This window comes from Ochotona curzoniae, unplaced genomic scaffold (genome assembly GCF_017591425.1).
Source record: "Ochotona curzoniae isolate NIBS_2020 unplaced genomic scaffold, NIBS_Ocur_1.0 contig_3819, whole genome shotgun sequence".
Lineage (NCBI taxonomy): Eukaryota > Metazoa > Chordata > Mammalia > Lagomorpha > Ochotonidae > Ochotona > Ochotona curzoniae.
In genome coordinates this window covers 10,763,503-11,051,860 of record NW_024466004.1, presented here as the reverse complement: position 1 = coordinate 11,051,860, position 288,358 = coordinate 10,763,503, and the positions used below count along the sequence as shown (strand labels likewise).

Genomic DNA, 288,358 nt, shown 5'->3' with positions numbered 1-288,358 from the left:
TACTTAAAGAGAGGGAATTGTTTTTGTGAAATGCATTAAATTCCCCATTGTACAAACATCATCATGTGAACTCATACATCCTGGACAGTGCAAGCCACTATACAGCTAGGCTACATCACATAGCTAACTGCTTCTAGGCCACAAAGCAGTTTATCATATTACTATACTGAAAATTTCAGGCAATTGTAATACAGTTGCAAACCACACCATGTGTTATATATAAGCATATAAAAGATACAGTAACAATATGCTATGGAAGATAAACAATGGTACAATACTTACCATGAATTCAGCTTACACAATGGAAGTTTCTCTGTGTAAGTCAGTGGGTGTCAAGTGACTGGAACATTGCTGCACATCACTGTAAGCATAAACATGGCAAGTTACATTATGCTACATTAAACGTATTTAAATTTGTCTTAAATAATTGATCTTAAACACCTACTGCAAGATTATATAATCTTCGCATTTTTAAGTGTTTTGACTCTTTTCAACTCTTTGTGTATATGTATGTAGGAAGCTAAAATAATGACAAAAACATAGTAAAGTAAATTTATAAGCTAGTCACATGGTCATTAATATTAAGTATCAAGTACTGTATGTAATTGTATGTGCTGTGCTTTTTTGACTAACAGTACAGGAGCTTGGTCTACATCAGCATCATCATGAGTAATGGATTGTATTACAACATTACAATTGCTACAGTATCACTAGATGACAGTTTTTCAGTTCCACTGTAATCTCATTGGACCAACATCATATGGAGTCCATGATCTGAGCAAAACATCATTACACCATATATTACTGTATAGAGATACAGGTAGATTTAAAGTTGCAAATTTGCATAAGCACATATATAATGGAATGCATACATATTTACATGAATACATGTACTTGTTTCATGACATGATTGCAAATCTTTAAGCAGTTGATGGAAAACATGTATTATAGAAAAACTATGCAAATTTCAAAACTTTTTAATCAAAGTGAGATTATCCTTTAATTCCACATTTCCACATGCTTTTTGAAATACTGTAATATAAACACATGTATTCTGAACACTTTTGGTATAAGGGCCTGAAACTAGAAACACTCAAATAGCTGCAAGCAATACCTAGTACCTAGCGGTGGCTTCCAATTACCATTTCCTACTGACAAGACAAATAGTAAACAATTAAAACAACAAACCAGAGCTTCTTGGAGAAATGGGTGATTACAAGGCTTTGGGTAACAAAGAAGAGCCTGGGAAATCTTGTACCAGAAAATAAGAACACACTCAAAAATGAAAATGTACAGGTGAAGACATCAGGAAGATGAAAAAGTCCAATCAAAATGTTTCAAAGCCAGAAAAGATTAAATGCATCTTACAGAATATATAAATAAGAACTATGTGAGGAAAAAATGACTTCTCCATAGCCATAGAAAATGTTGCTGATACTGGAGACACAGGCAAAACAACCAAAAAACATAATTTGGAGTCCATTAAAAATTTTTTAAAAATTTACTTGGTGGAAAAGCACTCCCAGGAAGAAGAAAAGATGATTCGTGCAATGCGAAATACAGGCGAAACTATTTGTAAATCAGATATCTGGAAATGGAACTAGCATTGGGGTGCATAACATTAAACATCCACTTGGGATGACTGCTTCCCATATCCAATGATCCAGTTCAAGTCCTGCCTTCACTTTCAATCTGTGTTTCTTCCTAATGCACTTCAGAGGTGGCAGATGATGGTCTGAACGCTTGGGTTCCTACCAGCCACAAGAAAGACCTGTTTGGATTTCCTGGCTCCTGGATTCAGCCTCATCCAGTCCCCAGTTTTTCCAGGCATATGAGCAGTGAACCAGCAGATGCAAGATCAATCAATCTCTCTCTCTCTTCACACACACACACACACACACACACACACACACACACACACCCCTTTCTCTGCCTCTGCTTTCCTCTTTGCTTGCCACTTTGTTTTTCAGCAAACAATTGTTTAATGTCTAATAAGTAATTAAACCAAGAACATTTAAAGGACTCTTGCAACTCCGCATAGCTAAGTGAGGTGAACTACAAAACTGAAAAGAAATCAAAGAACTAAATAAATATAGAGGTAGCCCATGTTCATGGAGTGAAGATTCAATATTCATAGATATCAGTTCTCAAATACATACTGATGTGATATATCCCAATAGAGTTCTGTTGTTGTGTGCATTTTTACAAATATAATGATTATACAGATATGAAAGACATAGGATGATGAATAATAATGAAGGGAAAGAACCATATCAGACAATTTCCACTACCCAATTTTAAGATTTACTATGAAACTATACTAATCAAGACATATACTACTGGTGAAGGAATAGAAATTATAGATTGTGGAGCAGTTTGGGAAAAGCTGAAATAGATTCACCCAAGTATATTCATTAGATCTTTAACAAAAGAACAAAGATAATACAAAGGAGAAATGATAGCATTTTCAACAAGGTGTTGTAATAAGTGATATCCATACGCAAAAAAAAAAGAAATGTAGATACAAAATTTATACCTTCCACAAATTGATCTAATGGCTCTCAGATGTAAATGTCAAATGTAAAACTACAAACTCCTAGAAGATAGTGTAGGAGAAGGATCACGATGGCCTTTGGTTGGGTGACAACATCTTAGAAAAAATACCAGGGACATGATACATAAAACAAGTAATTGACAGGCTAACATTAAAAATAAAAGCTTCTGTTCTTCAAAAGACACCAACAAGTGATTAAGAAGGGATGGGCACTTCATGTGACAGTTAAGATGACACTTGGGGTACCAGATTACCCTATTAGAGTGTTTAAATTTGAGTCCAGCTTATGCTTCCAACTCCAGCTCCTTACTAATGTGTGCTTAAAAGGCATCAGGTGGAGGCCAAGTTCTTAAGTCCCTACCTCACAGGTGAGTGACTCAGACTGGGTTGCTGGCTCCTGACTAGCTTGTTTGACCCTGGCTATTCAGGGCATTAGGGGAGTGGACCAACAGATGGAAGATATTCTTTCTCCCTCTCCCTCCCATGTATGTCTTTCAAATGGATATTGTTTTTTAAAAATAGAGAATAAAAAGTCAAACTACAGAGTGAGATAAAGATATCTACAGAAAGCATAAACCAAAAAAATTTGTTAAGAAAATTATGAAAAGAACTCCTAAAGACTAACCATAGAAACAAAGTAGAATAATAAGAGAATAATGTACAATGTGACTAAAATATCTACAAGAGGTCTGAATGCTTTACCAAAGAAAACGTAAACTTGGCAAGAGAGGCATATAAAAATGTTCAACATCATGTTATCAGAGGATGGCCAAGACTGCAATGAGATATAAGCCTATAGAATGGTGGAACTCCAAAACACTGGCAACAAGTGTCATGATGACATTGTGGGAATGCAAGATGCTGCAGCCCTTTGGGAGGAGATTTGACAGGTTATTTAAACACACTTTAAGTTTATCAGCAAGTACATTCCTTTATAGATATCCAAGCAAACTGAAAACGAATATCTACACATAAATCTACATACCATGTTTTAAGTAGCATTTTCATAACATCCAAAATTTGAAAGGAAACAATTTGTCCTTCAGTACATGAATGAAAAAAAAAAGTCTGAGTGGATCTAGATAATACAAAAATATTTAGCATTAAAAAGAAATGAGCTATCAGCCAGGCAAAGACTTGGAAGAATATTAAATCCTCAGTACTAAATGAAATAAGCCAATCTAAAACGATTATATGACCCAAATTATACAATGTTTTGGACAAGGAAAAACTATGGCTATAAGCAAGAGACCTGTATCTTTAAGAAATCAATGGAGAGGAAAGGATGCAGCAGATTTTATTTGAAAGGCAGTTACAGAAAGGAGAGAGAGAGAGAGAGAGAGAGAGAGAGAGAGAGAGAGAGAATCTTCATCCACTTCAGTCTTCATTTCCCAAATAGCCAAAATGGCTAGAGCCAGGCTGATCCAAAGCCAGGAACCAGGAGTTTCTTCCAGGTTTCCCTTACAGGATCAGTGGCTCAAGGACTTGAACCACCATCCACTGCTTTTCTAGACCATAATTAGGGAGCTGGATCACAAGTGGAGAAGCCAGGACACAAATCTGTGCCCATATGACAAGCTATGTAAGATCCACATGCCACAGGCTTAGCCTATCATGCCACCACACCAGCCAGATTATAAACTTTTTTTTTAATTGGAAAGTTAAACACACAGAGAGGAGAAGAGACAGAGGAAGATCTTCCATCGCTGGTTCACTCCCCAAGTGGCCACATTGGCTGGAACTGAGTCGATCTCATGCCAGAACCAGGAGCCTCTTTCAGGTCTCCCATGGGATGCAAGGTCCTAAGGCTTTGGGCCATCCTTGACTGCTTTCCCAGGCTACTAGCTGGGAGCTGGATGGGAAGTGGGGCTGCTGGGACACGCACCAGCCCCTATACTGGATTCTGGCATGTTCAAGACGAGGACTTCAGCCACTAGGCTACTGTGCTGGGCCTATAAACTTTTCAACACTTAAAAAATACCAAGTAAATCCTAGTGTAAATCACAACATTAGTTGATAATTTTGTGTATGTACAGATTCACACATTCTGGTAAATGTATTACTCTAATGTGGGACTTTGACAGTGACAAAAGTAGTACCTGTGTGGGGGCAGTGAGAAAGCAGATACCCTATACTTTCTGCACAAACTTTCTGTGAACCTAAAGCTGCTCTAAAAATAGTTTTTTTTAAAAAAATAATAAGGTATTTAGATAGACCTTTCTACAAAGAAGATATGTAAATTCCTAAGAAGGACACAGAAGGATGCTCAAGGCCAGATATTAGGGAAATAAAAATTAAAACTATGAGATGCCACCTGACGATATTGGAATGGCAATACCTACCAAGTCAAAGGAGAGCAACAAGCTTCAGCGACGATGTGGAGCAATGGGAACCCGCAGACGTTGCTAATGAAAATGTAAAACCATACAGACACCATGGAAAACAGGTTGACAGTTCACCAAAAAGTTAAACATAAAATTACCACATGACCCAGCATGTCCGGGCTGAATTGATGGCTAGAACTGAAAGCAGGTGTTCAAAACTACATAAATAACAAAAAACTTTGTATATAACATTAATTACAATAGCCAAATGTGGTATACAATGAAATATCATAAGAAATTATACTGATGCGTGCTATCACGTGCTATCACGTGAATGAACCTTGGAAATACATGGGGCAAAAGAAGCCACATGTTGTATGAGTCCATTCCTATGAAATGCACAAAATATGAAAATCCCAGAAAGACAGAAAGCAGAGCAGAGATCATCAAGGATTTGGAGCAGAAGTGGGAAATGGGAGTAACTGTTTAATGGGTATGCCGTTTCTCTTTAGAGTGATTAAAATATTCTAGAATTGGAAAATAGTGACAGCTATAGAACATTATCCATGTACCAACACCACAGATTTGCATGAAGATACTCCAAAATAGTTAAAATATGAAGTACATTTATTATATGAATTTTACCTCAATTAAAATCTGTAAATGGTGAAGCCAACTAACAACATGAGAAACTGCTTTCTGGTAGAAATTAAAAATGAACTATCTGTAGATACACAAGGTCACGTTGCCTTGTAAGACTCAAAAAGTTTTATAAACAGCAATAGAAAATAGTCTCAAAATAATTTTTTAAAAGTTTTTTTAATTTTATAATCCCTTAAAATATGCAAGTATTCATATTAATGATGTAATGTGCCATCACTGTCTTGTCCAGGAGGGCTCCAATCTTAGCTCTTCCACTTGTCAGCTTGGGCTAACCATTTATTCTTTCTTTGTTTTCTTTTCTGCGGGATAATTATGGTCCCTACTTGACATGGTTGCTATGAAAGCTAAAGGAATTAATGTATAAAACATGGGAGATGACTCTTTAGCCCAACAGTTAGGACGCCTGCACCCCACACTGGAGTACTTAGTTTGATTCCAGCCTGTCAGCAATGATAGATCCTGGGGATCAGCAGTGATGACTCTGACTGTTAAGCTTCATTACTCAGATGTGGGCTGAGCTTCCTCGGTGTCAGGTTTGGCCCAGCCCAACTCCAGCAGTTGGAGACATTTAAGGAGTGAACTATGAGATGGGTGGACTTTGTCCCTCTACTTCTCTCCCCTTCACGCCTCTCTCTCAGAAATCATTGAAAAGTTTTTGGTATAGAGCTTGCCATACAGTAAGTATTCAATGAGTGACAGTAAATGAAAGTATGTGACCTCTATTCTTATTTAGCATCATTCAACATCAGTTAACCTTTTACCTCACTCTTCTCTCCAAATTCCACTGCAGACTTAGCCTGCATAAACTCTGCTCCATTTTCTTCCAACTACCAACACTTATTTTGCCAGCAAACTTTGGCTGATTCCAAGGTAAGCCACATGATTCTGACTTGGCTCTCTTTTCATTCTCTATCTTGTTGATTATCCTCCAACTTGCAAAAATCCTTACAAACACAGAATTTTTTTATGAGTAAAAGGAGAAAGACATGGTTGTGAGACTTCACTGAAAGTATCTAAGAAAGTAAAAAGGCATAAGTGGTTACAAAATGGTCATGCCTATTTTTGTGACAGCTAACATATATTGAGTGCCACTGTGTGCTAACTGCTTTATATGTATTTTCTCAAGATCCATAGTAAATGCATACTTGCAAATACATAGGTACCGCTAGGATGAAAGTCCTCCAAAAATGGAAGATTCTGGAAACTATGGTAAGTCAGATTTCCTTTTGGGGTTGAGGATCTCTCATCTGAGATGGTGCTAGGAGTGAGAGGGACATGATGGCGCTATTCACATTTGTGAAGGTTGTGTTCCAAGAGCAGCTGGGCTTGGTCTCTGGCTTCAAAGCATCAGTTTGAATCAGAGAGAAACTTCCAGGGAGGCAAGTGCTTGCTCAATGTTTAAGAATGCTCTTCGGGCCCGGCACAATAGCATAGTGGTTAAAGTCCTCGCCTTGCACGCACCGAGATCCCGTATGGTTGCTGGTTCTAATCCCAGCGGCCCTGCTTCTCATCCAGCCCCCTGCTTGTGGCCTGGGAAAGCAGTTGAGGAGGCCTTGGGACCCTGCACCTGCGTGGGAGACCTGAAAGAGCTCCTAGCTCCTGGTTTCAGATTGCCTCAGCTCCAGCCGTTGCAATCACTTGGGGAGTGACCCTTTGGACAGAAGATCTTCCTCTCTGTCTCTCCACCTCTCTGTATATCCGTCTAATAAAAATAAATAAACCTTTTTTTTTTTTTAAAGAATGCTTCTACAGACAATTCTGTCCCAAACAGTAATATATCTAAATCCAAATCAGTGAGTACTTATGGATTTATGCTAACTGAAAAAGAGTGGAGAAGAGACGTGGAGGGTCCCTTTCAACACTGAAATTCTGTATGTACATAAGCACAGATTAATCAGAAAAGCTGAGCTCTTTCCCTGATTTTTTCGTTGTTAAAAAAAAAAAAGCAGGGAAGGATTATGTGGGTTTGGGAAGAATAAATGTGAAACTAATAGACGACTTCAATGGAATCTTGCAATGAGGAAAAAAGAAGAAATACAGGAAAAGCCCTACCTGAGTGGCAATAAGAAAGATGACTGAACACAAAACGAATTTTAGTTTGCTCTACTCTCCCTCCCTTCCTCAGGCTGGTCTGCAGGCTCCTGTTCCTCTACCTGTGTAACTGGCATGCTCTTGCTGTGGAACTTAGTGTTGTTGCTGGCAATCCACTCTTAAAAGCCCCTGGCTCCCTGGCCCCTCTGAACTGGCTGCTTTTGAAAACCAGATTTCCACCAGTGGCGTCGACTTTTCCGACTATCGGATATATCTGGGTTCTGTTTTTCTCTGATCGCTGTGGGATGGTCTGAGAACAGCCTCTCACTCCTGGTGTCGCGGGCTTTCACACAATAGGACTTCTGGACGCCCCAGTGCAGTCTGTTCCCAGGCGAGCAAACACTGGCGAAATGCCTGAGCCCGCGCAGGGCACCTTCAGCACGGCTGGGTCGGGCCCAGGGCTTCAGCCAGGGGCACGAGGACGCGCGAGGGGCTAGGCGACTTTGCCTGGGCTAGCTGGGGCCAGGAGGCTCCTTGGTGCTGCCAGAATCTCTCAGGACCCTCCAGCCATAGTTTGTAGCTCTGTCAGTTTCTTCTCTGCTGACGCTGTTCAATCATCTTTAGCTTCAGTAGCGCCCCCTCCTCACCTCGATCCCCAGACAGACCCCCACATCCTCCCTCCAGGAACCTCCCCCGTTTCCCGGATCCCTTCACGGGAAAGGACAGGGAATGGGGCTCAGGGCAGGGTGGGAGTCCGGGAGGTGGAGTGGGTGAGGAACAGGGAAGGGCACCGGGTCAGGAGGGAGGAGATGAGTGGAGGCCAAGCAGGGGCTTTCGGTTTCCCGGGGTCTGATTGGAGGTTGGCCCGATGAGTCGGAGCTGGGGGCGCGCCCATCTCTGCTGGCTCCAGCGAGAGCCGCCGGCTCGGCCCCTCCCCGGAGTCGCTTTGTCCCGGGTGACGGCAGTGGAGGTTGCAGGGAGCAGCGGGCAAAAGACACAGACCCACCGGCCCACGGACCTTCAGACTGGGAGGCGGGGCGCGCTCGGTCCCACGCCCAGGCCCCGGCCCCGCGCCCTGCGCCCTCCCCCGCGCGCTCGCACGGGCCGGCAGGTGAGTGGGCAGCGCCGCGCCGGCACTCGGTGGCCCCCGCGGATCGTGCGAGCCGCTGCCTCCACCGGCGCATCGCGGACGCCCAGCAGGTCGGTTATGTAACCGCACCGGCCCTGCACCCTGTCCCGCTGGGGCTGGAGCGCGGTGCCCTGGTCCTGCCGGGAGTGGGGGGCAGCAGCGAGGGGTGGGCAGGCGCGGCTAGGTTTGGGGGCTGGGCAGAAGCAGCGGGAGTGGGAAATTGTTTCGGATTCTGTGGCGAGTTCCCACCGGGGCCGTGGAGAACTCAGGCTCTTGTGAACCCCATCTAGGGGACCTCAGGTAGCCCCTTCCCCATTCCTGAGGCCCAAGGATTCGCCTTCCCCCACCCCCAGAAGCAGCAGCAGGTGCATAAGTAGAGAAGCCAAAGTGTCGACTGAGATCCCCTGGACAGGGGTTAAAGAGGGGAATAGGGAGAGGCTGGCGTGAACCGGAAAGCACAGAGACCCTTTTTCTTTCCAATGCTTAAGTGGAGGGGACGGGGCTTTGAGGCACACACAGCGGGTTGAGAATTGTCCTGCTTGGGATTAGCGGGCTTGGGTCATCTAAAAATAACTTCAAGTTTGAAAAGTGAAATGGACAGACGCGCTCTGTGCCGGGTTTGTCTTGCCCTGTGAGATGCTTCCCTCCAGAAGTCATTAGAGGAAAGAGGCAAATCCCAGCCACCTGATCCCTGGGCTGCCTCCCAGTCTTGCTGGTTTCCAGGGTGCCTGGGTTTGAATTTTAGTTAATGATTTATTCTCCAAGGCACCGCTGTCATTTTCGAAGGCCAAAATGAATTCTAGGAGACTGTCTGCTTTGACAGTGTGCCTCTTCTTCCTTTGGGACGACAGTACAGAAAGTACTCCCAACACCCCACTGCCAAAGTTGTCTTGTTTTAGTAAAAGCAGAGTTCCCTTTAATAGCCAATCCCAGAATTTCCCACAGTTGGGGAGGAAAGGATTCTGGGATTTATAGGATTCCAGCCAGCACTTCTCCCTCCCTTCTGCCAGCATCCTAGATAACATGCAGAGGGGAGACTTCAGGGAAAAGTGGGACATCCTTATCATGCAACTCAACTTTCACACCTCCATCGTCCTTAATTACATCAGCTTCAAAACATAGGGCAAATGTAGCACAGGCACAAGGCAGTACTTGCTAACTGGTAGACTCCATTCTGGGAGCACAGCAAAGCTGGCAATGCCAAGGAACTGGAAAGGATTAGAAGCAGGTCAACATTGAACTGTGGAAGACGGCAGGGGAGTGAATATTTGGCTGCTTTTCAGTCTGCTCATTGATTTCCGATAGCTTTAGAGCTATTATGTTAAATATGATGGGCCATGGAGTTCAGTTAGTCTAAAACATGGGTTGCACTTTGCTTTTAAATCCACTGGGGATGTCATCAGCACTTATTGGGCACCTACTGGTACCTGAATGCAGTCCATAGAATTATGTGAAGGAAAATAGCCTTAGCTGGAACTACCAGATTCTGAGAGCTTTTAAGACACACGATATGTGCATATCCTCCAGAACACACCTAAATCTGGGAGGATGAGGCAGTTTCTCCAATGATGAGGTTTTTAACAAACAGAAGTGGGAACTGGGAGCTGTCTCATTGGCAAGTGTGCCTCATACTCCACTAAACACCACTTGCATGATCATTTACAGATAGTCACATATAGAGCAGAAAGTAGTATTTGCTTTATTGTGACCAACTTTGTAGTCACTGAGGTCTCATTTTCCTGTTCCTTTCTCTATCATCCACACCAATGATTCAATTGCTATTTGTTTAGCACCTACTGATTAGGTAGGTGCTGTGTAGTTCTGTGCCAGGAGCTTAAAATAATGAGGCTCATGTGTCCTGGAAAATCAATCCCATCACACACAAAGAGAATAAATGATAGTGATTTAGCACAGGGAGTGTTCAACGGAGACTGGAGCACATTCAGCCGGAGTCAAGGGTGGAGGAGATCTTGCAGAAGAGTATTTGTTTGAATTGGGTTAGATTCCTTGTGCTGTTAGGTGTGCTTTGGAGAAGGGGCTGGATAGTTTGCCTTGAAAGCGTAGCAGGTGCAAATGGCAGAAAGGTCATGTTCAAGTGCACCTATGTGTTCTCAGAGGAGGAGGGGATAGCAAGAGAGTTTAGAGAGGTTTCAGTGAACTTGAGTTGTGGATAGACCCTGCTGAGGAGGACTCATTCCGCCTTTGTTGAAAGGAACAATTTAATTTAAACTATATCTTACAAAAGTGAATTCAGAAGTGGGAAGGAGAAAGGCGTGAACTCTAATTTTAGACAATCTAGAGTGATCTAGGTGGGGGGGAAAGCATGAAGTGGAATGTGCCTGAATCAAGTGCCTGAACTCTGTGGGGAAAACCATATTTGAAGGAAACTCCAAGGCCTGAGGATCCAGCTGGGTGGTGATATGGAATGAGAAGCTGGGAGGTCTGGATAGACAAGTAGCTTTTTAACTCTTATTGAGTTCAGAAGTAAAATTAAAAATAGGACAGGCTTGAGAAAGATGATGAGGTTTTATTTTGTCCATCAACATGACATGCTTGGAACTCCTATTTCCTGGTTAACCTGCTGGCTTTCTATTTGCCCTAACTCTCCATATTCCTGAGACTGTCTAGGGCTGCTGTTGGAGAAGGGTGAGGCTAACTTGAGAGCAGAAAGCTGGTAATGCCTTTATCCAGCAAAATTAAAGCATTAAGTTTTTGAAACTATTGCTAGTAGTATTAGCAATATTCATGACAATATTGCCTAACTTTTATTCAGTGCTTACTGCAGGCTGAATAGAAAGAAACTAGAGCCTTATGCGGATTATCCACATTTCATCCTTGTGATAATCTTCCAAGGCAGGCACTATTGTAATTCTCATGTAAGTTGCAAGAAGATCAAGGCCAAAGACGAAACCAGAGCCTCACTCAGAGTTGGTGAGAGGTACACAAAGTGAAAACACCAAAGATCTGAGCAGCGTTTTGAATGCCAAGGTGAATTTGTAACACTGATATGAGCCCCGTTTAGCCTGCTATGTGCTTTTAAATCTGTGTTTGAATGTTTGTGCCTCATGCTATAAAACAACACAGGACTGAGTCAGGGGTCTTGGGTCTTACCTGGGACCCACACCTGACTTATGTAACTTTTACAGAGTCATAACCACCCCCCCCCCACACACACACAGTCCTTAGAGATTAAATCCATATTTTTAATGGGAGAAAAGATTGGGCAGATGCTCTCTAAGGAGACTGCACACTAGAAGTACTTCTGTCTCAAATCTACTGCTGAAGACATTGATTTGGGTAAAGAGTGCCCGACCTGGTCACTTTTAAAATAGGAGTACTTCTAAAAGGATTAACTCCCATGGTGCCCTGTCCTTTACACCTAGATGTGAACCAGCCCGTAGAGTGGAACTGTTGAGGGTGTCTGATGTTGGGGTGCTGAGATCAGGGAGGAAAATGCTGCATGGGCATCAAAGTAGATGAGTGTCTATGGTCATTAGTTATTTTCTTTACTTGATGCCTATTGAAGTCCATGAGAGAGTTTCCTCTCCTCTAGGTGAGATCATCAGTATTCATGTTGCAGAGTTCTTGGGAGGACTGAAACAGGTAACATAATGCTGGTCTCAGTCAGAATACTCGGGAAATGAGATCCCCATTGCTTGTCCCCACCCGAGTACCAGACATGTGGAAAGGGAAGCAGAGTGTTCCAGAAAACAAACTTTCCTGTCTTGTGTGTTTCATGAGTCCCCCGCTCCAATAATCATCTTCTATTTCAGAAAGAGGTCCATGTTAAGAGTTCTAGCCACTCACAGCACTTTCGATATGTGAGTGCCTACAATATTCATGAATCAATGACTGACTTAGATAGAAAGGAGCTTTGATGTTACATAAAACACAGTTTAGAACTCTTTTGCTAGCTTAAAAAAAAAAAACTTCTGTAAAGAAATAGCTTTGCCTACGGTTGGTTGAATGCATGATCACCACATGGAACGTGGAGAAGATGGAGTGACGTCCAGGTGTCTGGGCCTTTTTCTATGTGCTCATGCTTAATTCCTTCAACTCCCCGAAGAGCTTTCTGCCTTTGACTATGAAGTGTTCACATGATAATAATGTCTACCATTTTTATAGTGTGTACTGCATGCTGAGCACAGGCAAGCTATGTGGGTTATCCATTTAACCACATATGTGGATTAGCCATATTTTATTCTCCCAAAACCTTAGAAGGCAGGTCCTGTTGTTATTCTCACATTAACTTGCAAGAAAATCAAGGCCAAAGTGGAAACCTTGATTAAGTCATGGAGTTTCTAAGAGTCCCTATACCTTTTATCTTGTTTTGTTCTATTTTGTATGGCATATTTTGTACTGCTGTTAAGAAATGGATTTGCCTTCTCCTCTAAGCTAGCAAAAGATGAGTTCTGAACTCTGTTTTATGTAACATCAAAGCTCCTTTCTATCTAAGGGAGTAATTGATTCATGAATAATGCAGGCATTCACATATTTAAAGTGCTTTGAGAGCGTATAACTCTAATATGGACTTCTTTCTGAGACAGAAGATGATTGTTGGAGGGGGACAGCTCACAAAAAGTACAAGACAGGAACGTTTGTCTTTAAGAATATCTGTTAGCTGGGAGACAATGTATGGAAACCCCATTTGCTGAAAAGTGTCACATGTTTTAGGTTAAATTCACTAATGAAACTTTTTTTTAAAGATGATTTATTTAAAGGGAAGAAAAAGAGAGGAAGAGTTAGAGATACAGAGAGAGAGAGCTTTCATCTGCTAGTTCACTCCCCAAATGACCTCAGAGATCAGAAGTGGGCCAGCCTGAAACCAGGAGTTTCATCTGGGTTCATAGCAAAATACCTTGTTGGTTTCCCAGGTGTATTAGGAGAGAACCGGCTTACAAGTGGGGCAGCTGGGATTCAAACCACCACCCATGTGGGGTGCCAGCCTCAAAGGCAGGAACTTCACCTGCTATGACACAATGCCAGCTCTAGAATAGACTAAAAATGAACAAACAGAAGTAGAAGCAGCCTTAATCTTTAACTGATGCTGTTTTTAAGTCCTTTAAAATAATGAAATACATGATTATGATGGTACTTTCTAGAAATTAAAGAGATGTTTTCCAAAATATTTCAAACTTCCTATAGTTTTGATTGCCGGGTTGCAAAACAGTAAAGAAGAGCCATGTTTTCATATTTTATCCGACTCAACTTAGTTTGAAGCACAGAGTTCCTAAGCTCTGAGATTGCAAGTATAGAAAGACAGTTAAATGTTAGCTATTGGTCAACAGAATTGCACCCATAATTTTAGAACAACATTCTCTCTTTTTTATTACCCTTGTCTTAGTTCTTTGGGGGAAATTTCTTTTTTTCTTTTTCTTTTTCTTCTTCTTTTTTTTTTTTTGTGTGTGATCAAGATTTTCCTGCTATAAAGCAATTTCCTTGAGGTCATGGGTTATGCCTGAAAACTTCTTTTAAAATGTTGGGAATGAAGTACATGAAGCAAGGACCTGACATGGTATTGCCTGGATTCCAGTCCTAGTGCTGTCATTTCCCAGCTATGCGACCTTGAGCTTCCCATGACCTAACAGTCACAGGAGCTGGCATTTGTTGAATGCTATCCCATCCAGACACTCTCCATATGCTATCTGACTTAATCCTTACAGAAGTTCCAGGACATAGGTAACATCATCACCATTTGTACTGGAGCACACCCTAGGGATCAGAGGGATAACATTGCCAGGCCTCTGGGTGAAGATTTCCTATCTGTGAAATTAGGAAAGTAGACCTTGATCCCCTTTGCCCCTGCTTATGGGAGGAAGACAGTGTTGTGCAATGAGCTTGTGATTGTGCACTGAGAAATGGAATGCTCTGCACAGATGATGAGGATGAGTGTTAGCACGTGCATCTCCTAAGAGATGAGTTATTGCTGGGCTTGGTGTAAGACCAGATCTGTGAGAGTAGGAAGAGGCATTGTATGTAAATACCTTTTTAAAAAGTTGATTTTATGATACAGTTCCATAAGCTCTAGGATTTCTCATGCTCTCCTCCCCAAAGTCCCTCCCCCACACAAATATGCTTTTTTAAAATAATGCATTAGGAAAACTGTATGTCCTTGTCCTTTCATACTAGATCTTAGCCAAAAGGCTGAGAAGCGATCATCTTTGTCCTTTCATTTTGGTATAAATACTTATTTCTTTTGTGAGTAACCTATGTAATTGTTGGTACCAAGGGTGGGCCAGAGCAGGCAAAGCCAGGATGAGGCACTCACACTGTAGATAGGACAGGGTCCAGCTGGCGAAAGGGAAGAAGGGTGTGGTTTTCAGAACAGAAGGAACTGTGGGAGGGTATCTCAGTCCACACTGATGAGGCCACATGTCTAAGTTGCTATTCAAATGGAACAAGAGAAGTCGTTACCTGTGCTTACACCAAATGTGACAGGACACGAGGTCTGTTCTAGAAGTGTAGAGACATTCCCTAATGTCTGTTGAGGTCAATCCACTCAGAAGGAAACCTTCGAACTCTTTTCCCTGGTTCTCTTTTTCACTGGTTTATTTTTCTTGGACATCTACAGATTATTTTAAAAGTAGGAAATAATGGAGTTGAAAGTGCCATTTATTTTGATGCAAAAAGTTTTTGAAATTCAGTCATTGTTACTTAATAGCAAACATTTTCATAGGTAACATTTTGATACCAAAATATTGTGAGATTCATGAATAATTTTTCATTAATACATGTTTTCCGTGAACTTTTTAAAAATGCCCACATATGTGCTTTCTTTCTTTAAAGAGTTATTTATTTTTATTTGAAGGGCAGATTTACAGAGAGAAGGAGAAACACACACACACACACACACGTTGGGGGAAAGGGAGAGAGAGAAAGAGAGATCTTCCATCAGCTGGTTCACTCCTTAAATGGCCACTATGGCCAGAGCTGAACTGATTTGGAGCCAGGAGTCAGGAGATTCTTCTAGGTCTCTCACAAGAGTGCAGGGGCCGAATGACATGACCTGGGCTATTTTCTGCTGCTTCTAAAGCCATAAATAGGGAACTGTGTCAGAAGTGTAGAGGGTAGGGTACCAACAGGTGCTGATGTGGGATGTCAGTATCACAGGAGGTGGCTTTACGCACTAAACCACAATGCTTGCCCTCTTATTTGTGGGATATAAATATATATTTTGGGGGATGGAGGAACACATAGGAGAATTATAGAAAGAGAAAATGGAAATCATTGTGACAAATATGAAATCTATTCTTTTAATGTAAGTTAAAATAACAATAAAAATTAAAAAAAAATAAGAAGTTGTAGGGTTTTGACATCAGGAAAAAAAATGCTAGTGCAGCCATAAGAGACAGTAGTGTTGACTGCAGTAACTGGGTTCCTGCCCCCCAAGTAGAAGACCCGGCTTCAGTTTGCTTCTTCCAGTCTTAGCACTGGCCCAAATACTTAAAAATATTGTGAAGTGTAGCAGATAGGGGAGTTCTGTCTCTGTCTCTCTGCTTTTGAAGTGATAATAAAAAAAATGTATGCACTTCATCTTGAATGAATACTTTTTGCTGTTAGTGTTGTAGTGTTTTCTTTGTTTTTTATATGCGTGCTTTTATAGAATTAAAAAAATAACATATAGAATTTTCCCCTGTAGGTATTTTACCATTTTAAATAAGCTATCATGTAAGATGAACAATGCCTATTATTACCATGTATTATTGTACTGTAATTCATTTACCACTTCTCCAGAAGGTGAACACTCACATGGTGCCAAGGTCACCAAAATATCATAAACAAGACTTCGATGAATATTGTTGAGCAACATTTTGGATATTTGGGGTTCTTGGTTACATTGTTAGCAGCAGATGTTAAATGCATGGGAGTGTTAAAGGTATTCCCTCTATGCTGGCATTGCTTCTAACTGCTTCTTCAGTTTGTGCTAATGAACATTCCTACAAGCAGTGTTTGAAACTGCAGATGTCTGTTTACATGCACTTTTTTGATGAAGATAAGAAGTGAGTGGTATTAATTCTTTCCAGAGACAACATCCAGGATGGAAATATTTGTCTCTGGCATTTGGTTCAAGGACGTTAGGCTCTGTGCAGCGTGCAGGCAGGGTGTGTGGAGATCTGGTAGGTTGAGCACGCGTGTGTGTTTGTAGGAAAGCTGGTTGCAGTGGATGACAGTACATGAGCTTTCCTGCTGATGGCTCTGTTGTCAGTGGCCTGGTGTGGTTGCTGCAGCCTGTGTGCGGCAGGGTCCCCAGCAGCTGTCACTGCAGCTTGTTGGGTGTTTAGTGTTCATATGAAATAGAACAGAGCACACCACCTCTGACTGAGTTGAGTACCAGTCCAGTGTTGCTTCTCCACTCAGTTTGGCAAAAGAGGTTTCCAACTGTGAAGAAACTGTTGGTTTTTCTTAAAAGATAAAAAAGCAATTGTTGTTTTTTTTTAAAAAAAGTTGTTTATTTAAAATAGCTACAGTGACTTGGGGGAGCGAGAGTTACCTCACAATCACTGATTTACTACATAAATGCCCAGAGTATCCAGGGCTGGGACAGGGACGAAGGCGGGAGCTGGAAACTCATCGCAGGTCACAAGAGTGACAGGAACCCAATGACTCAGTCATCATCACTGCCTCCCAGCGTCTGCATTAACAAGAAGCTGGGGGAAAGACACTGGAGCCAGGAATTGAACCCAGGATCTTCAATGTGGGATGTAGGTATACTCTATTGTAGTTCTAATTTGTTAACTAGTCAAATTATTCTTTCCAGTAAAAAAAAAAAAAAAACAAAAAAAACAATCTGCTAATTGAATCAAGCCAGAAGAATCAATGTCCAATTTATACTTCTCTTTTGAGATTAATGTATCAGCTATTGTGATGATATAGGCCATTTGGGGAAGCTAGGATAACTAATTTGAATGACTTTCTCCATGAAGTTATCTGTAAGACAGGTTAAATCAGCGTAATTCATTACGTTGACATCTGTAGTTATTGTCCCTGTTATCTATTTATTTGACATGTAGAATGACGGAGTTCTCCTATCTTGTAGTTTACTCCCCAGATGGCTGCAATGGTTGAGCTGGGTCAAGTGGACACCAGGCTCCCAGACACCAGCTGGGTCTTTAATGTGGGTGGTGAGAGTATGTAGGCTGTCGACCACTACTTTCCCAGGCACATTTGCAGGGAACTGGATCAGAGGTATAGCAGCCAGGACTTGAACTGGCACCCATATATGGAATACTACTGATGCAAGCCCCGGCTTAACTTGCTTTGCCACAATGTTGGTGCCACACTTACAGCTATTTACAAGCCAAAAGTCCAGTAGCAGCATTGAGCCAGAATATTCAATGTCCAGTTTGTACTTCACTTTTGAGATTCAATAATTTGTTAAGAAAAAAATTAGTGAGAATGAACATTTAACCTAGTGGCTAAGGTGTGCCACATTGGGTTTCATGGGTTTGGGTTCTGGCTCCAGCTTCTCAGATGTGCAGACCCTAGGAGGCAGTGCTGATCAGTCCGGTAGATGGGCTTTTGTTCCCAGCTTCCAATTCTGGCTTCAGCACATTCCTAGCTCTTGGAGAGTGAATCAATAGATGAAATTCTCTCTCTCTCTGCCTCTTAAGTAAATAACAACAGTTTTTGAAAGTAAATTAGTTGATCACATGTCTGAGCATATGAATTTTGAAACAGGGAATGTTATATTCAAATAAATTCATGGCATTTCAAACAAAATTTTCTTTGCTCAAAAGCAACATCTCTCAGCCTTGATAAGACAAAGGAAAACAAAGTAGAAATTCATGAATGTTAATTTTTTTTTCCTGCTGTGAACATTGAGGATATTCATTTGATCTTTTAGAATAGATAAGCAACTATTTACTTTAAAAAGGTTACATTTTGGTTGAGGAAGATATTCAGCAACTGGTGTTATGATACAAATATTTGATATCTTTTATTTTCTTATTTCTATGTCTCTTGATGATTTCTATTCTACACACAGCTGTTGTTTAGCACTAAACTTCCAAATCTGACAAGGTGACATTTTGGGGAAGCTTGAAGGGGAAATATTTACTGAGATTTTCAAAGGCTCACCTTGGTACCTGGATCTAAGCGTCACAGCAAGGAAGACTTCCTGAGAGTTCTTGGCAAGCACTCCGGATGGGTTTGCTTTCTACCTCCTGAGAGATTATGGGGTGGGGATTGAGGGGAGCACATTTCCTTATTCTGTGTGCAGCATGTGGTGACCCAGTGACTTTTTTTTCTGGAAGCTTAGGAAAGCTTTCTCAGGCCCCACACGTGTGCTGATGGATTTGGAAAGGTCAACTTTGCATCGAGGTGGGGAAGAAGGATAAATCCCTACAGCTCCCCACTGTTCCCAAGGACCCCCATCACCTGGATTCAAGCTACAACCACTCCCTTCACACAGCATGGGAGCTGCTCAGATGGTGATGAAAGGACATTTAGGTCATCTCTGGATGGGCTTGTTTATGTCTTCATGAACAAGCACCTTACGTGGCATTGGGATAGAACCTTGGTGGCCCTGTCAGGATACCCAGGAGTGGTTTTGCTGGTGTGGCTCTTTGTGTGCTCTGCTTTTGGCTGTGAAACCTAATAGATCACCTCCCAGGAAGCCACATGGGTAAGCACTGAGGGGAATGAGCTTTTATGATTCGTGGAATGCCCTTGGGGATCTGCAAGTGTTGTGGCTGCTCACTAAGCTTCTTGTTTTATTTTTTAACATGACTTTGTAGGTGTGATGTTTGAGTGCACCTGCTCTGGTCACAAAGGCTTTTGTCTTGAGTGACTAAGACCAGACATGCTTTCTGTGTTTTTTTTTAACGTCTATTTAACCTCTTCCACTTAGGTCAGTCACTGTGATGTCCTTGTAACCATTCCTGACTATTGTCTTACAATTCAAGTCAAGATGTGATATTGAAGAGGTCTTTTTTAACCACATAAAATTCGAAGTATGCTAACGGCTATTTATGAAAACCAATCCTAGATTTTTTACAATATTTCAAGGGCATATCTGTAAGATAGATTTTCTTTCCTATAAGGAAAGACTTTTAGCCAGTTTGTTTGGACTTTTACCCAGTTGTTCAGAGCTCATTTCCATATATATGGGAGCCTGAGGTGGTCACTTTGCCAGCTGATCACAGCAGCCACTTTCTTCTCCATCCCTTGGGGACCATATTCTTTCTTCTATTATTATTCCATTTTCAGAGAAGCAAGTGGTCCAAGATGAAGGCAGATCCTCCCTCTGACTCAGTCTGGGGATTTTAGTTTTTGCTCCCATTCTTACATTTTCATTTCAGTAATCCTAAGGCTTTGGGAATTTAAAAGACTACTTCCTCCTCTCAAAAAATGAAGAAAACATTAAGATGTAGACTTGCTTCCATCTTTGAAAAAAAGGGATGATGTTTAGTTTTGGAATTATGAATTTTTTAAAAAAATTTTTTAGCCATGTGCTTTGAGTTCAAGTTTATTCCTTTTTTGGGTCACATCAGTCCTCTTAACAATTTTCCAAATCATCAATAGTATTATGTCTTTGTTTGCTTGTAGGGTTTTACAGTTAAGACAGCACCCATTATAGTGTCTCAGTCAGTGCCTAGACAAACTATTCTTATACCACTTTGTTCATTCTGGGATTGGTGTAGGCATTTGATGTATTTTTAAGACAATATGCTAATGTCATGCTGAAATTATTTTTTCTACTTCATAGGGTTTCTGTCAGTCATATCTATTGCCAATCATGGTGATGTGAATGCTGCCAAATATACACATTTCTTTTCCTAGTTGCAAATTGACTTTTTTATAGTGACTTATTAGATAACCCCAGGAGACCAATAGCAATAAATGAGACACAGCTGCTAGAAACTACATATTATTTATTCAGTTTCCTATTCTAATAAATAATGAACCACCAAGTTGTTTATATATAAATTAAAAGCCCTTGTAATAAATAACAAACTAATAAGCAGTTGCCTACAATTTGCAGCTATAGAGTGTTTATAGAAATGTCGGGTATAATAATCATCTGAATAAGAACCTTTTTACTAGTGAAAACTAATTTAGAATACATTGCAATGATGTAATATATTAATTGTACATTCTTCCATTTCTGTTGCTTTAAATTCAGGGTTTCTTTTTTTCAAATTCCATCTCTTCCAGATTTTCTGAAAAGAGCTGTCAGTGTTTGTTGAACCTGTGTTTATAATGCATAGTATAACCTATCTATATCATTCATTCGTTTAGCCCTAGAGTATACCATAGATTGTGATGCCCCCTGGGGTATACAAACCAGAGGAAGTAATCCCCATCTTTAGTGAAATTAGAGTCAAGTAGACTTGGAACTCCTTCCTTGTTTGCCTTCATTTCTCCTGGACAGTGAGTCCTCCAAAGGTGAAGGCTATGCCAACACAATCACAGTTGTTGTGTCTGTTAGCACTCACTACAATAACTTGCATGTGATAGGCACCAGTTTGGTAGCAAATGAACTGATGATTCATTTTTTCCACTCGAAATAATTGAGAATTACAAAGTTGAAGACATCAACACCTTCAAATGTCATTAAATTTTTGTTTTTGCACAATTGTGAACCTTAAAAATAAGTGACTCCACAAGATGTTTGATTCCTTTCACTTTGTGTGTATAAATAGGCCTTTTTTTTCATAAACATGACAAAGTGTCACAGCATGATTAGAGACAAAGCAGAAAAGTTGATTGACAGCAATATCTGAATTTTCCAAGGGCCGACATGTTAAAAGTGTCTTCTGTCTCACACTCAAGTTATTCTGAATTTTTGCTTGTGTACAGTAGTTTATCCTTTCCTGTCTTATTAAATCTGACTGTAGAGCAAATAATAGGAGCAACATTGGTACCAGGTAGTTGATTAAGGACTTTACACTTGTTATTGCACATGGTCCTCCCAACAACTCAGAAAGCTACATTCTGATATGATTCCAGCATTTGCTGGATGAGGAGACTGAAGCCCAATCACTAGCATAAATTACTTATAGATACAAGTCATTAATGTGGAGAGTTGGGACTCTCCAATGGGGTCTGTCTCCATAACCCACCAGTTCTTGTCACCATGTTAAAGTGGGATTATAGAGACATTTCTTGGGGAACAACATGAGACTAAAATGTTCTGAGCTTATTCTGGATCTTTTGGATAACCACTTTATAACCAGTAATGCTGCTACATCATCTTAGGCCTGCACTTGTTTGTACAATCAAGTGGCTGTCAGTGCTCTTTCAGTTGCTATGGACTTAATGAGAAAGAATAGTGTAATTCACTTCATGTGAAGGATGCATGGCTATGGGGCACCCTGGCTCTGTAAAATGGAGAAATATGGGAGGAGAGTCCTCAGCTGAGTATGTGGTGGGAGCATCTGGTCTCCCAAACACCTGTAGTGCAGTATTCAGTGTTGGAATCAAAGTGAGAAGGGAGGGCTGCTTTTAGCAAAATATTATCAATGCTGCTAATCTGAATATGGTTGGTTCTATCATTTGATTTATATTTGGTTGAAACATTTAATTGGAGTTTGACAGTTTCATATGAGCTGTAGCTAAAAGAAATTAAGTTCTTTATATATTTAAGCATTATTATAATAAAAAAAATCAGGAAAAAGTAGCTTTTATTCCTTAAAAATGTTGTTTGTGGGGTTGACACTTTAGCTCAACTGGCTAATTCTCTAGCCCCAAGTGCCTGATTACCAGTTAATGTCCTGGCTGCTCCATTTACCATCTACTTCCCTGTTCACAGCCCCAAAAAACAATAGAGCATGGCCCAAAGCTTGCGTCCACATGGGAGACCAGAAAGACAGTTCTGGATCCTTATTTCAGATCAGTTTGACTCCTACCATTGTGGTCATGTGAAAGTGAACTTGTGGATGGAAGATCATTCTTTCTGTCTCTCCTCCATGTGAATCTGCGTTTCTAGTAAAAATAAATAATAACATCTTTTTTTAAATGTTGGTGCATTTTAGAAATCAGTATACTTAATTGTTTGCATTACATAAGTCCATTCATAAAATAATCCTCCACCTAATAGGGGTTTTGCTTCTTTCTTGAATAATAAAGCATTGGCATTTTTCCTTTCAACCTACACAGGTTATCAAAGAATATTTAGGTCTAGCTTTGGTCGAAACTTTGCATTATGCCAGTTCCATAATGCACCCAACTGGCCTGTCAATTATGCTATTTTTATTATTATAATTCAAATTGATATTATTTTCCATTATACAGTTTTCTAGGTTTAGGGATTCATTCACTCTTCCACCTCTCTTTCTGTCCTCCTCATTCTGCTTCCCACACAGGGATAAAGTTATTTCCTTGTTTCCAATCTGAATGCCTGCAATATCATGTTGAATAGCAGTGGTAAAAGTGAAAACCCTTGTTTAGTTCCAGATCTTAATGGAAAAGCTTCCAATCTTCCCCATTTAGTACGATGCTAGCATTGAGTTTTTATATATTGCTCTGATTGTGTTGTGGAATGATCCATCTATACCTATTTTGCTTGAAATTTTTATCCAAAATCATGTTGGATTGTATCAAATGCCTTCTCTACATCTATTGAGATGACCGTGTAGATTTTATTCTTTATTTTGTTGATGTTGTAGAGCACTTTTATGGATTTGCATGTTAAATCATCCCTGCATGCTAGGGATAAATCCCACCTGGTCTAGGTGAATGATCTATCTGATGTACTGCTGGATTCTGTTGCTTAGTATTTTTAAAAAGAAGGATTTAATTTATTTTTGGGGGGGAAAGTCAGATATACAGGGAGGAGAGACAGAGAGGATGATCTTCTGTCCGTTAATTCACTCCCGAAGCCACCTCAATGGAGCCCAGAGTCTCTTCCAGGTCTCCCACATGGGTACAGTGTCCTAAGACTTTGGGCTGTCTTGGACCACTTTCCCAGGCCACAAGCAGGAAGCTGGATGGGAAATGGGGCCACACGGGTTAGAAATGGTGCCTATATGGGATCCCAGCATGTGCAAGGTGAGGACTTTAGCTGCTATGCTACCGTGCCGGGTCCTGTTGGCTAGGATTTTGTTGAGAACTTTTGCATTTGTATTCATTAGGGATATTGGTCTCTAGTTCTGTTTCTTTCTTGTGTCTCTAACTGGCTCTAGTATTGTGGTGATACTGGCTTTAAAGAAAGAGTTTAGAAGGGTTGCCTCCCTTTCTATTGTTTTGAATAAGGTTATGGAGAACTGGTGTAAGATCTTGAAATGTTTGGTGGAATTGAGCAGTGACACCATCCAGTACAGAGCTTATCTTGGTTTGGAGGAATTTAATTACTGATCCAATCTCTGTCTTTGTTAAAGGTCCATTTAACATTTTAGCTACCATGTGATTCAATTTTGGTAGATTGTATGTGTCCAAAAACCTACTCATTTTTCTTCTGATTTGTTGGCATATAGTTGCTTACTTAGTTCCTGATTATCCTATGTATATGAGTTATCCATTGTTACATTTTCCTTTTTCATTTCTGATTCTATTGATTTGCATATTTTCCCTCCCTTTTTTGATCAATTGGGCTAGTGGGAAATCTATTTTGTTGATTTTTCTCAAAGTAGCAGCTCTTCAATTCATTGATTTTATGTATTGTTCTTTTGGTCTCTATTTGGTTTATTTCCTCCCTTATTTTGATTATTTCCTTTTTCCTGATAATCTTGAGATTGCTTTGCTGTTGTTTTTCTAACTTCTTCAGATGTATGGTAAACCCATTTACTTTTTACATTTGCTTTTCTGACTTCTTGGAATATATATTAATTGAAATGATCTTTTCTCTTAACACTTCCTTGACTGTATCCCATAAGTTTTAATATGTTGTGTTGATATCTTCATTCATTTCAAGAAATTTATTTGTTCCTTGATTTCTTCTATAAACCATTTTTCACTTAGCAGCATATTGTTAAATCTCTGATTATTTGTATATCTTCTGAGGTGTTTTCACTTGTTGGTCTCTGGTTTCACTCTTTGTTGGTCTGAGAGATGGATGGTATGATTTTGATTTTTAAAAATTTGTTGAGATGTGTTTTTGTGGCTTATAATATGATAAATCCTGGTAAAGATTCCAAGTACTAATGAAAAAAATTATATTCTGTGTCAATGTCATGCAAGATTCTTTGGATATCAGTTAAGCCCATTTATTCTGTTATGTGTGTAAGCTTTGTTGTCTTCTTGTGGAGCTTAGTGGGGTGTTATGTATTATATTGGAGTCCATTTTTCCTTTTAAGTCTGTTAGCATTTTTTCATATATCTAGGTGACTTGGTGCATATACATTTATAATGGTGATTTGTTCTTGCTGAATGGATCCCTTAGTCATTATGTGGTGCCCTCTTCACCTCTTCTAACGCTTTTCATATTGAAGTCTGATATTAGAATGGCTATAACAGCTTGCTTTACCTTTCCATCAGCCTTATTATCATTTTCCATCCTTTCACTTTCAGTATCCCATGTATATCTTTGTGAGTAAGATGTGAATGCTGGCTGTAGGCAACAGATTGATGGGTTTTGGTTTTTTTTGATCCAGTCAGTCTGCTAATCTATGTTATTTGATGAGTTTAGCAATTTATATTCAGGGTTAATATCAATAGGTAGTGACTTGGTTCCATCATTTCAGCATTGAGTTTCTCATTGTTTGATTTAGGTTTCTTCCATGGCTTTATTGAGATGTTCTCCACGTTTTCCTTTGGAGTTGGTGGGCCTTATTCTTTTTTCTCTGTATTTAGATTTAAGCAACATTTGCAGGGTAGGCCTCACAGAAGTGAAGTCTTTCAGGTTTTATTTGTTTTGAAAGTTTTGTATTTCATACTCAAAGACAAAGGAAAGCTTTGCTAGGTATGTTGTTCTGGGCTGACAATTTTTCTTTTAGGATCTGGAATATACCACTCCATTCTCTTCTAGGCTGTAGGGTTTCTGATTGTGGTTTCTGTATAAGTTAATTGACTTTTCTCACGTGCATATTTAGGGATCTCTATGTTCAATGGAAACGAGCTTGATTGTGATGTGTTGTGGTGAAGATCACTTTTGTTCAACTGTATTTGGAGTTCTCTGCCCTTCCTGTATTTTCTTCCAATTTTTTTCTCCATGTTAGGGAAGTTCTCAATTATTATTTCATTGAGTACATCTTTAGCCTAGTTTCTTTTTCCGTGCCTTCAGGAACTCCCATAACTCTTAGCTATGGCCTTTTGATAGTGTTCCTTAATTCTTGAATTGTTTTATTAGCTTTAATAAATTCCTCTTCCAGCTTTCTGACTATTTCAGCTTTATTGCAAATGGTGTCTCCAAGTTCTGAGATTCTCATTCTGTTATATTGGTTTTCCATTGAATTTTAATTTTCCTGTATTAATTCTTCACTTCTAATAAATCAACTTGATTTTGTTTTAATGTTGCTATTTTCTATGTAACATGTTTCTTGCATTCTTTGAACTGCTGTATGTGCTTCTCATTATTTTTAAGGAGCGTTATAGTGAATTTCAAAAATTCTATCTCCAAGTTCCTCAATGCCTTTTTCAACTAACTCTGAGGTTGACTTATGCTCCTTTGTCAGGGAGACATCAGGAGCAACATTCATTGTGTCTTTCTCTTTTGCCCTAGCCCATTGAGGTGCAGATTAGTAAATTCTTTTCCTCAGGGCTGATTTTTAAGCTATATTATCCATGGGTATACAGGTCAACTTTACTAATACTGTTCAGTACCCAGCTCTCCATTTGCCTTCACTTGGCACCACTCCCTCTAGCAAGTTTCAGTCTTGCACTACTGCACTACACTTCTGCCATGGTCTCTAGCCCTGGTTCCCAGGTTGTCACTCTGTCCCCTGTGATCCCATGTTGTGGGTGCACTGCTGTCCAGCAGTACCTAGGATTAGGGAGATATTAGCTGTGACTTTAAACTAAATGACAGGGCTGTAAGTGGCAGTCATTGCACAGATTTTTTTTTCCATATTACCGGAGAACCAGTGCAATGTGTTGTGCTGTGAGTGAGTTCTCCCTCGGCTTAGTGCATGCACAGTTCCTCTTGTCTGCTATCCAGAGCCTTTGCCACCACTCAAAGTGGTGCTCAATGTGGCACTGATGGATTGGGTTTGGGCCATGAAATCCACCCTGTTCTCACACCCATCTGCCAGGGCTCTGCCACTCTACTTCTGCTCATGGTTGGATTAAACAAATCAACAGCACCTGCAATTCTATAGCTGGAGGTACCTCTTGAATTCCCATGATCTTCCCTTCCCACCTGGTGGCCGGAGGAGCTCCTATCGCCACAGGGGTATCTGCCTGCTACTTTTCCTTGTCCACAGGTCTCCAGATGTCCCTCTGCCACCGGCCTGTCCTCTCCTTTTTCCTGAGATGATGCCCTCTCTGTTTCTCTTTGTTCAATTCTTCCCCATTGATCTTAATATGTCCTCACTCTATTCTGCCATCTTGTTTTCTCCCCTCAAGCTGCTTTTAGACTCTTTTTTTCACTCTTTTTCCTGATTATGATAACTGACCACTGTTATCATAATGATGATCGCTTTCATCATTGGAAAGATTTGTGAATGCAGACCAGGAAGCAATAGAAGCACATTTGATAATGTATTAGTACTTTTAAACTTACTGCTTAAAAAGTTTTCCCAGGTCTCTGTCCAAAAATGAGCATGTAGGTTATTCATTTGATTTCAAAAGGAAAAAACAAGTCTCTGTTAAATGCAGAGTTCTAGAGAGAAAACAGTAGCTCACAATGCATGTGTCCTTAACTGTTTTTATTTATCCATGTATTTTATTTGATCGATAGGGAGAGAGAGAAAGAAATAGGGAGAGGTCTCACATCTGGCGGCTCATCTCTCCAATGCCTACAATAGTTGGAGACAGTCTTGATTACATCTAGGAGCTAGGAACTCAATCTGAGTCTCCCAAGCTGGTGGCAGGAGTCCAACTACTTGCCTCATGATTTGCTGCATCCCAAGGTGCTCGTTAGTAGAATGCAAGAATCAGCAGCTGAATCAGGAATTGCATGCAGGTACCACCCCCTCCCCCCAAATGGAATGCTAACATCTTAACTACTAGTCAAACATCCATTCTCTTAATTCTGGTATTGCTTTTGATTAATGCCCAGTGAGATTTATGAGCATTGGTAGAGAACACAGTGAGATCTCAAGGGAAAGCAAGGCTAGCTTTCCAGCATGTGGACAGATGGTGTGACTTATGACAGGAAGGGGAAAAGGTGAAGGAAATAGATTGACTTAAGAAGAGTGCCAGCATTGGGCCTTCCTGTAAATGGGATGTTGGTATTTGATTTGTTGGTTTGGCTGTGTGTAACTCATTATCCCCCTTCTATGTAAGATTTTCATAAAGTTTCTCTGTTTTAATAAAATGTGCAGATTATCTGGCATATACTGTTTAAGTATCCAATAAGTGTTTGCTGTTGTATTCATGATCATTATAATTCTCTTCCGATAACCTGCATGGTACAAAGAGGACAATAGAGGATATGCAGAGTAGGAAATCTTAAGAGCTGTGCTTTAGCCTAAGGTTGTTTTTTATTTCCCCTAGAAGACATTGGGCCTTCCCACAGCAACCTTTGGCCACAGTTTGCTAGTTTACATCGATAAGGGGCTGGGTAAAATGACCACTAAAGTTGCTGCCATCTCTTTGAACCTCTGTATGCGTGAGTGTTTGCAACAAATCATTACAGCATTCTTAGTTTGGGTTTCAGGAAAATGACCACTGGTTACTGTTATCTTATTACTTTACTCCATTCCTTTGGATTGGGGCTCTTTCACAAACAGAGGTTAGGAGAATTCAATTGCCATCTGTAGTGATGAGTTATTCAATTGCTTTTTAAGACATTCTTAGGCAGCATTTAAACCACAAGCACATCATACATTTCCATATGCTTATAGTTAGCTGTTTTATGGGTGAAGCTGTACTGCTTTTTTTCTCTAAGGTTATTTTAAACTGTGCTACGGTCTGCAAGGCTACTTTTTAAAAACAGTGGCATGGATGGGTCCTGTATCCCAGCATCCCAGCCTATGAGAGGAAAGGACAACATTGATATGCTAGGCATTGTTACTGTTATCTTATTTTTTATACATTGTTACAGCTCTGAGTGTGTCTGGCAAATCTCATTGTAGCAGATAATATTTGTATTAATAGGTAGCACTTATCTAGTTCTGATAATGTGCAAAGTGCTACAATATCTATCCACATTTGACAGATGAGCTGAAGCATGCTGAGGTTAAATAACTTGCTCAAGGCCACAGGGTTGATAAGTGACACCATTGGAATTCAACTGGGGTTCTAGCACAATTTGACACTAGCTTTTGTGTGTGCTACCCGAAAATGTTGCAGACTGAATTTGGTGGTTTTTACATATTGAGCCCTGAAGAGCTCACCACTACCTTTATCCTGAACAGGAATAAGTTCATGCTTTCCATCTGTTTTTTTTTCCTTTTGTTTTGTTTTTACACATTTTATATCTGGTAAGTAACCTATGAGAGATCAGGACAGCCCAAGTGCCATGAAGTACCAGAGCTGTAAAAGGGAGAAGGGGAGGATTCTCTGAAAGCAGAGATGTGGCTGAACACATACATCCCTGTAGCCCAGATATTCTTTTTACCTTTTTCCTCTTTAATGCTTTAATACTTACAGCAATGCAGAGACCTGAAACGATCACTCAATCAGCAAAAGAGTGTCAGGCATAAACTGGGCAGGGCAAGGGGCACATATGTGAATTAAGAAAGCAAACAGTCTTCCCCACATTCACTCAACACAGCACATACCAGCTTGGTGACTGGGTAATGCCTGTGGGTTTTTCTGATTCTCCAGCTGTGGCTGTATGTCTTACAATTTTATTCAGCTCATACCATCTGGCCTGAGATGGTGACAGACACTGATGTTTAAGGGCTCAACCTGAGCCCTGCCCCTCACTTCAGATGTCAATCACACATCATGACCTATACAGATCTTTGCCTCAGCAACGGTAAGACTGGGGTTCTTTTTTTGTCTTTAAAGATTTATTTGTTTTTATTGGAAAGGCAGATATATAGAGAGGAGGAAGGGAGAGAGGAAGATCTTCCGTCCAATGGCTCACTCCCCAAGTGGGCACAACAGCTGGGGCTGAGCTGATCCGAAGTCAATAACCAGGAGCTTGTTCTGCGTCTCCCATGTGGGTGCAGGGTTCCAAGGCTTTGGGCCATCCTTGACTACTTTCCCAGGCCACAAGCAGGGAGCTGGATGGGAAGCTGGGCCTCCAGGATTAGAACCAGCACCCATTTGGTATCCCGGCATATTCAAGGCGAGGACTTTAGCCGTTACGCTATCGTGCCAGGCCCAAGACTGGGGTTTTTATTACTCTGTCCTGTGAGTTAATCATCCATTAAAGTGTGTGTTACTATCAGTGATTCATACTGTGTGTGTGTTTTTTTAAGAATTCAGATGAATATATACACAAGGATATACATACTAGGGTCCCAAGAGATCCAGAGTGCAACCCTGTGGAGCAGGGCTACACAAACTTCAGGGTTCCTATATGTATTCAGCAATCCAGAAGTGCTCTAAACCCCACTTATTTGGGTATTTACGGAGGACTCATTTTTAAAAGCTGATTGATGGGCCCAGTGCAATGGCCTAGCGGCTTAAGTCCTCGCCTTGAACGCTCCAGGATCCCATATGGGCCCCACTTCCCATCCTGCTCTCTGCTTGTGGCCTGGGAAAGCAGTCGAGGATGGCCCAAAGCCTTGGGACCCTGCATCGTGTAGGATACCTGGAAGAAGTTCCTGGATCCTGGCTTCGTATTGGCATAGCATCTGCCATTGCGCTCACTTGGGGACTGAATCATCGGACGGAAGATCTTCCTCTCTGTGTCTCCTCCTCTCTGTATATCTGCCTTTCCAAGAAATAAATAAATCTTAAAAAAAAAAAAACGCTGATTGATCTCTCACTGACCATTGTTGGTCAACTTGACCTTCAACCTCTCTCCCCTTTTTAGGGGTAGGGGTGAAGATGGCATTGGAATTTCCAAACTTCCAATCACATGGTTGGCTCCCCTTGCAACCAGCCCCCCACCTGTGGTTATCGATGGCTTGCACAAGATCCTTTCAGTAATGCAACAGTGTGTATGGAAACAGCTTGCTGTGAATAATAGAAGATACTTTCACCTTTATGCCTGGAGGTGTTCCTGGCTGGTTCTTGAGCCTAGGATGAAAGACCAAATATTTTAAGAAAAGATATTCTTTTGGCTCCTGCTGCCACAGTCATTTAGGAATCAAACGTAGGTTTAGAAGCTGTGAGCCAGAAAGTGTGATAAAGAACAAAATACTGTTTCTTATTATATCTCAGTATTACTGTACAATACAAAGAACCTTTTACCTTCAGAATTCACAGCCTGCTCCGAGCACTGGCGCCATCATCTCATCAATGAATGAACATCTTGCACCTAACACCTACCCAGGCAGCATTATTATAATTTTTGAATAGGTCGGAAAACGATCTCTAGCATTCTAATTACATTATTATTACTATTCACTGGATTGCTATTTTCCTAATCACCAGGATGCTTCATAACTCCGCGGCTTGTTTCATTTTCTGTATGTTGCTCTACCAAAACAGATGCATACATATTTCTTTGTTTTGGCCTGAGAAACAAGCCAGTGCACTGTGTTGCTAAGCTGTGCTGTTCACTAGGTTAGGTTTATTAAATGCATCTGGGATTTAACAATGTCTTCAACTTAGAATGGATTTATCAGGATGTGACATAAGCTGTGGAACATCTGTATTGGTTTAACATCAAATTCAGTGAAACAAAGGATTTTCAGATATTTACCTGGATCAAGAGGAAACATTTCCACAGCTTCCAGGAGATTCTGTATAGAAAATCAGTAAACATTTTAATCTACCACCTGTCAAAAATTGAACACGGTCACAGATGCCTGAGCAAGTCCTTGAAAATTCACAACAGTTCCTAAAAGTATTCCCTGATGAGCATATACGAAGGGCAAATGAGAGTCAAAATAAGAAGATATAATGTTTACTGGGAGAAAAAGCAAACCTTTCTGATTATTTTTACTCCTGGAGCATGATGAAGAATTTGCATAACACTTCTTAAAGAAAACCCTGTACCTGATGCCTGTGGTCCTCTCTCAGCTCTCCTCAATCCTGCTGCTTTTGTCATCTGCCCTTCCTCTCTGAGACTGCCCCACTGAAGGTCATGGAACTCTGGACTTGGGCCCAGCCTTATTTGTCTTTAAAAATTAATTAATTAGTTTTATTTGTTTATTATTTTTAAAGATTTAATTTATTTTTATTGGAAAGTCAGATATACAGAGAGGTGGAGAGACAGAGAGGAAGATCGTCCATCTGTTGATTCACTCTCCAAGAAGCTGCAATGACCGGAAATCCAAAGCCCCACGCCTGGAGCTTGTTCTGGGACTCCCACACAGGTGCAAGGTCCCAAGGCCTTGGGCCATCCTTGACTACTTTCCCAAGCTACAAGCAGGGAGCTGAATGGGAAACAGGGCTGCAGGGACTGGAACAGGTACTCACATGGGATCCCAGCGCATGCAAGGTGAGGACTTTAGCTGGTAGCCTACTGTGCCAGGCCCAGTTAATTTTATTATTCCATGCTGCAGTTCCATAGGCTCTGGGATTTCCTTTCCCCACTCCTCAAGTCTCCACCCACCCACCCCCAGTGATTTCCCCTGTGTCATTACAATAGTATAGTCCTTCATAAACAGTCATGTAAATCCATCATTCTGCTTTTGAAGTATATCCTGATGTTGTAGGAATGGACAATGGCAGAGATTACAGTATTCTAGTGTCAAGATACATTCAACGGTTTCATTGGGAGTTCACCTTTGATTTGGAGGTAGAGAGGCACACTGGATTATATCTTCACAGCTGTATGTGATAGTATCGTATCTACTATATAGTTACTATCTATCCCCTTAAAAAAAAGCCATAAAACATATTCAGTAACAGAGAAAAAAATTTACAACAATGTGAAGTTGAATAACATGCTACTGAATGACCGATGTGTTGCTGAAAATATGAAAAAGAAAAAGACTGTCTGAAAGCAAATGATGCTATTGTGTGACCTATGAGTCAGCGAGGAAATAAATTTTTAAAATGAACTTTTTTTTGAATGAATGAAAATAAAAACAAAATATCAAACTCCATGAGATGTAGCAAAACAGTATTGAAAAAGCTATTGATCCGCTTGCAACCAAGCGGTCTCAACTAGAGACCCTTTTGTTCAGTGAAACAAGTCAATCCCAAAAGGACAAATATCATATGTTCTCGCTAACATAATGTAGCCTTCATGCAAAATACCAGCCTGACTTCTTCAGCTTTCACAAAGTGCTCTCCCCCAATTCTGCTCATCTGTTCCCACCCTCCTCCCCTTTTCCAAACTCATTGTTACTTGTTCTTGCAGCGTGCTTTCAATGCCTGCCTAGGTGGTCTTCCACCTCTTAATAGAGTTTGCCAGATAAATGTTAGCCTTCTGCTGCTACAATGGAGTTCCTCGCTGCTGGAAGCAGGCTATAAAGGTCGGTGATACCAAGGCCCCCTGCGCCTCTCTGTGTGTCAGGTGGGGCTGCTGTAGGTTTCCTAATGCCCTAAGCTCTCCATTCTCCGGGTATGTTCTCAGGGTTTTCTGTCAGCTTGTGATGTTCTGTTTCTCTATTTCCCATTATCCTTTCTCTGAATGCTACCCTCCCATGCCATCTGTGATCGAGTGAGTCCTGATTCCCCTTCCAGCTGTATCTTTTCCTTTATTGTATCACCTAGCACGGCTAGTTCATCTCTGGGAATGTCCACCATTATCTGTGGTCTGTGTGTCCTTGCATAGTCACCAGGCCTCTCCTGGACCACCCATTCAAGACTGAATCTTTTGGTCCAATACCAAATCATTCAGAGCATCCCAGTAGTTGGTTCACAGCAGATTCTTAATGTATAATTTTAAAGGAGCAATATGTAAGCTTATATGTAAGATTCAAAAATTAAAGTAGTATCTGTTTTCTAAATTTGCCCTCATTCATGTCATGAGGGATTATGTCACATAGCCTAAAGGTGAGATTAAAAAGAAAAATAAAATTACATGGTTACTTAAATTATTCAGACCTGAATTCTAACTAGCAATCTTTTGTGATCCACTGTAAAAATATGTCAGTGATTTCCTGGCAGAAATCAAATTATTAAAAAACAAAAATCCCATGTTACTTTTAGGTAACATGTATTTTCATCTACAAAAATCTTGCCCAGTCGTGAGAATTCTAATGAGACTAACAACTGGCCAAGCATACGCTGTAGGAACATTGCCAATGGTGGGATTTATTTGCTGTTGTTATTCACATTAGGTTTGGGGAGGGGGATATTGTGGGAGAATCCAGCCCACTCCAACTGTTAGCATTTAGAGATGGTTTAGAAATTGTAGCTGATCATTAAAAGAAATACAGAGGAGAAAATACTACCCTAGGTAATAGTGAAACAGCTCAGTTTACTAGAACAGAAGTATTTACTGAATATAGGTACTATGATAAGTAGGATGTGTGTCTATGTGTGGTGGAATCCTTGCTGTTGAAAAGCTGTGAATTTGGGTCATAACTGTTATGGAGGGTGAAATAATGCTACCACGAGACACTGCATTTGACAAAAGAAATGAGAAAAGCATTCATATGCTGTAGGAGTTGGAAGATCCATGGCAAGACACATGGCTCTCTCTCTCTTTCTCTGTATATATATACACATTTATATATATATATATATATACATATATATATATACATTTATATATTTGAGTTTTTGTATATAATCAATGTGAGTTTTAGAAATAGGATAAATGCATCTAACTGCTCAAACTATTTTAAAACCTGACATAAGAGTGTAGAACTGTGAGATGCATGAAATCACATTGTCATTGAAGTAAAAAGTACAATTATCTGAAAAATACAATTGGCAGTTTAGGCTTAGCTCTCTGAACCAGCACTGAGTTATTCTTATGAAGAATTTTCCTCCCTCTAGATTATGCAAAGAATCACCCTAAGTAATTCTTGCTTTCAGTGCAAGTTTCATATATTTTTATGGGAAAAGATGTCTGCTATTCTGTACCCTCCTTCTCCAGTGAAGGGCTTAACTCCTTTGGAATGAACTCCAAATTTCTTTTTCTTTCAAATGAATTATGTGTCTTGCAGTGGCCTGTGACAAGGATTGTATCTATGTGAATGGCAGAGAGAAAGAGAAAGAGATGGAGGGAGTAAGGGAGAAAGGGAGAGAGAGAGAGAGAAAGAGACCAGCCTTCCAAAAGTGGTTCCCACATGCTCACAATGGCCAGAGTTAACACGGTGAAGCTAGGAGCTGGGCACGCAGTCTGGATCTCACATGTGGGTGGCAGGCCTGCAGTCACTTGAGCTATCACCTCTTGCTTCCCAGGATGCACACCAGCAGGAAGCTGGATGTAGAGAAGCATTGTAAATTATATTTAGCTTCCCCTGCTAGCACTAAAGACTATTAGGTGCATTTAATGTAAAATACATGATTTCTGATCTGGCAGATTGGAAAATTATCTATCTATCTATTTTATTTATTTTATTTATTGGTTCAGAGTTCCAGGTTGGAGTAAAGCAAGACAGCTTTTCCCTCTGTTGGCATTACATGAAAAAAAAGTCTTTCTTACCTCCTTACTGCACATCTTGAAGAATTCTGTTGGTCTAGGTCCTTGGCTCCTAGGATAGATGCTCAAACAAAGGTGGGGGCTAGTGCATCCATCAGAGGGTAGCATGTGTGTGCATGTTTATGATCACCAGCCTGTTTGATGATTGTTGAGAACGTACTCAGTAATGTTGTATTTTACATCTGTTATTCTATTGCATTCTTCCAATACATCCCCATGGAACTTACCATTTTTAGTCCTCTAAAATGCTGATACCAGTTCCAACAGAGATGAGGCTAGGTCCTCATCTCTCACTCCACTGCCTCATGGAGTTTCATGGCTCACTATTATGGATGATATTCACTTCTCCCCCTGAACTCTGGACTGCTAATTACTCATCATGTAGATGAATGATAGTAATCTTAGATTTGTCATGGTCTAAACTGAGGTTTCGCTTTCCTCTCTTTAAAGTTGTTTTCCCTATTGTCTCCCTCTAAGCAAATGTTACCTTTGTGTGTCCTAGGCATTCAGGTCAACACCTTAACGTTACCCTTGAATCTTTCCCTACTCCGTATCCAATCCATCAGCAAATGTTTGTACATACACAATGCTCAGATTCTACTGCTTTCTCACTATTTGCATTGCTACCTCTTTGGGCTGCATTACTATAATTCCCTGCTTGGAGAGCTGTAATATTTTCCTAGCTGGTACCCTCTTCCATCCTTGTTCCATTCATCTGTTTTCCCAAAAGAAGCCAGAAGAACTCTTTAAACGTATGTCAGACCATGAAACTCCTCTGTTCAGGGTCCTTGTATCTTAGAGTAAGACCAGAGTGCTCTCACTAGCCTGCAAGGCTCTGTATGCCCTGCTTTCCTTTGAACTCATTTCTTCACACCGTCCCTTTTTTTACCCTCATCCTTGTTGATTCCTGACTACCCTTACATGAAACATAAAACAGCAAATGCACTACACCACAAACACCCTATGTAGGCCTTGCTTAATTAATGCAAATACATTGAAGGGTGTCTTGCCTTCTGGTGGAAAGGTGAATGAAGCGAAGGAATGAAGTCTAGGAGCAGACAGACAGACATCACCTTCTGCACATCTCGGCCAAAGGCAGGCCATGAGCAGGTGGTGAATTAAACTTGTGTTTCTTTTCTCTCATGTAGGTACTTCCTACATCATCTTTTAAAACTCTTACATTTCTCAGTGTTTCACACTTAGTATTTGAAGTAATTAAATAACAGTTTCCCCAGGGGCCACCCTCACCACTAGGTATCAAAATTGCTTGATGCTGAAACCTCATTTATAAAATGGAATAGTCCATGAGTATTGGTATTACACGTATACATGCCTTCTTGTGTTTTCATATCATTTTTAGATTAGATACAATGTACCCAGTGTAATATAAGTTGTATGTAAACAGTTGTTATATTGTTTAGGGAATTATGACAAAAGAAGTCTTTACATGTTTGATACAGAGGCAGGATTATTTGCAATCCACAGCTGGTTGAATACACAGATACAGAACCTGACTATAGTTCTGTTTGAAGGAAACCAATCAAACTAGTCTTAAGAAATGTTAGGCATGAGAAAGTAAATGAATTGGTGGACAGAGGATAGAAAACTGCCTTGACTTATGTGATAAACACTTTGAATCTCTCCTATGGGCCAGAACTGTCATCTGAAAGGCACATCTATTAGGTAACTCCATAAAGAAACACACTACAACATGACCTCAAAAAGAACAACACATTTAAAATCATAGTCTCACGTATGTACAGCCCTGTTTCTGACACTGAGCTTGGTTTTAAGAATCCAAAGGTGAACGTTGACCCCTGACATTGTCGCTGAAGAGCTTTTATTCAACATACAGGATGGAGCTGGAATTGGTTACAAGAGCAGGAAGGTGAAGCATTCGCTGTCTCCTCCAATGCCATGTTGATCTGCTGTACAGGCAACACCTTTTGTTCTAGTTCTTTTTGTCAGGAATTTGTGAGCTCCAGGAGTGAAGCTGCCATTTTGATGATCCTGCTGAGCACTGTGAGGTTTTGGTTTGCTAAAATTACAAACGGTCTTAATCCATTGTACTGCTGTAATGGTGTACTTGAAACCGGGTAATTTGCAAAGAACAGACATACATTTTCTCTCACTTCTGGAGGCTGAGAAGTCTGGGGAAAAGGATCTGGCAGGTTTGGTCATCTGTGAGGGCTGTGCTTCCAAGACACCATTTTATTGCTGCCTCTTCCAGAGAAGAATGCCGTGTCCTCCTACAGCAGAAGATGGAAAAGCAGGCAAGTCAACTGCAAGGGGAGGTCTCCTTCATGCAGGCCTTGCTCTCACCTGTGAGAGGAGGAGCCCTCGTGGCCTAATTACTTCTCAGCACCACCACACTGGCCGTTAATTGTTAACACCTGAGTTTTGGAGAGGACCCTCCCCCCACTCAAACCACAGCACTGGTGCTCCATCTGCTCTTTAAGGCATGGCTCACCCGTCCCTCCTTTCTCTACTTCATTTCTAGCATGGCAAAGAAATATAGAGGGACAGGGCAGTTAAGTTGCCAGTTCTCAGAAGGTTAACGACTAAAGTCATTTAGCTCTTCCTCCTTGGCTCCTCCACAGATTTAGCCTCTCCCCCCAAAATCCTCCATTAGTCTTCTCCAGAAACTTCATCACCAAGACAAGTCCCATCCTCCACATGCCTTGGCTATTGGTCAGCTGCTGGAAGGGGTGAGAGATGTGGAGCTCTGGTCCTAATTGCAGCAGGCCAGAAAAGATGTTAACAAAGGTTTCAGCTTGCTTTTTTCTAGGCTAGAATCTGGGTCAGCTCCTCCTTGTAAACAACACATGGCCCCAGAAGTAGGGAGTTGATTATGGATCATCCTGAATTGTGACTTTCTGACAATAGAGAGGGAGACTGGAAGTCATTTATGCAACTGCTCAACTCACGTCAGCTCTCAGCTGGGTACTGGGCTGAATGGGCCACAGGCAGACAGCTCCATTTAGACAGGATGCTGTGTAATGCCAGCATCCAGTTGGCACTGGCATCTGTAGGAACCCGCAAGGTACTACAGTTGTAGACTGGTGAGAGTGAGAAGGATGTGATAGAAGCTATCTTCATAGGATGTAAAAGAGAAGGGAAGGATTTTCCAAGTGGCCTGGAACAGCCAGGGCAGTAACTTAGTTTCAGATCAAGGGTGATTTGCTCTAGCAATGTTACAGAAGAAAGGATGAAACGATTCTGCTTTCTTGATGTAACACAGCAGGAGACAATGAGAATCTGTGAATTTCAGAGAGTTAGCTCTGTTGAGAACCTGGTATCACAGGTGAGAAAGGTTGGGGGACATCTATTGGAGGGAGGGAGAGAGAGAAGGAGAGAAAGAGATGAGAGGAGAGCTCTGGTAGAGGCTGGTGGTGCTACTTGCATTTTTCTTGCCAGTGCTGAGGATCAGCAGCCCTGCTGGGTGCCAGCCATTACAGGAAGAACAAGGATACTCAGCATATGGGAAGAGATGTAGAAACGTCAATACATTGGGCTCTCTGCCAAATGTTGTAAATAACAACACATGTGCAGACAGGAGGGCAGGGCAGAGAGGAGGAGCTGGGCAGCCCTCCCAGGAAGCCTGGGGCTGTGCTGCTGCTGGAGGGGCTGCGGTAGGATTGAAACCTTGCTGTGAAGTGCCCTGTGAAATTCCGTCATTACTTTTTTAAAATCTAAGTTGGAAAATGTGCTGAAAAGAAATAAAGTGGTAAGTCAAACTGTAAGTCTAAAGGGAAGACCTTGTGTTAGAAAATTATTTCGGAGTATGTTTTGGTTGAAGATGTGCTGATAAAACAGAGGGGTTGAGGGCAGTGGTTCTTCTTGACAGGAAGACATGTCAGACTGTGGACTGAACGACAAAATGGGTTTTACTTGGAAATCAAATAATTAAAGGAGAACAACAACTAAGGAGCTAATGGAGCAATGAGCCAGACCTTCAGATTACCACATGCAAGCAATAGTTGCAGTTGGGTGGGCTCTGGGTTTATGTTCTCTACCAGATTTATCTATTTAAACTGTCAAGAGTCCTAATTCATAGCTGTAAAAACTGAGACTTAGGAAGGGAAAGTAAATGCTTAAAACTCACAAGGTAAAATTGTTATAGAAGGACATTTGGGACCTTGGTTTTTGGACCAGCTCCTACTATCCTGGGTAACAGTTATCAACAAATGAGAATTGATGACTTGAATCTGAATCTGACTTTAATGCTCTTACATTTCTCACCTGGAAGTACACTTGCTTCTAAAGAGCAGAGAAACCCAGTTGGGTTGGTGGAGGAAGAAAAATGCTAAGGCATGTAACATTTACCTCAGGTAAGAAATGCAAAACGTTGGTACCCTTATGGTTCCTCCGTGTTCAGTAACATGGTCATCGTAGAAGCAGAGTGGTAGTGACAGGCTGTAGACCTAGTAAACCAATTCTCATGCCAACATTGCCACATTGTACCAGTCTACTTACTGCCTCTCTGTGAGTTAAAAAACAATCCATCATCAGTACCCCAGGAAAGAGAGGACAACCTAAGCCATGATAGAGGCTGTTCTAGAGAAACTATACTGAGTCAAATAGCCAGCATTTATAATGGCTAACACATATTGAGCATTCATGGTGTATCGGCGTGCTTGTTCAATTGCCTTGCATGTGGTAGATGCTAAGTTCTCAAGAGGTCATTATAGGGTATACTCCCTGGTTATGCCTCCTTTCAAGGTAAGGAACTAAGCACAGTAATTTACTGAGTTTTCCATGGCCACATAACCAGTACCTTGGAGAACTGAGGGCAAAGTTGAGAAACTGCCTGAGTGTGATTCAACTCCAACAGTTGTCAGATTACACTCCAAGTGCAGAGTCCTTGTATGTGCCTGCAAGATGGGTGAAGAGAGCTCTTGTCCTCAACATTGAATAGAAGGTAAGGTTAGGACAGTGTATGGAGACACAAAAGAAAGGAGTTGTCCTGAGAGGTACAAACATGGAGGAGCCAGGTGGCCAGTGAGCAGTGATCTCATCAGGGGCTGGCTCAGCTCAGACTGGCAGGTAAAGGCAATGGTCCCAGAGGTGACTTACAGGGTGAAGGCAACTGAGAGGTGAGCCACAGACTTGAGGGACAGCTTGAGCGAAACAGCTAGGGCTGCAGAGCGTTCTCTGAGTTTGTTACAAATAAAGAACCGAAGAAGCACTCCCTGCTTCTGTTGCTATCATTAACAGAGTTGGTGCTGGATTCTGAGACTTGAGATTTTCTCAAGATTATTCTCAGCACCTCTCAACTCTCAGGCATTCAAGACATGGTCTATACAGGAAGACCATCCCCTCATTGGTATTTTGGTTTGATGGGCTGAGAATTGTTTAATTTAGTGTGATGGATCCTAGAGAGTTACAGAAAATTTCTAATGTGGCAATGGCATAAACATTTCAGTATATTTATTGAGGGAAAATTAGTGTAGTTTATGCTGGGCTTTGAGATAGGGGTTATTTCTCTCTCTCACCCCTGACTTTCAAGTTGTTAATCATCTGCTTTGTGTCTCCTGATCTTTTCAGAGGGAGTGCACCCTATGTCCTTGGCCTCTCGTGCGTTCTCTCGTGTCCTGCACACTGCAGGTTCCAGGGCATCTTCTCTCCTGTATTTCTTTTTCTATGAGAAAGTCTGAATTGCTCAGACTTGGCTGAATTTTCTTCAAATTGTAGCATCCCTTCCTCTCTGTCTTCTTATCATTCTATTTCTCCTTGGCTTTTTTTGTCCTCCCTGGAAGCCCAAGGTGAAATATGACAAGATAACTCTTACTGGGTTACAGTAGCTTCGCCTGCTCTGTATTCACTTTGGAAGTGTCCTCCTGTGAAAAATTATTTTGCATATCATTGCTTGGTTCCTCCAAAAGTTTTGGGTTTTCCTAAAACTTCCAAGCAATAATGAAAAGGGTTGTCTCTTCTGCTTTAGGTGGGGCTGCTGAAGACACTGTTTTCAATGTTACAGGTATTCTGTAGCATTCTCCTTCAGAAAGTTCATGGAAAATGTATGTTAGGAAAAAAAAAGAATGGGTTTCAAAATGTTTTGCAACAAAATAAACTTATCTTTGAATCCCATTTTTTTCCATGAACGTTTTGAAGTGCCCTCATTCCTCTTTCATTTTGTTCCTAATACAAATGCAGCCACACAGGGGTAAACCTTCACCTGTATCATATAAATCTTAGTTTGAACTGCCAACAATTGACTCAGCTTTACATTATTTAAAGTGCTAACAATGGATGCATGAAATTCCAAGACAATATCAGGTGATGAAGATTATGCTATCTTCCTTAGATCCCCGAGAGTCCTCCTCTATCTCTCTCGGTAGGGGCTGATGCCTATGGCCCACTTCAATGGTTTCCTTGCCTACTCGCATCCAGTTGGCTTTGGCCAGTGGGCAATTCCAACAGAAGAGCAAAGGAGAATTAGAGGCTAGGGGATTCGACCCCTTGGTGGTGCGACTGTGGGTTCCTGGATGTCTGTCAATGGAAGATCAGCAAGGGAGCCCTATCATCACAGCCTCTACCTTCTGTAGCTCCTGCTTAGTTTCATCAGGGCCTGTAAACTTTATGTTATGACTTTTCTAGGGTTGGAGATACTGCTGGCTCAGGGCTTTGCAGTATCCATTGGGATTTTCCTGTACCTTGCCCACACCTTTGTAAACAGCTTCTTTTATTATACTCTCTTCAAATTATCCAATTTGAGCAGGCCATCTGTTTCCTGCTGGGATCTTGACTAATACAATAACCAAAAATGTTTGGGGTGAGTGCTCCAGGATTAATTATTCTGCTTTAAAAACCCCATGGTTTGTTGTAAGTCATTTTTTTAGGGACAAAGACTCTACAAATCCTCTTGGGAAAACATGAGTAACTTAAAAAAGCCTTAAAAACCTGAAGACATTCTGATAGGCCGGTATGCAGTCCTGTCACTGCTACAGAATCCAGGACAAAAGGAAGTTGGTGGAGGTGTCTTCATTTTTAAATTTACACTTCATAAAAGTGTGTAAGTAGATTGTTTCCTTGAAGAACTGCATTAAGATGTTGTCCAGTGGGACCTTGGTGGCAGAACAGTGGCTCCAGGAGGCGTCCTGAAGGGAGCCACAATGAGAAAAGGGGATCATTTTTTTTTTTTGAAAACCATCTGTAAAAAACTGTATGCTTCCATTTCTTTCAAGACTGATCCAAAATAGTATTAGGAATTGCATGAGGTACTCACGGCACGGCAGGCGTGAAATGCTACAGCTGAATTAAATACATCCCATTATATTTCAAACAGAGCCCGATGGGTTTCTCTGGAGCTCAGCCTAAGAATATCATGTCTCTTTGTATCTCAGGATGGCTGGCATGTTTTGTTGTTAATATTGCAGTTAAGTCACCCTGGAAGGTGGACAAACATGAGTAAATGTATGTCTGGTTCCTAAGAGGACCTCGATGTGAAATTATGAAAGGGTGGTCCAAGAGGCTCTCACCAGAGCAGTGGCGTGGTGAAGCAGGTGAAACTCCTGATCTGGCCATGCACATGCTTTATAGGAGTGCCTGCACTTGAGTCTTCCCACTCATCCAGCTTCCTGCAGGTGCACCTGGCAGCAGCAGAGGACGGACGGAGTTCCTGGCTCCTGTTTGGCTCAGCTCAGCTCCTGGGTACGTTTAGGGAGTAAGTCAGATTTTGCCTCTGTTTCCATTAGTATTTCTTTCAAATAAATAAGTAAAACTTAACAAAAGACCAATTGATGTGTAAGGCCAGAAGAAAAGTGAACACTGAAGGTATAAGTATGCATATATGTATAATTGTCAAATTGTGTATCTTTTTATTTTAATGTTTGTCCCGCTTATCATTAGGGAATTATTTCACCTTAAAGCAGCAGGCAATTCGAATACTGCAAAGCGATGAAAGGTTTCTATTCTCTAATTTTTTTAAAAAATAGATTCATTTAACTTAAGCTTCAACTTAAAAACAGCTGTCAGCATTTATCTACTAATTAATGCTATATTGCATTCTCAGTTTTTGTCATTAATATTCACACTGACAATGTCGTCTTTAAGTTTGTTCAAACTAACAAATCATTCCTAGACTATTTTCAGTCAAAACAGATTTTGAAGTCAATGAATTATTTATTTGGCATTCTACCTAGGCTCTTTGATTGCCATACATAAAATTGTGCTATATTTTTCCCAGTTTCTTGTCCTCATTGCAAGTTTCATATTCCTACTGTTAATTTTAAAAACAGTTTAGTTGAATCTTCTTTTTGTCTAAGAAAAAATAGATTCCAAACTGGATTTTTTTTTTCATTTTTCTCCTTTTGGAGAAAATTAATTCTGTCTAAACAGTCCTTCCTCTTAGATGAAGTTGATGAGGAAAAAAACATAGGTAGTTACAATATGAAAATGCAAATTAAAGGTTTGAACACTAAAGAGGTTTTGTTGAAGGTTATAAATTGTCCTTTCTCCAAAATCTTTAAACCCACAGATACAGATATAAATGACCTCTTCTCTGCATGTGCTTCCAATTAAGGAGAGAAGAACCGTTAAAGGAGATGTCAGCCAATCATCTCCCTGCTCCTTGCATCACCTCTAAGTGGACGGCACCTGCTGCATGGAGCTTACTGTTGGCTGAATAGTAAAAAGAGCTCCTTAAGAAGGAAGGACATTCAGTTTTAATGTTGATGGTTAGCAAGTATTTCTGTAAAACTTTTTCTGCCAAGACTTTTTTTTTAAAGACTTGTTTATTTTTATCGGAAAGTTAGATATATAAAGAGGAGAGACAGAGCAGAAGATCTTCCTCTGCTGGTTCACTCCCCAAGTAGCTGCAATGACCAGAGCTGAGCTGATCCGAAACCAGGAGCCTACAGAGCCTCTTCCAGGTCACCCACTCGGGTGCAGGGTCCTAAAGCCTTGGGCTGTCGTCGACTGCTTTCCCAGGCTACCAGCAAGGAGCCGAGTGGGAAGCAGGCCTGCTGGGATTAGAACTAGGACTCTTATGGAATCCCGGCACGTTCAAGGTGAGGACTTTAGCCACTAAGCTACTGAGCTGGGCCCTCTGCTTTGACTTCTTAGTTCCATGCCAAAAATTCCATTTCACCTTTCAGAATTTGAAGGCAGTAAAGATTTAATTTAGGACCACCTTCCTGTGCTTCTTTCTCTATGCTGTTTCTTCCCATGTCCCTGTCTCCTAGATAATGGGTCTTTGATCCCTCTGTGGGACTGGATGGTTTCCTCCAACAGAATTACGGTGTTTCCAGAATTGGCCATGGTCGTGCCTTGGTAACAGGGCTGAAGATGATTTAGTTATCATCCACCTTTTCTGAAGTCTCTCCTTCTGCCCCTCTCTTTAAACGGGTCACACACCACTGTTGACTGAGAGTTTCCACTTGATGGTGAAATTAGCATTAGTACCTGTAGATGTTAAAAATTGTGTTTTTCTTCCCAAACTCCTCAGCTGCTTTCATGAAATTTGAGTGGTTCATTCCCTCCTTTTAAGCCTGTTTTAGGGCTTTCTAGACCAGAACTCCATGACAACTGTTCTCATGAGTAACGTTTTCCATTCCTAGAAATGTGGGGTTTCTCAGAATCTTTCAATTCAGAAATTGAATCTCATATGGATTGCTAACGCTGACGATAATGATATCCAACAGAACCAGGTGTCTCTAATGTCTCCTCCATAGGGTTTAATTGTATCATAAATATTCAAAACATGCGTGTTTGGAAAGATATTACTAAATTTCTATATGTGAGATATATCTATTTCATTGAAAGATAAAGAACTTACTAATTCATGCAACAAACATGCCAAACAAATGTTTTCTACGTTTCAGGGATATTTGAAGGAAGAAACATATTGAATTTCATTTTAGTTCTTTTAATGTTTAATTAATAAATGCCATCTGGTTGCTTGAAAATCTTGGAGTTATTTTCCCATGTTAGTAAGAGTAAAGGCATGGTTACAAAATGCATTCTCTTCTCGGGCTCCTCTTCCGTTAAAACCAGTCAGTTCTTCATTTATATTCTCATGTTATTGACTTGTACCATTTCATTGTTGGTAGTACTTTCTTGTAGGAGGCAGGATTGTTTGCTTTTTATCTCATTTATTTTATTTTGCCTTCCAAATATGTTACTGGCTTTCCAGCCATACTCATCCCGATTCTAGCCATAGTGAGACTTGCTGCTCCTTGCACTGATGCAGGGTTACCCTGCATGGACACCCCTTGGGAGTCGGAAACTCATTTACACACCCAGGAGAAGCAGAGAGCAATCGCTTCTGCCGGGTTTCTCTGCTTTTGGCTGGTTTTTGATGAGCTTTAAAAGATTAGCTAGCAGCTTTCATTCGCATATTATTTTGGGAGCTTCTGTAGATTTGTAGTTCTGGACACCAAGGAAAGGCTATATGAAAACCACAGGCCAGAAGGCCCCCTTTTTACAATGCAGAACTGGAACTGAGCTGTTCCCCTAGGATGGTTTCCGGCATTTCACAAAGACCTCTCTTCTACATTGGAAAAAAATTTAGAGATTCACCCATAGGAAGCCTTGTATTTTAATAGTGGAGAGTGATTTTTTTTTTCTCCCAGATACATGTGATAGTGGAAATTTATGCTTTCCAAATGTCAAACAACAGGAGATTGTTTTAAAAAATTGCAATGGGTCTATGCACCAAAATTCAATGTGGCTATTAAAATCAATGTTTTCAAATAGAAAGTGTTACAAGGAATCTGTTTTTGATTACACCACATTGCCAGAACAAATTGGGAAGCTAAACAGTATGATTCCAGTTTTGTTTAGCAATTTTATATATCAGAAAAGCATCGGAACCTAACATACTGAACTGTTAGCAGAAAGTTTCTGTTGATTGCAGGCTTATGGTTTACTTTTATTTTCTTTATACTTTTCTAAATTTTCTAGTTTTTTCTTTAGTGAATTTACATAATTATAAATGTTATTTTTGGTATGTGTCGGATTTTTTTTAAGTCTCAGAGGAATACCTTGGGAAAGTTTTGCTTATTTCTCAAAGTTAAAATTAATTTTTAAATTGTTTTTTATAAGATGTTCACAATATAAGTTTCATGTCTTTTACAATACAGGTATAAGAGCAAAGTGATACTTTGAATCTACTGCCTCCCTCTCACCTCCTTCCTTAGTTTTTGTAAATGCTTACACTGTTATGTATTCCATTCCCATAACAATCACAGGCTTCCCCCTCTCTTAGGTAAATAATTGAATCAACTGAAAGTAGAGGAAAAACCACAGATCCTGCAGAGTATAGACTAGGACTATAAACAACAGTCAAATCTCAAAATACTGATTTCATTCATATGGAAAACCTTTTGTGTGTGTATTCTGTCTTCAAGGTACCACAGATCAGAGAGAACATATTTGTGTTTTAGGGACTAGCTTATAAAACAAATGCTAAACTCAAATGAGAGGATGGATACTGTTATTGATACATACATTTAAAATAATGTATTATTGGAGTATATATTTGGAGCTGGGCAACATCTGCTGTTTGCTGATTTGCTAATGTCTGAAAGTGACTCTCTTTGAAATAATTCAGGTCAGCTAAGCATCATTTTGAGGGCTTTCTTTACAGATAGGCAAGAGTGTCGATGAGAACAACCTAGTCTCTGCTCTCAAGAAAGGCTAGGTTGGGTTGATATGTCGTGAAGAGGGTTTGGTGAGAGAAGGCTGTGCAGCTTGGGCTTTGCTCCCTGGTTCATGACAGTGGATGGGGGAGCTCCTTGGGTGTTACTCTCTATATGGCAGCTCTTCTGTTGATGACAGCCTTGGGTCTAGAAGCATCACTACACAGTACATATTTCTATGATTACAAACCGTGGTTGCCTCGAAACATTCTTACAGTAGTTCAGAGTTTTGAAATAAGTCAGGCGAACCTGGCCCGGCACTGAGGCCTAGCAGCCAAAGACCTCACCTTGAGCATGCCACCAGGATCCCCTATGGACTCTGGTTGTAATCCCGGCTGCTCCCCTTCCCATCCAGCTCCATGCTTGTGGTCTGGGAAAGCAGCTGAGGATGGCCCAAAGCCTTGGGACCCTGCACCCGTGTGGGAGACGCTTTAAGAGGCTCTGGGTTCTGGGCTTGGATTGGCTCAGCTGCAGCAGTTGCAGTCACCTGGGGAGTGAATCAGTGGATGGAAGGTCTTCCTCTCTGTCTCTCCTCTCTCTGGATATCTGACTTTGCAATAAAATAAATCTTTAAAAAAGAAAAAGGCAAACCAGTTAATTTGACCTGTGGGACTTTATCTTCTTTTGTTCTTTTCATGTTCAGTCAACTTTATTTTCTGTTTGTTTGGGTTTGCTGAGGATTAGTGGTAACCCTAAGGCCTGACATTACCTTGCTGTATATTTACTCAAATTTGATGTTTTCTACATAGTGGCTAATGGCAGTTCTGATCACTTCATCCATTCCTGCCTCATTCCCCTATCTCCTCTTACTTTATGGGCCAGATAGTTATATGTTTTTGTTATCACTTTCATAAGGATAAACAGAGTCACAGATTGAGAAATTCTCCAAACCAATAATGAAATTGGTTAGAGAAATTGGGGCTCTTGGCTCATAGTTCTGACTTCTAAAATATTTCTCTACATAAATAGAATAGATTTCTTGCCAAAAAAAGCATTTACTCTTTAAATCTTTATTGAAAGTAATAAGCTTAAAATAAAGTCTTGTGAAGATAATAATATTGTTAGAGCTCAGAACAGGAGTTAAGGCTATTTGAGCAGATGAAATCAGTGTTAAGTGAGGCTTAATACTTGGTCTATTTAATTAATTTGTTCAGCAATGGATTTTAGTTTCCTTTCTGGAAAAGTATGATTAATATAATGCTGTGGAACATATGTTAGACTCTGTAGTGTCTGTCTTATGTAAGATTTGTTTTAAAATAAGGGATACAATCATAAATGAAATCAGAATTGACAATATATATTCATACTTGGTGATTATGCCCTCATTAATAAAAAAATTTTCAGTAATCTTTTGATCAAAATATTACTGCTTTGCTCAATAAGTGAATGTAACAACCACTTTTGCTATTAAAATAATTAACTCTGCTACAATAATAAATGGCAGCCATTATGAATTTTACAAAAAATATCTGATGTGAATATGAAAGATTCTAAGTGCATGATTGTGCCTCACTGGAGATTAATGTTATTAGGTGTTATTAATCTTATTAGATAGTTCTAATAAAAAGAACCAGGTATTATATATTGTAGACTGACATATTTTTAAAGTATTTTGTTGACTGAAGTGTTGCATTCATTACTTAGTTTTAAGAACTTCCGAATACAGGAATGATCTTATTTTCATATGGAGTAATATTTACCACATAATAGTGATTCTGTTAAGAATCAACAATATCTTCAGGTGATGATTCTAATCTCAACCAGGTATAAGATCTTAGAAACAATGCCTGATTGTCAGCAGATAACTCCTTATCAACTTCTCAATTTCAAGGAAAACTGGGAAAAATAATCCCATCACTATGATGCATTCGTAGTTCCTCAAGGAGCTAGAAGAAATCCATGGTTTTCTTGGGGCTCCTGAATTGGTATTTAAACAGCTAGAAGATACAGGGGCATTTAGTGGTACCCACCTTCCTGTTCTGAGCATCTGTGATGCTGGAATGAAGAAGAGCTTACTGGAGCTGATTCAGGTGCCACTTCATAGTGCTGAGCCAGTCTCACTGGTTGTAACCAAGGGCAAATTGCCTAGTCGTGGAGACCTTTCACTACTGAACTCTGTGCAGAATAGTGTTACATGCTTGAAAATAAACATGACAGGAAAGGAAAGGTCCCCTCCACTCCTTAAAATATGTGCAAGATGAAACTAACCTACTGAATTATGTGCCACCATCCAGCAAAAGGGTGACACTATTTGCATGAGTAGATTATGAATTGTAGTAGGTAAAAAGAACCAGACAAATTTGATCCTGGGGAGCAATATGTGGTGGGATGTGCTATTATGGAGAATAATCTTTCTGTACATACCCAGGACCAGCCAAAACACTGGCTTTATGAGATCTAATCTGGGCTCACAAATGGCTTCAAGGAATCATGACAAGCAAGGAAGGAAACATATGCTTGTGTTTGTGCAAGTACTCCTATTGTGAATAAACTATTAACTCTGGCTGATGCCATTTGCAGAATTCAGGTGATGATTAAATAGACCATGCATCGTCTTAAACATTAGCATCCACTGACTACATTCCTGTGGTATAAGAGTGTGAGCTCTGATGCCCTAGCTCAGCTATTTGGCATTTACATTGTAGAAGTTATTTAATTACTTTGTTCCTTAAGTTTTTCTGTCTGTGACATGGGGATACTGTTGGCACAAACCGCATAGACCGTTGTGGAGATGAAATACTTTCATTAGTGCAGATAGCACATTGAGGCCAGTGCCTAGAATTGGCAGTAATGGAGGTAGGGCAATGGTCTATAACCTCTATTCTTGCGTTTTAAATTTTGTTTACCATGGCACTGACTGTATTCTTTCCCAGAAGCAGAGCTGTATGAGAAAATCTGATTCAGAGATGGAGATCAACATGGGGTCTTGCTGGGGCTTCTCCCCTCCAGTAATCCATGTGTCTCCTAATCACACTGCTCCCAGCCATGCCCCCAATAGTCCAGACGTGAAATCTGAACAGTGAGTTTTCATGTGTTTGTTTTTCTTTGACACATGCCCATCTTTGTCTTCTCAGGAATGAGGGGAGAATCCTACTTTCTGGGAATGAGGACCCCTGGGCAGCAGGGGCTCAGCCTGGAAGATGGTGGACTTTTCTTCCTCTGCTGCATAGACAGAGACTGGGCGGTCACTCGGTGCTTTGCAGAAGAGGCCTTTCAGGCCATTACAGACTTCAACGACCTCCCCAACGCTCTGTTTGCCTGCAATGTGCATCAGTCCGTGTTTGAAGGAGAGGAGAGCAAGGTAAGACATTTCCTCTGTTCCTGACCAGTATCACGACATGGTCTCATTGTTCACTTGGGGCTAATGCCTTGCAGACTTGAGAAATGTTTCGTTGGCTCTATTTTTAGTATGCATGGAAGGATGAGAAAAGCCTGTTCTATATCAACTGACATTGAAGGTCCACCTATCAAGGTTGCAGGTGAGACTGTTCAATCAGGTCTAACTTTCTGCAATGTGTCAGGGCAGCTAACAAAACAAGCAGTCTTAAAGGAATATGGATTGTAGGAGAGTCCCCATAAGCAAGGAAGCAGATGTCTTAAACTCTTGACAATTTACATTTTCCCTTGTTTTGCTGAAAACATAATTTGCCTTTCTCAAAACAGCACAAGGTCTCTTTCACTCCTGCTACATTTGAAGTTTAATGAGTGGCCTGAAAAGTAGCTTCTTAGTGACACCAGTCCCACAGTGATTGCTAGAGATCATCTGGTTGTCCATCTGAGTCCTTTGTTCACTGACACAGTGGTGGGTACTGTCAACTATATGTTGGAAAACTTGAGTGACAAGAGTGACTCCTTGATTTAAAATGGTTGGGGATTGAAGCTGTCTGTGTATATATATTTTCTGCTTCCCCACTTCAGAAATAAAATTTGGTTTAGTATAAATGCTTTTGGAAATCACCATAAATATTCCATTAGGAGATCCAAGTTTGTTGCAAGTTTCTCTCACTGTTGAAGTCGGGTATCTGAATGGATCAAACCTTTTTTGGATGTAGATTCCTGCTTATAGAGTCTGAGAGTATTATAGAATCTGCTGTCATTCTCTGTTGTACAATATGGACAACATTTCCAGGAAAGAGTCTTTATTTGTCCTAAAATATATAGGTATGTGAGATGTAAAATATATAGCTATGTGAGGATTTAGGATTACTATTTTCACAAACTCTAGCTCTATCATTTGCTGGAGTCTCAGCTTTGTGTCTGAACACAATTCTGCCAAGTCTGGTTTCTGGATTTTATTGTTTGTGTTGACAATCCTAATTGCTACAGAGAAAAGCTTCTCAGAGGGCTGGGAATGGCCATTTACAGTCATTTATAGATATTTTTGTAATGGCATTTTGGAGTTGAAATGATGGGATGACAATAGCTTGAAACAAGAGGAATGATATGGATTAACATTTCAATGTTATGATCACCAAAATATTAAAATCAAGAAAGTGACACAAGATAGTCTGCCTTTTGCAAGGATTCTTGGGTTATGACCAGGTTATAGGATACATTGTAATTTATCCTGAGCAAGTAATTTTTCAATAAGTACTGATATGAAACAATGACATTTTCTCATTATGCATCTATTCAGCTAAGCATAATCTGGATTTTTCCTTCTAGATTTAATGGGAGTTTTGATTCTTGTTTCACTAAATGCTTCATCATATAGATTCTTTGCCTTACAATGGGGTTATATTCCAGTTCAATTTATGAGTTCGAAAGTTGAAAGTGCACTTAGCATACCTAACCTACCAAACTTCTATGGCTTGGCAACACAACACAGCAGGGGATTAGTTGTTTCCTCCTGATGGTTTCTAGGACTGGCTGGGAGCTGCTACATCGCATGAGAATTCGGTATAGCTTGCTATTAAGCTGGACAAAGTTCAATGTCCGAACCTTGAACTATGGTTTTTGCTGAATACATGTAGCTTTTGCACCATTGTAAAGTTGAAAATCTTAAGTAGGACTTTCTAAAATTGGGAACTATGTATAGATGGAGACACTAGACCTAGGAACATGCTTTAGTAGAGCTAGGGTACAGATGACCAACTGAGCCAGATTTGGGACATCCAGAGTTCATAGGGCTTTGCTTGTATCTATTTTGATGTTCTTATCTTTGATTGGATAGTGGAGTAACCTGTTCTCATCCAGTTTGTGTACAGAATTGGTGTATAGCAATTTGAGAACTAGCGTATGATTTTAAATGACCTTAGTAAAATACTGAGACAAAGTAAATAGAATATAGTGTAATGGAACAAACTTCAAATTACTGAGTTCTTTGTTTGGTAGCCAAGGAGGTCGATTTTATAACCAGCTGCTATATACATAACAAACTTATTAAACCATGCTGAAGTCTTTTTCCTTGGTGTGACATCATAGCCTCTAGTGTGGACAATTTCCAGGATATCAAATATATAATACAAATAGTTTCAGTTTAATTATAAATACATGGCTTATAAGAAGCAACAGATACCTGTTGAGTTGACAACAGTCACAAGATGTGATTACTGGGACTCAAGTAAAAAGGGATTTGGAGCTTTGTGATTCATTTCACTGACATAGTTCATTTCTAAAACTATGAACCTCTCAGCCTATCCTTTGACCTCCATTTTCTCCATTATTTTAATAAAAGCTCCTTTTTTTTACCCCGTTTTTCCAGGATAGTCTTCCCACCAGCTCTAGATTTCATGAATATGAACTATAATGTCTGATGATGGTTTTCTTTCCCAAGGGGCGAGCATTTTAGGAACTCATGGGGAGGTATTTTTAAGTAGAGATGAGAATGGGAAAAAAATTTTCACTAATCTTTGTGCCTGTGGGCAAGGCAGGTCATAATAATTGTTCTTATACTGGCTCTGAAAAGAGGGATTCAGCAGCCTGCAGTTGTTTCAGGAGGATGATATTTAGTATTCTCTTCACAGGGCCCGGTAGGTAGGTGATTACTTAGCAGATGCCTGTTTGGCAGAGTCCTTCCTTTTATTGAGTAACCTACTTTAAATCATTGTGTGTTTATATTGATGTTTATTCCACTTGTTTCCATTAGTATAAACTATTACTTTCAAGCTCCTTAGTAAGGGAGGAATTAAAGCTTTTTTTCTGATGACGAGGTGAATCTTGGGACAATCTCCCCTGTATTTCCCACGTGGCTTAGGCATCTCTCCTAAGCTCTTTTTGTTTGTGGTGTGAACGGAATGTACTGCCTTAGACCACTCATTATATAGTTCATGCCATGGGATAAGATCTTTTGGTGATGGATGCTTACCAAATTGCTATTATGGTATATTCACTACTGATATTTAAATTCATAAATCTGATACTTGAAGTACATATTTAAGCAGCTTTGTTTAGAGCCATGTTCACTACAAATTTCAGTTCGCATTCTGTGTGATTGTGTTTTGATTTGATGCTTTTGCAATGTGTGAGCACATACTTCAGCATGGCTTGTTGTGGTCCAGATGGTTGAGATTTGTTTATATAACACAAGGGGGAGGGGGGCTGGGGCTGGAGGAAATTGGCATCTGAAACCAATAAGTGCAGATTGCTGTTTGCATGCTACAGCTTGAAGTATAAATATTTTTGTGTGAAACATTTAAAACTTGGATCTTCACTGCATCTAATACTTAAAATGTTGTTAGTGCTCATTTTCCTTCAACATGCACCCCTGGTTGTCGTTCTCAATCCAGCCTAACTGAGAAGTCATCTTGAGACTGGCGACAGGATCTGCCCCGTAGCACAGTGGCACTCATTCCCTAAAAAATCATAGTAAAGCAACTACAATTTAATTAAATAAGGAGCCTGAAAGATAACCTCCAAAATTATGAAGCCATTGGGCTTAATAATAATAATAGCTAAGTATCTGTATAGTCTGTAACCAGATGCCACGTGCATTATGAATAGTAAGTCCTTGAAAGATGGCAACCCTACAAAGGTGGCACCTTTTGCCATCTACTTCGTGGGCACATGATGAAATTTTATTTGCTGGAACCTGTTAAGTAGATCTGCCCTTTATGTAGACGTGTCACTTCTGGGCTGACAATTGAAGGAATAGAACTAGGCCCGGGAGAATATTATTTTCACCCTGTTCAGGAATCTATTGTGCTAGCCAGTTCCTATACAGACAATTTGGGTTTCAGACAGAGTTACAATGATGATATAGGGCAGTCCTTAGCAACATAGGAGGAGCATATGATGCAATAAGAAAACAAACTAAACCAATGAAAAACCTCTATTGCATCAGGTCCCTGGGATTTGGGAATGCGCTATTATAATAGTCCTTCTTGGTTTATACATATGGAATTGTCCCCATTTTTCATAAGTGTACAGTAAGAGGAGGTTTGCCCATGATTTCTTTGATAGGGGAGGCTCAAGGACATGCAAATCTGTGTTGCTAAGTTGCAGAGTCCATGTTACTAAAAATTATGCAATACTATCTCTTTTACTTAGAAATATTTATTGAAAACAGGCATGAACCTGGCCCTTGGGGTACAGTGGTGACCAAGATAGGCACTGAGTTTATTATGTACTGTGACAAAACAATTTCAAATAAACAAATACATAATAAATATAATAAATGCAGTGGTAACAGATCAGAAGAACATTTAATATTTTCAGCTGTTGTCATTTCTGGGCACACATACACCCACCCACCCATACATACACACGTGTAAGACTTTTTTTCAAGGAGGGCATTTTTGACTTAATTTGAAGCATGTATTTTATGAAAATTAGGATCAAGTCAGAGACCTGGCTTCATGGCCTCCTAGGCTGTGTGCTTCTCATAAGTGGGTCATCCCAATGCAGGGAGTGATTTACTGTCCACATACAGTTTTCACTTGATATGGCCCCGAAAGATGAACAAGTTCCTTGCCCTGGAACTCAACTGAGGAAAGTGGGATCTAGCTGACCATTACTTTACAGGCATCGTGAGAGCATCCTGAAAGATTTTTACAGCTAAAGCCAACTATTTGTACTTGTATCTTCTTTCCATAGATAAGATTTGCTTCTATTTCGATTTGAAAGGGAAAGTGGATATTCTCTCTGTACTTCTTGGTGACAGGTCTACAATTCCATGAAATTTCTTAAAACATGTATTTTTTCATAATCCATTGTTTAAAAAATAAATTTGGAAAGGGGAGGGGACAGAGAGAGAGAAAGAAACATGGGAGTCTTCTATCTGCTAATGTTCATAAAAGTTGGGCTGGTCCAGGCCAAAGTCAGGAACTTAGGACCCAATCCAGGTCTCCCATGTGGGTGGCATGGACCCATTTATTCTGAGCCATCACCTGACACCTCCAGGTTTCACACTAGCAGAAAGCTGACATTGAAAGTAGAGCTGGGATGCAAATCCATGCCTTCTGATATGAGATGTGGGCCTCTTCACTAGCATTACTTCTGTGTCACATACCTGCCCCATATTCCATACCTGAATTGCTGGCTCCAATTCATTCAAAATATGGCCTGAAGTCCTTGTAGTATAAATATAAATCTATTTCTCTGCAGAAATGCTGCTTTAAATGCAAGTACATCCTTATTCCTTGCAGCAGTTTTCTGCATTATGAGGCATATGTATTGTATTAAAACTCCAACCCCTCAAATTCAAAGTCAAGCACATTTGAGCCTGAGAGTTCAGGGAGTGGGCTGTGGATCTGTCAAATTGAAATATGGTCATATGTAGCATGTGTACTAAAATATTATCACTGAATTTTGAATTGCCATCAACATGAATAACTAAGTATATTTTGCCCATAATAAGATACTCATGACTGTTTTCATTTTTAAGCAAATGACTTTTAATTGACCAGAAATTACATATGTTCATTGTTAGCAACATGGTATTTAGTCAATATATGTATTACTTTATATACTTCATATGATGAGAAAAATAAGCTTAATGATCTTTAAGAATCCAGTGTAATATTGTTTATATCCACCATGTTGTACAGTAGCTCCTTGAAATTTTTCCTCCTAACCTATTGGAATATGGTATCCTCACCTCAGCATCATCATATACCATCCTCTATCCCAAACAGTCCCAGGTACTAACCATTCAAGTCTGTGATTTTGTTACTTAACTTTTCCACAGTCTTCATAAGTAAGATTGTACAGTAAAAAGGCACTTTAAAGTTTCATGAAAAAAAAAATGAACTTAAAGATAAGTTTAAGATTTATTTTCAGTGCAAAAACTTAAATGACTGATGTTTTATTTTTTAACTTTGCATTTACCATGACATTTTGAAGGCTCCTCATCTTTGTCTTTCTGGGCTTGGCATAATGGTATGCTTTCTAGATTTATTTATGGTGTTGTAGATGACAAGATTTCCTTCTATTTCTGAATAGTATTTTGTTAGTTTATAAACTATATTTTCTTTATCCATTCAAGAGTGGGTGAAAATTTGTATGTTTCCATAGCTTAGCTATTGCTAATTGTGTTATAATAAACCTGAGAGGGCAGTGTTTCGTCAACACACTATGTGCAGATTTTCAGATATATGCCCGAAGGTGGGATTGTTGGATCGTGGACTAGTTTTTTGTTTGCTAATATGTATTTAAAAGGCAGAGTGACAGAGAGATGGTTGGAGGAGAGAAGGAGAGACAGACCTCCTGCCGATTCACTCCCCCAGAGGGCAGCAACAGAGTGGAGTCAGTCTGCAGCAAGCAGCCCAAGAGCTCTCTCTGGATCTGCCTCATGAAAGGCAAGAATCTGAATACTTGAGTCTCTCTGGTTACATATTAACAGGAAGCTGGATGGGAATTGGGGCAGCTGGTACTTAATCCCAGGCAACCTGATATGGGATGCAGGTGTTTTAAGTGGTACCCCATAATATCTCTACTGTATTTTAACTTTCATTGAGAAACTTCCATGCTGTCATCTGTAATGACTTTATTAGTTTATATTTCCACCAATGATGTTCCAGCATTCCCCTTTCCCCACATCACTTCTAATTTTTTTTTATGTTTTGTCTTTGGATGATAGCCATTCTAGTGGGTATGAGGTTACAGTTCATTGTGTTTTCAGTTTGTGTTTCCGTGATATATCACAACTGATCTGTCCCATCAGATCTGCTATAGTACCTAGTAAATTTAGATTCTCTGATGTCATGTGCATATATATTTGTGCTTACTGTTTTCTTGCTAAATGACTCATTTTGCATCTTTTAATGACTTTCAAAAATTTGTGACATCAAGTTTGTTGAATTAAATTTTTGCATTTTCTTGAAGTTCTTTGAGCTTCCTTAAGATGATTATTTTTTTGAAAAATTTATTTATTTTTGTTGCAAAATCACATATGCAGAAAGGAGGAGAAACAGAGAGAAAGATCTTCCATCCACTGATTTACTTACCCAAGTGGCCACAATGAGTGAGTCAGTCCGAAGCCAGGAGCCCAGAGCCTCTTCCAGGTCTCCCACACAAGTGCAGGGACCAAGTGGGACCACAGGATCCTGGTGCATTCAAGGCAAGGACTTCAGCTGCTAGGCCACGACACATGGGTTCAAGATGATAATTTTTAATTGTTTGTCAAACAGTTCTTAAACCTCCATTTGTTGAGAGTTGATCCCTGGTGCTTACTATTTTGATAGAATCATCTGGATTGTTCTTGTTCTTTGTGTTGGCGTCTGTGCAACTGAAAAATCAAGCACTTATTCTAGTATGCAGAGACTAACTTTGGTGGTGAGTCTGCAGGAGATTGGGGCTGTATCATCTGATTTGGAAAGTTGGATTGCAGTGTCAGCCTGATGGTGGATCATCCTAGAACCAGGATGTGTCAGAGTGCTGACCTGACACGTGAGGTGAGGGTTGTTAACCTGACTCTTGGATAGGTCTGGGACTGTGCAGGCTGATGTGGCATTAGGCTGGTCTGAAACTGGTAGGAGGTGGGGAGGATAGTACAACATATATTTAGAGATAAAGTGGCTTCTTGAAACTGGGCTGAGCGCTGTGCCTGGATCCTGCCTCTGTTTGCCCAAGCCAAAATCGGATACTTGCTTAATCTCACCTTTGAAGGCCCGTGGTTTGTAGCCTTTGGCTTTGAGCCCTTGTCATTGCACATGTTGCCCAGAGGTTTTCAGCTTAGCTCCATTTGGTCTGAGCCCATGGTAGAGCCATCCGGCCTACTACACAGCAATTGCTCCATGCACACATCTGTCTTGACTCCAGGAAATTGTGTTGTAAGATGCCTTCTATTAATCACTGACATACATCTTGTTTCTCTTTGTTTTCCTCTGTAGACGCTGAGGTTTTTGGAGGTAGACAAAAGTTGTATTTTTTAATTTGTATTTCCCAAAAATTCGCATTGTGCTTAACACATGATAAGTGCTCCTTGAATAGTGAATGGGACCTTCATCTAAGTAGTAATTAAGACATACAGTATTGTATTTTTCAGTGTCAGGTGATTATTTAGACATATGGGACAGAAAAAGTGGGGATGCGTGACATTTAAGTCCACTTGGTGACCCACGATGCCTCATTCTTATTTAAATCCTACTATGGAAATCAGGTTCTCAAAACAAAGTTGGCTTCCCATCAGCCTCAACTCACTGTCAGGGGATAGAAGAGCAAAGCTCCAGCAAAATGCAAATGCATTGAATTCAAGTGATTCATGAAGTTAAGATGAAACATTCATGTTAATTAAACCTGCTTAATGTCATTTGATAAGTGTTTGATATTTAAAAATTTTACAGAAGCATCTTAGGTACATTTGCCTTCATAATTACTCAGAGGAGAAGAAAAGGAAGGGGAAAAGATAAAAGATAGCAATGAATACTAAAATCTAATGCTTTGAAAGACCTTAGAAACCAGTCTTGGGATGAGGGGGTAGTTTATGACTGGTTGAAAAATCCATGCTAAGCATATGTAACGAGTGATGAGACCAAAGATATTAAAATAAATTGACTTATCACTGAAATATGCTGAAAAAATAAAAATGAAATGAGCTACAGTAAGTTGAGGGTGGGAAAATGATAACCAAGTTTTAATTTTAAGTATTAAAGCAAGTAATTGCTACATAGACATCAGACATTAAAGGACTGTGTGCCTGCTTCTCTTGTGCCATTCATTTTTTATTGATGAAAATGACATTTACTTTGGTTGCTTTAAAGAATGTTTCAATTGGAAGATGTCTGCATCTTTGTGCTCTGTTTGTCCTGTGTTCTTCTTGCATGGTGAGTGGGGACCATAATTAGTCACTGCTAATCACTCGGGGCACCTGCCAGAGAAGAGGCTCAGTGTGGGGCCGATTTGAAAGCTACTGTAGGACATTCCCTGGAACCTTAACCTTTCTTGAAATGACTAAAGGATTCCAGAAGCATATTTAGTATCTTGCTTCTCTGCGGTTCTGAGTGACCCCCTGAGACCTAAGAGCTTGACAAGCCACTCCAAATGTCCCACTTAACTACCTGGAAATAATTGTGGCAGTGGAAAGAATTCAACCTAGGGCACAGAGTTGAGAGTCTGGTTTCTGTTCCATAGAGGGGATGAACATGCTGGTGATGACACCTGGGGATGAACAGCTGCCCTGTTCCATTTCGGCTGTGATGATATTCATGAGGGACATGGAACTCCCTTTCCTTCTCTTAGAAAAACGAGGACCTTAAAATCCAATTCATGTGGTTTACATCAAGGGCTGTTTCTAGTCTCTATTGTGACTCCTGCCGCTGGGCAGATGCAGTCTTTGAAGGTGCACTGGTTTGGGGAAAGAAGGCGACATTGTGAAGGTCATGTCATTTCTTCTGTGCTGCTGGGGTCTTTTCAGCCCTGAGCAGGAAGGTGTGGCTTGATCAGTGGAGAGTAAATGCCATTTCATCCTCCACCACCTACCCGGGTTGAGAGCCCATGGGCACAACGATCACAATGGCCATGGTCATAATGAAATCATTTGTTTTCCAGGTTTATAAGATGGAGAAATACAAACGTAACTATTGCATTCTGTTGCCCAAGTACATTTAAGAATGCTTTCAGAGACAGATCCTGGTGAAAGGATGAGAGAGCATTTTGTGAGCATTGCTCTTGCTCTCATCAGCTTAAGATGGCACGGGCTTTCTCTTGTCACTCTCGGCTTCCTTGATTCTGGTCTCAGCTTGGTGGGCATGACATTCTTGGCTGACTCAGGAAGTCAGGGAGGATTGATGTGATCTTTAGAACTGCACCAAGGTATCCTTCACAGCAGGCCTGACATTTAGCTTAATGGATGAGATCAGTGTGATATAGATGGGCCCAGCTCCCACTCCATTGACTTCATGTGATATTTACTCTGGGAGTGTGTTGTTAGGTGTCTGTTCCCTCGCTCCCTGTCTCCTTCCTTCATTCCCTCCATCCCTCCCTCCATTCTTTTTTTCCTTTCTTCCCTTTTCTCTCTTTTTCTTTTCTTTTTTTCTTTTTCTTTTGTCTTTTTTCTTTTTTTCCTCTCCTTTCCCCTCCCCTCCCCTTCTTTTCTTTTCTTTTCTTTTCTTTTCTTTTCTTTTCTTTTCTTTTTTCTTTTCTTTTTTCTTTTCTTTTCTTTTCTTTTCTTTTCTTTTCTTTTCTTTTCTTTTCTTTTCTTTTCTTTTCTTTTCTTTTCTTTTCTTTTCTTTTCTTTTCTTTTCTTTTCTTTTCTTTTCTTTTCTTTTCTTTTCTTTTCTGTACCCTCAACTGTACTTCGCTTCACTGGATAGATAGAACACAAAATTTGGTTGATTTCTGCTAATATTCTGAGATGTACCATGGATAGTTTATTGAGAATGTTGCATCATTTGGCATGACCACTGTTTTAAACATAAACATCATAAGCTCTAGCAGTGTTTTGAGAGAGTGGCCTAATGATCAGATATGACATAGTGAAATTTGCATTAAATATGTTAAAATTTACCTTATACTTTGTTTAAAATATTAACTTTCCTTCCAGTAATTCCAAATTATTTAGCCTGGCTTGTTGTTTATGCATAGACTATGTAGTCATGTATTCAAGCTGCACAACTATGTGTCATTTAAAATATTTATTTTTTTAAATGACAGAATAGCAGAAAGGAATTATAGGGGAGAGGAGAAAGCAGAAAAGGATGATGTGGCAGGGGAATTTTACCTTCCACCTCCTGGTTCATTTTCCAAGTTGCTGGAATGTTCAGGTCTGAGCAAAGCTGAAGCTAGGAGTCAAGAACTTCATTCAGGTTTCTCACCTGGCAGCAGAGGCCCCAGTTCCTGGGCCATCTTTAGCTACCTTCCTGGGTGCATCAGTGGGGAGGAGGATCAGAAGCAGAACAAGGAGGACTCCAACTGGCGCTCCAATATGGGAAGTTTATGTCCCAAACCGCAGCTTAATGTATATCACAATACCAACCCTGGCCACATGCCCTTTAGGAGGCAGAGCAAGCTTCTCCTTCTGGGTCCCACAGTCTTTAACAGGCACATGATATTGGCACCCAAGGGTAGCAGAAGAGCCACATTAAATGGCTTTGGGCTCAGAAGTACTTGGGTACAAATTCTGCCTTCACTGTAGACTAGTTGTGTGATCTTGCCCACCCTAATGTCTTTACCTCCCATTTGCCTCTTTTATCAAATGGGATTCATATGCTTGCCATGTGATTAAATGAGGGAAGTAGACAGAGATGGTAGCATAATACTAAACTTTTTTGGTATATATTGGATTCCTTTCTTGTTCTCCATGTTTTTCCTCTCCAAGCCACTCAAATCTGTGACTATCTTTGGTTAAAGGATGTAAGGCACTTTCCTAAAACTCAGGTGCTTTTTTAGGAACATGCAGACCTAAACAGTACAGGTGCTGTAAAGTTGGAACGAAGAAGGCGGCAGCTCATTGCAGAGTCATAATGAAGTTGTGCTTTTGTATTACACACTCGGGTTTGAGGGAAATTTCAGTCTTTGTCACTAAGGAACCATTTTGGCATTTTTTAAGAGACTTTTTTTCCCCACCGCTTCCTGCATAAGGTACGTGTGATACTCCTCTTTTAAAGCTAGTGCCAGGAAAAGTTTTTCTCTGGAGACCTATTTTTTTTTTTCTTATGAGGAGGATTGTGTAATGTACCAGTTCTGAGTTTAATAAAAGATCAGTTAATTGATTGGAAAGGCAGAGGAGAGGGAGAGATCTTGCTTCTGCAGGTTCATTCTCCAAAGGGCCACAATCACGGGAGCTGGGTAGGGCCGAAGTCAGGACCAGGTGCTCTCTCTCATCTTCCACATAAGTAGAGGACTCAGGTACTTAGGCCATCTTCTGCTGCTTTGCCAGGTACATTAACAACAGCCTGAATTGGGAGCATAGCAACTGGGACTTGAACTAAACTGGCACTCTTGTGCGGGATGCTGGGCTAAGTCCTCTGCACCATAGGGCCATTCACTATCTGTTTCTTTTTTCCTTGGCTTTCCAAAAGCTCACATTAATACGTGATGTCCATAGCAGCTCTGTTTATTCTTACTGGTCCTGTTACTTTAATTCCCCTGTATCAATCCCATTCTGTGTAAATGTAAGTTGTTTTCCCGGGTTAGGTCATTAAACATTGCTCAAGTTCTTACGAGTATTTTAATAATTATCCTTCACAATGTATAGAGGCAGGCATTGGGATTAAGAATTTACTTGGCATATGTCCCAAATTCTAACGTAAGAAGGAGGAAAAAGAATCACCTAAGTAAGTATATTATATAATATTTACAAATAGCAAACACAGAAACTTTTTGAGGGGCATTCTAAACTCACATTGTTAGAACAGGTTTTAAATATCTTTAAGGAAAAATGTAACAACTGTGACCAATAGCATCTTCCACACACATGTCCAGCTCTACATTTTTTTTTAAAGTACTGAGTTGTGTAGTTATACCTTAAGGTGGATTTGAATTGTAGAAACAAGTCTTTTAGATGAATGGTACACTCGGGTAGATGACCAAATGGAATGAAATAATTTCTGTTTAACATCAACATGAGTATACACGTCCTAGTAAGAAATAGCTGCAAAATAATAGCAGTAATTTTCTTTTGGAATTTGGAAATGGTTTGGGAATTTGAAAAATGCACAATGAAGCATTACTGAAATAAAGTCATCTCTTTGAAAAGGAAACAGCTGTATGTGATAGCCTAGTGTACTTTATCGGAGAGGTGGTGTTTACCATTATCATAACTTACTTAGGTCGTGCCCAGCCTTATCTGCTCCACTTTTGTCTTGCTTTGTTCTTTGCTGAGGAGAGCAGCCATGAAGAACAAATAATCAGCTCTATGCATTGAGGAATTCTGTCCCCAGTTATTTTCCACGGTGTTAGAATTTTGGTACCTGGAAGTCAAGCTGATTGACAGTTCCTGTTATTAACATTATGTCTTAAGCTTAAGGTATACCCTGAGACATTCCACATCCTGAGGTATACCCTGAGATACAAAGTTTCTTCCAGTTCCCCCACACAGGTGCAGGTCTTAAGGATCTAGGTCATCCTCTGCTGCTTTTCCAGTCCATAAGCAGGGAATTGGATTGGAAGCGGAGCAGCTGGGACATAAACCAGTGGCCAAATGGGATGCCAGTGTGCCGGTCTGGTTTTTTTTTTTTTTGTCTTTAATCGGACTTTGTACCTGCACACGAGTCTGCCAAGGGACCCAACGTGTGAGGTGAAACATGCTGGCTGTGGTGACTTGAAGACAGGATTTTCCAGGCCTCCTGTTGCGTAACCAGCATTGTTGTCCTGTCTCACAGGACCTGTGTGGAAAGGATGCCTGATGAGTGAGGGTGGCAGCGGAAAGAGCTGTCTCTGACTTTGGCAGGAGCTTCTTCTCCAACAAGTCAATCAAGCTACAGTGATAGCTGATGCCTTGGGGGGAGAGTTGCATAGGGGACCCGCGTGTTCTAATTTTTCCTTCAGCATGCAAAATTCTCCTCAGAAGGTGAGCTGTGAGCTGGCTTATTTTAAAAACTGCAACCTGTGAGCAGAGGCTGTTCTTTGACAACGTGACATCACTGAAGGCTCTAGGTGTTGAGTCATCATTATTTTTAGGCAGCTCCAGGTTTTTTTTTTTTTTTTTTGGTTGTTCTATGAATAGCAGCCCCTGGTCTGGACTCTATAGAAAGTCACCTCAGTAAAGGTCCCATCGGCACTCAGCCGTTGGATTGGGACCCCTTCTTAAATTGGAGGTTCAAGGTATACACTTTGTTATTTTATGCCCAGACCTGCTGGCTTGTAAGATTATTTTTTTGTTTTTAGTAGTCAGCATGATGACTGTCAGTGAAGATGTTCAACACTGTCAAAAATATTTTTTGCTGAAAAAAAGAAAAATTAAAATAATGACTGTGTAAAAAGTGTCTCCCCACAAAACCTCATAATCTAAACCTATTTATTTGGCTTATGAATTTATCACTTTCTTAAAGCATGTCAAGACACAGTTCTATGTTCTAAGTGGACTAAGTGACTTGAGATGACACATGGCAGGACTTGGGGTACGGATGATATTGGAAGCTAGGCAAATCAACCCAAAGCAGACAAACCCAATACCATTATAGCGCATGAAATTGAAATACAAACTGTATTAGAACTTGAAAGAATAATAAAAATAATTGTACACGTGCAGGAATGGAACTTAGTGGGACAGTGTGGAGGCTGGTTTTCCCACTGCCAATTAAGGGAATCTCCTAATAAGATCAGTTTTTTTACATGCATCACTTCCAAGATCTTTGGAGGATGAATGTTTCATGAGGATAGTCAAATGCTTTTCCTACTGAAGCACAAATGGAAGCAGCTGACTGGAGTGAAATGAGACAGTTTAGTATTGCATTACAGTGTGTCTTTTGTGTCTGAAGGTTTCAGAAGAGCAGTCACATGAAAAGACAAGTATGTGCTGTGAAGGCGGGGCTTCCTTTGGGAACTGCTTGTTCTTTGGAATAGTTTTGTTTTTTTCAAGGTTGATGAGACAGACAAAAAGGGAAAGGAGATGATGAGGGAGGAGGAGGGTTGAATGGAGGATAGGACAGAGAAAGCTGGGAGGAGACCCAACTATTTGAGTCATTGCCTATTGCTTCCCAGTGTCTACACAGGCCAAGTGCCGAACCAGGGATCAAACCCAGGTACTCTGATAGCAGATGTAGGTGTGTTATTTGGTTTTGATTCCTGGACCAGATGTTCACTCCTGGCTCTGCCTTCATTATCTAACAGATCAGTCTTCCTCTTAGCATGGGTTGTTCTGCTTTTAACTAGTGAAGCTGATTAAGAAGGAGTTCTCTAGCATGTTTCAGTCTAAAACCAAGTTCTGCTCTATGAGTTGTGTGGCCATAGGCAACTTATTTAATCTTCTAAATCTGTTTCTCATCTGTAAAGCAGCATCGTGTAGCAGTGTTTATCTAATAGCTTTCTGTGAGATACAATTCATATGAGCTAATCCACAGTATTTTGATCATGGCAACTGCATATGTGGGCTGGCAGTGGTAATAATTTCTGCATCTTACATCGATTAAAACCCACATGACTCCTTTGATTTCTTTACCTATGGTTTTGTTTAACTCATCAAAAAGCCATTAACTGGTCATCTCCCACTGACGATTGCTACCACCCATAGAGGACCTTCTAAATCTACTTGGGAGTGAAGGGGAGTGGCAAAGCAGGTGTTTGACCAAGAAATTCATTCCCAAGAGCCAGCCAGAGGAAGGTCAAATTCATTTGCTATCTCCTCTGCTTCTGGTTTTTGGAACAGCTAGTACACTGATCCTTACAGCAGCAATAAAATGTTCATGCTGGCTCCTCCTCCTCCTGAGGCTGAATGGAAAGCTTCATTTTCCCATTTATGTTAGATATTTAGCTAAAAAGACTAGATGTAGCCGTGTTCTCCCATATGAGCTGTATTGAACCTTACTTATTGTTGAAACAATGTCCTTCAAAGTTTTCAGAAAAGACAAGTCTGTTTTCCATTCCTGTTTCATTTTGCTGTTTATCTTATCAGTTTCTACTGAAAATTGAATTGGTTGGTCAAAGCTTCTTTGTGAGTAATTAAAGTCATTTCAGATTTAATTTCAGGAAACAAAAGTGGACTGAATACAAGATAGTCTTCCCTGCTGCTGCCTCATCTCCAAGTGGGGGAATTTTGAGTATGTGTTAATTGTAACTGGCAATTTCAGCAGGTCCAATCACTTTAGAAGGAATTAACATTTACATTAGAAAGAGAAGGTAAATGAGAGCAGAGTCTGTTAAATATATGAATTTTATTTTTTTTTCCATATCATTAAGTACTTGAAGAGTTTCACTTCCTCCAAGCACTTTTTTTTTCTGAAGAAAACAGTACAGGAAGTATCATAGCAAGAGAGCCAAACGAAAAGTGACATTTCTCTGGAAGAGAAACATTATAATAAAGAGGATTTGAATTTATGTGGATGGCTTTATTGTGATTATTGTTTTATATAATTACAGAGGTGATTCTAAAATAAGTCTTTAGAGGACTTTAATCCATGCAGATAGAATGATAGCGAAGGCCATTTATGGTAACTTTCAAAATTTCCTTTCTGCAGGTGGTCATTTGTTTCATACTAATTCTTGTCCAACTCAAAGTGTATGGATTTACATTAGTGATTTATATAGGAATTTCAAGATTAATGAACATTACATTGCAGTAACATATTTAATTATCAAAAATTGTTGCAAAGAATGGAAAGAATATGGGACATGTTGAAGCTCTAGACCTTATTCTAGTTCAGAATTTCTTTGCCTTGAAAGTGCCATATTTTTTGGACTAAAAATTTCTGTTTTAAGATTTATTTGAAAGGCAGGATTGCCAAGAAAGAGGGGGAGACAAGAAAAGAGTTGTTTCATCCATTGATTTACTCTGCAAATGACTCTGAAGGACAAGGCTGAACCAGAGCTGTTTCGTGTCTTCATGTGGGTGGCAGGGGTCTAAGCATTTTGGCCAAATGCTGCTTTTCCAGGAGTGTTAGCAAGGAACTGGACTGGAAGTGAAGCAGGTGGGACTGGGGCACTGGTTTCACACAGCGTGGCTTAATGTGCTGTTGCCACCACACCAGCCTCAAGGAATGAAAATTATTTATGCAGGTATCCTGTCATCAAAAGATGCTTAGTATCACCCCAAAAGATGCTGTGTCACCCCATTCAGCAAGGATAACTAAAGATGTCCCCGTAGACTACCTGTTGTCTCTCTTCCTTCCCCTCACTTCCCTGGGGAGTTGAGAGAGCAGGGACAGGCAAAATTGCCCTGAATGAGAATCACTCACCTGGGCAACAGTACTGAATCACAAGTTAGAGGAGCTGCCTGGACATTTCTTAGCACCTACTCCAGGGCCTCATCTTACTGGGTATTAGTCTCCTGGAAGCAACACACACACACACACACACACACACACACACACACACACACACACACACACACACACAAAATTATAATTCGATTCTTTCTGTTTCATCCAGGTTCTTTTCTTTCCTCTTTGCCTAATGAGAAGAATGAAACTCTTCAAGTCCTCTCCTTGTCAGCCTCTGGGGTACAGCTTCTACTTTGTGTCTGGAGGCTCCGGGGAGTCAGGCCTCGGTGTAGTCCTTCCTCATTTCCCAAAAGCTAGCTTGAATATCTCCCAGGTGTGCTTTACCATGGAGAAACTGCTGGAGACTAGAGAACATGGATGTACCAGTGAGCTGACTTCTGGGATGTTGCCTGCTCCACTGCTGTCCTTACTGCGTTCACACGCAGGATACCACACACTGTGGGATCCAGGGCAATGAAAGTTGTTGTTACAGAGGAAGTTGTTCATTGACTTGTTGCTAGATCATATATCCATATGATTAGGCTCGATACTTTAATAATTTTGGTCACATTTGGTATCCTGGAATAGCAAGTTTCTTTGTTAGGTATATAGCATGAATGGGACCCACAACACGAGGTTTATCACTGATTAGTATGTTGGTCACTTAGAGGACATTTTAACATTCCAAAGATTGGGTAAGAGTCATGTGAATGCCTTTTGCTGGGTTTCAATAGTTACCCTGTGTTGTGAGTGCCATTTTACAGTTATAGTGGATGCTTCCCAGTCAGCCAGTCTTATGTAGCATTTACCAACAGGGCATTTCCATGATGTTTGCAATCTTAACACACTGTGCTGCTTCACATGGTGTATTAGTTTCCTCTTGCAAATTGCCACAAGTTTGTCACCTTAGAGTTCTGAAAGTCAGAGGTCCTAAGGTGAAGTTGTCAGAAATGCTGCATTCCCATTGAAGGCTCCTGGACGGTTCTTTTCTGTGTCTTCTATTTTCTTAGGGTCGCCTGTGTTCTTCAATCGGTGGCCCCTTTGTCCAATGTCAAAGCCGGCAGAGCAGATTTTCAGAACTTTCTCTGACTGCTTTTTCTGCCATCACCACTCTGACCTCTGACATTTGCATCTCCCTTTTATAACTAGTCATGTACCTGCATTGGTTCCACCTATATTGTACTCTAAGTCTTCAATGTAATCACATCTGTAATGTCCCATTTCCAGGGAAGATAGCATGCTTGTAGGTTTTCAGGAGAGATTGAAGTAGTTTGAATATCACACCTTAGAGTTGTGAACCAGCATCTCGCAGATAACACTGTCATGAATTTCTCTAGATTTGGGAAGAGGGGCCAATCTTAGGATCATGCATGGAAAAATGCATTCCCTCTTCCACAGCTTAACTTCTATCATTAGATTTTTAGCAAATTTGATGTATCTTTTCATGAATCTACTTATGACACACAGTAAAGAAGTTACCCAGAATCATGTAGAATATTCTCATAACTTAGGACTTTAATTAGTGATTTATGATGGGTTTTCCACACTCCAAGTAAATTAATTTGTATACTTAAAATTCAGACACAATCTTTCAAAATATTTCAAGAACCATTTCTGTCTTCTCATTCAAGTTAATTAACTTGAATGTTCTGACTTCTCATGAGATGGGGGTGAAATCTTAAAACCAGATTAATTACTCAATGTACCATTTGTTATCAGAAATAAGGACTTTTGAATTGCTACAGTAAGTGCCTAAGTGTTATGCTGGTTGAGAGTTAGCGAACATCTTAGTTAAGTTTGCTGGCAACTGGTTATTTTGAAGTTTCAACTTGGAAAGAGAATTATTTATAAAGATACTGATAGTTCTTAATGACACAAAATAGCACCCACTTGTAGTTAGAACTTACACAAATAGTTTTAATAATAACTTAAGTCTTCATAGACTTCTAAAGGTTCAGTTAAAGGTTGCAAATAGAGAACAGAAAGAATGGCATATAGTTAAATAGTAGGAAAATGGAGTAACGAGCAGTTGAAATGATTTACTGTCCCTTATCTACATCAGTTATGATATTCTATTGGGTTTTCTATTTTATTTTGAACACGGCTGTCATGATTCCTATATGTGCAGTTTATAGTATAAAATCAATAAGTATTAAAAAATTTCCCCCTATTTTAGTTGGAAATGAAATAAAATTACCCTGATATTGTACTAAATCCATTTTTTAAAAAGAGATTTATTTATTTATTGGAAAGTCAGATATAAAGGGAGGAGGAGAGACAGAGAGAAATACCTACTGTCCGATGATTCAGTCCCCAAGTGAGCGCAACGGCCAATGCTATGCCGATCCAAAGCCAGGAGCCAGGAACTTCCTCTGGGTATCCCACACGGGTGCAGGGTCCCAAGGCTTTGGACCATCCTCAACTGCTTCCCCAGGCCACAAGCAGGGAGCTGGATGGGAAGTGGAGCTGCCGGGATTAGAACTGGTGCCCACATGGGATCCCGGTGTGTGCAAGGCAAGGACTCCAGCCGCTAGGCCACTGCGCTGGGCCCAGTACTAAACCCATTTTAAATTGTCAGATTGTGTAAATATATCTACCTTAGAACCTGTCTTTTCACCCTTTCTAACTTTAACTTTTGAATTACTGATAGGTTAAAATGAAATCAGTTAATACTTATGTATGGTCTCATGAAAATATTAATGTTTGTACTTACAGATTCAGAGAATAATTTGAACAATATCATATGAACCACTTTGTCCCTAGGTTGAATATTTCTGAGTTACGCTAACCCTTCAGAGCACCGTGGGGACATCAGAGTCACCCCTAGACTTCACTGTTCTTTGATTGCTAACCAGGACAACACGTTGACTCTATTAGATTCTCTGTGAATTTATTGAGGATGATATATATTATGCAATTACCTTGGTATCTGCTTATTTTTGTCTCTCGAGTTTTTATTAGTATTTAAAGCCAGTGGTTTTGTTTGTTTTGTTTTGTTTTGTTTTGTTTTGTTTTGTTTTGTTTAAGAGATCATGCCCATTACATGGAAGTCAACTAGGGAGATAAAAGCACACACTTACACATACACACACAATGCTGGGAAGAGAATCAATGAGAAGGAAATTGCTTTGCTGCTGCTTGAACTTTGCAGATGAAAGTCCTTCCAGAAGCACCTCCTGCTTCTGTGTTGTGCTTCTGTCTTTGTTCGTTAATTATTGACACCAGCCATATTCTTCTCTGCCAGCGACCACTTTCCTGATGGATAACATCTGGAGCCATTCCACACAGAAGTATTTTAAAGGCTGTATCAGGGAAAACCATTTCTTTCTTCCCCTCCCTCAATTTTTAATAACCCTTGAAATCTGCAGCTAATAGCCTCCCTTGATTCCCATGTCTGTTATTTCCAATTCCATTTTCTTGGCACAAGTGTGCTAAGAATTTGCCATGACAATTCCTTTGAAGAAAGAAAGCTTTTATTTCTCAGTGAGAATGAATAAATCTGGAGGATTGTATAGCCAGACTCCCCACAAGAAAACAAGTTTTAAGCCAAATTATGAGAACTAGGAGGACTGAATGAAACTGTAAATGTGAGTGCAATTTCATGAATGCATTTTCCCCAAACACTCTTTATTCTTCCCCTAAGCAATTTTACCCAAGTTTTTCAGTTGCTACCTGGGCACCAATCATTTCATGCTTTCTAATCCTGATTGAAACAATGTCTCTGCAAACAAACAAAAATAATGTGCATTTTGAAAAAAACATGCATGAATTCAAAATTTTGTTTGCAGTAAACTTATTTTAGCTCCATTTCTCAAAGTTTTAAAAATGTTTTCATATAAGAAGATATTGTCTGCATGGTAGAAAGAAATGGAAAGGAAATATTACCTGTCAAGACATTTCAATGCCTTTTGAGAAAGAAGCAGAGAGTACCTGGTTCAACAATGTGAAGAGAATTATCAGCTAGAATATCTCTGTGAGGGAGGACCTGCTAAAAAGCACGGAAGTTCTGGGCTTGATCCAAAGAAGGGTATACATGAGCTGCTTGGCTGAGAAGGGGAATATATTGAAAATTTGGTCATCTCCCCTGGGCACTGAATAGTCATAGCTGGGTCATGACTTGCCAGGCTGGAGATAAGAAATTATTTTTCTGGAAATTCTAAGCCATTGCTCCAGAAAAATCCTTAATCATCTCATCTATTCATTTAGTCAGCATATTATGTTCTTGTCATTGTTCAAAGCACTATGAATGAAACACAAATGATTTTACCATCTGTGGAGCTTATCTTCTTGTGGGTAGAGATGAAGAATGAACAGGAAAATGTACATAATAAATATATATATACATAATATATATACATATATACATATATCTATACACATAACATAAAATATAATACGGTTTCTAAGGGGGAAATGTATGCTGAGATGACACTAAGGTGGAGTTTTTTCTGGCATCGCTTTTATCTTTGCTCAGGAAGAAAAAGTCTCTCCTAGAATCATCTCCATTTACCTCTAACGAACCTTCATTCACGTCTCTCAGTGGCCAGTATACCTAGATCAAAGGAAGCTGAAAATACAGGCACCAGCAGAGGATTGGTATAGCTAGGCCAGGTTAGCTTCAGCAGCAGGTTCATGTTGTAACTATATTGTAGTCCTGAGTCAAGCAGGGCCCTTTTTTCAAGGGGGAATCAAACAGTATCATATGTGGAATCGAACAGTGATGTCTTCTATAGGCCTATGCTTGGATTGCGTACAATCTTGAATGGTTCATTTGTTGGCATTCCCACTTCTTTCAAAAATCAAGGGCCTAATTATGACCGTCTATCAATATAGGTTGTATTGTATTCAAGACCATGTCAGTTAGGAAGCTGAATCAAGGAAGGAAGTAGGATGTTAGAAAGTATTCTGAATGTATTCTGTTGTGTTTTTATGTTAATTTATGTATTTGAAAGGTAGAACCAACAGGGAGAGGAAAAGAAAGAAATCTTCCTCTTGTCGCTAGCTGTAATATCCAGGAACTCTATCCTGGTCTTCCACATGTATGGAAGGAATCCAGCTACTTGGGCCACCTTATTTTTCCTTTCCTTGTGCCATAGCAGGAAGCTGTATTGGGAATGGAAGAGTCAGGACTTGAATCAGCACTATGGATATGCTATCCTGTATTTATTTTAATGAACATGATTACCCAGTCCTGATGTGTAGCAGACAATTGCTGATATTGAGCTTTTTCTATGAACCTGACACTATCCCAATTATTTTACATGTTTCATCTCATTCAACTTTCAGGAAAATACAATGGGAAGGCATTACTACCTATGGTTATTTACCAGTGAGGCAATTGTGGGTCAGTAACTAGTCCACAGTTACAGGGATAAATAGTTAGTCCGGTTTTAATGTCCATGCGTTCAACCAGAAAGCTGGGTTACTGAGCAAAATAAATAACAATCCTTACAGGATGTTCAATGAACAGAGTAACACAATGTGTTTTTGTAAAGGTATTTTAATTTTTTGTGATTATTTGATTTCCGCTGAGTTTTGGTTTACATGATTCTTTTAGTTTTAAAGTAATACTTAGGCATCGGTCAAAAATTCTATTCTTGGACTTTATAAATTCAACTTAATCAGAATATTTAAAACTGTTTAAAAGGGGCTCAGGAAACCATTCTGGTAACAGAGTTGAACCTTACCCTCCTAATAAAGTGGTTATTCCTGTTACAAAATTCCATGTGATCCTACATGGCAGGAATACTGACCATCTTTATTCTATTTAGGGAAGTGAAAGACCTTTCCCAGGTCACATAGCTGGTAAGTGGAAGCAAGAGCATTCACGTGCAGGTTTGCTGACTCAGACCCACATGTACCCTTGCTGAAAGACTGTCACAGCACCTTTCCCATCTTTGCCACTGGTGGGTGACCTTGAGCAAGCTCTTTACCTTACTGTGCTTTAGTTTCTGCCTTTGGAAAAAGAATATGAGGATAACATAGGGCGAGAGCAAAATGGAATAATTTCATGAGCAGGTACAGATTGTGACCTGTTCACACAGTAGGTGTTCAATTAACAAATGCCTCCCACAGCTTGGTATGTGTTCCTTTTCACCTTCGGGTTTATGAGTTTTGCTTTGGAGAAATTTTAGTTTCCCTCAGCTTCAGGGCATTCATTTACCTTTTCATTTTTGCTTAGCTGGCTGTTCTTCAAGATGAACTACAAAGCATGGTGTTCAACTGCCTACTGTTTTCTCACACAGATTAATTAAAGTGGTTGGTACTAAAGGTAGTAAACTTGTTTGCCTTTCCACAAGCTACTGAGTGATTGAAAAAATACAACCGCAAAAAAATCAAGTCTTGTTAGCAATTTTATTATAGGAGTATGTTACAAATTTAGAGAAGATTCATTGAGCAGCATAAAATAGTTATGCAATCATTTTGCCTTTGTTTAGAGAGACTCTGAAGAATGTTGTTCCTTTAAAATAGCAGTAAAATAAAGATGAAAGTTCTTTGGGAAGGAAACATGATGCCTTGAGAAAAGCAGGCAGTCTGTCTGATCCCACTGGAAGAGTGAGAGTGAAAGCTGTAATGGCAAGTGAGCCACTGCACTACGTTTAACATACAATATCGAGTAGTGGGTAAATTATATATGCAAGGTTATGCTTCTGCAAATTGGAAATTGGGTTTTGAGATATGCTTATCTTAAGGTAAGTAGCCACACACATGACTCCAAAAATGAATCATAGGTCATCATAGATTATTTAATTCAAACTGTAATCCTAATTTTCCAGCTTCTAACATTACAAAAATTAAAGAACATTAGCAGAGGTGGAAAAGTAAATGAGACATTTTTAAGTTGATGGCAGTCTGTACACACTTTGACCAGAACACTGTTGTCAACATGTAGTCGCACATCTCTCGGAGAGTTTCTGGGACATTTTTGTCTCTTTTCACTTACCTTCTTATACAAACAGTGGGGCTTCCTAGTTTTTGTTTTGTTTTTCTAATTCAGTAACAAGAAAACAGAGAGGGAGAGTCTGTGCTCCCGTTTGCTGGTCACTAGGTCAACTGAAGCTAAGAATCAGGATTCCATCTAGAACTTCGGTGGATGGCAGGAACTTGATCCCCTGAGCCATCACCACTCCCCCCCAGGAGTTGCATGAACAGGAAGCTGGAGTGAGGGGCCAAAGAAGGTATTGAACACAGAAACGCCAAAGTGGGACAGATTTATCCAAGCCAACATCTTAACTGTAGGCCAAATAAAGACTCCAAGTTTTAGCTTTAACTTGGTAAATATAAACTGATCTAAGCCACTTGAACTCTGTTGTCCTGGATAAATTTTATAAACATAATGGGTGCCTGAGATGAAGACGTGTATATCTCTGCTTTAGAAAAAGATAGCTACTAAAGGATGAGGGAATCATTTTGCAGTGGCCATTGATTTCTATTGGGTTGAGGACCGGGACCATATACATGACCATGGACTTTTTCTTTATGCCTATCATGTCTTGATGTGAATCAAGTAATTTACTCACGGGTTTTTTGTCAGTCTCCCTGGCTAGTGCAAACATTCCATGAGGATAAGGGATTTAGGGTGTGCTTTGTTCATTTCTGTGTCCCCAGTGCTTACAAAGACCTAGTGTGCCTGTTGAATGTACTCTTTTAAATTTAGGACATTGAACTATAGATATACTCTTGGCTGTTATGAATGTACATTATCTATAATGCTTCTACTGTCTGTGTGTTCTCTGCCATCTGTTTAGATAAATGAAGTAACGTGCCCCATGTCAATATAGCTGGCCAGCAGCAAACAGACCCAGGGCCCCGATGCTATTGTCAGATCACCACTGTAACCATTCTTGTGTAAGTTAGTTCCTGGTGAAGGCCAGATAAGTTAGATTGTGTGGAAGATATCTCGTGTAACTGGCTTAGTACACGTATGTACTCATTCAGGAAGGCAACAATGAGTCCTGGGTCTAAATGGCAATCGGGATGTGGTGTCAAGGAGATCAGGCTCCGAGAAGAGACCCCAGAGGGGAGGTTGATCAACCAAGTCCATCCCCAAAACAGACCAGATTCTCATTTCTCTTACTTTTTTGCTTCCAAGACTGATATCTTTGTGAATAAGAAAGGAGGACAGCCAACTTTGTCTTCTGAGGCTTTGAGTTCCAGGAGTTCTACGTGATTACTGTGCAATCTTGGGAAAGTTGTCGCTAGGTTATTTGTATATAAAGTGAATGTGATGATCATGCAAGGGTACTTGAGAAAGTTTACGGAAAAATAGAATTATCAGTTGATCTTACTGTTTTGTACCAAAGGAAATTCATTTTTTAGTATCACGTTTCATAAATGATTTCAGTGCTCTGTATTCAGATCTACATCATAAGACAGTTTTAGGTTAAATATGTACATAACATACCTATTATCCCTTTATATTTTATTTTTTTAAAGATTTATTTTTATTGCAAAGTCAGATATTCAGAGAGGAGGAGAGAGAGAGGAAGATCTTTCGTTCAATGATTCATTCCTCAGTGTCCACAACAGCCAGTGCTGCACCAATTTGAAGCTAGGAACCAGGAACCTCTTCTGGGTCTCCCACGTGGGTGTAGCGTCCAAAGGCTTTTGGCAGTCCTCAGTTGCTTTTCCAGGCCACAGGCAGGGAGCTGGATGGGAAGTGGGGCAGCCAGGATTAGAACCACTGCCCATATGGGATCCCGGCACATTGAAGGTGACAACTTTAGCCACTAGGCTACCACGCCAGGCCCTGTCTGTATATACTTTAGTACAAACACAGTCAGAGACACACATCTCTTAAAACAGTGCCTTAAACTTAATCATTTATTTTACTTTATTTTTATTTGAAATTAGAGTCACATGAAGAGAAGGAGAGACAGAAAGGGAGAGATCTTCTGTCCTCTGGTTTACTCCCAAAATGGCCACAATGGCTGGAGATGAACAAGTCCAAAGCCAGGAACCACGAGCTTCTTTTGGGTCTCCCATGTAAGTGCAGGTACCCAAAGACTTGAGCCATCCTCTGCTGCTTTCCTAGGGCAGCAGGGAGCTGAACTGTCAGTGGAGCATCTGGGATATGAACTGGCACCCTTATGGGATGATGATGTTGTAGGTGGGGGCTTAATTTGCTATATCCCGGCACTGGCTCTGAACTTAGTAAATTCTGTATACATGTGAGGAAGTTTTGAAAATATATATATTTATTTGAAAGAGTTACGCACAGAGGAGAGAGATCTGCATTCACTGATTAACTCCCCAAATGTCAACACTGAAGACGGGTCAGTCCAGAGCCAGGATTCACAAGATTCTTTTGGGTCTCCCACATGGGTACAGGGTTCAAAGCACATGAACCACCTTCCACTGCCTTCCCAGGCACAATAACAGGGAGCTTGAACAGAAGTGGAACAGCTGGGACTGAAACTGGTGTCCGTACGGGATGCCAGCAGGAATTTTACAAAACACTTTTTCTTCATTTCCATTGACTTCAAGCATAGAGAAGAGAAACTTCCCATCCCGTGGTTCACACACTGAATACCTGCAAGAGCTAGTGTCAGCCGGTATGAATCTAGGAGCTAAAAACTCAATCCGCATTTCCCATATATATGTCACAGACCCAAGTACTTGAGGCTTCCAAGGCCTATATTAGAAGCTGGATTTAGTGCAGCCATGTCTCAAAACCAGGAACCCTTGATGTGATATAGGAGTGTTCCAAATAGTATTTTAACCAGAATACTGAATGTCTTTCTCCTTTAATAATTTTTAAAAATTTGAAAGATAGAGATGGAGGATAAATCAGGAGGGAAGGAGGAAGAAAGGGAGGAAGGAAGGGATGGAGAAGGAATTTTAATTTTTGTCTACTTGACAGAGAGAGAGAGCTCTCCCATGTCCTGTCTCACTGCCTAACTGCTCGCAATAGCATGGTCAGCCTGGGAAATTCATATTGAGATACAATTAGTACACAAATGGATTTAAAAATGTGTAAGGCCAGCAGTGATTCCAGAGAGTGAGGGCCAATGATCTCCTTTAGGTAATGGCTGCGTGGTAAGCCAGGGAAGAGGAAAAGTTGGCAATGCTATGGCTGAAATACCAAGTCTTCAGTAGGAGGAGGAAGATCTTGGTCCTGTCTCATTCCCCCAGCACCCTCTTCTTCCCCCTTTCATTGGTCTCACAGTGAGGAAAAGTGTAAAACCTGAGGGCCGCAGGCCTGGCCGTCTGGGGTGGAGGTTTTAGTCTTGGTCTTATCTGACGTCCTCCAGCAGTGTGCCCTTCTACAAGCCACTGGACCCTGGAGACTCCATCTCTTTATTTAGAAATGAGAAGGCCAAATAAAGTGATTGAAAATGTTGTTTCTTAGGCTAATTCTGGGAATTAACTTATCCAGAAATACTAGGACTTCTTGGAATGAGATTAATAATCCAGATGGTTCAGTGCTTGGGCTCAGCCTTACCCTCAGTAGGGCATTGGGTATCCTCAGAGGACCATCTGAGCATCCCAAGAGCCAAAGCTCCTCCCACTCTTCTGGCCTGGTAGCCCTGGGAGGACAGCATGAGGCACATTGGAATGGCTCTGAAGGCACATTTAATGGGAAGATGTTTATCTTGACAGTCATTGCTACCTGTGAAAAATACCCTGGGAAGGGCTCATTTATCTTACTCACCTCCTCATCAGTAGTCCTGTGCTAATGTTCCTGTTATTCATCATGTTTTAAAATTAGCTTCTTAATTCTTTAATATGTTTAACTGTTCTGCCTTAAGATACACACTCAGCCAGAATTCTGGTTTGGGCAACCTCTGCACAGCATGTAAATACCAAAGATGGATTGCTTCCTCATTGAGTGCATTTTACTCATTGATCTTGTTGTTGTTTTGGTGAAATAGACCTGGTTTTCTCACTAAGTTTGGCTTTGAAATTCAGTGCTCTGCTCTTTATCTCCATTTGCAGGGGTGTCAGTAGCGGTTTAAATCCTTGACTGGAGTACACCCTTCACTAGTTAGTGCATCCTTTTTCTATGAGATGTTGGCTCACTGCCCTTGCTTTTTCCTAGCCTGACTTTCTTCCTCACTCCCCAAGGAGTCTATCTCCAGGGTCCCTTCCTTGTGATTCACTTCTTTTTAGTAATTATCTTCCTTGGAAATTTAATCCACTGACAGTTTCATGACCCCCCCTTTAAGTGGTTGACATCCAATTCCTGTATCTTGATATTTGAATCATTTTTAAATTGGCTAAATCCCTTAGCTATTTCTTGAGTACCTATGATGAATGGCTTACTACGTTGGTGCTAAAGATATAAAGGTTGGTGACTTTCTCTGCCCTGAACCAGTTCTCATGGAATCTAACTGAAGTGACGGACACAGAATCGGATAATGTCAACCAGTTTGACAAATGCCCACTTACAATATAGAAGAGACTGCACTGGGAACATACAGAAGTGAGTAGCGAATTCTCTGGCTCTTTCAGCGAAAGGCTTCCCAGCATACAGCGCATCCAAGGCGAGTCTCAAAGGCTGAGCTGTTTGTGAGACCCGACGCTGCCGGTTCTTGTGCTGTGTTCCTGTGGGTGTTCTGCTACCCCCTCACGTTCAATTGTCAGAGTCCTTACTGCTCCATAAGCAGCTTCACCTACTTGCCTTTCCTGTTTTCTTATTCCCCTGCTCATCCAGGGACTACATTTTCAGCATTTCTGTCTCATTCTCTATTTCCCCCTATCAGATTACAATGTTTTCTTCCTTCACCTTTCTCGTTCAGTTGCTCACAGTCAACATCTTGTTGTCCTTTGTTTTATGTTCAGCTGTCCCAGTCACCTTGTACTCAGTCACACCCCACCTGGGTTGCTTGCTGAGGAATCTGCCAAAGGTTACTTCCTTCTGCCTCCTTACTGTCGTGGTCATCTTTTCTGAAGGCCACTTAGATTTTGATCCTTGTTTAGGAATAATGGCAAATCAACATTTACTCAGTGTTTGTATGCTTTGTATACTTTTCGTAGTGCTTTATTTAAAAATACATATGCTAATGTATTTTTATTGGAAAGGCAGGCTTACAGAGAGAAGGAGAGACAAAGATGTTCTATCCACTGATTGACTCCCCTAAAAGCTGCAACAGCTGGAGCTGAGCTGATCGGCAGCCAGGAGCTTCTTTCAGATCTCCCACTTAGACATAGCATCCCAAGGCTTTGGGCCATCCTCCACTGCTTTCCCAGGCCATAAGCATGGAGCTGGATCATAAGTGAAGCATCTGGGACATGAACCAATGCCCAATTTAGGATCCTGGCACTTGAGGGGAAGGATCAGCCAATTGAGTCATTGCACTGGGCTCTCCTAACGCTATCATAATGAACTATCAAGACAACCTGTGAAAGAAATAATTTGCCTTTGAGTACTCCTTCAGAGTAAGAGCCCAATAATCTGTGACATCCTGGAAAGCAGGGTTGGCACTCGTTAGTTTCGGCATTTGTGAATCCAGCACAGTTGCTAGATTCATACGCTGCATGCTGGTTTTGTTCCCAATTTATGTCTTCATATACCTATGTGCCCAGCAAAAGCTACTTGATCAGAAGATATTGAAATTTAGCTATTAAAAAAACAGTTTTCCTGGATATTTCATGTGCTAATAATGTAATTCCACACCCTGTTCAGCAATAAAGTGAACACCTCTCGATCCTGGGATTACTGCTGTTTCTGAGAAGCTCTGAAGCTTCCAGATCACAAAGGCCAGGCTAGGCAAAGCTGAAACCCGCAACTGGGAGTGCAATCCAGGCCTCCTGTGGTTAGCAGGGTATGAAGTAAGAGGAAGCCGAAATCCAGAGCTTGAACTGGTCACAGACTCAGGCACTCCTTCATGCGACAAAAGCATCAAGTGCCTCAGCTGAACCATTAGGCCAAACACACAGCCACTTGAACACTTTAAACCTTATTGCAAAAGCAGTTATCTGGGTATGCTTGCTTGGCAAAGACCAATTAGCATAAAAAGAATACGTGACTTTTGGGGTTGTTACTGGCTTTTATAAAATTGTAGAACACAACCTATCCTGCATTTTAAAAGGCAGCTTGCTGACACGAAGAACATGATGATCCAGCAAACTATTTAGAAATGTGCTGCACTTTGCAGTAACAGTTTGTGTTCTTTATCAGCCAAAATGATTTGAAGTTTCAATTTTCTTTTCAAGAGGTCCTGCTGCCATCTGCTGGTTCAGCAGTAAACTACACAAAGAATGGATGGCCCATTCACTGTGATGATTAGATTTTCAGGAAAAATTTATTTTGTAATTTTACAGATGGAATATTAACATGCGATTAAAGAAACAATCTACTTAGAAATAGTTTTATTTCTGGAGAAGAACTATTTCTAAGTTGCATTACAATCCTGGTTGTAAATATAGAGCAGGGATTGACCATGGGTCCCAGGGAAATTCAGGTCTTCTGTGGAGAACATGTGTTTCTCTGGATGAGATCAGTTGCCTGAAGCCAGGTTAGACTTGAAGGGAAGCCAGCTGCGATCTCAGGCACAGTTATATGTAGACAAGGAGGAAGTTAGAGGGGGTGGCAGCGGGAGGAGGATGCTAGGGGATTCCAAATGGGTCAGTTAGGTCTTTAACCAGCTGTGCTTACACTTCCTTTATAAGGAAGAATTGCTTGAATGCAGCTTGTTGGAGCCTATCCAGGGGTAAATGCTTAGCAGTGGATCTCCTCTTCCCCCTCTTCTTTTTCTCCTGTTTCCCCCTTCTTTTCTAAAGTTCTGCCTTTAGAATAACTAAAAATAAATCTTTTTCTTTTTTTAAAGGGAAAGACCCCACATTTTGTCTCAGCCAGTTAAGCCAGCATCTATGATACTGGCATCCTGGAAGAGCACTGATTCAGTTCTCAGCTGCTCGTTGCTAACGCACCTGGGAGAGCAGCATATTAAAATCCTTGAATCTCTACTCGCATAAGAGACCCAGATGAGGTGCCTGGCTCCAGTCTGGCCCACCCCAGCTCTTGTGACCAATTGCATAATGACCCTGCAAACGGAAAGATACCTCTTACTCTGTCTCTATCTCTGTACTTCCACCTTTCAAATAAATTTTAAAAAGTCTTAACAAAAAATGGGTTTCTTGGGGAAAAAAGACCAATTTGTGGCATTTTCTGACTCCCATTGTGTAAACAGCCCTGGCTGATCTCCAGGTTTCAATATGGTGTCCCTAAATGTTGGAATGAGGCCAATGTCCCATGCCATGTGTAGCATCTCCACTCTATACCAGATACAAATTGCCTGAAGATCACAGATAGTTGTTAGAAAGGGCTGCAGTTTGAACATTCTTTTAAAAATTTATTTTACTAAAAATGTACATATAATTAATTTTAGTCGATTGTGTTTGACAACTAGATTGTAGGAGTTCTCAGAATTTAACTATCAGTTTTCCAGAGGAAGTTAGCAAGTGCTGGTTCCCAGCATATGACTGACTCGACTTAAAGTGTCCGGAGTAGATTTGGTGGACTTGAGAACAATGAATGATGGAGAAAGAGGTCCAGTAGCTATTAAAAGTTCTTGCATGGCTTCATTACAGTGGGAACAGAATATGAATTTGTTAAAGGATCAAGGATGTGGTGTGGCTTTGATTTGGGATTATGGAAAAGTGGAAGCCTTAATGATTGGAAGGTTGGATGAAGAGGACCTTTGGAGAGGCCAGAGGGTAGAATACTTCAAGTGTTTTCTCTCACAACATGGGGCATTGTTCTCTGATATAATCATAAGGCATTAGTCAGCTAATATATTGAACTTTGTTGAGATAAGGTTAAGTGACTCTAGTAACCTAATTTTCCTTTGTTGCAGTTCAAATGAAGATAATAATAATGAATTACTTTTTGAGTTGTTAATATCAAGGGGTGGGGTTTATGTGAGAGAGAACAAGCCTGAATACTGTGCATTGGGTTTTTAGATAACCTGATAGTTCTGTGGCTTTGTGCATAGCAAAACCTCTCTGAGCACCTGGTGTCTGCAGTATAATGGACCCAACAGTTTCTGCAATAATGTGTTCTTATAGGAATGCTGTATGTGAATTACCCAGCATAGTAAGAAGAGCCCACCTCTTAGGAAATGGTAGCTTTATTCTGCTTCTGCTATCCTTAGACCCTGAGCACAAATACATCAGGAAGAGTTTTAGCTGGTTGACCTGAACTCCCCTCCCCTCCAATGCAGTGTAGTATGTTAGATTATGTCAGTGAGATATAGAATAAGAAATTGAGGAAAGTCAATCAGTATCGTACACCAGCTCTTGTTTGGGGACAAATGGCAACTGGGTGGAGGAGGGATTATTCTCTTGTAGTTCTTTTGTATGACTTGTTTCTCTCCATCCAAGCCTATACAGCCCTCCACTGGTTTTATGAAACTAAACTTAATTTTTATAATATTCCTTCATAAATTTGTTTCTCTCTGGATTACCGTTTTAGCTAGTAGGCTTAGAAACAAATCGTAATTGTTCCAAAAAAAAAAAAGGTTTATTTTATTTAGCAGATTTACTTTGTTTGGCAGACAAATGTACAGAGAGGGAATCTTCCATCTGATGGTTACCTCCCTCAGTAACCCAAATGGCCAGAACTGAGACAATCCTAAACCAGGAGCCTCTTCTGGGTCTCCCATTTGGATGTAGGGGACCAAGATCTTGGACCATCTTCTGACAAGCAGAGGGCTGAATTGGAAATGGAACAGCTGGGACACAAATCAGCACCAATATAGGATGCCTCTACATTTTTAAAAAAAGAAATCTTATGCAGGAAGAGGTAAGATAGCAAATAATTTTAATCTGTTAAATAGGCAAAGTGAAAAAATACTCAACAGGGGAGAACATGCAATGAATCCTGGCTTGAAAGATTGTAAGTAGGTATAATCTCTTTGGAAAAATAATTGATAATACAACAAGAATGCTTAAAAAATGTTCATGTATTTCTGCACAATTTTGTATCAAACCACATTTTCTAGGGAAATAGTAGATTTAGGAACAAATATCCATTGAGGTGAAAACAGTGAACCGTTTCTCTCAGAATCCCCTTACAGTCCTTGAAATCTGTAATATTCTCTTGCAAGATGTTTCTTCCTGGCTTAGGCCTACCTAGGCTGTTATCCACCCAGCTTGGTTTGACGCTAGACAGAAGAGCACCCATATTGCCAGCTGCTCTCATTTCTATCTGGTAAAGCATAATTTCAGTTAGACATTCCAAACTGTCCAATACTCTGTACATGTTCACTTTATCATCTGAGTGGCTATTTCACACATTGACAGTTTCCTCTAAACTCAGATGGTGGGATGGCCTTCACTGACAATAGAGGACCATACACCAATAAGCCAGAGTGCGCACCACCCTCATCTTTCCTCTGCTAGGTCCACTGCCCCTGCTTCATGCTTACTGGCACTCTCTGTTGCCCTTCTCTTACAAAGGCTGTCATTATTTCTCGTCCTAGCAAAGGCCCAATCCATCCGCAGTGTGCAGAGCCCTGACCCTTCTTGCTTTCCAACTGTACTGACAGTGAGCTCTTTCTTCTACATGATGCAGCACTTTCTCTGTCTCTGTCAGCCTGTAAACACACATCCTGTATTTAAAGCAGGACAAAAATAGGCCTATCCTTCTTCTCTGTCTCCTTCCAATTATTTCTCATGTCCACTTCTCAGAAAATCTTGAATTTTCTGTAATCACTGTCTCCCACAAAATACTAACTCCACAACTGTTCAAACACTCTTGATCATGCTTCCCTTCTTGTCCCTTTTTTTTTAAAACCTTTATTTATTTGAAAGATAGTTACATAGAGAATAAGAGGGAGAGACAAAGTTCTTTCATTGGTTGGTTCACTCCACAAATAACTACAATGGCCACACCACAATCATGTGGAAGCCAGGATCTTCATCTGGGTCTCTCATGTGGGTGCAGGGCCCTAAGTATTTGGGGGCATTCTCTGCTACTCTACCACATGCATTAGCAGGGATCCCATATCATAATATGACACTGCATGTGGTAGCTTAACTTGCTACACAACAACTCTGGTCCTTCGCTTCTTGATCTTCTTTGATCTATTGGCAGATCAGGAGCCATCATTCTGTGTGTATCATTTTTGACTGCTCCAGAACATTTAACACAACTGATTGCTTCTTTCTCAAAGCTCTTGGCATTTGTGACACAGCAATCTCTACTTTCCCCTTCCTTGCTGGTCACAACTTCTCAGTTTAGTTCTGTTTTTCTTTGGCTGAATGTGGAGTGACCCATGGGGGAAGGTATTAGCATCTCTGATTTCATTTATTCATCCTCCAGAGTTGATCCCATTTATCATTCTGATGATTCCCTATACTCCTGAGTGTCTACCAGTAGTCTTGGACACGTCCCAGAACAACAGACGACTCAACGTTTAGTTGTCTTCTAGACCTTCCGTACAAGTTGGAACTACCTCCCAAACTTGACAAGGGAAAAACAGATCCCTGGGCAAACCCTCAAAAAATTTGTTTGACCCACCACATCTCAATAAGTATGTCCCATGTGATCACAAGTCTCAGACTGGACCAGGCCAAAATCAAATGCCAGGAGATTCATCTAGATCTCTCCTATGGATGTCAGTGGATCATCTCACATTGTTTTCCCATGCCATTGTTAGGAAGCTGGTTCAGAAGTGAAACACTCAACACACAATCCAGTACCCATAAGGGATGTTGGTTTCACAGGTGGCAGCATTATCCGCTATTCTACCATGCCAGCCCCTCTCACTCTCTATGTAGATCAAGCTTTCATTGTCTCTTGCCCTCAGGAGTCTCTTAGCTGGTATTTCTGAGTGTACTGCTCCGCTGTGTATAAAACTGTGCTCCTAGCAACCAGAGAAACCTTTACAAAGCACAAACTTGAAGACTGTGTATTTTTTTAATTAATTTATTTATTGGAAAGGCTGAATTAGAGCACATGCAAGAGAGAGAGAGAGAGAAAGAAAGAAACAGAGAGAGTTCTCCCATCTACTGGTTCACTTCTAATGGCCCAAATGGCCATGTCTGTACCAGGCCACAACCAGGAGTCTGAAACTCTATCCAGTCTTCTCATCTTCCCATGTAGGTGGCAGGAGTCCAAGTCATTGTGTGATCGTCCACTGATTTTCTAGGTGCATTAGCAGGGAGTTGAGTAGGAAGTAAGCAGATGGAATTTGAACAGTATTCATATGGAATGCCATTGTAGTAGATAGAAACTTAGTTCACTGTGCCACAATGCCTATCCATATCGTTGATTATTTATATAAAAGTTCCTTAACTTATCATGCTTAAAATCTAAATCATACTCTACTCAAATCATGCCCCACCATTCTTTGAAACCTCATCACATCCTTATGACTGTTACATTTCCTTCTCACAATTTTCCTTACCAACTACACTCCTCTTCTGAATATTTGTAGGATAGGGTACTTCTTTCAAATCAGAACTTTGGGCTTCAATACCCCATCCTTTGAGATGAGACTTTTGTTTTGATGATATGTTTTCTTTTTTTTTATGATATAGTTCCATAAGTTCAGGAATATCTGTTACCATTCTTCCATCGTTTTCCTTTTTTTTTCACTGTCTACTTGGCAATGATCTGATTAAAATACTGAATTTGATTGGTTGATTAGTTCTTTTGTATTTCTCTCAAAGCTATTTCAGAAAAGAATCTTGTTTGTGTTCTTTTTTGTTATTTACCCTGTGCCTGTAATTCTATCTATCTTTCTTTTGGTAAGTTAAAAGAGTAAGTCAATGCATGCGATTGAGAGCCTCCCCACAGTCTTGGGGCCCTGCCAACCAACGGGAGACCAGGAAGATGCTCCTGGCTTTGTCCTGAATATACCAGACTATGTGGCCCCCTGGGGAATCACCCAGCAAATGCAAGATCTCCCTCTGTGTAACTCATCCAAATATATGTAAAACAGCGATAAGAAAGTATGTTGAGTTACTAAATGAAGATACGTTGTACTATATGTATCTACTTGTGAACAAAAGGAAAACTCTCAAACTGTTAAATATACCTTGACAATATGATACTAAATTTTCTGCCACTGTCTATACTTAAAATCCCATGATATACTTAAGTAACAGAATGTTGGGCTTGTGACTGTTGCTAAAGGATGCTACTATTGTAGTAATTTAGGGGGAAATAGTGGGAGGGGGATGGGGAGAGAGCGGAGAGCTGGAGGGTGGGGAATCCCTATACCTGCAAAACCATATCAAGGAAAACAATAATAGCAATAAAAATACCAAAAAAAGAGAAAAAGAGAGATGGGTCAGAAAATAAATGTGGTATAATCCATCTTGAAATCAGGACATTTAAATGTAATTTAATTCTGTTTCCTTTATGATCACAGAAAGGTAACAACAAAGCAATTTCCTAAGTAGAAAACGATAACAATAATTCAATCCACAAATGAAAGTAACAGGTCTTAATTGAGAATTCATGATAATGTCAAGTAATGTTGCCTGTAACTTACTTTGTAGCTGAACATCAGCTGGTTGCACGTCAGATTACTTTGTCTCTGAACAAGGGCTTCAATGTGTGATATTTTTCCAACATAAAAAACATGCCCAGGAGAGACTATAATGCCGTTCGTTGATTGGTTATGGAGGTGGCTGCTCATGACCTGTGTTCATCAGTATTTTCTTGTGGTGACCCTTTCAATGAGCTGTGCAAAGCCTGTAGAATGATTGATTCCCACTTAGTAAGTGGCTGACACTGCGCAAGATGCATTGATGTGGACCGAAGGGACTCTGTATTTGCTTTCTGAAATTAAGTCTTGTGAGGAAGACTGCTTTTATGCTTAGTTTCTAAGCATGTGCCTTTCAGGTATTGGAGGATGAGTTGACTCCTTTGCCAAGGAACTGGAGCAGTGCTAACAGAGTGTGGGGCAGACTTGGGAGGTGGATAGACTTGGAATGTGATTCTGATCCAGACCTCTACTAATGCACCTGCGAAAGCAACAGCAGATGGGCCAGTGCTTGAGTCCCTGCCACCATGGAGGAGATCTGGATGGAGTTCTAGGCACCTGGCTCCGCCTATTACAATCTGGACAACTGCAGCAACTTGGAAAGTAAACCAGTAAATGGAAGATCTTTATCTCCCTATTTCTGTCTAACTCAGCCTTTCAAAAAAAATCTTTAAAAAGATGTACTTGGCATTATTTAAATATTAAATATCAGATCATCATTAAGAGTTGCTTAAGCAATCAAGATTGCATGAATGAGTACAATTAAAATAAGCTCTTAGTATTTTTTTTAATCAAGTATGGAAAGGGCTGGATAACTATGCCTCAAATTTAGGCCTTCTGAGATTGTTACTGACTACAGAAATTCAGAATTCACAATGAAATAATTGGGGGGGGTCCTTAAATGAGTACTGAATATGCTGTTTTAACTCCATTAAAGCTATACTGAAGTGGGATTGTGACTAGCTTGGACAAATGCTGTGAATGTTGAGCTTCTTCCCTTGTCTTATGTTCTGTTCAAGCAACACCCAGCCTTGCCTGCCTTCACCAATTTTGCACTTCTCTGATAGCCGTTAGAACACTTAAAAGCAACTCAGGAGCCCAGTCTCTTCAGAAACCTACTCAAGTTTATTGTTTTGGTGATCCTAAAAATATTATCACAATGAGATAGGGAAAGCGACTGAGTGAGACTTGTTGCCTATACTGGCTTACTCCTGAAATGCTACAGTAGTACAGAGTGGGTCAGATAGAAGCCAGGAATCAATTCAGGTCTCCAACATGGGTGGTAGGGACTCAATTATGCAAATGATGCAGAAGGGGTACTATATTAGTAGGAAGTTTGAGTCAGGAACTGGAGCCAGCACTTCAACCAGATACTCTGATGTGAAACACAGGCCTTTTAACTGATATTTCAGCCACTAGGCTAATCATCTATCCTTTAAAACTTATAATGCCTAATGCATGAGTGAGAGCTATAGGACTCTCTGTTATATTTCAGGCCTGTCTTAGCTTCAGACATTGACTTTGCCATTTGATAAATCTATAGATAGCAGAGAGGGGTACTGGGCAAAGGAATCACAGAATGATACTGCATATCATCATGTGGATCAAACCTTGGTGCTGGAAAAAGTCTGCTCAACTAAAATCTAGTTTCCCAAGAGCAAAATCAGCAAAGTTGCTGCGGAAGCCACATCCTTTTCAAATGGACTCATTCAAAAACTTGCTCTCTACTTGCGTAACTTCTGTTTTCTTAGATGTCATATTCTACGATAGGGTATGAGCTGTTAGATTGTCAACATCTGAAAAGCCCAGTGGAAACACACAATTGAGTTAGTCAAGTGCAGAGTTTCTGATAACAAGCTGATCAAAGGTGGTCTTAGACCCATTTTTAAAAATTCTACCCCAGTCCCACTGTTGGTAAAGTGGTCACACCCGTGATGGAGAGGTACAATGATTCTGAAAGCTCCTGTTCACTTGATACTTTCTATGGGCTACGGATCTCTCCATGAATCATCTATAACTTATATATAAATATAGAATATATAATATATGTAATAAATATATACACATATAAAATTTCTTTATATATAATATATAATAAATCTCTATATAAATATATAATATTATATTTGATGTAAAGTTGCCATTCCAACTATTTTAACTATGCAGTTCAAAGATAGTAAGTATAATTGTATACATGTTGTATAATCAGCACTAATTTCTTCAAACTGAAGTTCTATATCCATTACACAGGAGCACTCCATCCAATTCTTGCCAGCCTCCCAGCAATTACCATTCTATTTTTGTCTCTGTGAATATGTATACTTTAGGTGTTTTAATTCAGTGGAATCATGCTATATTTATCCTTTTACATCAGGCTTATTTCATATTATCTTCAAGGCTCATGTATGTTATATCATGTGTCAGAATTTTCATTATTTGCAGGACTGTATAACATTACTTCTTGTGTGTGTCTGCGAGAGGGTATATATTGCACTTTTTTTGGTGTCTGTCTATACATTGATCAGTAATAGATTTTATGGCTTTAAAACAGGTAATGTGATCTTCCCCCAAGCCATAATCTCTTCTACCATGCATTATTTGAGTAAATGAGGGCTTCAACCATTAAGGCCTTTGTCTAAAGTCACACTACTAAGAAATGGGATTGTTGACAGGCGAACATAGCTCTGCCTCACTTCAAAGCCTGTATGTTTCCTTCTGTAGCCAGCTTTCTGCACATCTGTACTACCTTTAAGTTTGTCACTAGGATTTAAAGGCAAAACTGTGGATATAAAAGCATGATTGGAGGAGGGGGCATGTGGCATACTGATTAAACTTTTGCATGGGATAATCACATGACTACGCCAAGGTGCCTGGGTTGCAGTCTAGCATATGCGTTCAGCCGGGACTAGTCCAAGCTATTGTTGCTACTTGGAAGTGAACTAACACCCAGGGCTCTTCCACCTTCTCCCCTTTCCTCCCTCGTCTCTCTGCTGTTACCTCCCTTCTCTCTCGACAATTAAAATATATAAAATTAAAAATGTGAAATCACAAAGGACTAGATAGCTGAAGATCATATCATCCTCGTTAATACTGAAAACCATCTAGCTGTTTTAATATACCTTCGAAGTGTTCAAAGGTTGCTCTTAGGACTTTTCCCACAAAATCAGAAAATATTTCATACAAAATATTATCGGTTAGCTCCTTATCTGGGACCTCACCTGAACGAGTCATTTCCTAAATATTTAAATCCTAAATGGAGATGACATTCCTGCTGTGAGCACTGGTCTTTTCTCCACAGTGCTTATGTAAGTCATTGTTCCTCCGACATGCCCTTATGTGGCCAGAAGGTGGAGACATCCTATGTCCAATAATTCATGTGCTGCTTCCTGCCCCGGTAATTTCTCACCAAATCCTTGTCTGTTTTTTTGAAGCATGACCTAATCTTCAAAGATGCCATCGTGAATAGATTTTCTTATGGACATGTTTTGATTGTTTTCCAGAGAAAAGGAGCCAATAGGAGACAGAGGACAAGTGAATTGACTTATAATATCAGGCTGAAAATCTCACAATGTACTATCTGCACTCTAGAGACCCAGGGAAGAATTCAAGTTGGAAGTTTCTAGAATCAGGGAAGTTGAAGCTGTCACATTCACTACGAGGCTAAATGTCTGAGAACTTGAGGAACCTCTTAGGTAAGTGCCAGGATCTAAAGTTAGAATTTCTGGAATTTTGCTATTCAATGGTAGAAGGGATATTCCAGCTCCAGAAGACGGAATTCACCAGTTGCCTGCATCTTTTTTTCTTCTGTCCAATCATTCATCTAATTGGATAGTGCTAATCCACACTAAATGAAGGAAGGTCTTCCTTACGAGCCCATTAAACTAATACCAGTTGCTTCCAAAAGCACCATCAGAGGCACACCCAGAAATACTGTCTTACCAGCCACCTGGTTGTCACTTAATCCAGCCACGTTGACATTGATGATTTAACACGTATGTGTTCAGCCATGAGTGATTTACGATCACTTCACGTCACATCAGCTTGCATCTCAAAATTCTGGCAAGAATTTTATAAACTTTTACAGAGGAAAAAATAAGAATCATGAGAGGGGAGCATCACAAAAATATAAGCTTAGGGCCTGGTGCAATAATGTAGCCTTAGCAGCTTAAGTCCTCACCTTGAGTGCACTGGGATCCCATATGGGCGCCAGTTCTAATCCCAGCAGGCCTGCTTACCATCAAGCTCCCTGCTTGTGGCCCGAGAAAGCAGTCAAGGATGACCCAAAGCTTTGGGGCCCTGCACCCACACGGGAGACTCAGAAGAAGCTCCTTGCTCCTGGCTTTGGATTGGCTCAACTCCAGCCATTGTGACCACTTGAGGAGTGAACCTTCGGACAGAAGATCTTCCTCTCTCTCTCTCCTCCTCTCTGTATATCTGCCTTTCAATAAAAATAAATAAATCTTTAAAACAGTTTAGTAGTATAGATCCTGGCATACAGCCAGTTATCTATGGATAGTAAAAAGGAAGAAGGAATGAATGGTATATTATAGGTGACGTGGTAGTGGAACAAATGATCTAGCACTTTCATGGGGCCAACCTCTACAGTGCACTTCTCTTGGCCTCCATTCCCTTGAGAGCATATCATGAGTGTGTAGTTTCTAAATGTATGCATCTGCAATTGCATGTTAGAAATATAATGCATACAGAAATCCATTGAATACATGAGTTTAACTACTGCTAAAATTGATGGGGGGTATTTAAAGTTCATGAAGGAATTGTCAGACCTTTGAAAAGTGAATAAAAACATAAGAACAAATTTAGTGTTCTGCTTCCAATTTCAGTATAAAACCCTTCTGCATTTACAACATGTAATAGTTATTTCAGTCAATGTGTGATAGGATCCTCAGAAAGTCCGTAGAGGTGCAAATGATGAGAAAGCTAGGCACTGATTTCCATTTTTAGAGAATTTGTAATTCTGTGTATGTGAATTTTTGATGTACCCTGCACATAAAGGAACGTTCATCTCTAGGACCCTGGTGTTGAATGAGATCATCCTCTTTCTTTACACAGAATTAGTAATATTTGTAGACTGTGTTCTTAACAGCCCCCAAGGGGAAGGCAGATTTCTTCCTTAAATAAATGAGCATATAGGGAATTTATTTTATTGGTCTGATTTAAAAAGATGTTGTAAACAGCAGCGAGTGATCTCAGAGTAGGTTTCTGCAGTTTGACATATTCTGTGAGATTATGGAGCTTGGAATGGCTCCCAAGGTCCAGGTTTTAGCCAGATTGATTGGTCCTGTCTTACTTCTCCTTGACTGTCTGACATACCAGAGCAGTGTGCAGGAGGAAAACATGACACCAGAAATCCTTGAGAGGCTGACGTTTTCCTTGGCCAAATTACCCGCCCCCACCCCCCATTGGATAAAACAATGGCAAAATGTGGAATTTCTATTGCTTTGTCAGGCCCTAATCAGGCCTTATTGCTTATTTTCTGGTCATCTGGAGTGGCTGTATGACTCAGTTGGGTAGAGGGGCAAGGTGCAGCAGGTCAGAAGTTGGGTTCCACCTCCATGTGGGCTGACAATTTGGCTGTTGAGGGGAGGGGCAGAACATATACTCAAATCATGATGTAGGCTGACAGCTTTGCTCTAGGGGAGGGAGGAGAAAATGTACCCAGATCTTGGTGGCTGCACCAAGGATCCCAGTGACAGTGTTTAGCAACTATGTGTCACCATTCCTGGAAGATAGAAACAATGCAGAGAACATTCAATTGCTACAGTCTTCCCTTTTAGCAGAAATGTGAATGTGGAGTATCTCTTTGTACATAAAAGGCAGCACATCCAGCTCTTCTTTTGCAACAGAGGGTGAAAGTGCCGAGCCAATTAGTCACTGTCATCCAAAGCAGGACACAGCCCATGTTGCAGTCTGAGCAGCTTGCCAGCCGGGTCCCATCTGTAGCAGGTTGTCAGAAAAAGCCTACAGTTCTCACAGCTGTTTAGCCCAGGAAAGGATGGCTGTAAACATGTAAACAAGTACCTGAGCAAAATAATGTGGAGTAAAGCAGTCTGAACCACCCACAGAGAAGAAACAGAAGCACTGTCAAAGAACTTCAAAAGGCTCTGTCTCTCCTAGATAACTGACACAAGTGGCCTAGGAAACATAAAAAATCCGTAACTTCAAAAGGACTCTGACCATACTAACCATAAAAATTAGTTGATAAACAACTCCCCTCCCCAGAAAATAATCATAGACTTAAAAAATACCAACAGCAGCATACTGCTGACTTTGAAGACTCCCAGTGGCTAATTTCCAGTGGGACAAGTTCAGTGCTGGCGAGTATCTTAACCTCTGATTTCTTGTTTAACTTACAGTCCTTTGGGACATAACAAGGCTGATTTTATGTAGTCCTCAATCAGTGTGTTTTTTGTTTTGTTTTAGCTTTCCAATTTCACTGATTTATTTGGGAGGCAGAGAGAGTGAACAAGTGAGCAAGCATACTGTGAGCCATTTGCTTGTTGGTTCATTCCCGCAAGCACCTGCAACAGCCTTGGTGAGCCAGGCCACAGTCTGAGATATGAACACAATCTGGGTCTTGCATGTGGATGATGAGAACCCAATCACTGGAGCCATCACCATGGCCCACCCCACCCCACCCCACCCCACCCCACCCCACCCATGGTCTTCATTAGCAGGGAACTGTAGTGAGGAGCCAGAACATGGACTCAAACTAAACACTCCATTGTGAGATCTGGCCAGCAGAATCATGAAGCTGAACTTCCTATCTCTCTTTAGCAGCATGCTTCTGGGAGTCTCCCATTGTAGAAGACTGTATAATTCCTTTCCTATTTTTATACAGTACTGTTGAGTTATCACATCTGTCTGATATTCTCAGGTATTACCTTAAAGGGCACATTGGCTTTTCTGTTGGTCAGTCGTTCTCACAATGACCTGGCAGTTCTTTATGGTGGAGACAGCTAGCTCCTCCACAGGGATTCTGATTTAGTAGGTCTGAGTATTGAGTATTGGCATGTCCAGGCTGTGTCCAGAGGCTGCTGATTTTGATGTGGCTGGTACAGGTACTATACTGTGAGAGTCACAGCTTAGGTTAACATAGAGATGTTCAAACCTGGTTGAGCAAAAAATCACCTAAACAGCCTAGAGAAATACAAGTTTCCTATCACAAATCATAAGATAGGATATTGAAATATGCAAAATAAAATTATGCATAATTATCAGTCTTGAAAAAGATTCTCTTCCTTAGTTTCTCCTATATATTTTTTAAAACACTTTTCCTTCAAGATTGATCTTTCCATGAAGCCAGTATGCAACGACAGAAGCTCCATCATTCCAAAGTAAGCATTGCATTTTTCCTAATGTAATATTTGAATGTGTGCTTTTGAAAGATGAGGGCCTGAATCTTGGGTTTCTCTTCAGACACTTCATAAAGCAACTGTCTTACAATGTTTAAACCATCACTTCCTTTCTTATGAAAAATTAAGGGTTTAGTGTTGCTAAGATGTTTCTGCAAGGATTTTTGCTACCTGTATGGGAAAGAGGAAGTTTTAAAACCAGCACTGTGCAGTCTGTGTTGTGGCACGTGGCTTAAAGCTGCTACTTGCACCAGCCCATATTAGAGTTCCGGGTGAGTCCCGGCTGCTCTGCTTCCAATGCAGGTGCTTGCTAATGTGCCTGTGTCCCTGCCATTCATGTGAGAGATAAGGATGGAATTTCCTGCTCCTGTCTTTGGCAAGACCCAGTCCTAGTGGTTGTGGCCATCTGGAGATTAAACCATCAGCTGGAAGATTTCTCTCTTTCTCTTTTCTCTCCCCAAACTATGTGTGTTTCTATCACTCTACCTTTCAAATAAGTTAAATTCACCTTTTAAAAAAGGGAAAAAGCAGTGTGTGCTGCTGTTGCTCTTGACCATCCCAGCTCTGTACCTGGCCATGAGAATGTAGTTTGTACTGAAGATGGTTAACAGGGGGCGCTAGCTGTGTGCTGGTTCTTTATGTTGGTCCTCACCTCCTGGAGTTTCTCTTCCTTTACTCTATCCCTGCCAGTCTCTGGATACTTTGCTCAACAACGCAACAGTATGAGTTGGCAAGGAAAACAACACTGAACGCCTTCCAGACACTGGGACACAATACAAGTCTCAGATTCTGGCTGCAGAAGCTCATACTTAGAATTTGGAGTTAGTTTTAATAGTCACTGTCACTTTCATTAAATAGCAAAGTGCAGGATGGGCGGAACCCAGTTTTGGTGTACGTGTTGCTGAATCCCCTCACACTGAGTTGTGTGCCTACCTTCCATTCAAATACTGTAATGTGTAATTTTGGTTTTAGGGAAACTTGACTATTTGTCTAAGTTTTTATAACATTAGATAGGTTTGAATAAAGTATACATATCAAGAATTAAGTCCTGTTGTTTATACTGAAAGTTCTCTGATACTGTATAGGCAAGTCACTGAAGGATCGAATCATCCTAAGCGGGAACTGTGCCTTGCAGACCATTCAAAGCAAATGATGTTAAAGTAGAGAATTTACTAAAAGCAGGGCAAGGAGACCTGTTTCCTTCTTTGAGTAAACATTGAAAAAAGTCCTAACAAGCATTTGCTTTAAATTGCCCTAAAACTCAAATAGCTGTCCTTGGTATCAAAATGGTTGATGGCTTGAAGACTGAGTAATCAGCAAGGGCTGTGTGAAGTGTTTATTGCTTAGATAAACACATTTGAAGACAAAGAAAGAAATTAAAACAGACCAAGAAATATCTACCAAAAAGTCATGCCATTTGGAACAGTGGCTTTATTTGGGAAAATTAAATAATAGATTAAAGTTTTAGGATTGAGTACACAAGGAAGTTCTTTCATCCAAGTTCCCTAAGCCTCTTATAAAATCATGATATGAGTTTTGTACTTTACATTTATTGATATGCCCACCTTTGTGGCAAAATTATTTGCATTCTGTTACTGTTTAATCCTTACAATACATTTTTGAACACATAATTGGCTGGCTGTAGGACAAAGAATTGCCCCCAAATTTAGGAAAATGCTTTAGTCTGATACTTGCTAGAGGAAGTAAGAACTGTGTGTCTCTTCCATGGTTGTGCTCATGTCTCTGCCTACCGTCTGTCTCTGGAGCACTACACAATTGTCCTTGGAGACTTGGTTGCTATTAATAACTTGCTATATGTGATTTATTTTAGATAATGAAGTAGGTAAGGGTTGGTTGTACTGAACAAATATTCTAGAATGCACCTTTTCTGTTCTGCTAACATGTAAGCCTTAGAAACAAGCACACATCCAGAGTCAAGAACCACATGACAGTCTTGTCTTTGGAGTTCAAGGTTACTGGCTTGTTTCATTTTGGGAACAAAACACTGGATGGAAGATCTTTCTCTGTCTCTCTCCCTCTTCCTGTAATTATGTCTTTGTAATACATATTTTAAAATATTTTTCACCAAATGTGGCATAAAGACTTTTAAAATAGCAATCAGGAGTGCCGAGAGACTGCATGTCACATGGCAAGCTGAATCTAAGGCTTTCAAGCTTCTGTGCCTTATACTTAGACAACTACTGCTTTTTTTTTCAGCTGTATACATTATTTTTTCATTTTTAATTTATTTTTATTGGAAAGTCATATATACAGAGAAGAGGAGAGACAGAGGAAGATCCGTCTGATGATTCACTCCCCAAGTAGCCACAATGGCTGGAGATGAGTTGATCTGAAGCCAGGAACCCGGAGCCTCCTCCAAGTCTCCCACATGGGTGCAGGAACCCAAGGCTTTGGGCTGACCCTGATTGCTTTCCCAGGCCACAAACAGGGAGCTGGATGGGAAGTAGAGCTGCCAAGATTAGAACTGGTATCCATATGGCATCCTGGCCCATGCAATGTGAGGACTTTATCTTCTAGGCTATCTGCACCATGCCCAGATGCATACATTCTTAATATCTAATGTCATCTTACCTATTTTCCCAAATAACAAACTGCATCTTTTAGAAATGTTATTTGCATGTATATATATGTAATTCTGTATAATCCTTGGACTCTGGCTTGGTTTTCTCCTGCTCACCTCCTCATCATGGGCTTAGGCCTTATGTATAGAAAAGTCCAGGCTGAGTTCACCACCTATATGATGGAATTGCTATGTGACATTACACAGTCTTTATTGTATTCTAGTGCTGGAGCTCATGTACTGGAGTGGGGGAGAACCAGTACTCTCTATGGAGATGGAAGTGTTGATAGCTTCTCTGGAGTGCTCATGGGAATGGAAGCAATGGTTTTTCAATGATTGTTTTCATTGTCCAATGAATTACTACTCTCTTAATGCTTTAGTATTGTTTGCCATATGACTTGAGGTCACTGTTGTTAGAGAAGGAGTTAGAGGGCTTTGGGAAAGTGTTGGGTAGAAATTAGACTGGCATTTGCTGTTTCTACTTGTATGATCCACGGGTGGCTTCAAAACACACCCAAGAATGCTCAGATTGAGGGGTGTCAAGGGCCAGCTGCTTTTATTAACATGTGTAAAAGCCGTGCAGGCATGTTGTCTCCAGGGTGGGATATTCCTGGGCTGCATTTTTATTCTCTGAAGTTTTTTTGAATCCTTTGAGAGTTAACACTGCAGAACGCGTATGCTATGTGGAAAGCACCTCTATCCCAAATTCAAACTGTGAGGAGAGCCTTAAGAAACTGGATAACCCCAAAAATACTAGTCCCCAAAATGAGACAGGAGATAAGACTGGACTAACGTTGGCCCACGTTAGAAGAACGGAAGTGGGGGATGGCGATGCATATAGGGCTCAGACCTGATTCTGTGGGTAAACTTGTGCTCTTGCAAAAGTCTGTGAGTGAGCTAAAGGGGCAGAGGCTTTGCCAGGATGCCATAGTCCTTATAGACCTCAGGCTCCTCTACTGAGCCTAACTTCATAGAAGGTGCCTGCATTTTGTACCTTCTCAATGACACTAAGCCGGTGGTTCTCAGAACTTAATGTGCATAGAAATCACTGGGAAACTGGTTAAAAATTCAGAATCCCATGTCCTTGACCAGAGATTCAGATATACTAGCCTAGGAGAGCATTTAGCAATGTATTTTTTCTTTATCTTTTAGGTGTGCTAATTTACATGTAACAAGTGTGCAAATTTTGGGGAACTTCACAATATTTCAACAGATGTGCATTGTGTAAATCTCTCAGATCAGGCAATCAACATTCCTACCACCCAACCTCCTCCATATTTAGAAACTACCCATTCGTCTCCTCCAATTTTTATGCAGTATATAATATATTACTGCACTGTAATGTTCTGTAGAACACCAGAACTGATTGCTTATATTTGTACTCTGGTTCCTTTACCCAGCCTCCCATTATTGCTCTTCTAACCTTTCCTGCCTGTAGTAATCACTGCCTTTAGTTCACAATGATTTTTCTTAACTTTTATGCATGAAAGAAAACATGTAGTATTGGTTATGCTGTGTCTGACTTATCTCACCATAATGCCTTCCCTTTCCATCCATTTTGTTGCAAATATCAGGATTTCATTCTTTAGCCTAATACTATTCTATTGTATATATGTGTGTTACATTTTCTTTATCCATTCCTTCAGCTGTAGCTCCCTAGGTTCATTCTATGCCTTGGCTGTTGTGAATTATGCTGCAATAACCAGGGAATGCAGTCATATCTGTATTATGCGGAAGTCAATTCCTTTGGATATATTTCCAGAAGAGGATAGGGTGATAGCTGGCTATGTGGTGCATCTATGGTTAGTTTTTTGATGCATCTCCATTGTGGCAGTATTACTTTACATTCACACCAGCAATATGTAAGGGGTTTCTTTATGCCAAACCCTTGCCAGATTTTGATAAATTTTGTCTTTTTGAGAACGGACATTCTGATTGAAAAGGACATCTCACTGTGGTTTTGATTTGCATTTCCTTGATGGCTACTATTAACCATTTGTATTTCTTTTGAAAAGTGTGTATCGGTATCCTTCATCCAATTCTTAACTACACTGATACACTGATGTTTATTTCTTGTCCTTGTTGATGAAGATTTTCATTTCCTTATATATTCTGGATGCTAACCCTGTATTGGATGAATAGCTTGCAAATGTTTTATTCAGAAGCTGAATCGAAAGCACAAAGTAGCCAGGACTGAATCCAGCTCTCTGAAATGAGATGTGATTTTCCTAAGTAGTGCCTTAACCCCATGTACCACAACTCCCAACTTGGGGACATTGCACCCCAAAAGGATTTTGATTTAGGAAAACTGTGTTTGGATTTCCAAATAATCAATTCAACATCCTGATTCACTTGTTAGCAATACCCTGCTGAGAGCTTTGGTGCACAAGGTTCAGCTACACCATAAAGCCCTGACAGCATTTCTGCAAGCTTCTGAAGGCACTGCACTGTGTTCAGGGAACAGCTTTCCTCAAACTTGAGGGAGGGAAAAGGATTCATGTAGATTGTAGTTGAGTTTTAAAAAGTATTTTTTTTTTTTAATTTTATGATACAGTTCCATAGGCTCTGTTTTTTCCCACCCCACCCCCCTTCCTCAACTTTCCTCTCCCCTATGTTGGTTTCCCCTCTAGTTTTACAATGGATGTCCTTCATGTGAACAGTCATAAGTCCATCATGCTGTTATTGAAGTGATTCCCAACATTGTAGGCATGGGCAATGTCAGAAAGTCCAGCATCCTACTGTTAGGATATTTTCATCTTTAGTCTGGGTGTAGAGAGGCATACTGTACTTTGCACATCTGGACATGTCAGTTTCTGCTACACTTCTGTTATACATCCCCTTAAATAGAGAACCAGCATGCACAGTCCACAATGGGGAGGAAAAAGGGTAAATTTTCATCAACAGCAGGTTAAAGAACATGCTACAAACATACCAATGTGTCTCTAGAGTGTTGAAGAAGAAAATCAAAAAATTCTTGTAGAAATTGATGCTATTGCAAAAATATGAAATGCTTCACAAATTTGCATGTCATCTTCACACAGGGCACATACTAATCTTCAGTGTTCCAGTTTTACTATATGTGCTGCCAAAGTAAACATGACTCTAGTTGATTTAATATCTGTTTAACAATATGCTGCTTACATAAGTACAACACAAACCTAAATTGTCCTTCCATCTCTGTACTCAATTGTGCTTATGTATGAGTAAGATCAAATTATAAATAAAATACAACAAAAACTAGAACTGAGAAGTTTAAAGGACTAATTTCCAAGGTGAATGAGGCTCTGCTGGTGTGGAATCACTGATCATATTGTCAGAGGAACAGAGGGTACCTCCCTAGTCTTCCTTTAAAGTCAGGCTCCTGGAAATTCTGTGAGCCTTAGCGTGTGCAGTAGGCTGTGTTCTGGAGAAGCCAGAAATACACTGTCTGTAACAGTCGATCTTCATAGTTAGTCAATGAGAATTAGAACAGTAGTGCCTCCCTACCTTACAGTCATAAAACTGAATGCAAATGTGGGCAGTCGGAAGTGGGCAGCTTTACCACTCCATGATCGTGCAGCTGAACCATGACGTGTCAAGTTACTGTCTGAAACTTGGCATCCTGATGAAAACACTCTCATCATAGAAAGCTGTGAACATCTTCAGACCTCCAGGATCGACTGGCAAAAATACACTGTTCTGTATGGAACTTGATGATAAAGAGATGCTTTGTTTTGTGAACATGTATTTAAAATGTACACAAAAATTCTGGATGAGTCATAAGAGGAAAATTAGCATATATGTGATGTCATCATAGAGAAATTTCTATTGTCATTTAAATATCTGTTCTTTACCAAATAAACATATATATGTATACATATAAACATGCATACATAGAAAGCCATATATATAAGGATATTCCAGCAGTTCATAAGAAATGGAATTAAAAGGCAAATTTATTTTGGTGCAAAAATGTTGACATTCATGCATATCAGAGGTCTTCAAAAAGTTTGCAAACTATGATGAAAACTGTGTGTAGATTTCAAAGATTTTGTATCAAAGTAAACTTTTCTTCCAATTCTATTTTCTACTAAGTTTTTGAAGTACTTAAGTGTACTTCAAAACAGTTTAGCTGTTTTTATTTTTTCAATTCAGTTTGTGTCAAAATGCAGTTAGCATGTTACCTATTCTGAACACTTAGATTATTTCCAGTTTTCTGCCATCAAAAACCATGCTGATGAATGTGCTTATTATTGATGATTATAAATAATGTGCATATTTACCTGTAGGACATTGGCTTAATATTAATATTTTCATGTCAATAAGAAAACAGCATGTAAAAGCTGTTTGCACATGTTATTTTTTATAAATGAAACCCTTAAATAACATGTGTTGGTGATAACTTCAGAGCTGAGTGAGGATGAATGCTTAGGGGAAAAATAAAACTACCTATTCACTGTTGGCTATTTTGGGGACAGACAACATTGACTTTTAAAATAAATAGGCTTTAACGCTATGATGAATCTATTCCTTAGCATTTAAAAAGCCAAATTTTAATGTTGATACTATAGTTCTTTATTAAAAATCAGTTATTTGTTTGAAGGACAGACTGACAGAGGAAGACAGAAACAGAAGGTGACATCTTGTACTCACAGGCTTATTTCCCCCAAAACCTTGAGCTAAACAGAAGCCAGGAGCTATTTACTCCATCTAGATCTCTCCTGTTGGTGGAAGGAATCCATGTGGTTGGAATGTAATCTGCTGCCTCTCACAGGAAGCCAGGCCAGAAGTGGATATGGGGCTCAATTGCAGACATTCCAATGCAGGACACAAGGCTGCCAAATGGGGGTTAATCTGCCGTACCCCTTCTCAAATTGTCTTAAAAAGCAGTTCTAGAGTCATCTGCAAATGCAAGAACCAGTATAGAGATAGCCCATGTGCCCTTCACTACCTTTCCCCAAAGTTACACTTTACTGAACATCATCAAAATTTACACTGAAGTAATAGTACTAATTATATTTCTTTTTTTATCTTAATTTTTTTATTGTTAATAACATTGTATTATGTGATACAGTTTTATAGGTGCTTGGATTTCCCCCACTCCTCCCACAACCCTCCGCCCATGGGGCATAACCACAGTTCAAGTTCAGTTGAGATTCCTTCATTGCGAGCACACACCCAGCATTTAGTCCAGCATCTATTTGTCCTGATAACATTCAACGGCTTCTTGGGGAGGCCTTCCGTGGTCTGAAGGCAAAGCTAACAGAGTAAGATCCCAAACCGTTAAAAGCCCCAACAAAACGTCAGCAACAATATATAGTGTTATGGAATTGATTGACATAGTATTGAGTAAACGATATGTTAAAAATAATGCAAGTTCAATTTTTCAAAACACGTGTGTTGAGACAGTATCAATGACAGGTTAAATTAAGACAAACATGTGGTATCTAACCTTTTGGGATTCGCTCATTTCCCTTAGCATTATAGTTTCCAGTTGGGCCCATTTAGCCACAAAGAACTGCATTTTGTTTTGTTTAATAGCTGAGTAGTATTCCATGGAGTAGATGAACCAAAGCTTTCTTATCCAATCTTCTGCTGATGGGCATTTCGGTTGCTTCCATGTTTTTGCAATTACTGATTGTGCTGCTATGAACATAATTTCCTCCATTTTTATAAACACTGTGTGTCTGTGTGTGTTCCCATGAAATTTTCATCATAAAGGGAGTTCTACATAATCATAACTGAGAAAGAGAAAAAAAACAGTTGCATCATTGCGTCCTGGAAACAACTGAGCTGTCTTGCTGTGGGCCAGTTGTGGAGGATCACATAAGTGGAGTTACACTGGAGCATTTGTTTGTAAACATAGTAACTCCAAATGTCTGTATTCTAGGTTACTGTTACTATTTGACTATCAAGATTGTGCTATTGGGAACAAGAGAAGGTAGATAGCTCTTTGAAACACTTAGCTATCAAGACCCTAGAAAATAGAAATAGATTGTGTTTAGTATTTTGAGCGTTGTGGATAATACTCACAATATGTTACCACCTATAGGGGACAATTACTGAAGAATAAAATTAGACACTGGCTGCAGATCACCAGTACAGAGATACCACTGGAAGGGTGAATCTCAGCTCTCTCCTAGAATCTCTCCCAATGCCAGGCAAATGGCAGGTTCCAGACCAATTTCTTCATAGTGAATAGTGAATGAGTCTTCTCAGTGCTCCTTGATGGCTCTCCCTGACCTAATTGCAGTGTTTGTGACTCTTCTGTATGGAATACTCACAGCTAAGGAAAGTCTGACCATGGTTCTTGACACAGTTCATTTTTAAAAATCACCTTCATGTTTTTTATTTGAAGAACAGAGAAGGAAGAGAAGGACAGAGAGAGAAGAAGGGAGGGAGGGAGGAAGAGAAAGAGAGAGAGAAAGAGAAAGAAAAAGAGAGAGAAATCTTCAGCGATTGATCAGCTTCCCAAATTCCCACAATTACCAGGCCTGGGCCAAGCCCAATCCAGGATCCATGCACCCCATCCTGGTTTTCCACAAGGGTGGAAGGAACCACAATATTTGGGCCATCATCTGCTGCCTCCAAAATATACCAGCAAAAAGCTGGATCCGAAATAGAGGAGCGGGAACTTGAACCAGGCAGTCCAATATGACATGTGAACTTCTCAACTGCACCTTAAATACTGAGCCAAATGCTCCGTGACCCTGCGCACATTGCGTTGAAGAAACCTAATGTGTGGTTGGTGTCACTGCATCCACAGACCTAAAGTTCAATCTCCTCTTGCCAATACATCTGATTCTAGAATTATGACCAAGATTCAGATAAGGAAAAAGATGAAGAAAACCATTCAAACAAGTAACGACATGAGTTGAATCTAACTGAAGGGTGAAAGAAATTAAATGAAACTTGATGAAAGGTATAGAATTTCCTCTATCTAAATTATTTGATAGAACATTGAAATCAGGTTATAATAATAATAATAACAATAATAATAATAAAAGATGGTGACAAAACTTGAAGTGTGTTCCAGAAAAGTTATTCATTTGTAGGACTGTAGTGCTAAACTCTAGCTGGAAGGCATAGATATGATGTCTTTTACACAAAAGCACAAAAAATTGAACTATTAGAAAGCTTATTCACCTAGAATTTGAGTGGAATCAGCCTTGAGATGTGCAGTGCCCCTATCTTCCATCTTGGAACTGTGTCTCTCAGATAAACAATTGTGTTCCCATCCAGAATTGCTGACCAAGCAGGGTGGCCCTGCTGATAGTCAGTGTTTTTATCTGATTAGGAGAAATGACTTTGCAACCCGTAAGAGTTAGAGCAGAGAGATGATGAAAGGAACCAATTCCATAGCCCTAACCCCTTTGTACCAAGAATATATCTTATATCATTGTTTTTATTTGTGCTTATTTGTTATTTAGAAGTATTTGGAACAGTATGATATATTAGGGTTTCTGGCAAATTGAAAGCTAAATTTAACATGTAATTAATAGAAGTGACGTTATTTGAAAGGTGTGGAGTACAAGTGTGTGACTACATCGGGAACTTAACTTTGAATATTTAAGCTTTGAATATTTAAGATCATCCTTAGACACAGCATTCCGTCTTTATTGAAACACTTCTATCACTTGCTTCTTGGGACTTAATATCATTTGTGTTTCTTCTTGATCTTTTCATGGCTCTTCTTTACCCAAACTTCAGGTTGAAGTGCTGGGGTGCAGCTTTAGATCTTGTTTTTACTCTCTCTGATTCCATCTCATCTCACATCTTTAATCACCATAGCTGCACTGATGGCACATTAATACTTAATGCTTATCTCTGACCTGGATCCGGATAGCTTGGGTCTTAATATACTGCCTACTTGCTGTCAGTGCATCTCAAACTTCACATGTTAAAAGGAAAATTCATTATTGATCCCCACAACCATCCAGTCACTACCTTGGCCATTTATTTCTGCATCAACTGCCCAACCTCACTCTTCCTTGTAGTTTTTGAGGGTATAAATCTTTAAATCATTTCATCGGATTCATCTCTTCTTATAACAGTATTCATTCAGATCATTAATACATTGATTTGGGTTCTCTTTCAAAATAAAAAAGCTACTGTTTCTTACCATCTTCATTGATTCCACAGGAGAGCTAATGTTATTGATCACCTTGGATTACTGTAAAAATCTATAAATTGGTCTTCTTTTCCCTGATCCTATCACAAGAATGAGAGGCATTCTGTTAGAAGATAAGGCAGGTCCTGTCTTTGCTTTGCTCAGAACCTTTCTCTGTCTTTCCCATGAGAGCTAACCTCTATATAGAATGTTTAAAAGACAAAGAAAAGCAGAAGACATGAGCAAAAGTTACAGAAATCTGAAAATTGTGGAAGAACTTGTGCTAATATTTGAAGAAGCTAAGCATTTGCTTAGACATAACTCATGTCTATAATAAGAAACTGCCAGCAAGAGGCAGGGTGCCCTAATGTCCTACCTTTTGGACCAGTTCTTCATTCTACTGTGTTCAGCAATTATAGCGTTCTATGCTTCTATTCCTGTAGCATGCCCAGCCACATTTTAAACTAATAAGTCATCAGTGTGGAATTGGCATAGGCAGTAATGAAAAGTAATTCAGGACTTATTGAATACATCTTAGTTTATACAAATGCCAAATCATAGGAGCTCTGTTGACGTCTCTCAGTTAAGACCTTCGTGTACAGATCTTATTACAGCAGCATTTTGTCAAGATTTACTGCTGCTGAAGAATACTGTTTTTGAATTATAGGATGCTCAGCACCTGTCAAGGCATTAAATCTGATCATTGTTAATGACATTGCAGGATCACTTCCTGACCAAACAATAAGAGAATTGGCTGCCAGTAGAACAATGCATTCTTTTGAATACACACTTCTTGGTGTTGTCACAAAGGATGAGCTGTGGAGAAATGGCTGGCAGCTCAGATTTTAAACACCAGCCATTTATTATATCACTTGTAGCTTTAGTCTTTAAGTCAGAGGCCTGAAGTCATAAGTTTCCATAACATTTGGATATGATCTACTGCCTAGTAAAAAATGGAGTAGCACTTTGTTGCTATAAATGTCAGAGGCTGTTTAAAATTTTGCTTAAGAATATTGATTGTGTTGACAGTAGAAGGCAGGGGTTGGGAGGAGGGAAGGGAGTCATTGTACTGATAGACTGAGAAGCGAGAATAAAGATGAAAAAGAAAATTGGAGTCTCCAAAATTTAATAGAGGTAGTAGATGACTGGTCATTCTATGGACATGTAGGTAAGTACTGGATGAAGTAGGAGTCTAAGAAAAGTAATTTTGCAGAAGAGGAAACAAAACCATTCTTTAATCAATTAGGTCTGATACTTGTCTGCTCCCTGAGCTATATGGGGTAAGAAACAAGTATTACATGCTAAATAAGATCATGTATTCCTTTCGGGGAAATGAAAATCTTTTAACATAGCATGTCCTGGCATCATTAGTCGTAAGAAATGTCCATAAACCAACCATTTCCTCTATGTGGAAGATCAAAGATTTGCTTTAGCTATGTCTCTTATGGAAAACCTACTACATACCACTTACCACACTGAATACTTCATTTATATTGTCTCAGTAAATTCCTTACAACACCATGACCCATGTGTATTTGTCTATTTTATGTTTATTTGATGGTAGGTAGTGGATCTCTAGGAATGGACCTGTTGTCTGTGTTACAACCTGGCCCAGTACCAGGAAGGGAAATCGCATGTGCAGAAGAGGTCATGCCTGTGGCGTGGCTTCACTTCATAAGATCCCATTCTCCCAGGAACCAACTGGGGTCTCTGGGAATTACTTCAAGCTCTTCCAAGGGCAGAATCTCGATGGCAAAACCTAACCACCTTCCACTAGTACCTAAACCTTTGTCTAGCCCAACTCCACTATACTGAATATCCAGCATCTAACATTTGAATGTTTCAAGAGCAACTATATCCAAGTCACAGCAATTAGTAACATTGTTAGCCAGTTAACATAGGAGCAAAAGTTGAAGTTCAGAAATGTAAATTGCATGACCATTTAATTTGAGCCTTGCTTTTAAGTGTATTGACACCAACTCTGAAATCATACACTTAAACAATATACTAAATTTTAATATTGCACAAACCTTTTAAAAACATTGGGAAGAACTTAAAGGTCATCTGGTTGTATTAAAATTCCTCTCTTTGTCCTATTTGAAGCCCAGTATGACATTTTTGATGGTCTGTTGCAAAATTGCAGGAGCAAGGCCAATGTTATGAAACTTTAGAAACTCGATTTACTTAACCCAAAGAACATTTAATTGTGATTTTACATCTATCTTTCCTTTAAAGTGACCTTTTAAAATAGCATTATAGTACTTACTGAGTTCCCTGGAAATATACTTAGAATTATAAACATTTTCTATCCCTACATTTGCATTTACCGTTTTTGCACTGGTGTTGCTGTATGAAATCTATAGCTTGTCGAACCATTGATCTAGTTTTGCTCCTATTCAGCAGTTCTCTACAGCAATCCTAAAAGAGAGCCAAGCAGATTTTTGTTTTTAGCATTCTCAGTAGCAGAGTTCACTACATTTTGACAGGACCCAGGTGCTGTTGGAAGAAAATACTACTGTTAGTTGTATTATAATTTCCCTTTATCTCACTTATGGAATAACAACAAGAATAAAACTGATTGTGAAGTTTGAAAGTAAACATCATATGCAGTTTGATCATTACACTATTCACTTACGTAGTGAATCTGCATACCTTTAAAAAATGTATTTGAGAGGAACAGACATGCATAGAAACAGGAAAGGAGACAGAGAGAGGGAGGGAGGAAGGGAGTGTGTGAGAGAGAATGAATGAATGCTTTCCTTTTGCTTCTTTGCTTTCCAAATGTTGATAAAAGCTCAGACTGGATGTAGCAGAAACCAGGCTCTGAGTACTTCATTCAAATCTCCCGCATGGGTAGCAGAAGCCCCATTCCTTGAGTCATTGTTACCACCTCCCAAGCTTGCTCTTAGCAGGAAGTTGGGATCAGAAGCTGGAATTAGGACTCAAGCCCAGACCCCTGATATGGCATGGTAAATGCCCACTCATGCATTTATTTCTTATTGACCACTGACTCCATCCACCAGTGTCCCCTAGCTCCATCCTCTTAGTTCTGCAGTTTGGGCAAGCTACACAAATTGCCCGGCACCTCAGCTGGCCTCATCTGTGAGGTGGGAATAAAGACAGTGCCCACAGGTCATACACGTGAGAGTTGATGGGGATAGAGAAAGGAAAGCACCTAACTAATGAGCCCATCCTCCAGCATGTGCCAGCTTCATCAGAGCAGGGACCCTATCCTAGGACCTGGAATGGTCAATAATTGAAAAATAAGTAGATGAGGACTTTGTAAATAACGAACATTCTAGTAATACTTGCCCTGCTTAATAAAGCTAATTTATCTTTTATGTGACAGCATTTCAGATTTATAAATATTTTAAGTCAGCATTTGTGTTTCCATTAGATTTTTTTTCTACTCAGTCAGTTATCAGTGGTTGAACTCTCTTCCCAGATGATGGATTTTTCAGACTCTTGCTTATTTCCTCATCTGCATCCAGGCTTAGACCTGATGACAGAACATTGAAAAGCTTGGCTGTTGCTGATCCCAAGGAGTCTGCTGTACTCTGAATCTAATGACATGGCTTAAATCTAAAGTGTTTAAATTACATCGCAAGGTTACTTATTAAGCTTGCAATTGATGGCATCTCATCTCTGTTGGATTTATTTTTGTCAGGTGAAATCTCCACCAATTGGTAAAATTTACATTAATTCTCGGGGTTTGCATTGGTGAGAAAGTAGGACTTGAAATTAAGTACTCTGATATGTAGTTTTCATTACTTAAGGTGGTGAACTGCAAAGTAAATACTGCATTTGATTGGGAGCTCTAATTGTGTGTGAAGTACTGAGCCAAGTAATGTTCTATGTGCACAATATGAAATTCTGCCTTATACCCCCAATAACCCTATGAGAAAAGCACCATTAGTGTTTCCATTTTACAAATGTACAGACAATAGCACAGAGAAGTTAAATATGTTTTCTAAAATGCAAATGACTACTGGAAGACAAGATGGTAACTCCCAGAGAGTAGGATAACCAATGTCATCCCTTACCAACTCACTATGTTGCCTTCCACATGAACATTTAAAAATTGGAAATTGTAAAGGGAAAAGATGTGTTAGGAGCTTTTTTTTTTTCCAGTTCCTAGGCAACTCCTTGTGTTTGAGTGTAACAGTACTTTGAAGAGCTTTTGATCTGTGGATGTAATGGTACCACAGGCCTGGGTAAATTTTATTCAATATTTCTAGAAGTGCACTTTCTGGGGCACATGCTTCTTACCAGATATGACTTTGCTAAATAGGATTTAAAGTGACAAAATATAGGTTTATGTTCAACAGCTCTGTACTGTTACCTGTAATCCTAGGTGAGCAAGCAGGAACAGAATGCAGCAACCACGGCTAAAACTGAAGCATTGGACTGTGGCCAAGGCAAAGAGAATGTCTATATCAACTGAAAATTCAGTATACTTAGTGTGGCATCTCAGAATTTAATGTGTCACACATTCCTAGGTGATGTGGTCTCCAGTCTAACCAAAACAGATTTACAGAGAGAGAGAGAGATATCATCCATCTGTTGGCTCATTCCCCAAAAGGCCATAATAGCTGGAGCTGAGACCATCTAAAGCTGGAAGCCAGGAGCTTTCCAGGGTCCTAGGTGGGTGCAGGGGACCAAGCACTTGATCTATCCTCTGCTGCTTTCCCAGGCCGTAAGCAGGAAGCTGAATCTGAAGTGGAGCAGCCGGACATAAACTGATGGCCACATGGGATGCAGGCCCACAACAGATGATTATCCTACTAAGCCATCACTCAAGCCCCACGCTCATGCTCTTTATCATGTGCCTTACAGAGCCTTGATTGTCTGGGGATACGATGTCATTAAGTCTGAAGATTAGGATAATGACGTAGGAAGAGGAAAGCTTGGTTTTGTTATTTAATAGTGGGTTTGGCTTAAATCATGAGACAGTTGTTCAAATCCCCCAAATATCATTTCATTTCAACAACAATGCTTCATATAGAGCTATAACAAAACCATACGCAAATTCATCAGGAAATACCAACACATGTTGCAACTGCATCACACGAAATTTCTTGGATGAAAGTGAGTCCTAGAGGTGAAAACATTTTCGTTTCCTCGTTCATTTATCTGGAGTATAAAGTTTTGTGTTTTGTTCCAGAACAGTTGAGATTCACTGCCACTGGGCTGGGGTAGCTGTGTTCCCAAGTAACGCTTTCCAAAACCCCCACTTTCCTCCATAGTACTTGCGAACCCCAGAGCACTTAGTGACTTGAATCTTAGCTGCAAAGATGCTGCTTTGTTTTTTTTTTACCTTGGAGGGCCTGACAAGTTTTGTGTATTCAGAGTCATCTACCCTACCCTTTCTCTTGTTAGAGACATTTCTCCCAGCTTACAGTTCTTGTTCACCTGCTTTCGGTCTCCCAAGGATTGACTTCAGCTAAATTAGTTGCATGCATCAGATCAAACATGAGGCTTCTTGTGTCCCTGCTCGGTAACTCAAGGAGAACTGTGTTGCCTTACAGGCCACGAATATGTTCAAATGATTTGAATCAATGTGTATGTTAGATCAGAACCCACTGATTACACCAAAAGTGTAGTCTGTTCAATTATAATAGTAGTAGTAATGACAATATAGTTCATCAGCACCACAAGCCAATTGAATTTTCAAATATGCCCTTCAGATATTTACAATGTTATTTTTCAAAAAGTTCTATTCTGGTCTTCATGGAGGAGCTGGAAGCTTGCAAATTCTATAGAGCATTTAGTCTTAAGGGATGCTGCAGTATTGATCTGTAGCTTGCATAACCCAGACAGAGTCAAAGACCCTGTGATTAATTCCCCTGAGGCAGCTCTCTTGGGTGTCTCACACTTTGTGAATAGACATTCAAAGAACATAGGACTCTTGGGATTATTATCAGTTTTATACATACTAAGAAGTGTGGTAAAACTAACTGATACTCAGACCCTACACTTTAACCCGAATGGAGTCACTACACCAGAAGACCAACCAACATTCAGGTTCATGCTGTAGAGCAATGATACTCAGATCATCATCATCTCTTGAATGGCATAGGCTTTGGGTCTAGTATTAATTGGTTCTGCTGAGCATCCTTCAGCTCAAGTTGTCATTGCTGAGTAATATTAGTTAAACTTTCATCACACACTACTCCCTCTCCCTTGTGTACTCACAAGAAATTATTTTTAAATGACAAGCTTTAACTATTAAAAATGACCATCCTCTGGGCATCTTTGAGACAAATCTCAGCTCTACTGACCCAGTTCATGATTAGAAAATCAATGGCTCTTAGCTTGACTGCAAGAAATTAGCTATTCTATCAGCGGATTTAATGCCTACTATGTAGATGCTATGACTGGCAACTGTGAGGATGCGAATCATTAGAGGAATACCTGGCATTTTATGGATGTTTGTGCATTGCAGGTGGGGTGACCTTCTAATCCTATACTTTATTTAGTCACTGTCATTATTTCTGTTGTGTAAATGAGAAAGATGAGGCATTGAGTGCATAGCCTGCTGGGACAATTAATAAGGAGTTCTTCACTTGGTTCTTTATGATTTTATATTTTGCACTCTGAACAAAATTTTCTTCCCTTCCTAACCTCTCAGGCTGCTCAGAATTTGGCTCTCATTATCTCAGCCATAAAGGGCTGATACAATTTTAGAATATATGGATGAAAATGCTTTGTAGCAAGTAAGCATTAAGATCCTCATTTACGTCAACTAAATTGTATTGCTAGCACATATTGGGAGTGACCTCAAGAGGCAGTCTGCTTGGTTGGTTAGCATCTACTGGAAAAAGACAGCCTTTCCTTTGGCTTGGATGGTTTTTTTGGTTAGTAAGAAATGACTGTACACCCCGTCCCTTGTTTTTGTACTTGGGACCGTACTTCACAGCTGACTCACCCTGTAATTCCCTTGGGAATTCTGTGACTTGGATTCAGGTGTCAAAAAAAGCATTATGGAAGTTTCCAAGATGTGCCAGGACGGGACACTGCCCACATCCCCAGCAGACACTTTCCAAATCAAGTCATCTCTCCTGGGCTGTTTGGAAGAGGTCTTGGAATCTTAATTAAAATCTTAAACCTGAGGATGCCCTGGAGCTTCCCAGCCACTGTGCAAGTTCCCCTGAGAATCTTCCTGGGGAAGGGTGTGCTTTGGCCCCTCTGTTTTCAAAATACATCACTTCCCCTTCTTCTAGTTTAGGATGCCTGTCCTTGCCTTGCATGTAGTCTCAGTGCCTGTCCTGTCACCCATGGGCCTCTAACCTTGAAGAAGATGTGTTAAGAAAGATGGGCTGGAGGACAATTGGCTCCTACCTTACTCTGGGCCTATTCCAAGCTCTTTTCATTTCATGGGAGAATTCCAGAAGGCAGCATCTGAGTGCCATTTTTACTCGTGAAATTAGTTACCTTTGACATTTTCTAGATGGCTTTCAGATATAGCATGAAGAAATCAACTTCTCCCCCCACAGAATAAGATGTCGTGAAAGATAATATCCAGTCTGTTAATCCAATGCTCTTCATACAATTTTGCTTGCTTTTTAATTTTTATTCAAATATGTATATTCTCCCCTTCCTCCTCAGTTTCCCCTCCTTCATTCCCCTCCCTCCCTAAATTATCACAGTGATATAGTCCCTTAGTAACAATTACAAGTGTAACGATGCTCTTTAAATGTGTCATGTCATGGTAGCCATAGGCAAAGTTATAAAATTTAGTACCATACTGTAAAGGAATATTTACATATATGGTCTAAGAACCAAGGATGGTTTTGAAATTTTAAATGACTGAAAATCAATTTGAGAAGGTAGAATTGTTTCTTGGTTCTGATTGGTGCATTTGTTCCAGAACAGACATTGCATACTAAAATCTGCAGACATTGCTTATATGATTTTTTAAAATTAACCTCTGTACATCTTCCCAAATACAATTGATCATCTCTAGATTGCCTGTGATGTCTAATAAAAGTGTGAATGCTATGTAAGAAGTTGTTATACTGTGTTGTTTAAGGAATAAGGACAAGGAAAAATGTGTACCTATTCTTTTTTAGCTAGTGGTTTGGTCCTAGGTTAATTAAATCCGAGGATCCAAAACAAACAAACAAACAAAAAAGCCTGTGGGATGCCACTGGAGGATGGCAAACAAGAGAAACTGATCATGGGAAAGAAGATGATCATATCTGACTTGGGGAAGAAAACTCTGGAGGCTGAGAGGGAATCCTTGAAAGAGGAGATGCAGCAGAAGTGGTAACTACAGAAGGAGTATGTCCTGAGTAGCTATGTGGGGATTTTCATGGAATCCTACGGGTTGAACTTTATAACGCAAGTGACACCTTTGCCTGCAAAGGAATTTGTATCATTTTTTATCTGAGCCATCTAAAAAAATATGCATTGTATTTCTAGAGTTTCAAAAATGTGTGCTGACCAGTAGGGATTTATAAGGAAAAATACCAAATTGGGTAGACCCAAAACAACAGCTTGATGAAGTTATGCTTAAGGTAGAAAGATGAAAATGGAGAGACTGCCTCATCCTTTCAAGCATCAGGTATCTCAATCAAATAGTCCTACCTTAGATAAGTCCTGCTTTATCACCGTTCTCTCCAATTAATTATCAAAATATAAGGAAAAATGATGGACGAGTGTCTAAGTAGTGCTGTACTTTCCCCTGTTTAAGGACTGGTGAATTTTGTGTGAAAAATATGCACCAGCCTCATACACAGATTATTCTTGAATTTCCCTATTCCTTGGTGTTAGTTTACCTGCCTGCAATTGAACTGCATGTTGAACAAGAAAAAATAATTTCTTAGAAGCCCAGAGAAAAGTGTGTTCATGAAATAACAATAAATTGTCCAGTGACCTTAAAGGAGCTTACTGCTAGAATGCATTTGTGACTCTGATGATGTGCAGAAAGAATGCTGGTCTAACAACAAACACCTATCCCAACTCCCCCAGTCCTCAGGAATGGGACCTGAGATGAAGAGTTCCCTGATTCTGAGATTCATTTTCCTTTGACTTCATGACCTTTGATGCCTTTCCCAGGTGGGAAGTAAAAAAAAAAACAATTCTTGTGAACCCAAAATATCTGCCTTGTCAGAACACTTTCCCTCAGACAAATGTTCCTTTATTTTACAAATAAACTATTTGTTCTTCTGGTAGGTAAAAGATCCAGTTGGACTTTAACAGAATAGTTGGACTTGACCTATGAGCAATCCTTCTCTTAACAGCTGTTTGTTGACAACAAATAGCCAGGGAAAGTCTCGGGCAGGTTTAGTCTGAAAACGGACAGGATGCTGCTTGTCAGGGTGACCAGATCACATCCTTTGTCCTGTGCTACAGATGCCAATATGTGAGAGCAATTGACAAGACCTATCTGAGAGCAATTGACAAGATCCTCTTCTGGATAGTCATAGATTTCTAAGCACTCAGCAAACTTAATGTAACACATGGAGTCTAGACCTTGACTAAGAAAAGGAAACCTTTACAGTTCCTAATTTTGAAGGAGAGAAAGATAAAGACTACCTAGATTGGTCTTGAATTATATCCACAGTACTGGGTTTGGGGGCTGTAACAGCACATGTTTAGGAGCACACCTGCCTAAGTAATTTGTTTGGCTCTACAGGTCATCCTGGACAATCTCCAATCATCAATTCCCTTGTCTGTTACCTGGGATACTAATATTCATAGAAATGTCACAGCATTTAAATTAAGTAATAGAATGCATTTCTGTGTCTAGCTCAGAGCGTGGTACAAAAGAAATAATAAGCAGTAGGTACAACAGCTGTTGTGTTGACCACCTGATTCTTCCCCCATCTGTTCTGTGTCTCAGCTGACTGCTATGGAATATAATTATTGCAATCATACACTAATCCTCAACATTATCATTTCCGTGAGTAGTAAGAAACACCCTTGAGCATCCTGCCTGGGAGATTATTCTTTCTTTGGCTATATTACATATAGTTCTAATTTTGAAGTTGAGTTGGAAAAGGTGATTCTGGACCTTGTACATTCTGGCTCAATATTCTTGATTTCTATTCAACGCATGTTTATTCCACATCTGTACTCTGTTTCTTTTTTTATGAAATTCAAATGATCCTAAGACTAGACTTCAATGATAAATGAAAATGTGATTCATACAGGAACTGCAGTTATAAAAGAAGGAATAACTTTGCATGTGATAACTGCATTTGTCTTTGTTGGTTGTTCAGCACTCATCCCGCTTTTCCTAAGAAAACTCGATTTTTATCAGGCATATGTACTCTTCCTATGCTGGGTCCACGTGCCTTCAGGAAACTGAGTCCACTTAATTCGAAATTTAAGAATAAACCCTGAACAATGATAGCTAGACTATTGGTGTTCAGGCTTCAAATTATACAAACAGAACCATCTGTGTATGGTACTCAAAGCTTATGGCTTGAGTTAAGTTTTCTGTTATTTGAAACCAAAGGTATCCTGATACCCTCCCTCTGCCATGTAAAATGAACAAACTCCATTTATAAGCAATATAGAGATTTCACTTGGCATTTTTAGTTTTGTGAGTTTCTCTCAGTATTGGTACTTGAGGGCTACTCAGTAGAACTAGCCAAGAGATGCAATGAAATTGCTGGAATACAGGCCTGATGTGTGCTTGCGATTTTTAAAAAAGATTTATTTTTATTGGAAAGTCAGCTATACAGAGAGGAGGAGAGACAAAGATTTTCTGTCTGTTGATCCACTCCCAAAGTGGATGCCATGGCTGGAACAGTGCTGATCCAAAGTCAGGAGCCTAGAGCCTCTTCTGGGTCTCCCACGCAGGTGTGGGGTCCCAAGGCTTTGGGCTGTCCTCGACTGCTTTCCCAGGCGACAAGCAGGGAGCTGGATGGGCAGGGGGGCTGTCAGGATTAGAACCGATATCCTTATGAGATCCTGGCATGTGCAAAACAAGGACTTTAGCTGTAGGGTACCGCACTGGGCCCTGTGCTTGCACTTCTAAAGTATCAAAAGACAGGATTTCACTTATGTAACTGAAACCATTTTGCACCACAAGGAAAAAGAATGGAAAATTAAGGTATCATTATTTATGTGAATTCTCTGTTTATTTTCTTCTTACCCATGGAGATTGGAGTAACATATTTGTCAAGTTTTGGGGCAGTGTGGTGGAATTGGGCATGCATAGCTTAGTTATTTTCTTCATCTTCTTGGAGTTGAGCTCACATTTGTGAAGCAGGGATTATTTCCTACCCTCCATGTTTTTTTTTTTTCTGGACAAACTTAATTCCACAAAGTCATAGCTTTGCCTTCCCAACTACCCTCTGCCCCCGTTTTGGCTCTTGTGCTAAGCTACCCTCGATGATGAATAAAAATGATAGTTCTGGCCATCATCCTTGTTTACTTACCTTGTTCCCCAAATTGCTTAGGGCCAAGACCATTTTTTTTTTTGTAAGCCAGCAAGTTAATTTTCATTATAGATAGGGAATTGTCAGAAATCACTGCCCGGGGTAAAAACACCATAAAAGTCATGCATATTGTTATGTGCACAACTTTCCATCTTTAGTTGGAATTATTTCTCAGCCATTAGACCACAGATCCTTCAAGAAGCGGCCCTCTCTCCTAGAAAAATATACCATACAGAAGCACATTGAAATTATTCAATGCCAGGGTATATTTTGACCCTTCCCCTCCTGTCTTTCTCTCTGTGTCTTTCATTCTCTCACTGGAAGCCAGCAAAGGGAGCTGCAGAGAGGGTGGCATATGAATTCCATTAGAGTAATATTCTAGGGCAGAAAGGGATAAGAAGAAGAATATAGGAGGCAGTTGAGAATAACCAGAACAGAAGAGCCGGCAAAAATGAAGAAAGGAGCAAGATTAGGTATCTAAGAATGACACTTAGGTCATAGATCCTGGCTGAGGAGGCTTGGCAGAAGCAGAGATCTGTGTTGAGGACCAAATCTATATTAAAAAAAAAAAATCTGAATGTGGATGAATGAAACCTTACCAGGGCAAGGAGTTCAGACTGGAACTTCATAGGAAAGGGTTCTCTTCTGAGCAGCTGGTGGAAAGCAAAGTTCACCATGGTCAGATGATGGCTATACGGCAGTTGGTGTCAGGCCTGAAATCACCTGCTCCCTGTGTTAGTATACTGGTCTCCTGTTAGTGAATCATGCACAGATAATGCAGTATTCTCCAAGCTTCTTTGCATTGCTTGCTCTCAGACTTTGAAAGACCACATCTTTGTAAAGGTTCCAAGTAGTTCTTGGTTTTCTTTCCAAACTGGAAGAGCAAATGCCATTGGAAATATGGTTGACTGTCCTTGCTGTTAAGAAACAAAAGGCCCATTCTTTTGTTTTCCGTGTTGAATTTGCACAGCAGGAATGATTTAAAGTTATTTCAATGTATGAGTTGGATTTCATTTCAGTAACTATTTTTATCATATCTGACTCACTGCTACCTGTAGGACTAATTAAATATATCAAATGGCAGTAGATGCCTTACAATTTTAAGTGCAAGGAACAAATACATTTAGCTGAGAAGGGGGGCGGGGCAGTATTTTTGTAATTTGCCTGAGTAGACCTATAGTGTGGGGCTTAAAATTTAGCAACCAGTTGAGTCAATTAGGCATGGGAAAGCATAAAGGTAGTATAACGTATCAATTCAACACTTTGAGGAGGTATTCTAAAATTTTAAAGTTAAAAAAATACATACCCTGAAGAAAAGGGTGTCACTGACCACTGCCTAATTTTGTACATGACATTTTATTTGAACACTATTCATCAGTACATTTACCTGTTATCTATGGCTATTTTCACCCTGTGTTGCATCGTTGCCAAGAGACAATAGGCTCCAAAAAGCCTGAAATGGTTACAATCTGGCCTTTTACAGAAAATGTTTGTCAATCTCAGCTGTAGCCTGAAAGATAAACAGCTAAATGATACAGCTGCCCATTATATGCAATTGACAGCAGAGAGCAGAAAAAGTTTGTCAGAGCTACTTGAATTTGAGGAAGAATTCAGCAGATTGCAAAGCATGACAAATTTATTTTGAATTATAGTTCCTCTCACAAATGTATTTCAAAATACTAGAATGAATTCCCAAATGTTAAATAGAAACAAAAAATTAAACATATTAAACATAAAATAGGAGCAAGAAGCATACTACGTAAATGTAATTTACTTTATGATCTTATAATTAGAGCTTACATGTATTTCAAGAGTAAGAAAAATTAAGTTAGCAAGAGCAGTTCCCATATTTAGTTGAAAAGATGCTGTGTAGAGTAGACCATGTTACTGCTGATAAGAGAGCCTGCAATATGAAAAAGAAAATGAAAGAATGACTGTCATATCTGAAGATAATGGGTCAGCATTATTAAATGATCTAACTTGATCTTGAACTGACATTTCAAATTCGTTACAACCAGCCAAGCCTTTGAAGTTCCACAGTGGCATAATTTTAATACTGGGTCTTTCAAGAGCTTTCTAAATAGGTCAATATCTCATGTAATCTTCAGGCTGTCACTGGATGTTTAGGATATTTGCTGGGAAGAGCAGGTGTTCTTTTGAACCTTCTCCATTGAAAAGCAAAAACAAAAAACAAAACAGTAATTCCACTGGATGATCGGATTCGGCAAGCCAGGAATTCTCAATGGCTTGTGAAGAAAAATAACCAACATAATATTCTCTTCAGAATATTTCAGTCAAGATATTCTGTTTCATTCATATATATATAATAGTGAATAATTTATGTGATCTGCATCATACCTGATTTCTTCATTCATAAGATATGAGTAATAATAATATCCACCTAAAGGGATAGTTTCGGAATGTTAAGCCTAAGAGTATAAATAAACTAGAATTCTTATCTAGCATAGTGGATGCCAGAAAAAAGTCACTAAACTATTAGCTTTTATGATCTAGAATGTACTTTTATGTTGCATATATTCTGCAAGTTTTTGAACTGTAGTCATGTAGTTACTTGATTGCCCAATAACCCATCAAACTCATTGAACAATTAACCAGGTTGATAGCACTAGTAATCCACGACTGAGGAAAGGGAATAGATCATCAAATGTGTAAAGCTGAAATGGGAAAACAGAGGAATGGAGAGGGAGTGACAGGAGAAGAGATCTTCCATCAACTAATTCAAACCTCAAATGGCCACAAAGGCTGTGGCTGAAGCAGGCTGCAACCAGGAACCTAGAACATTGTTTGGGTCCTCCATGAAAGTGACAGGGACACAAGCATTTGAGCTATATTTGACTACTTTCCCAGATTTATTAGTGGGGAGTTAGATTTGAGGTGGAGCAGTTGAGACTCAAATGCTCTAATATGGGATGCTGGCACTCCAAGAAGTGATTTAATGTACCTGTCTGTAAAGTCAGATCTTAAATTCTTAGGTAAGGAAGTAGAGATTTTTTTTTAAAGAAAGAAATTTTATCATGTAGGTGGTCTTATATATTATAGTAAAAATGAAAGAACTGCTAAATATTCTTGTCTGTGTTTAGACAAACCATAAAGACTTACAGTTTGGCAGCAAGTGCCTCTTAAAAGGGCAGAGAGTGGGCTGCCTGCTGTGGCCATTGCTCACCAGCTCAGCTTGTCATTTTTTGGGGAGGTAAGAACAAACACTGAAGAAACTGTTTCAATGGCAGAGAGCCCCATTAAACACACACAGCACATATTACTTAGGGACAGGAACCTTCCCATTTAACTTAGCCTCATTCAATACTAACTGAGCACCTGTAATGGGCTCTGCAGTGTACTGGCATGCAGCAGTAATCAAAGCAATCTCCTACTTGGCTTATGTAGATTACATCATAATGTAGGCCCTCTGGAAGGCAACAGGATAAATGCAAACTTTGTTAGACTGTGATCAACAGCAGCATGTGGAACCAAGCCAGATAGAGGGATGGAAAGCGTTAAAGTAGTTTAAAGGTTGCAATTATGGCAAAGATGACTAGGAAAGTTTTACTAAGTAGCCTGAGAAAACCCCTGAGAGAGAAAATGCAGCAGTTTAAGTTGGCGCATGGGGACCGAGGGCTCTTGGCAGAGAGAACAGGCTGAAGAGTGACTGGCGGATTCAAGAAGGAGAACAATATGATGAGTTATTTCTTCCAAGCATCCCAGAATACCAACAACTCCAGGGAACACAGAACCTCCCTGCCCTCTGAGAGGCACCAGCTTGAGAACACTTGCTCATGGAATCCTCTTCAAGGATCTGAGAACTCCCTTGGTGGACACCACGAGCAGACACAATCCAGATGAACCAGAGGCTGGAAGACGACATGGAGACTGTTGTGAAGATTTACGGATAGTCTGTGAGACAACCCCAAGGATTGCAGGCTGTATTAAATGAATGAAGCTGTGCAAGCAGCTCCAATTTTTATGTAAGCTCTTGGATGCAAGCGTCTGTGCATTTTAATTGCACAGTGACCCCCATATTAATGAGTAGTGGAGAATTTGATGACATACCAGAGCATGTAATTTACTGCTAATCCTATATAAGTGTTCCTCAACTTACAATGGGGTTAGATCCCAATTAAACTGTGGCAAGCTGAAAGCATCCTAAGTCAAAAAAGAATGTTAGCTATAGCTAATGTGCTGAGCATCAAAGCTCAGCAACACAGTGCATGGTAGAATAGTAGTCCTATGATTGATCGCATTGCTTCTGCTCAGGCTTGAGAGAGACTGTCAAGCAAAATTCCACTAGCCTGGGAAAACAGCAGAATTCAATATGTCAGGTATGGGCTTTGTTACCATCACAAAGTCAAAAAGGCCATTGTAAGTCAGGGACCATTGCCATGTTTACTTAAAGCAATTAATGTGCATTTACAGAGTTTTCTCCTTTCCTTATGTGTACAGGTTTGGAAGTGATAGTCAAAGGACCAGGCTAAATGTGTGCTCTCATCTAGCAGGAAAGAGAGGTTAAGGAAGAAGCCCACATTGTGGAATGTGACCTGCTTTCTCATGTCAGATTTTCACCCTGCCCTTCTCTCATTTATTGAGTTCTCTGTCAAGGTGAGTCAGCATAAATAAGAGACATTGAAAAAACTGAAACTGCCCTTGATAAATACTTTGAGTTGTTGAAATCATCCTGTGTTGGCTGACGCTGTGGGTCAGTGGGTCTTTCATTTTCTTTCAGCTATTTAAGACTTGGCACATTTTTAACTGGTCCAAATTCAACTTTATTTCCCCACTTTACTGGGAAATCTAGTTCTGCATGTATCTCTACAGAGATTTGTGGTGTAAAATGGAATTAAAGATTAGCTTATTTTGATATAACCTTTGAAATTCATGTGTAGTTTTATCATAATATATGTTCTCCATGAACTTTTTAATGATCTCACTATACATGGATTTAATCTTTTATGTACCAGAATAAACTTCTGATCCAAATCCATTTTCCAGTTACCTTTTTGAAATGCCCTGATATTGACAATTTCCAAATTCTGCAATCCAGTTGCCCTAGTCTATGCCTGCTCCCTGAAGTCCCTTTTAGCCTGATGTTAATATCTTACTAGCTCCCCTATTGACTAATTTGCTAATAAACTTTTTATTTTCATATCACATACATTATTACATGTTTTATATTGTAATAATTTTATATAAAATATATTTTATATTGCATGTTTCATTTTATATCTGTATGAGAATTCTGATTTTCTAAAAATAATAATCTTTGATCAAAATTTGTGGTTATATCATCTATGAACTGAATGACACAGGGAATTCCTTAAGATAAGAAGCAAGTGCCAGAAGTAAATACAGTCATTTTCCTGCGAGACTCGGTTATTCATGCTGTGGTTTTAGAGGTCGGTTCCCACAATTTTCATGACTAAGAAGAGGATAAAAATCATGACTTCTACTTCATACTGTTCTTTCAACTACATTTCTATTCATTTGATTGCTATCCTACTTTCTTGTTATGAGCATGGTCTCACTTTTCTATTTTTGGGAGAAAAACCTATTTCTATATTCATCTAATTGAAAATTAAAAGGTTGAAATAACGCTTTTCTGTGAAGCCCCTAAAGATAGCGGATGCCTTGAGCATCATACTATGCTAAAGTTGTATACGCAAATAATTTTATTATTTACATGTGATAAAACCTGTACTTATGTTCTATAATATACCGAAAAAGGAAAGACAGCAAGAAAAAGTTAGCCACTTGTAACATTCCTCACTGTTCACTGTTTGGAGGTAATGAATCTTCACTTTGGCCAAAGCCAAGGGGATCACTGTCATAGCCAATTCAGCTTCCTACTTACTCCCATCTTATGCTGCTAGATTTTTCTTGGGGGAATTAATTAGCTTATTGTTTCAAATAGGATACTTCTTACCGCATACCACTGAATAGGAAGTAGTTTACAAAAGTGCCCAGTTTTTAAGTTAGTCTTAGTATTTCTGCCTCACGCACTATAGGTGCCAAGTGTAACAAATGGTAGTTGAAAAATCTGCATCTTTTTTTTTTTATTTTTTTTTTAAAGATTTATTTTTATTATTTTTTATTGGAAAGGCGGATATACAGAGAGGAGATACAGAGAGGAAGATCTTCCATCCGATGATTCACTCCCCAAGTGAGCCGCAACGGGTCGATACTATGCCGATCCGAAGCCAGGAGCCTCTTCCGGGTCTCCCACGCGGGTGCAGGGTCCCAAAGCTTTGGGCCGTCCTCAACTGCCTTCCCAGGCCACAGGCAGGGAGCTGGAAGGGAAGCGGGGCTGCCGGGATTAGAACCGGCGCCCATATGGGATCCCGGGCGTGCAAGGCGAGGACTTAACCACTTGCGCCACCGCGCCGGGCCCGAAAAATCTGCATCTTACCAGTTCTTACACCAAGAGGGAAAATGACCTAGAGCAGACTTCACTGGATGTTTCATGGTTTCTATGAGAGCAGGATTCCATAGAACCCTTTGGCCTGAGGAAATAACTGCATTTCCTGCCATTTGCAAAATCCACATGAGAGAAAAAATGACTAGAAATTAACTTGCCTCTTCCTGTGATCATTGTGACAGTACCATGGGTGGATTGCATCCTCACTATTCCTCTCTTCATTTATAGTTTATCTCTGCAAGCCAGCTTAGGAAAAAAAAAAGCAAAATGGAAATACAAAACCATGGAATACTGAAATTGCTTGAGCACTACAAGCTCTAATAAAGGGAGTGGTCATGTATGAATGCTGGGTTAGTCAAGATGTTTGAAGACTTACTTGGTCTATCATCCTTGATTAGTACTTCTTGTGGTCAACTTTGGCTTGCCTTATGATGAAGAAGAAATCCTTACAGCAATTTGCAGTTGGTATAAAGTCCTTGATGCGCCATTCATTTCTGCTAAACTAAATCTATTGCAAGGCTTAGTTCTTCTTAAGCAGGAAAACAAAAATAGAATGATTTCTACCCCAACCCCTTTTAAGTATAAAGCTATTAGTTAGGTTGCAGAAATGGGGTCATGTCCATGGCATGTGCAATGTTACTTCCTTAAGTTGGATCCATCGCATCACTTATTAATGTTGATGCCATTTGGTGATGGACCTCAGAATCTTGCTTAACATACTAGCCTGTATGAATTTATCAGAGGCAGTTTGTAAGGTGAAATGTATTCCTAATTCCAATGCCTGAATAAAGATTTAAGTCTTAGGGGCCAGTAATATGGTATAGCATGCTTACCCACTACCACTGCCTATAGTGCTGGCATCCTATGTGAGTGCCAGTTCAAATATCAGCTGTTCTACTGCCACTCCATCCCTGTTAATATGCCTGGGAAAGCAATGGAGAATGGCCCAAGTGTTTGTATTCTTGCCACCCCTGTGGGAAACCTGGAAGAAGCTCCTGGCTTCAATCTGGCCTAGCCTTTCCTCCAGAGGTTGCCATCATTTGGGCAGTGAGCCAATAGATGAAAGATCTGTCTCTGTGTGTGTATAACTCTTTCAAATAAGTAAAATAATCTTTAAAAGTAATTGGGACTCAGCACAGTAACCTAGCGCCTAAAGTCCTCACATTGCACAGGCAAGGATCTCATATGGGCACTGGTTCTAATCCCGGCAGCCCCGCTTCCCATCCAGCTCTCTGCTTGTGGCCTGGGAAAGCAGTTGAGGATGGCCCAAAGCCTTAGGATCCTGCACCCCTGTGGGAGACCCAGAAGAAACTCTTAGCTCCTAGATTCAGACCGGCTCAGCTCCGGCTGTTGTGGCTGCTTGGAATGTAAATCAGCAGATGGAAGATCTTCCTCTCTGTCTCTCCTCTCTGTATATCTGCCTTTCCAATATAAATAAAATATTTTTAAAACTTTACATCATAAATTTCTTACTTGTTGATATTTCTCTCTTATCTCCTGAAACTGTGCTGAAATGCTAGGCAAATCATGTTGGCAAAGTATTTGAAAAATCCATGTAAAATGTATAAATTCTCAGTATCTAATCCACACAGGGAAAAATAACTATGGGATTAATCATAAACCTCTCTTTAGGCACTAACAATATCTCAAATCATTCTAATTTCTGAAAGAAAACCTGGTGCAGCAGGGAGTCTACAATAGCAAACAACCTCTTGGCAACACTTTTGTCAAGAAAATCCAAAGTAATCCCCAAATCAACAAATCTAGGTGCCACTCCATTCTAGGGAAGAAGATGCAACTAGTTCTTGAATAAAGCATGGTATTACAGTGTTTATATACCACATTTTAAAAAATTCTCTTTTATTATGTCACTTTGCTTAACTACAACCCAGATGTGTTTGCAAATTTCCTTGGTGAAGTTAGGAAACCAAGGCAGGATTGATTTTATTTTTAAATAGTTGGTCCACTCAATTAGTTCAAATAATAGCAACAATCAAACTGGGTTTCTCCCTTTGCAAATCAACCAAAACAATGGGAGGAATAAATGGACAAGAACCTGGTGTGAACCAAGGTCAAGAGGGCCAACCTGAAGCCTGCTAGTTCTTTCTATCGTTAAAATCCAAGCTCTTATCAGATCATTGCCTGATCCCTTACCGTTCCCACAGGCATTGTCTGTCTCTGGCTACTGTTGGTGTCTTGTCCACACAAATTTCAGCTTATTCCACTTTGATGTCCCGTCTCATTGCATGCAGCTCTACTTCCTCTCACTGGTTCCTCAGGACAGAGTTCTGCATGTTGCCTCTTGAGCTCTGAGTCTGCTGTGCAGCCAAATTGATTTTCACTTCACCATGTCAGGGCCCCAACCCATGTGGAAGTCCTTGAGGCAACAGAGATGTGTGGAAGATCCTGGTATTTGGAGCAAGATCCAGCCAACACTTCATTGTGATTAAAGGAGTCTCTGGATATTTTACATTAAGCACTGTTGCTGTATATAGTTGAGTTGTTTTTCTAAAAATTAATGTGAAGATTCAGATACCTATGGAGGAGGCAGCCAGGGTTATTAGTATACCTCCACTCTTCAGACACCGCTGCACAGAACTCGAGGATATTTCAAACTCTTCTCCCTTTCTAATCCATGGACGAGCCACCTTTCTGGTTATTTCTCCATTGTGACAAAGCTGAAGTTCATTAGATTAAACAAGATAAATTTCTGTTTACTAGACTGGTTGGTACCTAACAGATGGCTGATTGGCCTCTTGAAAGCAAAATGTTATCATTTGTTTTTGTGTCTCATAAATCTGGTCACTACTCCTTTTATCTTGAATTTGTTAGAATAATGATGTTTTCTTCAAAATAGTTCCTGGGGTCATTTTGGGCTCCCTGTTATTAAGGCTGTCCTTAAATCCAGGGCTCCCCAAACTTCAATTTGTAAAGTAGGAGTTATGGACCAGCAGTGGCTGTCGTACCTGGAAGTGGGTTTGAAATGCAGAAAGATCAGCTCCATCTTCATCTTTGCATTTTAACAAGATTCCCTGGGAGAAAGTCAACACATTAAAGTCTGAGAGCAGAAAAGAGCAATTTTCTAGAGCCTACTAGGTGAAATAAAGGCATTGTGCCAGGATCCGAAATGGGTGCCGTTTCTAATCCCAGCAGCCCCGCTTGCCATCCAGCTCCCTGCTTGTGGCCTGGGAAAGCAGTTGAGGACGGCCCAAAACTTTGGGACCTTGCACCCACATGGGAGACCTGGAAGAAGCTCTTAGCTCCTGGCTTTGGAATGACTAAACTTCAGCCATTGTGGCTGCGTGGGGAGTGAACCCTCAAATGGAATATCTTCCTCTCTGCCTCTCCTCCTCTCTATATCCGCCTTTCCAATAAAAATAAATAAATCTTAAAAAAAAAAAAAAAAAAGAACAAACATAGACTACAGTGGAAAGAGTCTGGACTTTGGAATGAGAACTCCCTGGATTCCAATCCAGGATCCTGTCTCTGTGAGCCCTGGGAAGTTAGACAAATGATTTATGATCTCCTAGATATGTCTTTAGCTTTTGTATGTGTGTATGTGTATTTAATTTCTTTGTGTTTGTATTTAAAATTTTATTTTATTTATTTGAAATGCTCAGAGAAAGAGTGAGGAAGAATTTCATCTGCTGACTGACTCCCCAAGTAGCCACAATGGCTAGGGCTGAGACATGTCAAGCAAAAAGCCAGGATCATCTTCCAGGTCTCCCAGGTGAGTCCAAGGCTGCAAGGGCCTGGATCATCTTTTTGCTAACATTCCTGGTGCATTAGCAGGGAGTTAGATTGGATGTGGAACAGCCAGGACATGAATCAGTGCCCATATCGGATGCCGGCATTGCAGACAGCCGCTGTATCCAATATACCACAGCACTGTGTATTTTAACTTATGTGATCAAAGTATTTTTGGTGGGAAATTAAACAGGACACACACAAAGAGGGCATAATCACCTATGGCTGATGCTTCACACTGGGGAGTCTCCTCGGCCTCCCCTGACGAATGTCCCATCCTCATTCTTAAAAATCCTGCCAGGCATATCAAACCATTGGGAGTCAGATTTTGTGTTGTTCATATAATCACAGACTTATTAAGGATATATGAGTATAAATGTATATAGGTCCACAAAAATAGCATGCTAAAGAGCCTAATTCTTAGGATACAAATAATTGAAACATTTTGCTTAAAATATAGTGGAGAATTGAGACAGAATTGGAATGAAATTATTGGGCTATCAGCATATGCTTCAGTATTTCTGTCTTCCTGTGATTTAACTGACAAAACTCTAGACTTGATGTTAATGTAGACAATGTCCATCTGTGCTATCTGCTCATTTCTCAAGCTCTCATCTTTGTGTTTTCAAACCTGATCCTGGTTTTCATATCACACACATCCAGAAGCTGCCTGTAGGGCTCATCCCGGTAGCCCTGTATCGTTTTTTTTTTTTTTTCTCTACCAGAATATCCCTGAGTAAGAAAAGTTGGTCTATTTTGGATACCATGCTTGCTGACATCAGTCAGATACTTTTTGTGCCTGAGAACAATGTTGTCCAAAATGTGCCCCAAAACTAGTTAGACATGTGAAGGGTCTGTGCCTGCCCTGGACACTATGAAATGGAAGCTGTGGGGTTGGGGCCCTGAGATCTCTGTGTTAAAATTTCCAAATGGTTCTGCTGTGCTCAGGTTTTGGACTAGATTCACTGGAACTTGTTATGAAATGCCAGAGACTGCGACTCTAAACAGGGCAGGGATCTTTCAGCTGTAACAATCCCCTAGATATCACCTCCTTCAGGGATTCTCCTGTTGTTTTGGGTACTAACTCTAGAGATTAGGATTTAATTGGCGTGGTGAATAGCCTGAGGTTTGAGACTTTTCTTATCTCCCAGGTGACTCTAAAATGCTACAGTAGGAGCTGGGAACTACTGACAAAAACCACCCCAGGCAACAAACTCAAGTCACCAGGGAGCTCCAACAATCCTCACCCTGGACTTTCTCCTGGACTAATTAAAACCAAGTCTCAAGAGCCTGGGTGTCTGTCCCTGGGGGAAAAAAAAAGCCCTTCAGGAGAGATGGGGAAGGTGAGAGTCCAATTTCCTGTCCTTGCTTTACAAATGAAGAGTTGATAACAATGCCTCTCTAACAGGCCTTGTTCACAGATCCGATGGGGCCTGTGTTAGGGCCTCACTTCTCCAGGAATTCACATTTTAACCAGGCAATCTCGGATAAGGTTATAGGAGGACATTGATGGCAGGTGCAATCCCATGGCTGACCCTTGGAGATGCTTAAGCCTTGGGCTTTCCCCCATTTAGTGAGGATTGCTCCTCTCTGGCACCATTCACCTCCTGATGAAGCTGCTGAACAGGGACCCTTCTTGAAGTGGTTTGGGGTAGTCAGTGGGTAAAAGATCCCAGTAGCACAAAATTATCATTATTGCTGGGGTAAAATTTTTTAAACCATTTTAATAAATTCTACTTTGCTGCCTAGGATTTGCAAAAGTAGGAGAACATATTTCGGCAGCAAGGCCTAAGGCAGCTTCAAAATGCCACCAACAGCATTCCTACGACCACAAAAGAGCTTTCGCCTAGATAAATGTCAGCCCAGACCTAAGGCACCACCGGGATTATAACGCTTATTGAAATTTTCCACCTGTACCTCTAATTTGCATGTTGTAAAAATAAACTAAAGATTTTATACAAAAATTAGTTTGGAGGTGACCAAATAGATTTTTCCAGTTCATATTACACCAGCGTGTCCTCTGGTGAAGGCAAGGAAAGATAATAGCTGGCCTGGAAGCTGAAAGAGACTCCAAGACATCCATCAGTGTCTTCCTGCCCTGGACAAGGTCAGACAACTGTTTTCTTATCCTACTTTTTCTTCATGTTGTCTGCATTTTCCAAACAACTTGCAGTGTCCATTGCTTACTCCTGCCACGCGTTACTCTCCTAGTTATTGGAGTTCTTAAAGAACACCTAAAACCATCACAACTTTAGTGCCTACGAGCCACGTGACCCTGAGCATGTCAACCTTTCTGGGCTTCTCCCCTGGGGTATTTGTAACAGAGAGAACACTTAAAGGGCATTGCATTGATATGGTCTAGACAAGCAGCTAGTTCAGGCAGCACCATGAGTTTGGAAACTGTCTGAACTAGCTGGCTGTGAGTCAAATGACACCTATCATTACCTGGAACCTGAGGTGTAACCACTGCCCTGTCAAACCCCCACAAAAACCCTTGTCACGGAGGGTGTCAGGCTCTTGTACCTGTTTGCTTTCTTGCTTCCTGTGGACAGAGATAACAACTTGCCCCCCTTACCCTTTCACCTTCTGGCTTACTCTCCCTGAGCGTGGTCCATGTATGTCTGTATTCCTCACCTTCTGAATAAGCTTTACCACTTGTTTAAGCTATGTTGATACCTGTACTTAAAATGCTTTTATGAAGTAAGAGGCAAGAACCTAGAAAATAAATATTTGACTGAAAACCTAGACCACAACAGTGTGAATGAATGTGGGATTACGGGCACTCAGTGCATGATATGCAGTAAACAATGTGTAAATATTAGATGTTTTATTACCATTGAGCTCATTTTTTCTTGTCACCTTCTCCAAACATAAGGAAAACAACTGATTATTGGCCTCGTTGTTAAAAATAAAATGAGAAACACGTTCTATTCAGAAAACATTTTGTAAACATTACTAACCAGCAGATAAGCCCACATTTAAAGTTCAGTTTCTGTTACAGCATATGTCTTAGTGACTCTGTTCTGGAACCATTTTTCCATTTTTTGATGAATATTAATAGTCTATTTAGAAATAGATGCTTCTTACTTGTTTGTCCTGCTAGGGAATCTCCTGATGGAATCCTCTGAACTCCCTTTGGTTGCCCCCTGTGCTCATTCTTAGCAAGGACGTTGGCCTGTCATTGTTTGCCAGGACAGAGGGCCAAGTTTTTTGCCCCCATTTGTAGCCTGTGGCTAGAGGGGCCTTTGTGTGTTGGCAGAGGCAGCTGTATATAGCAGCCACCTCACTAGAAGTACTTGATTCTGCAATACCTTAATCCCCACCAATGACCATCTTCTAAGCCAGCAGAGGATGACCACAGCTTTAAGAAAGTGTTGGGAAGACTAGAATGTTCCATTTATTTGATGACCCATTGCTGAACTTATATAAATTCCTTAGCCCTCTCTGAATTCATCTTATTTGGTAAAATTGGTATCATATAACTTTTGGATAATATAACAACTCCTGGCTTAGAGTTCATCTATCCCATTAATTAATTCATTAACCTCTGGCAAGTCTCTTCCCTCTCTGGGTTTCCCTTGTCATCTTTCCTCATAGAGCTTTCCAGCCCACCTCAGGCAAGGAATTCCCTTGTCATCTTTCCTCATAGAGCTTTCCAGTCCACCTCAGGCAAGGAATTCCATTTCCTCTTGCTTGTTTGTTTGGGTTTTTCAAAATTGCATCTAATTGTTCCTAGCAATCCCTTTATGATCCACTTTTTTGTACACTATTTATTCTCCTTCTACATGCTTACAGAGTTTTCCTGAGAGATTTATATGGCTCACGTTGCACAGGGCTGATACACAGCATTCAAGATAAGAACTTTATATTACGGAACAAATTTATTGCCAGTTTGTTGACATTTCAGGTTGTGATCTGAGCAGAGTCCTAGGAGATAATCTGGTTGTGCTTTGCAGAAGATTTGAAGTTCAAGCATACCTACTATGCAGCAAGTAGAACCTTCTTTTATTTACGATCAAAAATGCTTCTGTTTTTTTATTGCGGAACATAATTATTGAATCTTTGTGCCATAATATGCTACATTTCTGCTATTGTGAATAATTACAGAAAACTCTTAAGGTTAGCCAATGTCCATTTGCATTCAATCTGTGAATTATTTAAAAATTGACAACTGTCAGTCTGATTCATAACTTTTCCCTGAGAAGTCTCTGTACATTTTCTAGAATATTAGAAAAGTAGTTGAATTGTGCTTTATGAGGATAAAGTAAATTATGTTTGAGGTTAGCTAAACATTTGAACATTTGTCATTTGTTCAGTGGCTGTCCTTGACTTCATTCAGCTGTACCCCAAAAGCTTGGGAAAAGCCTGATTCTGGAGTCCTACCACTAGAAATTTTGATTTAGTTCATTCACAATATAATCTGCACACCAGTATTTTTTTTAAAAAAATTGTTTTGAAATCAGTGTAGACTCATAGGAAGCTACCAAGACCATACAAAGAGGTCACTTCCACTCAACTTCCCTCAGTGATAACATCTCACACAATAGGTCCATGACAGTGGAATAATGGTGTTAGCTAGAAGACCTCACAACTTTCTTTAGAGTTCTCCAGTTTGAGCATCAGGACTTTTTCAAGCTCCCCAGGGTATTCTGCTAAACAACCAAACTTGGAAATTTCTGCCCACACATGCAAAGGTAGACCTCACTCATCCACATGCTAAAAGCCTGAAACTCTGAATAACAAATTGCGAGATTACAAGTGACTGACAATTAAAAGCAAGCTTAACTACTTAAAAACTGCTTCATAATTGTACAGACTATATCCCTGTTTAGATCCTGTGTCAAACAAAAGAAATCTACCATCCCCAAGAGAGTAAATCAGGGCTTATAGTTTCCAGAATTACAGTTCATATCAGCAATGAGAAGAATGTTCCATGGATTTTGAAAATGTCACCTATATGAACAGATAAGGTTTTAAAGTCAAATAACATGGTAAGATACTTCTTGTGTGAAGAATGATGTATGTAAAATTCCCATTTATGATGCTTCAAATGCAGGTGAACAACTACTGCTCTCTGTAAATAAACCAAGGGTTTCTTTTTTTTTTTTAAAGATTTATTTTTATTATTTTTTTTTTATTGGAAAGGCAGATATACAGAGAGGAGAGACAGAGAGGAAGATCTTCCGTCCAATGATTCACTCCCCAAGTGAGCGCAACGGCCGATGCTATGCCGATCCGAAGCCGGGAGCCTCTTCTGGGTCTCCCACGCAGGTGCAGGGTCCCAAAGCCCTGGACCGTCCTCGACTGCTTTCCCAGGCCACAGGCAGGGAGTTGGAAGGGAAGCGGGGCTGCCGGGATTAGAACCAGCGCCCATATAGGATCCTGGGCGTGCAAAGCGAGGACCCTAACCACTGCGCCACCACGCCGGGCCTGCCAAGGGTTTCTTTTTGCTTCCTGAGAAATTAAGCAATGTCCTGGGCAATATTTCCATACCTTTTCTCTTTAAAACGTGTTGAAATGGATATTAATCAATTAAACAGTGTGATGAACAAATGTACCTTACATCTCAGCCTAGAATCTCCTCTTTCCATGTTATCTGGGAGATTATGTAGGGACATCTGTAACTGTAACAACTTCCAGACTAGACCTGTCAGGGTACAAAGCCTTGCCCTCACCTCAGGTGGAAAGCAGATTTCGCCTATTTGGGATAGTACTATTCTCAAGTTGATGGAGAAACCCTGCTTTGATTTTTCCAGAATTCATTCACTGATGGTTGCCTCTTTAGAATCCGTCAGATCCCACTTGCTCCCACTAGCCAAGAAACTTTGCTTTCATGCACTGGTGTCTCCATCATCCATTCTTCCCACCATACACATGCCCACACCGAGATACAGATTGCAGAGTGGTGTGCATTGTTTGCACAGACTTCCCAAGTTGCCTGGGTGCCTGCTTTCATAGCACAATACTGTTTTCTCAGATCCTTCCAAGGTACTCAGTGTCCCTGTGTTACCCTGACGGCTTCTGTTCCTGGCTGTGAGCCTGGATCTCTCAGGGGAATTTTGTTTGGATGAAATCCACGAAATTACAGAGCACAACAAATGTTAGAATATAAGTTTGGAAAATATCCTTTATACCCAATGTTTTGGGGAGAGGTCTAGGTCCTGCAAGGGCAATTATAGAATCCTCCAACAGTAGGGCTGTTGGAGATCCTACTTGAACTGTGATGGAGCTACAAGTCCATCAGCCATGGGGAGAGGCTACTGAAAGCTCCTGGATAGTATTGCATAGCTTCCTGGCTTTGGCTCCAGGGCCCGGAAGTCAGTTCTGAGGAGGGATAGGGATGGATGGTTCCCCTCTCGGATTTTAGTGTGAATGATTCCTAGTTCTTCATACTATTTATTGATCCATTTGTTTTGATTTAATTAACTGCACACCTGTAGCACCCAGGGTAATCATTGAATCATGTTGATTATTGATTAGTCGGATTAAGGCAATCGGGGATGATTGGCTAATATCCATTGTTGCAGAGATAGCAGAAGGGGCTTCTCCAAGGATTTCCTTGCCCTATTGGGGAATGCCTTAAAGGTTCAGCTTCAGGGACATCTTTATAATGATAGCCCCTGTTTAGTGGGGACCACTGAAACTTGACTATGTATTCATGGGCAGGCAGTTTTATAAGTAGAAACCACTTGTTTGTAGTCTATGAGATGTAGCTAATGTACTGTAGAAGTGATCTTTGAATGTGTGTGCGTGTGTGTGTGTATGAAAAATATTCATTTGAATTATGCTGACTTCCTGAAGACACAGAAAAGGAGGTCTGGGGATGAAGGTGCTGCAGGAAAATATCATGTTCATCTCAGTTTCCTGGTTTCCCACCTGCCACTATAACTATAAAAATAAGCAGAGCCAATATGAAGCATCAGTTCTCTGGACCATAGATGATAGTATGCAGAGATCTTATTTGGTTTAATCCATCATTGCCAGCAGTATTGATTATTAGGAGCCTTTGGAATCACTTGTTTTTCTGTGCACGAGATGGCCTGTTTTCCTGGCTTGCTGATATGTGTGATTTACTAGAAAAGCTATTAAATTGCTCATCTGTGTATCTTGTGTGAGCTGCAGCTGAAAGATAAAGTTTCTTGGAGTATGGGGCATTGGTATGCAAGAGATTTCTTAGGTGCAGCTTGCTTCAAATCCCTGATAAGGACTCTAGATTAGACTTAGAATGGAGCGTCCACACTAACTGCCCTGATAGCAGTCCGCTGTAACAAACAAGTCCCAGCAGATTCTGCATGCTAAATTAAAACTCAGCAATCACAAAGAGATGCCGGGAATGGAACAGAGAGCTTGGAGTGACTTGTCAAATGCAGAGAGGAAACTGTAAGCTGGAAATAGCTAAGAGGGATATAAAGAACATGATCTGGGTCAAAATCTTGGTCCCCTGTTAATGGCTCTGTGACTCTGTGGAAGTTAATGATCTAGATTTTATCTACTAATTGTACTAATAGGTTTTACTTCTGCAGATGTAGTGATCGTAGCTAGGAAGTTTATTGTATATCAGGCCCTTGCTGTTTCTGTTAACTCATTTGACCCTCCCAAGAACTGTAGAAGCTAATCCACTGTTAGTCACAAGGAACTGAGGCTTAGAGAAAAGATTCACCCAAGGTCAAGTGAGTCTCAAACCAAGCAGGGTGATGCATGGCTAAGTAAATAGACTCCAGGCCAGGCTCCCAAGGTCTGACTCCCAGCTCTACAATTAAGCAACTGTGCACAGGCCTCGAAATAGTGAGTGCTGGAGAGAATCTATGAGGCACTGCCTTACTCCTAGGGAAGAACTCCCATGTATTGTCTGTGTAAGTAGCATCTGCTGACTTTGAAGTCATTCCTAGTTGCAACAAAAGGAACTGTTTAACTCAATTCTTTAGGCAGCAGCGAATCGTATCTTTCTCACTGCTTTTGTTCAGTACATAGCTTGCCTCAGCATATAAAGAATTAGATCAGCTTTGCCACTCCTATTCTTGGAACAGCCATCCAAATACTAGGAAATAATACAGTTAATACCAAGAGACTGTCTCCAAATGCTGTGTTTCCTGGACCACATGCTCCCTTCCCACCATGTCATTGATGTTTGGGCATTCTGCAGACCTGGGAGGACACCTTCATCATGAAACAGCCCCTTTGGCTATTTTCCAGACCCTCTTTTGCAGCCAGCTCACTTGCCGGCAAAGCAGACAACACCTTTCAGTCACCCATTGCCTTGGATGAGAAGCTGGAAACAGGCAAACACACAGTAACCTCATACTCCTTGGGCTGTTAATCTATGTGCTGCTGCAGCAAACAAATCCTTGGACTTTTAGATATCAGGTTTTTAATTCAATTCTACCTCCCCTCTACTTTGCTCTCTCATTTCATTACATATTTCTTGAGAGGCTACACAACTGTGATACACAATTGTAGTTTTGAGGATACAGCACCGAGTGTAAATCAATGTGTATGCCCATGTGGATCTCACATTCTGAGGGAGAAACTATTTTAAAATGTGGACAAATGTGCACATGGGATGCTGGGTGGTAGTCGCTGCCACTGGGTCAAACAAATCAGGATAAGGTGTACAAGAATTGGATAGCGGTATCAACTTGGGGTCTTGACCAGATGGGATGTATGGTTATAGACTATGACAAAGATTCTGGAACTTATTCTCAGTGAACAGGAATTGGGAGGTTGTGAATGAAAGTGATATGAACTGGTTGGATTTTAAGTAGATGGATCATGCTGGCTTCCGTGAGGAAATAGACTATTCTGGAGCCTGAGGAGGCAGTTGAAACATCAATCAGGAGGCCCTCGCATTTGTTTAGATGGGAGTAAGTAGAGGTTTGAACCAGGGGAATCTGTTGGAAGAGATGATGGTGGTCAGACCTGAAGTAGACTTCGAAAGCTCACTCAGCAGGATTTGCAGCTGGGCTAGATGTGACTGGGAATGGCTCCAGGAAGACTCCAAGGTGAGCACTGGACCCCTGTTGAGATGGTCATTGCTTGACTTCTGTTACCTGGAACTATCTTTATCTCCTATTACATGCAAATCCTTTTTAAGAAAGATTTATTTATTTTTATTGGAAATGTAGATCTTATGGAGAGGAGAGACAGAAATAGCTTCCATCCATTAGTTCACTTCCCAGATGACCACAACCAAAATAAAGCCAGGAACCAGGAGCTTTTTCTGGGTCTCCCATGAGGGTGCAGGGTCCCTAGGCTTTGGGCCATCCTCCTCTGCTTTACCAGGCCACAGCCAGTGAACCGGATGGAAAGTGAAGCAGCTGGAATGCACAGTCAGTGTCTATATGGGATGCTGGTGCCACAGGCAGAGGGTAAGTTGGCTACAACGTTGCATTGGTCCCAGGGTATGAGTGTCTTAAACATTGGGCCAAATTTTACCATTTGTCTTTGATTTGTTGTGTAGCTTAGGAAAAAGTGCTTACTTTCTGATTCCATTTTCCTATTGTGAACTAGGATTCATCCTATTTGCCTTTGTAATGCAAATGCAATGTCAACATACTTAATGGTGGGTGGTAAACAATTTGGGAGACAGGGATAGGGAGTCCTCAAATTACTGAGAATAATGAAGAAGATAGAGTTGAAATAATTAGAGGAAAATGTCTTAACTGAGATGCCACAGAATATGATGCATTCCAGGCTTGGAAGCTTTACCACAAACGCTCCTGCTCCCTCCATCCTCCTGGGACACTGTTGATTACTCTTCTATGAGAGGTCTGGAAATGGTGTCAGACTCTTTGTCAACTTCTCAAGCAAAAGTTTGCTTCCTGCCTGACCTAAACCCTCAATTCACCAGAGGAAAAAAAATATGAGCCCTAGGAGATGAAATGACTTATGAAGGCATGAAGTTACCAGCTTCAGCAAGTGTTTGGGGACAAAATCCATTCCTTGGCTGAACTCTGATTCTCACTGGTAGAATAATAAGGTGCCAGCTTTGAGATCAGATAGGACAGGGGACATTCTGGGGCATGTCAGTGGGGAGCAGTAAGTAGGGATTCCAGTATCAGCAAGGCAGTGGAGAAACCTCACAGGATGATCTTGGAGAGGGAGGGAGATCTCAAGGTCCAGTACCCCTACAGATATTTTCTGTGCCAGAGAGGAAAAGTTGCTTATTGTGTTGTATTCTTGTTTCACTTAATGACCACTTAAGGACAAAGGGCATACATAATTAGATCATGGAGATTGTGCTCTGACAGACTAATCCTTCATTTATTTTTCTGCTTTTATTAAATACTTGCAGAATCAAAAAGTGCCTTCTCATCACCTCCTAAATATAGGTTCAGTCACCTTACACTCACCATTTAAAATGGTCGTGTGGATTTCTTATGCTAGGAGTTAGCATGAGCCTTATTTCTGCTGCGTTTGCTATATGCACTTTGCTGAAAATCCAGACTTCGTCCCTGAAAATGACGGCTGCTTCCACGTAAATCACAATGTCGTGTTCTACTCAGATTCTGGCTCTAAATGAGCTTTTTTCTCCAGACTTCAAACAATATAAACCTTGCTTATTTATTCTCACGCAGGCTTAATTTGCTCATTAATATGTCAAGAAAGAAATATGGCTTTTGTTCCCTGATGCAGGCTCTTTTAGGCAGATATCTCTGAGTGACTCAAACCAAATGCTAAATGTGAGTGATTGTTTTATTTTTTTAAGCTGAACTTTCCACTGGGGAAACTTGGACAGTTTAAACAGTGACTGGTTTCCCTTTGTTCTTGCTTCTTTTTATTTTTCTTGTATTTTGCTAGATTTCTTTGATAGCCCATTAGCTTATTTATACAGTTGATAATTCTAATTGTAATGACTTGAGAATTCAATGAGTTATATTCTTGAAAACACAAAGTAGTATTATTAAAATTTATATAGGCACATCCATTTTCCTTATAAAATACCCATACATTCATTATATTTTGTTGAGTTTTAAGCATAATTGTAAGTTCTTAACATTTAAATCTATACCTTAGACCAGAATATACAGGCTTCCAGGCCCAGCAAAAATGATAAAATCTGTTCAAAGCTTCTTCAGAAAAATATCATTTTGTGAATAGTAGTTTTACATTACCCTTTTTCTTTTTTTTTTTAAAGATTTATTTTTATTATTTTTTCATTGGAAAGGCGGATATACAGAGAGGAGAGACAGAGAGGAAGATCTTCCGTCCGATGATTCACTCCCCAAGTGAGCGCAACGGGCCGATACTATGCCGATCCAAAGCCAGGAGCCTCTTCCGGGTCTCCCACACGGGTGCAGGGTCCCAAAGCTTTGGGCCGTCCTCGACTGCTTTCCCAGGCCACAGGCAGGGAGCTGGAAGGGAAGCGGGGCTGCCGGGATTAGAACCGGCGCCCATATGGGATCCCGGGGGTGCAAGGCGAGGACCTTTAACCACTTGCGCCACCGCGCCGGGCCCTACATTACCCTTTTTCAAGACAAAGAGCTATATTTATATATATATATATATGTTTTGAAAAAGCAGATATATTGTTTCATTATCATCTGTTTGCAACTGTTTTAAATTTCCCTTCAGATTTCTTCTCTAACTACCTGGTTATTCAGGAAAGTATAATTTTGTTTTCATTGATTTGTAAAGTAATCTGATCAGGAAACATGGTCTGTCAGAAGATACCAGAATTTTTACTTCAATAATGAAAAACTATTATAGACTCCCCAAAAAGCTTTTGTTCATATGGGTTACATATATCTTTATTTTCCATATTAGAAATGAAGACCGAGGGGTTTGAAAAATAAATATTTAGTTCAAATTTTAATAATAGATTTTTAAGAAATCTAAATTTAATTAGATCAATTCTAATATTGTGATGAACATTAGATTCTGATTAATTAGAAATGTAATATTTGAAATTGAGACTGAAAGACTAGAAAAATAAATATTTCTATAAATAAAATTTGACAACATACCAGATATTTTCATGAAGATGCGGTATTTTCACAAAAAAATAAGTAATGGAAGTAGAAATAGTGAGATTGCTTTATATTTTGGCAAGTCACTTTTCTGTCTGACTTTAATGTCTGCATTTTCATATTTGTTTTTTTTTCATTGAATATGTCATGGTTCCATATGTTTTTCCACCTCTGAAAAATTCTATTACCCACTAATGAGACAATGAGAATGAAACATTCTCTATCATGTTTCAATATTTCGAAAACGGGTTTGGTTCTTTGGTCTTCCTTAAGGGTCTCCAGGGCCCTGTGTGTTCTCTGGATCATATGCATGGAGTCTTCCAAACTGTATGCGACTTTGAATTTGATCCTTTTCCATTTATTGAGACAGCTTTGCTAATCACCTAATAGCCCATCAGGGTAAGTTTACAAGGTGCATATAAAAATCATGTATGTTACGTACTTGTGGGATATGTTGCTTTATAAAAATGAATTATGTTAAATTGATTTGTAAAGTTCAAATCTTCTTTGTCTTTACTGATATTTTCTTTTCTCTCTCGACAAATCTCTAAGGGAGATGTGATATAAATATCTTTGTTGTAGTTCTACTTTAGTTTAGTTCTAGTTTAGTTTAGTTCTACTTTAATTTGTGTTGTTAGATGCATTCACATTTAGGATTGCTTTATTTTCTTGCTGTAAAAACAAAGTGTCAGAGCCAGAATTGTGGGATAGCAGGTAAAGTGAATGCCTATACCACTGGCATCCCATATGGGTGCCAGTTCATTTTCTGGCTCCTTCACTGCTGTGATCCAGCCCCCTACCAATGATCTGAGAAAAGTAGCAGAAGGTGGTTCAAGTGTTTGGGCACCTGCCACCCTCATGAAAGGCCTGGGTGAAGCTCCTGGCCCCATGCTTCAGCATGAACCAGGATTGGCCGCTGCAATTTCTAGAGAATGAACCAGTAGATAGAGTACCTCTGTCTGTACCTCTCCATCTCCAACTCTGCCTTTCAAATAAATAAATAAATAAATAATTTATCTCTGTCTCTATAACTCTGATTTTGAAAATAATTTTTAAAAATTTTTTATTTTATGATACAATTTGTTAAGTTCTGGGATTTCCCTTGCTCCCTCTTCAAACTTCCTCCCCTCCACTGATTTCCCCCACACTTTAACAATAGTATAGTCCTTCATAAGGAGTGATAAGTGCTTCATTTTGCTTTCTAAATGTATCCTGACATGGTGGGTATGGACCTTGTCTTCAGTCCAGCTTCCTATTTTCAAGATAAATTTAACGGTTTCATTAGAAGTACATCTTTGGTTTAGAAGTAGAGATGCATACTGCATTGTATCTTCACATCTGGATATAATAATCTCTCTTACATATAATAATCTCTAATAATGTATTACTATACATTCCCTTAAATGAATAGCCATACAAAAAATCAAGAGCAGGAATAAAGATTAAGCATTTATAATACCATGAAGAATAAATATAATGTTACTCAATGACCAATGCTTCCATGAAGAAATGAAAAAGAAAACAAAAAAAGCCTTCCTGGAGAAAAAAGATGCCACTGTGAGACCTATGAGTCACTGAGTAATTTAGTAGTAGAAAAGAAACTATTTTGAAGAAATGAAAATAAAAACAAAAATGAGTTGCAGCAAAAATCTTATTGAAAGGGTTATTGATCTGGTGTTTTGCATGAAGTTTGCCATATACCAGAGAGAACATACGATATTTGTCTTTTTTGGGTTGATGTATTTCACTAAATATTATGGTCACTTGGTGGGAAAACTTTGTTGCAAATGATAGAATTTCATTCTCTTTAGCTTCTGAGTAGTATTCCATGGAGTAGGTATCCCACAGGTTTTTTTTTTTTTTAAGATTTATTTTATTTTGTATTAGAAAGTCAGACATACAGAGAGGAGAGACCAAGAGAAAGATCTGTTTGTTGATTCACTCCCCAAGAAGATGCAGTGGCTGGAGCTGTACCAATCCAAAGCCAGGAGCCTGGAGCCTCTTCTGGGTCTTCCACACAGGTCCCAAGGCTTTGAGTTGTCCTAGACTTTCCCAGGCCACCAGCAGGATGCTGGATCGGAAGCAGGGCTGCCAGGATACAAACCAGTGCTCATAAGAGATCCTAAGGTGCAAGGTGAGGACTTTAGCTGCTAGGCTATCACACCCGACCTATACTACAGGTTTTTGTGTTTGTTTGTTTGGGGTTTTTAAATCCACTCCTCTTTTGATGGACATCTGGGCTGTTTCTGTGTCTTTGTTATTGTAGATTATGCTGCTATGAATATAGGATTACAGATTCCTTTCTCATATGCAAATCTCTTTTCCTTTGGTTTTATTTCCAGCAGTGGGATACCTGGGTCATATGGCAGCTTTATTATCAGTTATCTTGGCACTCTCCATGCTGATTTCCATAGTGGTTGTACTAGCCTACACTCCCACCAACAATGAAGGAAGCTACCTTTCTCCCCACATTCATGCCAACAGGTGTTAGTAGAGTTCTGAATGTAGGCCAATCTCACTAGAGTTAGTGGTGCTTCAACATGGTTTTCATTTGTATCTCTCTTATGGCGAGGGAACCTGAGCATTTTGTCATGTGTATTAGCCATTTAAATTTGTTCTTTTGAAAAATACCTGTTCATTTGCTTTGCCCATTTCTTCACAGGGTGTTTGTTTTGCTGAGTTTCTGAAGCTTATTGAAATTCCTGGATAGTAGTCCAGTATTGGTTGTGTAGTGTGCAAAGATTCTCTGCCATTCTACACTGTTACTTGCTTCTACACTGTTAATCATTTTCTTTGCTGTACAGAAGCTTTTTAGTCCTATTTGTTTATTTATTTTAGCTTTGACTACTTATGATATCTGTAGAGTTCCCTTTAAATAGTGGAAAAGAACCTTAATTACCTTGGAATTAACCTAACCAAATATGTGGAACACCTCTATGATGAAAACTATAAAAGTTTTTAAGAAGAAGAAAAAATAGAAGATATTAAAAAATAACACAACTGAACAAGTTCTTGTATTGGCAGGATCAACATCATCAAAATGTACATATTACTAAAAGTAATATATAGATTCATTGTGATCCCAATCAAAATCCCCACAACATTCCTGTTAGCAATAAAAGGTACAGAAGTTCATCTGGAGACACAAGAGACCAAGACTAGCCAAAGCTATCCTGAAGAATAAAAATCAAGCTTGAGGAATCACAATTCTAGACCGCAAGACATATTACAGAGCAGTGCTCATCAAAACATTCTGGTATTGACACAGATCAATAGAACTGAACAGAAAGACCAGAAGAGAGACCACACATGTATAGCCAACTAATCTTTGAGAAGAAAATTGAAAACTATCAATGGGAAAAGCCTGGTTCCTTAATAAAGCTCCTGGGACAATTGGATAGCAGCCTACAGAGGTTAAAAACCAAGACTTCCACCTGTCACTTTATACACAAACCAACTCTGAATGGGACAAAGACCTAAATCTGCACCCAGAAACCATCAAACTACTAGAGGAAAACATAGGAAGCAGTCTCCGAGATATAGGAGTAGGGAAAGACTTCTTGAAAAAGACACCGGAAATAAATCTTTAAAAACAGAAAGGGAAAGAGAAAGGGAGGAGATTAAATTCTTAAATATCAACTAGTCTAAAATTTTCTGCTTTTAAATTAAAACACAATCTATTTGCATGTAGTTATCAGTATGAATAAGTTTAAGTCTGGCATTTTGGTATTTGTTTTCTGTTTATTCTAGTTTTTATTCCTGTATTCCCCTCTTTCTACCTTCTCTTGGATTAGTACTTTTTCTTATTTTAATATTACCTTTTATGCATCCTACATAGGGACATTTTTTCAGTTATCTTTGTTATTATTTAGTGATTGTTCTAAACCATGCAACCTTAATTAAACTTATCTTAGCCATTAACTAATGTTAAATTGTGCTACAAAATAAAATCTTACCACAGCATATACTTCCATATATATATATATACCCTAGATATTTGTGTTCTTGTCATACATATTTTTTCTATATATGCTGAAATGTCACATTTTGTTGTTTTATTTTGCTCCAAATAATTTTAATTTTAAAAATTTTTAAGAAAATGACTTTTAGGAAGTTCTTGTGTATCTGCCCATGAATTTACCCCTTCTGTTCTTTTTAATCTCTCCTTGCCAATCTTGTTTTCCACTGGGTATTACTGTAGTCTAGTTTTTGCTTTGTTTTTTTTTTAAATAGTTCCTAGTAATATGTATGAGAAGTAGATGAGTTCTCTGTCTTTTACTGTTTACTATTTTTTTAAAAAGTCTATTGATTTTTACCGAAGCATAAATTATGTACTAAAAAATCATTCTCATCAAATAATTTGATGATTGCTCATAAACATACAGTTATACTCATAACTACAGTTCAGTTTTAGAATAAGGTCTCTCCCTTCCAAAGACCCTTTAATAATATCTATTTAATTTTATCCTCAGTTCCAAACAATCGTTAATCTACCTTTGTGAACCTATCATTAGAGATAAATCTTGCAATTCAGCTTGATGGTTTTTCATTTTCTTGACTTCACTTTTTTTTTTTAAAGATTTATTTTTATTATTATTTTTCTCATTGGAAAGGCGGATATACAGAGAGGAGAGACAGAGAGGAAGATCTTCCACGTGGGTGCAGGGTCCCAAAGCTTTGGGCCATCCTCGTCCTCTGCTGCTTTCCCAGGCCACAGGCAGGGAGCTGGAAGGGAAGCGGGGCTTCCGGGATAGAACCGGCGCCCATATGGGATCCCGGGTGTGCAAGGCGAGGACCTTTAACCACTGCGCCACTGCGCCGGGCCCTTGACTTCACTTTTTATTATTTTATTTGCAAGACAGAGTTGCAGAGGGAGAAACAGAGAAAGAAAACCATCTGCTGGGTCGTTCTTGAAATGGCCACAGCAGCAGCAGCTGCAGCTGGGACTAGGCCAGGACAAAGCCAGGAGCCCAGAGCTCCACATGAGTCTTTGACATAAGTGTCAGGAGCTCCAGTACTTGGGCCCTCGCTGCTGCTTTCCTTGATTGCTCTTGTGGGCAGCTGGATCAGAAGTGGATCTGCAAGGATTCAAACCTGTGCTCATGTGGGATGCTGGCATTGCGGGAATGTCACTCCCCTTTCTTGACTTGAAATACGTTGTTCTCATCACTGTTGTTTTCTGTAAGTCAGCTGTGCTTCTTACTATTTTTCCCACTGTAAGTGATACCCTTTTCTTCTTCCTGATTTTAATGTTTTCCCCTTATTCTGAAACTAGGAATTTATGACACATCTAGGTCTGGTTATCTTGTGGTTTGATGAACTTCTTGGACTTACGCATTGATATCCTTAATCAATTGGAGGGAAATCTTTGCTATTGTCTCTTCAAATATCTGTTCTACATCATTATCTTCCACTTGTATAACCATAATAATACATGTATTAGAATATTTCATGTCCCACAGACCTTATCTTCTTTGTTTTATTGTTATTCTTGATAGAGTGTTGATGTTAAAGACTTGATCTTTGGCTGTAACTCACTGGAATTCTAACTCATATTCTATTTTAGCAGCAATCATCAAAGTTTGCTATGAATTCATCAGTTTCTCTTACAGCATTCTGAAGTAATTCCTCTTTCCTTTTTCCACAGTAACCACACCTAGGTGGAAAGCAAACATTTTCCTCATCTCCTATGGAAGGGTTCACAATTGTAAAGCATTTAGACAACTTTTTAAAATCTACACAAAGTACATTTTTTCCTTATTGGGATTATGAAAATAGTTTCCTGTAACTTCTACATGAAATGTACAGTGGCAGGTGTGTGTGTGTGTGTGTGTGTGTGTGTGTGTGTGTGTGAGAGAGAGAGAGAGTAGTCTGTTCTAGAAAAATTGATCCAAGTTTTTGCCAACAGGTACATTTATATTTCACCAAAATTAACATTACAATTATAATTAAATTACAATTGCAGTTGTAATTCAAATGCATATCCAAGAACCGTGCTTGTTGAAAATTTCCCTCTTGATGCATTAATTTATGATTCTCTACTTTGCCTTCCATGCCTGAAATCCCAGAGACATAAAACAAAGAATACTCCAATGGAATTTATAATAGTTATTCTTTTGCATAGCATTTTCCCTAAAACTCTTGTCTCCTCTGTGTTCTTACAAAGCAGACTGGCTTACCTGAGAGGCTTTTTGTCCATAGTTCCCTAGAGAAACTGGAGCCCATCTCTCACAGCCAGAAGACTGTGTTCGTTGTTTGCCGTCCCCACACTGCCAAACTACAATTCAAAATACATGTCTTGATTAAAGAAAGAATGTGGTTTGTTGAAGTTCTAGAATTGTCAAAGGTGCCCTTCATGCTCAACCAGCATTATAACTAAAATCCCATCTAGGTGGTGTGAGTGTCTATACTTGCCTGTTTTGTGTGTTGCCAGGTGGTCTTCTGACCCTCTCTCTTTACTTTCCTCGGTTCTAGCTTTATGATTTATTACAAAGCCTCTCTAAAAATAGAGAATAAATGAGAATGGATATTGGGTTGAAAATTGCTTGTTTAGAAACCTTCTAAAGGGATGACCCTCGAGTATGTAGAAGTACAGAGGACATCACTGGATATTCCTTGCTCCATTCAGCCAGTTTTAGCAATTGTGATCCTCTAAGGGGCATGAACAGTCTTAGCTTTGACCAGATCCAGTGGCATAATTATATGGTACCTCCAACTATTTATAATTCATGTTTCTTAAATATATGATTTTGATGATTATTTAAATTTTCCTAATCAGAGTAACCAGTATTTATTAATATTTCAGATTTTTGTAAAAGTCATGAGCCACAACTATTGTTTTCTGCCCTAATTCTCTTGACAGTTTTTAAAATCTTTTTTTTTTTTTTATGCCTTTCTGATCTTTCCTTGAGCTCAATTAACTTCCTAGGTCCTGATTTACACATACTAATCATTATATCAAACAAACAATGTGGCTACCTACTCATTTGCTAATTTTAGGCACTCAAATTAAATTTAAGATGGAAGGTTTTCCACATTCTGCGTTGGTTTGGCTTTTGTATAAAATTGGACTACATTTCTGTTTAAAATTGGATTCCATTCTTAGCAACATATTTCAATGCACACAAATAGAAACATCTATGCTATATTAGTTAAGCTAATGCAGCCTGCCTTGCCAGGCATATCCCAAAATAACAGGATCCTACTAGAAGCTACTCATGTAACCCTCTTTTTGGCTTCTTGAGAGAGAAAGAGGATGAAGAAAATAGAGTAAGTGCTATATGGTCGTTCAGAGACCTCACCTGATATCTTTACCATCTGACTCTTAAGGATTCTTCATTGAGAGCAATGCAAGTGCAAAGAGGGGGTGGTTCTTACAGGTCAAATCAAAAATAGTATTCATTTTTTTCTGCTCCCAATTGCACTGGCCTGAAGTCAATCACAGGATTGACCTTTGATTTGGACATGTTTAGTAAACTACTTTCCAGAAACCCTTCTAATGGGAGCAAAACCCTTGAGTGGACTTTCTTCTCTCTCTTTGCATACGCAAATTCATCATCTCAATGATTCATGGCTTTGCTGCTTAGAGCTCTCAGTGTAAACCCTAGGGACTCTTCAACTTGAGGAGTTAAGCAATAGGGTATTGGGGTAGTAGATTTCATGCTAGAAAACAAAGACTAAAACAAATAGATCTCCTAGTAAGGTAGAATGGCTCAGGTGTATCCATGAAAAGAAGTAATGGTGGCAGTAGCTTGTCTTGTTCACTCATGCATTTTCTCATTGCTGTATTAGATGTTACTTGATTATTTGCATTGTGACAAGCACGATGCTGAGTGCTTAGGATACATAGATAAATAAAACTTTGAAACTATACAGTGGGATAAAAGCTATCATGGATTATGTGGATTTGGTGTATTGAAGTAATGTAACTATTTTAGTGTAGAAGGATGGCCTTCCATCATCGTCACATAAGAAATTTCCAACACAGAATCTCAGGGATCTTTCTTCCCATTGATTCCTGACATTTTCTTCCTATCAGCCTTTGGTAATGTTCAAGTCCTGATTCCAACTTTGTACTCTACCCTAATGAATCAGATTTACACAGTACTTTAGCCGCAGAGAGTTTGCAAAATGGATTTAAAAACTGATACTAGAGGCAGGGCAAGTCAAGAGCTTATTGTCCCAGTGTCTGCTGGCTCTGTCTTCCTAGCAGCAGAATTTAAATTCTTATAGCTACTCACAAAGCCCTTCATGGTTAGGTCCCTGTTACACAGCTAGCTAAATTCCCTGTGGCTCCCCATCTCCCATCACCAAACCCTAAACCCATGTAGGCAGCTTGGCAACATTGGCCTACTCATAGTTTCTCATTCTCCAACAACTTATCCAGTTTTGCTGCCTACCCATCTGAAAATCCACTACCTTTAAGTATTTACTAAAATTATCCTCCAGAAGGAAATGTCTGACTTGGCATTTCAGATGTTATTTTTTCTTATGCTCATAGTACATCTACCAACATTATTTAGACAAAAAATATTACATTGTTGGGTCTGGCGGTGCAATGGCCTAGCAGCTAAAGTCCTCACCTTGAACACGCCGGGATCCCATATGGGCGCCGGTTCTAATCCTAGCAGCTCCACTTCCCATCCAGCTCCCTGCTAGTGGCCTGGGAAAGCAGTCAAGGACGGCCCAAAGCTTTGTGACCTGCACCCGTGTGGGAGACCTGGAAGGGGTTCCTGGTTTCCAGCTTTGGATTGGCGTAGTACCGGCCGTTGTGGTCACTCGGGGAGTGAATCATCAGACAGAAGATCTTGCTCTCTGTCTTTCGCCTTTCTGTATATCTGACTTTGTAATAAAAATAAATAAATCTTTAAAAAAATATTACATTGTCAAAGGTCAGTGTAGCTTTTTAGCCTCTGCTTACACATCCTTGAGGAAATTGGTGAATTGTCACCTTTGTTAGCTTAGTGTTTATCTTTATTTTGGACATTGAGTCTATTCAATATCAAGTTGATGGATGAATGGAGGGATGGATGGGTAAGTTCCAAGAATACTAGAGAAGTTTTAATTATATACTGTGTGTCAAAAATTCAGGGTTCTTTGGTGCTTTTGCTTTTCGAAAATAGGGTGTTTTTTCATGTGTGTTTGTTGCAGAGGAGCAGTTGGGTGGTCGGGGGGAAGCAATTGGAACAGTAGGTTGCCATCACTTTTTGAAGAAACCCTTGCAGTTCTGCCAACAATGGAAAGTAGTGCATCTGCTGAAAAAGAAGAGGGTGGAACTCATTCTTACGAAGTGTTTGAATAAACACTTGGGAAGGACAGGAAGGCTATGCCTAGACCATGCCTAGTGGACTCTTGGCATCCTAGCCTCCTTCTGTGTTAGGAGAGTTTTTTCTCTGTAACTTAGAGTGAGGCTAACTAAGTGGTGGCTGTATTCAGAGCTTTAACTTCAGGGATATCACAGACAGTCCCAGAGATAGGGAGAGATCACCCATGGTGACAGGGGACTGTGCGAATCCAGTGCTTTGAGGGGCCAGGGACAATGTTGTAACTACACTGCTTCCTTATGGCATCACCATCTTGGGCCTTCAGGGTCCTACTTAGTTTCTGAAAGCATTTCTTGAAGTCCTTTGTAATATTTTAAGAAGTCTGGATATTCTCTTTTATTTACTTTTACTTTTCTGTTTATCTTTCTACTAATTAGATACAATTTCTATATTTGCATTCAAGAGCTCCGGCAAGTATACGAATTGAAATTGTAGTGGACATTGGCACACGCCTGCCCAGAATCCATTCCCATCCTAACCCAGATTCTTACTTACATATCTTGTATATTCCCAAGCCACTCATGTCCTTCAGGGAAATTTGATACCAGACCACCCTATGAGTGGATCAAATTTGGCAAAAGCCAATCAGCATATTCCCTACTCACAGTCATGTCAGAAGTGATCAGGTGACCTAAGTGATCCAGTAACAGCATGAAAAAGAGGCAGTAGTTGCTACTGATAATGGTATAATAATGATAGCTGGAAAACCTTAGAACTTCTTAGATTTATTCAGTTTGAACATTCAGAACATTTAAAATTCCCTGGGTTATTCTGCTAAAGAGCTAAAGTTGAACATTTCTGCCCCCAGGTGCAAAGGTTGACCTAATTATCATTGTAAGTAGCAATCTCAGTTTTTATCCTTTCTCTACTTTATTTGCATTTTTTGTTTGAGGATTAGTGATATTGGCTGGAGATTGAAATGAACAAATGTGTATATTGATCTCATTATCACAAATGAATAAAATTAATGACAGCTTACTCTTGTCATCAATATAATTTTATTTCAGACAATTACTAGGCTCTACTCCAGCTCAGAACTAGGTGTGTTCGTTTGAACTTTTCTCCCTACCTCTGATTTTTCCATCTTTGGACATCTGCAACTGCTTCCTTCCTGGCTTTGTTTACCATCCAGCCCTAGATCACTACCCTGACAGCCAGTTACATTCTAAATATTCTATCCTTAGTGGATTTTTTATCCATACTTTTCTTTGTGCCACATTTGCATCCCTATACTCCAGCCCTTTATTGCTTTCTGACCCAAGTTTTAGAGTTACCAAAATTTACAGTCCTTTCAATTTTATTCCACTCTAGTAACTAGATTTTTACAGAAATGTTATTTATTTATTTTTATTTGAAAGGTAAGTTTACAGAGAAAAGAAACACAGAAAGATACAGAGAGCAAGGGAGGAAGGGAGGAAGGAAAAGAGAGAGAAAACAGAGGAGAGAACTCTTTTGTCTGCTGGAGCACTTCTCAAATAGCCACAATGGCCGGAACCAGAAGCTTCTCTGGATCTCCCATGTTGGATGTAGGACTCAAGGACTTGAGCCATTACTCACTGCCTTCCTCAGCCATAAGCAGGGAACTAGATTGGAAATGAAGCAACCTGAACTTGAACCAGCACCTGTATGGGATGTCAATGCTGCAGGCAGAGGATTAGGCTGTCATGCTACCATGCTGGCTCTAGAAACTTTGTCTTGATTCCCATGCCTCACTAATACTCTGATGCTCAGGGTTCTCCTGAGTGTGGTTGTGACCACCTCTTGCTAATTGCTGTTGTCCTGCTCAGAATTTCTGTTCTGTCCAAAAGGAGGTATTTGTGTTTGAACAAACTCTTAGCATCGCTTACAAGATCTCAATCTATGTTAGTTGTACCAAGTACCCATATCAAATACCCATCTCGCACTGAAGGCTTTCTTGGTTTTCCTCATTGAGTGGAAATTTTTCTCTTTAAGAAACCCAGCTTTTTCCACTGATACTGTTTCCCCCTTGGGAATAAACCTTAACTGTGTGCCACTTTCCTCTGTCTGACAACATCCCCTGCATATATGTATGTACTGAAATTTCTCTTATGTTTCAACAATGACTCCCACATTGTTTATTACCCAGTTTAGTCTGTCGTCATCACTGGCTTAGAGAACTCAATAAACAATCAGCTAATGTCTACTCTCCTGAAGTTATTTTGAGATATTAATTTCCTTCCTTCTTGCCCTTGTTGCTTTGCAATCTAGCCATCACAGCACCATTAGAATTATTTTCCAAAGTACAGATGTGGTCATGTTCTATTCTCCAGAATATTAAAATTTGTATAGCAGACAAGTTAAGAGATGAAGCTTTGGAGACAAATCGTTTGGGTCTCGTCTTCCTGAACTGCTTTTTCAGTTGTTTAACTTTGACAGTATACTTCTTTATCTTAAAACAGGGCCTGTTGTAAAGTTAAAATAGCATAGTGTATATAAGAATGCTCACTGAATGCTTTCAAAGTCTTGACCCTAAATGATCGGTTGTGTAATAGAATGATACAATCTTTTTTTTCCCCTCCATTTTTAAAATTGTTTTTTGATGCAGTTTATTTGGCACTGGGGTCTCCCTCCCCACCCCAAGTTCCCTAACCTCCCGTCTGTAGTTCTTTCCAGTCTCACAATATGTGTCTTTCGTGGATTTTCCCAAGTCCATTATGCTGCCACTGGGGTGTTTGTCTCCCAACCATATAGGAGACTGTCTGTCATTTCGTTGTGAATTCATTCTTGTATCCCAGGACCCTAATGTAGATACAATGAGGATTAGATCTTTGTTATTTATGGGCAATACCAATAACATGATAAAAGGAACATTGACCATCCCAGGTGATTATAAACAATCAGCATCTTATGGATGGTTGATTAATGAATTACATCACGAGATCAATGATACATTCCAAATTTCTATGGAAACACCGTAAAGTAACAGCTGATATTCTACACAGAGTACAGGTATCAGGCCAAAAAGGAAACTTTCAAAGCAAATTACTCAAAACTAATTAGATAGCTGGGATGCCTATAAAGAAGATTAATAAGGTAGAATGAATTGGGAATAGAAAGGTTGCATTGAAAAATCCGTGCTGAAATTTCATGTATCGGTATAGGAAGAAACAGGATGGTCAGCTCTCGCAGTGCAAGCCTCAAGGCTGGTCCAAGAAGGGAGCTTCTGCGGGCCCTTTGCAGACCTGCATGTGTGATTCCTCATGACCGACTCAGGAGCTTGTTACTCTAGTGCTGTTTATGTGTACATGCACATGGAGGGTGTGCGTTGGCAAGGACTTTTTGGATGTTAATGACTAAAACAATGACTGAATCTGCTTGAGAAAAATTGGTTGGAATAATATTAGAATATTTATAATACTTGGGGAAGGGTCGATGGGGTGAAATGCATGAAAGTGCAGGGGTTCAGGCACAATGAGAAACAAGGGCTGTCATCAACTGGGACTTTCTCTACCTCATTCTGCTTATTTCTGAATTTATCTACATTTAAAGACACAAACATAGTCAGCAATAGTCTCAGCCTCTAGCATCCCAGAGAACTGGTGATCTTAACCTGTTTAGTTTAGAAGCTCCTTGGGAGGAATCTGTCCTTCTTGGTCAGGCCTCCCGTCAGACACATACAGCATGGAGGAGGAGGAGAAGCCATTCCCGGAGAGCGCAGTGCCCAGAAGACAGGAGTGCTGAGCAAACACCCATTTTCTTTTCATCCCTGTAATTTTTCAAGAGTGTCTGCTTCTTAGGCAGAGTGCTTCATAGCTTCTGAAGCAGATGTCAGGGATTGGAAGGAGAAATATGTCTTAAGAGATGAATCAAGGCAGGGATAAGACTTGGGTCCAGGAGGAGGGTAAGGCAAAGAAGCGAGGGTGCTTTCTTAAGAGGGTTTCAGGGGTAGGGGAGAGATGTATGAGCAGGAGTGTGCACTTACTGGGCATTGGTGGAATGTGGACAGTCCCCAAATCTGCATGAGAGGTTATAACTGCAACTTAACATGCGCCTTCTGCAGGAGGTGGGTGGAAGAGCAGAGATGGCATTTTTCTATCTGTTCTACCTTTCTAGTATTCCTGCTATTTCTCCTGTACATCTCCTACCCCTGCCTCACCAACTGCACTGCCCAGAATTTTAAGGTACCTTCATTTGTCTCCTCCTCCTATCTCAGAATCACTCTCCCATTTAGAGACCAATTTTACAGACCCAATTTCTTGTTCATATCCCTGGAAGCTGGCTTTCAGAGCAAAAAATAAATTCAAATATTGATTTCCCCATTCATTGTGCTCCCGCTCTGTGGCAGGCTGTGTGGGAGGCAATTGAGGCTGTGAACAGTGAACAGCTCAGAGGAGTCCTGCCTTCATGGAGCTTATATTTCAGTGGGAGAGATGGATGGGAACTGTGCAAGTCAATATAGAAGTATCTTCCAAAAGTCCACAGAAGATGTGTATGATACGGAAATTGCATGCATTTCAAAATTGTGTGTACCAAAATAAATACTTGTTGTACTATGGTTTTTCCACAAACATTTTGAAGTCCTGTTATATAAGAATAGCTTGTGATAAATGCTTGGAAAAGAGATAAAGCTGGACAAAGAGATAGTTTGAGGAATGTTGCTTAGTTTGGATGGAAAAGATGTCTCTGAAAAGGGGGCATTGGAGCAGAGGTTCAAATGCTGTGGGAAAGCAAACCGAGCCAAGATGGGCTAAGTGCAACACCAAGAGGAGCCCTGAGGGGACAGTGTACTTTAAAGGAGTTGACCAGATCCAAGGGAGTTGTAATCGAAGACATGCAAACATTTCTTCACTGCGTGACCAAATGCTCCCTGTTTCTCATAAGGTCAACGCAAACCAAAAAAACAAGCCTCATGGAGTGTGTGTTGAATTTGTTGGAGAAAACATGGGAGTCATGGCTTCCTTAATACAGAGCCTGTTAGGTAGGTGGGTTGGGGCAGTGCTGACGGGATTCACAGGTACAGTGTCCCATAAATGTGCATATAGTAAGAGCTATGACATTCAAAGTTTTACTGAGAAAGTCACATTTTATTCGCCAGATGGGCAGACATCTGATAAAATATTCTGGTGAGAAGCAAAAAGGTACAGTCTCCACTGAGGAGAACTAAGCTAGAAATAGCCAAGTTGCACATGCATCTGTCTTTTAATGCAGAAGTTCTATTTCCAACATCTGTCTCAAAGCTACACAGTGACAGAAATATGAAGACTTGCGCCAAGTATATCCGTGGCTGCATGGTTTATATATTTGAGAGGCACAAAAGCAGAGGGAGTAAGAGTGAATGAGAAACAGAGACAGAAATAGAGCTCTCTGCCATCCATTGATTCATGCCCTACCCACTCCTACCCCGACTCCCTGCCCCTGTACCCAGCCCCCACTTCCTGCCCAATGTCTGCAATGACCAGGACCAAAAATGGGAGCTTGGAACTTAATCCAGGTTTGCTATGTAGGTGACAGAAACACAATTACTTGAGCCCTCAAAATTGCCTCCTAGAGTTTGCATTAGCAAGAGATGGGCATCCAATCTAAGCACCCCATTATAGTGGATGGAATCCTTGAATGACATCTTAACCCCTTGAGTTTCCTGCCTCCATTGGTGCACAAATTGGAAACAACCCAGATTTCTACCAATAAAGGATTAAATTGTACAGTTTTCCATAAATCCACCTAGTGGAATACTACGCAACAAAAAAGCAGAGCTATTTCTACATATTACTATGGATTGATACCCAGCATTTTAGTGATAAAAGCTAAGCAAATAAAATTTGCAAAGTATGCTATTGTGTAAGAGAGGAAAGCTACATATATAGCTTTTACTATTTTTTTAAATGGAAAAAGCTATCAGGGATAGAGATATATGAAAGGTAGAAAATGTGGTAGAGACAGTAATTGAAACTAAATTTGTACTTTTGATTTTTTAAAAGATTTATTTATTTTTATTGCAAAGTCAGGTATATATATATAGAGAGAGAGGAGGAGAGACAGAGAAGACTATCTTCTGTCCAATGATTCACTCCCCAAGTGACTGCAATAGCCGGAGCTGAGCCAATCTGAAGCAGGAGCTCTTCCAGATCTTCCACTTAGGTGCAGGGTCCCAAGATTTTGGGCCATCCTCGACTGCTTTCCCAGGCCACTAGAGGGAGCTGGATGGGAAGTGGGGCCTCCGGGATTAGAACCAGTGCCCATATGGGATCCCAGCGAGTTCAAGGCGAGAACTTTAGCTGCTAGGCCATTGCACCAAGCCCTATACTTTTGATTTTGTAACAAAATATTTAGCATGGTTATAGTATAAACTCAAACAGAAAAATAATCCTTAGGAATCCAAAGAAAAATGAAACAAATGAACCTAATGCAATTGAAGGAACAGTTGAACTAATTCAAAGGACCTGAAAGCGTAACATTTGGTACACTGTTTATGGGCTAGGCACTATGGACAGCAAAGGACTCAAAGAACTATTAAAGTTGTCCTGATAGCATTAATATTGTGATCTTGAGGCTGTTAGGCATGTAATATGGGATAAGGCAAATGCCTGAATATGTTGTTTGTGAGAACCAAGGTACTTAACTGTAGAAGAACAAGAGTAACAGATACGAGATGGATGGTTTCAGCAAAAACTCCGTTGGCCTGAGTCTAAATAAGATTTGCCAGTCTGAACTCAGGGTATATGCCATCCTCAAAATATGTTTATACATTTTCTAGCCCTGTCTACTGAAAAGGCTTATAAACAATATTCAATCCAGTGCAAAGAGCACCTCCAAGTATAGAGATTTTGATCTTGAAATATATTGAAATGCTTACCAAATGGAACTGGAGCTCCTTGGAGAAATGCCTGACTCCTTATCTGGGGCAGGAAATGAACAAGACAGGCCTGGAACATCTTGTCACACCAGACGACATAGTCGCTCTCAAAGACGACTGTAATCTGTCAAAAGGACTCAGGAGCCAACCTGATCAGACTCTCGCTAGCCACAGACGGGCAGTTTGAACATCAACAAGGCAAAACTATAATGGAATGAAACCCATCAAATATGTTTAGTCTTTGGGTTTATAAGGATGCTTTAAAATAATCCCAGTGATTTCCTTTGGAACATAAAAGCTAAGGAAGTCACTAAAAATATTTAAAAATTGAGCCAAACAAAAGAATCAGAAAATCAACTATTTTTATTTCTTGTCTTAAAAATTGTATGATAAATCATCCCTGTTTGTGGAAGTAGCCCATGAATTAATGAAGAAGCATTGCTTTTGTAACTCCTAATGGATAACTCTAAGCATTAAACATGAAAAGCAACTATGAACACGAGAGAAAATCCCAGCTTTAGGTTCCGACTGATAAAGTCCTCAACCCCATCAAATCAAGGGTCTTGTCACACCTGAACCCCATAAGCCTGTGGATCTAACAAGATCACTAGGTAACAGAGAAACTAGTCAAATGACACCATGTAGAGTTGATAAGGAAAATTCAGACTACAGGAAATTTTAAAATAATGTTTTATCAGTGACAACAACACACTGCAAAGAGGAAAGAAAAAAAGAAAAAGATGGAGTGGAGCCAGCATGGTGGCCTAGGCTAAGCCTCAGACTGTGGTGCCAGAATCCCATACCGGTGCTGGATCTAGTCCTAGCTGCTCCACTTCTGGTCCAGCTCCTTGCTTACAGTCTAATACCACAGTGGAGGATCGCTCAAGTCTTTGGGCCCTTGTGCCCACGTAGGGGATCTAAAAGAAGCACCTGGCTCCTGAATTCAGGTCAGCACAGCTCAGCTCTGGCCATTGTGGCCATCTGGGAAGTGATTCAGCAGATGGAAGCCCTTTCACTCTCCTCTCCTCTGTAACTGTGCCTTTCAAATAAGAAAACAATAAAATCGTTTTCAAACAGAGGGATGGAAAATACAAAGGCCCTGTGGTGGAAAAATGTGGCTTTTTTGGGGGAAATACTATAAAAGATCATGGGGTTGGGACATGAAGGGATGAGCGTTTATGTATTGAGGTGGAAAGAGTATTCAGGGCTAGGGACTGTAGGGCTGATAACCATTGGCTAGGGTGACTACATATCCAAGTTGCCTCCAAGGCTGCCATGCCTCCCACCAGCCATAAAAATGCACTTCTTGCTTTGGAGAAAAAGGTCATGAGGGCCTCCTGTTTATAGGAAATGACCATATTATATAGAGTTGAGTCATGGTGTGTGGCTACTTATGAACTCAAGAATTATATTTCAGTCATTGGAAATTTTCCTTGCTCCACGTACCATTTGCCTTGATGTTTGTATTTCATCAAGAAAGCACTATTTACTCCAAACTCTGTCCCCTGCTAAAATACAGATTCCTCTGGGATGGATAATGCTGAGTTGTCGGTTATTTAACGCTAACATAAAGCATTGAAGAGCAGTACTTCTGGGAAGACATTTCAAAACTTGGGAAATGTAGTTAGAGTGTTCTTGTATAGCTGGAAGGAACTTCCAGATGGGAATCACTTCAGAAATGGGAAACTGAGTATGCATCAGAACAAACTATCTCACAGTTGGTGTGTAGGACTCTGCTTCCTGGCCATACTGATTTTGTCTTGCCAAGGCTTATCCCTGGGGCTCTATTTTTGTTGAATTAGCACAGGTGTATTCTTCCTGGCTCCTTCTAAAACATAAAGTGTGAAAGAATTTGGAGTGTGTTAGGTAAACAGAGAAGTGATTAGAACACATTGCTCTTCCTGTTGCAGTTACTCCGTGATTGACTCTGCGTGAATCTGGCAGATGTCACCACTGTGGATGGACTGTCACTGAGATGGTGATGTGTTTTCCTGAAAGTAGTGATGTGCTCAATAGCTCTGTCCACAGATGGAAGCATTTCCTTCCTCGCTTGGTTCCCATGACTTCATGTGGGTTGCTTGAAGTCAGCCATAATAAGAATGTTTACATCATAGAAATCGGCAAATCCTACACTTTGAGTTTATTCTTCCCAGAGAGTTGATTGTGCAACATTTACCTGCTTATCACTGGTATGAAACCTTAAAAAGTGAATTTTAAGATATGCCATAGCACATGAAAACAAAATACTCATTTTCTTGTTTCTCATTTTTGAACAAATGCCAGCAGTATTCCAAATTATATTCATTTTTGCATATACCTTACACTTTAGCTATCATTATGTGTGCATATGCAGAGTCTTCAGAAATTTCATAGATGATACATGTCATAAAAATCTATATGAAGATTTCAAAATATTGATGAGGACTGATTATACTCTGGTGTAAAGCAATGAAGAAGCACCGCAACACTCCTACCCTGAGTCTTCTTTCCCTTTTTCATCTATATGTAAAATTAGGATACTTTGTCCAAGCATGTGTTAAGAAAGAATTGGTCTGTTACAACTCAAGATGCTTTGAGGGTCCTTGATGATGCCATTACACTGTTTCTGTGAATGGAACCTACTGTGGGGTACATGAACTTTTGGGGACCTGAATACCTAATGAAAAAGCAAAAATAATCAGATCTTTTTTCTTGCTCACTCATGCCATGAAAGAAGACATTTCTGTTTTGTTGATTTATTCATTGATTGTGAATCACCTTCTTGTGCCAGACACTGTTAAAGGCTTCGATGCAAAGGTGAATTAACCCTGACTCTGCCCTTCAGAGGTTTGCTCACTGGAAAAGAGGCTGAGAAAGCAGAGGACATGCTCACAATCTCAGGCAAAGCAGAGCCCGGAGGCTCTGACAGTGACCCACATGAGTGCGCCCATTCAGCCCCGCCATCTGTCCCTGCATGAGACATTCGCTATAACCCCTTTCAGTAGACAGCTTTGGACTGAATGACCTTGGAGACAGCTTGAAATCCTGAGCTTGGAAGGGTGCTTTTAGAGTTACTGGTCTGCACTTATGTGCTTCAAATAGCATTTCCACAAACCTCTAATTATCTTCTCTTACCAGGCTGCCTAAATGACAGACAACCAAATCTTTAGTCACTCCAAGAACGAATTTCTGTCCAACCCATGCCCAGGATGCATTTAGGATGCCCAGAACATGTGTGACTGCTCTGAGTGGCATAGAGCAATTAACAGAAGGCAGGCAATTTGCAAAATGCCTCAACTTCCAGCTCATCTCGGAGGCAGAAAATTTTCAGAGCTTAACCTCAGGAGGCTTCTCTGTAGAATTACACCCCCCTCTACCCAGAGCAGGAGCAGAACCTCTGGTGTCAGATTGTCATATATATATATATGGGTTTTTTGCAAACATAAGCACCAGGCTGAAACAACAGCTATGACTCAGTTCTTAGCTAATGCTGCCTGAATTGATTTAGTCTGAGTTCAGATTTAGCACATAATCATGTTCAATTTGCTCCACTGCACTGCCTAGAGATAAAAGGCTTGAGAAAAAAAAATAGCTTCAGCTTGTGTCAGTCTTTGTGGTGATGTCATTGCCATGAGAGAGCCGGGCCGTTCGTTACTCTGCTGTGCTGCCTCAGACGCGGACTGCGTGCAGTGGGAGCCGGTTCCAGGTGCCCGAGCCCCCAGCCACAGTCCCTAGGGCAAAGCAGCAGCCGGCCCGTCCACAGCAGTATCTGTCTGGAGGCTCTTTTCTTCACTCCTAATTCTGAGGTTGCCTAACTCCTTTATTGCAAATTCACGAAGGGGAATGCCAGCCCCTAGCATGGACTGTGATGTTTCCACTCTGGTTGCCTGTGCGGTGGATGTCGAGGTCTTTACCAATCAGGAGGTCAAGGTATGCACCTGCAATCTTATTTTTCATTGTTGCTGCTACTAATGCTGGTTGTCAGAGCCTTTTTAATGTAAGGAAATAAATAAGACTTTGGTTAATAGTTTTACATTTGCAATCTGTCCTTTAGAAAAAAATGTGTGCAGCAAGTACCTGGTTACATTCATTAGAATAAGTTAGGAAAAGAACCAGCATATAGAGATAAGGGATGCCATTGTCTTTTTTTTTTTTTTTTGCTTGTTGTCTTCTCTATTAGGTGACTCCCCGTTCTCTCCTTATCAGTAGATATGTTTCCATATTTTTCTATCTTTGTCAATGAGGAGAATTTGCAAGTCTGGAATATCAAGAGGGTTTTGGAAACAATAATTAGACAAGGAAAGTGCGCATAATAAAAACCGCATCCAGGGCACTGTGATGGTGGGACAATAACCCCTTCACGGTCCATCACTTATATATCTGGTGATATGGTTTCAAATTGAACAAAAGCTGCCCTACAGATGGCAGTTTCAATTTTCAGTTCCCTGGAAACTGAAGTAGGAGAGCAGCTGCTGAAATTTTCTTTGTCAGGCAGAAGCAGCAAATCATTTCCCTTGAAAAGAAAGTTCAGGCATGGATGTATTTTGCATCTTAAGACTTAGCGTCATGTATGCCAGTACCCTGGATCTGCAGCAATTGTTTAATTGTCAAGGGTAATTGTCCTCTCATAATATTCTTATTTGTTTTCCCCTCGTTTGAGTTTATATGATGAAGGCTTCATACTTATAAAATTGGAATTTAGATTTCCTTTTTCATGTTTAATGGAAGAATTCTCATAAAGCTTCTTATTTAAACATTCTCACACGCAAACACACACACACACAAAGGACATTTCATTGTTTATGACAGGATGGAAGAAACAGGGAATTATATTGCATAATTATTTACCATCTGCATCTTAGTTCTTATTTAAAGGAAGATCCTGAGTTATATTGTTGGGTGTACAGGTGACACCTGGTGCCTCCCAGGTGGGGATTTACATGTTACTGGCAGAACACATAGCTTTGTCATTTAAGATTTTAATTTTGAATAATCTCTTTCAACAGAGTCAATGAGTCTTGCATAGTTTAAACATGTGACCCTGTATTTAATTTTGATGCTGGTGCTGTGAAAGTGTCTAACATCTGCACGCTAAGGTTCAGAAAATAAGCATCAAAGGGGTTAGCGCTACTTGTGGTTACATCCAGAATAGAAACGTGTTCAGAGACTCCCAGTCCTCAGTCACACCATAAGCCTTCCAGAAGAGAGAGTCACTGGAGGTCACCAGTTTAAACTCATCTTACAGGGCAGGATGGGGACCTGGGCAGAAACACTTTGCAGCAACCCCTGGAGCAGACTTTGATGCATGGAGAGTAAAGTGTCACAGCTCCACTCTGTCTTCAGCTGGTCTCTGTTGTTTGTATATTTGCCTGAGCCTATCATAAGATATTCTAAACTCTTAGTTCACAAACTCACATTGAGGGAATCTGCATTAGAGACCTATGGTGTAGCAAACATGTGCTTTTACAGGAATGAGTTTGAAGTATATCTATATGAGATCCAAGTATACTTTTTTTTTTTTTTTAAAAAAAGCCTGTGGAAAACAGAGTTAAAAGCTGTTGACTTTGGTGCATGAACATTTTGCAATCCTACATATGGAGGATTGTACAAAGTTCATGTTTCAAGAGTATGCCTCATGGAAAAATGAGACAAAAATAAGCATGTCTTTGAATTCCATCTCCATGAACTTTTTGAAGTTCCCCTACATTTTTCTCTGAAAGACATAAAAGTAGCCACTTGTCTGTATTTCTTAGACAATATTTTCTGGAATTCAGTGGCTACAAAATTCTTATAGCTGGTTGTGTCCGAGTGGTTGGGATGGTTTCTTGGGAAGAAACGGCACTTGAACTGAAAAATACGTAAATTTTATCCAGAAAGAGGGAAAGCGTATCATTGCAGTCAAGTGAGTCAAGCCATTTGACTGCAGTAGGTTCTCTGGGGGAAATGAGAGGGAACGGGAAAAGAGGAAGACCAGAGCCAGATCATAAGCAGCTGACGCTCTTCTTCAGAAATGTATCGGGTTTTCCTGGGAAGAGTCCACCAGAAAAAAATGTGCTACAAATTTTTCCTGCTAATGGCTCTGAATCATGATAGGTTTGTTTCTTTTGCACCTGATGCCCAATAATTTTGGTTCCTTAGTGTTTCCATCTGGGATGTGAAGATAATAAAAATGTCTACCTTCCTGACTTAGTAGGAAGATTAAAGAAACTGTATGTGTCAAAGCCTGAGTCACAGTGAATGCTCAATGTTGCATGTCACCATCATCAACATTGCTATCTCTTTAGACATTCTCTGAAGGTGGTAGGTTATTTTTGCCACTTTACTGGACTGTCTTTCCTCTGAGCTTACAAAGACAGTCCAAGACACAAAAAATATTTTGTTCATCTCACCCCATAGCCCCCCCAACACTTGTTAGCAACCTAGAAAATATGGTCCTCCATTTCAGAACTTTAGTCATAATGTGAAACAGTGGCATTATTATCAAGCCTATATTTTTTAAAAAAGAAAAAGTAAACAAATTGAGCCAAAGAATTTTGCTGAACAAGCCTATGTGCTCCTTGCTCAAAACTGGCTATTACATATGCTCATAAGAACAATTTCAAAGGTAAAATTTTGGGTGTACATAAAAAATTCCCTCCCTCCTCCACATACCTCCTTCATTAATTGCCTCTAATGGATCAGCAGTGGAATGTTGTTCATAACTTCAATATTTACTGTCAAAGAGAAGTACAGGATAAGGGTCCACCTTACATGCTTGCATCCCAGCTGATCTCAGGCCCGTTCTTTCTACACGAGCCCCTGCGCCATGGGGAAGCAGCCACTCCAAGGAGGTGCAGCCAACATAGTAGTTCATTTGAAGGGGATGGAGACATGAGGACATAGAATGTCACCTCTTCCGTGGCAGAATTCAGCTGACCACAATGAGGCCAATTCAGAGTTGTTTCCTAGAACAGTAGTGTTAAAGAGAGAAGAAATTAGGCAAATGGAATTCCACCGTATCTATCTTCCTCTGGAAATTCACTGGAATTGTTGATTTAGTTGCCTGTTTTGTAGTATTAGGGTGCTCAAAAAGATCTAAAATCTGAACCCCTCAAAAGTAATAATAATATGAAGCAATGTAGGATTTTGTGTATATGTATATCTACATAAGATATATAATTCTCATATTTCTAAAATCGTCATTTCACACTCTACAAGAGCCAGAGGCGGGGGGCGGGGGGAGGTAAGCAAGGGAAACAAGGATGGGTAATGAAACTTGCATTTCACTTGATTCCAGCAGCTCTTAACAGTGACGCCACATTGGCAGCTCCTGAAGAGATTTTAGAAATGTAGAGGATGCCCAGGCCTCAAGCCTGGAGCTTCTCGCACAGAAAGCCTGAATGCAACCCCTGTACAGATGAGCACAGAAAACAGTGTCCTGTCTCTTGAAGCACAGGTAGGATTAGTCGAGGACAGCATCAAACTGCAGAGTAGCCACTGGAATGTATCTCTCACAATAAGATTTGCTGTGTGCAGCTTATGAAGCAATATTTCTGGGCTATTAGAAATGTTGACACTGACCCAAGACTTTTCCTCCAGTTCTTTACACCTACAGTGGTTCCCCCTTTCAAGCCTGCAGGATGTAAACACACTTTTTGTTGTTGGCAGCTGTGGGGAACCTTCTCAGCTACAGTGGCTACCTAGAGCCCAGGATTCCAAGGAACATCCAAACCTGGAGCTCCCCCTTCTCTTCAGTGCTGGCTTCCAGCAGAAGGGGTGGGTACTATCAGTGATGGGGGTTCCTGATTCATGGCCCAGTTATCCAGCCTTATCTGCCCATGAGAACTCAAGATATGTGACAAGACTTGGGTGAAGCACTGACTCTTCCAAGGTCTTTGGGCTGTGGGAAATGTGCATTCATTCAAAAGCATGTGTGGGACACTTATTGTCTCCCAGGCCATGCTCTGGGAACTAGGAAACTGGCAAGATTGGTATCTCTCTACTCCTGAAGCATGCATTCTAACACAGGAGGCAAACAATGAGCCAGTGAACAAATCAGCATGTACTGAATCTCAGAGTGGTAAGGGCTGTGAGGCAAAATGAAGTAGAGTGAGGAGTGGAACATCCATAGCCGGAGGAGTAGCTACTTCTGAACAAATGGGTAATGGAAGTATTTGTAAGCAAGTGATTGTCAGTGTTCCACAATGACATTGTCGGCATTTCCCACAGGAAGTGAGTGTGATAACCTGTGTATAGACTGGGAGGAGGGCCATTCCATGTGGAGGGAATGAAAAGTGGAGAGGCTCAGGCCCAGCACCCCGTTTTCATCTGTTTTCAACATTCAGTCTTTTCTCTGGAGACCTACTGTGACTGTCACTATCTTGTGTTGTAATTTGTTTTCAGAATATTGTACTCAACCTATTTATCTTACGTTGCCCTTTAAGTCTGTTGGATGTCTTTTGGGGAGGAAGAAAAATAGAAGCTGTGTGCAGCATAATTCTTCATGGATTAGAAACTTAGGTTTGCTGTAGTTCAGGTCTTTTCTCTGTTTTCCTTGATTAGCATTATTATTGTTGCATAAGAAGTGATGCTTTAATATATTTGTATACATTGCATAATAATCAAATAAAGGGAAATTAGCATAAGAGTTTATAATCATTTCCTTGTGAAGAGAACATCCAGAACCAGTCTACTAGTATATTTTGAAAGATACAATGTAATATTTGCTAATTATAGTCGCCCTCTTAGGCTGCAGGACACCAAACCTGCTTTTCCTGTCAAACTCTAGCTTGTAGCTGTTCACCAACCTCTTCATCCCCATTCTCCTTTCCCCTCTGTCTCTGCTATGTTACTCTCAGCCTCTAAGAACTTTTAAAATTCTACGTATGAAAGAGATCATACAATATCTGTCTTTCTCTTGTGTTTTTTTTTTTCCACACAACTTGATGTCCGCTATTCTCATCTATGTTGCTAGAAACAATGAGATTTTAAGGTCACGCTTTCTTCTGCTTTTGAGAATTTTTAAATGTCCTTCGAATCCACATCATCTTATACAAATCTTTCAATCCTTTTGTACACATGGTGATCATTCTGAGAATGATATGATTTTGAGTATTTTATTTTCCTTTTTACACAGTAGTGTATGTGACTGATTTACCATGTAAATTATGTTCAAAACCAGCACATAGCACAGCACTGCTTAGTACAGTCTTTGTCCTTTGAATCACAGGGAATTTCAAAGTTTTAGTTTCAGTTATTTACCGAACAAGCTGAGAGTGATGGGAAGAGAAGGAGGTGGTATCGTTCAGTGAGATCAGCTTTCTGCCCAATTCTGGAAGAGACAAGTGAGTGTGGCTGTTGGGTATTGGAAATTGTTTTGGAAAAAAAAAAAATCTGTGGGAATTTGTCAGAGTTGGTTAAATTTCCTGCTCACTTCTTCAGTGTTTAGTTTTTTTTTTTATTTTTTAATATGTGCTAAATAACCATTTAGCAACAGCAGAATCTCCCAAAAATGTGGGATTCAATCAGGAGCTTAGAAGAGTTTGAGTTGTGTGTGATTTAATTTTCAGAAGTTGAAACCTCAGATATTTGTTATATCTTTCAGAAACCAGAAAAGTTAGCCACAATTATCATCTTCTATTTGATTTATGGCATTTTAAAACACAACTCCAGGACATCGTTAGTTCCCTAAGTCAGTATGTAGGAGGTGCAGGGAGGGGTGGTGGCATCGACTTCATCCTCTAGCTTGTTCCTCCTCTGACATAACATGGACTAGGATTGAGGCCACTTTGAAAATGAATTAATGAAAATGGAGCTTGCAACTAACTCTAAGAAGAAATATAGCAAATGAACATTCTTAAATGTGCAATACTGAGCATTTTCTTATCTCTGAAGAAAATAGCAAACTTATTTCATGGAATGTGGAGAAATGATTTTATGCAAGTGACAGATGCTCCCGGAGAAGATAATCAGGCAGATTTCTTAGCCACCTGTCACATTAGGTAAAGACAAGGTGGATGGTATTTGACTAATGACTTTGAGCAGTAAGTCCGCTAAAAAAAAATTTGCTAATCTGTTTAAAGAGTCTTTTAACTGTAGAAAAGTAACTAAGATATTGATGGTGGCCACCCAATTATTTAAAAAATGAAGCAGTGCTGTCCTTAAAATTGTTCTCCTAAAGAGAGATTTTTATGTAAAACTCAGAGTTCCATTTGCAGCTTTAGTGATTCTGTTTGAGTATGGCTATCCATAACACACAATAGCCTTTTTAGTTCTTTCTGATGAAACTTAGACTTGACACAGAAGAAAATGATACTAGACAGATTTGCACTCACTTGATGTGCTTCACTTGTAAGTTTAGTGAGCATTCTAACTTGGAAGTGACTAGTTCAGCTTTCCAGCGGGGTTGTAAGCTTTCTAGCCCGTATCTGGCCTATAATTTCTCTATGAAAAGAGGTAGTATACCTTTCCAGCACTAATTCTAAACCGATTTCTAAATTCTACTTTTAAAACACAGTGAAGGTGGAGTTTCAAGTGGACATTTCAAACAGAGACAAATTAAACTCTGTCTGCTCTATTTAGAATGAACAGTTTACTTTAAAAGTATTTGAGAATAGACTACCAAATTAGACCTTCTGGACAAAAATACCACATATTTGTGCCTTCATGTTCTCCTTTTGGGCAAGTGTATCTTGGAAAAACATAGTCATGTATTACTTAACAAAGGAGATATGCTCTGAGGAATGCACCACCAGGTGATTTCATCGTTGTGCAAACACCGTGGAATGTACTTCCACAAGTTGAAACGTCAGGGACATCACTAAGTGAGATGCTCTTTAAGGGACCCCCATGGCATATGCAGTCTGTCAGTGACCAAAGCATCATTAGTACATGACTGTGTATATGTTTTGTTCACATATGCAATTTTATACGTATGTAACTCTCTCTCTGTACATATAGATAATATACTCATTGTCCTTCTGTACACACACACATACACACACATCACACACATGCAAATACTTTTTTTTTGGCTTTCCATTACCATGGGAGTTTGTAAAGCTGCAACTCTTCTGTAATGACCTAGCGAGCTATTGGAAGCTGCATACTCTTTACCATGTCAAGTGAAACTTTGCCTGGCCTAAAAGCTCAACAGAAACCCAAGCAATTTCCTAAACACTCTTTCTGGGAGGAAGACTAAGGTTTTTTTTTTTTTTTTTCTGGAGTTTTATACCAAATAGAATAATACACTTCTATGTTCCTTTATCTTATTTTCTATTCTTCTAGTCTAGTAGTATAAGTTACAAGCTCAATAATCTAACGTACCAGCTTTGTATTCTGAGCACTTTAAAATGACTTTCAGAAAAGTCATTGCCTCTTGATTCCTTAGTTTTTGGAAAATCGACTTTAACAAATCTGCCCTCCTGCTAGATTTGACTATGGACCAGCCTTCAGGCTCCTATAGTGTTTTTCTAACCATAGAGTGGTGGTGCTTATTGTGAGGCTTCCAACTGCCCAATTTCTTGTGATTTTAGGCATATGTGAGCAGTGCTCATGTTGTATCCCAAATGTTTCAGCTTAGGAAATCATTTACTAAGGTGAATGTTAAAGTATCCCCACATGTTGGCAAGTGTATCACCCAGATATTCATTTACATTGTACAATATTGTTTCATCAAAATTTGCAGTAAGAAATTCTAAAGTCTCTCCCAGCCATAAAATACCAGGCTCCTGGCACACACTAGGCCTTCCACTGATCCCCATAATAGCCCAAGACATCGTTTCATTTGTCCCATTATAAGCAGGTTGCTGATATTCTGAGAAGTTAAATTTTTACACAAGCTCTCACAGCTTTTAATAGGTAGAAGAGTTGGCTTCAAACTGTTCTTTCTTGTTACTAGGATATCCCTAGCTGTTAATTATGAAGCTATATCAATTATATAAACCTTAGAGGATAAAATATCAAATTTTCATATAATGTTTCAGTATTCAAAACATTGTTTTTGTCTTTTATTCCTTATTAGCAGTAGTGGTACTACTTTTACATAAATCAGTTGTTGAAATTTTAAACTTTTCTCAGGGATGCTATGACAGTTGTTGAGAGGGTGACATTGGCTTTAGGTGTCATTTAGAATCTGTTTCAAGAGGTAGTTCTGCCATACAGTTGGGAACACAGAAATGTAAAAGTTCAATAAGTCTCACCAGGACACAGGGAGCCTAGTATCCTGTTTCAATAGTTCCTGTCCTTGCATATGTCGATCGACTTAGCAAAGAGTGCTCTGTGAAGAACTGTAGAGCATAAGAGCTGAGAATAATGATATTTTACTTTTTGGCAACGCCTTTCAAATTATTCCAAACTCAGCTTTCTCACAGGAAACCTTGTAGGTGAACCAAAAGATACAACTCTTAAGTGCAAACTTGGACTGGGATTTTGTTCATGGCACAAGATCTCTTGGATTATTATTACAGCCTGCATCAATACTGCATCTATAGGATTGATTTCATCTCCTGTAACCTCATTGTGCCTTAAGGTATTGAGTAAAAAATACCATCTCAAGCTACCTTTCCTAGAACAGGATACATAAGCAATGAGCAATGGCAATAATAGCTGCAATGTATTGAACACTTACTATTTGTCAGGCACTATTCAAAGCACTTTTATGAATTCCATTCATTCATTCATCAAATATGTATTGAGTTCTTTCCACAATCTCAGCCTGGCACTTGTCTCTGGAGAGACACAGGTGAGCAATCCCATTGGATACAAGGATCTATACTGTGCTGACCTTTTGTCCATCAGGTCCCATTTTCTCCAAAAAGAACAATGCTACCTGGACTTCTGAAGTGGCTCCCAAGGAGTGTGTATTTAGTGTATTGGTTAGGATACCATGTGGAACATTTGCATCCTATGTTGCAGTACCTAGGCTTGATCCCTAGCTCCCACTCCTCATGGCCCTGGAAGGCTATAGTGATGGCTCAGATAGCGGGGTACCTGCCACAAACAAGGAATATCTGGACTGAGTTTCTAGCTCCTGACTTTAACACACATCCAAACTTTGAGTGCACTTAGGGAGTGCACCAGTGGATGGGAGCTTGCTTGCTCTTTCTCTCTCCAGTAAATAAGTAATTACTTGAAGAAGCTTACTTTGCTGACAAGACATGCAGAAGCAAGCAGCCTAGTCTCCAGAGTTGCACATTTGTGTTAGAATTCTCTAGTCACTTAACAAGGTACCTTAGTAGTCTTTGCTTTAGTTCCCTCAGCTAGAAGATGATAAAAATAATAGTGCCTACCTCATAGATTGGTGCTAAGGATTTAACGTGTTTGCTTGTGTAAAAATCCAACATAGGGACTGGCAGAGAGCATGCAGAGTATCATTCTTTATCATTAGCATCATTATTAGTAGACTTCTTTTTAAAATTATTTTATTTGGGGCCTGGCGGCGTGGCCTAGCGGTTAAAGTCCTTGCCCTGAATGTGCTGGGATCCCATATGAGTACCGGTTCTAATCCTGGCAGCTCCACTTCCCATCCAGCTCCCTGCTTGTGGCCTGGGGAAGCTGTTGAGGACAGCCCAAAGCCTTGGGACTCTGTGCCCACGTGGGAGACCTGGAGGAGGTTCCTGGCTCCTGGCTTCAGATCGGTGCAGCACCGGCCATTGTGGTTACTCGGGGAGTGAATCATTGGACGGAGGATCTCTGTCTCTCCTCCTCTAGGTATATCTGACTTTCCAATAAAAATAAATAAATCTTAAAAATAAATAAAATATTAAAATTACTTTACTTGAGAAACATGGAAATATATAGAGAGAAAGCAAAAGAGAACAAGCGAGTGAGAGAGAGCAAACAAGCGAGCTCCTAGCCATTGTTTCACTGCCAAGAAACCTAGAACTAGTTCAGTTCTGTTATGCCCACTATGGACCTAGCTGGGATAAGCTCAAGCCAGGAGCTGGAAACTCAGTCTAAGTCACCCTCATGGGTGGCAGGGATCCATGTACTTGACCCATCAATGCCATCTCCAAGGGACCAAATTCGCAGCAAGTTGGGATCAGGAGCAAAGCCAGGGTTTCAAAGTAGGCACTCCATAGGGGATGAAGGCACCCAAAGCAGCATTTTAATTGCTATGACAACTGCTCACTCTGTTGGTAGATTTTTAAAAATTTACTCATTGTATCTAAACCGCCAAAATTTTAGTAATATGAGCCTTTTCCCCCTATGGAGTTACCTGTTCCAGGTATTGTGTTTGTAGTAACAACAACAACAACAACAAGAAACTGAGGAGTACAGATGCTGTTATCTTCCTGAACCTGCCCAGAATGCACTTCTGCCTGGTAGCCTCATGGCTTGCTACTCACCTGTCTTGGAGTGATCACCCCATCTAAAATACTTGAACCCAGTAATCAGTCCCTCTCCAGCCCTCCTCAAGCCTCACCTTTGAGCATAATCCCAAGATGACACATTGTGGTGTGTTCCTTGATTCAATCTCTCTCCTCCCCTGAATCCCCACCAAAGCAGCTTCTTCAAGTACACTGGCAAGTATCTAAAGACTGGAATATAGCAATATAGAAAAAAATGTATTAGCAAAAGAATGAAAGCTTCCAATTCCCAATATTCTAAAACATGCTGTAAAACTACCTTCTTTGAAAGGAATGGGCTAGGCTTAGCAAAGCATGAATATTTTCAGATGCCAAACAGAAAAGAATTGTTTTAGAACCTGTTTCTTCTAATTTATATTTAAATACTTTTCTCTGAGCAGTAAGTTTAAGTAGAGTTATAGTCTGTAGGTAACGCTAACTGTAATTACAATTATAATCTACATAGAATGCAGTACATTCACTATTGACCTTTAGTTCCCGTTTTTAGTTTGAAATGAAGATAGGCAGAAATTAGATTAATTATGCAAGCTGAGATCAATTTCTCTTTTGTTTAATTGTCATGTTACCCTAAAATCTCTATTCTGCCATATATACTTCTCTCTGAATGCTTATTGTGGCATAAATCTGGTAAACAAATCTGAGGTGCTTAAAAAATAAAAAGCATAAGTTAAACCCCTACTATTCACTACCTGAATGAGAAAGCAGTGAATCTGAATTATAAGAGGGAAAGTGGATAGGCTCTTTTATATGCTCACTTTGTAAGGAAGTGTTCCAATTATAGTCCTCCAAGGAAATAATATTCTATATTTAAATAACACTTGCCATGTTATTAGCAACAATTAACATTTATATAGCCTCAGAAGACTTAACTCCCTTTGAATGAATGCCTCTTCATGACATCTCTTTGATGTACTCAAGAAGTATTATTCTCTGAGTGAGAAACTGTTTGGAAGGGTTTTCCCAGGTTACATAATGAATCCACAGAGCAAAAATGAGAATTTACTCATTTAAAAAATTTACTTTTATTGAAAGATAGAGTTACACAAGGAGAAAGAGAGAGAAAGAGCTCTTACATCCACTAGTTTATGTGCTAAATGGCTGAAACGCCCAGAGTTGAGCCAATCCAAAGCCGGGAGCTTATTTCCGGTCCCATTTTGGGCTCAGGAGTCCAAGGACTTCAGCCATTTGTGACTGCTCACTGCCTTCCCAGGCTATAAACTGGGAGCTGGATTGGAAATAGAGCAGCTGGGATTAGAGCAAATGTCCTTAAGGGATGCTGGCCACACAGGCAGAAGCTTAGCTTTACTATGCCACAACACTGACCCCAGAGTTTCTTCATCTTTATTTGCCATTCTTCTTACATAGTTCTTGAAGGTTGAACCAAAAAGCAGCAATGATCTGGTGGTAACCATTAGGTTTTGATGGCAGAAAGCTCTTAGTTCATGAGACCTCTTATTTATCACTTTACTCATGTAGGAATGGGAGATACTAATTTAGGTTATAGGCTGTTGGAATCATTGGCATTGGCACATTGGCATACAACTTTAGGGAGGAACCGCAGATCCCAAGCATGATAGAGCCTTTTGTATTCAGTGGGCACTGCTGTGTGTGTTGGGATTCAAAAATAGCACACATATTTCATTCCATCAAGGAGTAGTTAGGCTGGTCAAGGTGTGAAAGCTCTAAATATATTCAGAAGTAAAAATGCCATGGCTGAGTAAGGCTCATATACTCTGGAATTCTGTAAAAGGGTGGTATGGGGAGAAGGAAGATTCCTACAGATTCTTTAGTCACTACTTTAGAGATGAAACAGATGTGTCATTGAATGGGGGAAAGACGGGAACATGGGAACCAGTACCAACACGTAGATACCAGAGAGTGGCAAATCCTAGGAGACAGCACCCCAAGTGGATACAGAATCTGGAGTTGACAATGTGAAGGAGTTTGAACCTTGTGCATAAGTGCAATGGCATTTCAAATAGAGGTGCAACCCATCCAGCTGATCAGACTGAAGATCTTCTCTGGTGGTTGGTTATTGAACTGTGGCTGTGCAAGCACTGACACTGCCACGAAGGGGGCAGCCAGGAGGTGGACACCACATCCTCACCAGGGACTATGAGGCCCTAGGATGCTGAGCTGTAGGATCCCTGTATCCTTAAATTATGCAAAATGCCTTCCAGTACTTCATCTATCTTTTCTTTTTAAAGTGGAAATTTATCAAAATAGAGCAGCAACCATCTTGAGGATGTGATTTGGTGGCCATTCAAACAAGGTTTTGTAGGGGAAGGGTTTACATGTTAAGCTTAAGATAGACACAAAGGACTTTCGGCTCATCAGGCACATTTTGATAATCTTCTAAGACCAGGAATCAAAACTTAGAAATCCAAACCCTGATTCCTGCCCTACAGAATCAATTACTCTATGGATTGAGGAGACACAATCACAGAAAGTATTCTTTATCCAACTACTCTGCTCTGATTTTCTAACAACTTTGAAGAAGAAATTCAGTAATGCAAAACACTGGACCTAGAATTTTCTGAATTCCTTCTTAAGGGCACATGCATGCGCTTACACACACACACACACACACACACACACACACACACACACATCCCTACCCCAGTATTATTGCAAAAACATCTTTGTGGAGGTTAAAATTCCCAGATTTTATAGTATATAGAAGAAAAAAGTTGAGTGCTGTGTTATTGTACTTAACCATTGCCTTCATTCTACCAGTCTTGCCTCAGCTCCTTGGTCTACATTAAAGAGATGCTGAGTTTAGATTGGATGAGGGCAGCCAGATGCAGGAAGCAGAGTAAGGGAGGAAACACGGGCCCTTCCTGCAAGGGTAGGCTTCAGAATGTGCCAGATCACTTCTGAGATTCAGCAACACAGACCTGGGCATATGAATTCACACAGGAATCTGTGTTCCTAAACAGCCCTATACCCAGCTGAAAATCAAGATTTTATTATAAATCAAAGAAAAAAGGTGGGTGCTGTGAGATGATACTTGTTTCTCTGTCATTTCTAATATAAATGACAATTGCACCATTTACATAAGTGATATAAGAACTCGAGTCTCAGTGTTCACCTGTATTAAGTAGTCTAAAGGAATTAGTCCTCAGAACACCCTATCTTAAAAACTTTGTTAGGACTTCTTAACACACATATGAGTTTGTCTGGGGTGGACCAGGTTTTTTCCATTCTGGCTGCTTCTGTCTGGTCAGCTGGTGAGGCTAGCCTTCAATGAGCTGTTTCTCTAGTCCCATGCCCATGTCTTGGCACTTACCATTCTTCCATGCTAACTGAGTATTTCACATGTTTATTCAGCTTCACACACTGCTGCCCTTCACTCAGGTAATTTTATCTGTTTTTAGATACATTTTGATTAACCGATGGAGAGATCATTTCTAATCAGATCCAAAGTCTCATTTAAATCCTTTGCTTGAATTACGTGGAATAAACTGACAGATATCTTCCCCTGTGGATGCTGAGATATCCTTGGATGCCCTCCACTCTCCCTAGATGTCCCAGAGTCCATGATACAGCCCCTTGGACTGGACTAGAAAGCAAACACTAAGCATTGCCTTTGGGCTATTTGCTTTGGGCAAGTAATGAAAGATCTATAAATGAGCAGTGGGCAGCCAGGGGAGGAAATGAGTTTTAAAGAAAGACCAGCTTGAGCTGCAATCCAGGATCTAATATATGCTAGCTTTGTGGTCCTGGGAAGTTTTCTTTATCTTAGAGCCCTTATTTTCCTCCCTGTAATGCAATAATAGTAATACCACTTCTCAAAGTGCGATAACTGGAATAAAAATGTATCTAAGATATGTAGGCAGCAATAAATGGCTGCTCCTTCTGTTGTGTCTTTCATCCTTTAACTTTAGTGATGAAAATACCTTAAATCCTGAGTCTGTTAATGAGATTTATCTCTACTGAAAGGCAGAACAGTTCTGCTATATTGAGGATCACTTATTGGCTCCATTCTGAAAATTGTATGTCACTTTCTCAAAATTCACATAATTTCTGAGTAACATTTCTAGTAGAATATCACTCAGGTTTGTGAAGAAATAAAATGAAATTCATTAAGTCTTTTATGTTGTAAAAATAACTCCGATTTTTCTGAAAGATCACTAATATACTTGTAAAGTTTATCTATTTTTTTATCTATTTTTTTATTATTATTTATTTGAAAAACAGAGCAACAGAAAATGATGGGGAGAGGAATTTTGTTGCTGGATCACTCTGCGAAATGCCCACAAGTAGCCAGCTATGGCAGGAGATGAGAGCTTCATGCAGGCCAGCAATGTGGGTAGCAGGAACTTGAGTACTTGAGCAATCCTATCTCCATGGGTACATTAGCAGGAAGCTGGATGTTAAATGATCCGCGGCACACTAATGTAGAATGTGATGTTGCAAGTGGTGGCTTACCTTATTGAGCCACAATGCCCACCCCAGATTTTTTAGATTGATTTTGTTACTCCCTTCAGTTAAATCAACACTGTTTCAAAAACTAAGCATTGTTCCTGGAAGCTGTTCATTTGCTAGGACCAAGGAGAGAGAAATTAGCAGCAATTTTCTTAGGGTCAACAAGAAGATATGTTCAGAGGAAATGTGAAATTAGCCCTTATTCTTTCTGGTAAATATTGAAAAACAGGTTCTTCATTGAACATATCGAGACAACACAGTACAAGATTCTCATGCAATCCTTCTTCTAATCCCTGTTGTAGAATTGAAGATCTGAGTGTAAAATTTTATGTCTTGCTGACAGTGTTTGGGCTCCAGAGTCTTCTTATACAAGGAAAGGAGATCAACTCAGGAGTAATTTCAACTATTGAATTTTGAATGAATATAATATAGTGCACCCTGAATACCTCACTTCTTCCTTGAAACTTGTACTTTTTCAAAGCAATCAGGAACCATCTTTACAGCTTCTTTTACTGATTTTATCATATTTAAGTTGAACCAAATCTTTTCAGACTTTTTTCCACTTAGTCCAAGTTCAAAAACAATTTGTAAGAACCTAATAGGAAAGGAGCATAATTAAATCCGTGGTGTAGGGATCTTTCCTCAAAATCTCACATCCCTGGCTGGACTGAAGTATATAAATGCCATGACCATGGTGTAAAATCATGAATGTGGGGCTTCCTCATTTCTCTAGAATGGGGACAAGTGGGAACTAGCTTTACCTAGATGGTAACCTGTTTTAGAAGTTGGAAAATGACCCTCTGCCAGATTCATTGTTAGGTTTCGAATGTCGTTGTTTCATTACATTGAATTTTTAACTAGACTTTAAAAAAACTAGTGGTGGGATAGGGGGTTAAATTAAAATTTCTATTCAATCTTCTTTTAAGATATTGGTAGAGCTGGCATCACTGGATCTCCGTGGTTGTAGACTACAATCAGGTCAGAATGAGATGGATCTGCTCTTGCTGGAAGAGTACCACCTGTTATTATCCTACATTTGGCCTAGTCTAGGTGTATGTGGGGAGCAGTGGAAGATAAAGCTATAGAGTGAGGTCAGATCACACTACAGTTGATCTGTGGATCAGCCAAAACACTTGCAATTAATTCTGTGAACTCAGAAGTAATAGAGTACTAAGCATCATAACTGGGGAAGATCTTGGTTCCTAGGATGCCAGCCTTGAGATGAGCAAGAAGGAAATTAGAGAAGGTATGAGCAAAGAATCTGTAAGGAGTGTATTGCAATTCTACAAAAAAAAAAGTCTCCATTTTTAAAAAAAAAATCTTTTGTTTAAGAGAAACGATATGAACTAGAAAAAAATGTGACACTAAAAGGCAAGCAACTGGATTCAAGTTAGAAATTTGTCCTTTGAAAAAAAACCTATGGACACTACTTGGGCTTTGTTGTTTTCTTTTGATGCAGATATATATTTATTTAAATTATACAGCTCCTCGTTCCTGAAAAGAATCAATATTACTATCGATATTTTAAAATGTTTATATTTAAAAGACTTATTTATTTTTATTGGGAAGGCAAATTTATAGAGAGAAAGAACTTCCATCTGCTAGTTCACTCCCATAATGAGCCAACCTGAAGCCAGGAGACAAGAGCCAGGAACCTCCTCTGAATCTCCCATGTGGTTGCAGGGTCCCAAGTTTTGGGTCACCCTTTGTTGCTTTGCCAGGCCATAAACAGGGAGCTGGAAGGGAACTAGACATGAATTGGTACCCATATGGAATTCCAGTACTTACAGGCAGAGGAATATCCAGTTGAGCTGGCCCCCAAAATACAAATTTTTAAAAACAGTTAATGTACAAAACTAAATAATGGAAATGAATAATAATGATGATGATATAATACTAAAGGACACTGTGAGGGACCAGAGTTGTGGTACAGCATCAAGTAGAGCTGCCACCTGTGATGTCATCATCCCATATGGGCATCACTTCTTTATGTGGTTGCTTCACTGCCAGTCCAGCTCCCTGTGAATGTGCCTGGGAAAGCAGTGGAAGATTGTATAAGTGCTTGTGTCCCTGCATATAATGTGGGAGACCCAGAAGATGCTCCTGGCTTCCGACTGGCCCAACTATGGTCATGGTGGCCATCTGAGGAGTGAACCATCAGATGGAAGATCAATCTCTCTCTCTCTCTGGCTCTTCCTATCTATCTGTAACCATGCCTTCCAAATAAATACACAAATCTTTAAACAAGATAAATGTGAAAGTATCCCGAATACAGATTGAATATTGGAGGCTGCCCTCTGGTCATCTATGAAATAGGATAATAATGAGCTCCAAGATACAGTGAGAATTAAGTAAAAGAAAGTTCTGGACACTCCAATGGATAGTATTACCATACTCACTTCCTTCATTTTAGCAGCCTTATCCTGAAGAGCAGGCCAGCACCACTTCTTTTTTTGATATGTTCTGCTATTAACTTTACTAAGTTTCAAACATATATATATATATATATATAATTATATATAATATAAACATATAATATATAAATATTATAACACATGTATAAATATGTATATTATATATAAAATTTATTTGTTTTTATTAGAAAGATACACAGAGAGAAGGATATACAGAGAAAGATCTTCTATCTGCTGATTCACTCTCCAAGTGACTGTATTGGCCAGAGCTCAGCCGATCCAAAGCCAAGAGCCAGGAACTTCGTTGAGTCTCCCACTGGGTCCCAAGGCTTTGGGCTATCCTCTACTGCTTTCCCAAGCCACAAGCAGGGAGCTAGAAGTAGAGCAGCTGAAACCTGAACCAAATGGAATCTCAGCACATGCAAGGCGAGGATTTTAGCCATTAGGCTATCATACCAAGCCCTCAGATTATTTCTAAGATTCAAGCCTTCTGTGGCTGCCTTTTGTCTCTGTTCTTCTCACTTGAGGTTTCAACTTGGATTTCAGAGTTGGAACTTACTTTAAGCAGAACTCATGGCTGCTTAGTTAATACAGCCATTCCCACTCCACTATTCTCAGTGCTGTTTGTGTAACACCTGTTGAATCATCAGACACTGACCTGCACAACAAGGACTGTTCTCCCCACGTCTGTTCTACAGTTGGACACAGTGAGACTTATGACAGAAGTGCTAGAGTCAGTCAGGCAGTGGCAGTGCTAGGATCCAGCACCAGACTGCTTGGCTCAGAGCCTGCACCCTTAATCACAGTGCGGTGCCATCTCACAATATCTCTGCCTGATACTGTTGCTGAAGGTCCTCTCATTTGTTTATTTGTTGGATAATTACTTTAGGGCTTTCACAAAATCTAATAGAAAGTGTAATTACTATTACAATTACCGTAATACATGAAAGTTTCTTCCCTTCTCCCTTGCTTGCTTTTTAAAATGCCTGTAACACCAAAAGCTGGTCACTGCTATCTCCAGGAGGTTTTGCAGGAGAGGATATTAGGGAATGAGCCAAAAAGAGTTGTTGCTCATATCCTGTGTATTGCATGGCATTCACTTGTTCAGCCTTCCTTCACCTCCTTCCTTGCTGTTTTTGGGGTATAGCACCTATTTTCTAATTTGTAATTCACTTATCTACTTTGTTTGTGGTCTCTCTTCTCTCCCTGGAATGCAACATGCATGAAGGCAGAAATTGCTGTTTTGTTTATTGCTGCATCCCCAGCTTAGTATGGTCTGGCAGCACAGCCATGTGCTGACCGAATACTGGAAGGATGAACAATGACAATTAAGTGCTTCTGGTTTGAAGTACATTATCTGCACCACCTCCATTGTCCCTAACATCCCATAAGGGTTATGGTCACAGCTCACCCTGTAGAAACCTTGGTTGATCCTCAAGGCCCATGAACCCTTTTTCTGTGTTTTTCTAAGACATTATAATGTGCTCCTGACATTGTACTTACCGCACTGTGTGACAGCATAATGTGTTTGTAAATCTCTCCCCCACAAACTCTAAGCTCTTTGAAGGGAGGGACCTTGTCCTCTTCATGTTTGTTTTACTAGAACTCACCACAGTGCTTGCAATCATGCACAGAAAGCCTATCAAGTAGTAGTAAATTTACAATATTGTTCATATCAATGGGAATTTGGAACAGGGTAGCACAAATTAGGTCTGGGTTTACATAAGGAATACAAACTACTACTTGACAGTGGAAGCTCTTTATTCAGTCAGTATTTCTGAGTGACCACTATATGTTAAGTCATTTTCTAGACATAGGGAGATATCAGGAAACAAAACAGTTAAAAGTTATTCCCATGGAACAGTCTAGATGGCAGAAAGAAATGATGACTAAAATAATAAATTATGGACTACACTATCATAGGTGCTAGAGAGAAAAGACTGGGCAGGACTTGAGTTGGAACAGGAGTTGGGCTTTTCAATAGAGGTGAGGTGAAGTGATGCCTCATTGGAAAGGTGGCATCTGGGCAGACTAAAGCCTTCCAGAAGCACGTTAGGCTCATAGAGCGAGCAAGGCACTGTGCTGAGGCCCGAGATTTCCAAAATAGAGCTCACACTCCAGTGAGAAGACTGTCACGTCAACCACAATATGAAAAATGTGAAAGCAGCTGAAATAAGAAACCAGTAGGCTATGTGAAAAGGAGAGAGCTGACTTTCAAAATACTGTGTGAGTCTTGCCACCCCTAGCTTCCTTCTCAGTACTTGTTAACCCTCTCTCTGCCATTTTCTACACTGCCTTGTAACTTTTGAAAGGGCCTAGGCTGCCAGCAGGTCATACCCAAGACGTGTGTTTATCAGGAATAAGAGAGCCATGCCCTGGAGTCCCAGGCATTGTGAAGGTATTGTGGGCTATACCACCCATGGCTCTGGATGCATCAGTGCACCTTCTCACTCAGTCATCTGCACTGGCACTGTGGAGCTGGAATTCCTCAGGAAAAATGCACCCTACAGGCAAAGCAAAAAAGATTTCTCTGGAACTGTGTGCAACAACTCTCATAATGTGTGTCCTTAGACATGGAAAGAAGCCAATGGTGAAGCTACAGAGCTCCTTCAGAGACCAGCCACCCTGCTGGGGCATGCTGCTTCCTGCATGCCGTGTTCTCTTTCATGGGTGCTGTGCTTTGCACACAACAGCTCCTCTCCAGCATGCTGGCTGCATCGACAGTGTTGTCCTCAGTGCCTCTGGCAGAGCCGATGTAGGCTTCCTGCTGCCAGTCTCAGCACCTCTGCTTCCCAGGAGTGGGACCAGCTGTTCAAAGTGATAATCATGGCCATCAGAGCCTCCAGGTGGTAACAGGTCTGTGCCCTGGCTGACATTTCTCATATATTGAATGGGCTTAACCAAGTTTAATGTCTAGATTAGTTCAGGATCCAAGATAAATGTTGATCTTGGTCTTGACCCATACCAGCAGCTATCTAAGATGTTTTCAGCTCTGTGGCTCACAGAATTGCACTGAGTTTGTTTAAAGATTTTTTTTTTTTTTTTACTGGAAAGTTCGATTACAGGGAGAAGGAGAGATAGGAAGATCTTCCGTCTGCTGGTCCACTCCCCAAGTGGCTGCAACAGCTGGAGCTGAGCTGATCCAAAGCCAGGAGCCAAGAGGTTCTTCTGAGTCTCCCATGTGGGTGCAGGGTCCAAAAGCTTTGGGTCATCCTCTACTGTTTTCCCAGGCCATAAGTCTCAGGGGTTTCCTGCCAGCAGGCCCCCAATACCACAGGGGGAGCAGGGGTTGAGGCAAGTGTGCTCTTCAGCAGCAGGAACCACTGGAGCCCCTCTGATTGAGCATGCCCATTGTAATTCCACCACAAACTAATATAGACCAGGAAAGGGAAAGGGGAAGGCAGAGGGTCATCTCCTGACAGTCCTCCTTCCCAACAATGGCACTGTAATTGTCTGGAAGGCATGGCTATCTCTTAGACGCTCCAAACATGTCATAGGTCACATACTACACTTATGCCTGGCAGGTATGCTGTGGGTCTCATATACCACGTAGGCTGAGAGATAATGTGAGCTGTGCCTGCTTATCAAGGAAATCCCAGGACAGGTCATCCAAGAACAGAGAAGAGAGACTGGCGTGCTCTCCCCTGTATGATCAGTGAAAATTCCAGCCCAAACCATAATCAGGGACAATTTGTGTGCTGTGGTCCTATGACCTCCCACATAGGCCAAGGAGGCAGAGATCCAGGGGTGATCTCCCACAACAGAGAACTGGATGGGAAGTGGAGCAGCTGGGACATGAACTGGCACACATATGGGACCCCTGGCATCCAGGTCAAGGATTTCACTACTAGGCTATTGCACCTGGTCCAAAGAATCACATTGTTTCTTAAACTAGCCGTGTAGTTGACTTGTGTGGCTGATTGGTTGAATTACATTTATAGTGATGCCTTCTGTGTAAAAGGTATGAGTCTTCCCTTGAAGTTGTAAAACTGAAAAGTGACTCACACTTGAGATTGACTCAAACAGTCAATCAAGCAGAAGTCTTGCCTGAGTTCCCCAGAAGCAGAGACTGATATATAAGCTAAAATGTGAATGCTTTCATGTTAACTGGGAGCTGGAAAACAGAAATGAAGGCTAAATGGAGTGAATCAGGGAATGAGGTGGAGGCAGCACAAAACAGGATGATGCAGGCTCCTGATTGAGTGAGTGCTAGACTTGATGGAAAGCCTGAGAAACTGCATGGATTGTGGCAGAGAACAATCTGCCCAGTAAACGAAAAGGGGCAACATGTATCCTTTGGTTTTCCATCACCACAGGATCAAAAATTACTAATAGCCCTGCCTCTGAGGGTAATGCATGTGTGACTGCCAAATATGTTCTTGTGACATCTGCCTTTGTGGCAGTGGCAACATCTGGGGTGGAAACAAACACTGGGGTGAAGTGAAGCCCCTGATCTGCCACTGCTAGAAGCTGACACAATCCTTTTCTGCAGCAATGATTGGAGCAAGATGTGTGGGAACCTGAAGTGATGTACTTAAAATTATCCAATCCAAGCACTAGATGCTTATGGTTATTCATCTGCAGTATACCTTGTTCCAAGAGTATATCATGTTCCAAGAAAGACATCAGGTGCAACATGTAGCCTTTGGTTGGCCAGTGGCACCACATTGGGGTGGGGCAAGAAATTACTGGGTGAAGTGACCCAGCCTCTGAGGGCCACTGCATTAGAAGCTGACACAATCCTTATCTGCAGGCCAATGATAGGGCAGATGTGTGGGAACCTGAAGTGATGTACTTAAAATTATCCAATCCAAGCACTAGATGCTTATGGTTATTCATCTGCAGTATACCTTGTTCCAAGAGTATATCATGTTCCAAGAAAGACATCATGGAAATGACCATGATAGAAAGACAAATTGGGTTTTATTAAAAATTGACTCGCATTAACAAAAAAGAATGACTCAGATAATAACACTTAAAGTCATGGACCAGGAGAAGATATTTGCAATATGTATGTCTTATAAAAAATACATTTCCTGTCATTTGTAGCAAAAAGGGTGGAAGTGGAAGGCATTATGCTAAGTGAAGTTCAGACACATAAAGATGAATATTGCATTTTCTGCCTCATGTGAAACTTAACAATTAAACTCTTCCATTTAATTGTAAAGTATTGATTACTAGAGGCCAGGAGACATAACAAGGTTTTAGTTTTAAATAAATAAATAAATAAAATCTCATTGTGGTTCAGTAATTGTGATCAAGACATTCATGTGAGATGTTAATATGGGAAATAGGATTAAGGGATGAAAGAAAAAATCTTACTTGACTATCTCACAATTTTTATTTTAATTTATGACTATACTGCAGTGTATTTTATTATTCTTCCATTCAGCAAAAATCCAGGGCTAGGCAAAGCATAGCTAGAGGAGACAGAAATCCGAGGTTACCCTGAAAGAGGTGATTATTCACTGGAAAGTGGCAAGAGACCTCCCACTAATCTACTGGACATTCTTTTAAGATTTTTTCTTTTTTGAAAAGTAGAGTTACAGAAGGAAGGAGAGAGAGAGAGAGAAAGAAAGAGAGAGAGAGAGTGAGAGTGTAAAAGAGAGGTGGGGGAAGAGGGGGAAGGAGAGAGAGAAAGATATGCGCCTTTCATCTGCTGGTTCACTTCCCAAATAGCTGCAGTGGCTGGAGCTGAATTGATCTAAAACCAGGAGACAGGAACCTCTACTAGGTCTCCCCTTTGGGTGCAGGGGCCCAAGGACTTGGCCCATCCTCCTCTGCTCTCACAGGTCATAAGCAGGGAGCTGGATGGAAAGTAGAGCAGCTGGAACATGAACTGGAGCCCATATGGGGTGCTGGTGCTGCAGGACAAAGCTTAGCCTACAGCACCACGGCACTGGTCCCAACTGAAAATATTTTCAGATCTAAAATTGGGTGGTGATTATGCTGGTGCTGGTTCTAATAACCTATAAAAATCCATCAAACCATATAGCTACACTTGTGTGTTTGGTATGTATCAATAAAAATCACTTAAGAGGAGTGGATATTTAGCCTAATGGCTAAGATACTTGCATAAATACCTGGAATTGATTCCAAGCTCCAGCTGCTGGCTTCATCTGCTGACTTTAGCTTTCCAACAAATCAGACCCTGGGAGGCAACAGTGCTGACTTGAATTACTGGGTTTCTGCTACCCACATCAGAGACCTGCTTTGTGGGTCTCCTTCATCCTCTCTTTCTCCCTCTGAGATAAAGGAGGAGAAGGAACATGGGGAGGGAAGGGAAGGAAGGATGGAGATTACATGGCTGAGAACAGAAAACCAGTACTCATCTACTAGGAAAATTCCAGGACCGCATTGTAAAGCACAAGAGGAAGGTGGCATAATAAGTTGGACAATGTTGATTTAGTTAGAGACTCAGGAAATCTGGCCTTTCCATTTTAACCCTTCAGTAATTAGCCATGTAATCCTGCTTTCAGGCCTCAAGTTTCAAATCTCTAAAATGGCAGATGATTAAGATTTTCTTATTGGTCTCCAGCACCATGAGATCTGAGTGACTGCCTTCCTGCCCCAGGACAATGTGACTTGGCATCTGCCTGATCAATGAGATGCATCTTTATGAGCTTTTACTGTCTCTGGGACCTTAGGTCACAAAAGCACTTCAAGCCTCATATTTGTCATCTCTGAAATGGGGTAGTTGCTACCACTTCAGAGATTTGTTGTAAGGAACAAATGAGATAAATTAGGCAAATGCCTTTAGCACAGGGCCTCTCACAGCCAAGACTCAACGCATAGCCATGATTCTTAGCATAGTCAGCTCTGACTGTGCCCACCACCGTTATCTGAAGATTTCATTAATGCCATGCTTTTAGCACAGAAGAAGCTCATTCTTTTCATAAAGGAGTAAGTAAAAAAATACTCTTAGCAAAAGGCTTGGTAAACACCAACGACTTGTGAAACTCCTCTTGGGTGTGGCAAACTGTAGGAGTGGAAAGCCAGCCTTTAGAAAAAGGGCAATTGACTGAATGGATGCGGGAATATCTCAGGCAGTTGCAAGGAAGTGTACCCAACAGAACTAAACAGTGGCAGACACCAGCGTCTCCCCATGCCCATGGCAGCGGGGTTTGCAAGCTGTCTCCTTGGCATCACTGTTCGTGTAGCCTTTTTCTAATATCACCCAACTCATCACTGGATATTTCACGCAGCACTTGTCTTTAAGCAGCCCAAACAGAATTCAGGATTCACCCTCCACTTTTCACCTGCAAACTTGCCTTCCCACTGCATTTTCCATTTCTGGAAATTGTACTGTCAGCCTGCCTGTCCCTCAGACCACTCATTCAGCAGCCCTCCCTTGCTTCTCTCTTCTCCACACTCTCTGCCTTAGTACTGATGCTCTCACTTCCAAACTCTGTATCTCCTCCTCTCAGCATCTGCCTGGGCCTCATCACCTTTTTTTCTGGATGCTGCAGTCATTTCCTAACATGTCCTCTTGCGTCCATTCTCTGTCTCTTAGAATCCAATCTGCATTCAGCAACTAAAGAAATCTTTCAAAACACAAGTTGAGTCATGTTTCCAAGCATAAAGCATAAAGCCTTCCCTTGGCTCCCTGCTGTGCTTACAGATTAAAACACAAATGTGTTATCCTAGCCTTCCAGGCCCTCCATGATTTGATCTGTTTGTCTAAGCTTGTCTCTACTAGCTCACTCCATAGTCTTTACGCTTCAGGTTTCTTTGGGTTTCCCCAGGTTTTCTCTGTTGGCTGCTTCCCACAATTTCCCCAGTGATGTCTGCACACCTAAAGCAGCCACTTAATTACAACTCACTGCTTGTCACCTCCCCATTGATACGTATTTCAGCAGTGCACAGGGTTACTGTTCATATTCACCAATGGAATGTAAAGCCATCTTTGTTAATATTATCCAACGGAAAGTAGAATAGTGATTTTTGTGAGTTTGCAACAGATAATTATTGAGTGAATGAGTTAAATTAGCATGAATGACAGAGCAAGTCTGATTGTCTCAGCTTAGAGGATGGAGAGCACAATGTCTGTCCCTAGATGATTCACCTCTGGTCAGGCTCCCAGGGTCTCTGAGCACAGACCTGGCTATCTGAATGCCCATCCCAGTGTATCTTTGCAGCACTAACAGTCCTACTAGGAGGGCTACGTGCCTTTGTTACAAATACCTAGGCCCACAGTAAACAAGGGACTCTCTCTCTTATTGAGTCATTTCTTTCTTCTTTTATTTTTATGTTAGCAGGGTTCGCTTCATCTGTTCATGTCAAAGCATCCTCCATATCTCTGTCTTTTAAAGCCTGTAGTGTTAACTCCATGTTGATAAATATTTTCTCTCATCTACACCTACTCTGTTTTAGCACTAGTGCTGGAATCACATTTCCTCCTACAAGAAAGAAATATGGCCCAGATTTTCATTGTAGGACAAGATGTTTCAGCTTTCCCACGCTGATTTTCTGTATTATTTTTTGGCACTTATGATTTTCTCCATGACAATGGCATCTTGCTGTCTTTTTAGTTGCTAAAATCTGATTTTTTAGATGGTGCTTTTTTGTTGTATTTTTGATTTGTATTGTAGTGAAGGCCTATTATTTGTTTATGAAGTCTGAAAAGAGGATCTCATTTTAATTTATTATTCTAGCTAAATGAAATCATTAGAATATGGTCATTTTATAGTGAGATAAATAGCTATTCAATGACAAGAATTCAAATTTTTTTTGCTAGTTAAAATTCATACACAATTTTCAGTCTAACATTCTTGCCTGCTTATTCTATTTTTGTCTGAACTCCATCTGAGGAAATGAATGCTCTAGCATATGCTTTCAAAGAAGAAAATTAAAAGATATTAATAGATTTGATCTAATAACTATAGAAAAGCTGAAGCAAAGTATAAAGTAAGATTAATTTGCTTTCTTTTTCTGATCTTAGTTCTTAAAGATCTGTGAATTTTTCAATAGAGTGATAGAATGCTATAGATATATATAGCATATAAATATATATGGCCTTTTATGTTCTAAATTTCTGTGTCATTTGTGCAAACATATATTAATGACATCAAGGGTTTTTAATGCGTATTCTTTATTTTATATTTTCTCCATTCTTGAACCTGAAAGCTATATTGGCTTTGTGATTAAAATAAACTTCTTGTAGAACATATAGTTGATATGCCCTCCTTAAACCAACTTAGTATTTGTGTTTTAATTCATTTACTTAGATCACATTGACATAATTAGTATGGTTTAAAGTACGTTACTTTTTTTTGTTTTTACTCTCATATTTTTCTGTTTGTGACTATTTTTGATTATCTTAGCTTTTGACTTCATTTAATATCACTTTCTGAAGATTTCACCAATTGCCTCAAAGTGATTTCACAGTCTGCATACAATATGGAGTCTTAATAAGTTGGTCTATATTCATGGATGTGACAAATCTTTCATATAATTAAATTCTAAATTATATAAAAATAGCCACTGGACCCTGTAACCAATTGGGTACTGAACTGTCCATTTTTATATTTTCTTTATCATTTTAGTAGCAATAAGCATTTACTATGTGCTAGACATTATTATAAGAACTTTTTCACTTATTAACTCATTCAATCCTCACCATAGCTAATGAAGGCGGGTCTTAGGGATTTATTTTTATTTTACATAAGAGAACAAAGAGGAAGAAAGAAGTAGAACTCATCATAAATTCTACTTTTATTTTAGGAGAAAGCACATAAAAGTATTTAATCTATAAAAGAGGAATAGGAGAGAATAAAGGCTTCCTAGTAACTCATGTTTTTATGCAAGAAAAAGAATATAAACTCTATTCTCAGTACCTGATGATAGTATTAGCCACACTCCAACAATCCTGTGTAGAGAGGCCAGAACCAACATACTGTTGTGCCATGTTACTATTTGGAACTGCACTGATTTTGCAGTATGAACATTTGTTTTTATTTTATGATTGATAAATTAAGAATAAACATTCATGCATATGAATAATTAAAGTCAACACTGAAAATCCTCCATAAATGGTTCACAGATTTAAAAAAAAAAAACTTAAGTACTTTGTTATTAAGAATAAAAATACAATTTGGCTTATAAATAGACCAGCAGGAAAACGTAATATTTTCTAAATATTAAGGCATCCTATAAATAATGCATTGGGCCAATATGCTACTCTTTTGTACATTACACCATCCACAGAGAAATTACTTCCATGACCCGCTCTCCAATTGTTTTTGGTGAGGAGGAACAAAAGGTCCCACTACATTTTGGAAAACATGTTGTTCGTCTTACATGACATGGCTTATTTTGAATTGAACATTTTTCTTGCCATTTGAGAATAACATGGCTTCCCTGTCAAATATGGTGTCATCTTGGATAATGGTAGGTAGGTATGGGAGTATTAAACTTTGTTCCTACTGATAGTTTCTGATTGCTTTGTTATAGGCATTTTAAGCAGATGTCTCTTTTTAAATAGAACAAATTTATGAGATTTTCCTTCATTCAAAAATTTCTGAATGATCAGTGCATTCACAACAAACATAGCAATTGTTCAACTGAACAATGGACAGTACTACAGTTTACCTTGAATGTAAATGAAATGTTCGGAAATCAACAAATCATGTTTCTTCACATCACCACTGAATTTATTCTGGCTACCTAATATCTCTAGTTAAGACACATTAACTTTATTTCTATTTTCCATCATTGAACTTTGCCAAATGGTCCCATTGTATTGCAGTTTGATGCAATGGAGGCACATTTATTACCTAACCATTTTACAATGAGGTCCTTGCTATTCGTATAGAATTTATAATCATACGGCCCTCCTGCTTATTTTTTCTCAATGTTTTCAGTTCCAGAATACATTTGTGCAGTCTGTTTTCCCAGAATGATGTCATAATGTCCATAGCTTGGCATCCAGTATTACAAAGGTGTAATGATAACAGATAATCAGCCAGTAAACTGTTGAAAATACATAATGTAAGCATTGATTCCATATCATTGTAAGCATCTTACTCCCATGCATACAGATCGTAACTTGTCAACAAATCACCACAAGGAGTTTGTCATGCAGTGGCGCATTATACTGCACAATATTAGGTAGTAGGCATTGTCCCTCTGTCCTTTTTTGCAGAAAAGCTATCTCTCTTTTTTTTTAATCTTACTTATTTTTATTTGGAAAGGCAGATTACAGATTCACTTCCAAAGTGGCCCAATGTCTAGAGTTCAGTTGATTTGAAGCCAGGAGCTTTTTCCAGATTTCCCACATGGGTGCAGACTGCCAAGGCCTTGGGCCACCCTCTACTGCTTTCCCAGGCCACAATCAGGGAGCTGGATGGGAAAAGGAACAGCCAGGAGATGAACCAACACCCAAATGGGATCCCAGCGGATGCAAGGCAAGGGTTTTGCCACTGAGCCATCACACCAGGCCCACTGGAGAGCTATCTTCAGACACATATGATTTAACATAAAATGTGTTCCTCAAAATGACTGACTAGTTCTAGAAAACATCCTCATGGATCTGCTTATTTCATTTTTGTACATAGCCTTTTGTTCAGCTGAACACTTTTACATGTAAGCTTAAGCCATTTCCACAATGAATTTAAAATTATTTTAAGTGCTTTCATGGTTCACCCATTATCTTCTCAGACTAGAACTCTAAAAGCAACATTTATTTCAGTTATCATACATGATATATTTATTGCTCAATTTAAGTTTTTCAAAGTGCTCCATCTATAAAGGACAACAGGTTGCAATGGATCCGTGACATAAGGCAGAAATAATCTTGGAGAGAATAAAAGAGAATCTTGAAACCTGGTGTGGTAGCCTAGCAGCTAAAGTCCAGTCGTAGCATGCACCAGGATCCCATATGGGTATTGTTTTGTATCCCAACTACTCTATTTCCCATCCAGGTACCTGTTTGTAGCTTGGGAAAGCAGTCAATGATGACCCAAAGCCTTAGGACCCTGCACCCATCTGGGAGATCCAGAGAAAGCTCCTGGCCTCTGGCTTTGGATCTGCTCAGCTCCGGCTATTGTGGCAGCTTGGAGAGTGAATCAATGGAAGAAAGATATTCCTTTATTCTCTCCTCCTCTCTGTTTATCTGACTTTAGAATAAAAATAAAAATATATCTTTTTTTAAGTGTCTTGGGAAGGCTGAAGATCAATAACTAATATGTGTCCATCCTAAATCTGCAAGAGTCTCTAACCCAAAGAACCAATTTTTACAAACATTTTTCTTCTTCCGGTCTTGAATTTGAAGACATCAGGAAGTGGGCACATTTTGTTGTTCTGCTTCTCACTAGGCACTACTGAGGGGAATTTGGGAGAGCTAGCTAACTTAAATAAGGATTCTTTCTTCTTCCGGTTCTTCTAGGATTATGTTTGCAGGCTCAAGAGTGAGTCCCAGAAATTCCTGCCTAGTTTGCTAAAAACTCTGAAGCAGCAAACATAATTTTTCTTCAGTTGTCATGAATTCATAGTTGGGACCCTTGTAATGAAGAAAGATTTTTAAAAAGTAGTAAGATTTATTTTTTTAGTTTTTATTGGAAAGTCAGATTTACAGAGTAGGAGAGATACAAAGATCTTCCGTCTGCTGGTTCACTCCCCAAGTGGCTGTAATGAGTTGATCCAAAGCAAGGAACCAGAGGCTTCTTCCAGGTCTCCCTCATGGGTGCAGGGTCCCAAGGTTTTGGGCCATCTTCCACTGTTCTCCAAGGCCACAAGCAGGGAGCTGGACAGGAAATAGAGCAATGGGACATGAACCAGCACCCATACGGAATCCTGGGCATGCAAGGCAAGAATTTAGCCTTAGCCTATTGAGCTGGACCCAATGAAACAAAATTAGCAGGAGGAAGGGCAGCATGTTTGTTAACAAATGTCATGCATATCGTGAGTGAAACATCACTGAAAATGTAACTCATAACAGTGGCTTAGAACTGTGGCTTCTGTCACATCTTCAACAAAGAGCCATGCTTACAGATGGTGTCTGAGTGGGGAGAGTAACAATACGGTTGAAAGTGGTCTTAGGTTTCTGGATGGGGGAATGTTGAAGGAGGTGCGTACATGGAGAGTAAACTAGGGGAATGATGATTGTCTGCAGCGTCTTTGAGAGCCACAGCTGAGCTGCAGAGAGTTTCCGGCCAGGGAATGACGTGGGGGAGAAGAAGGACATCTTCACAAACTTCTGCCCTGCTTTTTAGGCAAATCAGTTGCTAAGGCAGAGATGGCTTTGGATTCGACTGCTCCTTGTCTTCATTTCAAAATTACTTCTGTCAACATGGCATATGCTGGGGCGATATATGTTCTGGTTTACTCCAAACCACATGAACATATTATAAAAATCGGAAACTACAAGCAGACCATAGATGACAACTCTTTTAAAAATGAAACATGTGTAAGAAAAAGTGAATTGTTTTAATATACTATGTTTGTCTCGGGCATAAACTTTGGCAGTAAAAGCTTTCCAAACATTAGTAAGAAAATCTGGAGAATTGCTGGTCTTTCTGGCAGTCCCCTGAAATTCTCTTAGGCACTAAGAAGCACTATTTGTGCTTTGTGGTCCCTTGCTTCATGCAAATGCAGAGGCAAAAAAAAAAAATGAACTCTCAGGATGCGTGGAATCGATGTTCGTGAATATAAATTGTAATTTATCATGATAAATTGCTTGAATTTCTAGTCCAGTGTGATCTTTATACAGGTGCACCCGTTTCTGCAGCCTTTGCAGCCTCTTTTCATTAGCTTTCTTAGCAGTGGCAATAGTTTCCTTGAGATCCTGGAGGTTTATTGCAAGTACATGTAATTCCTGCTATTCCCCTTTTGCTTCAGCAAAGAGCTTTAACAAGTCATTTTCCTCCCCCCTCACATCAAGTCAACTCATTCTGTCTGTAGGTCTTGTGGCTCTATTCTCCAGACATCTCAACCATCTGTCCTTCTCTGGGTGATTTAATGGAGTCCTTCCAGGTATCTCTTAGCCTCACCATCTGATAGGTGGTGTCAATGAAGATGCTTTCAATCTTGGCCCCAAATTCATTTGCACTTCTAGCAAAGTAGTGAGGTAGAGCTCTTCCTTCATGTTGATACAATCTATGGTTGGAAGGCTGGCTGAACCCTGCCACCTTCTTTGCACCAAGTCTATGCTATCCGCAGCCGCCAAGGGATCTTCAGCCCTACTCCATACATTCTGAAATTCAATGACACCCTGGCTTCCTGAGTATGATACCAATGTCACAGCTTCTCTGATGGGATAAAAATGTACATGAGTGGCATACATGCTTATGGACTTCCAATTGTAAGCTTAATACTAAGATCCTTAGAAAGGTGATGGATTGGTGAGTTCTATCCTCATTTTGTTTAACCATGATTGCCCTAATATTTTTTAAATATTTATTTATTTATAATGGAAAGGCAGATCTACAGAGAGAAGGAGATACAGAGAGAATGATCTTCCATCTGCTGGTTCATTCCCTAAGTGGCCACAATGGTCAGGGATGAGCCAACCTGGAGCCAGGAGCTAGGAGTTTCCATTGGGTCTCCCACATGGGCTTAGGGTCCCAAGGGTGTGATCCATCTTTTACTGCTTTCCCAGGTCACAAGCAGAGAGCTGGATAGAAAGCAGAGCAGCCAGGACACAACCCAGTGCCCTTTTGGGATCCTGGTGCATTCATGCCAGGTCCTTGATCTAGTATTTTGAGACACTGTATAGTCTTGCAAAGAGTCTTCTGGAAACCACTAGCTCCAGTGTGGTTGTGGGGAGCTGTAGGGAGCCTGCATCCTACACCCTACACAGGCAGCGCCAGACTGCCGCTTCCTCCTGTGCTAGAAAAAACAAGCTACAGGAAGTCTGCTGTGATTGGCCCAGGGGTGCGTGGATGGCGCGTGGACAGCGCGTGATCTGTGTGATGATTGGCCTGCCCACTGCGTGCACAGGTGACCTTTACTTTGATTGGCCGGGTTACCCAGCATATAAGGGAGCCAGAGAACTGGGGGGGGGGGGGGGGGGGGGGGGGGGGAGGAGAGAGCGCGCCGCGGAGAGAGCAGGAGAGAGCAGGAGAGAGAGCGCACCTCGGACGGAGAGAGCGCACCCCGCCGAGAGAGAGAGAGAGAGAGAGAGAGAGAGAGAGAGAGAGAGAGAGCACCTCAGAGAGAGAGAGAGCGCGCACCTTGCGATGGTGTGGCTGCTGCGCGGCTGCACGGCGGCTGCTGCACGCCCACTGCGCGCCGGTTTTGCTGTGTCTTCTCCGCAATAAAGGCTCCGCAAAGACAACAAGTGTCCGGGTTTGACTTGCTGGCCAAGGGACCCTGACATGTGGTTTTTTTAGATTTATTTATTTTTATTGGAAAGGCAGATATACAGAGAGGAGGAGAGAGAAGACGATCTTCTGTCCAATATTTCACTCCCCAAGCGGCCGCAATGGCTGGAGCTGAGCCAATCCAAAGCCAGGAGCCTCTTCTGTGTCTCCCACGCAGGTGCAGGGTCCCAAAGCTTTGTGCAGTTCTCAACTGCTTTCCCAGGCCACAAGCAGGGAGCTGGATGGGAAGTGGAGCCTCCGGGATTAGAACCTGCTCCCATATGGGATTCAGCGCATTCAAGGCAAGGACTTCAGCCACTAGGCTATCACAGTGCGCCCTAGCTCCAGTTTTGAATCTATAACAACCGTCTCATCATCTCTTGAGGCTTGCTGTACTCATCTTACAAGGAGATGGGGCCTACACTGGCAGGATGATTATGGTATTAAATGAAGTCACAGGAGTTGTGTGCTTGAGCAACCTAGACAGCCTTATGTTAACAGTGTTGCTGTTATCAGCACATAGACACATCTGTACTGGGAGCAGCCATGCCTGAGCAACCATAACCTCTATTATGAACTGTGAGTCCAAACATCATTAGAGGAACCAGTCCTGGTGTCCTCCAGGGCCATAGATGTAAGAAGCTACCCTTCAGAAATGCACTATCTTTATGTTTAGATCTATCATTCTCTACTTTTCTAAGTTGGATTACCTATTAAACAGTCTCCAGCTGTAATACAGTTGGGTGCTATATACTATGAGAGGAAAGGATCTCTTGCCCTATGAGAATATTAACATTTATGAAAGCATGCTTGATGATTGATTTGGCATAGGTACTGTGTAATATTGCACTGCAAAATAGAATGGAGCAATTAGCAGAGAACATACTTTGAATTCTATAGTCCTAAGCCAGACCTGTGAGAGAGTGTTTCTTGGTTTATTTGGTATGATCCGCATCACTCCTGCCTCACTCATAAATATGATTTTTAATTAATTGAACATTGACATGCTATTGCCCATATGTTACTCTCATAAAATCAATCACATTTACAAATATTTACAACTAGCAGGGAATGTCCTCTGTGTTGGAAAAGCATGACAGATATCCCAGAATATTGAGGGGAAAGATGTTTTTTTATACATTGTTTAACTGTCTTCAGTGTTTTCATTCCCTTCTGAGCTGGTGAGAAGATAGCATTTTAGAAACCACAGGTTGATGTCAGGCAGTCTTTCTTTCCTAAGCAGTGGAATAGTCTTAGAGTGTGATTTACATGCATGGCTGACTCCAGTGTTTATTGGACCTTCAGAACTCCACTAAAGCTGTCAAGCAGTGTGACCTTTGGTGAATGTTAAGCAGGTGCAATTGGTTCCAAGGTGTTCCGTCTCCACTTTCACTCACTCTGTTCTCTCCTTGGGGGTGGGGAGAGTTCTTACCTCAAAGTTATTCATTCTTTTTCTTGCCATTCTCTACAAAATGATTTGGGATGGAAAGAATTACAATTTAGTGACTTTCACAGAAAACTGCAAATATTCTTCTATTTTTAAAAAGATTTTATTTATTCATTCATTTATTTATTTGGAAGGGCAGATATACAGAGAGAAGGAGATACAGAGATAGATTTTCCATCTGCTGATTCAATCCCCAAGTAAACACCATGTTTGGGGCTGAACCAATCTGAAGCCAGGAGCCTGGAGCTTCTTTCAGATCTCCCATGTGGGTGCAGGGTCCCAAGGCTTTGACCATCCTCTACTGCTTTCCTAGCCCATAGGCAAGGAGGTGGATGGAAAGTGGGGCCACTGGGATATGAACCTGTGCCACTATGGGACCTGGCAAATGCAAGGTGAGAATTTAGCCACTAGGCTATCACACCAGGCCCAACTTAATACTTTAAAATATTTTTCTATGGTTCTTAGAACCATCAGCACAGGCCAGTTATATAATCAAGCCAGCATCTTAAAAATTCCACTAAAATTATTTACAGTCAAAACTGCTTTCCACCCCCTCTCCAATTTTCTGTCTCTATAATTTTCCTTTTCTGGATAGCTAATGTAAAGGAATCGTTTATATGTAATCTTTGCATTTGACTCCCTGCAGCATTTTTTTCCTCTCTCTCTTTTAGATCCACTCATGTTGTAAGGTTTATCAGTATTTCAGTCCTTCCTGTTGCTGGATAGTATTCCCCTGAGTGCGTGTTGCATTGGGGGTATCTGTTCAACAGTTGGTGAGCATCAGTTATTTACAGTTAGGGCCATTATGAGTTAGGCTGCTTCGGACATTCCCTTACTGGTCATTGTACAAAGATGTTTTCATTTCAGCTGGGGAGGTTTTACAGAGTGAAACTGCTTGGAGAAGCCACCAAATAGTTTTTCACAGTAGCTCTATGATTTCATGTTCAAGGGTTCCAATGTTTCTGTGTCCTCACCAATTCTTGCTATTATTTATCTTTCTGCACTCAACATGCTAGCAAGCATATAGTGGTAGCACAGTATAGCTTTTCAAAACATTCAGTTAGTTAGTTGAAAGAGAGAGAGAGAGAATTTTCCTTCCACTCCCCAAATGAGCACAACCACTGGGACTGGGCTAACCGAAGACAGGAGGCTGGAACTGCTTCTGGGTCTCTGATAAGGTGCAGGGGCTGGGAAATACTCTTCTATTTTTAACTAGCATCAGCAGGAAGCATTCCAAAAGGGTGCTCATACTCCCTTAGTAAATAGCATAAACTGAAAGAAGAGATTTTCTTATCATCCTAAAGAATTGGAGTTTATCATTCTTCATTTCCATCAGATTGATAGTATCCAGAGTGATGGAAGTATTGGAGCATATAAACATTCAAATGTAGTTTGATGCTTTTGGAAATCTGAACTAATACTCTGTACTTCTGCCTATGGGGGATGTCAGCTCCTCTTCATATTTTTGTTCACAATTCTTTGTGTGACAGGGAAAGAATTCTGTCTGGACTGTGCAGTGGTTTGTCGCTTCTGTGGGAACCCAGAGTCAGGCTGGCTAACACCTGCATTCCCCCTAGAGGGGCAGGAGAAGCACTGGTTGGGCTTGACCCTTCCACTACCCTCTGGTTATTCCAATGACTGTTTCTGAGAGCAGCCTCACTTCCTCATTCCTTCTGAAGTGCCAAGAGGCTGCATCTTCTCATCTAGCTGCCTTGGCTGAGCCCATGCTGAGCCAATCAGTGTCTGGAGAACCTTTTGCTCTGAAGTCCTTTCTTGTAAAATTGAACTCCTGACTTCAGTGCCTGTGGCAGTGAGGGGCTACCAGTTCTGCAGAGCTAATGCAATTGAGGATCAGACCCTTGAAACAGTAAAGGGACACTGTAAGTCAGATGGAGTCTTTATAAAAGGGGTCTGTGGAAGAGAGTTTGAAAATGAGAAAAGAAAACTTTCAAGACTTTCTTCTCTAAGGGAAGAGAAAGAAATGAGAGTACCTTTTGCTTAACGGAAAGACAGGATTGGAGTTCCTTGGGACCCAGCTTTGAGTCATTTCTGTGTGGCTGGCTACATACGTGCTCACTTCATTTAAAAGAGAAAAGTGGTAGTGGGAAAGGTTTATGGGAGATGATCTAAGTTGTTATGTAAGAAGCTGGTTCAGTGTTAGAGTGAATCCTATCATAAGTGATTGATCACTATCTTTATGCCATTTTTTCCCTGGAGCTTTCCAGAACAATAACTGGTAAGGGCATATTCAGTTACAAGCAATAATTAACTTGTATATCAGGTGGCCTCTGGTTATCAAATAAATTTACTCCATTCTACTCCTCCTCCTTCCATAATTATGTAATTTTTAACAATTTATAGTGGAGATAGATCATTTAAATTTTAAATCTATAATGAGACAAAAGTACTTTTTAATAAAATGCAACCTTTAAGAAGGAAAGAAGGGCATAGCCCTGATTCGGTTATCATGTGTCCTGAAAGTCAGATGTGACATTCTAAGAATTATCTAAATGTGTGAAGTCAAACTATGTGTCCCAATGGGTAATGACAGGGATTCCAGGGATCCTTATATTGGTAAAGCCATTACAAGCCAATGAATAGGCCTCTGCCTTTTTTTTTTTATTCAAAAGCTTGACATTGTCAATATTCTGAAAGTGATTCAGTCTCTCCAGACCACAGCCCATCTAAGCAAACTCATACAAGGCTACCATGTAAACCACAAAGCCATGTTACTAACTTGCAGTGAAAATGCAGCTATCAAAGCAACTGGGTATTCATATGCTTTGACCAGCTCTACCTGTGGGGAAATGTACATGACAGAACAAAGGTAGTCCTTAGGTATACACACCAGCTCACATGCACATAGTGGAACACAGACCCATATAGTGTGACTCTCCGACATTCCCAACCATTGCATGAGAGGTACCATTAGCATCAATGAGTATTGCTGTTAGAAAAAAGGGAGATTTTTATCCCATTTCATTTTCCTCCCCCATCTCATTTTTTCTTCTTGCTTCCTTGAAAACAGTATTTTTTTTTTAGCCTATGATAACCCTTGTATATCAATTCTTCTCCTCCTGCTTCTGGATCCATCAGCTCTGCTTCTTATCCCCCAATCTTCAAATGTCCCTGTGGCCTGGTCCCTTGCTATCAGTTTGCAAACTTGCTTAGTTCTCTTGCAACCTGAAGACCTATGACCCTCTTGCTGCCATGCTTCCTCCTCCTCTTAAGTGTTAGTGGTCTCTGAAGAGCAAGCTGGTATTCCCCTCTGCTTTCTCATCTCTGCTCAACTCGTGGCTGCCCTTCCTTTTCCCCTGCTGCTTGAAACTGCTATTTCATACAAAGAGTTTCTCCCTGGGTTTCCATCAGGTTCTTCAGGCTTTATTCTAGGCTCATCATTTTTCTCTTCAATGTCAATCTTCTGTCCTTCAGTTCAGGTCCTTGCCTCTTCTCCCTTGTGTTGCTGAGGGGTCTCTGAAAAATGGCATTGCAGTCTTCATTCTCTGTCATTCACCAGTTCATCCTTCAGATCACACATAAACTAGTTTTGCCCCAAGAAATATTGCTTGAAAATATCTGTAAAAGCAATCCTTGCTTATGCTGTTTCTGTGAGCCTTGTAAATTGACTTGGAAATAAAACAAAGGAGAAGTTTCCTGCCATCTTAGCACCCAGACAGATCCATAGTCAACATACTGGTGCATCTGCTTTGATTTTTAGGAAGTACATGCATAACTTTTCTAATCACCACTGGGATCATTCTCCATATATCACCTTGTTCACTCAACCCATGAGGTGTTTCCCAATGTGATTGAAAATTACTTGAAATACTGTTTTACTGGCTGCCTCATATGCTACAAAACAAAATGAGTAACCATTATTTAGCCACCTCCTTTTTGTTGAACATTTGGGTGGTATTCATTTTTAAAAAATCATCTTTGAGGCCAGCTCCATGGCATAGTAGGCTAAATTTTTGCCTGTGGCACCGGCATCCCATGTGGACACCAGTTTGTGACCTGGCTGCTCCATTTCCCATCCAACTCCCTGTCTATGGCCAGGGAAAGCAGCTGAGGATGGCTTAAGTCCGTGGACCCCTGCACCCACACGAGAGACCCAAAAGAGGCTGGTGTCAGATCAGTTCAGCTCTGGCCATTGTTATCATTTTGGGGTCAGGTGGATGGAAGAGCTGTCTTCTCTCTCTTTCCTGTCCTCGCGGTAAAATCTGTGTTTTCAAAATCTGTGATTTCAAATAAAAATCACAAAAAGACATCTTTCTTTAAAAAAAATCATCTTAGTTGGTACTAAGAAAGCAACTGTGTGCCTATAACTCACTCTGTCTCGTTATTTCCTAGGGATCAGTTACTACAAATGTGACTATTGAGTACTTTTAATATGTGATAGTAGTTTTTAATATATTCTGTACAACAGAAAAGATAAATTTTTCCCATGGTAGTATAAGAAACTGGATGTCTGACTCACAGCAAACATTGAATAACTACATTTAAATATCTTCTGACCAACAGTTGAAGAATGTGATGCTGGTATTTTCTTCAGTATGAGTATGTTTTCTTTGTCAGCTGTCTCTCTTGCTCATTTGTTTCCAGTTAGTCTTTGTACTAAAGTTTTAGTTATTCCATGTCTTTGTTTGGATGAGTTTGCAGTCATTCTGAAATTCGAGCTTTGTTTTAAAATTCCTTTTTTGTACCCTGTAAGTCTCAGGATCAGGTTGAAATCTGCTAAGTTGGCACACAGGGCCCCTGTTTTTGTGCCCTTGATTGTCCGCTCTGGCTCGCCAGGATGCACACAAATATGCCACAGGCTATTCAGAACTATTTCCAGCTCTCAAAATAGTGCATTTGTTCTTTATGCTTCATGCCTTTGCAACATGTTCCTTTTTTTTCCTACCCAAATCACCATTCTCTCTACCTGCCCCTCTCCTCTGCAGCCAGTTCCCACTCACATTCAAACTCATTCAGCGCTACTTCCTTTGGATGAGAATCACTCTTGACCTGTTGGGCTGAGTTCTCCGGCCCTCTTTTGTACTCCTGCAGCAAGTGGGCAAGACTCTCTCAGATCTCTTACCACCCTGCGTTGCCTTTCTTCTTGAGGAAGGCAAGTATTTTGTTTCCACTTCCCTGAGGTTGACAGCTCCCAGAGGAAAGATACTCAGTGCATGCTAAAGAGATGGGGAGAAGATGAAGTTGTCATTCTTCATGTAAAAAGAGCTGTGTTTGTCCTTGAAATGTTAGTCTGGTCTTTTAAATGTTTATTTAAAGATAAAGAGTAACAGAAAAAGAGATTTTCCATTCTCTGGTTAACTCCCCCAATGACCCCAACTGCCTGGGTTGGGCCAGGATGAAGCCAATGCCCAGAACTCCATTTGCGTTTCCCACTGGGTGTTCAGGGACCTGAGTGTTTGAGCCATTCTTTACTGCCTCCACAACATTACCAGGAAGCTGGATCAAAAGCTGAGGCAGGACTCAAACCTGGGTTCTTCATTATAGCATGCATCTATGCCAGGCAACAGTTTGACTTGAAACCAGACACCCACCCCTCCAAGTTTGAACTTCTTATTTTAATACTATGATGATATGTTCTGACCCCTCATTGGTTGAAACAAGCATAGCTCTAGTATTCCATTAATCTATTAAAATCTCCGTGTAGAGAAATGTGAAGTTCCTACACATCTAATATCCATACTCACTTGTGAGGTCACAAGAAAAGAAAGTTCTTTGACATGAATTTGACTTTCTTCCAATCTCATTTACAAGTATGTACACAGAAGTAGAAATCGAATTCATGAGGTCAGTTGTCATGGTGATTAATTTCTCAGCTTCATCTAAGATCATGTTGATGCTAAGAGCAGAGGAAATAGCAGAATGAGTGAATGAGAAGTCAGTTTGAAGGTGAACTGGTCTAGGAGAAAGCATTTTAACTTGGAAAGGCCGAATCTGTTGCCTCTAAATGCTTGAGTGTAAATTCACATCTAAGAACGTTTATGCTTCATTTCATCAGGTTCAGTTAAATGACATGCTAAAATTGAAAACATCAAACTTGAAATTGGAAAATGACAAAGTTTTGCCATGTGCCTACGGGGGAAAAAAATCAAATACTCAGAATTTCTCCAAAGGATAGCCTTTTAGGGGATCTCCAGAATCTATTCCATATTTTAGGAAGCCTTTGTCTGGAGGACCTTGAAATAAGATGCATGTGTCTGTAATTTATTGAACAGTCTGTTGAAAGGTTAGATGCCAGCTGGTCTCTCAAGCATAGAATCAGCCAAGTTTTTGCAGTGTCCACACCCTCACCTCTTGGCTTTCCATCTCCTGCGACTCTTCCCCTTCATGTAGCACAGAGTGTTCATGCCACTTGCTGCACTGATTTCATGTGTGTGTAAAAAGTGCACTGATGAGGCAGTTTCATGGCGTATTCACATTCTAGGCCTTTTCTTTCCAGTTGTGAATGTTGGCATCAGGAAGCCTCTGGGAAGATTTGAGCCATTTGTGCTGCTTTGGAATGCTGCCTCTGTGGTGTGGCCAGTGCTGAGTCTCTCTGCCTCACACACTCTGTGCCACTTTAGAGTCTCTCCCCATGGGACAGGGCCTCCTTGAACCATGCAGGAACTGCCTCTGCCGTTTTACTTCAAGGGTTCCTTCAGAGGCATGCAGGGGATTCTCAGAAACTGCATTTTAGGAACAGATGAATCCTGGGAAGATACAGAAGGAGTCCTAGCAGAGAAAACTACAGAAATGGAGTATATGTGAGCATAAAACGTTTAAGGTGACCTTATCTGTGAGGGGAAAAAGGAAGACTGATGATTGTTATGAACTTTTTTTTGTTTTGAGCTACTCTCTGGCTTCTTCTAAGACACTCTACTCTGAGGTATGAACCTAAGCTTGCCAGGAGCAGGGACTCCCTGAAGCTCCAGGACCCTAATTCCATAGGGAGTCCTGGAGGACGACTTCCCCTGAGCCCTGGCTTGCTCCACTCAACTTCTTCACCTCTCACCCTTAAAGTTCTTAGAAGTCTAGGAAGATCTAGCTTCTCCTCCCTGCCCTCTTAGCTTCCAGATAAAAATAAAAGACATTTTAGAAATATAGTGATGGGGCCAAAATGGGTAGAGCCACAGCAGGTACAACAGCTGCAGCCTATGACACCAACATTCCAAATCATGACTCTGCTGCTAAGTGCCTCATGTGACTCTCTGCTAATGGCTTGAGAAAGGAGCAAAAGATGGCCCGAGTACCTGAGTAGCTGCATCCATGTGGGAGATCCAGATGGAGTTCCAGATTTCTGGCTTCATCCTGGCCATTGTGGCCACTTAGGGAATGCCAACAGAAGGACGGGAGGTTCTCTCGCTCTCACTCCCTTGCTCTCTACCTGCCCTTCTCATAAATAAATATCTAAAAGAAATAAACATACCAATTAAAGCTTTTCTTCTCTCATCACTAAAACTCACCTGCTCCCCTCCTTTTCTTTCTGAACCTTGGCAAACGATTCTGAACTTCTAGACAGTTAACTCCAACTCGTGAAAGTTCAGCCCATCCATGAGCTGTCACAGGGCCACAGGGACACATCAGTGGTCATTGGACCAGTCCTGGTTGTCATACTCTTAGGCATTTATGTCAGAAAGCCAAAAGAAATAGTATAAGTTTTACTCTTTCTCATGGGTTTTACGTAATCAAAATTATAAATTTCACCCAAAAATTTCAGAATTTCCTCAAAGTAATTTCACTTAACCCTTTATGACTATAATTTTTCTATTGTATTCCTCATACTTATATGACTAGACTGAGACTATATGCTTGATTTTTCAAGTTTTTAGTAATAAAACTTACTTTTAAAAAAAAGCTTTATTTATTTTTATTGGAAAGGATGATAAACAGAGAGGAAGAGAGACAAAGAGAAAGATCTTCCATCCAATGATTCACTCCCCAAGTGACTGCAATGGCCGGTACTCGCCAATCCAAAGCCAGGAGCCAGGAGCTCTTCCTGGTCTCCCACATGGGTACAGGGTCCCCAGGCTTTGGGCTGTCCTCGACTACTTTTCCAGGTCACAAGCAGAGATCTGGATGGGAAGCAGGGATGCTGGGATTAGAACTGGCGTCCACATGGGCTCCTGGTGCATCAGGGCGAGGACTTTAACCACTACGCTATCGTGGCAGGCCCTAGATACTTTTTAACCTGGCAGCAGAATATTAATAGAGAACTAATGATTCATTTCTCATTCTGTTTTCTTTTATTTAAAAATTTATTTTTATTTGAAAGACATAATTAAAAGGAGAAGGAGAGCCAGAGAAAGGGAGAGAAACAGACACAGAAATCTTCCATCCATTGGGTCACTCCCCAAATGGCCAGAGGCAAGTTGGTCAAAAGCCAGAAGACAGGAAACTTCCTTCATGTATCTGACATAGGTGCAGGGTCCTAAAACTTTGGCCATTCTCCTCTGATTTCTCAGGTCATAAACCGGGAGCTGGAAGAGAAGTGGAGCAGCTGGGACACAAGCAAGCACTCATATGGGATACTGGTTCTGCCAGCAGAGAATTAATCACCATGGCACAGGCCCCTTTTTAAATTATTACTTTTAGGCACAATGATTCAAAGATATGTAAAATTATTCTGGAATAACAATTCATCAAACATATGAGAGTGACTTAAACTATTATGAGGTGAGAAAGAGTTCAAAGTTCAAGGGCTACACAATTTCATTTATTACTTCACAGAACAATATACTAACAGACAACATGGCCTTCTGCAGGCTTCACTCCAATTAGTCTTTTTGTATTGTTAGCTTTTCATCATTTAACATCCCAGCACTGACTTATAGTAATGATCGTATGTACTGTGCTTTTACAAACATATTATAGTTGATTCCTCAACAAAATTAGAATTTCTAACTTGCAGTAGTCCATGATTTTCTGTCCTTTTCTTGCACATTCCAAGATCACTGAATGGATGAAATCCTCTTTTGGGGTGCAAGCTAAGCTATTGTAGAAAGAGAATTATGGTACCCAATTTAAGAAAGAAGAACATCTTTTTTGCATTACACATACAGGTTGCTTGCAGCCCACTGTGGGTTGCAGCTTTTCACATCATCTAGGAATCCTGCCATACCACTTTCCATCCATGGCATTTCCCAACCTTATATAATAGAAAACATGGCATAAAGCATAACTAGTTTTCTTTTAAAAATGACCTTGAGAGGTTTCAGATATTGTTCCCACTTGCATTCCACTGAATCAAACTTGGTTGTGGGCATGTTTGGTTGAGAGCAAAGGACTATGGGAAATGTATTCTCTGAGGGAGCAGCCATGTTTCTGTGTCAACCTTGAGATAGGGACTCTGTTTCTCAGGAATAAGTGCAGGATCTAATCAGCAGAGTCTCATGAATGCATTTTAAATTAGGTTCTTTGATACAGATTTATAAGAATTAGATTTGTAGATTAGCTTTGAATGATCCTCAACTTTGCTATTTTTTGCTCTGTATAAATTTACACACTTGGTAGGTGTGAAGGTGCTTTCATGACTCAGGCTGGGTGTGTGGGGAAGCATCTGTCTGCAGCATTCATTGTCCTCATGTTCTACCCACTCAACATAGCACATCATAACATGGAAATGAGTCTGAAACCAAACCAGTGACCTGAGCGTTCTTCACAGTTCGCATTATAAAAGGATGTCTTATGTTTCCTCGTGGGTTTCCCACCCATTGTCAAGCTTCACAGCCCCTTTTCTTGGTCCAGCACAGTGTGTGTGTGTGTGTGTGTACGCTTCTTTTTAGTTCCCAGCAAGTTGCCACAGGCTACATTTTTCCCCAGATTATGAGGCCTTGCGAAAAATGTGGAGTTGGTTATTATCTCCACTGGACATGAAGATGCACATGGGAGGGAAAGAGAGTTGGCTTTGGCTCCTGTTTGGATGTGCAAGAGAGTCTTTGCGCTCTGTCAGGTGACCTCCCTTCAGCAGCTGATAGTCCACAGTGACCCTGTCAGCCTTTTGGACATGCTAGCTCCCAGTCGTGACATCTCATGATGGAAAGAGCTCTGCTCTAAAGGGGGCAAGTTTCATTCATTTATGTGTTTTGAAAGCCATAGAGTTACCGAAATGGAAAAAAGGAAGTTCACCAACCCAAGCATGACATTGCACTTACTATTTACACATACGTGCCTTGTGCCAGGAATTGAAAACTTCAAAAAGCTCCTGGCCAACAGATTTGTTTATTTTGGTGCATAGGAGTTTGAAAATATATGCATAGTTTTTGCATGGTATGCATTCTTTTCATGGACTTCTGGAAGACCCCTCCTAGGCACATGTTTCAGAATCATCTTGCACCAAAGTAAACATATTTTAATACTACTTTCCATGAACTTCTGAATCTCATATATTGAAACCACACCTGATCTCAGGGAGCTTTCAGTCCAGCAGGCTGACCGGCCTCACCACAGGATGGCATAGATAGGTCATTAGGAAATAGACGGGGCAAAGGGAATTCAATTAGCTTTTCTACACCAGAACATACACTTCATGAACCCAAAAGGAAACTTAGGAATACAGAAGTAAAGTGGGACTTTGAGAAGCCTTCCTTCACTCCTTATACTTTTCTTGTGTCTTCAGAAATGTAGGTGATTTTTCTTTTCATTTTTTTTTAAAGATTTATTTATTTATTGGAAAGTCAGATATACAGAGAGAAGGAAAGACAGAGAGAAAGATCTTCCATCCAATGATTCACTCCCCAAGTGAGTCACAACGGCCGGTGCTGTGCCAATCCGAAGCCAGAATCCACGAACTTTTTCTGGGTCTCCCACATGGGTGCAGGGTCCCAAAGCTTTGGGCTGTCCTCGATTGCTTTCCCAGGCCACAAGCAGGGAGCTAGATGGGAAGTGGAGCTGTCGGGATTAGAACCGGTGCCCATATACAATCCTGGCGCGTTCAAGGCGAGGACTTTAGCCACTAGGCCATGCCGCCAGGCCTGAGAAATGTAGATGATTTTTCCAGGGCATTCTTTATGAGGAGAAATCTTACCATTAACCAGCTTACCAGTCTTCTCAATTTCTCCAATACCACAAAGAGAAGACTCCTCACCAGTTCCTGTGGGAGGCCTCATAAAGCAGCCTCACAGTTGGGCTTTGAGTCTTCCCTACAATGATCAAACATATAGTAGTGAAAGCCTATTCAATGTATATGGTAGCCTAGTGGCTAAAGTCCTCTCCTTGAACGTGCTGGGATCCTATATGGGTGCCGGTTTGTATCCTGGCAGCCCCGCTCCACTTCCGTTCTAGCTCCCTGTTTGTGGTCTGGCAAAGGAATCTAAGATGACCCAAAGCCTTGGGAGCCTGCAGCCATGTGGGAGACCTGGAAGAAGCTCTGGACTCCTGGTTTCAGATTGGTGCAGATCCAATTGTTGTGGATGTCTGAGGAGTGAATCAGTGGATGAGAGATCTTCCTCTCTGTCTCTCTTCCTCTCTGTACCTATCTGACTTTCCAATAAACATAAAGTATTTTTTTAAAAAGTATATGCACTTACCATCCACAAACATGTTCCTACTGATTTAGGTTTTTAGTTTGAAAGTTAGTCAGAGGAAGTTAAATGAAAGGGACCTGACATAGACGTAATGCCTCTAAGATTTCACAGGGCAGAGAAATCATTGTGTGAAATGTTCACCTTACCCTAACAGAAGATGTGTGCATGTGTGTTTTGGGGATTGGGGTTGAAAAGGGGGATTTCAGGAAAAGATTCATACAAATAGTAAACTCAACTGAGATGGGGCTTATCGGATCCATCTTCCTCCATTCTGCCCAGAACTGAAATCAGTAGAAGTCAGTCTAACTGATCAAAATTTGGAGAGCAAATGGAAGGCCAGAGAAAACTGCCGAGATGTGGATGGAGCTTGGCTTACCCGGTGCTGATGCCTAAAGTCACTCTGGGGACAACTCCCTGAGGCTGAGTGTGCTCTCATATGTTAGTCTCCCTTTCAGGCCAAGTTTTGTGGTGCAAAATGGGCCTTCTCCCAGTGTCTGCTTTGGCACAATAGAAGGTTCTGGAAGCTTCTTCCTAAAAGACCACAGGATAAGGGTTTCTTTGCCTGGTGGTACACTTCACATGCCCTTCCTTGAGCCCTCACGGACAAGTGGATGACAATGTCTATGTTGATATATGACCTTAACGTCTCCACATCATGTCCGTCCTAACACACCAGCCTGGAGGATCTTTCTCTGAACAAAATGGAGTTCGATCTCTTTTGTATGTCTATCATATTTTTCTGATTGCTATCCTTGGCAATCTCTGCTTGCCACTTTTCCAGCAACTAAAGAAATACATGGCGATTACTGATTGATGGATGGATTTTTTTTTATAACAAGCTCTCTCCTAGAAACTTCATGCAGCTCACCCCTATTTGTCAGAAAAATGATATAAACATATATACCATATTACTGATACTAAAAACACTGACCCAAAGAATGAGCCTCTTCGTGTGAATGACATATCCAGAACTCAAATCTGTCTCCCTCCAGAGCCGTCTCTAAATGAAGGCAGTAAGGGAGACATTTTCCATAGTCAGGTTCAGTAGTTGGTTATCTTTAAATAATCAGAATAACTCACCATTTACTGGTGGGTGGGCACCATCAGAGGGGTCTTTCTGAGAGATGCCTGATAGGTTACCTGCAATTGAATCCTTTAAACTTCCTATACTCATTAAATCAGAAGTTCTGTGTTTGCATCTTTGAAATTACATTCGTAACATATCTTCCAGGTAGATCTATTCCCTAGAACATGGTGCCAGGCCCAGATCCTAGAGCACTATCCATTAAAGTGTGGTTGATCTTGGAACATTTGCATATGATCACTTACAGCAATGGTGTAAACTCTAGCACGTCAGATGACATTCCTGGAAATCAGTTTCCATATATATCATTAAGTATATTCTTTATTAAGTATTGGATGTTATCGTTTGACACAATCTGTGTAGATACAGAGAACTAGGACTGAATGGGCTCTGAGGAATGTGTGTGTGTATGTGTGTGTAGGTATAAAAAAAAATAGACCCCTTTATTCCTGGATTTAAAAATATGTGAGGAAGCAAGGCAAACATAATCATCAACGAATCATTTAAGACAGCATAAAATCAGATGCTGTGGATACAGGAGCTCGCTCCTGTAGGAGGAGATAGAGGGGGGAAAATGCATGAGGATTAGAAGAGCTAGAGTTGTTTGAGTGGGGGCCGGGTGTGTGCAGACACCTCTTGAAGGGCAATGGTTTGATACTCCTTCAAATCCCAGAAGTCCTGGGGATTGCGGGGGCATCCTGCTTTCCCAGATCCTCTGCAGTAAAGAACTGTCAGCTCCTCAGCGTCACAGTTCCAAGAACACAGGAACCGGGAATCAATCGCTGGCACTGATGGGCGTGGGCCGTGGGTGCGCGGCCAGCTCTCCACCTGGGTGACTCACAGGCACTGGGCGTGCGTCATTCGTGACTCAGGCTCCTCCCTCAGCACCAAAGCTTGGGGGCCATGCAGGGATAGTCAGGACGCTAACGTCAGTTCCTCCTTCACTGATGCTGCAGTGGTAGCAAAATCTGCCTGCTGATCTGAATCAAGTGGGGAGTTTCTGGTTGGTTGAGTTTGTTTAAAATTCTTTTTTGCTTTCTTTATTTCTCCTCCCCCCACAATTTCTTTTTTTTTTTTAAGTCCACGTTTGTAAACCACTACCTTCTGAAGAGTCATGGCATGCCCTCTTACTTCTCCATCAGTACAACCATAGCATCTGCCTGCACCCAATCCTATCCACTGGAATCCTAAAATGGGACATGAGTGGTTGTTGAGCCAAGACTCAAGCAAGATCATTACAGCATTTTCTAGCTTTCAACTAAACAGCTCAACATTTACATACCTCCTCCTTCCTACTCCTGAACTTCAGTCCAGAACTTGTTTGAATTCTTTCTAGAAAATTCTAGGTTTGATCAAAAGTCCTCAAGGATAGTGTGGTCTCTTTTGCCCGAGGCTACTTAAGATCAAAAGATCCTGCTCAACTGCTTCCAAATGCAGCTGAGATTGCTTAAGGTTCCAGAACTTTCTTGCACAGATTTACAGCTAAACCAGCCATCCCTCTGCTGCTACCACCTGCCTCTTTTTAAAGACGACTTTGAGATAAAGTATATATATCAAGAAATGTACTTTACTATACAGATTATACATAACAAACATCAAAATTAAGAAGATTACTTTGCTAGTATCCTAAGAGTCCTCACTATCCCCCTGTTTCTTTATTTTAACATACTAGTCTCTCCGTGTTGGTTTCAAGTGTCAGCACATATTTAAGAGGAGATGAAAATTGTGCCTTTGAGTTCTTAATCCTTCACTACCATATTTCTGTAATGAGAAGGCACAAGTGCTCTACTCCTGCTCACATTACTTCTCTCCCTTTATTCTTTGAGGTTAAAATTCAAGCCATTCCTCAATGACGTAGAAAAAGAAATGGTAAACCATGCTTTGGAGGAGTTATTATAACCAAGTTACCTGACTATCATTTTAAAAATACATGCAATTCATTTGTCCCCATTTTTTCTAAATCACTTGGCACTTGCAATATAATCAACTGTCACCTGTATTCAGCATCTAATTCCTTCATAATGGTTTGTGGAGGGTGAAAGAAACCAAGCATAGTAGATTGTCAGTATTGAAAACTGTGGTCTTTCCACCAGCAGGAAAGCCACCTTGTTTTGCTGTCCACTTTATGTCAGCGTGATGGCTTTGTAATATTGACATTGACATTTGGTTGTAAATTATTTTAAAACACCATAATAAAATAGGAAATGGATTCCAATGTCTTAATCAGGACTACAGAAACTAAGATGGTGAAAGTATAACCAAAAGTATGGTGTTGATGGCATCCCACCATAGGACAACCCTGAGTACCAAGGCTGAGGAACAGCATCTTGATTGAAGCTGCACACGCATCTTGGAAAAGGTGGCTGAAAATCAAGGTTCTTGGCTCTATAACTGGCTTTCTGTGAATAAGACATTTGTCCTCTGGGCCACAGCTAATAGTAGTCAGTACACATACTGTTGTTCAAATTACTGAAATGTGTTTACATTGGTTGGGAAATATTCTTTGCTCCAGCACCTTGTATGTCACACTTAGTCACATGGACCCCATCAGGGACTTGGTGGATTTTCCCATCAGCATTGTATCTGCTATGAAATTGGTTTCTTATCTTTGAAATATAAGCTTAGATTAGGTAACCCCAAACCCTGAAATCCTGAAGTTTTTCAGACATTGTATTTAGAGGAAAAGTCAAATGTGACTTGGAGCCAAAACTCTGCTTTGGCTTCTGGCTTTTGAGGAGGGGGCAGGAAACTCTATTTGTATTGAGGGCCAAGAATGGCTTCAAAGTTGTTTTCCACCAAATTGTTCTAAATGATTCCCCCCTCAATGACTTGAAGGGTAGGCTATGTATGGATCCATCATGGAATCACAAAGACAAATCTCTCTTTCTGAGCTCTAGCTCAGTGGTCCATGAGCAGACTATGACTGTGCCAATGTGATTAAGAACACGCAAACACTTTCAGTAGATGAAGCTAGAAAGTGGTCTTCTCAGAGGAATTGAAGGATTGTAGCAGCATTATTAATCTTGAGCATGCCATGTGATCTATTTTGAGGCATCTGTAACCACTAGTGGATTAATAACCTAGATTATCTGTTGGCTGGCTGTGTGTAGTTTCTTATTGCTAAGCATATTTAAACTCTCAGGGAAAATGTGAATTATTTTTCTGAAGTGTGCATCATTTTATCTTTAAAGCAATTAAGAAAAATGTTATTCAGGCAGTTCAGGACTTCTAGGCACTAGGAAAACAGATGTGAAGAAGTTCCTAACCTCCTCATGTTTCTATGAAGTCATATCTTTGGTGCTCAGTGAAAGCAAGCTATCATTGTAGAGTAGGAGGGAGACGAGCTCTGGAGAAAACTGTGTGGCTGCATTCTCTGGACCTTAGTCTGCTTAACTATCAAATGGGGACAAAATTACTCACCTTACAGATCTATTAACAGAATAAAGGCCTTGAGATATTTTTGGGATAATGACTGAAATATAGGAACTGCTCAGTATATGATGTCTCTGAATGTTAGTTATTTAGAGTCACTAGTAAGGATGAGCAGAAACTGATCAAATAAGAGAAATCTCTTTAGCACAGTTCTCTCCATCCAGCTCATTTGGGAGTACCAAGGAAATAATTTTCCATTTGCCTATTGAACATGTTTCAAGACTGCTACATCATTGCTGTGCCTTTCTTCGCTCTAAATAATTCAGATCTCTCTTGTCGCTGAGTTTAGGGTAATTTTTTCTTTCTGAACCATGACTGAAGTTTCTTGAACTTTGAGTGTACTTCTTGAAGAATAGAGCAAAGCCTATAGCTGCTTATACATCCCTGGGAAGCTTGTTTGCAACACACATCCAGGCTGACATTTGCAGGACTTGCGTGTTTCTAATAAGCAATATACACAGACTGGCTGTGAGCACAGCCTGAAAAACTCTCAAGAGTTGGCATTGCAAACCTATGCCTGTAAAATAAAAGCAGATGCTATGAACTGGACATATGTTGTGGGCTGTTATTATCTAGCACACACCTGTTAAAATGTCAAACTAATTCCTTACTACCATTTGTTGCCTGGAGTCTGGAACTGCTCCTCTACTCCCCTCCAGGAAACCCAAGCTGCTTTACCGTTACCCACTAGGAACTGCTAATCAACCAACAACTAAAGAGGTTAACATTTAACACAGCGTGTGTCTCTGCTGTAGGTACAGGGAAAGTGCCAGCTCTAGAGCTGTACTGATTTACAAACGTTTTTATCATTATCTTTGGAAGTAACAGATACTACGGAAAACATGTCAGCTCCATTCCTGACACACACACACATGGCTTACAAGTCTGCGTGCGTGTGCTCACAAATGTCCTTGGAGCATCTGCGGCTTGCCAACCACTTCTCTAGGAGTCCTGCCACATAATTATTACCAAAACGAGAAGGAACAGGATGGCAGCACACTGGTAATGATGAATGAACTTTTCTGGTTTATTATTTCATAAGAACCTGCAGCTTCTTGGCAACAGAAGTAATTCTCTCAGGCTCCACTGGAACTGATAAAGTCTCCTTTAAAATACAGCTCTTCAGGAAGAGCAAGCCATCTCATTTCTTGATAGCATGCTTATTGGTTCTCTAGGAAGGGCTCTGATGTGTTCTTGGGAGTTGACTTTCCTTTCCTTTCTGTACATGCGCATGCCTTGTTATCTTCCAAAGTGCAGTGCTCATCATTATGTCCATCTGTCTATGCGGCAAAGAGCCTTTATCCATTAATGGTTAATACCTTGTAAAACTTCCTATCTTCTGGTCCAACAATCCTTTATGAGAAGAAGTTAAAGTATTTCTAATACGTTTCAGTTCACTTTTATAAAAATATTTTCAGTGGATGGTACTTAAGGGATTCTGTGCTTTTAAATGCTCTCTTGAATGGCATTAGCTCTGACTTCTCCAATTTAGGATGATTAATCGCATCACCTGTACTGCCAAGTCCTAGCTATTACAGCACTTCCTACAGCTGATCTGTTCAAGAGTTTCACCTTTCTTAAAATTATCCTTGATCTTTCAAAACTTTGTGTGGGTTAAAGAGAATCTCACTGGGCGTACTGATGCATCCTTTCTCCTGGTTTTAAACATTACCCAGCTGTATGATCTTGACCAAAATCCTGAATCACTTTGAGTTGTGATTTCATCAGTAAGGATGTTAATAGCAACCACACACATCTACTGACTGAGTTGTTATATGCCACGGGCTAACTCATCACTCTGTGTGAGCTGCCTCATTAAGCAACATTTGCTCAGACAGTTACTATTCACCAAGCACATTTTATGCCTCAGAAAATGCTCATCAAAACTCTATTCTCCATTAGCAAATGAAAACATAGAGCATTCTAAAGTACAGATTATTTGATTAAGGCTGTCATACCATAAGATGCAGAGCAAAAATTGAACCCAGGATGGTCTGATAACTAAGCTAATGTTTTTAACCACAGTGGGTACTAAACTTCCCCCAATCCCCAACAGTGGTGAAGTTGAAAGAAATCTCCATAGAACAGACCTGTTTACCTATGTCCAAAAGAGAAAATTGGATACTCCTTTGCTGTCTTCTGATTGCTCAAGTACCCACAAATGTCATTAGGTAATGAAGAATTGCAACTATCAGGATATGGAGTATAGTGCAAATCAACTTCTCTCCTTGCCATAAGCAAGGCATTTGCATTTATTAATGAAGCTTTATCTAGATGGGGTTGAATAGAAAGTTCTTCCCTTTAGAATCATCTGGAAGGCTTTTCTCACCCAAGATTCTGGTTAATTTGGTTAGATATGACCTAGGTGGCTTCAAAGCACAGCCAAAGTTGAGAGTCACTGACTATCTTGAAACAAAGTGTAATGAGTAGGATTTGGATCAAACACCATCTTTAAGGAAGTTGATCATTACAAATAAGCACCAAGTTCAGGGGACTTTGCAAAGACTTGCTACAGCCTTCCTGACCTGTGTTATCTGAATCTAATCGTGAACAAACATCAAACCCAAAGTAAGGGACAGTCTACAAAATAGCTGCTCTTCATATTTCAAAAATGCCAATGTCAATGACTGAAGAATGCTCTAAACTAAAGGAGACTACAGAGAGATGATAATTCAGTGCATCACAGAATGTAAGATTGTCTTTTGCTATAAAAGGATATGGGATAAGTGGGAAAAGCTGAAGATGGTTTGTAGATTATACAATTATATGAGCTTTAAGTTTCTGATTTTGATAAGCCTACAGTATACTGGGCAATGTGCTTGGTTTTATTCAAGAGATATATAAGATAAAAAGGTACACATCTGTAAATTTTATCAAATGATCAGCGAAAGTGTGCTCTGTGTGTCTGTGTGTGTGTGAGAGAGAGAGAGAGACAGGGACAGAGACAGGAGGGACATAAAAGTAAAACAGATATAATAAGAGATTATCTTGGGGAAATGGGGTAACGGGTAGATGGGAATTCTCTGTACTGTTCTATTCTTTCAACTTCCCTGGAAACCTTGAAATGATGCTCCAATACAAAGTTAAAATACTTCAAAGGCTGATAGAAGGAAGCCTGTGCTGATGTGCTTTGAAACTAAAATACATGTCTGCCTTTCATAGCTGACTTAGGTGACTTCTTTTGTGCAAAGTCAAGGGAATGGAGAGAAACAGACAAAGAGGTGGCCTGAAATTTGTCACTTTTTAACATTTAGTGAAATTCAATTGTGACTTCTGAGGTATGAGAGTGTCCTCAATGGTTCTCCTGATGGAACTAAGTCACCCGTTCAAAGAGCCTGTGTCTGAACAGCTAATGTAGAGTCAGGTTCAACAGAGTCAGCACTCCTGGCGGCACAAAGCACACAACTATGTTGAACACTTTTTCTTGGTGAAAACAGTTCTCCTCTTTCTCAATCCCCCCTGCTTTTTTTTTTTTTTTGATAAGACATTTTGAGAAATGAGTGAGAGTGGTTACTTGGAAAAAAGAAATTGATCTAATAGACACTTGGATGTAGCATTTCAGAACACCTCCTTCCCCACATCCACTCACCATTTGTCCCACTTGTGCCTCCCACTGGCTTACATAAAAGATACTAATGTGGAGAAAGAGGGCTTAGAGACAAGTCCTTCTACACAGACCAAAAAGAAATGAAGTTAAAATCAGCTTTGTAGAAACAAAGAAGTGAATTAGTGAGTTACATCAGCATTTATAGGTATAATGTTCATTGCAGCTTTTGATGAAATTATTTCTGTTTACGCTGATTTCTGTAGTCCATTGATGGACTACTGTACAACCCAATTTGTCCAGTACAGTTTGGATGGGTTCCACAGCTTGCCACAGCGGTCAATAAATTTTACATCCCCAAATGCCCACATTTGGATCTTGAATTCTAGAGTCATCTAACTTTAGAAAAAGCCATTTCCCTGTTTGTGGGAGAATGATTGACAGGGTGGTATTTTAGCCGTACCATTGAACTTCACTGTGGGAAAACTAACTGGATCTAGGTAAACAGCCATATGGAAATCCAAGCCCATTTGGACCACAACAGGGGTGGATGTACAAATGTAAAACTGTATGTATTCTACAGATGAAGCAACAGGAGACTTGAGAACAGGAGTGGATTCAAGAGGACAGTTTTACTGACTTTGCTTTATTCCTCAAACACTATTGTAAATTATGTTTCTGATGGAACAAACTGTCTCTTCCTTGCCCATGCGGATAGTGTCTTGTACTCAGCCTGCATTTGTGTCCCACTTGCACAAAAAGGGCCTTAGAGCTGATGATATCTACTTGCGTAGCTAATGGGACTCACGTCTAGTTTCAGGGGATGCTAACCCAAGGCTATGCTGGAGACTACCACTCACCACCCCCTCAGCTTTCAGTGTTTGGCTGCACCAAACTTGCAAAATGATGCACACAGTCACTGCTCTGTTCAATTCTTCTGGGAAGCCAAGGCTCCATCAAGATGAAATACACTGTAGTTGATGCCCAGCCAAAAGGATGATTTAATGCAGTCCAGAGAGTTTTCAATGCAATTTCAACTCCCATGCTTGAGCATTGAAAAACTGCAGTTTAAATTTATGACAGTGTGGGACAGCTTCTTTCAAACACAGAAGGGCTTTTGTATTTAAAGTGTTCCCCAAGGTAGCGTTTAGTGAGAAAGCCTGTGTGCAACTCCTGATCATGACTAGATTAGAGTTTAAACACATTTTCACTGCTTTAGGTGACATAGACCAACAGGCCTCATGGATGCCTGTTTTTTTGTTTGTTTTTGACAAAAGAAAAGGTATTTATTTTTATTTGGAAGGCAGAGTTACAGAGAGAAGAGAGGGAGAGAGAGAGACAGACAGAGTCCAATCTTCAATCTGCTAGTTCACTCTCTAAATATACTACAATTGCCAGAGCTGGGCTACTCAGAAACCAGGTTTTCTGGGTCTCCCTTGTGGGTGCAGAGGCCCAAGAACTTGAGCCATCTCTCCTGCCTTCCCAGGCTGTTAGCAGGGAGCTGCATTGGAAGTGGAGCAGTCAGGATGAGAACCAAAAACCCACAAAATGTTGGGCTGCAGGTGAAGGTTTAGCTTACCACACTACGGCACTGGCTTCATAGGTTCCTCTTTTGAAAGAGGAACATTTTCATTCTGAGGCCACAGAGCTCCTCGCTGCAGAAACCTTATATATTGCTCAGCCCAGTTGCTGCTTCTCCTGGGGTGACTTGTCTTCCCCAGAGGTTGTGTCTAACCAAGTATCATCTCTGATTGAAAATGTTGTTACCTGTAACTAAAGGCAGATGCTACCAGAATATCCAGTAGTATTCTGCATATGCTTTACACCTTCACCCCACATTTTTCCCTGAAACACTCTTTATTTCTGGAAAAAAAATACTAGATCATGAATCAGAAATGACCTAAAAAAATGCTCTCCATGACTATTTCATTTATGGAATATTTTTCATATTCTATGAAACCTGAAAATGCTTTCTGACCATTTTGCAGGTATCATTTGCATAAACAGAGTAGGAAAAACGAATCAGTTTTTGTGAAAGGATGGTTAAGAACTTGTACCTCAGCTACTGAGTAACAAAGTGCATGTGTTAGTTTTATGGCCATATCACACACAGAGTTTATCAACACTGGCTCTTTCTTTAAAAGATTTATTTATTTATTTTTAATAAAATTTATTTTGACATTCTTTACATAGTTAATTAGGGTAAGAAGGTTCAAGGGCTACAGGAAAGTGGATAATACCAGTATGTTTTCCATATTGTTACCTTCATGTTTAAAGGGGGGTATTAAGGGAGAAGGCCCACCCAATTTCCCACCTCCCCAGGTCCTGGATGTAGGGCATGCTCTGAGGTTCTTGCTCAAGTGGTTTTGATATTGCCACAGTTATGAATCGCTGTCAATCTTGCCACTCCAAGCACTATGAGGTCTTTGAAAAATCCACTGATTGACATAGTCCATCATAGCTGAGATGGTTGGTTGACCTGTTCTGTCTTCTCTCTTTTCTTGGTTAGGGTTCTGAGTCCAGCATTTAGATTAGGAAGATCTCCAAAGAAACTTCTTGTATGTGCTAACAAGTACAGGGCCTGGCACCGTCCATCGCTCCAATCAGCTGGTGGTTGCAATTGCTGGGTTGGTTCCGTTTTCACTCCCGACTTCCACTGGAACCAATGGGTGTTGCAGTCCAGCCTGGTTCTGCCCAGCACATACTTGGCCCTCACATAAACTAGTGGGAGCTGCAGCCTAGTTGGAGCGACCCACAATAACCCCCACCAGGCCCGCCCCCTACCCTGGTTTGCCAGTAAGTGTAGCAGTAATCCAGTCTGTCCCACACCCCATTCCACCCCAGCCGCTATCTTTGTTTTATGTCCTCCCGTGGAAGTGGTAACCCAAGAGGGAGGAGCCCACTATTTCCCTCCCAGGCTTCTCCCACTCCCAGATTCCAGTTGATGCTGCATTTAATCCCAAACAACCCTCGCCCACTCTAATTTTGTTTGCACCAGTAGGAATAATCCGCCCAGCCCAGCTTTTCCCTGATCTAGTTCACATGAGGCGCACAGGTGTGGTAGCTCTGCCTACTCTGGTCTGCCCCCATCCCAGCCTATGCTCTCCTGCGGAAGTAGCTGTCCAGCAAAGGAACCCTCCCTTATTCCCCTGCCGGCTCTGCCCACTTCCTTTCTTGTTCTCAGGCTGGTTGGGCGCTACGGTCCCTTCCGGTACAGGCAACCTCACCTCGGCATTCCATATTGTGCACTAGTCTTTGTTGCGACCGAACCTGGTTCGACCCACGCTGGTGCCTGGATTTGCTAGTGGATGACGTGGACAAATTCAGCCTGGTCTTGCCCCCACGTCTGCCAAGTGTATGCCAGTGGGTAGCTTTCCATGGCCTTTTCTGGGCTGTTTCCTATCATGTTTCTTGCGCTTACCTGCTGGGTCTGTGTCCTGCCAGAGGAGTTGCCCAGGCTCCTCCATCAGAACCTCTCCCAATGCCAGGTTTCACGCTTACCAGTGGGTCCATGAGCCAACCCTACTCAGTCCACCTCCTGTCATAGCAGGAACTGTGGCTTTTCCTGACTGGCCTTCCACCCAATCTGGTTCTTGCTGTTGGATGTTCCAGCCCAGCCATGGTTTGTCCATACCCATGTATAGCTCACACATGGCTCAGTAGGGGTTTGAGACCTTGCCTAGTCCATCCCACATCTGCCCTGGTCCTCCAGGACACCAGGGGTTGTTGGGGTCCAGCCTGGTTCAGTGCATTCAATCCCAGTCCACACTTGTGCCAAGGGAGACTACAACTGTTTCCAGATCAGAACGCAGCCCCCCTTCCAGGCCATGCACCTCTTGGTGGGAACCTCAGCCCAGCTAGGGTTGTCCCCTTTGCTCCCCAACCGGGTCTGTTCCCAGCCATAGATCACTTGCCTGCCAGTGGATGCTCTGACTCAGCTTGGCACAGCCCCTCCCCTGTCCCGACCTCTGCCTTAGACACTGTGGCTTAGCGTCCCTGGCTCCCGCAGACCAGTAGGTACAAGAGCCTAGCTCGGCATGACCTTTGCTCCCTCCTGGTTTCTAGTTTTACTTGTGGGCTAAGGTTTGCTCAGTTATGCCTGATCTGCTCTGTTCCCTTACCAATTGACACATTAGCCAGCTGTTGGAGCTACTTTTGTAGGACAAGCCCCAAGCCATAGCTTCTGCATGGACTGGTATTTGGTGCTCAGCATTATTAGTGATTACAAGTTTTACAAAGAAGAGTTACTGCCTGTTTCAGGTCCAAGAAGCACAATGGGTTCAACCTGGAGCTAATTAAGCAGTGACTCAAAGAACCAAATCCCCAGAGCTCCCTGGCTTGGTGGCCAGCAGGCAGAGCCTGGCACCAAATGGTGCACTGGCTGCCCGGAGAACGGCTCACCATGTGCACATGGCGGCCGTCCGGGATCCAGGCATGAGACGCCCCATCCTGAGACCCACCACAAAAGATTTATTTTTAAAAAGCTTTATTGAAAAGGCAAATTTACAGAGAGAAGATACGAAAATATCTTCCAGCTGCTGGCCACATTCCCCAAGTGGCCACAATGGCCAGAGCTAAACGCATCTGAAGCCAGATGCTTGCCATCTCCCACATGGGTGCAAGTCCCAAGGCTTTGGGCCATCCTCAACTGTTACCCCAGGCCACAAGCTGGATGGAAAGTGGAGAAGCCGGGACATGAACCAGTGCCCATATGGGATCCTGGTGCATGTGAAGCAGAGGATTTAGTCAGTGAGCCATTGCACCAAGCCCAACACTGGCTTCTTTCTTAAGAATAATAAAGAGGATGTGATATTTATTCCATAGTACCAAAAACACTCTTTTTGAAAAAGATTCATTCAGGGAAACAGAGGAAGTGGGAAAACTGAGGAGAATAGGGAGAGAGATATCTTTCACTTGCACGCACACAACCTAAATGTCTAGGACAGCCAAGGTTAGACTAGACTGAAACCTGAAGCTGGAAACTCCATCCTGGTCTCGCACATGGGTGCTAGAGATCTGACTTCAACCATTGCTGCTACCTTAGGTGGATCAGCAGGAAGCTAGATTGGAAGCTGCAAGGCTAGGACTCAATCCAGCATTTCAATAAAGGATGCAGATCTTACATGTCCAGCATTTTGATATAAGATGCTGGTTTTATATGTTAGTGAACAGTCATTAAAAGGAAAAGAAAATGGCACGTGCACGGTGTAGCCATTGAGATGCCCTTTGTGCTAATCCCATCCCAAGGTGACCTAGTTTGAGTCTTGTGTTTACTTCCTATTCCAGCTTCTTGCTAGTGAGTACCTGGGAGGTAACAGGTGATGGCCAGAGTACTTGGATCTCTACAATCCATGTGGAAGCCCTTGATTGAACTCCAGGCTCCCAGTTTCTGCCTAACCCATCTCCAGCTATTGTAGGTGTTTAGGAAGTGAATCAGCAGGTAGAAGGTCTTTCTCTGTTGCAAATAGTAAATAAGTAGATAAATTTTTTAAAAAAGAACAGTGATTTTGTGTGCCATCTGAGTGTCTGGGAGAAGGTGGTGAAGCCGAGTCCAGTACCGATGCACCTGCTAACTGTGCTACATTGTGATGGTGAGATAAAAATGCCCCTTACTTTATGTAGCAAAAATCACTACTATAAAACACTAGCCTGCTGGTTATGTAATCCTACCCACTTTTGGCTGTTTCTTTAGTAAACAAAGAATTTTGCCCAGTCAACTCAGGCTGCCTCTAAATGTTTTTAAAATTCAAAATCTTAAGAAATTGTCAAAGGGTTGCGATATGGCTATTGGATATGAGAATAGCATGATTTAAATTTAGCAGTACAAGTATCTGCTGGTATATCCTTAGTCTTCCAGTGCCCAGTCATCTGCATGCACCCTTCTGATCTGGAGTGCCCATGTCACCACCTGTCCCCTTCCCCAAACTCCATGATATTAGGTTTGTCATCCTTAACCTGACCACAAAGTACCTACATTCTTACTCTTCTTGGCAGAACTTAGAGTACTTGGGAGCCCCCCGCCCCCGACACACACACAGTCTTGAGATATAGAAAATCCACTGGAACCATCTTGGGATTTTCTTCCTAGATGGCCACACAACTATTTCTACCATTCCAAACAAAAATAGGGTAAGAGAGAGACATGTAAAGGACTTGCTGTTATCTAGATCATCTTCACCTCCAGGAATTGAGGCACAGATGCTCAGCTCCCCTGAACCCCAGAATTCTGCTCACCCACACAAGCATATAACTTTATTGTTCCTCTCTCCAATTCTTTTCCAAATTCTAGAGAGTTTTGACTTTTCCTTTGCTGAGTTCAGCTGACTTCGTACACATTTCCCCTCAAATATTTTATGCTAGCAGTTGGACCTTAACTTTTGATCTCAAAATCCAAGCATCTATCCTTTTGTTTTTCTGTTTCCATAATTACAACAGTAAGTGACCCACAATGACCTTTCTGAACACAGTCATGGGCTCCAATAAGAGAAAGCATTAGTTAATAGGTCACTCTGCAACTGCAATCAGAATTCCAAAAATTGAAGTTTTCCAAAAAATACTTGCCTTTATCAAAGGTCTTCAAGTTGAGCAATCTTTTTTTTTCTTTTATCTGACATGAACTGTGTTGTAACTGTCATCACAAACAGAAAGGCAGCTCAAATGTTGCTTGAAACTCAATGATAAAATGGTCACAGTACATATTTTGCTTGCAGCCTGATCCACAGAAACCTCCATGCTGTGTCTCATTCAGCCAAAACTCCCCTCATCATCTTTATCAGCATCTCATGCAACCAGCCTTTTCCAGAGCTGACTGCAGCCCAACCTGTGCCTAAGAGCCAAATGCGGAGGCCTGGCTTGTTCACAAAAAGAAACATACGCATTGTAATTTTCATTTTCTTTTGCCACATTTTTACAGCTCTCCAAAGAGGACAATAATGAGTTGCAGAATAGCCACATTTCCTTTGAGAGAAAATTTCTGTGCCATAGATGGACACAGTCACCCAGCCAAGTCTGTGCTGACTAATAACTCTTCGCAATGTGACAAGAAAGCACCTTAATGGTCCTGATGTTGGCAACCCCATTTATATCATTTTGGGTAGAAAATTGTGCATTTTAAAACTGGAGCACACGGGCCCAGAGCTTTTGCCTCGTGGCTAAAGTCCTCCCCTTGCACATGCCAGAATCTCATATGGGCACTGGATCATGTTCTGGTGGCCCCGCTTTCCATCCAGCTCCATGCTTTTGGTCTGGGAAAGCAGTTGAAGATAGCCCAAAGCCTTCGGACCCTGTACCAGTGTGGGAGACCCAGAGGAGGCTGCCGACTCCTGACTTAGGATTGGCTCAGTTCTGGCTGTTGTGGCCACTTGGGGAATGAATCATTCGATGGAAGCTAGTCCTCTCTGTCTCTGTTCCTCTCTGTATACCTGACTTTGAAATAAAAAATAAATCTTGAAAAAACTGCCACACAAAATTTGCTTTTTTATATGATAGTAGTCATGTTTAGTTCTTCTAACTACAATAAAGACATTAACTTCAATGAAAAAATCATGTAAACCCCTAAGTCTTTTTTTAAGATTTATTTTTTTTTTATTGGAATGGCACATTTATAGAGAGAAGGAAAAGCAGAGAAAGATGTCCTGTCCACTGGTTCACTCCTAAGTGGCCAAAATGGCTGGAGCTGCACCAATCTGAAACCAGAAGCTTCTTCCAGGTCTCCCACACAGGTGCAGGGTCCCAAGGCTTTGGGCAGTCCTCAACTGCTTTTCCAGGCCACAAGCAGGGAGCTGAATGGGAAGTGGAGCAGTCCTACATGAACCAAAACCCATATGGAAATGGGATCCTGGTGCACGTAAAGTGAGGATTTAGTTACTAGGCTACCATGCTGGGCTCACAAACCCCTAAGTCTTATTTTCCTTATCTGAAATGCAAAAATAATTGTCCTTCTCGTATTTGCCTGAGAGAGTTGTGCGAATCCATGATATAACCCTTAAAAAGGCTATAGAACATATGTCAAATAATGTATTAACCACACATGCTGTCCAAACGCTCTAATGTTACTGCTATCATCATTATTCGCAATATACAAGGCATGCTGTCAGTGATGAAAGAGAGCAGAAAAGTTGTCTTTAGTGAAAGATATAACCCACTTTCAAAGTCAACTGGCCCAGGTGCTTTGGTAGAACAAAAGACGGGTCCCATCAGAACAATGAGAAAAATGGTGAGAGCACAAATAGCCTACATTTGCAATACCAGCTGGTGCAATGAAGGGTGGAAGCCAGATCTGGGTGACTCCTTGAGTAGAATACTGCCGAGGCCTGTGGAGGCGCTAAGCAGGACTTACATGCCAGCTTTCCCAAGGCTCTGTTAGATCCTCTGCATAGGCACATTGCTTTTTGTCCACTGTGCTTCCCTTTCACCTGTGTGTCGGAATACGTTCTTCCCCGGGGCTCTTCATGTCATCTTCTACAAATACTGATGTGTCTACCATCAACCAGTTCAAAGACCTGTGCAAGACAAGTAATGAAATAATAGAGGGGAAAATGCCCAACACAATGTCTGATATGGACTGGAACTAAATTATGAATTTCTGTCCTTGGAATAGACTAATGAGTTAGCTTTTAAAAATACTTTGAAAGGTGATGATTAATGCTATTTCTTTAAAGGCCATCCTGAAGGTATTGTGCTTTACTCAGTACTCTGTGGGCTCACTGTTAGGTTGAAACACATAAAATTGCCGATAATCAATGGATTTTGACCTTCACAAAATACAGTCTCATGTGTTTTAACCTAATATGATCTAGACCGGAAGACCCTGGTGCCATTCTGGCTCAGAAGAGCAGACTTAGTGTTTCCCTACCCCAAACTCTCTGGAGTGGCACGAGCAAAATATCACAACAGGAAGCAACCCACAGCAATGGAGATAGAGAAAGTGCTAGGTGCAGGTTAGAAAAGCTTCTGGAAGAAAGCAGGCATGTGGGAACAGGCTGCTGCATATCAGAATAACCCCACCCTGACACATACACCCTGAAACACTTAGCTCAGATAGGCTTGCTCTGGTTAACCAAGTCAAAAGGCACAAGATCCTCACTCAGGCAGCCCATGGGGAGGGAAGGAGCAATCTTCTCTACTTTTCAACTCCTGGTTCCAGTATTTGTCTCCACCCAGGCTAAAGCTGAGAGTCAACAATTCACTAAATAAAATGCAGAATCAATCTTATGTGGCTGCTTGCGGGTCCTTGGAGCTGTAAAGAAGAGTGGAACTGAACCTGAGGGAACTTAAGGTCTGACAACTTTGAAAATGGCAAGCAGCTCTGTGTGCCAGCCCCAGAATGAGGCTGCCCCCGCAGTCCTGCACTCACCTGATGCCCCCACCTTCTATGTCCTGAACACTCCCAGAATATCCAGCCCACCAACCTCAGGGTGGGGAAGAAGTTGTGCTGAGCCACTGAGATCCTCCCAAATGGCTGTGGCACACATCCCTTCCTGCTGAAGCATCAGCACAGGAGGCTTTCAGCTGAGTCGCTCAAGTGGTAAAGCCCTCAGTCAGAGAGGATGAGGAGTTACCTCCCAGGGTCATACTTAGTTCATTGGGGACTGAGTTGAGGATAGGGCCACTCCTTTGCCACCTTCCCACTTTCGCTGCTTTGGCTTTGCTGAGGCCTTTGTTACAGCTGCATTGAATTCAGGGGCTCCCTGTACCTGACTCTGGGTGCCTCTCATTTTCATAGATGTTGATGCAAGAGCACCTTCCAAGGAAGTTTCTGTCCACAGATTCCCTCCCAGAGGACCCACCCTAACCACAAAGATAGTGCTGGGCATGTCCCAATATTTTAAACTGGTGTCTGCCCGCTCTCCTACTACTCAGCTTCCTTCTACTTTTAGGAGCATGCAACTGAGGCTCACCAGGCAGTTGAGAAAGACCAACAGATTAAGATAAACCAAGGGCAGAGGAGTCAGAGATATTCTATAAAATGGAAAAGATCCTTTCTAGAATGACATTTTTTGGCTTTCCATGAGAGGAAGTTTCATATTGTACATATATAGATTTAAAACCATAATGATACTTCCTACCCTATCTTTTCTTCCTACCACACTTCCTCCTCTTTTCTTTCTTATTTGTTGATTTTTATGATGACCTATTTTCAGTTTTCTTTATAATCACAAGATTAACCCTTGTTAGGTATAGAATCCATGTAGTAAAAACACTGGTCCTCAAGAGTATAAAGAAGGGCTATACACAATAGTGAAAAAATGTCGGTGTTGCTCATACACTGTTATTGTGCTCTGCATATTACTTCAAATCAGGGAAAACATTTGTCTTTTGGGGACTGGCTTATTAGTGATAATGGTTTCCCTTTTAATATTTTAACTGTCATTTTATTTGAAAGTTAGAGACAAACAGAAAAGAGATCTTCTATCCATTGGTTCACTTCATAAATGTCCACTACACCCAGGATTTGGCCAGAATGAAATTAGGAGCCTAGAACCCCATCTGGGTCTCCCATGTGGGAGGCAGGACCCATGTATTTGAACCATCCTCTGCTGCCTACTATCAGCATTAGCAGGCATGCCGGATCATGATCAGAGACGTTGGGACACTCCAGTACAGGATGTGGGCATGCACCTTAACCACCACACCAAATGCCTGTCTTAAGATCCTTTATTGGACCCGGCATAGTGGCGCAGTGGTTAAAGTCCTCGCCTTGTGTGCCCCAGGATCCCATATGATCGCCGGTTCTAATCCCAACAGCCCTGCTTCCCATCCAGCTCCCTGCTTGTGGCCTGGGACAGCAGTTGAGGATGGCCCAAACCCTTGGGACCCTGCACCCACATGGGTGAACCAAAAGAAGCTCCTGGCTCCTAACTTCAGATTGGTTCAGCTCCTGCCATTGTGCTCAATTGGGGAGTGAACCATCGGAAGGAAGATCTTCCTCTCCGTTTCTCCTCCTCTATGTATATCTGCCTTTCCAATAAAAATAAATAAGTCTTTTAAAAAGATCCTTTATTAAGAAATTCTATTTAATACCCTCGAGAAGATCTAAGAGGCTATGGTGGCTAAGAATGAGATGCTGTGAAAGTAGGAGAATTGAGTAAACATGGGAATAGGTTGAGGATCTAATAACTTGACAACAGCTCTGGAAGATACAAACACAGGGGGAATGGACATTTGGTGCAGCAGTTAAAAGGCTGCTTGGGATGCTGACATCCTATTACAGAATGTCTGGGCCTGAATCCAGACTGTGCCCCTGATCCCAGCTTCTTGCTAATGCATATCCTTGGGCCCAGAGTAGAGGGAAGCAGGGAGAAGCAGGCTCAAGTAGTTGAGTTCCTGTCAGCCACAAGTGAGATCTGGATTAAGTTTCCAGTTCTTGGCTTTGGCCTGGCCCAGAGCTGCTGTTCAAGACATGTGGCGGGGTCAGTCAGCAGATGGGAAATCTATTTGTCTTTCTGCTCTCACTCTCTTTCAATTAAATCAATGATTTTAAGCCTTTATTAAAAGACAGAGATGGAAAGGAAGATAAAAGACCAAATGTGTTTAAAAAAACAAACGCATATCCAACTAGGTAGAGCAGAAACAATGGAAAGGAAAATAATTCAAATATTATTGTTGAATAGAAGAAACTGAGAGGAAAGATACAATGAGAGCCTACTGAATGACAACTGTAGCTTTCCAAAAAGTTACCAGATAGTAAAAATTTTAGGTTCTGTCAGTCACATGTCTAGACTCTAATGCAGATGTGTATGTATGTGTGTATGTGTATATATGTATATATGTAAATAACTCTTCTAGTGAAACCTTTTTTATGTGAACATACGACAAGCAAGACACACGCTGTACTTTGCTTATCCCTTTCTAAGAACAGTATCAAAAACTATCTTCCCAGGCACATTTTGCTAAAATACCTAAATTCCAGGGAAAGATACAAGAATAAAATCAGGCTAGTATCACATTTGTCTTTAATTCACTAGGCTAGAAAATAATAGAGCCATGTTCTGGGGGAAACTGAAATGATTCTGAACCTAGTTTCTATTCTGAAATTATTGTAACAGCATTATGGCAAAATGTGTAAAGATTTGACAAGCAAAACCTGTCACTTTTGAGTACTGAAGAAGACCACCCAAGGATGTTTCGCCTCACAGCAGGAAATATTACTCTAAAAAAGAAAATAGGAGGTACATTAAGCAATATTAAAGAATCCTATGCCGAGATGAAAAGAAAAATCAGTAACCAGTATAATTGTGATTATTGTGCAACAGTCTTAAGTATTAATCAGTTTAAATAAGGATCCAATTCATAGGGTACTATGATGAATGATTTACCAAAAACATTCAATATAATAAGTTATATAATTAGGACCTGGAGGTATGATTTTATGGTGAAAAAAAAAAGCTCTGTCTCTTCTCTGGAGCAAAAATAGAAGTCTACCAATTCTAGGAATGAAAAATGGGACAGTCATAAGTCTTTAATGAAACAAGCATTAAATCCATGTCTTCCAACTTGGTAATGCTGTCTTAAATGGGATGCTGCCAATAAATTGAATGAAATAGCATTTTTAGAAAGAGTCAAATCCAGTCTTCCATTGGTCATATAATGCAAATTAGGAGCATTTCTAACAGTTTTGACAAATTTATTATTTTATTTGTATATATGTTTGCAGTTACTTCCCTTTGTAGATAATGGTTTTGCTAGTGAAAGTACTTTTGCTATGTTTGCATGTCTTACAAATTTGCTTTTTTCTTTGGTTTAACTAAGTAGGTTTGGGTTTTTTTTTCTAAATTAGAAAATAGGGTTTTAAAACTTTCTCTCATTGAAGGACAGTTGTGGTAATTCCTGGTAACACAATTATATGAATTAGTTTATTTATTTAGGAAAAAATTGTACATAGTGAAATTCATGTCTTCTAACAAACCTACAAGGAATGTTGATGGTCTGGGGATCTTGTTGAGGAGTTTGAATTTTTAGGTCCCAGGCCTAGTGAGCTAAGATTGGTTGAGGTGCACTGAAAGGAATGAAGCCATACTGATCCAGGTTGGACAACCTGGGAGTTAAAACTGTAACTCTAGGTGTACCCAACTCTCTGAGCTGAAATCTGCATGCATGTACTGCTGACCTGCTGGCCAAGTGTAGAGGACTGCTCAAATTGGCAACTTTGAAGAATGCAAATGCCATTTCAGCTTCTTGGGAAGAATAAGTTAGAGGACCCCATACTGCCTTTGAAAAGCTTACCCTGATCATATGCCAAATAGGAAAATGAATAGATTAAGTTTTAAATTGCTTGTCCTTAGAAAGACATGATCTGGGACATATTTAGGATTTAGCCCTTTAATTTAACATTGCACTTCTAAAAATATCTTCATCAGTTATTGACAGCCTAATATTAAAACAAAGGCTTCACCTCAATCCTAAGAAGCAAAACACCACTTGCTTTTAGAATGCAAGTCCTACCTCCTTCCATGACAGCAATGCATGGCGTTTCTAAAAAGGAGTGATTTCTTAGTTTCTGAGTATGTGGGCAGTTTATCCTGTCTGCAGCAGCAAGCCTTATGGAGCAAAATTTAGGATTCAACTGAAATGTGCCCATTGGAGCATCTTGCTATAAAAAGCCATGCTGGAAGAAATATGTAAGCAGTGTAAGCACCAAGTCTTGAGGTGATAAAATCTCAAACACCATTTGTTTTAGATTTTTCAAAATTCTGTGCACTTTTAATAATAGTTGCCAGCATGCACCAAGATTATTTCTAAGGGAATATGGCTTAGGACCAACAACAGATTAGGTTTTCCTTATTCAAAATGCTTGGGACCTGTAGCATTTTGGATTACAGATTGTTTCAGAATTTGAAAAGAAAGTGGAAATTAGATCTATATGAAGTATTTATGGCAAAAAAAAAAATCACCAAGAAACACTTAGGGGAGAAATGAATTCAGGCACATTTGCTGATTTGATTTAATCATTATAAAGAACAATGAATTCATTCAAAGGTAATATGCCTTATTCATTTAATTACCAACTGAGGTGCTTACCTAGTGTGGGCATCCTCAATGAGTGCATGGGTGGAACACAAAGACAAAAATGACACCATTCCTACTTTTGTAGTTTTGCAGTCCAGTTAAAAAGGGAATAATTAACCTCACTGATAAGACAGTTCTACTATGGGAGCATAGCAGAAATAGTCCAAGCATTGGCAGGATTCAGGAAAGACTTCTCATATAGGAAAGCTAAGTTGGGACTTGAGCTAAAACTAGAGATTATCTGAAGGAGAAGGGTGTTGCTGGAAGAGAACAGAAACACAAGTGAGATACAGCAAGCTTGGGGCTTGAGAACCAGCCCTCACTTGGGCATCTGCAAGTGAAGTTCTAGCTGGAGTGCAGGGGGGCAGTGTAGGGCAAAGACGGGGTATGCAATTACTAAGGTGGTTGATGACCATTCTGTGCAAAATCTCTCATGCTACATTGGTCCTTGTTATGAACAATGTGACAAGCACGGAGGGATTTTATAGAGGACTGAGAGCATATGAATTTGCTCTTTTAGAAAAATCTCTTGCAGCAGCAGGGTTTCGTGGTTGATTCTAGGGTGGCCAGACAGATGTCAGAGAGACCCTAGTGCATTAACAGGGTGAGCTTCAGTGAGCCAAGAAATTGGTAGCAAGCTGAACACACAGTTGATGTGAAGAACATAAGACTTATTGACTGGTGGCGTATGAGGCAGAGGATAGAGATCAGAACATTTAATGTCTCATCTGGAGCACTGGGTAAATGAGCTGGCATTCTTTGTCAAGAATAAACAAGTATAAATTTAGAGATTCTCACTTTAAAAAATTGGCTTGAACACTAAGTTTAAGGAATTTAGTGTATATTTGATAGCAAATGTTCAGGAAATAATTGAATATGAGGGATAGCATTCTAGAGATGTGTTTGCCTGGAGGATAGTTGAAGTGTATTGTGGAGGCAGGGAGAGGATTAAATAGGAGGGGTTTAACTTATATGTAAATGAACTTCAGACATTGTAATAGTGACTAGTATCTTTTTCCTTTGCTCGATGTGTCCAAGCCCCAGGCCCCATGTATGATGGTGGAGCCCCAAAGGAAAGCCAATGACTAAGCTGATTTTCTCGTTAGAATTGTTCCATTTATCATTGTTGATTCATAAAGGACACTGAAATCAAACATTGATTTTTACTTATTTATTTGAAATGCATAGTGACAGAGGGAGGGAAAGTCAGAGGAAGAAACTTTCCATTCATTCACTCACTCTTCCAATGGCTTCAATATTCAGGACTGGGGCAGGCCAAAGCCAGCAACCAGGGACTCCACCCAAGTCTCCCACATGACTGTGGGGAGCCCAAGTACTTAAGCCACGATCCACTGCCTTCCCAGGTAAGTTAGCAGGGAGCTGGATCAGAAACAGAGCAGCTGGGATTCAGCACTCACATGGGACACAGCATCATAAACAGAGGCTTAACTCACTCACTGCAGAGGTCCCTTGTAAAGGACATAGTTAAAGCTTTGCCAACAAAGAAACTTTGATGATTAATCCAGGCTCTACATTCTAAGTACAAACTAGTATCAATAAATTCAAGCCAGTGTAATTCGAGTTAATTATAATGTATTTCCAGACTTGCTCTTTGAAAACTTGAGTGATTTTACACAGTATATACATAAATACACATACAGACATTGATATTATATAGTTGGATCTAGATATAGGGGGATTAGTGCAGCTAGAACTAATAGGCCAAATACAGATACAGAAACAAAAAAATTGTTCCTTTTCAATTCTAAGATTAATAACAGCTCACACATAATGCTGGCTCAGCATCTTAAATAGGCCAGTTCACATAATGTTCAGCACATCCAAATTATTGTTCCCATTTTTTAAAAGGTTTATTTGTTTGAAAAGCAGTGGCAGAGACAGAGAAAGAGATCTTCGATCAGCTGGCTCACACGTCAGACAGCCCAGGAGTGGGCCAGGCCAGGCTGAAACCAGGACCCTAGAACTCCATCCAGGTCTCCCATTTTGGTGGCAGGGGCCCAAGGAATTGGGCCATCTCCTGCTTTCTTCCACGGCACATTATTAAGGAGCTGTATAAAAAACAAAGTGCCCAGGACTCAATCCATTGCTCTCATAAGGGATTCTGATATTTCAGGCAGAGACTTAACCAATGCCAGCTCCATCCTCATTCTAGAGATGAAGGAAATTGAGGCACCAATAGGTAATGTTTTCAAGTTTGTGCAGCTGCAACTAGGATTTGAGTAGTTTTAGAGTCTATTTTACATTGTGCTGAGTGTGCTGCCTCTTACTGCTTATAACTAATACAAATCAATATTTCACTGAGTTTAAAATGTAATTCCTGCCCTCTTAGGAGAGGATAAACCATACGGGGCCGTGCAGCTCCTCAATTACACATGCACAATCAGAGCCTCCATGTCGTCAGGACTGATGACATCCGCAGCAGTCTTGCAGATTAGTGATCAGGCCAGAGGAGTTGACAGCCCAGAAAGGGATGAAGCTGTCATTAGCCCCCAGGAAATGCCCTGAGCCAAGGCAGCCATTGATAATGTAAACTGAAATGTGACAGCTATGAAAGTACTAACAGATTTTTATTTGGCTAAAACATTTTCATAACAGAGAAGTTCAATTTTGTGGGAAGTAACCGAATTTGTTCATAACTACCCTTCCAGATTTCTCCAGCTTGCCAGCCCACCTCCTTCCCATCCTTGCAGTGCAGGATAGCTGCTTCCAAATGCTCCCCTGTGTTTTCTCAAAGACCCCTTTGAGGACATAAAAAAAAAAAAACAGGTGGGAAGCTTGCAGGCATCCATATGTGGTATCTTGTGTGCCACAGCAAGACTTCATAACGCCTGGGGAGTCTGGGATGGGTCAGGTGACCCACCAGAACAAGACCTGGGCGCAGAAGGTAGGAGAGGATGGTCACACATCCCAAAGGGGGGACACTCAATGAGTAGTGTCAGACCCAGCAAGTTTTCCACACACAAACAAGGCCACCTACAGGTTCTTGCTTGGGTCATTCATCTGACTACTCATCATAGGTCAGCTCCTGGGACAGGTTCCCTTACTCATTCCTCTTCTTCAGCATTCCCCACACCACCACCACCACCACTAATCTTGGGTACTTACAAAATGAGCTCAAGCAATGAGGCGGCACATTCAGCCATGTATAATATGATGTATTGACCAAAACTTCTTTGCATTTAGATTGTGTGACTATCATTCTAGGAATTAAAAATTTTAAGGAAATAAACCTGTCACCTCTGAAGGATGTTGATGTTGCCAACACACACACACTCATCTTGCTGACATTCAGCTTCTAGAACCATCAGAACTTCGGAAGTTATAGTGTCCTTTTTATATTAATTTCTTTTTTTCCAAAGATTTTTCTTTTTTAATGGGAAAGGCAGATTTACAGAGAGATCGATCTTCTCTCTGCTGGTTCACTCCCCAAGTGGCAGCAATGGCTGGAGCTGAGCCTGTCTGAAGTCAGGAGCCTGGAGCTTCTTCTGGTTCTCCTATATGGCTGCAGAGTCCCAGTGTTTTAAGCCTTCCTCTACTGCTTTCCCATGCCGCAAGCAGGAAGCTGGTTGGGAAATAGGGCAGCCAGGATACAAACTGGCACTTATATGGAATTCTGGGGGTAGCAAGGCAAGGATTTCGACATTAGGTTATTGCTCTGGGTCCTATTAATGAGATTTCTAAGGGATACAGGGGCAGAGGGTAGCCTCTGTATGAAGGCAGGTTGCTTAGGAAAACAACCATTCCTATGGATTCGAGTGTGGGAACTTTCCATATCTAACCATAACCTCGGTAGAGGAGTAGGTGTTGGCTGAACGTCCAATTGCTCACAATGGCTAGTGCTGTAAGTGGCTGTGCTTATGTAACAGAATCTGCAAGACACTTAAGGGCTGAGTTCAGGGAACTTCTGAGAGGGTGGTATAAGGAAGCTCTGTCCCCTTCTCACGTATCTGCTCACTGGTCTCATTCCTAAGTTGCTGAGTTGTATCTTCTGTAATGAAAGTGCAAATGTACGGAAACATTTCCCTGAGTTTTGTCAGTCATTCTAGCAAACAGGTGAATCTGAAGAATGATAACCCTTATCAAAGAAGCACAGATGGCATCCTGGACTTGGGATTGGCATTTGAAGAGGGAGCAACCAAAGCTACTGAAACTGTGTGGTCTGATGTTATCTCCATATAGACCTTGTCAGAATTTATCAGAATTAGATTGCAGGACTCTCTGATAGTGTCCATAGAGAATTGCTAGGTGCTTGTTATTTGATAAATAGGTGTGAAGCAGCCTAACACTATAGAAAAATATTTGTTTTTTTTTTTCCCTGTACAATAGAAACACTGTTATTTGTTTAGCTGTTCTTGATTGCAGGCGGATTGCCATGGCTCAGTACATCACCCTCTTCTGTCTGTGGGGAGCAAATGCAGCTCCAGCTTCAGCATCCCTCTCTGGCATTGACCTCCTCAGAGAGCTTAGTAAGGCCCCAGAGTGGTGGTGTCTGTGTGGTCCTAGCGTTTTTGTAAACTCCTCAAATTCAATTCTGAAGATTTTTGTTCTGTGTTTTATATATGTTCCCAGCTATGTATTTTGCTTCAAAAGTGATTCCTAACATTTAGAACCTTCAGGCCATATAATGCTTGGATTTATACCATTCAAAGCTCATTCTAATCCCTGAATACTTTTTTTGGCTTGAGATGAGTTTAGCGGCGGGCGGGGGGCGGGCTTCTGATTTGTTTTCCTGGTTCTGCTCCCACCCTCATCTCTCACTAGTTCTAAGTGCACTGAAGATGAGTCAGTGAACTTGGGGGAAATAGAGATTTCTTTAATTAAAGGCAAAAGAAAAGGTCCTCTTGCATAGTAGTGTATACAGCACCAGTGAGCCTTGGGTCTGCTTCTGAGAATGAAATAATAGAATGGAATAGGCTGCAGAAGCTGCATGCTGAAAGAAGTGAGACTTTAGGACAAAACAGCTCCTTGCAGGTTTTGGGCTGAGTTGTGGATCTTTACCTCCTATAGGATTCCAGAGAGGAAGCATGAAGGCTTTCGTACATTACTAGTGCTTTTTCTCCCAGCAGTCATGGGAGGAAGGCTTGACACTTCATCAGTGAAGAAAAGTTGCAATGCTATCTTCATAATGATGTTTTAAGAATTTCGGTAGGTGTTTTATCAGGACAAGGCATGATTTAATACAAGTCTGATTTGTCTTTGAAATTCTGAGGAATAAAAATCCAGACGTGGTAGCCCCCAAAAGGTGACAGGTCATTGCTTTCATGTAAGGAGTCTGTGTTTTGAAAGGTTTAAAATCTGAGAGCTTTGGACAGGAGGCCCTCCTGAGGGGTCAGTCAAATCCAGGATGATCCTTAAGCATGGGATCTGCTCATGACTTGTCAATGTGTCCACTGAGAGGTGATAAGCCTAAATGAACTGTTTCACTCTTCAGCAGTCTCTAGGAGGTATTATCTGATGAAAGCCGTGTGGTTTTGAGAAACTGAATTCATTAAGATAATGGATACCCACAGGGATCCTAAGTGTAAAAACTGAATAATGCATAAAAGCATGCAACACCATGTGGAATGCAGATATGTGTACCAAGGGCTCCCACAGCACACATCCCATCAAGGAGGACACTGTGGTTTTGGGTGACAATGAAAGCTGATCTCCTTGTGGCTATTTTTGGGGCTTCTCTCATTTTTTGTATATTCTCAATGACACTAGCTTACTAGCTTTGGTTATGCTAGACAGGTAACTGACTTGGCATAGGTTATTCATTTTGCTGCTTTTTAGTTACTACCTGTGTCATTCCAGGACAGGAATTCTAACCTCTCCTCAAGGGGCTTACTGAGGATTCACTATTAGAATCTAGTCTTTAACAAATACATATTGCCTGTCTCGCCACCCCAATCATGATGTGGTCATTGAAGAGTTCGTTGATTGACACAGTCCCGTCTAGGGTCTCCATTTGCCCAGTCTCTGCTGCCATCAGATGGCTGAGGTTGTTGCTTGATTTGTCCTGTCTTTCCCTGGTTAGGACTCCGAGTCCGGTGTCTCGAATGGGAAGATCCTCGAAGAAATTTTGAGGTATTCCCAGTCCAGATTCCTGCTGTTTTAGTAGCATAGGGTCCGTCACAGTCCACTGCCCCGGACAGCTGGCGGCTGCAGTTGCTGGGCCGGTTCTGTCTCCACCCGTGTCTTCTTACAGTCCCGCCTGGTTCCACCCTGGACGCATTTGTCCCTCGCACGAACTAGTAGGAGTTGCAGCCCAGTCAGGGCGGCCCACAGTAGCCTCAACCAGGCCCACCTCCTACCCTGGCTTGCCAGTATATATGGCATACTAGCCCAGTCTGTCCCCGTTACCCTTCTGTTGCTACAACTAAGCCCGACAATTTTTATTGAAAAGGCAGATATACAGAGAGGAAGAGAGAGAGGAAGATGTTCCGTCCAATAGTTCACTCCCCAAGTGGCCACAGTGGCTGGAGCTGAGCCAATCCAAATCCAGGAGCTTCTTCCAGGTCTCCCACGCAGGTGCAGGGTCCCAAGGCTTTGAGCCATCCTCAACTGCTTTCCCAGGCTATAAGCAGGGAGCTGGATGGGAAGTGGAGCAGCCAGTATTAGAACCGGCGCCCATATGGAATCCTGGTGCGTTCAAGGCAAGGCCCTTAACTGCTAAGCTATTGCGCCAGGCCCAGAATCTAGTCTAATCGAGTCTTGCTGAGTTAAATAGAGGTTAGTATTTTAATTTTCTAATATCGTATAAGGCAATTTGGAAACTTGCATCAACTGATCAAATAGAATTGATTGAACAATTGTAGGGGGTGCAGTGCATGTCAAAGACCACACTACTTGTGGTCAGAATGGAAAACATGGCAGATCATCTGCTTCCTGGCTCGTGCTGTGTACCCTCGGTGTGGTGCTCTTCACATCACACACCTTCTTTATGAGGCCCTTGAACAGACCTGTCTGCCTGGTAATAAGATCAGACCCAGCTTTGCACTACAGACTCTGAAAATTGTATAATGGATGACAGTTACTTAATCTTGCTCATTTTGAGAATTATTAGGCAAAATGTGCCCATCCCAGCAAATACTGAACACTGTGAGGAGTGTTTTTGCTTTTCGGTACGGACTTTCTTGCCTCTGGCTTATTTATAACCCTCTTTCCACTTTTATTCTAGTCAATCTTATTTTGCTCATATATCTTCAGTAACCATGCTCAAATATTTCTAAAATGTGAGGCACAAACAATAAATAGCTAGAGCAGATATAAAATAAAAAGCTCTAAGGAAAATCTGTAGTGAGTCTCTCCAAATAAAAACATAAGTACCTGTCTCCAACACTTTCCTAACCACTCCAGAAAAGGAAATACATTGAAAGGTAAAATATGTATAAATCTGATACTGTTATAAAATTCTTTTAAATATGTCACATGTTAGGCTGGATCAGTGTTCTGTAGTTTTTGGTATATAAGTGATAAGGCTCCTATAAGTTGACTAATTAAGCAAAATTACATTTTGGAAACCAGCCACCCAGCTGTACGCGATCTGAGCACCTGCCCTCTAGTTCTCCCTGACTGGCTCTGCTATCCATTTCTGGTTGCCCTCATTGTGTGTATTTTGTCTACCACTAGGGGGCTGCTTTCTCAGCCATCATCCATTTACAGAGCACTCTGTGTCCTCAGCCAGTCCTGCTCTTCAGCCCTGGTTATTCCTCTCCTGCCAGTACTTCTAATCTTCTTCACATTATGCTCTATAGTCATTTGGTAATTGTTATCAGCATAAAACTTGTGTTCTAAAATAATCCCAACTTCTGGCTTATTATGATTCAACTTAGAATTTTTCAACTCTGATAGTACCAAAGCAATATATATCCAGTAGAAATTCTACTTTCAAACTTTGAATGTTGACCTTGTCTCAGGCTAGGTGGCATCCTGTCTTACGATACTGGACATGGCAGATCCCAGTAAAACCCCTGATCATGAGGGGTGCTGGTGTTGCCAAGCTAGAACGGTCAGTAGACAAGGTGAGGTCAACGCATGTTATCACATGCAGCTCATTTTAAGTCAAGGAGTGTCTGTAGTATACAACTTCCTCTTATGGAATCCCGAATTGCTCTTCGCAATGCTTATTCTCTAAAAATCTCAAGTTCCCCCTCAGCTCAAAGCTATGGTACAAAGGTGCAAAGTCCCTCCTCCTTGCTTCTAGACCGTGTCCCGCCACTTCTAATGGAGCAACTTCTCTAGGAAGCCTGGGTGCCCAGTTGCACTTCATGCTTCCCCCCTCAGGGCACTCTTCCTGACTTCTGCTGTGACTCATCTCCTGACATGGCTGCCCCCTGCTGTTCCCTGTCATCCTCATTTGGCAACCAGCCTCCTCTTTGATCTCTGTTGCTGTCATCAGCTCGTCGTTTGTGAAACTCCATGACTGATGCTGGATCTCAGAATACCTAATGCTGAAAAGCTTAGGACACCTTAAACAGAAAATTGCCTTCTGGGTCCAGATGTTTTATCATTCTGTGTATCCCACTTTGTCAACCCCACTCAAGTAATCAAGAATACTCCCTATTCTTCCAGTCAAGTGAGACTCTACCAGCTGCTTCTTCACTCATAAACTCTGAGTTGATAACTCCTGCTTGCCAGACTTTCCTGGATTCCTATACCAGCCTCTCCCTACATACATACACATACCCCTTACACCTAACACCCTACCATAGAATAAGCCAGATATGTACTCCCTTCTCTCCTGGTATGTAAAATGGCATCGTTCTCAAATTCAGCTTCTTAATGCTTTGTGACTTCTATGTCAATTCCTAGGACTGTTGTAGCAAAGCTCCCACTAATCCAGTGACTTCAAACAACGGAGTATATTCTTTCACAGTTATGGAGAGTAGAAGCTCAACAGGCAGGTGGTATCATGCTCTCTGAATCCTGTATGAGAGTCTTGCCTCGCCTCTTCCTAGCTTCTGGTGATCTGCTGGCAGTATTTGGTATTTCTGCACTTGTAGATGCATCATTCCGTCCTCAGTTGCCATAAGCCATGCTCCCCATGTCTGTTTTCACATGATATTTTTATGTAACGATGTCATATTGGATGAATCCTACCTCACTGCAGTATAACCTCATCTTAATTGCCTCTACAAATATCCTGTCTACAAATCAGGCCACATTCTGAGGTACTAAGAGTTTGCATGTTAACATTTTTGAGGAGACTCAATTCAATCCATAGCACTTACTTTTAAATGCGCCCCACACCCGACTCTCTTCCACAGCATCTGTCTCTGCTTTATGTTCCTCTAACCCCAAAACTCCATCTTCTCAGAATGAGGACCTCCCACTTCATGCTAGACAAGAGTCATTTTGTTTGGCTTCCAAACTCAGCCAACCCTGCCTTTCAAGAATAGCTCTCTACCACCCAGCCATCACCCCTTGCCTGTCTTATTTTAAAATATTTAAAACAAGTGATAAGTATTTATTCATTGTTATTGGAGAGTCAGAGAGGAAGATCTGATGATTCATTCCTTAAGTGACTGCAGTGACCACAGCTGGGCCAATCTGAGGTCAGAAGCCAGGAGCTTCCTCTGGGTCTCCCATGTGGATGCGGGGTCCCAAGGCATTTGGGCCTTCCTTGACTGCTTTCCCAGGCCACAAGCAGGGAGCCAGAAGGGATGTGTGGCTGACCAGGGTTAGAACCAGCACCCATACGGGATCCTGGTGTGTCTAAGGTGAGGAGTCTAGCCACTAGGCTACCACGCCAGGCCAAGTAGTTTCATTTTTTTAAACCAACGTTTCTACACCTACTGAAACTCCTCATATGACCCTGACTTTCCATCTAGCTTTCATTTCATCTCCTGAATTTTCACAGACCGCCCTCAGTAAGGCCAGCAGTATGTTTACAGTTGCCAAGGGCATCTCTCCATCATCTCATTTGACCACACTGCTGCATTCAGTACCACATTCTTCACATGTCCTTGAATGATAGCTGTTGGTTAGCTGGTATCCATCCTTAAGGTTCTCCCCAGACCTCGTGTCTCTGTCCCAGGCCAACCCTTACTTTTTCTGCATTCCTATACTATAGCCATTCCCAAAGTGACATTCACAAATTAATGGTGGTAAGGTGGGTGGGGGGAAGTCTTCCAAAAAACAGTTCCCATGGAGTGCAAACTATTCTCTCAATAATAGTAAGGCATTGCTTGCATTTCTGCCTATGTTGCTGTCTATACCACAAAGCAGTGCTGGTTAGAATTACTGAAACTTCTGAATTAGTGCACTGGCTTTCTACACAGGTACACATTTGGTTAAAAATAACCAGAAAAAGAAAAAAAGGAACGTCAAATTTCCTCAAACATGTTCTTGGTGGAAGAGTAAAAACTATTAATTTTATGAACTATCATTGAGCACATGCATTTTAAATATTCTGAACAACAAAATGGGGAATAAACATTAGCACCTGGGGCCTGAACAGAACATTTGACTCAAACATTCTCCAGAGTTGGGGTCTGTGTTTCTTCCTGGGACACCATTATGTTGTGAAAGAACAACTGACAGGCAAATTAGAGTGATGCAAATGTAGATTTCAAGCAGAATGTCTCTCCAAAGTAAATGAGGTAAGTCAGTCACTTCGATGAACGTAAACAGCAGTGTTTATTTATAGTGCAAACTGAACGCAATAATGCACATTTGAGAACTCTGCACCATCTAAAAGACTTTTTGATAAGATAGCTAGAAATGCTACTGAAACAGATTTTTTAAATTGTATAAGGCCCAATATTTTCAAAATGATCAATGTGCATTGCTAAAAAATCCCTTCAAAGGGCAAAACAGACAAATGAGTCTAACTAATCAAATAAAATGATATTTGATAATGGCTCCAGATTCAACATTGCAGGATACTTTGCCAAAATACAACAATCTTTTCAAAGTATCCTGCAAAGAACATTCATAATTACTTGAAAAGCTATTAACTACTCTTCCAGCTACATACTCTGATATGGCCAGCTTTTGTATGTACCCTTTACTCAAAATCAAAAAATAGTGCAACAGATTAGATATCAGAAATTAAGAGACTTACCAAAATGTAAATCACTGATCTTCTCATTAAATCTTTTTTTCATGTGAGAAAAATTAAAATTTTGATTTCTAGTGCAGTGACACTGAAATCTAAAATGCATGGTAGCAATCTTTAGGATTCTCAGAATTTAAGAGTATTGTTCCCTTTATATAATTTTTTTAATGAAAAAAATGGCAGGAGAGAAACCAAGAAGTGGAGAGAAACAGAAGAGCTAGAGATGGTTGCTATAGGACTCGATTTAAAACAGTGGCTACAATGGAAGTGAACTATGCAGGCAGTGAAGGATTAGTTGGATTTGTAAGGTAACAAACTGGAGAAAACCAGCAGCCTGAGGGTGGCAAAACATAGCTGTGTGCCTGGTATGAATCTGGGCACCAGAGCAATAGATTTGCTGTGACGGCAGGTGGAATTGGCCATTGATACAGATTCCTTTGATATCCCTGCAGGTCCCTCTTTTCACATTGCTGTTTCACCTAAGGGTACATCTGGTTCGCTCATGGTGCCTCTAACCAGTTTGGGCTGGTATCCTATTCCCTTCACGGACAAAATACCACTCATCAAAAGAAAAATATAGATAGCCATTAAGTTCCCAAGTCTTGGCCAGCTGTCACCCACAATTATTTCAAGTTCCTAAAGGCCCTCTACAGAGAAGATGTGTCAAGTAAATATCAACTGTTGTTATTATCAGCATAAATTTCACACTCCAACAAAAGCCTCGGCAGCTGAGCTCGGGGCTGTACCACTGACTTGACGCAACAGCAACTTTTGCTTGTTGGACTAATCCCCAAACAGGGGATTAAATAGGTTTATGTCAGTGGCCCACTTCAGCTTGATGGTAGGAGGGGCCTGGAGCTCTTTGTCCAACTGAAGTGAAGAAAACACCTGTGACCAGCCTGTGCTGCATGCCAGGCTCCGGAAGGATGAAGCATGTAGGCCATCTACAGTCACCCCTCTGCAAAGCCTAAGACTTGGACTTGATATTGGACTGTCATCTGCTATTGTCCTTGGTATATATGCAGGAAGCTTGATCAGAAGTGGAGCAGCCAGGACTTGAATTTATCCCCCACTATGAGATGTTTTTTGTCATAAGTAATGCTTTAACTCATTATGCCACAACATCAGGCTCAGAAAATTTTGTCAAGGTTAAGAGCTCATGAAGGTTTGAGATTATTAAAAAAAGATATTTTCTCTCTCATTTTCCCTTTATACCTTCGGAGTTTTCTTTCGTCTGTGTCTGCCTGTCATTGTACATTGTTTGGTCATGGAGCATCGTTGTGATACTCATCTCTATATTCCTGGATAGCCTCAAGAGCGACTATCCCTATACAAAGGGAGTATGTAATAGATCTTTACACTATGGAACTGAAATTTTCACTGGATAACACTGTATTTTTATGATATTGGCTATGCCATAGGCATAAATTAATCTACAAGTTTCAGTGCTGTGTTGCAACAGAGGATTATTTTTTCCAAGATGAAGCTGGCTGGAGGATGGGGTAGAAGTAGGGGAAATGTCTTTCTGCCGCACATGGCCACTCAGGGGTCCAGGGTGGGAACATCCTATTGCTGACAAGTGAAGTATCAGAGGAGGAGAAATTTTACCCAAGCCTTCTTCCCTGGTGGCTACCTGAGTTTCATCGACTAGGATTAATCTCATGGCGCTGATGAGATCCCATATTTACAGACAGGAAAATGACCCAAGATTGGTAATTGCTAATAATACTTACCATGTGATTTCTTCAGTAGGTCTAATGTTTTGAAGATGGATCCCTTGAGAATGTGATGTGACAGTTCTGATCACTGTCCCCAGGAACACACACACACACACACACTTCACATTTTGTGCAGCTGTCAGTGTTTCTTGCACTTTAAACTTGATCCACTCATGCTCTGCAGACTCCTGAACTCAGCTTTTTTTAAAATAAATCCACAGGCCTGGTTAGAACCTGACAGCAGGCCAAGAGGTGAAAAGTGCATTACTGGGAATCTATCTGAGCTTAATGTTATAAACAGTCTATTCATTTAGGCTTCTGTTTGACCCATGCATGTTGGCTTGTGTCTGTCTCTACCAGGAGAAGTTTGAGGGGCTGTTCCAGGCTTATGATGACTGTGTGACTTTCCAACTATTTAAGAGCTTCAGACGAGTCCGAATAAACTTCAGCAACCCTAAATCGGCAGCCCGAGCCAGGATAGAGCTACACGAAACCCAATTCAGAGGGAAAAAATTAAAGCTCTACTTTGCACAGGTAAGCCAATCCTTCAGCAGGGTTAATGCTTTTTCTCTGCATCATTCTTTGTCTCCTAAAAATGTCAAAGGATCCTCTTTCTTTCAGACTGGCTGGTGGTCTATAATTAGTTCACTGACAAATAGACGCATGCCATGATCCCTAGAAGGGGACAGCCTGGGGGTTTTAGAAAGCAATCTGAGAACTGACAAACTGGGCTCTAATCAGGGCACGTTACATAACCTTACTGGAGCTCAGTGTTCTCATCGGTCTAACAGGGATGAGTATATTTTCTAGCCCCAGACAGTTGCTGTAAAGATTGAGTTGCTGGGTAGTAAAGTACCTAACCACAACTCTATACACTCCCATTCAGGCTTATAGTTACATTTAGTGGCCTATAAACCTCTCCACTGATTCCTGTCCATGACAAAAATCCAGATATATGGAAATTAATTTTCTGTTTTGTTTCAACCAAAGATAAATTCTAGCTATCCCACCAAGCAATGGGTAGTTCTCGGCAATGCCTATGAAGCCCACAACAATGGGAAATCAGTATCCGTGATATTCCACCAGATCACTCAGTGCATTAGTAGTTATCAATCCATCTCTTTCTATAAAGATTTTTTGTTTTCACTTTGATGTGAAAGTCAGTTACAGAGAGAAGGAGAGGCTCACAGAGAAATGTTCCATCTGTTGGTTCATTCCCCAAATGGCTGCAATAGCCATTTGTGAGCCAATCCAAAGCCAGGAGCATCTTCCAGGTCTCTCATGTGAGAGGAAGGCCCGAGGACTTGAGCTATCCTCCACTGCTTTCCAAGGCCAAAAACAGGGAGCTGGATTGGAAGTGGAGCAGCTGGGACAGGAAATGGTGACCATATAGGATGCTGGCACTGAAAGGTGAGGCCTAGCTTACTATGCCACAGTACTAGCACCCCTTAATCCATCTTTTAAGTCATTTATAAGTATGGTTTCAATCCATACAGATGGCAAGGTATAAAATACCTTTCTACCTTAGACCCATGTTCAAATCTCATCACCACTACTAATTTGTGTGACTTGAACAAACCTCACTTGCCTCAGATACTGAAACATAAATTCATTCCTCAAAAAACTAAGCATTGGGCTCGGAGCAATAGCCTAGCAGCTAAAGTCCTCACCTTACACATGCCAGGATCCCATATGGGCACTGGTTCTAATCCTGGTGGTCCCATTTCCCATCCAGCTCCCTGCTTGTGGCCTGGGAAAGCAATTGAGGACAGCCCAAAGCCTTGGGACCCTGCTCCGGTGTGGGAGACCCAAAGGAGGTTCCAGGCTCCTGGATTTGGATCAGTTCAGCTCCGGCTGTTGTGGCCACTTGGAGCATGAATCGTCAGACAGTATATCTTCCTCTCCATCTCTCCTCCTTCCTGTATATTGGACTTTCCAATAAAAATAAAATATTAAAAGAAAAACCTAAGCATTGTTATCTGACTTAACAATTCTACCAGGTATTGAAGACAGACTCAAATGACTAGGTGTACACTCATGTTTATAGAAAGATTAACAATACATACAAGGTCAACAACCCAAACGTCTATCTACAAATGACTAAACTGCTTGCATTATATCTACACAATGAATATTAGTCATACAAAGGGATAAAATATGGATGGATGTTACAGCATATGGTTGCATTTACATGAAATATACAGGATGGGCATATCCATAGAGACAGAAAATACTGTGGATGTCTGGGGCTAGTGGGAGGTGGGAATGGCAGTAACTGTTCAAGGAGTAATGTGTTTCATCCAGGAAGGTCAAAAATGGCCTGGAACTGGGTAAAGGTAACAACTGCACACCCCAGGGAATGTGCTAAATGCCACTGAATTGCTAAAATCATTTTTGTTGTATCATATGAATTTCCCCCAAATGGAAAGGACAGGTGGGCAGAGAGGGAACTGTTTTTGCTGATTTGTGGTGAGACCGTGGACTAGCCACAGAAGCATCACCAAGGAGTCTATTCAAAGTGCAAATGTCAGGGTCGCCTGAATCAGGAATGCTGGGAGTGGGGCCCAGCAGTGTCTGTTTGGGTGAGCTTTCCACATGATTGTGCTTCATGCTACCAGTTGAAAGTCACTGTCATAAGGATAATTAGGTACATGGTACATGGTAAGATAATTAGGTACATGGCATGAGCAGTAAATATTATGATGGTCTAGTTTATTGGCTCACCCTGTCACAGACTGAGGTTGAAATTCCATGTCTGAGAAGGCAACATGGCCTATCCGAAGCCATAAAAAATGTCTCTTTTCTAGGTTCAGACTCCAGAGACAGATGGAGACAAGCTGCATCTGGCTCCCCCGCAGCCTGCCAAACAGTTTCTCATCTCACCCCCTTCATCTCCTCCTGTCGGCTGGCAGCCCATCAGCGATGCCACCCCTGTCCTCAATTATGACCTCCTCTATGCAGTGGCCAAACTAGGACCAGGTAAGTTCCAAGGCCCTTTCCTAAAATACACATTTGTCAGCCACCTAGAAAGGCCAGAAAATGAACAAGTTTGATACCTGAGCTCACAGTGATATCTGCATTTCTAACAGATCTGCTGTTCTGTGTAGACAAGGAGAAACAATGATGGTGGGAATAAGGCACCTGACTTTTTACCTCTGTAAAAGCAATCCAGGGACCTTGGCTAAGGTTCTATCAGAGCCTGCAACTTCTGGATTATAAACCAGGTACCGACAGGCAACAGTATTGCCAAATTCTTACAAGATTTCTATACCATAAGGAAGTTTCTTCCTTGCGATAGATAAAATGAATCCTACCTTTAGCAGGACACTTCAGTGCTGTACAGTCCAGATTTGTTGATGCCAGGAGTGTGAGGAGACATCCAGGAACCCTCTGCTCCCAGACCACATGCCTATCAAAGTAAAAACAGCCTGCTAGGTCCCAAGGAGGCAGATCTAGTAGGTCTAGGTTCAGGGAAATAAGGACCCTTCCCCATCTTAGCGCCTAAGGCTCTGGCTCACTGCCTTTCATTGCAGTGTGAAACTCCACTATCAAGTGGAGCGTGGCATTCCAATCTAGAAACACATTGCCACATTTTCTGTCTGCCACTGAATGGTTTCCAGATTTTTACTATTTCTAGCTAAAGCTACAGTGAACATTCTTGACTGTGCTGCTTTAGGCACACATCCCAACATCCAGATTTATTGTCCTCAATTTCAGTACATGGTACTGTATTGTACCCTAAAGTATGGGAATTGGAGGGATGAGAACCAAGTGACAACCAAGGTTTTCAGCATTATGGATCCAATATGTTTTGTATTTTTTCTGGTGGTGTGGAAAGGTTGAAAATATAATCCTGGGCCTCAATTGCCTAAATCCTCACTTTGCAAGTACCAGGATTCCATATGGATGCTGGTGCATGTTCCAGCTGCTCCACTTCTCATCCAGCTCCCTGGTTATGGCCTGGGAAAGGAGCAGAGGATGCCCAAAGCCTTGGGACTCTGCATACATGTGAGAGACCTGGAAGAAGGTCCTGGTTCCTGGCTTTGGATGTGCCGAGTTTTGGCTGCAATAGCTACTTGGGGAGTAAAACAGAGGATGGAAGATCTTAATGTCTCTCCTTCTCTCTGTATATCTAATCTGCCTTTCCAATAAAAATAAATCTTTAAGTTATTATATATATATAATATTATATACACACATATTCAAATATACATATATAACGTGAATGTCCAGATACTGCCGTATAGGTTCCAATTTATTTGATCTGGGATAAAAGATTTCAGGTTATTTCTTTAGAGCACTAGAGAGACACAGACAGATCTCCAACTTAAAGTTTCCCCAAATGCTAGCAGGACATTTCAAAAGCAGCCAACCACACAGCCAGCAAATGGACTGATTAGAGCCAATGTCGTTGGATCTGCTAGTGTGACTCCTATACACACACATTAACCCTAATGCAGCAGAACTATTTAGAAAGGAACAAGCAGAGCTCTTCACCAAGTCTTAAAGGTCTTGACTGGAGGATGTCAAATGACCGATCTACATGCATTTTGCAGGACAGGAAACCAAGGTCCACAGAGTGGGGAAATGAATTCCCAGTGACACGGCAGGGCTTCCATTCACTATTTCTAAGAAAGCCAGGCTTTGTCTTTTTCACTATCTTATTCCGTCTCACTCTAGTGCTTGCCTTTGGAGCCAATAACCAAGTAAAACTCAGATATCGAGTGCTCACACAGTTGGATGCAGAGAGGCTGCTACTGATGTGCAGCATGTTAGGCCAGCACTTAAAATGCCTGCATACCCTGTTTGAGCACTGGTCCAAGTCCCAGCTGCTCCACTTCCACTCCAACTCACTGCTAATGCACCCAGGACAGCAGCAAATGATGGTTGGCCATGTCATCCATGTGAGAGACCTAATGGAGTTCCTGGCTCAGTCCCAGTCCGTGTGGCCATTTGGAATGAACCAATGGATGGAAGATCTGTTTTTCTGTCTCTATCATTCTACCTTCTCAAATCTTTGAATGAAACACAAAATATGAAGCAGAGAAAGGTAAGGGCACACTTAAAACACCCTCAGTAGCTGATGGAGTAGAATCCCAGGTCAGGCAGGTGCCACCAGGGACAAATGTGGCCCAAGACTGATACAGGCAGAATGGATGGATGCATGGAGAGGGGAGAAGGTGTCTGAAGCCCTCAGGGAACCTGCATAGAGTCAGGAACATGGGAGGAAATGATTTTTTTTAAAGATTCATTTTATTTTTATTGGAAAGACGGATATACAGAGAGGAGAGAGAGAAAGGGAAGATCTTCCGTCCAATGATTCACTCCCCAAGTGAGTGCAATGGCCAATGCTATGCCGATCCGAAGCCAGGAGCCTCTTCTGGGTCTCCCACACGGGTGCAGGGTCCCAAAGCTTTGGGCCATCCTCGACTGCTTTCCCAGGCCACAGGGATGGATGGGAAGCTGGGCTGCTGGGATTAGAACCGGCACCCATATGGGATCCCGGGCGTGCAAGGCGAGGACCTTAACCACTGTGCCATCGTGCCGGGCCCGGAAATGATCTTAAAAAGACAGGAAAAGCTATTTTCTTAAAATCATTTTTACTGACACTGTTAAAAATATGTCGTTTAACCAATTGTGCTGTACATCTGTGAACCATACCTTCATCAAACACAACATTCACTATTTGTGAGGTGTCCCACTCTGTGTTAAGCATAGAGACAGGAACTCTTACCATCCCCATTGCACAGAGCAGCAAGCTGAGCAGTAAAAGAGGGATGACCTTCTAAAGTGGGCAGAGCTGGTGGGAGATAGAGGTTCTTGGGACTCCCGAGAATGAACTCCATCACCTCAGGCTTCCTGTGCAGGATCCTTGCTTTCCTGCCCAGTGATTGGCCTGTTCTGATGCTTGGCAAAACACTTCAACCAAGAATGGGCTCTTCTCTCTGACAGCACCCTGAAGTCATGATCTTAACCCTGGTCTGTGAGCTACAAAGACCTGGGCATCATTGTGGGCAAGTATGAAATTCTCCTGCCTTTTTAAGGGTACTAATGTTAGATCCATGCAATAGTCACCTTTGGGATGGACTTTTCTGCAGCATCCTTTAGTCTGGCCAGTGAGTTGATTCTGTTTCTCATTGCCTTCTCATGCCACGCAGTTAAGTGATTTGTAACCAGCAGTTGAGTTGCGGATGTCTCAGAGGGTATGTTAGAGATTTCCTGAGCTGTAGCAGTGAGTAATGTGGCCTCACCTGAATCCTCCCCATCCACATCTTTGCTCTATCTGTCTGCTTGTGGTTCCCTCCTAGTTATGGTGATTTTCTGTTAAGCTTACTGTCATTCCAACTTTTTGAGGGGATCACAAATGCTCTACTCATTTTGGTATTCTCAGGGCCTGACAGCCTCTGGCACATAGATGCTAAGTAACTGGTAGCTGAATGAATGACTGAAGATTAGCCATTAACCTGCCTTCTGATAGTTTTTTTTTTTTTCTGGGCAAATTGTTGCTTCTTTATGGCATTAGGCACACTGAGTCAGGCAGCATTAAAGTAATGTTTTCCATAATGAGATAATTTCTAACATTGCTGTTTGAAAAAAAAAAGACTTAGTAAAATTCATTTTTAATATTTAGGCAGAACCATTTCAGTAACAAACTACAACTCATTTCATGAGGGATGATTACCTCCGTGCCCAAGATACAGGAAACAAATGACGATGAGAGCAGAGGAAAGCAACTTAGATGATCAAAGCAGCAGAGTTTTGCCTCAGAGCAATGAGTAACAGGGATAAACGGATAGAGCTGAGAGGCCAAAATGAGCCACGAAACTCAAAAGCTGCTTGGAATGGTTAGCATCAAGAGGGAACATAGAGTCTGAGTTCAGAGTGAGGTGGGGCTAGGATCAGGATGGCTTCCCTCACTGATCCAACTTGTGGAAGCCTCAACATGTCCAGCTGCCCACAGAGAAACGCATGCCCTAGGATGGCCCTGTGGAATAGGACAGATGGGAGGGGCAGGACTAGGCTCAGACAGGTGTGGGGCACCATAGCATCCCTTCTCTTAAAGTGACATCCATGGGGCCCTCTTTCACAGGCTCCTGAGAAGTTGTATAGTCTTCGAAATAAGTAAAAGGTAAAAGTACAATGACAAAGGAACCAACACCAAACCCAAACCCATACCCATGAGTCTCCCTTGAATTCTTTTAAAATCCTTAACAAGATGCTACAATAGGCCTTACAGGAATTTTCTCTCATCTCTGCTTATTGTTGAAAGAGCATTTTTTTTTTTAGATTTTTTTTTTTTGTATATTTTAAAGGTAGATTTTGAGAGAGAGAGTCTTCCATCTACTTGTTCACTCACCAAATGGCTGTAATAACCAGGAATGAGCTGATCCAAAGCTGGGAGTCAGTTCTTCTGGGTCTCTCTCATCCATGCAGGGTGCCAAGGACTAGGGCCATCCTCCACTGCTTTCTCAGGCCACGGGCAGGGAGCTGGATCAGAAGTAGAGCAGCCAGGACTAGAACCAGTACCTATATGGGATGCCAGCACCACAGGGCAGATTAGGTTGCTTTGTCACCACACTGGTGGGTGTACAAAAGGTGAAGCACAGAAAGATTAAGTCACTTGTTTAAGGGTTGGCCAAAAAAAAAAAAAAGAAAACGATGGGAAGGATTGATGGAGGGGTACCATTTGCCCTGGCAGTAGAGATGGAAAAAAAAAAATGAAAAGCCAAAGGGATGTGAGTGATAAAATTGATTTCTGAAGAAATTTAAGATCATTACAAAAGGAAATAGTCGAGCTGGCACAGTGGCGCAAGTGGTTAAGGTCCTTGCCTTGCACGCCCAGGATCCCATGTGGGCGCCAGTTCTAATCCCAGCAGCCCAGCTTCCCATCCAGCTCCCTGCCCGTGGCCCAGGAAAGCAGTCGAGGATGGCCCAAAGCTTTGGGACCCTGCGCCCGAGTGGGAGACCCAGAAGAGGCTCCTGGCTTTGGATAGGGATAGGCATAGCATTGGCCATTGCGCTCACTTGGGGAGTGAATCATTGGACGGAAGATCTTCCCTCTCTGTCTCTCTTCTCTGTATATCCGCCTTTCCAATAAAAATAAAATAAAATAAATCTTAAAAAAAAAAAAGGAAATAGTCACAAAAAAAGTTACGCATTTGGCTCCTGCACCTGTTTCTTGGCTTGTAAGTACCCCTCTACACGATACCCAGCTCATCAGTTCCTTGTAGCATTTCCTATGGCTTCCTCCTCTCTGCTAAGATACAGGGATCAGAAAATGCCTCACCCTGTGTAAGGGCAGCTAACACTAATTAAAATGGAGCCTTTAAACCTTGCTACTTAGTGCCCCTGATGAATCTTAGAAATGTGTCACTCAACAATAAACTGGACAAAATCATGTGGGCTTTGACTTTGAGGGTGAGAATGAATTGAATATGTCTGCTATTCCTAGCTCCAGAAGCTGTACAGCACTATGTTCTTTGTTGATGTGAAACAAGGTAGGAAAAAAAAACAAAGCCAGACAAACAGCATATCCATACCAATCAGCTAGAAAAAAAAAGGCAAAATAGAGATGTGTGCTCTTCTAAAGAGGCAGTAAATCAGAGATGGGACGAAATGCCAGCTTTTGTTCTCTCTGGGACGGCTCTGGAAGGTCATGTTCATTGTCACTGCAAATGCCTGCAGGGAGCGATATGAAAAGTCATTGTCTCCTCTCTTTTCCTCCTGCTATTTTTAGCTCTTGTTAGGGAGATCAATTTTAGTTAACTGCAGAGGAGGGCTTAAAATGGTGCTTGAGTTTCAAGTTGCATACTGCTGCTATATTTAGATTTTTCCCCCAATTCTCCTCCACCAGAACGTGCAACAGGAGAGCAATTTTGCTGATGTTACTGCCTGGTATATTCATCACTGCCCAACCCCCCATGGCCAAATAGATTTAATTAATGTAACTTCTAAGCAAGAAACCTTTGCTATTCTGGGCTCTTTTTCAAGCCTGGAGGAAATGCAGTTTTAAAATGAGCGACTACATTTTCAGTGTGTAGGGGGCATGACTATTTTCTGAATCTTTGCATTCTGTTTGCTGTGGTTACATTCTGACCGCAGACATGAAAGGAAAGCAAAGCAGCGTGCATCCAGCGTTCAGTTAGTGCAGCCTCTATGTGTTCCTCCCAACACAGGGACCCAGATTTGTCATGCTGGAACATGAAACTTCCATTTCCTTTCCAAGAATTTTCCCTGGGGGGGAAAAAAATTTTAAGTTTTTCTTCTTTTCAGAATTATCTGCACAATTTACCTTCAGTTACTGTTGGAGGAGCAAAATATTTCTTGTTTTACAGATAAAATGTGCTAATTGCAGAAAAATGGAAGAGACCCAGGACCGAAAAAATGGGACAAGATGGTTTTAAAAACCCCACCACTTTCCTAACCAGAGCTTTCCTAATAGAACACCTGCTGTACTGGTCCTTCAGGCTTGCTGTGAGTGTCTATGTGTAGGTCCCCACAGCCTTAGTTTCGAGCCCTTAACACTGAGGCAGGACAGGATGGTGCATCCCTAGGGAGCAAGCCAGTCTTCCTTGCTCCGTGACCACACACTCAAGCGTGCGCTCCCCAGCAGCTCTTTATCTCTGCCACTGTCCTCCCACCGGATGAGGATGTTCTCTACCCACCTTGTTCAGGATTCAGTCCCTTCACTCTGCTCCCCTTCTCCTCCAGTGAATCCTTGGCTCTCTTGCGCTTACCACTCTGTGTTCCCACCATTCATCAGGTCCCATCATTGCCTTCCCTGAAGCACTTCAGGTCCTAAAACTCTAAGCAGAGAATAAGGATAAGTCCACCCCACCCCTGCCAGACAGTGTTCTAGGAAAAAACCTCCAAAATCAAGCACATCTTCTTAATAAAACTGTGGCTTTGCCTCTCGTACCTTTCCCTTCTCTGTTTCTCTCCATCTTATCAAGGGTGCTGCTGTTCTCCTATTTTAATATTTGATATGCATCAGGACTGAGGGGGATGAGAAAGGAGAACCTGTCATTTGTTGCCACTAATGTTTTCTTTTTTTTTTTTTTAAGATTTATTTTTATTATTATTTTTTTTTTCATTGGAAAGGCGGATATACAGAGAGGAGAGACAGAGAGGAACATCTTCCATCCGATGATTCACTCCCCAAGTGAGCGCAACGGGCCGATACTATGCCGATCCGAAGCCAGGAGCCTCTTCCGGGTCTCCCACGTGGGTGCAGGGTCCCAAAGCTTTGGGCCGTCCTCGACTGCTCTCCCGGGCCACAGGCAGGGAGCTGGAAGGGAAGCGGGGCTGCCGGGATTAGAACTGGTGCCCATATGGGATCCCAGGCATGCAAGGCGAGGACCTTAACCACTTGCGCCACCGCGCCGGGCCCGCCACTAATGTTTTCCTACAGTGAGTCTGTACTAGACTTACTAAGGGAAGGAAAACAGGATGCAACCAGCAACATAGCAAACATGTCCTAAAGGCAGGAGACCGGGTGATGGTCACGTGTGGCACCCACAAAAACTGGGTTGGGTCCGCCACCTTTCTCCAGGTCTACTCAGATTAGATATGCTCGTGAAGAAGAATCTGGGAAAGTCCAGAAGTGACTAAATTCCAGAGTATATTGAATCCTTCTGTCTACTTAGAAAAAAATGTTATTTTTACACTTTAAAAATAATCTTGTGAATAGGTAGCTATTAAAATGAAAATAACAAAATCAGCTGTTTTAATTATTTGAAAAGCAGGAAATGAACTTGTCCATTCCCTGGTTCACTCCCCAAATGCCCTTAGTGTCTGGGGTTGGGTTAGACCAACACCAGGAGCCAGGAATGCAATCCGATCTCCGGCATGGGTGGCAGCTACACAAATACTTGCTCCATTACTGCTGCCTTCCCAGGATGCAGGTGCACATGAAGCTGGAATCGGAGCCAGAACTGAGACCCAGGCACTTTGATATGGCTGTCGGCATCGCATGTGGCTTATTGCTTCTAGTGCAGTAAGTCCCTCTGCCACACAGAATCTTATTTTGTAATTGCAGTTGAGGATGCAACATGATGCATCAAGCTTTAGGCTGCTGATTAAACCCTGTCTTAGCTGTGTGACATTAACAAGTAACCTGTGTGTAAGTTCACTAAACAGTAAAGTTCGATATGAAAAGCATCAGATGATCTACATAGATCTACCTTTCTAACCTGCACATAGTAAGATATGTCGGAGCATCTGTTGTCAATTTTCAAGCCATAGAGTGATCTCATACCAAAATTAAGTGCCTATATTAACCTCTTAGCTCAGTGTTTTTGGTGTGAAAGCCATGATATTTGAGTCAGCCACCTTACTATATTGCAGTATGTTCAGCATCCCAGGCTTCAATTACTAAATGCCAAAATCATCTGCACTCCAGTCCATGTAACAAGCAAAAAAAGCAAAAACATCCACCTCCAGACACCACAGGGGATGTTGCCCCTGTGTAATTGTACTTTTTTTATTTTTGACAAGAGTTTTCACACAGAGACAAGGAACACTTGGTAAGAGGACAGAGATACAGCTATGGGAGCAGGAGGAGGAGTAGGAGGGAAGACTTACGCAGAAGGGACTGCTGCTTAAAGCTTTGCCTTCACCCCTTTTAGATCACCTGTAGATTCCCCTAAAATAGGGTTCAATAGCACTTCTGGGTGGATGGGATAGTGCAGCCCTGGGCTATTAGCTGATATTTTCTACCTTAACTCAGTCTGGTTAGGGAACACTCCAGCCCCGAAGTAAACCAGCATTGCCTCTGCCAAGACTGAAAGAGGGATAAAAGCTGCAGTGCAGTGAGTTAGGCAGCCATTTGAGATGCTCACATTCCCCGTAACAGGATGTCTGGATCCAGTCCTACTGACGTACACCCTGGGAGGCAGCAGGTGTTGCATCCAACAACCCGGGTAGCTGCATCTCTGCCTCAAAAGTCAGATACAGGAGGTACTGGCTCCTGGCTTGGGCCCAGCCCTAGATGCTGAGGCATTTGAGTGGCCTCTTTCTCCCTCATTCTATGTCTCTCCATCCCCCATCACAGCCCACCCCCCCGCCGTCTGTTCTTACCTCTGTCTTTCTCCCTGTCTTGGCCTCCACTGGCATCTCTCTACGTCCATCTCTGTTCTCTCAATCTCTGCCTCTCCATCTTTGCCTTCATGTTCACCTCTGCTTCTCTTTCCATCTCCCCTAATATCTACCCTTCTTTGTATACCTGTCTGTCTCATCCTTCTGTCTTATACTTCATCTCCCTGTCTATTCTGTCCATCTTCCTCTGTCTCTACTGGCTCTCCTTCTCACACCATCTTCCTCTGCCTCCGAGTCCAAGCATCTCTGCTTCCATCTCTCTCCATCTCCTTCTGCGTGTGTGTGTTTCTCTGTCCATATCCGTCTCCCTCTAATTTCTACTTCCCTCTGTCTCTGTCTTTATCTCCATCTCTGTCTCCTTCTGCTTTTTAAGTAATTAAAATGATTTTTTTTAACTTGAATGGAATAATTAGAAAGAAGGAGACACTCTTCCATCTGCTGGCTCACTCTCAAATGATCAATGGCTAGAGCTGAGCCAATCCAAAGCCTAGAGCCAGAAGCTCCCATGTGGGTGCAGGGACTCAAGAACTTCAGCCATCCTCCACTCAGAGTTGGATAAGGATTGGAGTATCTGGGACTCAAGCAGGTGCCAATATGTGATGCCCATACCACAAGCAGAGGATCAGTGTGCCATGCTACTGGAGCAGCCCCCTTTTTAAATGCTGGCCAGTGCCTGGATCAGAAGGAAGCAATAGCATGGCCCTCTTCACACTGCTCCTTGGTCAGTAGAACCTGCCCTTGCTCCCTATGCCACTAGCCTCTGCCACTGCAGTGGACACAGGAGCAGGCAACACAGTTTGGCAGGCTAATGGTCTTTCCTCTCCTTGTTGAATTGGACTAAGGCCTAAACCTGACAGCTGAGACAAACTCCGGCTTGAACATCTTCCTGGAACCTATCAAAGCAGCCTCTAGGCATCTCTCAGTCTTAGCAAGAGGCAGGTGGGCATAGTGAAACTCACATACTTGGGAACTCTATTCTCACTATCCCATAGATTAGGGCTGATGCACCCCAGTGCCTCTTGGGAAAATGCCATATTTACAATATAAACATCTGGACAGACAAAAGTGCCTTTTAAATTTGACTAAGCATTCACATTTGCTCAAGTGACAATAATACCAGAATACATATTCTTAATAGCAAATTAATGTTCAATACTTAACAAGCATGCTTGAGTGCTATTGGAAATGTTCTTAGCATTTGTTTTAGTAAGCCAACATCTTTTCAAAAGGTAGATAAATATGTGTCACCAGTTTTCCCCATTTGGTTTAGAAACAAGATAAAACAAAGCAAAAGCAAAAAACTGCATGTGTTTTTGTTAAGAGTGCCAGGTTTGTTTGAGGGTTAAAAATGAGAATGTGGTTTAGTGGCACAACACCAAGGAATTCCTATTGTAAAAATTCAGAAGCATGCACTCCCCCTGACAGTGTTGGGAACAGCAACAGCCTGACTAGCACATGACACATTCCTCTCTGCTAGGCCTAGCACAAGGCCCAGAGCAGGGGCACAGGCTCCTTGCAAAGGAGAAGGCTCAAAGGGAAAGATGGAAAAGCTGAATGCTGAGTGTTTCTAGTCCTTTCCCCCAAACCTATCAAACTTCTCTCCTTGTGCACCAGGGACAGAGCAAGCAGTCTGAGTGATAAAGAAGCTTCCTCTGCAGAAAGGGACTTGGGACCTGGTGACATATATATATCTTCATGTAGCACTTGAACAAAGGGAAATAGGAAAAATAGCTGAAGGCATTGAATGTCAACTCAGGTATAATAGTGTTGCATGACTCATGGCCCACTACCAATTGCCACAAAACAAACTGCTCCAAAAAATATAGAGCTCCAAACAATAGCCATCATTTGTTTTGGTCATAGCTGTATATGTGGGCCAGGTTCAAGAGGCTGGTTCCTCTTCCATGTTACATTGCTGGGGTGCTTGATCTGCAGGACTGACAAATAGCTTACAGGATGCTTCACTCTCATGGCTGGCAAGGTGGTGCTGGCTGTGGCTGAGAACATGGACAGTTCCTCCCTAGACAGAGTTCATGGAGAGTAACTTGGGCTTCCTTCCAACATGGAGGTGGAGTTCTTTGCATAATCATCATGAAAACTCAAGGAAATACATGGAATTTTGTGACATTACTCAGAAGTCACAATTGTGACTTCTGCCATCTTGTGTTCATGAATGCAGCCATATGGCCTACCTAAGTTTGAGGGGAGGGAACACCCCTCAGTAGAGGATGGAAACGTTCTAGAAGAATTCTGGATGAGTACAAGCAGCAGTAGATACAATGACTGACCTTGGGAAGCACGAGATGCAATGTATTGTTTTCCTATTGAGAATTCACTTTGAATGTGAGAGATGGTAACGTTAAACAAAAGGATAACAGAGGATCCTCTTGCAAAGTGCAAAGTTGCCATTCAAGCTGCAAATGAACTCAGTTGATAAGTTATAGTCTGTTTCATAATGTATTGAGTGTTGTCTTTTGAGAAGATCCATTGTTGAAAAGACTGTGCCTAGCATAACTTACAGCTGGCCAAAACCAACAACGTTCAGGTAGAATAAATTATCCTCTCTATTTAGAGAATATATATGAAAAATTTCCATTGCAATGAAAATGTTAAAGGTTAAAACAGGTTCCCTTTGAATAGAATCCCTTGTAGGAGACAAAAACATGGCGAAGAATATGAGGTAGCACCAAAGAGCAGCACTGAAAACATTCTTTAAAATCCAGCAACCTGAATTTGAATCCCGATTCTATTATTTGCTACTCTTGTGATCCCAGCTCTCTCCCTTATAACTAGACTTTTTGGAACCCATATTCCCAGGGTGTAATAAATACCTATTTTATGTGGCATAGACACAGAGCTTTATGAGGTCATGTAGTAACTACTCAATGAATAGCTGTTCTTTATTTTTAACATTTGTTAGACACCTATACTAAATCCTAGCCACTCAAGAGACCACTACTAATAGGATGGATACCTGTCCTTTTCTAGTGTAAGCTTATTTGAAAAGCCATATGTATTCAAGTTTCACTGCAGGAAGATCCATTCCTGAGGGGATACACAGAGGACACTATGCAAATATGCTTTCGTGGCCTTGTTGTTTGACCTTCATCTGTCAGTTAGGCATTTACTGCCAGGTGTCCCGAATGGCAGCAAGTCTGGCTTCCCTGTGGCTTGGAATGTGAAACATCACTGGACAAAATAATGAATAAAACAATAGACAGTATAATCAAGCATTATAAATAAGTGCTTCAGACTATCTCAGAAAAATCAGGCATTTCATTAAAACAACAAGTTAAGATTTATCATCCCACGGGAATGGAGGGAATGGACAGAGAGAGGAAAAGGGGAAACGGAGAAACTTAACGGTGATGAAAGAAGGGGAGCCAGCGACTCAGCGAGAGGGTAGGTACAGCCCGAGGATCTGATTACATGATACTCAACTGTTTGTTCCAGTTGTGGGACTTTGACAGAAACACTGACCTCTGCCTGCTGCCACTTTGATTATTCAGCCACCCAGTTCTGTGCTGTGTGATATAGTCAGTTGATCCTATTAGAAACCAGAAATTATTTGATATCAAATGATATCACCCTAAGTAATCATACACAAGTTGGGAAGGATGTCTAGGCTCATTGACCATATTTAATAATATTCCAGTGACACAGCTGTTCTCATTTTACTGATGAGGAAATTGAGAAAATGGAAATGTCCTATGTTTCTCAGTCACATTACCAGCTGTGATAAGGCAAAGACAGCAACTGTTCTGGGAAGCTTATTATGGCGGGAAAGAGTCATTCCTAGGTTGAGAGACCCAACTGATAATACCAGGGTGAAAGAGAGGGTGGGAGGAGTCATGGTTGGGGTCGCTAGGAGGCTGCAGCACAGAGGGAGGAAACGCTTCAGAGAGATGACGATTTTACGCTTGGTGATTGATTAACCACATGGATGAAAGAGAAAGAGGACTCGAGAAGGACCAACACCTAGAAGACTGGAAGAGCTACGGGACCTCCAAGAGAAATGTGACAGCTGCGAAGGAGACATAGATTGATGGTAGGATGAATGCTGCTGCTTTAGAGATGTGTATTTGGGAAGCAGCAGGAAGCTGAGAGACGTCAGTGCATCAGATCAGCCCAGGCGCACAGCTCCTCATAAAGGCAGGCAGGCTATTCTGAGAACAGTGGTAGATGCTAAGCCCCACAGCGTGGTACACTGTGCACCCTGTGGAAACCTCAAGTGTGGCGGTGCTCTCTTCCTTGGCAGATCATTCTGAAGAACCTGTCCCTAGAGGCACTGAAGTTTTAGAAAGATTCCTCCTCTTCTCTATCACCAAAGTCTCACTCGGAAGTGAGTCAAGTGTATAAAACTCTCAAGTGTATAAAACTGTCAAATGCATAAAACTCCGAGTTTTACACACAGCAATATGGCTCTGCATATCTTCCAAACCTGCACATACCTGAATCATACTCAATATTACAATACATGCATCAACATACAGATATGTGAGAGGCTTTAAGGAGCCAAAGCACAACTCACAGTGCCTGCTGGGGAGCTCATGGTGGCCTTTTTGTCAGATGGCCACCATTCAAGCATTTCTATAAGTGCCAGAACCACTACTCTCATTCCTTTGATCAGCACAGGAATGGGAAACAAGCCCTGGGCACATTCACCTGCCCGTCTCTAGACTTTCAGAAATCAGGACATTGTCCCCATGTGAGAAGAGGAGACAACATTGAACTCTATTTGGAACTGTGGCCAAGCCTCAGCCAATTCCACAGGCATGGATAAGGATTTTTAAAAACAGAAAATTTATTTCATCTATTTATCTGAAAGGAAAAACAATGCGTGAAATGAAGGTTAGAGAGAGAGAGATGATCTTCCTTCCACTGGTTCACTCCCCAAATGCTTATGACAGCCAGAAAGTGGGCCAAGCCAGAGCCAGGAGCTTTATCCTATATTGACATGCGAGTAGCAGGAGCCAAAGTGCTTGGACCACCATCTGCTGCCTTCCTGTACAGCATTAAGAAGGTTAGCTAGAAACAGAAGGGCTTGAACACAAGCCAACACTCTGACATCAGACCCTGTGTCCCAGGTGACAGCTTAGCCCACTGTTCCACAATGCCAGCCCTGCAGACTGAACTTTGCCAATGTGCTAGATGTGTCACAGGCATGGATGAGAATCCTAATGAATGCTTTTTGCCAAGGGATTTGGGGGGTAAGTTTGAATTCTTGTGGCCTTTTATCCTTTGCCCCTCAGGGTAAAGAAAACAGCAGAACACCAGTAGAGAAATGAGCATGTCCTAGAGGAACCTTCACCTAAAGAGCAATGCTGACCAGCTTCACATACCCCACTGCACCATGCAGAACGAGCCCCCCACTGTGTGGGTAAGAGTCAGCAGCTCCTTCTCCTAAGCTCCAGTGGGTCCCTGGGTACAGTGACAGAATTGACGTCAGCTCTTGTGGCAGAGGAATTAACTGAAGCCCAAAGGGAGGGAGACCAAAAAAAGAAAAATCAATCTAGCCAAGATCAGAGCCATTTCTTTTTATTTTGTGGGCTCTTAGCGGCTGTTAAGCTTCACTGCAATTTTGATAGTAAGAAAGTTTCCAAAAATAGACCAGTGAAATGTTGGAGTTAATGGGATCACAATAAAATACCTTTACTGCCAGGCACACTGCTTTTATTAACTAGGTGTGAGCCTTGCTTAACACCCTGCATCCTGGGAGTATACCTGTGTCAGCCCCTTTCATCCCAAGGTAGCCCCCAGCACATCCATTCTGGGAGGCCAGCAGCCAACAGCCTCTTCCAAAGTAATCAACACATTGCAACAGGAGGCATAGCTTTGTTATATAAACTATACTATCACTTTGGGAAGGCTAGCTTCTGGAGCTAGTGCTGTAGAGTGGTGAGTAAAGCTTCTACCAGCCGTGCTAACTTCCCATTTGAGCACTGGTTCAACTCCTGGCTGCTCCACTTTTAATCCAATGTTCTTTGATGATTACGTAGGAAAGCAGAAGAACAGGACCTAGGGGCTAAGGCCCCTGCACCCACCTGGGAGACCTGATAGAAGCTCTGGGCTCCTGGGCTTCAGCTGGACACAGCTGCGGCCCTTGTGTCCACTTGGGGAATGGGCCACCACATGGAAGACCTCTCTGTTATGCAACTCTGCTTCTCAAATCTTTAAAAAGAGGAAAAACTACCTTCTTTACCAGATGATGAATGAGGAAGCATAGTGTTGGTTCCATGCTCTGGCCTCGGTCTCTGCTGTTATCACCTCCACCACAGGTTTGGCCATCTGCCTTATCACGTTCTTCCCAAAGGAGGCTGACAGATGGCAGAGCAATGAATGGAACAAAAGGCCCTACTGGGGTTCCTTGCTTCTTATAAGGCAGAATTTGGTAGAGAGGAAAAAAAAAAAACTTTGCACAAAAACAAGAATAGCCACCTCATTTAGTTCCGCAGAAATCATTTCTTTCTGAGAGTGCCTTTCATTCAGAATTGCAAATGGTTCCTTAAGACCAACAGCATTCTGGAGATCTGAGTGTGCCGGAACAGTCCATGTTTGTTTTAGGACTTTGAGTAAGTGACTGTTTTCCTGAGAACAAAGAGGAACAAACACTGGTAGCTAGGAGTGCACAGAGATGCTCTATGATTCTTTGCCTTGCTTTACTACTCACTTCCTGCCCCATTACCATTTTCCAACAACAAGTTGTGCAGGGTGGAGGAGAGTTGTCATGGCATGACAGCTTCCTGCTGTCACACAAAGCCATACAGCTGCCCCTACCACCACATGCATAGGGCCACCCAGAAGTAGCAGAGGTAAAGGATACAAACGTGGATTCCACCAAGTCTGCAGGATCATGTTCTCATGCTGCTAAGCTTTCAACAAGCAGCTACAGGAAATTTGCACATGACAGAGAATCAGAGCTTGGAGATTCTGGAAACCAGATCCACCCTTATGTGGTTCAGAGCTTCTGAGGCAAGCTTCATGTAGGTTCCCACGGAGGTCCCCATGCTTAGAAATAACTGAATTATCCTTTTAGCATGGGACTTAGGAAAAAAAAGAAGAAGAAGAAATGGCATAAGTAACTTAAGTAGAATGGGAACTAGACAACTGAATGAACTTTCTTTTTAAAGATGTATTTTACTTTTATCGGAAAGTCAGATGTACAGAGAGGAGAGAGACAGAGAGGAAGTTCTTCTGTCCATTGGTTCATTCCCCAAGCAGCCGCAAGGGCCAGAGCTATGCTGATCTGAAGTCAGGATGCAGGAGTACCTCTGAGTCTCCCACATGGGTGCAGGGTCCCAAGGCTTTGAGCTGTCCTCAATTGCTTTCCCAGGCCACAAGTAGGGAGCTGGATGGGAAGCTGGGCTGCTAGCAATAGAACCTGCACCCATATAGGATCCCGATGCATGCAAGGTGAAGACTTTAGTTACTAGCCTACCATGCCGGGCCTAGTTAAATCAACTTTTTAATGAACACCATTCACTACCTGTCTGGGTGTGTACATCTGCTCCTTGATTTGCTATGGCACTACCTACAATAAATTCATTGTAAGCTTAAAACACCTTTAAGTCAATACTGCACTATCAACCATCCTAGCTTAGCAGTGTTCTCATGTCTCCTCATAATTGTCAGATTTGCTGGGTTTGTACATTCACTCAATGCTACTGCCTTGCTGAAAATGTCAAAACAAAGGGCAAGACTGTATACTGCCAGCCTAGAAAAAGACTCAAATTCAACGTTCAACTTCAACTGAATGTGGGTCCTCTTCATTCCACCATAAACTAAAAAATAATGGTAAGTTTAGCTGTCTTAAGTTGGGAACTTATAACCATGTGGATTACCATATGGTTAGGCTGTGCCAACTCTGGATTCCTGCTCCCAGGACCTGAGAGCAGAGTGTATGGCATGGGTGACAGTCATGCCTCTCCTTCCAGAACCTGTCCTTGCCTACCAGAGGAGGTGCGGACAGAACCACTTTTCTCCCAAAGGATGATTGCATATTTAACACAGCATATGAAGATTATACATAATTACCAACTCAAAAATTCTCTCCTAAATTTCAAGTCCACCTGCAGTTGTAGGGCCAAATTGAACAACTGTATGAGCCTTATACAGCCTACAGCCTACAGGTCAGACGATCCCCTCCCCTGCTGTATCCAAGTAACCAGGCCAGCTCACTTGTGTCAGGGATTTAATACTTGCCTATACAATTCTACCTGCCCACTGTGCATTCAATCTAGACGTTACATCATGGTGTCTTCATCAAGAATGCATCAGTGGTCAGCCCTATTAACTGCTACTGACGCCTAGGGAAATGCTACAGTTCTAGCACACTGTCCTTGGGAGATGCTTGCTTCCCCCATCCAGGAAAAGTCCGTCCTGCACTGCAGGATGTCAGCAGTAGGAGCGTCCAACAAAGACTGCTTTAGCTCGCAGCAGGGAACGTTCCAGCAGGGTTTAGCTATATCAGTTTGCTATGGCTGCCACAATAAAGTACCACAGGTTGGCCTTTACAACAAAAACATGAACTCTCAGTCCCAAAGACTAAAAGTCCAAGTTCAAGGTATAGAGAGGAGCATGTGCTCTCTGAAGGTATCAGGGAAAGAATTGTCATAGGATGGGCTTGGTATAGTAACCTAGTGGCTAAAGTCACAGATTCTAATCCCAGCAGCCATGCTTCCCATCCAGCTCCCTGCTTGTGGCCTGGGAAAGCAGTTGAGGATGACCCAAATGTCTTCGGGCCCTTTACCCACATGGGAGACCCAGAAGAAGCTCTTGGCTCCTAGCTTCAGATCAGTGCAGCTCCGGCCATTGTGGCGTGAATCAATGGACAGAAGATCTTCCTATCTCTCTTCCTCTCTGTATATCTGATTTTCCAATAAAAATAAATCTTAAAAAAAAAATAAAAGAATTGGCTTAGGCTCCTCTGAGCTCCTGCAAGGTCCTGGTTTATGGAATCGTAACTGTAATCTTCACATGGTGTTTTCCGTAATGAGTGGAGCTGTGTCCAAATCCTGCCCTCTTTTATAAGAACACCAATAATATTGAAATAGGTCTCACCATGATGACCTCATCTTAACTTGAACATCTGCAATAACACTATTTGCAGATAGGATAATAGGACCTGGAGGTTAAGACTTCAGCCTCACTCACAACGATGGCTTACCCCCAAATGTTTGGATTCTTTCCTGAGACATGTAGAACTTTGAGAGTCATTTCATTATGAATGCTCCTTATCCTCTCCAAAGTTACAAGTGTGCCTTGTGGAAGTTTTCTCTTGTTATCTCTGTGTACCTGTTAGCACATAGACAGACCCTGTCACTAACAATGGCTAAAAATCGCACTGGCCATTTTACCTCCATCAAAGACTTGGGACAGCAGGAAAGATTCCTTGCCTTGGTGCTGTTGTCTGATCTTGATCCTGGAAGGATTTAGGGAGCCCTTTATGTGTAGAAAGATTAAGTCAAGTGAAAGCAGCTGGTCTGGTGGACATACACATGTAGCCATCATAATTAGAAGCCAAAAGGCAAGCCAGTTTGACCAAAGCCAAGTAAGTATCCCTGGAGACATTAGAAAAGATCGATGAGAGATGACACAAAGTTCTCTATGCTGGTCTAAGAATATAGACCTTATCTAGTGAAACTTTGTGAACCAATGGCTGAGAAGATATCCGGGAGACACTCTAGAAGACCTTCAATGACTGATGAAGGATAAGAATTGAACAAAAGGATGTCAGGACAAAATTTAGATGAGTATGTTGTCAACAGCACAGCTCAACACAGGCATGTAAACTGGGAATGCCCCTTTTTCTTGCCCTACCACGTGCTTGTCTTTAAGGCTCAGGTCAACTGTCACCTCTGCTGCGAAGCCTCTTAGGGATGCTTGCTCCTTACACTGTGGTACCATTGTCCTTTGCAATATATCCCATCATTCCTAGTGCTCACCATGTTATGTAGTGAGTTTCTGCTTCCGTGTGTCTCCTCCAGGCTGTGCTCTCATAAAACTCAGATAACCTTCTGTTATGCTTTGTCGTTTTTGTGGCCCTAAGTGAACAAGACCATGAAGTTGCTCCATGATGTGAAGCACTGATGTGAAGCAAAGAAAACTCATCAGTGAACCTATTGATTTGACTCGTGTAATGAGCCAGTCTGGATGAACTCTGGGGACCAAAGAGGGCCTTGGCAATCTATCTTACCCAGTAACCCAGAGGCCTGCAAGACCTGGACAAGCTACGATCATGCATTAGCCTATCTTGGGGCTGTTCGGCTGTGAGAAATGTGCAACTAAAGGGAAACTCAGAGGCAATTTTATCCAACACATAGAACAAATAGCAATAACAAGAAAAATGCAAGGAGTGCCTCCACATTACTTTGCAGTTAGCAGTAAGGCTGGGAATTAGAAACTTATTTGACCCATTCAGTCCTTGTAGAATTATGGAGTGGAGGCAACATTTTGAAATTGATAGTTGAAGATGGTGAGGCATGCAGGGCTCAGTGACAAGTTCAGGCTTGTGCAGTTGGTAGATGGTAAAGCTGGGATCTATGACAGATTGCTGTCATTCCATTTTTATATTGCCCCATGCAGACCATGCTAAAGACCACAGGTTTCCAAAGATCCTGTGAGACGTTCGCACAACCTAACAAAACCTTGCCAAAGAATCTGCCTTCAAAGTGTTCCCCTGTCCTCAATTCCATTTTTCCTATTTTTCAGGAGAGAAGTATGAGCTCCACGCAGGGACTGAGTCCACGCCAAGTGTTGTCGTGCATGTGTGTGACAGTGACATAGAGGAAGAGGAGGATCCAAAGACTTCCCCAAAGCCAAAAATCATCCAAACCCGCCGTCCCGGCCTGCCACCCTCTGTGTCCAACTGAGCTGATTGCTCCATCTTGATAATATCTATCTCCTCTTGATCATGCTTTCCCCCCGTTTGTTGGAAAAAATATTAATTGCCTTTAAATCCCTGGGTGTTCGGTTGTTTGAGACTCCTTCCTTGTAATCAGCCTCTTGGACAAAAGGGCTAGGAAAAGGTGATATGTCTCCTGCTCATATCATGCCCATTAAATATAATCCATTATTTAGAGAGTTCTAGGGGACAAAAGGTAGTATTTTGTTATCAACACAGCTATTTTCGTTCTCTCATGTCGATCTAAGTCAGAGACAGTGACATTTAGCACCTGTGTTGTTTGCGTGTCGTTTCAGTCCCAGTCCTGATGGATGTGTTGTTTTGTTCCTGCCACATAAATAGGACCATATGTAAAGTTGACTTTGACTGCATGAGATACCCCTATCTGGTCTCACTCAGTCCTCTGCATCCCAACATTCCCAGGACATGCATGATCACCAGCATTGATTTTCATTGTTTAAGGACATTATATATATCAAATGATCAGCATCCAGCCATGTCCTACCTAGATTAGGAAAATGATCAGGATCACCCAGCTGAATCAGTCTTGAGTAGATTCACTATTTTAAGTCAATTCTGAACAGCCCTATTAAAATTCCTGGAGGCAAAACTGAGGTTGGCCCAAAAGAAATTCCTCAGTAGAATTTGAGTACCACTTCCATGAGATCTCCCCAGTCTCATGGGGAAGGCTTGTCCAGGGTGGTAGAGACCTATTTCAGACAAATCTATTTATTACAAAAGTTTCATGGTGTCTGAATTTTTTTTTCTCTTTGTATACTTGTACAAATATTTCAGCTGTGCTTTTGAAAATCTGAATGTTTTTTATTTAGTGATTGTTCAACCATTAGCTGCTTGAAAACATGAGCATCGCTTCTGAATGCATTCGTAGCTAACACAGATAATCTGATATTATTACTCTATTATGGATAATGCTGAATTTTGAAGGGACACAAAACGTCTCATGCCAATATAGAAATGATTAGCCAACATCTTTGCTATCAAGACTACTGTTTTTAAATAAAGATACAGGTGTCAATTAGAGCTAAAGCTCCAGAATGCACTGCAGCTGAGAACATTAAAATGAGGACGGATGCTAGAGAAATGTATGCCAGTCCTGTTCATGCATTGCTCACACACACACACACACACACGTCTGTTTTTGTTGTCTGTGACTTTTCTATTTCTCTATCCCCAAGTGCATTACAGAAGATACACCTTTAGAACCATCACCTTCTGCTCTGTGTGCCAGGTCTCATCTACTCCTGTACGTTAGTGAACTCCTTTAGATGCAAGTAGAAATTATGATGGCGTGGGGAAGTACTTTCACTACCCGAGCCGCAGAAACACATACAAGAACAATGACACAGCCAACTGATCGAAGAGTGGTTGTGGTTTGGGACTAAGGTGTATGCTAGTTTCATCCGAAACTTAAAACACAGACTGATCACTCAGAAATTAAAGTCCGTTCTACTGTGAATACAGCAATATAGTACTGGATGCAGTACAGGTGAAGCTGAGGAGAACATTGCTTGAAAAATCCTGAGATTCAAAAAGGAAAAAATGAAAACTCCTTTTAGAAACAAAATCTGAGGAGTATAGCGTGAGCAATTGCTTCGACTTCCCTTTGCCTTGGATGGGTTTGGTGTTTTCTTTAGCCAAGGAACGACTAAGGGCACAATTAGTGGAGAAGCAGTGCCCCCTAGTGGAAGACCAGGCTACTCTCCAATAAACACAATTACTAGAGCCAACATTGACAGCTTGAGTCTCAGCCACGTTTTAAGCTACTCAGAATTTTCAGAAGGCAGGTTAAGAAGTCCAGAGGAGAGAGAAGTTTGGACATGATATTTTCATGCTTTAACACATACATCAGATGCTTCCATCTAATGTATGGAATGAAGCTGTGGTAACCATTCTCAGCAATCACGAATTAGTCTCAGCGCAGCACGTGACCCAGGTGGGTAAGTCTTGGTAAAATGTGTTGCTCCATGTCAGTGTTATCCGGTGTCAGACAGGTCATTCCTCTGCTAGTTTGGGTTTGGGGTGGAGAGGAAGAACTTCTCCTGGGATAGCTAAGAAATGGGAAGGACTCCTTGAAGTTTTCCAATGGAATCTCCTAGCACTGAGAAAGTGAGCATTGCCTCAGCATTTCCATGACGCACATTATGCAAGCCTCCGTAGCACTATTTTATGTTGAGAAGTGTAAAAAAATGGAGGGGAAGGGGAAGATTTCCACAAACTGAATCATCTGTGCACGTGTACAGCTCAAGGAGCTTAGACTTCAAATATATCTGGTGAATGACTCTGTTGTGTGGTCTCTGCTTTGCATGCCCGAGTCCCACATTCCTGAGGGCTGACTGCGGGAGAGTGCAATTCAGCCTGCAAAGTTCCCAACAAAAGGAATGACCCAGCTAGGTTCTGCCTGAATTGAACCATGGGGAAGACGGGTTGCACGCATCTCTGGAAAGGATAAACTGAGTAAGGCCTATAGTGTTGGGCAGGGCTCCGACAAGGGAATGAGGGCAGTTTAGGAGAGCTCCTGGCTTGATTGCCATGTTCTAACAATCTTGATCCTGAAAGCTGTTTCAGGGATACTAAGAACTTACCTATTTTTAATGTATTTTCTACTTTTGTTATTTAATTGAAAACACTACAGAGACAATGCAGTCAAACATTACAGAGAACAAAGAGCACTGAATGTTTAGACAAGATGAATTAGATGTCATTAAAGGAGCTTCTGTTTGTCGCATGACAGCGCTAGGAGAATGAAAAGGAAAGCCTATGAGAGAGAGAAGATAGTCAAGATGTATTGTATTGCTCTATGACGAATGTCCAAAATGTAAGAAGAACTGCAATAGGAGGAAGGAACAAAAGCCTTTTTAACACAGTCAAAATACTTTAAAAGGCGCTTCAACTGTATAGGCAATTCACATATACACAAAATGCTACAGTGAGCTGAAAACGTGAAAAAAGACAGTCAAGGCAGGTCAATCAGGAGGATGGCTGGATGAAACGCTCCAGGAATCCTCTATCCCTAAACACCAATTTGAGTAGCCAAGTGCTCACTAGGCTTCCTTCCCAAAGGCTAAGGAAGCCAGGTGAAAACACAGAATCACCCTAGGATCAAGACGACAGGCAGAAGGCAAACAGCAAGCTCCCTGAGCTCCCAGAAGGGTAGCCTGGAGAAAGAGGGAAGTTGAGAGCTTTGAACACCCAGCACCAGATCCACTACCAGGAAACCAAGTGCTGGTTCCTACTCTGCATCCAGCGTACACTGAGCCTCGGGATGCTCCATTAACAGGCAGCCAAGAAACTGCTTCCATCATCCTTTTCCTCTGACAGTCAGTGGAGCAAGGCTCCAGCCACTGAGATATACAAGAAAGTGGGTATTGGACTTTGCCTTGGATCTGTGTGCCAGATCTACTTCAAGAAGATACAGAACCCCCAAGACCCTAATCACATAACCAGTGCCTGTTTCTGGAGCCTCTCCACTTTCACTAGGTGGAAACTTTTGCCTTAGCAAGACAGATGCTTCAACACGCATCACCACCAGCTTGCTGCATATGGGCCTGGCTCACACCCCAAGGACAATTCAGGGCCTTGCAACTACAAGGCCCGATTATATAGGCCTGACTCAGCTTAAGGTTAGCCTAGGAGGCCAAGGAACTGCCTCCACCAGCTCTTTCCAAACAGGAGGAAAATTCCAGTCACTGGGGAATGGGGCACAAAAGTAATCATAAGGATGTGTCTTGGAATTCCATGTCAGGCTTGTAAGATCCTAATGCTGAGTATATCAGAACGGTCCCTGTACCCAGGCCAGCACACATGGTTGAAGCACCCTGAGCCTCCCTTGGTGCCCAGTAAAAACTCATGATCTCCAATTCATCAGACTTTGATCCCAGCCACTGTCACCAGTGGCTGACTGCAGTTGTCTAAGCCCAGGACTCCAACTCAGTAGCAGGAAACGCTTGGCAGGGTGGGGCCTGATTATACTTCCATGCAGCACTGTTCTTGCCTTATCAGTCTGTGTACTTCGGTGGTCTAGCACTGTGACACTGGTGGCCACAGGATTGTTTATTCCAGTCGTCCCTCAACCCCAGACATAACACGCATGCTTACAGGTGAAAACAAAATGAAAGCAGATACCAATTCACTGCATGAGACTCCAGAACCAAGTGGCATCCCATGGATACTGACCACTGGTCACGGTGTGTGGATGACCATCTAGGACTACAGGGACCCCAGGCAGAGACTTCCAAGAATGTATTTCTCCCCTTGCCCATTTTTGAAAACACATCCTCAATTTATTCTAATCAATGGCAGAATTGTGCTTACTCTGGTGCTAAGCACCTGGCAAATCTTGACTTAGGTTGCCATCTAGTGGTGAAATGGCAGAAGCGTTCACTGCCTCAGAAAATAAGAAGCTGCTGCTTAAAGTTTCAGGAAGGAAAGCAAGAAGCAAAACCCGGTTACAAGGACTGAAGAAAACATCTAGTCCTTCGATGCTCTGCCAGTGTCATATACCAGCAAGCATCGTGCACTCAGGGAACCATGGCTTCACCTAACAAAGGCGCTAAAAACCACGCAGTTGCCGATTAATTTCTCTAAACTCATGGATGCAGAATTCAATACAAGTTTTATGTGCAGAAACCCTCCAAGCTCCCAAGCAAGCTCTGAGAAACAGTTCAATACTCTAACAGGATTACCAAAGATATGGAAACAAAACCCAATGTGTCTGGGAACTAAAAAGGTACACTAGCTGAAATTTAAAATTCCACAGAAGTTGTTAAAAGCAGGAAGGATCAGAAAGAAAGAATGCAACCTCTTTGAAAAAAAAAATAGTAGAAAAAAAGGATAAACAGGCCCAAAGACCTTGCAGGAACTGTGGGACAGCATTAAAACAGCAAATATTCGGGTTACTGGAGCTCAAGAGACTTGAGAAGGTCGAAGAGCCAGGAAAACGTAGCTAAAGAGATAAAAGACCCAAACCAGAGAAAGATAAAATTATCCAAGTATAGGCAGATCAAAGGTCACCACTCAGATTTGATTCAGTGTTAACACAAGGCATACTGTCATCAAATTCAAAATAAAGGAAGGAATGGAAGTGGAAAGTTTGGTGATATTTTCACTTCTTTGGTTCTTTTCCTGCCGTCACAATCAATGTTAACTTCCTGCAATTTCCAAGTAGTTTATTATGAATTAAAGATGCTCTTGGAAGCTTCCTAGCAACTGAAAAGCAAGCACAATATCAAAACACACTGGAGAAAACCCATTCCAAGAATGAGAAAAAAAATAAAAATAGAAAATAATTAGGAAAATGTAAATAGCAAGTCCTTACTAATAATTACATTAAATGCAAATAAACCAGATCCTCTAATTAAGTGACAATGTAACTAAATGGATTTAAAAAAAAAAAGACCCAACTATGTGCTGCTGAAAAGAAACTTATTTTACCTCTTTGGGTATTCACGGGCTGATTGAAAAGGTAGGACAGGGCCCGGCGCGGTGGCGCAAGTGGTTAAAGGTCCTCGCCTTGCACGCCCGGGATCCCATATGGGCGCCGGTTCTAATCCCGGCAGCCCCGCTTCCCTTCCAGCTCCCTGCCTGTGGCCCGGGGAAAGCAGTCGAGGACGGCCAAAAGCTTTGGGAACCTGCACCCGCGTGGGAGACCCGGAAGAGGCTCCTTGCTTCGGATCGGCATAGTATCGGCCCGTTGCGCTCACTTGGGGAGTGAATCATCGGACGGAAGATCTTCCTCTCTGTCTCTCCTTTCTCTGTATATCCGTCTTTCCAATGAAAAAATAATAAAAATAAATCTTTAAAAAAAAAAAGATAGGACACCATGTGCAAATAGAAACTAAGAATGCAAGCGCCACCATACCTAAATCATGTAAAATTGACTTTTAAATTAAGAGCAATGAAAAGAGAAAAGGAAGGTCATTATAGAACGGTTAAAGGGATCAACTCAAAGAAAAACACTTGCACATATACGTAACACCTTACCCAATAATGAACTACCCAAATATGAAGCATCGCAAACAGTCATGAAATGCAGTTTTTAAGGGGGTCATTATCATAGATGGCAGGTGGCTGCCACTTATGGCACCAGCATCCCATTTGGACACAGCTGCTCCACTTGCAATCCCGTTTTCTCCTAGTCATTTGGGAAAAGCAGCCAAAGATTAGGTAAGTTTCGGGGCCCCTGCTACTCTCATGAGAGACCCAGATGAAACTCCTGGCTCGGGCCTTGGTTCTCAACATTGCAGCCATCTCCGGAGTAAACCACTAAATGAAGTATCTGTTTCTTCCTGACATGATGTAACTTTGTCACACAAAAGTAAAATTAGAAAATTCAAGTAAAATAAACATCTTTTAAATCTTACTTTCAAATTAATATAGCTAAAGGTAGAGAAATATGCCAACACAACAAGAGTAGAGGAGTTTTAACACTTTACTTTCAGCAATGAACCAATCAGAAAAATCAAAGTCCAACAGTGAAATTGCACCCTAGACCAATTGCATCTAACAGACATCTATGAAACATTCTATCCAACAAGTGACAAATACACACTGTATTTCATGTGCTATTGGATTCTCAGTAGTGCATGAAAGACTGTCCACAATAGATCATATGGTAGGTTACAAGACAAGCTTCAGCTTAACCAGAAAAACTTTGGAAATCATACAAATCCATGCAAATCAAATAAGCTATTGCGGAAAAAGAGAATTTTAAAATTTCTCAAAACAAAATGGAAACACACTATACCAAATCCAATGGGATAAAACAAAAATAATTGGGTCCAGTGTGGTAGCCTAGAGGCTGAAGTCCTTGCCTTGCAAGGACCTGGATCCCATATGGGCTGCTGATTAATGACCCAGTTCTTCCACTTCCTATCCAGCTCCCTGCTTATGGCCTGGGAAAGCAGCAGAGGACAGGCCAAGTCCTCGGGACCCTGCACCCATGTGGGAGAACCAGAAAAAGCTACAGGCTCCTGGCTTTGGATCAGTGCAGCTCCAGCCATTGCTGCCACTTGGGGAGTGAACCAGCAGAGAGATCTCTCCTCCTCTCTGAAAATCTGCCTTCCCAATAAAAATAAATAAATCTTTAAAAAAAAAATTTTAAACAAAAGTGATAAAGGAAGATTTATGTTAACCAAGCCCATATGAAAATATAAAATTTTAATAATCTGCTTTAAGTACTTTTGTATCCTCCAAAACTAGAAAAATAGAATTTAAAAAAACCTCCAAATTGGAAGGAAATAAAATCAGGGATGTAAATTGAATCAGCTTTTAAGACTTCACAGAATATTAAGATGGAGAGTCAATTTCTAAAACTAAAACAAAAAAAAGAGACAAACTTAACAGATTTAGAGGCAAACTATGAAAGAATAACTGGGAGCCGGTGCCATGGCGTGGCGAGTCAATCCTCCGCCTGCTGACACTGGTGGCATTCCATGGGACACCAGTATGTGTCCCAGCTTCACTTCTGGATCCAGCTCTTTGCTTATTACCTAGGAAAACAGAGGATGACCCAAGTCCTTGAGCCTCTGCACACACATGAGAGTCCTGGAAGAAACTCCTGGCTCCCAGCTTTGGATCACCTCAGCTCTGGCCTTGCAGCCATTTGAGGAGTGAACCAACAGATGGAAGATCTGTCTCTCCATCTTTATATTTCCAAATATAGTAAATAAATCTTTAAACAACAACAACAAAGAAAAATGACTCAAACTCAGAGATAAATGAGGAAATATTACTCCTAATGCTGCAGAAATACAAATGCTCACTACAGATTATCACCAATAATTACAAGTCAATAAATATGATTTTTAAAAAATGGATAAATTCCAGAAAATACGTATCTTACCAAAATTGATCCACAAAGAAAGAGTATACCTAAACTGATTGATGATAAATTATAAGATTGAATTACTAGTAGAACTCAAAATACAATGAACCAAAGTAATAAAACAGGACAAGATGATTTTACTGTTGAGCTTTGCTAAACCTTTAAGAGTTGATAATACTGGGCCTGGCATGGTAGTCTAGCAGCTAAACTCCTCACCTTGCACGCACCAGGACCCCATATAGGTGCCAGTTCTAATCCCAGCGGGCCTGCTTCTTATCCAGCTCCCTGCTTGAGGTCTGGGAAAGCAGTGGAAGATGACACAAAACTTTGGACCCTGCACCTGCATGGGAGACCCAGAAGAGGCTCTGGGTCCTGGCTTTGGATCGGCTCAGCTCTAGCCGTTACAGCCAGTGGTAGAAGATTTTCCTCTCTGTCCCCTTTCCTCTCTGTATATCTGACTTTCAAATAAAAATTTAAAGTAACTCTTAAAAAAGTTGATAACACCAAGTTTTCTTAACTTATTCCAAAATATAGAAGCAAAAATTTCTCCAAAGCCTTTCTATGATTTAACATTACTGTATTACCAAAACCAGACAAGGACATTAAAAAAAGGAAAGCTAAAGGTGTTCTTTAATGCCCTTAAAATATAGATACAAAAATCTTCAAATATTAGCAAACAAAATCCAACAGCACATTAAAGAGTATTCATCTTGATCAAATTTGGGTCATCTCGGAGTTGCAAAGATGGTGTGATATACTCAAAAAACAAAACAAAAGATATGCCACATTAAGATAATTAAGTATAAAAACCATGTGATCATTGAAAGAGTTGCAGAAAGTTTACTTGGTAAAGCAAAACATTTCATGACAAAAGTGCTAGACAAAAATAGATGAAATATGCCTAGCTTATTACAGGCTGAACTTAAGGGCGCTTCAAAGCTTTGTAGAAAGGGCACATTATCTCTTAATTCCATTTTTCCAACATGCTCTCATACAACAGGTGACAGGTAACATTATATTGAATGGGGAAAGTGAAATGCTTTCCAAGATCTGAAAGAAGGAATCCCACTTTTATTCAACATTGTACTAGAAGTCCTGGCCATTACGACTAGCTAAGGGGAAGAAATTAAGGATGTGAAAGGCAGAAGAGAAGTTAAATTGTCATTATTTTCAGAAGAGACGATCTCATGTGTATGGAATTCCAGAAAGACCCCATCCAAAACACATACACACACACACACACACACACACACACACACACACACACACACACACATATTAAAAAAGTAACAAAACTGCAAGAGGCAAAATTAACACAGGAAAAAGCAGTGGCTTTGTTAGTGAATTGGCTAAGAAATCCAGTAGCAATCTCATCTTTGGGGTTACCAGAATAGAAAATACCTAGGGACCAACAGATATCTATAATTAAAACTGCAAAATATCGATGAAAGAAACTGAAGAGATAGCCTTGGCATCATGGCTCAATGACAGCTCACCGTCTAAGTGCCAGGATCCCATATGGATGCTGATTTGTGTCCCAGTTGCTCCACTTTCCATCCAGCTCCCTGCCTGAGGCCTCAGAAAGCAGTATAGGATGGCACAAAGCCTTGGGACCCTGCATCCACGTGGGAGACCTAGAAGAAGCTCCTGGCTCCTGGCTTCGGATGGTCTCAGCTCTGGCTGTTGCAACCATTTGGGGAGTGAATCAGCAGATGGAAGAGCTTGGTCTCTCACCTCTGTAAATCTGATATGCCTTTTCAAAGAAAATAAATAAATCTTAATAGAACACTGGAGAGACATCACATGCTTATGCATTGGAAGAATCAATATTTTTGTTTCCTTTTTGTTTCAAAACTTATTTGAAAGCGTTATACTCTGTTTCGCTCCCCACATGGCTGCAACAGCCAAGGTTCCACAAGGTTCAAAGCCAAGAGCCACAAACTTCCTCCAGGTCTCCAACACAGGTAGTAGGGGTCAAAGCACCAAGGGCAATTTTCTGCTTTTCTGAGGCCATTAAAAAAAGGTGGAAGATTTATATGATCTGTACAGAAAACAGACTAGTAACACAGAGCTGGTTTGAAAGTGAAAGAGCTGAGACTCAGTGTCCATATGGAGTGTCAGCATTGCAAGTGGCAGCTTTACCCACTGCAGCACGATGCTGGCCCCAGGACCAGTGTAGCTAAAAACACACATTACTCAAAGTATATACAGATTCAGTGCAACCCCCATCAATACACCAATGAAATTATTCACAGCACTGACAAGAGTAATTCTAAAATCTGAGTGAAATTACCAAAAAAAAAAAAAAATCCAAACAGCAAAAATAATTGAGAAAAAAACATAAGAGTTTATACTACTTGACTTTTAAAAATACTGCAGGGGTAGATGTTGGGCACAGCAGTTAACAAGCCCTATGGACACTGGTGTCCCACATAGCAGTCCTGTGTTTATGTCTAAGCTTCTCTTCTGATCAAGCTTCTTGTTCTTGCACATCCTGGGACACAGCAGACCGTGGCTCAAACTGCTGCGTCTCTACCACTCATGCCGGAAACCTAAATTAAGTGACTAGCCCCCAAGTTTAAAATGGTGCGGCCCTGGCTCCTGCAGGCATCTGTGGAGTGAACCAGCAGATAAAACAGCTCTCTTTTCCTCTGCATTTCAAGTTTAATAGCAAAATATAACACAAGGCCTTGCTAATAAAAGCAGCCTGTTACTGGCATGAAAACACACAGATTACTGGAGTGTAATAGAAAGCCTAGAAGAACATGCATTTGAGAAAGGGTAACATTCATGAATGGTGTTATGAAAGCTGAATATCCACATGAAGAATAGAACCAGTCCATTATCACTAGCCCCAGTCTCTCACCATAGGAAATCAACCCAAGGTGGATTAAAAATCTAAGCAAAAGACTAGAAGCTGTGAAACTACTAGGAGAAAACATGGGGAGGAATGATCCTGGACACTTGAATTGGCAAGGATTTTTTTTTTTTCAATCAGAAATCAAAGCCATAGAAAATAAAAGCAAAAGAAATAAATCAATAAAATGAACAGCTGGCAGGAGAAAACATTTGTAAGTTAGACATTTGACGAATTGGTTAATAACCATAATAAATAAGCCACTCAACTAAAAAGAACCCCACAAATACTGCAATTAAAAATGGGTAATAGGCCTGGCACGGTATCCTAGTGGCTAAAGTCCTTGCCTTGTATATGCCAGGATCCCATAAGGGCACCGGTTTGTATCCTGACACCCCTGCTTCCCATCCAGCTCCCTGCTTGTGGCCTGGGGAAGCAAGAGAGGATGGCCCAAAGCCTTGGGACCCAGGTGGGAACCCAAGAAGCTCCTGGCTCCTGGCTTCAGATGGGTTCAGCTCTGGCCATTGCAGCCACTTGGGGAGTGACTCATTGGACAGAAGATCTTTTCTCTGTCTCTCCTCCACTCTGTATATCTGACTTTACAATAAAAATAAATTTTTAAAAATGTAAACAAGGAGTCAACATTATGGTATAACGGGTAAAGCTGATGCCCTTGTAGCTGGCATCCCACATTGGCACTAATTAGCATCCCAGCTGCTCCACTTGCATTTCGGTTCTCCGCTAATGACCTAGGAAAACCAGTAGAAGACGGCCTAAGGGTTTGAGCTCCTGAACCCATGTAGGAGCCCTACATGAAGCTCCTGGTTTTGGCCTGGCCAAGCCTTGGCTGTTGCAGCCATTTGCATATGCATCGTTTCTCTCCCTTACCACTCCTAACCTCTTCTCCAACTTTTTCAGACAAATTAGAAAAAAAAGCATTGAAATTTGGAGAAAAGAGCTCTTACAGATTTCTGATGGGACGGTTAATCAGTATAGCTGTTGTGGACAACTATTTGATAGCTCCTCAGAAAATTAAAGTAGAACTGCCCTATGATCAAAAACCCTTTCCTCGCTTTACATTATGTGCAAGGGAAATGAGATCATTATGCCATAGCAACATCATCATTCCAATATTGATTGCATTATTCACACTAGGCAAGAAATGAAAGCAACCTAAATAACCATCAACAGATAGCTGGTTAAAGAAAATGCAATGCAGAACATTCTTAGGCCATAACAGAAGGACAATGTATCATGTGTGACAAGGAGGATGAAACTGAAAGTCAGGTTAAATAATACAAGCTAGATACATGTCTTAGGCAGAGAAGATGAGTTCCGTAAGCTTACCCATACATTGTCTTAAAAAGTGCATCCCATAGAAGTTGAGAGTAGTTGAGAGAGTATGAGATAGAATGGGTGAGGGGTGCGTTGGGGAAAGATTGCTTAATTGTATTTAGTCATAGTTGGATCAAGGAAAGCTTGGTGCTCCACTGCACAGACTAGGACAATCCCAACTCATATGGAAACACCCTTAGTCAAAGAGAATAAAGCTGAAAGCATCACAATATATTTAAGACAGAATTCAGAGCCAACAAAATGTGATACTTGCATAAAATCCAGAGATTAATCCTTACATCTACAGTCAACATAAATTTCTACTATACAAAATCAAATTAAAACCTCTACTCTCGGCTGCGGGTGGGTCCCGGGACAGGGCGTCTCATGCCTGGATCCCACAAGCCCCGCATCATGAGCACATGGTGAGCTGGGCCAGGGCGGCCAGTGTGCTATTTGGCGCACGGCTTTGTCTGCTGGCCGCCCGGCAGGGGAGCGCTGGGATTTTGGTGGTTTGAATTGCTGCTCATCTATCTCCATGTTGAACCCAATGTGTTTCTGTGAGGTGAATATATACTAAAGACTCCCAATGACAGTTACTCTTCCTTAAAGAATGTGTTATCACTTAGCAATGCTGACCACCAAATACCAGTTCATGCTAAAGTTATGGCACGGGGCTTGTCCAGTACACACACTAACTGGATTAAGGCTACCGCCAATGAGTGCGTGGGCTGGAATGGGGGCTGCGTTCTGATCAGGTAACAGTTGAAATCTCCCTTGGCACAAGTGTGGACTGGTACTGGATGCACCAGGCTGGGCCAAACCCCAGTACTGTCTGGTGCTCCTAGAGGACCAGGATAGACGTGGGACGGACTAAGCTAGGTTGCAACCCCTACTGAACCATTTGTGAGCCGTATGTGGGAATGGACTGGATGAGCCGTGGCTGGGCTGAAATATCCAACAACAAGAACCAGCTTGGGTCGAAGGCTAGTCAGGAACTGAGTAGGGCTGGCTCATGGACCCACTGGTATGCACAATATCTGGCATTGGGAGAGGTTCTGATGGAGCCTGGGCAACTCCTCTGGCAGGAGCCTGGCAGGACACAGACCTCACGGGTAAGCACAAGAAGCATGAATGAAAATAGCCCAGAGCAGGCCACAAGAAGTTTCCCACTGGCATACATTAGACATGGATCAGGGGCAGACCAGGCTGAATCAGTTAACATCATCACTGGCAAATCCGAGCACCACAACAGAGTAAGGGTCGAGCCAGGTTTGGTTGCGATAAAAACCAGTCCACACTACAGAGTGCCAGGATGAGGTTGTCTGTACCGGATGTGACTGCAGTGCCCATCCAGTGCACGTGAGAATCAGGAAGGGAGTGGCACAGCCAGCAGGGGAATAAGGGGTGGTTTCCCTGCTGGACAGCTACTCCCACTGGAGAGCATGAACTGGGATGGGGGCAGACCAGACTAAGCAGGGCTACAAAACTTGTACGCTTCATGGGGACTAGATCAGGCAAAAGCCAGGCTGGGCTGATTATTCCTATGGGTACAACCTACAATTAGAGTGGGCGAGGGTTGTTTGGGCATAGCCACAGCATCAACTGGCAGAAACTAGCACTGGGGGCTAATTCTGTCAAGTTAAACTGCAGAACCACCTGGAAAGTGCACAATCCTGGAGTGAGAGACCTGGGAGGGAAATAGTGGGTTCCCCCCTCTTGGGTTACCACTCCCACGGGAGGGCACAAAAACTAGGACAAGGGCTGGGGTGGCTAGACAGAGAGGCACTCAACAACACCCATGAGGGCTTGGATTGTTGAGCTGGTTAGATGGATCTAAGCTTCAATGCCATTTGCCACGTACGAGAGCCAAGGGGGATGTGGGGCAGAATGGACTGGTCTGCTACACATACTGGCAAACCAGGGTAGGGGGTGGGACTGGTGGGGGTTATTGCGGGTCACTCTCACCAGGCTGCAGCTCCCACTGGTTTATGTGAGGGCCAAGTATGCACTGTGCAGAACCAGTCTGGACTGCAACACCCATTGGTTACAGTGGAAGGCGGGGCTGAAAACAGAACCAACCCAGCAATTGCAACCACCAGCTGACCGGTGTGATGGACTGTGCTGGGCCCTGTACTTGCTGGTGCATACAAGTATCTGGTCTGGGATCACCTCAGAAGAAGTTTCTTTGGCGATCTCCCCAGTTGAAATGCCAGACTCAGAACCCTAACCGTGAAAGGACAGAAGATGGAACAAGTTAATCAACCACCTCAACTATAGGTTGGCAACAAAATGCCAGGCAAAGAGACATGCTATGATGGACAATGTCCATCAATGGATTTTTCAACAACCGCATCGTGTTTGGAGAGGCGTGATTGGCAGCAATTTCAAAACTGGTGAACTATTGAATTCACTTGAGCCAGTATCTTAGAGCATGCCCCACATGCGGGACTTGGGGTGGATGGGAAACTGGGTGGGGCTTCTACCTCAATATCCCCCCCTTTACCTCAGATACAAGAAGGAAACAATGTGGAAATAATAGTCTTACCCACTTTCCTGTTAAAAAAAAAACAACAACAAATTAAAACCTCAAAGAAGCACGCCGCACATTGCTGGTGGGGAGTCACAGAAGGCTACATGTGTGAAAATCAGTTGAAATCTGTACAATATACTAGAGGACAACTTCAGTGCAAACAAAACCACCATGAGAACAGGAAGAAAGATACTGTTGGTTATAAGAATTTGGAACATCCTCTCACCAAAACCAGTTTCCCCTTTATGCTTTAGATATCGCCATCTATACAGAAGCCTTCATTTCAAACCACTAATTAGGTGTTATGTAAATGGCAATCACAAGATTTAAACACAAAGTACAATGCAGTCAAGGACCAAACAGTGTAACTAATATTGGTTTTGGTCATGAACAAGGAGGCTTTCAGAGAGTACAGTCTAGTATAGCAAGCAAGCAAACACACAACAAATATGCACTCATGTTCTGATAGGAGAATGGGGTGCAGAAGACCAAGACAACCCAGGGAATGAAGTCATAGCAGGGGACCCTCTCTGAAGAGGTACTTAGCCTATCAGAAGAAGGAACAGCCCCCAAAGCAGTGCTGAGAACAGAAAAGCAGGGTGGTGCTTTGTCCTGTTGGGGAACCGCTAGATGTCATTAACAGGGGCACAGGGAAAAGAGGGTGATCATGACCCCAGATGAGGCTGGGGCAGGAGTGCGGGGAAGGTAGGCAGGGCCCACTGTAGCTGGTGGGCCTGGCTACAGGGCTTGGAATGCATTTTAAGGATAATGGAAAGTTTCACCAGGAGGTTTTACTTGTTCTGATTCATTCCATGAATCACAACATAAACAGACATAGTTGCCTATCATAGAGCCACAGTCTTAGATGTCCAGGTTTTCACTAATATGGGAAGTAGTATGTGATAGTTCTAGAAAATCAGGTTACTTTCCCTCGTCTCTTCCCAAGTCACTTTAAAGGCCTTGGTATTTGACTGGGGAACAGGATTGGCAATAAAGAATGATAAACCAGTGATGTAGGGAAACAGTCACTTAGCTACTGGTACGGAGTATACCTGCCACAAGCTACCATGCAGTGCATCAAACACTTGGCAGCTTTTCACTTAAATTTATGCAATCGGAGAGAAAGAGGATTTGAAGCGAAAAAAAATTTGTCAAACTAATTTTTCTATTCCTTTCAAAGATAGGCTGTGGAAATGGTTGACACAGGAGCTTTTTCCAGGTCTCCCATGAAAGTGCAGGATCCCAAGGCTTTGGGCCATCCACTACTGCCTTCCTAGGCTACAAGCAGGGAGCTGGGTGGGAAGCGGGGTGGCCAGGACATGAAGTAGTGCCTGTATGGGACCCCAGCATGCAAGTTGAGGACTTCAGCCACTAGGCTACCATGCCAGGCCTGACACAGAAGCTTTAGATGTCCCTAAGGAAATTCCCCAAGACTGTGTGTGGATGAGTGCACATATACAATAGTGAATTTACAATAAAAGACTGCATAACTGACTGTGCCAGTGCCATCTTATCAATTTAAAGATAAAAAGTTATATTCTTTACTAATAGCATGTAACAATGATAAAGTGGATTGAATTTATAAATGTAGGGAAAAGTCTAGATAGTGAACAAATACAGGTGAATATTTTTAATATTATGAAAGTGGAGAAGAACTTAAGTATGATATAAGCTCCCATTAAGCATAGGAGGGGGAGGGAAGGAGGGAGATATGGAAGACAGGGGGGAGAAAGAGGAGAAAGGGAGGAATGGTAAGAGGGGAGTAAGGGAGGAGAGCAATGGGGGTAAAGAGGGAGAGGAGAGGGGAAGAGAAGGAAGGGGAGGGGGAAGAGGAGTGAGAGAAGGTGGGGAGGGGGAGCAGAGGGAGGAAAAGGAGAAGCAGGGAAGGGAGAGAAGAGGAGGAAGAAGTAGTAAGAAGAGCAGAAAGAGAGAGAGGGATTAATATTCTATTTGCTGTTTCACTCCCCAAATGATCACATTGGCAGGGCTAACCCAGGAGCTCAAGTGCTTTGGGCCATAATCTGCTGCTCCCCGGTACCTTAGCAAGGAGCTGGACTGGAAGCAGAGCAGCTGGGATTTGAACCAGATACTCTGATGTGGAAGCCAGGCATCCCAAACAGAAGCTTAACTGACTGTAACACAATACCCTCCCCTGTTACAATTTGTTATTGCTAAGTATACCCCACTCAGGCCTTCAGCTAAGCTCAAGGAACTCCAAATGTTAAAACAATATGTTGAAAGGGGGGAAAAAAAATAAAGGCTGAAAAGGAAAAAAAAAAAGTGTTAGCATCTACCTCTGGTCATTTGATGAATAAAATCTAACATTTGTTGAATACTTAGTACTCAACAGTATTATTTTGCTTTTTTCTCATTTAAACTTCATAATCATCTAGTAATAATGATATTTATTCTACTTTTCAGGTGAGGAAACATATTAACAAGCTAGACAAAAGCACCAAGTTCTGGTTTTGTACACAAATCACTTGCATCGGGAGCCCATGGCTTGAAACCGTGCAGTCCACTGCAGTCTACCAGCAGAGAGCTGGCAGTGGCAGCTAGTCTGGTCTTTGTGTCTCATTTATAGAGCATCATCTCCCAAATTAAATGAGATTGAACTCATTAAAGTCATGGGAAGCTCACCGATGCCAAACATGGAATACCCTACACCAAACAGTCCAGGCGAGATTTAAAAAACTAATTTTAAAAAACTAATTTACTCCAATCCTTGCATAGGAGTACGTCAATTTAAAAAAAAAAAAAAGAAATGAAAACACAAATTTATTTTGGTACAAAGTAATTTAAGTCCATGTGTAGCTTCTTCATAATGAGCATTTCCCCTGACTTTTTTTTTAAAGAACACTTGTACTCACAGATACCAAAGCATACATTCAGATGCTCTGAATCTGAGCATCTGTGTCTTCTAACAGGAACAGTATTTGTTTCAGTCATTCCCACTCCTAAAGAAGGGTCAGCAGACCTACGCAGGGCCGATCAGCTCAGGTCCTCACCCATGCTCCTGGTTGAGTTATATTTCCAGAATTGGAAAGTGAGGATTGCATTGAGACAATTGACTCAAATGCACAGATAGAAAAATGAGACAGACTTGTGCTCAATCTGTCTGATCAGCGAGACCTCAATCTGATCTCCACGGGGCCCATACTTAACCAATTTGTAAATGCAGTTGGCTCTCCTTAGCTTCTGTGTTCTCCATCCATAGATTCAACCAATTCTGAATGAAAAATACCTGAACAAAAGCTGTATCCTTAGTGAATGTGCTGAAATTTCTTCCTTTGTCATTACTCTTACAACAGTGCAACATAACTGTTAAGTACCTAATACAGCATAATGTTATGTGAAGTCCGCCTATACATGATTTACCATATATAGGAGGCTGAACACAGCTTATATTGCAAACACATCTGAAGATTTTCAGATCCATGTGGGTCCTAGAACTAATCCATAGCGACACTGAGGGATGACTGTACTTAATAAATGAGACCCACACCCTTCTACATACAGCAGCAGAACCTGTAGTAGTGAAGACATGAAAACCACCCAAAAGCCTGTCGGAAGGGGAGTGAAGGAACTGTAGAACATCGACCCTGTGGAATACTACTCGGCCATTAAAAAGAATGAAATTCTATCATTTGCAATGAAAGGGTCTCAACTAGAGACCATTATGCTCAGTGAAATAAGTCAATCCCAAAATGACAAATATCACATGCTCTGATACAAGGCAGCCTTCACACAAAATTTAAGATCAATAGATACACAGGCAAGCATGGATATGCATATATTTACCTAGAAGATCTGCATAATGGAGGCAAGTATATCATAAAGTGGAGCTACATCATGGTATGCATCTGTACATCCGAAAGAGGACTCCCAATGAAACAATATGTCTTAACAGGATGCTGGACTTTATACCATGCCAGGATACAATTAAATGAAAGGATGGCCCTGTGACTGATGTCGGGGGACTATACTATCGCAACAATAAAAGGGAAAACAATGTGAGGGAGGTGGGGGAGGGGGAGTTGAATCCCTGAACCTAAGGAACACTAGTACAAAAAAATAAAAAGAAGTGAGATCCAAAAATGCCAAATGTGTACATGTGGGTCGTGTTACTTTAAGCGAGTAGTAAGCGCAAATGGCTAGGCAGCCTTGGTTCAAGGGCCAGATTGTGGTGTGATTGCCTTTCCCCTTTCCCTTGGTGTATCCATGGGAGCATCTCTGTGGCTGACTAGAATTCCCAGATCAGCAACAAAGATTCATAGAACCCCCTGTGGGTTTTCAGCCCCATTTAGGAAGATCAGACTGGGAGAATTTTAAAAACATGAGTACTTGCACTCCCCCCCGCTGTTGGGGACAGCTCCCCTGTCCTTACTAGATTTTTCCTGACTGGTCTCACCCACTGCTCTCCCTTTACTGCGTTCATGAAGGTAAAATCTGAGCTTATTCCTGTGTATGGGAGTCAGGAAGAAATGGGACCCAGTCACCAAAGCTTCATTCCATCTTTTTTCAGGTGCCTCACAGTGTAATTGTGTGATAAACAATTTTCAATGCTCCATAAGCTAGCTTGGGTAACTCCAAGCAATTCCTAAGGGACTCTGCTGTAAAGAACTGTTTGTATTCTACCTAGCAGGTGTTCTGTCTTACAGATCTGTAGTATCTCATTAGTCCACAGGTGAAAGGAATCATTTTGAACATTTGTTTCAAAGTCTTTTCATTTTACTTGACAGGCAGATGAATAAAGACAGAGCTCACTTCCACTGATTCGCTCCACAGATATCCACAAGAGCCCGGGCAGAGACAGGCCAAATCCAGAATCCCAGACCATAAAACAGGTCTCCCTCACAGGTGGCAGAGACTTGCCCTGAGCTACAGTCTACTGTCGCCCAGGATGTGCAGTAGCAAGAAGCAGGAATTGAAACCAGAAACCAGACTCAAACCCAGACATTTGGATACAGCAACATCTCAAGTGCAACGAAACCATCGTGCCAATCACCTAGCCCATCCACAATGCTTTCCTATGCCTTGAGTGACTATACATAATTGCCTTCTGTATTGACAATACCGCTCAATAATCACACAAATGCTTTAAAAACAAAAGACGGTGTCATCCTTTTTAGTTTAACCCAGAGCAGCTCATCCTGTGCTGGGCATGACAGATGCACAATAATCTTTGAAGAATGAAATGAGTTAATAAATCAGATAATTTGGAATCCCAGTGACATTTCTAAATGACTGAGTAAATAACTTCATAGCAATCTATGAGAATTGTCTACCTTTTTATTAATTTTTCAAACCCATATAGCTGGTTACCTGTCATGGTTATTTTTTAGGGTTTATTTGAAAGTCAGAATTACAGAAAGTGAAAATGAACATGTGCTTTCTTCTATTGGTTCACTACCCAATGGCCACGATGGCTGGGGCTGGGTCAGGCTGAAACCAGGACCCAGGAACTTCTTCCATGTCTCTCATGTGGGAAGCAGAGGCCCAAACACGAAGAACATCTTCTGCTTTTCCCCAAGCCAATAGCAGGGAGCTGGACCAAGTGGAGCAGCCAGAAAACAAACTCTGCCCACGTGGGATGCCAGTATCATAGGCAACAGCTTTACTGCTACAGCACAATGTCCTGTTCCCGGATACTTCCTCAGCCTGAGAATAACGGAGAAGAGGAGGCCATCATTCATTAACCCAGACTTCTATTGGAAACCTAGTACATTCAAGGGACCATAACAAGCTTGAAGACAAGGCAGCTTAGTGGAAATGATAGACCAGTTGTTCAACTAAGCTTACTTTTTCATTAACTTCACTTTATTTGAAAGGCAGACACACAGAAATCTTTGATCTGCTGGTTCACTCCCCTCATTCCTTCTAAGGCCAGGGCTTGGGCAGTTCAAAGCACAACCCTGGAACTCTGCCGAGGTCTCTCAGGTGGTGACAGGGAACCAAGTAAGTTGAGTCATCTGCTGCCTGCCAGGGTGTGCATCAGCAGGAGGCTGGACTCAGCAGTGTCAGGATTTGAACCCAGGGCCTCTGATACAGGCATCCCACACCAAGTCTTAACTGCTGGGCCACACATCTAACCCCAAGTTTGTGTTTTGGAGATACTTAGTGACAAGATATAAGTTGAATTGTGTCCCTCTTCACAAAATGTGTATGTTGAAAACATAAGCCCTAATGTGACTGTCTTCCTTAAAGATCCTATCTCCACAATCTGTGTTAAATGAGGTGCTGGAGGTGGGGCCCTGATCCTATAGAATTGAGGTTCTTAGAAGAGGAAAATATATTAGTAAGCTCTTTCCCTGCCTCTTGGACACTCGGAGCAAGTGCCAGACGAAAGCAGTGAGAAGGCAGCCTTCGGCAAGCCAGGGAGGGAGACCTCACCAGAACCCAGTCCTCAGGGCACTTGGATCTTCGACTTCCATCCTCAAACTGTGAGAAGTGACTTTTCTACTTTTTGAGCCGCTCAGCCAATGGTATTTTGCAGTGGAGGCCCAAGCAGATTAATGTAGAAAGGCATGTTTTAGTGAGTAAAATTCAAAGGAAGAGGGCACGGCGGCGTGGCCTAATGGCTAAAGTCCTTGCTTTGAACCCGCAGGGATCCCACATGGGTGCAGGTTCTAATCCTGGCAGCTCCACTTCCCATTCAGCTCCCCGCTTGTAGCCTGGGAAAGCAGTCAAGGATGGCCCAAAGCCTTGGGACCCTGCACCCGTGTGGGAGACCCGGAAGAAGTTCCTGAATCCTGGCTTCAGATTGGCATAGCATCGGCTGTTGTGCTCACTTGGGGAGTAAATCATTGGCTGGAAGATCTTCCTCTCTCTCTCCTCTTCTCTGTATATATGACTTTCCAATAAATAAATCTTTAAAAAAAAAATCAAAGGAAGGAAGGAAACTGCTCATAGGACAAAAACTCTTTATAGCTTTGATGAATTAAAAATTTCCATTCACTTAATAAAATCCCTTGTTTTTTTATGGATTCCAGTGACAGAATCTCCAACATCCCTTCATACACCCCTCAATGATTACTTGGCTTTCTCACTGATACCTTTGACTGCATGGTTGGATTTTATGTTTACCTGCCTCCTAAGGCTCATATACTACCCCCATAGCCAATCTCAGTCCAGGCCATTCACAAGCTACTGCTTCTCAGAGTCTAGTCTAAATATAAATGCATCCTTCTCTGGGTTCTCTCATTTCTTCGAGGAACCAAATGCTTTAATTCCCATTTGTGAGTTTAATTGGTCAGTTGGTAGTTTCTTTCAATGTACATGCAACCTCTTTTTCTGTATTTCTGAATCAAGGACAGGCTACTCAGTCTTCACTTGTTGTCTGTTCCCTCAGTTGAATTAGGAGTGTTTTGTGGGTTTGTTTGGGGATTTTTTTTTTTTTTTGGTCTGTTGCCATTTGATACATTATCACTCCTTAGTAGTTTAGACATCATACATTTATTAGGTCCATATCTGTATGTCACGAATGCAGCTAAGCTGGGTCTTCTCCACTTCAGGGTCTCTCACAAGACTACAGTCAAGTAGTCAGCCAAGGTTGAGGTCTCCTCTAAAAGCTTGACTGGGGAAAGAACTGCTTCCAAACTCACTTTAGTGGTAGGCAGAATTCTGTTCCTCAAGGACTGTTGGATTCAAGGCCTCAGTTCCTTGACAGTTCTTAGCCAGGGGCCACCCTGAGCTCCTTGCCACTGTACCTTGCTCTTTCTTTCATGCAAGTATGAAAACCACGAAGGAAGAGTCTGACAGCAAGATTGACATCAGAATTGCTTGTATTGGAAGGGATATTCCATCCCCTTTACTGTTATTCTAGTAATAAGCAAGTACTAGAACCAGACTACTGAAGGGATGTGAATTCATTACTCAAATGCATGAATCATGATGAGGTAGGCCTCACCAGGGAACATCTTTGAGAAGTTACTTAGTAGCAGCACAGTGTTGATTAACACAAAAGAAGCCACAAGGAACTCTCCGCCATATCTACACTTTCTCTACATCCCTGAAAGATCTGTTGACTTTCTTGTTTGGGAAATCTAGGAAGATGATACATTTCATAAAGGTCAGGTCATTTCTGTGAAATTCCTCCTGCACTACGATCAGCCACTCAGATGATTGATAGGTACCACCTACCAAACTTGCCCGAGATAGAAGTTACGTGAGTCAAACAGCTCTTTCTATCTCAGGAAATTGATTATGCCATCCTGACTGCTCAAGCCAGAAACTAAGTTATATCTTTTCCCCTATTGTCTTCATGTGGCAAATATTAAATATTTTATTAAAAGTATATTGAGTTTCGTGGATAGGAAACTACCTGGCAAAAGGAGTAGGTATTTGATGATGAAAGTGTCTGGAAAACACAATGAAGGAATTCTCATGTGTTTTGGCAAGTCGGCCACACTAAGATCTGTCTTTTAATATTCCTTTTTTTTTTTTGGAAAAGTCATATTCCAAAGCTACTCTGAGCATGAAGTGAAATGTTTTAAAATGTTCAGTATACCTTGTATCTTGCAAACCTTTAATACATGTTAAGCTCTGTGTAGTGGCACACGTTCTCACTGTGGGTTTCCTCACTAACTCAGTTACTTCTCTTTATAACCTTATTGTATAGGTTAAGAAACTATTCATTTTCATAGCCTTTTTAGTAATCAGATACTTGTGGGGCAGTTCATAAGCATTTTGGTTTCTCCCACAAGAATATCTTCCTTCCTGAGCAAGGATGCAGAGTCTGCAATGTCAGAGAATCAAATCCCAGCTAGTCCACTTCCAGCTCCAGTTCTTTGCTAATGCACCTGGGAAGGCAGAAGATGACCAGGATGCTTGGCCCTTGCACCTGTTTGCTGTCTTGCAGCAACTGACTTGGTGCACAAAGTCTATACTAATATATGTGGACTACCATGATGGTCAGAGAGCTGAGGTTTGTTAACAGCATCAAACTCGTAAGGAGACATTGTCAAGTATGCATCAAGGAGAGGGACTTGAGGAATTTACATTTCAACAGCAAGCAACAGTCCCCTAATACAAAATTTGTTAGTCTAGCAGGTTCCTTTCCTTAGACTGTTAATGACTGTTCCCCTGCCTGGGGAAGGAAGCACCTTTCTTTGATCTATTATTTAAACTTATTGACTAGGGCATTTGCTGTCTATTCATTGTTCTGGGGCCCTCCCAGCAACATTAGGAACAGCTCTGGCTCCACACTGGCAAAGATTCACTATGTCCTTCTACATGGGGGTCCTACTACATCCCTCATGGGGATCCAGATTAAGCTGCTTTCTCCTGGCCTGGCCCCAATCACTGTGGCCATTCAGAGAGTAAAACAGTGAATGGGAAATTGATGGACTGATTTCAGCCCACACCCCACTTTAATTCTTCAAGTTATTTAAATTAATAACAAAGCAGCCATTTGTAGTTATGAGGTTACAAACATTTTGGTGAACTCCAAATACTAAGATGGTAGAAACAGTTCACATCCTTGATAGTACTATCAATCAGAACAAAGGCCAACTTTTCAACCACCTTCAACCAACCTGTCCTCTAGGAAAAAGAAATGTCTAAGCTTAAATGACTCTTTATCAGATACTGTTTGTGGCTGAAAGCATGTCTGATAGATCCATGTTTCGATAGTCTACAAGTCAAGTTTTTGCTAAAGTCAAAACCTTTATAAATCCAAGATTCGAAATTGTTTTTCCACACTGAGAGACCTCGGACAGATGACATAAATGTAGAAAGACTATGTGATCTTTATAATATGCCCTAATTGTTCATTTTATTAATATATTTACCTGAAAATTATACTTCAAAAAGAGAAGAGATGGACATATTTCAGGTTCTGTTTGTATGTCAGCTAAGCAGTAAGGGGAGGAGAGGAAAAACATGAGCACCAAAAACGCAGATCTCTGAAAGACAACCAAAATCAGGAAGGGAAAAATATCATGTTACATGGAGAGCAATGCCTGATGGCAGAATAGGTGAGGACAGGTTTAAATAAATGGAGAAGGATTAGCTGAGGAGAAGCAAAAAGGGCACAATCTCAGGAAATAGGACAGGCCAGTGGCAGAGGGGCACTGTGGACATGGGAAAGCACCAGTGGAGCAGTGCTGCAGTGAATAGACACCCAAGTGGCAATCCGAGCTCCATCAGTAGCCAGGTGGGAAGGGAAGTCACCAGGAGCTCAGGAATTAAACCCAGCCATAGAACTGCAGGTGCTGTTGAATTGTTAACCTGACCATGAGCAGAAGCACAACAGTAAAGCTCAAGTGATCAGGTGTGAGAACAGGGTGCATTTCATGGCCCAGATCTCCAGTATCACGTCAGGTGCCATTTTGAGTTATGTGGCAAAGGCTCTCAGGGGGTTGGGGAAAAGGCTTGTGAGGGGGGTGAGACAGTGAGCTGCACATATGCTAAGCCAAGGAGAACTCACTTCCAGTTCAATGAATTGCACTTGTCCCACCAGGAAAAAATACTGACTCAGCATCCCGGGCATCCCATAGGTTCCCTTCAATAATTGCCAGCAGATTCTAGCAAGAACAACTTCAAAAAAATATCTGTAATGGACACCACTGACAACCCTGAGACTTAGATTAAAGTCATAGCTGGTGTCTCCTTAACTCCGAGTACTGTTGGAACTGTGAGTTAGCAGAAATGATAAACAAGCAATGGTATGATCCCCAACATGGGATCACAGTAGGTAGAGAGAGGGGTGAACCTGGAACCTGGCCTGTGAAGACCATGGCGGAAACATAACATGGGAACACAGGACTGAAACTAGCTGGAAGAAATGGCACAAGTGAAGGCAAATGGAGAAGCAGGCACTGAACAGGATCAGAGATGTCGACCTGTAGACAACACAGAATAAATTTAAAGGGAGAAAAAGACTCCAAATACAACAATAATGTGGAACTTTAACACCCACTGACATCAGTGGACTGATGGAAGAGACAAACTCAGCGAGGAAACCCAGACAACAGAACAAGTAAACATAGTTGCTATCTTCAGAACCTTTGGGCCTACACACAGAGAATACACCTTTTTATTCATCAGTACATGGAAGCTGCCCCAGGATTGATCACCTTATAGGCCACAAAACAAGCCTCAGCAAATTAAAAAAAACCAAAATCTTAGATCATTATGGAGTGACACTGGAGACCAGCAAGTCAAAATATCCCAGAAGATGTGTAACTACTTGCAAATTGAATAATATGCTGCTAAATGTACAAAGGGGTTTGAAGAAAACAAGGGGAAATTTTAAAATTGTTTAGAATAAATGAAGACATCAACACATTAAAGCTTATGGGACAGAGTCAAAGCAGTATTAAGGGGAAAGTTCATTTCAACCAATAAATTAGAAAGGCACCAATTAGACAAGCTAACCATACACCTGAAGGAGCTAAAAACAAAAACAGCAAAACCAAGATTACCAAAAAAAAAAGACCACACATGCCAGCTCATAGTTTCCCAAGTCTTTGCAGGAATAACCTAAACCTTGCTCACAAGAACAGATTTGTTACTTGACATCTTCCCACAGAAGTCTCTTCCTAGGAAATGCCAAGTATGATATCTCAGGGTCTTTAGAGACAAATACAGATATCAGGCAAGCAATGCATAAAGTAGGTGTGTACCTAATCAGCATAAGTTAGGGGCCTTGGAAGGACTTATCCACTACAAAATATCTAGTGCTACAGACCTGCCTGTTGTGATATTTGCCTCAACATCCAATGGATAACACTATCTTGAGAATCACTAAACTAGCTGTTATTAACAAGTAAGGTGTAAGTCAAATGCCAAATAGATGAATTCCAGAACTACATTGGCAACTTTCACCGAGTACTGGAAATGTAGTGTGGACCATATGTTGAAATGTTGTATATGAGAGGATCCTCAAACACTTCACAGAAAATGCATATTAAGAAACAATTATATGGATTTCTTATTTTTTGTTATCAGTATAAAGCTTTTTACACTTTCCAATCTTTTGAAGTACTTTCTTCATATACTGGACTAAACAAAATACATTTCTAAAACTGATTTCACTTGTTTTGTCCAACTGGCTGTACAATTTTATAAATTCACATGATTCTCACTGCATGTCAGTCAAACAGCAACAATCTAGAGCATGATGG

General features: G+C 41.0%; 1 protein-coding gene and 1 non-coding gene across 3 annotated transcripts; one reads left to right on the top strand and one right to left on the bottom strand.

Annotated features, from left to right (window-relative positions):
- Nucleotides 1-50,069: 50,069 nt before the first annotated feature.
- RCAN2 (regulator of calcineurin 2) lies at nucleotides 50,070-263,961 on the top strand. Of its 2 annotated transcripts, none has more exons than XM_040983496.1 (4): nucleotides 50,070-50,294; nucleotides 239,024-239,197; nucleotides 241,471-241,642; nucleotides 261,470-263,961. In XM_040983496.1, exons 1-4 carry the CDS (start codon nucleotides 50,070-50,072, stop codon nucleotides 261,628-261,630), a joined length of 732 nt encoding a protein of 243 aa, XP_040839430.1. In that variant the 3' UTR covers nucleotides 261,631-263,961. The 2 variants fall into 2 exon arrangements, with proteins under 2 accessions (XP_040839430.1, XP_040839431.1); XM_040983497.1 differs by lacking the exon at nucleotides 50,070-50,294 and adding an exon at nucleotides 158,039-158,291.
- LOC121158837 lies at nucleotides 99,620-99,721 on the bottom strand. The gene has a single exon (XR_005884227.1). It is a non-coding gene; the product is annotated as a U6 spliceosomal RNA (small nuclear RNA).
- Nucleotides 263,962-288,358: the final 24,397 nt, after the last annotated feature.

Bases quoted from the DNA above. Each gene is read 5' to 3' on its own strand.
- RCAN2 (XM_040983496.1), top strand. From the start codon at position 50,070: ATGAGGGGAGAATCCTACTTTCTGGGAATGAGGACCCCTGGGCAGCAG. The intron at 50,295-239,023 runs GTAAGACATTTC...TGTCTCTACCAG, and splicing joins TTGAAGGAGAGGAGAGCAAG to GAGAAGTTTGAGGGGCTGTT. The intron at 239,198-241,470 runs GTAAGCCAATCC...TCTCTTTTCTAG, and splicing joins TAAAGCTCTACTTTGCACAG to GTTCAGACTCCAGAGACAGA.